Below are 280,469 nucleotides of genomic sequence, written 5' to 3'. Positions count from 1 at the left end.
GTGATTTGTGCCTGCTGAAGCTGTTGGATAGATGTTCAAGCTACGGTGAAATAATTTATTATGAAAAGCTCCGCAAACAAAATTACAGTTAATTATAATAAGGACTTACACATACAGCTCCGGCCACGTTATCTGCACCACTCACCGTGATCACTCTTTTCTGACCGGTCTAATTGACCCACTTTTAAAAGGAACATGTTTTGAGCTTTATTATAATGCGTCTCTATAATTGGTGACTTGAACACAGAGAGGCAAAACAATAAATGCTCCTAAATTTATTTCTCACAACTCTGACCCTAAACGCTGCGACAATTCAGCCACATTAATTAAGATTAACTCCAAACTGTCAGTCCAGCAGCTCTGAAAACGAGTCTGCATGTGTCAAGTTGCCACAATGCAACAAGACGCTGGCAGAGGGAATGACACCGTACCATTAATGATTAAGAGGACGAGTCCATTTAAAGGTGTGATGTAATTCTCTAATTGGCAGAGGGTGTGCGTAATTAGATCACCCGGTGTGCTCGCGAGGACTGCAGCGCCGCCCACTGCGACCAGTCACTAAACGGCCACTGGAAGCCTCTGACTGACAGACACACACAGCTGAACACAGGACCTTTCACACATGGATCATTAATAAATTGTTTAATAGATGTAGACAGATGTGGTCTAGCTACACGTATAGTAACCCAGTAGATTGTGGGTACATGTTCTCAAAGGCAGATTTCAAGGTTTTTACACCAAATTTACCAAAATTATACCCCAGACTGCAAACTAAAAATAGCCTAATAGTTTTTCCTTGTTTGTTTCCTGGAGGAAAAATAAAATTGAACACAGAAAAAGAAAACAAGAAGAAGAAAAGTGACAACCCTGCTGCACTCTGCTTTTCACTGTTTTATTTTTTCTTTACATTTCCCATAATTTGATAGCAGTCTAACAAAGACTCTATGGTCACACATTTTCTATGCTTTAAAGCAATCAGCTGGAATTCTATTCAGAGCAAATGCAACACTGCAAAACAATTTTTTTGAAATTGTAGTATTATTATTTTTTATTTTTCAGTCTTATTATCTTGAGCATTTCAGGACCGGCTTTCAATTTCAATCCTGAACCCAACTCTGATGCCTTTTGCAAAAGAGGAGATTGTTTGCTCAGAAGATATAGATGCTAAAAGAAGGTGTGATGATGCTAATGTCCTTCAGTGATAATACGGCCGTATAGGCAAACAAATCCACTTGCCAGTTTTTAGGTTCACATACTGTAGCTAAAACTAATGTTGTCTAATCCATCAGCCGTTCAATAAATCCACATTTGTGAAGGTCATAATGTTCAGTTTTTGTTGAAACTAATTTGAAGAAGTGTTGATTCAGCTTCATTATTGCTGTATACTTAGAGGTGTGTCTAATATTTTGTCCCCCCAATTCATATCAGTTAATGTAGACATAATATTAGAAACAACTCTCAGTATAGTAGCTCAGTAGATTGTGAATACATTTTCTTGAAGGCAATTTCCAAAGGTCTGACAGCAAATGGAAGAAATACTTCATAGTTGTCTGCAGACAAAATTAAATACAAATAAATACACTAGAAAATATATAATATTTTAGGTTAATATTTTTTTCCTGTGAGGTGATTACATAGCAACAGTTTCATCTTTACATGTTCATCGCTGTTTGGGGTGTTTCCAAGATGACAAAGCTGAGGTATAGAGCGATGAGGTTTGCAGTTATTAATTCATTAACAAAGTCATGGATTATAACAAATGACATCTGTTGTTTTTTCGCTTTTTGTGTAGAAGTTGTGATTTTGAATGGATGATGAGTCATTGGGTCAATTTGTTTATGCTTAAATAAGGCATTTTTAGTCTTGATGGGACTTTAACATAAATAAGCCGTCATAGACAGATGCATGAGTGTCACATTATGACAGAACAGATTTGAGCCAGCTTGGTGCTGATTCCACATTTGTTTTTTCAGTGTGATATGAATCTTAAAGGCTTCAGCATTTTCAGGAATCCTGGTCTTAATGTGCAAGAAAATCTTTTACTAATGTGGAGTCATGCCCAAACAAAGAATACAGTGAGAAAAAAGAAGAGGAAAAACCAAAAAAACAAACAAAAAAAACCCAAAAAACCAAAAGACAAAAAAAATTATTTTGCCAAAGCGGCACCTCTCACACTTTCATATATATTCTATCTTTTTATTTCATATTTCAAATTTATTGATATTATTATGACTTGCATTACAGTTTTGCACCATGTCCAGTGATTAGTTTTTATTAGATGATTCCAAGGAAGCACACACACACGTCCTCTCACTGGGGCCTTTATACACACAGAAATTGTTGTTCATCTGACAGATTTCTAATTAATATTTTACATTTTGCAAATTGGAAACTATCACCATCACGTTGTATTTTCATTTGTAGGAAGACACATTTCATCAGACAAAAATATACAAAAGCAATATGTTTTCATTTTCATTTAATGTTTATTTGTTAGGGACAGACACACTATACATAGAGAATTGCACAGCAATTATCCAATACAATGCATCACAGCATTTATAGCTACTGCTAATTTCCAATGCCTGTCCTTCTTTCAAAAGGTTTTTGTCTGCCTGACAATTTGCCTGCAACCCCCTGAACCCTTATGTTGCATTCAAACAGAAATATTCTTTAGACTATTGAATTAGCATTACTCACAAACATTGAGTATAAATGTGTGCGTGATTTCTGTGGAGGCTCTGTGAAAGTTTCGACACTCTGGTCCACTGTGACCTTGTTCCTCCAGTGGGGGCCACCAGCAGAGGAACTGCCGGGACGAACTTCAAGTCCAAACTCTCCAGGGAATCACTCTGACAGGCTGACTTAATGCAGAGAGTGAACTGGGAGCTCTTTTTTCTGCAAAAAGAAAGAGGGAGAAGGAGGAGGAGGAGGAGGGGGAAGAGTGTCGCACATGAGTGGAGAAACAACAATGACTGCGCTGAGCATCTCAATAGCTTATGTAAAATTAAATCATGCAAGATGACATGATACTAAAAAACATGGGATTTAGCATGTCCCTGCACACTGGTCCCCCACCTACTAAACTAAATAAGTGAGGGAGGGTTAAATTACTGTCTGAATTACAAAATTAGTGACTCAATATGAAACCAGATGTATCAAAGTAAGACAACAAGAATCTCTTAAAAAAAAAAAAAGTCATCATATATAATCCACACAACACAGCCAAACAGAGCTTTGACTCCTGTGTCATCGTCATTAAACTGTGTTTGCACTTTGTTTCCTCCACCTCTTGTCAGGTGTTTTTAATAGGAAATCCAAGGACCAATTTATCTTAGATGGGTAATGGCCAATTTAACATCTGGTGACAAGAATTAAATCATCTCTACTCTTAGGTTACACTGATAATGAAAGGGCAGCGTCAACATCTCTGTGTACTACCGAGCTACTTGTGTACTATCGATCCTGGGGAATGAATGCTGCTTTTATGGGAAACTGACACAATGAGTAAATATACACATATTATCCTTAAACTTTTAAAAGCACTGAGGCCAACAGGGGGAGGAGGTATTCTAGAAAGCTGCACTAAAAAAAACAAATATTGATTTTTTCCTTTTTGATTTCCTTTTTATGTGCTGTGTGTGTACACGTACTTCGACCATCATCTTTTATATTTTTAAAGCCACAGTTGTGTCCTGACTTAAACTCCTTAGAACAAAAAGAACTTTTGCACACAGTTGATGTGATTTTTAATCTTAATGGGTAATCAGCTAACTACCTGGAACCCTACCTGCAGGATAAAAACCCCTCATATCCTACTGTGCTGTACTGTAGGTGAACCTGCAAGGAGGAAATTACAACAGTAGCAGCTTGCCTGCAGTATTACAACACAGAATGTATGTGTGTGTTCTCATCTGTGCACACATGAGGTTCTGGGTATATGTTGCTCACTCCTGTGTGCATTTATGTGTGTGTGTGCAGGGATGGTGAGCAGACCCCAGGCTCACCTGGAACACACACAGAGAGCCACAATCTGCCTCTCTGGTCCCGCTGCTGAGACAGTGTCAGAGCTCCGTAAATCACACCGCCCCACCCACGCATAAATCTACTGCAAAAACAACACACCAACGCCCATTAGGAGGAGAGAGAGGAAGGTTGGAGCCGCCCCACTCAACAATGACTCGCTATAAAACACAATGAGGGTTCACCTGTACTTGCCTCCCCCTTTGACAAGACCAAACTGTCATTAGCCAAACGGGGAGGACAAACACATGTCACTGGAAGCAAACAATGAGGCAGTGAGTGTGAGTCACATAAGATGAGGAACAGCATCAAAAGGTTTGAGGGAGACACTCTGGCGTTCATCAGGGTCATATCAGTGTCAGTTCAGGAGTTCAAGAATGTTTTCAGGAAGTCTTTGTGTTTTAGATTTAGTGCTAAAGTTCAATTAACCTTGTGACTCGTGAGTTGGGATAGAGCAGAGACAAGCTTTAATTATAGCATGCAGAGCAGAAACTGAAATGTGAATGCCACTGATATACTGTTCCTGTCAGATGAAAACACTGTGACTCAAAGGAGTCATCTTTTCACCCGGTAAGGGACTTTTCATTTTTTTTTATGCTGTCAGTAACATCTGATACACTTTTCTCTTTTTGTCTGATAAATGTGGAAACTTTAATGTACAGCATATACCACAAATGTCTAGGTTAACTTTCAATTTAGTATGAAAAACAAAACAAATCCTTTCCAAGAAGACAGGAATTACATCTACCTTGTGTCCTGGGCCACAACAGCGGGGCTTGAACCAGGCAGTGAGAGATAAAGAACCAGAGAGAAAGAGGGTAAAAAAAACGTGGGGAGGGCTCTGCCTGCCAACTGCAGTGATCCCCTCATCCCAAGGCGTCCCTGCCACTTTAAGAAATGAAGCAATATCATTAATGGAGGCCTCAAAGGGCTGACATCTTGCTCCAATTCACCAGTCCCCGTCCATCACACCATTACGGTGGGCCCAGCAGTATTAAAATCCAATCACTCCTCTGGCTAGTTTGATTAAGGAGGGCAACCACACAAAGAGGGGCTCTGACCCATTGTTGCCTCTGCCAGGGAGTCCCCAGAGGCTGGAGCAGGTTTCTGGTCCCAGGCAGCGCCCAGCCAGGACCTGGTCACTGTGACGGCTGCAGAATAATCTAGTGTAGAATGTTTGGTGGTTATTTTGTGAATGTCCGCAGGCAGGGGTCTAACAATGGCCAACATAAAACAACAAGCACCAGACTCTTTTACTTGCAAGCTCCAAAAATAATATTTTACTGATGAATGTTTTTGACCTACAACCCAATACAGGACACATTTTTACATTTTTTGCAACACACAGTTTACTAAACTGTGTTATCTTGTATCACGCAATCTCCTAGTTGTAGGTGGAGCAGTCATTTTTTGTTAGTTCACATGGATATTTGTTTGATGAGGACACTGTAGATCGAAACATTACAGCTATCAAACAATTTTTCAAAGCTTGCAAGTTTCAGTGTGTGCACTTTCCTTTGTATGCTGTTTTTGCACTGCACCCATACCCAGTTAGGCTTGCATGTGCACACTATCACTGTCCTTGTATCTGACACATGTTTATAGAGTTCTTAAGATGAAACAAATAAAAAGAGAAAACGCTCATATTTCTTTAATTTTAAAGGCCCTCTCCACCCAAAAATATGTTTGGATGTTTTGACTTTCACTGTGTGATGTATGTTTGGAGGTTGACACTGGAGGACTGTTTTCACATTCATCTGCTGAAGGGGGAAATTTTCTCCATGCTCATTGAAAATTTTAAGGGGTGGGCCTATGAGCATGATTTGTGAAATCATAACTAGTTTGGAGGCCAATCCTGGTACAATATTCAACTTACACATGTGTGATGTGGAAACTTGAAGCCTCCACTGCACAAACGTTGAGAATGGACTTTACAGTGAAGTCGGTGGCATCTGTGTCCAGCAGTTAAACTTTTGAAATTATTTATTTGTACATTTATTCTGGATTTTTTAATGAGGGAGGAGGAGATGTAATTTTAAGGATTTCAATGTGGTAATTATACATTTTGTGGAAAAACCAAATCAGACGCACATTATTGTTCCAAGCAGAGTATTTTTATATGTCTTAATACATGTCTGGAGAGGATATTTAAGAGTAATATATTTTTTTGTTTTTCTTAAAGTCACATCAGTCACTGCAGAAAGATGCACAAGCACTTTTACTTCCCTGATCCAAATATCTTAATTTGGGTTTGAAACAGCAGCTCACTGACTCAATTCTCTAAATTTCAGGCCCATAGAGGGGGTCACATCGGTCAGTTTGTGTCTGGGAAAAAAAGGCAGCATCACAGGTAAAGACCCCAGAGAGCACAGCCTTAACCAAATTAAAACCAGAAGGCCAGGGTGAGCCTCCTCGACCACGGTGATATAAATTACCGGGATTTACAAGATTTTTAAAACACTTTTAACAATACTCCCCTTTTAATGTGCTCTCTGTTTAATAATGCACTTTAGGTTTTAAGAGCATGATAAACAAACCAATAATTCTCTTTTTTATCATCTGAAGCCCTTTAGGACAGCGTTCTACAGCAGCGTTCAAAGGGGTCTTGAATGGATCAAATGAAGGGCTGTCGCATGATGTTTTGGACAACAGTTGAGATGTAACTGGTGATCTCTTCGCTCTCTTGAGGATAAAAGAACACCAAGGATCATCTTCCCAAGAACTGGGCAACATTAAAAAGGGTTGCTCATACTGAAAAGGAATAAACATAAGATTTTGTAACAGCTGGGTTACTGGCCTGTGTCATGGGATGGGGCAGAAAGAATCTTGGGTCATGTGGATGGCAAACTGCTTATCCAACATTTAAGGATGTGACAAGTATTTTATGTAACAGAAGAACCTGTGATGCCTCTGTTACAATTTTTAGTTTATAATGAATAATCGCAGCAAAGAAATAGAAAACTACATTAACATACTACTTATGGTGAAAAATGAAATTGTTTTCTTGTCTTCTTGGCTAAATCAACATGCCTCCATTACTCTTTGTGCACCCGTTTGCATGTATGCGTCTGCGAAGTCTGTCAGTGTGAGATCTGGGAAAGCTCACAGTAGCATTTGGCTGAGTTTTCAGTGTGTGAAGCTTCACAGGATAAGTCAATGATTCTCCTGGCTGCCAAGATATATAACGAGGACCCGGCAAGAGACTGGTTTCATAAATCCTGAAACAATGAAACAATGAAATTCAAAGATTATTAATCTTTCAGCAGCCAATGAATGGTACAGTGAGAAAAAAAGACAAACATGTAACAAATGTCTTCCTATAGGAGCTGAGGCACCATTGTCATGAATGTAAGAATTCAGTGGAAGCAGGTTGGAAGACAACTGACGTCTGTGTTAAAGCGAGGACCTGGAACTGAACACACACACTAAGACACAAAGACTGACACACATTCACACTGTATGTATACTATATGCACACACTCTCTCTCACACACACACTAACACACATACTTACTCCAACCCACTACCAGCCACCACAAATCACTGGGCCATCTCATATAATCCTCTACCAGCCAGTGCTGCAGCATTAAACATCCAAACAAATTGTCCTTCGTCAAGCGCTCGCTGCAGGAAAAGACATAAAGCAAAAGCAGATAGCTGGGCAGGGCCACAGGGTTGGATGTGGAGCAGTGGCAGCCTCTCTGTAGCTCCAAGAAACAGGACGATAATGTCTTGGCTGCTCTCAGCCTGTCAGCCTGCATTAAACTGCTCCTTGCAAGTTTTGTGAAAGAGATTTCAAGGGATAGCAGAGGCACTGAAGAGCCACTCGATAAGACAAATGGGCAACTTTGGTTCCTCTCATCTTATTTCTACATTGGTTTATTGGAGTTGAATAAAGTAAACCCATGCAGTTGTTCAGAGTTAGGGTTGGCGCTGCAGAATTTTACAAAGAAATCCTCCTTTGGAGTAGATTAAATGTTGGTTACTTTTGTGGAAACTCACAGTTTGCTATGTGCTGAAAGTTGGAAAGTTGCTTAAAGGACTTTTGGTATTAAATACTGTCAGTGGCCTCGGTGTGATGAAGATGACGTGAAGTGACGTAACGGCGAGCGTCTTTTACACAAAATAATCAGGATTCTTTTGCAACCACAACTATACTCGTGGTCGTAAAAAAAAGACTTCAGTTTATGATATTACTTCAAACATAAATGATTGCATCATCATCAACTTTAATTAGAAATGCCAGCAATCATCAGATCTGATAAGGCTTTTATTCAACATAGTCAAGATATACAGTATCTTCCATTTTCAAGATTTCTTTGAGCCTTCCAGTACATAAAGTTTAAAGGTTTGTGAAGGGTGAGTGGTGTATCTTTTAGTGGAGTTTGTTTTATGTCGTTACAATGACATAAAAGGGCAAAAATGTAAACTTGTGGAATAAGAATCAAATCATGTTTCTCCAAATCAACAATTGCTCATGAACTGTGAGCCCTTTGTTCATTTCTGTGATGATGTATTTTTAGATAATCCAATGGGGATTTTAAGTGTTTTTTTAATCTTCAGAAGTAGGAGAATTTCTCAACCCATAAAGTTAATCCTTCAGTTGATCTGAAAAATTCTAAATCACCAAATTTGGAGATGCGTGCTTTTCACTGGGCAGCAATAAAACATAGCCTCTACAAAGAATACCTCAATAAAACAACACATGGAAAAAGTTTATGAATTGTTGCAATTAAATAAGCCCTTAAAGGATTGAAGGAAGTGACACATGATTGAACCAAAGGGCTGCAACTATCTAGACAGCTTGAACATCCTTTACACTCAGATCTGCAACAGAGGCCTTGACAAATATCATCCCTGCAAGATGTCCACCAATACACATGCAAACACACAGTAGATTTCCATCTTTCTCTCAAAGCACAAGATGGAAGTGGGCATGGTCAGGTTTCTGATAAGAGTGAGGGCATGGCTGTATCTGGGAGATCTGAGAGATGCCGAAGGATCTTGTGAAAAGGAAGCTAGACTTAAGCTGCCATAGGGACTTATCTTTACAGTTTCCTATACCACCTACTGACAGATCCTGAGACTGTGTAAATTCCTCTGCCCCCTGAAATGACTCCGGGCAGACAATGAGACGACACTTTGTGTACTGATGTGTACTATAACACAGAGAACAGAGGGGATTTTACAAGGTATGTGGGAGACAAAGACAAACACTAGTTTCACGTGTTGCAAATTGTGTTTGAAAATGGACAATCATTGAAGTAAAACAATGAAGCATGCTTAAGTCCTCTCTCCATGAGCTGCTTCTGTGATTCACCACTAAATTCCTACAGGAGACATCAATATATCATAAATTTGATCCATTTGTCAACTTTATTTTGATTTTATCTTATAAACTCAGTAACAAATGACATATTTTACATAAAAACATTGCAGTTAAACAATGATGCAGTTTTTGTCCAAATCTATGCTGGACAAAAATTCCCGGAGGATGATTCAATATGTGAGGAACACCAGGGGTGGAAACATGGCCCAATGTTATCGCAGAAATGACGGTGTATAAGTCACTCCTGAGATGGCTTTTGTACTATTGGGAAGAGTTATTTATATCCGAAGAGCAGGGGGCATTTATCATTCGGGGTAGTGGTTCCCCTTCAAAGTTCTCCTTTTTATGACGTGCATTATTTCTCGTGCACACACATAAACAAAGCCAGGGCTGCCGGCACTGAATCAGCAGACTGTGTCACCGTGTGGCCCCTGGGTCAGGCCAGCTTTCTTGTGCCGCCAGTGCTTACATTATCATGTGAAAGGCTAAAGCTGTTCCAAATATTCCCTCTAAACATTTATCCTGCCCGAGCCCTGCATGGAAAAATTCCAGGCACCGGGATGATTCCGGGGTGTAATGAGAGGATTTGAACTGGTAATAACATTTTGTTATGATAAACCAATTAACAAGATGAAGAAATGTTTAACTAATATGCAGAAATAAGGATTTCTCCCAAAGTTGACCTAAAATCCTAAAACCTAAAATTGATTCATGATTAGTGATTTTTGAAAAATATTATTTTTAATGTAAACAGGAAACATAGCATTGTGCAGTTATTTATATATCTACACTTTATTCCCACATTTACTATTTTCAAAAGGGTTTAAACTGCCTTCTACACGTCTTTTGCCAGGACAGCCTTCATCAGTAAACTCGAGCCTGTCTATAATGTGGCAGGCAGGCACCAGGAGTCTGTGTTTACATTGGAAGTGCCTGGAAATGAATTTCCCCACACTAGTCTCATTTGTCTTATCAATCTGTAAATGTGTTGCCTCGATGATGGAGGAACACATTTAAAACATTCAAAAAATAATTTCTTTTATGCTTAACATTACCCCTGTGCTTCTCTATGCACAGAAGAAACCAGTAAGGACCAGCTAGAGGTGAAGAAACAGCATCCTTTGACTTGCAACACCCAAGTTTAGCCACTGCTCTGCTGCACATTTTTTAAATTAGCAGAGTGCGTCTGCTGGGGGTGGGGGGTGGGGGCGGTTACCATGGTGGAACATATAAATATTCAAAAGGTAGCCTACATGTTGTATTCCCAGTCTGGTCATTCTGTTAACTTTTCCACACTGCGAGCTGAATCATCTGTCATTCAGCCTAATTTAATCATCAGCCACTCTCATTCAATTATCCAATATAATATGCAAATGAGGTGAACAATGGCCAGCTCATGCTAATTATGTACATCAGAATAATTAAATTGGATAGAAGTGGTGGAGGGGAACTGAACTATTATAAAATGGGGAGCAGATTCTTTAATTAAGGTTGCAAAAATTTTATTAGAATCTGTAATCTGCCCGTAAATTGTTGAATGGTGGCCATGCACAGGGGAGACATTACTCTTATTGGAAAGCGCTCCCTGAAGACTCGCTTAGGGAAGCACCGAGGGACGTGGCCGATATCAAGGGCAAATCCATCCTAAAATAGGATCCACATTTGTTATAGCAATGATCTTGGACTGTGAACATGAACAACTTTTCCTCAAAAGACTGCAAACCTTAATGCTGTTAATATACTGAAAGTGACCAACAGGAGAAGCCAGCGGCCACAATTTTGTTCTCTATAAATGTTTACAGTATAACAAAACAAAGCTGATTTAAATTTAACATCTCAAAAAACCCTTCAAATCTTGGCATTTAGCTGTGGTCAGGAAAAGAACACTTTCCCAAACTTCATGAAACTAGGTTTTCACTCAACAGTAAGCAACCAAATGATGTAAATTCTGTCTGCTGTGCCAAGGCGGCAGAGCATGCTTGGCAGCCAGTTAGACACAGAGAAACATCAAGCCTAATCCTCTCCCCTGCTACTGCATGCATGCAGGCACTGCTGCCTTCCTACAACAGACCAGCCATGTCCAGCAGCACAACACAGAACAGTCTGCCCTGGGACACACAATGGCTCACTCTGAGGACCAGCAGACAGCTAGCAGCAGGACCCTGGACAAGGTGCTGAAGCCACTGAAATATTTACAGAGGCGTGTTTTGTTGCTTTTGTGCTGAGTGATTGAAGGGGGAGACTTCTGAGGCAGTCTCCCTCCCTGCTGGTCAGACAGTCTATTCTGGGCTTGGAGAAACTTTAAAGGGGACATATCATCCACATTTACAGCTCTATATTTTTAATCTGGGACTCTACTGGAATATCTTTGCATGATTTACACTTAAAAAAAACCCTCCTTATTTAACTCACACTGACTCTTTACTCAGCCCCTCAGTTCAGCCTCTGTCTGAAACAGGCTGTATTAGCTTCTGTCTCTTTAAGACGCCCCTCCCAATAACCCCATTCTGTTCTGATTGGTTAGCCCCCAGAGGCTGCGTCTCAGCTGACTTCCAGTGACTATGTAAACAAAATATAGTAGTAGGATTTCACTTCTTTTACTTATTCTTTTCTTGAAATGTTAACTTCTCAGATACATCTATACATGTTCGAGCTGAAATCTGATCCGTAATTTGCTAGTGGACAACGCAAACAGCACATGAAAAAGGAAGCATTCAGGGCAGGTTGAAGACTGGCCTTTTGACTTACAGGGAACATTTCTACATATGCTAACCTCAAGTTTTGGAACTTCGACCATGTTTAGCATATATATCTGACATCATAACAGTATATAAATAACTGAAAATCACAAAAGGCATAATATGTCCCCTTTAAAGAGAATTAATTGGGAAAAAATAAAATAAAAGACAATAAAACCTATCCTTTAAGAACATTAAATAAAAATTTGCCTATTTTGGGGGTCTTCTTTTAAAGGAACTAGAGGGTTGAAATGCACATTAGGGGAGGTTTGAAGATATTAATAAGAAAGGCTGAATCACACATAATCCATTACCTTCTGTGCGGACAGACAACAACACCTCTGTGACACCATGGTGTATCCTGCCCTGGCCAGACAGTATTTGTTAAACATGTCAGGGTGACAGAACAGCAGTAGGTCAGGAGCACTGTAGATTAAAGTGGGAGGAAGTTTGAGTGAGGATGTAGAGACGTGTAAGCTGACACATGACACACAATACACAGCAGTGACAGCCTGACTATTATCTCTTCCTTTTCCAATATATCTACGGTAAATGTGCATACAAGGAAAAAGGCTGTTGTTTACAGTGCGCATTCTCCTCATCCTGTATGTAAAACTCTAATATAAACATATTCAAAGTCAGTCTGAGTAGTTCATTTTGAAATTCAGTATGGTGCTAAAGAGGCTATAGAACTTTTTAGAGATGATAATTTGCAGATATAGTGCTTTGTAAACAGTTCTCTCACAAAGTGGACATAATGAATTATTACCAAATATTTTTACTTTGCCCTAGCTTTGTAAACACACACTGTACTCCTACGTCATAAATGTTCCTATCCAGACAACATAACATTACATTATACCTAGTAATCCTTCATTAGTCAGTCGACTGTCATTGGTCACTTGATTTAGTGCTCAACAAACTGAATTAACACAGAAGTGTTTACCTTTGTCTTCATGAGGGTTTCGGTAATCAGCATTAGTCAGAGGAGTTTTACTGGAGTTTATTGTAGACGGACCAACTGCAAACAGGCCAACAATTTTTCCTGCTGAATAGAACATGAATCATTGACTGCATTGTCTATCTTTGTTTTAGCTTTTTACTTAAGATCCTTTATTTTGTAGGTAATGTTTGAGTTACAGCAGGAGCGGAGGAGGAAGTCACAGGAGATCACCCCAGATGTAATCACACTATAAACTGATATATGACTGAACTACTTCCCAGCTCCGGTTCTTCAAACTGTTTGTTTGTTTCTGGTTTTGTGCCTTTCTTCATCTTGCACACTCCCCCGAGGACTTTATAGATTCTACCATAGATGAATGAGCCATGCACCATTACCTTCAAAATGGAAACTTTTCATGGCAGAGCTCATTTTGTTAGTTTGAAAAGGCAAAAAAACGTAAAGGACTGTGCATACCTGAAGAGCTCACATTATTTGGAAAAAACCCAAAAGTTGAGTTGATAGGTTTAAAGCAGCAGGTTGGCTGAGCTCTAACAACGCTATCTCTTGGCCCTGCCTTGTCTGTCGCCATTATAGATTAGCAAGGGTTAAAGGTCACACCCGTTTCTTCTCGCAGAGGAAACGTTCTTCCCTAATGACAGTTTAGGGGTGCAATGAGAACAGCTTTCTAGATTCTTAGCACAAGTTGGACCACAAGGTGATGGGGTGACTGTAGTTGAGCTGCCTGAATCATTGATGCTGCACACAGTAATGTGTGTGAGCACTAATCCAGGCATTGTAAATGCATGTTAAGAAAGAGTCAAAATGAGGATATAGTCTAATATAAATGTGTTTAAATTTTATTCGCTCATGTGTCCAATTTGTTTTCAAAACTTATAATGTATGCTATTAAGTATAATATCTTGTACTGCACTATTAGCAGTCAATATGTTATTTTACCTAAAAAAAAATCAAACAGTATATTGATCTAATCTTGCATTTGAAATGTGCCTTAAAGTTAAAGTTAAATGAAACTGCACTTGTGACACTTGGTGGCAATTTTAACTTCTGGTAAACAAACCCTTACTACCCCATTGCCTGTATTTTGTAACTGTAGAAAGACAAACAAGCAGCACTGTGAGGTGTGCTTCACAAAAACCACAAAGCTGGTGAACTAAAGGAATCTTCTGAACAAGTTATAAGGTTGTTTTTATTGTAGCTGCATCTTTGTTCTGAATGAGTTTTTACGGCAGAGAGGCAAACTAAGAGGACTCCTCTTCCCAATTCTGTATGTATAGAGTCACTCATGATACAATTAGTACAATCAAGGTTCTGTTACTTTTGATAATTCACCAATTTACCTTATCTGTAGCCTACCTAATAAGTAATTTCTATTTTTTTGACAGCAGCAGATCTGTGCAGCGCTTTCTGGCTCTGTAAATTCCAGTGCCTAACATTACACAGTAAATTATTCCCTTTTTTGACTTACTTTTGAAAATCATCACTGTATAACTAAAAGACTTATGACAGCAACTTGTCAGCCAAGCAAGTAAAAGATGTTGAATATCTGAGGTCAAGCTGTCAAAGTCCACATCCTGAAAAGAAATCCTTGTTCCCAGATGAAAGACTGGAAAGCAACATGCTGGAAAAGTGACGATTTGATTTAACACTATTATCTCCAATAAAGTAATTATGTAATTAGACTCCAAGCCCCAGTTCGACCTAATAAAATGTTAAAGTTGTTCACAGCAAACAAACACAAACCTGTCTGATTTCTCAGAGTGCCGCAATGTAAACCCCTTTTAGGATTCATAATGAGTCAGCAAATATTTTCACTACAAATTTGCACCACTTTCCGCTCTAAATGAAAGAGCCACACTTCCTCTTAAAAATGCTGTATGTAGGTATCTCTTACTCAGTGGTATGCTTAGCACAGGATGGAGACCTGTTTGCCAATACCTCCATAGTGTAAGGGCCTGATTGTGTGTGGGGTTGCCTGGTCACACTTAACGCTGAGACACTTGAGCACGGAGCATAGCTATTGTACATCAGCCAATGCTGCTCCATGAGTCCCCTGTCCTCTGAAAACCAAGGGAGGAAGGAAGAGGGAAGGCTCATTTCCACCTTCTCTCACTAAAATCAATGCATCTCTTGGACACTGGAGGGCCAGGGCTGTCAAATGGCACTAAAGAGACACCATTAGGTCTCCTAGAGGCCACAGGTTATTTCTTGATGTACTTGTCTGAGACAGCACTAAAGACAAGTGTGCTTCTGTGCAGAAGATAACGTTTTAAGGATAAATGCGTGTTTGGGTAAGAAGACTAAATCTTGAGCAAATGTACAATGAAGCGCAGCCTTTTTCTCTCCTCTCCTCTCATTCCCAGACATTATACTCTCATATTATCCACGACTATAGGTTACATTCACTGGCTACTGTGCAAACTGCGGTTATGGTGGGACTGTGGAATGAGTGAGGGAACAAACAGCAGGTTTCTCACACATATTCAGTGACAGGCATGCAGCCGATCAAACAGCTGGCTGTCATTAGAGCACAGCAGCTGGGGTTGACATGGACGCTGGCGGCAGCACACAGTGAGGAGAGAGCTGACATTGACACAGACAGGAATCACTCACATAGATGTGAGATGTGTCCTGCTGGCTTCTGTAGAAGTGTTGGAACAATTTTCAATGCAGAAGATAAACACTGACATCAACTGTGTTCATTTATCAGTGATAAGCAATGATTTACTAGGTGATACATGATCATTCTGGAAGAGCAGATCTGTTTAGCCTGTGTTGGGTACAACATGGTAGCCAACATGACTATGAAATATTAAAGGATATGGCTATTGATTTTCTATTTTTTTCTTATTGTCAACAATGTGCAGAGCCAAACCATCAATGACTTGATGTACTTACGGGTATTGTGTGTTAGTTAGTTAGTTTCGTTTATTCTTTCTGAAATCTCTTTGTGTCTGTGACAACTGTCAGATAAATACAACGCCAAAGAGTTTTCAGTCTCTGTAAAGCAGTTCCATGTAAGTCAGAGCTCACTGCTCATGTGCAGGAACACGGCTCATTGTGCTGCATTGTAAAATCCCAGTGCTGTATCACAACTTTTGTACTTGAGTATAAAGGTTTTGACATGTCACCCAGTGTAGCGATGTGACTCGTTGACATGTTTTTAACAGTTTATGGACAATAACAGAGGTCTATGGCACAGAGGGCTTTGGAAACACACACAATACTTATAAGTAGGATGAGTTGGTTTGGCTCTGTACATGAGATTTATTGACAATAAGAAAAATGTAGAAAATCGCCAGCCAAATCCTTTAAGGATCTGGATACCTCTTCCACAGTTGAATGACCTACATATCACCAGATGTTTAAAACAACAAATTAAATTAGAAGCAACTAAAATGTCTTTGGGTCAATCAGTGATAGAAATTTTTTAAGACGTATAACAACATGTTTTGTCATAGTTTGTTGAGAATTAAATCAATAGCCTTTCTGTCAAACAATGTTTCACTTTCCCTCTGAAAGTGAGAGCTCATGCGAGTGAGAGGACCGGCTGTCTTCCATTTCTCTGTTTTCCTCCTAGATTACTTACTATCATCACCTCTCCACAGCAGCAGACTACACACATCCTTCATCCCACTGATAAAAAGCTCCCTGACCAACATCACCAACTGAATGAAAGAGCACCAGCTTACAGATTTTAGTGGACCAATGAAAAAATACATTCATCAAGTGACAGAGAACATTTGACTAAAGCTGACGAGAGTGACAAAGGAGAACTTGATAGTGCGAGAAGAAGTTCTGTCATTTGAAGAAATGCCAGCAAGATACAGGAAAGAGACAGGAAAGAAGTTCAGATTACAGTATATACATGTTTTAACCTGTTTTTAACGTACTTTAGTGATGCACTTTCTAAACTTCACTGAAGGGGACAACATAGAGAATATCAAAACCTTCCCCACAAAAGAAAAGAAAAATCTGCCCACAATAGCTGAGCTGAAATTCAATATACTGAGCTTTAAGGGAGAGTCCACCATGACAATGCATTACTGTGATATCACAAATTTGTCTGGCAGTGACAGGTCCAGAGAACATTCCCTCTCCGCCCACCGCAGTACAAATCACTGGTAATTGGCCTATTACTCTGTCGCCAGGACTGCTCCAGTAGTCGAGCTTACTGAGGCCCGGGAGGAGCTGGTGGAGGGATCCGTCTCACCTTGTCTGAGTGGCTCAGGTATGTCTACCCCGGAGGGACTGCAACCCACTTCTCTTAAAGGGATGTCCTGCAGAGAGAGCTGTCCATCACCAGACCTCCCAGTGTGTCATATTCTTCTTGTCAGCTCTGGAGGTAGAGCAGCATTCGCCCATCACTGTTAAGAGCATTTAAAAAAGCTTTTCCTGAGCTTTCCCCCTTCATCAAGACAATCCCACTCCTCTTTCACATCTTTGTTGAAGCTGTCAGTCAGTGCAGACATTACATATACCAGTAATTACAATTTCAAACCACTCACAACCTCCCTACTCAGTGTGTCACATGTCACTTGGACTTAAGCTTGTTGTTATGACATTCTCCCCCTAAATGGTCTCACTGAGGCATCTATTGTCAGTTTGTCAGTCTTTGACTCTAGGCTCAACAGGCCAGGTCGCATTTACCCTCAGTCACAGTAGACCTTAAGCACTACAGGTTTAACAGCACTTTGTCAGACACACATCCTCAGTTACAGCAGCTACGGGGGATAGTAAGAAAAGGTTTTGCAAGTTTAAGATGCTACATATCACTCACTTTCTGTAGTGTATCATTTAGTTTGGTTCACATTTGCATAAATGTCCCTTGCCTGGTATCCTCTGTATAGAAAAACACACAAATGATCAGTGTGCTTTAATGTTTATCATTATTGGGAAATTAAACTGGTGTGTGTTTCATTCTATTTAATTTTGCATTGGCCATGAGCGCTCAACGCATTGCAACTTCATAAAATACATGCAAATAGACAAACAGAGACGTGCTGCAAAAAGTGACAACACAAGCTGTATTTGCTTGTGTTTTCTCTCTTTGCAGCCCTTTTCTGAATGCTGTGTATGTGTTGTCAAACTGGTGAAGATGTTTTCTTGATATGCTTGTATTTTGTCTATTTGCATTTGTGTTCTGTTGTGGTGTGTTGGGCTCACAGGGCCACCATAGTTTTGTATTAATCTTTCATCTTGAACTTGTAGCAGGTTTTCTTCCTGCAATCTACTGTTCATGGTGATCAAAAAATTAAATCCTGGAAAAGTCCTCAATATAAAATCAATAAATGAATAAATAAATAAAAACTGCCAGACTCAGTGACATTATTAACAAGCTGACATGCCTACTAGCAAGGAAGTTGATAGGAAAGTGTACGACGGTCTCATGACTCTACTGACTGAGTGATGGACCGCATCTGTTCTGAATGCAGCCTTGTAGAGGTGCAGCATTTTGTTGATTGGGCATTAGAGCAGAATTGGAAATTCACTTCTTTTTAGCTTCTCAGTAAACGGATGACTGACCTTTGCTCAGTCCATTAAATCAAGAATAATTTGATCTTTGAATACATTTTAATGGACAAAAAATTCCCTCCAAGCATACAATTACTTAATTGCAGCATTTTAAGAGAGACAATAGCTATGTCTTTGTGTTACCTAATAGCGTCACTGTGACTGGCCTAGATCATTTACACCACAGGGCACCACCAAAAGTCTCTGCCCCTGCCAGCACCCAGTGAAAAGTGGGCTCAATTAAAAGCCCTTCATAAATATTAAACACTATCTATCAGCAGGTTATTCATATAAATGATGTATCTGCTTGTAAGCACAGACTATCAACATCTAAATGTCCTCTGTAAATACAGCTCAGTCATGGAATCCTTGCTCTGCTGTAATTCCAGAGCCGCAGTTTTAAATGGGCATTGGGCCAGGGCAGCACTTCGCCACGCTAGCTAACAGAGAGGTGGCCGTACTAATGTTTGGCTCATGCTTGTATGGTAAGTGATCAGTTTCGTCAGAGCAGGGAGAACCCTGCACAGGGCCGATTCATCTGTCACCAGAGTGAAGGAGGCCTGTTGAAAGACACAGGATGCTTGGAGGGAAAAATAAGACTGGAGAATTTATTCATATTTACACTGAGGTGTTTGATATTTCACAGCTGAATTTGGTAAAGTTCCATATCCTGATTCTGTAAAGATGAAGAATATCTAATTACACTGTAAATACCAAACATTTTTTAATAACATAACTACTAATGTAATAATTCCCTCAACTTACAGATAATGTGTAAATATCAGCTGAACACATGTCATAATGCACTATTCAACAGTGTCAAAAGGACACTTTTCAATGTTTAATTACAGGATCCAAGAAAAGCCATTTATTTTTAAAAAGCAAACTTTATGTAGGCTAAATTCTAATAAAGTAAAACTGCAAAAGCATTTTGTACCTTCTCAGAGATTATCAGTCTCACTGAGAATCCTGAAGCATTGTACCATGAATAATAGCACATGTCTCTTTATTATTCATCAGCTCTGGGCTAAAGTTGGTCACTAGAAGTCATGGTGACAGATGCTTTCTGGTCGGGTGCCAAATGAAGGCAAGTGAGAAGTCTCGGAAGTGTTTGCAGCGGGGTGTAAAGGAGCCCTGCAGGTCATGTTAGCCCTGTTCAGATAACCACGGCTAAACACTGGAGCTAACTAAGAAACCTTTACAACGAGAAACCACCAGGTCCCAGAATTAACCCTTGAGAGTCACAGGACAATGATTACATTATAGTGTGTAGTGGAGGTATATCTGTTAGATAGAGAGAGTGTGAGTGTGTGAGGGAAGAACAGACACACAGAGCAAGAAATAGAGAAAGAATGAGGCAATACAAGTGAGATTGGGAAAGAGGGAATACAGAATAAAGGATAAAGCTTTAAAGGATATGTTCACAATGTTTCAAATCTGCCTTAAAGCAATGGTCAGGTGCCCACACAGTTTGTACACCAAGCTTGCTTCTTTCTGTAATCATTCCTCCTGTTCATACTGACCATTAAGATCCCTTTATTATTACATTATTATGCACTTTCAGTGTAAGTGATGGGCAATATCTTCCAAAATTACAGTATACAATGTTTTTCCGAGTGGAAGAATATTAACAAAAAGAGGACATTTTGTAAAAGAAAAGCTGTAACTAAGATATACACTTGATTTGACTAAATGGCCAGAGGCTCATTTTAGCTTCAGATAAACTTTTGATTAAATTTTTGCACAGAACGAGGACTGCAGATTTTGTCCCCCATAAATTACATTGAAAGTGCATTACAGGGAACTTTTAATAGCCAGTATAAAACAGGAGGAATGATTACAGTGAGCAAAACCTGTCTTAATGTTCTATGGGCACCTGACTTTTGTCATAAGACAGTATTGAAAAACTGTCAACCTATCCTTTACAGTATGTCCTGTTTTAGTCTAGGGTATGTGGTGCATTCACAGTGAAAAAAACAACTAAAACTGTAAATATTAAAGTGCCAACATGCATACTAAAATCCCTTGATTTTTGAGTATAATTTTGATGGTCGTTATCTGTCTCACAAGGCAACAAATGATGGAAATGGAAGAGCTCCTCAAAAAATAAAAAACAAAATGTAGGATTGTATTGCAACTGCTCTGGCAATAACTTGGAAAGTTGCAGGGCGACTGACATCTGTCAGAGTATGCCTGCGTCATTTCCTGTTTGCACAAAATGACACGGTATAATGATTTTTTTGTGTATACTAAATACCAAAAATAGTGCTCTGTCAACATCAGTTTATAATGTATAGCGTATATTTCATAGTGTTATGGAATTTGGATACACTTGTTACTTTCAACTTGCTGTGAGGTTCTTATAGTCTATAGCTGCACAGGCATGAAGTGAAACGGTCAAAGCCGACTGATTTGGGTTTTCTTAATATGAACCACATGTGTTGTATGCTTGTGAATGATTCTGACAAGTCCACATTGTTTAATCTGTGTGGTTCCGTTTACATGAAAATGTGACAAATTCAACATCACTGCTGTCTTTTGGTCAGGAGACGGAGGCTTTAAAAATAACACATTATAGCAATGTGCGACAAATTAAGTTATCACAGAAACATAGAATTTCTGAAGTCATCGTTAACATCTGTTCATTCAAAGAGGTAGTACTATAGAAAGCTCTATGCTCCTTTCAGGTAATGTGCGCCTTTGTTTTAGATAAACTTATAGTATTACTATTCTTACAGTGTGAGTTAGTGCAAGTTAGATTTGAGGGAAATTTTTTAGCATTCTTAGCAAGACAGTATATTTTTTCTGGAGTTCTGGCGTCACAGAGCAATTCAAGAAATCAAGACATCTAAAAAAAATGGTACCTTTACCTTTTACTCACTCTGCTGTGGAGGATTCATTTGTGCCTCTGAATGCTGTGCTAGTTCCAGAGACCCTGTTTTCAATTATTCATGCCATGTACATAACTTTTCAATTAACTAATTGCCAGGCTCTGGAGATTTCTACAAACACTGTGCCCCCGGCAGGTCACCAGCAGCCATGGAGGGGAATTCTTCACCTGTATTCTTAATACACAGTGACTTCAAGAGAAAAGAATTAGTAAATATTTAAGAGAACAAAATGAGCTTTTATCATAATAAATCTACAGACGTAAGGGTAGGATTCATAGATTTTCAGCTTTTGAGAGTCGATAATTTTGTTGTGTTACTGAAGAATGAGTCAGTGTGTCATTTTCGTATTAATTCATCATTCTTACAAGTCATAGGTATATCTTTTAAGTTTAAAGAAACAATCAAATTACCTGGTAGATAACAATGTGATATGACACACACACGCTACATACTCCAGCTGAACAGGTACAGGATGCTCTTCTAATTGAAGCCAATGGTTTCATAGTGTCCTGAAAATTCCAGTTTTTATCCAACCAATCAAAGAATACCAAATATGTTCCAAATGTTAAAAAAAATAAAAGCAATTTCTCAACACGTTTACAAGGTAGATTTTATGTTACTCTAACCTGCCAACCTCCTCTTCCTGTACCTGATTTTGCTTGTCTTTATTTAAAAAAAGACAAACATAAAACTTATCAATTATAGAAATATATTCCAAAAATGTTTGGAATGTTGCTGGATGGGGATGCTTGTCATGCCAACCTAAGCATGAGATTTGAAAATCCTGTGAACTATAAATGTCTAAAACATGCACTTGCAGAGCGAGACGGAGATGTGATGGATGAGGAAGTGGTAGACAGCTGTAAGGAACCTGTTTCACTCACGTGCCAAATTCTGCCATGTTACTGACAATCTAATCTCTCTGACCTGATGACCTGTCCACAGAGATAAGAGCCAGTGACAATAGGGAGTTCCCATGACCAGCTAGTGTAGCCAGTGGTGCAACACTGAGAACTGATGCATACTCTTTACATAATCTTTGTTGTATTACATTCTGTTTTCGGAGAATTCACTACAATGTAAAGATCTATCTAATAATCTTTATGAAACAATACAGATAAGCAAGACACATACAGAAAGACAGTTATTTTAAAGCTGTAAATACGTAAAATCCTATGTCAGTATGATTTTTCAGATATAATTAATGTGTTTTCCTGGAGAATGTCAATGTAGAGAGCAGTCATGAAAACAGGCAGGAAGCTGGTAGGCTTGAAAACTATTAGATGCACTGAAGAAAAACGTTATGTTGCTCAAAATGCTTACTTTCTTCCTCCGTCTTAGTGTAACCAATTGTGGCTCCAACATCAGCAAAATCTAACTCAAAACACAATGTGTGCAACAAAAAATGAACATCATTTCAACCAGAAATGGAATTTGATGGGAGCGACTCAGATTTGAGGGGATGTTTTAAAGCAAGCCCCTGTTTATTCCTTGTCATAAACATCTCAACATACACGATAACTTTCTCCATCTGGTCCTCGTTCTCAAAGCAATCCTCACTGGAATAACAGTAGACATTATAAACCGCATAACGTATCAGGCTAAAGAAGCTATGCATGGACTTGTGGTCACTCCAGATCGAGCAGATTTGAATATGGTTAAAGTATGGCTGCCGCCGCCTTCAGGCAGGTAAACAATGTAATAGGAAACTGTCACAACTGATTTGAGCGGCGCAGAGCCAATAGAAGGAGACGATCTGACATTTCTCTGCAGATCACAGCCTCCTGATGGCAATCTGTTAAGTTGGAGAGTGTGTAAGGAGTAGCAGAGCATGAGAGGAGGAGGAGGAGAACCGGAGGAGAATATTGCCAGGAGGAGGAAAGAGGAACGATGATGCCAGAAGTGGAGAACAGGACAGATATGAAAGGAGCAGAAAGAGCAGGGGTAGGAAGCAGAGGAAAAGAAAAAGGAGGTGACAGGGAGAGTGCTGTACAGTGATAATACTGACTCCTTTCAGCCAGTGCACAGGGGTAAGGTGAGACTCCATCCAAACTGTGCTTTCTGGGCAGTGGCCCAAGCCCGGGGCTGCCTGATTGATTTGCCCAGTAAAAGGCCCGTTTGTGCAGCTGTGCCAGAGCTGATTTCTCCCAACCAGCCCACTACAGCTCCCACTGCGGAGAAACCACATTAACCAACACGTATAGACCCCTTCTGAGAGCAAACGAGGGTGACAGCACTTTCCTGCACTGGCAATGTGTGCATTAAGGTTTAAGAACAGTTTTAACTACATGAAATACTGTGTATAGACAAGACAGATACTAATGTTTAACATGTTTTTTTTTTTACTGAGTATATTTAATCTCTTTTATCTTTGAACACGTGAGGTAACAAAATGATTGAAATTTCTAAATCAGAGAAGCAAGACCTGTTCACTGGCAAATGGAGTGGGATGTAACTCCACTGTTTACATGAGTCTGTAATATTCTACTGTTGGTATTCATGTAGGCAAAAATGTGAAAAGGTATGGCTAAATCTCTCACTTTTTATTTGATGAATGACAGGTTGCTTCTAATATGGGAAAAATGATCTCAAAACAATATTTGCAATGGTTCCCCTTAACAACAAAATGTACTGTTAACCTTGTGCAGATAGTGGAAATGAATGCCACATTAACACATTTAGCATGAGGGGAAGCCATCCTAATTTGGTTTCTTATCATGGAAACAGAAGTTAGCCCAGGAATTTCTCACCAAGTTATGACATTTATCGTCACATGTTGGCCGAAAACTGTGAATTCTGCATTCAAACGGTCATTTCTATGGATATTCAGCTGTTTCAAACATTCTGGCCATGCTCTGCCTTCACAAAATTACAGGGCCTCTAATGGTGTGTATTATTGTATACTGTATGTGTGTGGCTCAGGATTCTGGGGGCATCTCTTTGTGCAGAGAGGGTGGATTTAAAAAAAAAAAAAAGTCAATAAAATAGACATCAGCTAACATATTTCATTGTGGTCATTTGAGGACATTTCTGGAGTTACATTTGTGAGTACAGATGGGGATGATGTAAGATTTGCTTGCTTAATGCAATAACTATTAATAATGAAGACATCTATGTTTTATATCCTGAGCCAAACATATAAAAACAGTCTTTCCTGTACAAGAAAATAAGCATGTTTTCATTTGACTGGGGAATTATCCATTTATTGGCTTGTAGAGGCGCAGGCTCTGTGTGCAGAGAAGTGCTGCGCTCATCCCTGTGTGAATCAAACCCTCTTTGATTAACCATTCAGAGTGGATGGGATAAGGCGGGCCCCAGGTGGCCCCCTCTGTTAAATGGCAGATTAAAGAGTGCACAACTAATTTCTTTAGCCTAATCTTATTAAAGGAAAAACAGCTGTCAACTGTCACCATGTGAATACAAACGGTCTGCAACAAGAGCAGAAGCTATGCCGTGCTGGTGGGATGCACACAGTGATTCTGCACGCACACACTACTTCACACCTGCAAATTTGAATATTACATGTACCATTTATTCACATAAAAACTCCAGAGGGCATCTCAAAGACTGTTTAAGAGAGACAATTCATCTTTATTTCAAAACCTGGTGTTGCAGTGTTTTTCTTGGTTTCCTACAGTATTTTATTTGGCTCTGTAATTGTGGATTGAATATATGTTTTAGCAAGAAGAACAGAACCACATTAAAGTTGGCTCTTGATAGAGAGCCAACTTGAATTTATAGCATATTATTCTGTCAACAAATGAGGCAAGTTTAAATTCATGTATTCATTTCCAGCAGATTTCCAGAGTTTTTATCTAAATTATGATCTAATGAATGTTATTAGAAAAATAAAACTTTTTACAAGATCATCTGTATCTTTTCATCATCATCACCTGTTCACTAGTCCACGCTCATAGCTCAGACTTGGAATTTTTGGCCCCCTGCCCTCTGACATGATCTGACACCAGGTGCTCCGGACCACAGAGTCTTTTGGGGACCCCTCTAGTTTAAAGCCTCATCACCTCCAAATCCCCACCCACATAATCCAACCACCCCCCCCTCCCACACACACACACACACACATGGGCCTACACACACCAGAAATTACATTCACACCGATGTAACCCCAGTCTTCAGCATTATGTCTCCTTTAACATTTAATTTTAACTTCCAAGGAGATGCATAAAGGACCAGTCCCTCAGGATTAAAACATACTGTTTTCCAGCTTTTGAGAAATGGTTGGTTTGAGTCACAGTGGCTTATGACACCCGAGTATCGCAGCAACACACACTCCAGTGCCGCGCCATCACGGCCTTTTGATTGCTCCTCCTCTCTGTAATTGCCAGTGATTAACCCTGGCATAAGAGCAGGCCAGAAAGACTCCCTCTCCCCTCTCTGCTGACAATCCTTGTCAGTGGGTTTGAGGGGCAATTTGGCTGCTGACAAGCCCTCCTCAGTCTCTGGTTACTGAGGAAATATTCTGCGCTTGACCCAGTAGCGCAAGACTATCTGAGGTTGCTGAATTCCTTTCTCTTTCTCTTCCTCTCTCCATTTCTTATTTTCCACTCTGTTTGTTTTTTTTTTGTCTCTCCTCTCTCTTTGAATTCTCTTCCCTTTCCCCTAACCTTCTTCTTTTTCTTCCTCTTTTACTGCTTCACTCCGTCCTTCCATTCTCCATCTCTTTCCTTCTCTCTACATTTCTTTGTCTTTCTGCTAGAGTTCACATTGGACAACCTGACTCCCTGGCTTTAGTGGCTGGGCTGCCTGTGTCTGCCTGCACGGGGGCAACAAACAATGGGCATATTGTTAATCTGTCCATAAGAAAGCTTTATCTTGTTGTAGACATGGTATTAAATTTCGGAGCGGCCCCATGCGGCCGGCCGGGGGGAAGGGGGTGTATGGGGGGACGGAGAGAGAGAGAGAGAGAGAGAGAGAGAGAGAGAGAGAGAGAGAGAGAGAAAGAGAGAGAGAGAGGGAGAGAGAGAGAGAGAGAGATGTGGATAATAAGCTCTGTAATCTCCTCACCTACTCTAAACAGCTTAACCTTGTCAGTGGCTGCTGGCCCAGTGGTACCCTGGCAAGGGATAACATAGGGTTAATATCTACTGTATGCAACTTGCATGGTACTAGCCACAAGTTATGTTTGACAAAGTTGGTAACACTTTACTCAATGCATATTTCCATAATCGATGTCATCAAACAGTGGATTTGGTTGTGTCTCTGCGAGGCAGGTATGAAACCTCATTTAAAATCGGAAACGAGCTAATAGATAACCAAACATACAAACAAATATCAATTATTGTACATTGTACAGTAAAGGTTTTCAGGGTAAGATTCTGGGAATTTGCCTACTTAGTTGAGCTTTCTTAACTCTGTATGAAGTCCAGTCTGAATTCCAAGACAGATGGTTTATCTGGGTGAGGGGAAAGAGGATTATGGGAGCTACAAATTACAATTTTTACTTTAGATAATGCCCTTACTTCCCGAAGCGCTCATTTGGCAGTTGTATACTCAGACATTTCAAATGGCTCAAGTGAATGTGAAATCTGATATCGAACATGAAATAGTTACAGTCAATTTAGGCAGTGAATTTTGAGTTCCAAAGCAGTAAAAAGACAAAATATCCCTCATGTGGGGAGGGATCATCGGGGATTAGCTAAATCAGGGGTATGCACCCAAAGTTCAGATTCCGAGTTCAAACTGGACCCCCCTGCGATAAAAGGAAGTAAGAAGGTGAATCAGATCAGAAAAGTGCTCAGATAACACATAGTGTCATCCCATTTTCATACTGAGGCACAACAATGCCCCATGTGTGCGACAGCTAACCATGACAAATAAAGCAGGTGTTTCTGAATAAAAATATTCCAAGAGGAGAAGGATGGGTGACAGGAACAAAGTCTGGCAGAATGACACAGGAGATGCTATCTGGAGACTTCTTACAGATATACAGATGTATAATCAAATAAGACTTTAATACATATATAACAACATAAATGACATGCAAGTCAACTGACAAAGGACAATACGGTCACATGTCATACCAAATTCCTCACTCACTCTGTCACTTTTCACTGGATCATCTATTTTTAATTCTCTAATTTTATTTAACTTGTGTTTTCTCCCAGGTTGATGGAGACTGTTATGTCACATGCCGAAGTGCTTGAGCAGAAGGAGCAGTGCTACTGTGGCTTTGTGGAATTACATACAATATTGTTTAAGGTAATTTGCAATGCTATCTCAATCAGAAGACTAGTCTAGGCACTTAGTTAGACTAGTTTGACAGTGGTGTCACAGACATTATTTATGATGTTATATTGGAAATTTTTGGTTACATGAAAACAGCAACATCCGTTGCATCTGTTGCAACATAACATTTGTTGATGCAACGAAATAAGTATTATTAGATGGATTTATGGACAATCACAAAGAAGTAAGTGTTCTCATTTCTGTTTTTTTTTTAATTGTCCCGATTCAGCAAAAAACAACATACTGTCTCCGGTAATAAAAGCATGTTTGACAGTGTTTTGCAAATACTGTCTCTGGTGTGAATCTGCTCTTATTGTTGCTGTGGGTTTTTCTATCAGTGTCTCCCTGGAGGCGTGATGAGTCGTGGTCTTGTACGCTGACAGGAGGTTGGTGGTGAGCCCAGATTGTCCAGGCAGACACACACCCAACGTTGACTCTACTGCTCTCCAGCAGCACCTACTGGAGTCTGCACAATCCTACAGAGAACATACACATACAGTATGTAGACAGACAGACTGCACATTTAGAAAATCTGTATCAACATTCTGTATTATAAAGGTGTGTTTTCTCACTATTTCTAATCAAAATATGAGAAACCCTAAAGGCTGATTCCCTGACACAGACATACATACTGTATATTGATATAATATATGTAAATGTGCTATCATGCACACATGGCACCAATAAATGCCTTCTAATTTTAATGCGTGCTCCATGTTGTGAATGTGAGACCCTGACCAGGAGACGTTGTACAGACATTGGAAAGAGAGAAACTGCTGCTGGAGATTGGAAAGGATGAGGATTATTGTAAAGAGTGGATACTTCAGCTGTATAAACTGAGCTTCAGCATGTTTTAACATTCACATGAAGAATCACTACTGAACATAGTGAGCAAAACATTGCAGAACAGATAAAAAACTATCCATCCTTCCATCCATTCTCTTTACCGCTTATCCTCTAGAGGGTCGCGGGGGAATCTCAGCTGACATTGGGAGAGAGGCAGGGTACACTCTGAACAGGTTGCCAGTCAATCACAGTATAGAGACAGACAACCATTCACACTCACATTAACACCTACGGCCAATTTAGAGTCAACCTGACCTGTTTTTGTTCTGTGGGAGGAAGTCGGAGTACCCAGAGAGAATCCACGCAGGCACGGGGTGAACGTGCAAACTCCACACAGAGGAGCCCCAGCTGGCTGGTGGTTTTAAACCAAGAACTATCTTGCTGTGAGGTGACAGTGCTAACCACTGCACAATAAAAAACTAAAGTATTCTAATTATATGCAATTATCAATTGAAAATAAAAAAATATATCTCCAAAACCATATTTATGATATTCTTAGTATACAGGATTTTATGGTAATGATACATCAACAGCAGTTTGGAAGGCTATTCAAAGTAATGGCATTACTTAAGTCAAATATATGTATCTCTCTCTCCCCTGCAGTATATGCTCCCACACCACATGAATTAGACAATACTTCTGCTCGATCAGTTCAAGGAAACCTGCAGAAGGGCAACATTACCAAAACGAAGATCAATCATTATCCATCTGAGGGTTATGGACAGTGAGGAAGAGAAAACATTGTGTATATGAGAGAGAAATGGACAGAAAAGTGAGTTAGAATATGAATGGGGACATCCAGAGAGATGGTGAATGCTGCTAATGTGTGGTGTGTAAGCTTGTCTTTATTTATTAGAGACATTTAGGGTCAATGTCTTTTGTCCATGCACATTACATGCATATTCCTGATGCACGTTCAGGAGCTGGTTATTTATGTAGAGGAGAGCAGCTGCTTCTCCCTCTGAGGACTGCAGTCATCACTGATGAAGCTCTTACTTGTCATAACTAGGCTATAGCAAGAAACTGTCTTTTTGAATTTACACTCTGAATTTACAAAAACACTCTGTAATGGTTTACTTTAGATATAGCATAAATTAAATTAAAATGTAAATAAAAACTCTTCAAGAAATATTTTCTCAACGTTTGCAATAATTCAGGCTTGATCATTTTTTTAAGCAGTCTCTTGAAATAAGTTCAAGAGAACAACTATGTGTGCCATCTCAACAAACATCAGCCTTACATTAATGACAAAACCTTCCAGGTTGCATCTTTACACAGTAACACCGGATTAACAAGCCCCAGAGATTTCTTGAAAGGCAATTGTTTTCCTCCAGGTATCTGTTTTTGCCACCGTAGACTTTTTGGTTAATGACTTGACTTACTTAAGCGGTGCAGATCAATATGCTCCGGAGGTAAACTTGCTGAAGTTACCGTCTGCCCTGGTATCAGCACACCTCACACCAGCATGAAGTGAAGACATTAGACTGACAGGGCAGAATGGGTTGATCCATATGGATCATACATGATGCATAAAAGTCTGACCTTGGTGATGAAGAAGAAGTAATCTAGACATCAGTCTTGAGTGGGGTATCTTGCAAGAAAGGGGAGGCTTGATGGAGAGAGAAGGAGCTGACAAATAGTGAGCGCGAAAGAGCGAGAAAATGAGAATATGAGTCAGAAAAAGCCTACACAAGACTTGGTGAAGGTAACTGATATGAAAGTGTGAAACAGAAGAGAATGAGCTTGTGCTTGCCAAGAAGAAAAAAAAATTAAGATTTTAAAAAATGATGTGTGTGACAAGTTGTGGCTTTTGTGTCCTTCCTGTGGTCCATTACTGTAAAACCAGGCCCTGGAGGAGACAGATCCCAGTGGACCACCATGGCTGTTGTGGGTTTTTACAGCTTCCTGGTGTTTCTGAGTGTGTTTGTGTGTGTGTGTGTGTGTGTGTGTGTGTGTGTGTGTGTGTGTGTGTGTGTCTGTGTCTGTGTCTGTGTGTCTGTGTATGATTTTCTACACTTGTTATCATTTTATCACACTGTTGTCACTTTAAAATATGTCCAGGGAAGATACACTGTTAAGTGGTTAAAATATATTACAGATGCTAAACTTTGTTTTTTTAATTCAGCTCTTTTCAAGTAACCTGCACTTAATGACTAATGACACAGACTTTATATGTGTGTCTGTGTGTGTGTGTATGTCCTGATGCGACCATCCCAGCTCCGACTTCAGCTTCAAGAGATACATGAGCTCCATTGATGGGATTCCTCACTGGTGTCACAATCCTCCCTGGCTCAAACTTCTCAACACCAGCGATAACACAAGAGGAGAGGTTTCTCACACTCATACACACAGGAAGTAGAGGTGCCGGGGAAACCCCCTCAGACTGACAACACTGCCCACTTGCTTATCTAATCCCCCCAACACACATAAACTCTTCACTTTGCTAAAAAGTGAAACAGACCTGCAGGAAGTTGTTCTTCAGAGCAACACAAAACCCAGAAAAATGTGATTATTCTGTGTTTTGTGACACTGTACAGGCAACATTTCTGTCATGTGAACTTTGTGCCAACATACTTACAAGTATTTGATATTGGTTTGAGCGGTTTGCAGTTTCAGAGGTCCATTTCTGATATAAAAAACTATGAAGTAGGAAAAGTGAGTGGGGCTCAAAACTTTTAAGATTTAATAGGGCAAACTTTTTGAGTCATTAAAATGTTCAGTTATATAAACAGAACATCTTTACTTCTCCACCTATTGCATCAGGAATCATATATTTACAAATATCCACTGTAGACAGTAACCACACCCATATCCAAGTGTTTTCTTGTTTTGCAGCTCAAACCAATACTTTCTCCCTAATGTGCAACAAAAAAACCTTACTTCATATTCCACAATCATGTAGATTATGATATTGATCGTCCCTCTCTGTAAAAGCATTATAAATATAAAGAGCATTTCTCCATTAACGGAGTAGGAAGCTGGCTAATGCTAATGAGCCTCAGAGTGCCCATTCCAGTCCATTAAGGGCTCTTAGCGCTGGGAAATGATTGTGTTTTCGCAAGGAGAAAAACTAACACGGCCATGCGGACCCACAACTTACACACAGGGAGGTTAATGATAAATGGTACTAATGGACTTTCTGTACATTTAAGGGGAGAAAAAATAGGAGATTGGAAAATGGGAAAATGTATTTGTTGCTGTAAACTTGAAAGACTCAATTCATTTGAGGATCTAATTTGATTTCTAATGCATGACATGAAAGGGAAAGAGTTTTATGAAGCCCAGAAAAGTTATGCCAATCCAATGTTACGTCATGCATGTTTGAAAAGTTGCGATGGAGTTCACTTTACTTGGCAAGCCACCTGAGCCATGAGGCGAAATCCAAAAACAAAGAGCAGTGTCATGCCTCCTAATTATCAGTGTCAGTTATTGACGTCCAGTTTATCCAGTTATTTGCATCTCAACATTGTGTGCACCTGTGTGATTCACCAGAATGGCATGTTGAGAGGAGTACTGGCTTTGTTTGTTGTCATTTTGAAAAAAGAAATTGTATTAAGATTAGAATAAAAAAATCAAAAGTCTTAAGGTTTGTCATTAAAAGATTAAGGCAAAAACATGCTATATGGCCTTTGGGGGAATCAGTATACACAATGTTCTGCTCAATGACGACCCTATTTGTAAAAAGGTTGGCAAAGGTCAGAGCATTAAACAAAGGAACAGAGCAAACAGTGTGTAATGAATGGTATGTTTAAGGGGTGTCGGGCTGCTTGTGCTTGATACCAAGTCTCTGCAAAGGAATGCACATGGGGCTGTGTAAAAAAAGAGAGGAAGGGTGGTGGTGGAGGTGCGGAGGAGGGGGTCCCGGTGAACTACCTGTCTACTGAATCAACAGGGGACAGAGGGGGTGAGAAAAAAAGAAATACAATGAGAACATAAGAACCAGGCGGAAAGAAGGGGAAGAGAGCAAGCATGTGAGACAGAGAGATGAAGTAAGTGTGTTGGTGTGTGCGTATGTGTGTGTGCGAGAGAGAGAAATAAATGGAGGATGTGGGAAGTAGGAGGGAGGGGCAGTGTCTACCTGTCTGGAGAATCAGTGTTCCCCTCCGACCTGAAACGTTACTCCATCTGCATTGTTCAGTGACGGACAGAACAAGACACAGTCAAGAACAGCCAGCCAAGCCGGGGGGATCAAATTATTCTCAGAGAGGAAAGATTTACCCTGCACACCCTCTGCCCTCATCTACCCACATTCTCCTCCCTTCTTTTTCCTCCCTCTCTCTCTCAATCCCCCCACCCCCCACCACCATTCACCCCTCCTCTCCTACCTCTAAAACTGAGGTGAAATCTGAAACACAGAGATCCCCAAAACATTCCTGCTAAATCTCAAAAACCAACGCATGCGCCTGGTCACACACACAAATTTTGGAGAAACACAAAAACACATAATGTACCAAAACACACACGCTCAAACATGCTCAAACACTGCATCTGTGCATGCACACACACACACACACACACACACACACACACACACACACACACACACACACACACACACACACACACACACTGGGGTGAGAACTGAGATTGAGAAGTTGAGAAGAAGCAGGTCTGTGTGTGAGCGGCAGCAGGGAGGTCTACGCTAATCCAGGGTGTCCAGGAGGAGGAGGAGGAGGAGGAGGAGGAGGAGGAGGAGGAGGAGGGAGGAATAGAGGAAACCATCACAAGAAGTCAGCCACCTACATGACAAGAATACATCCATGGAATTATTTTGTAAATGTTGATAGAGGGAGGAGAAACAATGCAGTAAAAATTAAAAGACAGAAACATGTGTAGATACAAAAATTTACATTATGTACCTAAACATGTCAAACTGTTTTTTGTTGGATTCTCCTGCATTTGCCCACAGGAAATTTAACCTGCTCCTTCATGAAAGTTCTCATTTTGTCCTGCTCCTTCACTGCAGATGTATGGCCATGTGAAGCCCTCATGTTGGTGAACATTTATAATCACAGTTGAAAATGGATTAGAAGGACGCCTGTTTCATCAACAAATCTCCACACTCTCTCAACAAAATCATTACTTTCAGATTAGTTCGTATTTATGCCTTCTTACCTGGCAAACCTTTTTATTCAACAATAAGCTGCGGGAAATCATTTTCTCCAAAGCATTACCTCTCATTATTATTATCTTATTATTTACTTATTATTGTCTCACTTTGAAACTGAAAAGTTTAGTCAGCATTCAGTGTATCACTCTGTAAAGACTCAACCTCTGTACAAATGTATTTCTTTGTCTAAATAAATCTATACAGCATAAATTGTTACAATTACAAATCATGACACAATGTGAATGGTTAAAGGTAACCTCCTTGACTTCTTTCTAAAATAGTAGAAAAAAAGAAAACACATCCCTGGAATTGGAACAGACTCCCTGCCAAAACTGCTTGAAGATAGATTTGAGTATGTAATTTGTGGGTTAAATAAACCACCTTCTCTACCAAGCTTAGAGGTAGATGCTATGTGCAGGACCTTTCACTGTGGGCAGCAGGTAAGCCTATATGATATGTTTGCATTGCTCCCGTCTTCCTGGACATTTCACCCTGAGGGCTCTCTGGTTTTGCAGAGTAGTTGTAATGACGTTTGGACGCGTTGGCTGGTTTGCAAAAGTAGATGATAATGTTGAATGAATTAAATTATATCATTTATGGATGTATGGAATACATTTAATATACTAAATTGATGAATAAATCTGATCTGAACTGATACCCAAAAAATATTTCAATAAGAACAGAATGAATGTGGTAAATGACAAGACAAATAAAAGCAGTAGCAGTGCACATTCAGATATAATATCAAAGGCCAAACTTTCACTTTTCTCCTTGACATTCTGTGCCAGCGATACTTCACCACACCTGGACTTGGCAGAAGTTGGCAATGATGAGCAAGTTTAGCCCTAAACGGATCTGAAAGTTCAAAGATGTACACTATAATGCAAGCCGGCTCTGCCAGCCTCGAGCAGACAGTTTGACAGTGTTGCAGTGAGGGCGCTTTGTTCCAACAGCTTGCGAGTCTCAACGCATTTCAGATGGAAACATGGGAAACTTTCCCCTCAATTGCATCTAAGCAGCTTTCTGTCCATCACTTCAACCGCCCAGAGGTTTCAGCATGCGGCGGTAGCCAGAAGAATGGTGTGTTGGCATGCGGCAAGAAACTTGGGTTTCAACTGGCTGGATTCCACCCAGGCAATCGACTAGTGATTGAACTGTGTGCCTGTGATTTCATGACTAGACATGTTTCTTTGTATGTGAGAACAATGGTGGAAGTGTTTACTTAACCAAAGCATATGTGTGTGTGTGTGTGTGTGTGTGTGTGTGTGTGTGTGTGTGTGGATGATCTACCTCAATAGTAGACATCCCAGCACAGGAAAAGGAAAGTCCTTTTAGTACCAGAATGCAGTCTGTCCCACTGACTAATCATGTCGTCACAAAGTAAATCTGCTGTAAAAGCAACCATCACAAGTACAAGATAGCAAACAAAGCTATCGGCACACACAACAGGATGATACTGATCACTGCTTGGACAGGCTCGGTCAATTAAATTCAATTATCATCAACTTTTTCATTAGCATATTGAATACAAGGAAGAAATGCAAAAAATAAAAAGATAAGCATCTACATGATGTTTCATTGTTGCATGTTGTTGCACTGGTGCCTCAATAAAATGCTATGAAGACCTTGCAGTTGAGATTTCAGAGTTTCACTGTAGCAGTGACTTAAGTACATTTTAAGGTATCATTTTTATGATTACTGCTTAAATTTTACAATATAAACCATATACATGGTGATTTAAACTGAAACAAAATATGTGTTTGCTTCTTCTATTTACTTATTTCAAAGATATTTTAGCTTTGAAAAATTATTTTGAGTTTGGAATAAGATAAGATAAGATAAGATAAGATAAGATAAGATAAGATAAGATAACATAACATAACATAACATAACATAACATAACATAACATAACATAACATAAGACTTTATTGATCTCCAGAGGGGAAATTCACATGTTACAGCAGTGCAGGCAATTCGGAGTGATAAATGCAAACAAAATACAAAGTCAATTAAATGGAATTCAATCTATATACATTATAAATATTACAATACTAAGGCTATGTAAATGACCTGACGTTGATTGTAAAAATAAAAAGTTTTGCAAAATATGTGCAGAAGTAATAGCTTGTAATCAGCAATTTGTTCCTTTTATTAACAGATGAATGACATAAGATTTAATGACTGACAAGCAAATTATTTAAATGTACAAAGTACAAGTTTCATGTAGTTGCATCCCTCAGGATTGGTTATTACATTACTTATCTAGATACATTAAAAAAACAACAAAAAAACTCTGCCAGTTTTAGAAATTTAGGACCAAACAGACAGAGATAAAGAAACTGTGGACATATAATAATACTGTATAACAGATCAAAAAGACAACATCTCTTTTAATGACAGACAAAGGAGAGAGAAAGAGACGGACTGTTTGCCTCGCTGACCAGCGACTAGATTAGAGGCTCAGTTCTTGAGCAGCAGACCAAAGACAAACAAGAGACGTGGGCAGGGTGGGACGGGAAGGGGACTGTCCCAAATGTGAATGACACAGCCCTGCCAGTTGTATCCCATGATTAGCCCTTTGTGTCCAGGCGTTCTTGGCCCTAATCAAAAGACTAATACAGGGCTAATGGCTAGAAATGATGGCTCAGAAAAGGGTGGAATGGGGTCAGAGGGTGGGGTAGACGAGGTCTTTGTACTGCCCTTTCCTTGCCCCCCTAATTAGTTGACATTGAGGGTGGAGGAAGGAGAGGAGGCTAGGGGGGATGAGGATAGTGAAGTACAGGGGAGGAAAGGAAATAGGAGTTGAAGCTGATAGAACAGGAGGAGGAGCGCAGGAGAAATGGGAGAACTAAGGAGATGGAGGTGGAGAAGATGAGCGTCCTGTAAGATTTCAGGCAACAGATGGAGAACAACAGAGCAGGGAGTCGATCAGACAGGGGTGGGAGTGGAACAGGGCAGCCAGGTCTGCTACTGCACATTTGACACAAAAACACACAGTGTGATATAAACTGACACACCGTCACATGCATTTCAACATAACTAAACAAATGCTTAGTCAAGCTGTTATAAATGCCCTTAGGTGTTTCTATTCAGCTGCACCAAAGTCCCGCTGTTTTATTCACAATAACTTAAATTATGAATGCACCTGAAGCCATCATGACTACATCAAAATATTTACACAAACAGTGAAATGCAGTGGAAAGGTTAATGGGGTCATAAAGAGTGAGTGTGGTCCTGTAAATAGAAGTTTTATGTTAATGTAGGGTGTATAATTAGTTGTAATTACACTGAACATCACAGCTGAGCTCACTGAATAGATTAAAAACAAATACTGCCAGCAGCTTGCTATCTTTCAAATTTTGTTGTCTTTCCCTTTTCCTTCCAATCATTAAAAAAACCTTTTTTCTATGCACAGAATATAAAATATCATAATCTTATGTGATGTCTAGTCACATTTTATTGAACAATAATATATCTTGACAAGATCACACAAAATTTACATTTACTGTATGTCAGTGAGAGCTACATTGAGATAAACTGGATCTTCTATATCTTACATCTCAATGTAATATTACTTATATTATTTTTAGTGCATATCATATTGTATTTCATATATTATAATATTAATATTTTACACAGTTTCATAACATTAATTCTAACATTTGACATTTCAAAATGAAGACCTGTTGGCCATGTCAATTTGGGTCCTTTGGTTAACAATACTTGGATTGTCCAATGTTGATCATCAGCTCCTATATGTTTTAAGTAATACTCAGAATACTGTAAGAAAAAAAAGAAAGAAGCAATTTATAGATATTTTATCAAGACATCTAACAAATGTAAAAGAGTTTGGGCTCTTGAATCCAGGCTTTTCGAGAACCTGAAGGATGGTGAAGGGTGACAAAATGTGAAAAAATGGTAACATCCTTTGTCACATTTGTCACCATTTGCATCTGATTGATTCTCTTTGCATCTGAATGTGTAATTTTTCCTCAGTGTGTAGTTATTTCTTTCCTACGATATAGGACTTCAGATATTCTGTGCCTGCAGGAATCTGGCCAATGTGTATGAGTCAACAAGCTTGTCAGCTGAGACCTGGCTGAGACTCAACACCCAAAAAGATTAGCATTCTTTGTTTCCCTTCTTTAACGACTACGTTCAGCCAACAATGGCGATTGCAAAATGAACAAAACGAAAACCTAGGGATGGTGTAAAGTGTTGATGCTCTGATGAAATGTAGCCTTGATCCATTTTCAGAATGACAACCATTCCCAGTTCACAACTAACTTTTTCTTGAAAAACTCTGAAATTCTAAGCTTAATCAAATTTAAACAATGTGATTTTATTGTTGTTCATCTCATGTCAGGATCCAGGGCTGCTCCATGTCAGAGTCCTGGGCACAATATATTTATGAGAACCCTTTCCCCCTCACATTTCCACAACTATATCAATGTAAATCATCATTAAAAATGCCAATTTTATATTCACTAAATTAAACACACAAAGAGAATGCTATGGCAGCAAAATTATGACTAAAGTGATTCACCTGTTTTTATACCTTTCCTGTTCAAGAAAAGAGTGCTGCAGGAATCTAAACCATTGTTTAAAACACAATAATGTACAAGCTCTAAGGTGACCATGAACCGTCCAGACAGGCACCACTCGACTGCAGTACAGAGGCGGGGGAGGGCTCTCCAACCATCAAATGAGCCTCCAAACACCATCCCAGTGGACAGAGCTGCCAGCCGCAGCCCCCGACAGCTCCCAGCATCCTGTAAACACTGTCCATCTTGGCTACCTTTTATTTGAAAGGTGTGACAAACAATGGCAGTCCTGCATTGTAAACATGTGAGCTCATGAGTGGTTCGAGTTGCACAACTGCTGAATTTGTCCAGAAAATTTGAGCACAGGGGGACCAAAATGCACTTTGACACAAAATAAACCATTACTGGTCACTGAGGGAGCTGCACTGGGAGGTCATGGGCTTTGCCAAACTAGTAGACGGGTAAAGACAGGGGAGGCTCAGACACTGGGGGGCAATGGTGGGGTGGGGTTGGAAAGGAGGGGCAATGGCTGCTTTCTCTGCTTTTGAGTAGAAATGGGGTACTAGATCAGATAATCCAGAGAAAACAAACTCTAAGTTAGAGTGGCTCCAGGACATTAGAGATGGTGGTTAGGTCAAAGAAAAATAAAATAAAATGGATGCTGCCCATTTGCGAATTTGTCAGAATTTAGGTTAGCACAGCAGGAGGTTGTAATTCTTTACATGACAGTCAGGAGTCATGGACGAGTTTGCCCCTGAGTCAACTTCCTTCCCTCTGCACCAAACGTTAACCATTCCAAGAACTGTGACACCAGATTAGATTTATACAAACACTTATTGGCTGTGTCAGGATTAGAACACAAAGTGCTGTTCACCACACTGCTTAGGAACCATGAGCCTGCGGTACCTCAAAGGTAAACAAATGAAGCTTCGATCTGCCAAGATGAACACAAGTACCTAAAGCCTGCATCGACTAACACAAGGCAGAAGTGTCAGCCCTCTCTACTGGATCTTTGGAATATGATTTTATGTCACTCCAAATATTTAAGATTCAATAAGCAAATTCCAGATTCATTTTTCTCCTTCACAGATTGATAGAAATAGAAGAAACTTCTAATTTGGTAAATGACCTTACAGCAGCAGCCTCAGATTTTAATCATATAAAATCATATAAAATATGTACAAGACATCACAAAGATCCTGGAATAATAGTGATGAAGGAGAGCCAAACAAACTGTAAATCTCAGTGATGTAGCTCCACAGCTGACTGTATAGATAAAGGAACAGTATTGTCAGTGTTTGTAACAGTGACAGCAGCCAGTATATTGACTGGAGTGGATATGTGATCTGAGCGCTCTGCAGGGGGACGCCTTGCCCTTTGACCCTGCAGCCCTCAGGCATGGCTCTGGTGCCCATTGGCAGATGTGACTTACTGGAGCAGACTTTCCTGCAGTGTGACAGCTTGTTACCCCCCCCCCTCACTGCTGCTCCTCCCCAACCTCTGCAGGCTCACGCACATGGACTCAAACACAAAAACTCCGCCTCCAGTACCTCCCCTCCTGTTGCAGCTCCTCCCCTCCACTCCGCCCCCACAATCTCTGTCCCTGGGGAGATTCATTAACAGACCCCAGCTCCTCCGCCCTCACCAATGATTGGCACCATCAACCACATATCCACTCCGCCCCTCTGCACGGGTGATAGGTCTATGGTGAAGAGCAACAGCTGGACAGAAGATGGAGAAAGAAGGACTGTATATATCTCTGGTTATAAACACAATAGCAACTTGTGTAATGTATCTTGTCTGACCTTACTGACTGAGTACAAAGGGTTGGAACTGGAGCAACATATTGACAGTAGTAACAAGGCTTCTGGGCCACTGGCCGACATCATGTCACAATCCATTGGCCCAAGTGGTAGTTTCTTCAGGCTCAGCTCTCTTTTAACATGGTTACAGCTGTGAACAAAATTTATTTCTCATATTTTATGTCCTCTCAGCTCAGATTGACTCTCAGACAATATAGGTTCTCTGTGGGGCTGCCACACAAAGGTTGTACACTGTTTACCAAGCTTCAGTTCGTTAAAATAATAAGGAAAATACCTTTTAGCCATGTAGTATATTTGTATTTTCATACTTATGAGTGTTAAATACTATGTTTATCATTCCAGATAATAAGAAGCTTTTCTCCCGCCAGCGTAGCTCTGCCACATGATATCGTCTTGCCCACCAAGTGCAGTTCTGCCGTGGCTAAGTGGAAGGAAAACAGTGAGTGCTTGCCAGAGAGAGGTGTCACTTGTTCTCAGTATTAGCAGTAGAGTAGATAAGAAAACAGATGGGACAGGGGAGGTCAGAGGGCCATGCTACGGCTGACAGGTTTGTTTATTTGGCCTGTCTCTGATATCCTGCTTTCCCCCTCCACGCCCCTTGCCGACTCTGCCTACAGCCTGACCTGGAAGTGACCACGCAGAGACGGATCAAGGCCACTTTTCACCAGAGAGTCAACACTACCCGCCCCACTCACCACTCAGTCCAACTCAAAACACATGGGGCAAGTGTGGGCTTATTACCTTCCTCTGACAAGAACAACAATTGACTAATTTGTACTCGCATAGTTGAGCATAGTTTAGATACTGTAGGGGGAATTTCAACCAGAACAAATATGTCTGACACCGACAGCAAATATACATATCAGATAAAAGTGATAGAAGTTGAGTGAAACTGCTGACATGAAGAATATTACAATGTAAGTATGAAACAGATTTATACGATCTAAGTTGTGTTTAATTATTGCAGGAAACAGAGCCAAAACATCACTAATAAGTTTAACTCCAACGCCCCGTCAATCCACCAGTCTGGGGAAGCTGTGTGAGGTCTGAGGTCCTTGTAGGCCAGAGCTGATAACCCTGCCTGGGCACCAGCAGATAAGACCATTCAGTGAGATCCCACTAACACCAAGCTGAAGGGGCTCTGTAGGCAAGAGAGATAAACTGGATCCAACAGATTCCAGAAGATTCTCTCAGTCGGCATGACTCATTTCCTTTAATGACAGATGGCAAAAAACAGATGGTTGAAGTTGGAGAAACAGAAATGATTTCTGGGGAGACTCCTGCTCCTAATCACAGCACAACCAGATCTCCACATAAAAGTTTATTATACATATAGCCTTAGATTAACTTCATTCAGTTAAATTCCCTTTTTTCCTATAATAATTACCTCTTCTTAGTTAGACCCCATCGTTAGACCCATACCAGCCTCATTCTGAGGTTTGGCTTGAAATTCCTATTCCCTAAATTTATTATATCCTAAAATTATCCAAACTTATGCTACATTTTTTCCCAAAAATGACGATGTAACCCTGTGCTTAACAAGTCATTGAAAGATAAGTTATCAGTGGGTGGAATTCCACTGTGATGCAACTGAAAATCCCTAAATTGTGTAATCTGAATCAGCAAGAGCATTTTCAATAGTAGGACACACAATCTGCTTGGTGTATGCATTCTTTTCACATTATATATTAAATTCTGTAGACACCACAAGCCTCACACAGTGTGAAGGCTGCAGCAGAAAGATATATTTCAGAGGGCAGCACGGTTGAAGGTTAAGTAAAGATGCCGTTTCAAAAGTGGGATCTATACAAAAGCCACTGTGAAAGCAAATCCCCACCCTGCTGAAGTGTCCTACAGTAGTGGCAATCTCTCCATTGTTGTTCTGTAGCTGACCATGGACCTTGAAAGCTTAAGCAAATAGAGATCTTCCCCAGAGGCATACAAGCTATTACACAACTGCTGTATAAACAAATATTTTATTTACTGTATACTTTAAGAAAGCAATACAATCCCAACGGAGCCAGTAAAGTAAACTTCGTATAGTCCCAGGCAGCTGCAAACAAATTGTGAAATTTAACCTGTACAATAGCAAAGCAAAGCTGTGAGTGTGGTGCAGTGCTGACCTCGCTGGCACAATGAACTAAACGTCAAACAATTTTAGTGAAGTGCAGTACATCATGCTATGTTCTTCTTAAATACATTCAGAGTTCAAAGAAAAAGAAAACAAAAAGAAAAAACAGACAACGCCCTGTTTGTTCTTTGTAAATCTGCGTTTGAGTGGTCCCAATAAACGGAATGGCACGTACAGTTTTATAGTAGGGGCACAACACAAGAGTCTTAACTAACACTTCTTCAAATGTCCCATAGTGGATGGTTTGTAATCCCCCCAGTTCTAAACAGACGAGGGGAAATCAAAAACAAAGCAGCGCTAAAAACAACCAAAACATCTGCAGGGCAGCCACGCCAAGGCAGAGGGGATATCAAGCACACGCAGATTCAGCCAAACAGATGGTTTGTCTCCACCATCACTCTCTCTAACACACACACACAGACACACACTTGCACCCACACATCAGGGCTGGAGGGAGACGCGTAGCCTGGGAGTGTCATGCTGCAGACCAGCCCCACCGCCCAGGAAGGGGAGGGTGTGTCTTGGAGTGTGAGTTTGAAAAATGAGGATGAAATCACACAGAACATCAGTGGTCAGTTCACACTTGTCAAGCTGTTCAGATTATAAAACTTTTATGTGCCAACAACTACATGTGTTGTGCAATGTAGCATAAACATGTACCAAAATGTATGTGCACATATAAACACATATGACCACAGATGCATGCCCTGCCACACATTCTTGCACACAATCCTTCCATGTAAGTTCATCTGTTTAAAGACATATTTGTGGAAATCTCATGCACACATCTACAGTCTGAAAGTCACTGTAGTCACTGCAGCAGGAAGAATAGGGTGTTAATATTCCCCAGCTAACTGTTAACAAACAAATAGACAGGGGTGTGTGCATGCAGTGGGAGAGGTATGCATGAAAGACAGGGAGAGTTTCCTGCGTGTGTGTGAAAATCTGAATTTCTTCGTCTCTTTCTCTGTCTGTGTCTGTGTCTGTGTCTGTGTCTGTCTCTCCCTCTCCCTCCCAAGGACGTGCTCAGTGTGAAGCAGACCTGTTCAGACAGCGAGGGCTGACTCCTGTTTAGACTGGGCCGGCGCCAGTCGTCCCCTCACTTCGCCTCAGCAGCGACAGGTGAGAGCCTTCAGCTGACTATCATCACACTCACCACTGACAGCACCACGACACACCACAGTCAATCCATCACTCCTGTCACAGGAAAAACTCTAATTTCCAGTGTAGTATAAAGGAATTAAGAGGGAATAGTTTTCTCATTTATTTTATTTCTTTAATTTTTGTGAATTACAGTTGAAGATGCCAAGGTCAAGGGTTATGAAATCAGGACCACACAACTTTTAAAGAAAGAACAAAAGAAAAAAAAAGGAATGACAGAATTAGTAATATAGAGAGCAAGACAAAGCTTTATTTTTGTTAATTTTTTTTTTGTCTTGTTGCAAACAGCTTTCAAACAGCTTCAAGGAAAGGAAAAGAACCAAAAAAGGTTTCAGCTCAAGTCTTAGGACTTCTCTAAAGATACTGTGATATAGTTACAAATTATTTCTTTAGTCTAACTTCATACCCAGCATAATATATTGACACAAAAAACATGTCAAGGTGTTTGAAAGTTAGATTTCACAACAGTCAAATCGAAAAGATAAGATAAAAGATAAGCAGCTGCAGCCCGTCTCAGAGGTTCAAGTAAGGCAAACTGCAAAGCAAAATCATAGAAATTGTTTCCGCAGAGATAGATAAGAAACAATAATAGTCAGTTTGTGTAGTTTGTAAAATTGTGTTTCCTATGTGAATTTGTAGTTATATATGTGAACGTGCATTGGTGGCTGTGGTCTTTCCAGTCTGTGTTGATGCACTTGTTTTTCTGTGTATACTCATGTGGTATTACTGTTTTATATGTGCATTCTGTATCCTGCAGATAAACTCTAATCAAATCAGCAGGCCAAGAGGCTCTCTCTATCTCTCCCTTTCTCTCTCCTCAGTGGTAATTACAGTATGTTTTAGTAGGATCCCTGTCACACAGCCAGAAAATAGAATTTATATAAAATGATTCGTCTCTCTCGCTCTCCCTCTCTCTCTCTCTCTCTCTCTCTCTCTCTCTCTCTCTCACACACACACACACACATACACACACAGAATGGCAACTGCTGATCGACACAAGAATTCAAATGTAGGATCGTCTGACTTCTTTCTCTCTTTTAAAGAAGGAGGAGATTATATTGTTGGGATTTTTATACATGGAAAGAAAGAGGTGCAAATGTCAGTTCTCATATAATACAAATATCATAGAGTTTGATTCTCGTAAATTCATACAAATGTTGATGTGACGCTGTGGAAAATCAGGCCCAAGAAACTGTTGGATTCCAGTTGGCTGTAAGCTGCTCACTGTGGACTGATAGCAGTGTTTTTATTACACCATATCAAAAGCAAATGCCAATCTTTTAAATCAACTTTTAAAATGATTTGTCTATTTGCTGAAAAAATGACCTATTTTTTATGTAAAGGATCCAGCAGTCATTTACAATCTCTCAGTTTGGGATGAAATGCTCTCTTGCATGAAGGGTTTTATCCTAAGTGCTTATCACCAACATTTTTGCTCCAGGACGAAAACACTACATCAACAGGGTTTGAAAAAAAATAATACAGTGATTTTCAATATCAGGCCCACTATTCCACCTTCTCAATCATGTTGAAAATTGTGATTCAAAGTTTTAAGTCACCCGGCGCAAACTGTATTTTGCCCCTTCATGAAGGTAAATATTACACTATTCCTCCATGACAGCTTTACAATCCTCAAGGTTAAATGAGGACCGATTCCTAAGCAATATATTACAGCCAGACTGGTCCCAGTTAAATGGGCTGACGGTTATAAATATTAGTAATCAGCCGGGGCAAAGAGGGGGAAAACACAAAGCTTCAAAGCTGAACTGATGATCAATTAATCAAAACTGTCCCTACCTTCACCCCATGGAGGGATTGATGCAGACAACCCTTGTCATAAAACGAGATCACTGAGGAATTTGGTATTTAATGCTGCTTACCAGGCTCTGACAGGGGACATCTGTTTGAAATGCATTGTGAGTGCATGCATTCACTGGATAACATTTCTCACAGTCACTGTTTAGTGACCCAGTCATGCAATGAGGAATGTTTAAGTTGCATTGTTAGTTATGTTGAAACTAAATATGCAGGGTACTGAATGAGTCTCCATGTAAAATGTAATTCAGTCACCATAGTGACTTAAGATGACAAAACAGGCCATTTATTACCATGGATGATGATAGAACATCACGTCACATGCAACACAATTTGCTTTACAATGGAGATGTATTGTAGACTAACTGAGAGTGAAAAGTGGAGACTCTTACTTGTTGCAAACAAAGCCGGTCCTTGAGTTAGTGATAAAAATTAGACATGGTACAAAAGTGCAGCAGTTTGTCAGCTCTCACTGAGGAACAGTGAGTGGTAACAATAGGCTTGTGGACACAGTCACAGTATTTCACAGCCTACATGGCATGCTCCATTTAAAAGGCTAATCCAGCCTCACCTCAGCCTGGTCTCCCTAATTCCCCGCTGTGACCGCTCTTTAGGTGTGCTGCACGTACTGTACACACACACACGCACACACACACACACACACACACACACACACACAATACATTTTAGCAAGGCACACGCACAAGCATGATCACACATAGAAACCACCAGATGCACGCACACACACAAAAACATAAACACTGACACACACAAACACACACACACACTCTCTGAAATGTCCACTGTGACCCACCTCCCTCTCTCCTTCCATTCCCCATTTACAGCCTCTAAAAGCCTTTTCCATTTAACAGTGGGCCTGGGGCTGTGAGTGACAGGGAACAGAATGGACCTTATGTTGTCACTTTCTCAGCACTGTGGCCTGGAGGGAGACCTGGCACAGCAGTCTGCTCCTGGTGGCAGAGTGGGCGGTGGGTGGGGAGGACTATAGGGGAGAGGAGGGGGGTTGCACAGTCCAGCACTGACATGCAAGGGCACAAACATAAACTTGACTACAGTTTCAAATTTACTTGGAGAGTGTGGCTTGAAGGGAGGCCTGGCACAGCTTCCCGTTCTTTTGTATTCAAAAGGAAAGAAAGTGAATGAAGACCTGTCTGAGTTGATCAACTTTTGAGCAGAAATAGGATGTCGGTAATAGTATCACCCTCACTACAATATTGTCCAGAGGTTACTTGATCAATTCTTGGGTATGAAAAGAAGTCAACCTCATACTGAACTCACTTTAGAGCTCACAGTCTGGCCTTTTTTAAATAAAAAAAAAATCAATTACACATTGTAATAATCAATTACACATTGTAATGATTAATAGCAAATTAGAAATCATGTATCTTAGCACATCCAGTCGCAGACAAAACATCTCCTGGTAATAATAAAAATAAAGGATAACAACTGTGCGTAATCTGATATTGATTCTCAGTAACTACTGGGGAACAGGAAGAGGACAATTTCAAAATATTTTTACATGGACTCTGGTAACTATGAATTCCCAATTGTTTACATCTGGTAATACTTCTAACCATGGACAAATTTTAACCCCAATCTCCTTGTTTCCAACCCTGATCATAGCCTTACAATTTATTGCAACACAGACAGCACAGTAAAGTGCTGTTGAAACATGAAACAGACTTGTAAATGATACATTATGATCATCTGATTTCTTGATTGTCAACTTGCAATGAGGTGACTATTCAAATAAAGTGACTGTACAGATTTTTAATGTAGTCAAATACATTTTAACCTTAAAAAAATATTTTGGCAAAGACAAAATGAAAAAAAAAAAAAAAAGTTTGGGAAAAATTTGAAATGGATACTGGTCCATTGTTTGGCACCCATGTGTGACTGACTTCACCTATTAAAAAAATATGAATCACTCATTCAGGGTTTGGTTACTGAAGTCTGTGGGTCTGTGCAACCAGCCAACATGGGCCCAACATTGGCTCAACATTCAGGTATGCAGCGTGAAAAGAGACATGTGACGCTGACAGATGGCTAGGTGTTGACAGTGAGTGGCAGGTAGACTACCTGTTCCACAGTTCACTTGGAGATTCATTAAGCATTTTAGACAGGCTCCTTTGGAAAGGCCTCGCTGTGGTGTAACCTGATACCTGGCCTGAGGGATACTGTAATGTTTTTACATGAATCGCCCAAAACTATGGGTGAGCGCTCTGTCACAGGCCAAAGGAGTGAGGGAAAAGCAAAGAGGAGAGGAAGAGGAAGGGGGGATGGATAGGTTTGTGTAGCTTGACATCCCTCTCTCCTTATCTCTCTTCATCCTTAAAGACAAATGGCTCATCCCACAACTCACTTTCCATTCAAACCGGGTTCTCAACTTTTTTTTATGTCTCCCCTTTGTCCCCATGTTGTGACAGGCATCTAAATTGATTAAGCTGTGCCCCAGGATCTGACACTACAGCGTGTTGCCTTCTATTTGTTGATTACTATTGATTTTCTTTGATACTTCATTTAAAAATCAATAGCCAGAGCAGAAGAAAAATAGGCGCAGTTTACACATACTTTAACATACTATTGTGCAACAGAGAAGGCCGCAGTTTTGGCAGTAGCTGTGATGGCAGCAGCCAATTACGAGGAAAGCTCTTAACAGGTGAAAGAGAGAGGCCCCAGATCGATTCTAAGCTTTCTTCTCCAATCACAGAAAGTGGCCATAAATTAAAGCGCATCTGTTTTGTTTTGAAGACAGCCATGAAGCATGGCTGCAACTTTTTTTTATTTTTTTTTTATTTCTTGGTATCCTTCGCTCTTTATATAACCCCCACTTTTGAAATAACTGCTCTATCCTCCATCATTACATGACAGACAGAAAGGACAAGTGTCAAATAACAGGCAAACAGCGTGCCTACAGCATGATATATCAGTGAAATTTGACCTGCCTCACTACATTTGAATTTACAATGGGAGTGTAAAGTAATTTACAGTAAGTTATGTTATTCCACTCCTCAGATCAGCCACTCTAACTGTATTGCTTCAGAGTCATTATGTATGAGGTTTCTGTGTTTTCCCATAAAAAGAGAGTGGGAAATTGTCTATAAGTCTTCACTAAAATTCTGTAACATACTTTATGTTGCTTATTTTTATTAGTAATAATGGTGCTTGTTTTAGTGTGTGGTATTTTCATTTTGTTAAACAACATAGAGAAGCAATAAAGATGTAAGTGAGTGACGGATCGTCAGCAACAAAGCTGAAATGCATTCAATTTTTGGATGCAGTTATGGTTCACTTGACTTCTGACTTCTACAGTGAAACACACACACACACACTAATGGCCTCTAATGGTGGCTGCAACCTTCACCTATTGATGCCTATGCTCAGATGGACATGACTTTTCCCACTGAAATATGAAATACTGAAATACTGAAATAAGACAGCTTCGGCACATCAAACTGTATGTGAGTTTCAACAGAAAAAACAAATATCTTAAAATGATCAAAATTGTTTATTTATATTAACACGGAATAGAGAAAACAAAAATCGGTCTAAGGACATCATACATGCAATAATTTTCTAGAATTTATTACAGTATTACAGTATACAGTAATCTCTTTGAGAACCATGAGTTGACCAAATGTACTGAAACACCAGTCACAATATTTGTGTGTTCTTCAAATACTTTTCTCTAGATGATGCCTTTACTGTATGTCTTTACTGTAACGATCTCTTGTTATCTCAAAATTTTGTCTTCTATTCTTCAAAGACCTTCTGACACTAAAGTCTGTCCAGAGCAATGAATGTGACAGAATAAAACACCCATCCAAAGAGCTGGTCTCACACAATTAAACTCATTTTATTGCTACCTTGTCACAGTTTTTCTGCCAAAATTAATTGAGACTGTTGGTAGAGCTCAGTATTAATTAAACTCTTGTCTGTTTTTTTCAGTAATGACCAGATTTATTTCTATGAAGCGTCAAAAACAATGACAAATGCCCCTCACATTATCAGTTTTTATTTCACATTCTCTTAAATGAAGCAAGCTAATCTTTCAATATTTGCAGCTTCCTTTTTGCAGCTTAATTAAAAAAAACTGATTTTATGACTCATTTCAGTACTGTTCACTGTTGGTGGTGTCAAGCTCTTTCTGTTATGCATGCATGCATGGATCTCTCTCTTTATCCCTCTCAGTTTTTGTCCCTGTCTATAGCAGTGAATGTCTGTCATTTGTCCTCAGTTGCACTAATCTTTTTTTCTCTCATTTCTCTCTCCTTCTCACCTACTCTCCCCCCTCCAACCCTGTGTCGCCCCTTGCCCAAACTCAAGCATGCAGAACAGAGCAGGCAGGTCTTTTCTAGCAGACCAGAACGCTCTGTTCTCAGAGTTCTCACCTTTCACCCAGGGTGAACGTGAGGCGGCATTGCTCGGGCCCCCGAGCCCCGCGGAGACCAGAATACAACACCCACCCCTGAGTTGGTCTGTATGGAGAGTCAGCGGTGCGCTGAAAGACACAAGCTTGTAGAAAGAAACCAGGTAGCACAAACAAGTGACTGACATCGTAGAAGAGACATAAAGATGACACCATGACATCAAAAACTGGTTTGAGTATAATGTTGTTGAGTTTTGGCCTCTTATTCCGGCAGCAGGTGTCTTTGTGTGATGTTCAGGTCCCTCAGGTGAGGTGAAGGGACGGCCTGTCAATAAGGACATATTATGTAAATTGTGTGTGCACATATATTTATGTGTGTGTGTGTACTGTATAACACACACATGATAATTTGTTGACAGCCTGCAAAGTTTTCCTGCTGCACTGCCATGGGCAATATTCAAAATACATCAGTAAAGACAGATTAGTTTACTTTAGATTTGGAAATCAAAGAATATCTGCTTTGACATATAAAGTAACAATCCCAGGACTGTAAACTTGTAAGCTTTCTCATAATATACTGTACATCACAAATCAACTCTAGATTAATTATACGTTTTATGTTTTTTTTTTATTTTATTGTTGTGTCTTATTATGGTCAATGACATGAGTTTATATCTAAGCTCACACTTTAATATTAATTAGACCCTTGAATAATGTTAGAAGAGGCCATTGCAGTCTAGTCACATGGAGGAGTGACACATTTTCACCAAACATGTTCTGTGACTGTTCAGCTCAAAGAATGAGATGCTGCAATCAGAGTTAACTCAACATTAGTTTTTAGCTCACCACAATAACTTGTCAGACTCTGGTAAACTTTATAGCTTCATTAGATTGCCATAATAGGTTGTGTGTGCATGATTTCCTGCTGGCCTGTATGCTAGTGTTTGTGTGTGTGTGTGTGTGTGTGTGTGTGTGTGTGTGTGTGTGTGTGTGTGTGTGTGTGTGTGTGTGCCAGTGGTAGCGACCTTGTCCCTGCCCCCTCCAGCAGGAGTGACAGATGCTCAGTAATCTGTGTGAAAGGCGATCCACCACTTAATGGGATTGTTTCTGTTACACCTTAAAGAAGAGGCAGCCAGCAGACCAGAGCTGAGCAGTCGTCCTCCATAACTGCTGTCCTGGGACCTCAGGTGGACACAGCGGGTGAAGAGACACAACACGAGCCTCGGGAAGGAGGGGTGGGCTTCACACCTCAGAATCATAAAACAGTGCAGAGCTCCCCTCCCTGTAGTGTATTGTCTTAAAACAGATGGCTGACATATTGACAAGGAGCAGGGAGTTGATATGGTTGAAAAGTGTGAAAACCCTTGAACATATGGAAGCCTGATTATCACAGTTAATGAATATGTTTTGAGGGGATTTCAAACAGGTGTCTTTTAAGCTCAAATGAAAAGAAAGTTAGTCAAGCTCAGATAAGTAAGCTGCTCATACAAGAATACACTTAGTAAGTATGTTTATTTAAAGTCCCAGTACACTTTACAAGATGGTAGTACACATTACAGAAAAATGATTGGAACACACAAACAAAAACAGTACAATAAAATAAATATAAAAATGGAAGACAGAACAGAAAGCAGTACTAAGGAAAATACAGTATGTTTAAGTAGGTTTAATTATTTAACTGTAGGTGAAAATAGATTGGTTTTTAGTTCCTGATTTAAAGGTGTCAGTGGTGTTTGCCTCTCTGATTGAACGTGGTAAGTTATTCTTCGGTAGCGGAGCTCAGTATGCCGCCAATGGACTGCTTGTCCTTATTTTTGGGATGGTGAGGTAACCTGCATCCTATTACCTGAGTGTATGTAGGGGAATGTACAATAGGGACTGAGACGTTCTGCCAGGCAGGATGGTGCAAGTCCATGAAGAGTTTTGAAGGTGAAAGCAATACAACAACAATAGCTTGGCTATACTGAAAAGTGAGGGTCAGTTTTTATAATTGGTTATTACCAGCGATTTATTATGCAAAACAAAACATGGTTTCAAGAGCTTTATTATTTTAGTTCATGTATGTAGCTCAAATAGTGCATATTCCTAAATAAAGTTGTGTTTAATGAAATTAGCACAAACTAACGCAAATTAAGTTTCATCCAGCATGAGTTCTGGTTGCACTGGACTTAATGGGAACATGGTTCACAGGGTAGGCCAAGATACATATGCCCAACAGCAAATTTTGGGTCATGGTCATCAATAATATCAATAAATACTGTTATTGTTATATTGTTTGAATATTTGTAATCTGAATATTTGTAATATTTCTGAGCTAATCAGAGAGAAAAATAAAAGCTTTTGGAGTCTTTTTAGGTGTTGACATAAAGAACCTTATTAAAAGCTCAGAACACACACACACACACACAGTGAGAAGCAAAGACACAGAATGGAAATATAGAAAAGGATGACACCATCTTTATCTCTCCCTACTCACAGTAACATGAGCAGGAGTTTCCTTCCTACCCTCCACCTATGGCAGCAGTAAAACTGTCTGTGTCATAACGCCCAGCGTGTCAAAATGATATGTTTAACCATCTCCTGCCTATTATACAGGACAATAGTGGCCCAGGATGGATTTCCTCCCAGTGTGAAATGACAGATTCACCTTCTTTCTTGCCGAGTGCCCACTCGGCTCAGCGCTCCTCTTCAAAAGACCACGACTATGTGTCACCTGTGTAGAATGTAAAGACACGTTAGATAGAGTTTCACAGCAGACCTCTATTCATGCTTATGATTGCTTTGTTTGGCGGGAGAGATTTCAGTGTCCATAGGGGATGGGAAGGTGGGACCTCTGCTTTATAAATGAGCCGTTGCTTTGTCAACACAGGAGTGGGGTTATTTCAAGCAGCAGCTGAAAGACTGATGGAGTGAGATGATTATCAGTGAGAACACAGTATGGTGATCGGACCGTAGAGATACTGTACGTATAGAAGGATGAGTGATTATAGCTGTCCCTCTTTCAAAAAATCAAGTTCAAATGAACATTAACCTATGTTACCTAATCATAAAATACATTGCAGAATTGACACTGTTCTATTCATTTGCTGTGCATCCCCTTCATTTTACATATTTGCAAAGAGAATAACAATCTAATTTTCTGAGGGAAACAGGGCAATAGAGTGACAGTGTTTTTCATGTTTGAATTCGGTAGGATAATTTTTTCCCACATTCAAACAGTAGTTAAAATTTCTACAACAGATCAGCCTTAATATTCAGAGATTGCACTGATTCTAATTACCTTAAAAACTAAGTGGTCTCTTTCCTTCATGTTAGTTTCCTGTCTTTTTCAAATTGGTCACAGACTGACATGTACATAATGTACAGTGGGAGATACTGAGGCTACTTTAATGTGTCTTTACACCAGATAAATGACAGCAAAAGTAAAATTTCTTAATACAGTGGCAGAACACACTTTCATGTACTTTCTCTTTACTCTGACATATAGACACAGAGACAGATGCACAGTTCGATGAGTGAGGGCCTAAGGGTCACAAGGGAGGGGCGTGGGGCCACAGATCAGGGGTCCCGTTCCTTCTCCAGCCTTTTCAATTAAGCCCCAGCACACTGGTAACAATTTATGAACATGACCTTCCAACTCTCCAGCTCCTGCACTCAGCCCTAGGAGCCAACCTCTCCCACCCCCCCAACTACATCAAACCAGCTCCCAGTACCCCTCTGACCCTCTGACCCACCACACATACCCCATCTTGACAATACAAATCTAATGTCACACATGCAAAAGTGTATGTGTATTATGTATGTACCCATACAGGCGCAAATAGACACACAAACTAACACATACACGCACACTCTCTTTCACACACAAGATCAGGTCCCCTGTGTTCACATTGAGGGGTCAGTGGTTATTCTTCAGCACAGGCTCAAAGGTGAGTAATAAAAAAATCCAATACAGTAAATGCACAGGGTCACCAGCATATCAATATATAATACAGAAAGGGGACAGATGACAAGCCATAAGCGGATAGAAAGCGATTGAATTCTCTGTTTCTCCCTATCTCGCTATCCCTGGATGCATCAATCTGCAGCTGTTGATAATTGAATTAAGAAGGAGACGTGATTAACAAGTTCTTCAAAAAAGCTGGAATTGCCTGCAATCTGACGCCCGGAGACCTTGATGGGCTTCTTTGGGAGGGAAAACTATTTGTGACATCTCCACAGTTCAGCCAGCTGTCTTCATTTTAATTAAAAATCTTTCACGGGTGTAAGAGTTATGGAAGGTACAGCGAGCGCTTCTGGCAGCAGCCTGAATGAAATACCACATAACAAATTGTGTGTGCGAACAGAGTAAGCAACAGCTACATCATTCGGATGTGATGGAGGATGCGATTTCCAAAAAGGGGGCATACTAAGGCAGCCAATGCACAGTAATGTTGGACAACTTTATTGAAACTATGAAACTTTATATAATATTATGGGACCTGCTGTCATTAACCTGAGCTCAATGCATTACCAGTAACTTTACTGCTGAGCTGTTTGACTTTGGAAGAACTGTTATAGATGTGTATTCCATATCTTGACTTTTATTTAAGCTGAAACATGAAGTCAAACATCTATTAGAAATATAACACCAAATAGTAACAGAGGTACCATCACTAAAAGCTTGTAAAAAGTTTTATTATTTTATATGAAATGTATATTTCTTACATGTGACTCATCTAACTGCCTTTCATGTTAAGGAACAGGTTTGTTCCTGTAGTTTGAGGCTAAAAACTTCTGTGTATTGATTTGTTCATAGAAATTATATTTTGGTTGGAATTCACTGACCTTCATTCATTTTAGAAGCTCTAGTCTACTCTAGTCTAGTCTACTAGAGGCTGATTCTACCTCTAGTAATAGAGGTAGAATCAGCTGATTCTACCTTATAGTCAATATACAGGTAAACATGCTTAGGTTTGATCCTTAAAGCTCTTATCTTAGTCAGCTCCACAGACTAAACAAGTGAAGATCCTTTTACTGTAATACTGTCTGAGCGCACACTGTTGAGGAGATAAGCATAATGAGGATTCAAAGGCTTGCATCCAAATATTTGTTGTACAAATGCAGATTAAAAAAAAAAGAAAAGACTACAGCCATGCTAGCATCACTGTGAAGCTGTTTAAAAACACAGCAGCTCATTGAGATTAATGCTAAAGTACACTAAGATGTTTACAACGAAAATACTAACATGCTGACATTTGGCCATGTTTACCATCTTGCCCACTCAGTTTAGTGTGTTAGTGTGTAGCATCTGAGGTCATTAGTTTTTGTCCTAGACAGATTAGACAAATTGAGATTTTGAGCTGATGATGCCATGAGACAAAAATGTAAGGGTTGGTCAAAGTTTTTATGATTCACACTGAGAGGGAATGTCTGTACAAAATTTTATGGAAATGTATCCAATGGTTGACATTACTTTTCACTAAACACCAAAAATGTCAACCTCATGTTGCTGCTGTAGATAATGTGAAAGGATCTCCAAAGTCAGTGTTAACATGGATGTCTGTATAAAACTTTGTAGCAATCCATCCAACAGCTGTTGAGATATTTCAATCTCGACCAAAGTGGTGGGCTGACGAACTGACTGACAGACCATCATTGCCATCCCTAGAACATTATTTTCAATTTTGGGGTCATGAATTGTACTTTCCGTGTATAACATTTCAAATAGCAACTGAACAAGTTCTGGTTTCAAGCTTAACCATATGAATAGTGTTAACACAATATTAACACAGCAATGCAGGCACAGGGAGCACCAGACACATGAGGTTGTTCATCACAAAATTAATTATCAAATTAGTTCTGATCTCATTGCTTATTATGTCATGTCTGTGCTCGCCGTTGAATATAAAAAAGACAATATGCTATATCCACAATATACGGGCCATGGCAGTAATCCGAGACACCTGTGTTTAATGACTATGTATGTGGAGGCCATATTTGCAAATCATTTTAAATACCAATGAATGAGACATAACTGACTGACCCCACTATAAGTCTGCTAACAATTACACCTTATCTAGTCTCAGATAACATCACCTCGTTCAACTGAACTCAAAGTAAGAGACAGGAATATATATCTCAAAATCAGTCTGTTCCGCATGGGAATATACAAAAGTGAGGGTCAGTTTTTATAGTTGGTTATTACTAGCTTTTATGCAAAACAAATTTTACCCTCCCCAACTGAACTGTTGCAGTCTGTCATCTTTATTCAAGTTCACTCCACCAAGACCTCCATCACACTCCCTGCTGCTCCTTAATAGACTAAGGTCTTCTCAGTGACACCATAACTCACACATACATCTCTGCTGAAACTATTGTTCTCTTTCGTTTATCACAGTACCGAGACTGTTCACTGTCCGCTGCAGCAGTGAGGGGTCAAACAATCTGTCATGAACGTGTTTAAGTTTTTGATTATGAGTCTTAATTTACTTTCACTTTGACTCTTTGTCAGCTCAGGCCTCCAATACTTACCCATCTTCTCATTACTGCCCTCAAACAAACAACCAGACATCAGAGGATGCACCAAAAATCAAACGCAGGCCTCGGTCATAATAGAGTCCAGTGTGGTGCATGTCATTTATGTGACCCTGGCAGGGCAGTGGAAGGGGAAGTAATGAATTAGAGTGGAGCTTGGAAGGCATTAGAGATTAGGCAGCAGAGAGGGCTCCACTGAGGAGTGACTGCAAGGTCAAGGGTTAGGCATATACCACCAACTGTTGTCAGACAACCTCAGCATGTTTATTAAGGAGAGATCTGCTTATTGTGCAATGGGATAGAGAGTGAATAGACCAGGTTTTACTGCAAAGCCAAAAGCCAGTTAGGAATTAAGTTTTTCCTCAAGAGATGCAAGAAATTGTTTCATTTTTGCATGTTGACAAATACGGTACAATTTCTGTGTGAGACATAAGATAAAATTATACCTTTGTAAGCTCTTTTTTTGTAAGATCTTTTTCTCATGAAAGATGAAATGTTGCAGAGTTTCAGAGAAATGGATAGTCAATTTCCAAGTAGCCACACAGGAAAAATGAAATCCCTGAAGACAATTCAGTATTTATCCTTTGTATGGGAGTAGAAATTACTGTATGTAAAATTATGACTCATACAGACAATAACAGAAAAGGTCTGCCCTTGTGTCGTTTAATACTGTGGCTCCTGCCAAATATACATGTTATTTATGTGTGTAAAGAAAGTTACAAATCAAACTTTTTAAGGTAACATTTTGCACTATGTTTAACTCAAAGGGGCAGCTCCTGGTCTGAAAAATGAAGCCAATGTGGAAGTGCTTTAAACCTGCATTCTTTCTAATGGCCAGCAGGGGGCGACTCCACTGGTTGTAAAAAGAAGTCGGATTGTAAGGAAGTCTACTTTCACTTGATTTATTACCTCAGTAAACACTTTCCTCATGAGTTTATGGTCTCAATCGCTAGTTTAAAGTCTTCTTCAATACAGCATGATGTTCATTTTGTAAATTATGGTACCATTTAGTGTAAAAAAAAAATAAAGCAGGATATGTTTACGGCATGGTTACCTTGTGACTGACAAGTCGCTACCATGGCGACAATGTTGATTACGTAATGTAACTATGGCATAACCCCAGATTCACAGAGTATAGGCATAGCTGCTGCTATTTCACAGTGTGTGTTCAATTCATGAAAGTTAATTGTGACATTCTGGTTGCCTAAAAAAGCTTGTTCAGTGTTGGTTGTACTGAAAGGTTTTACGTTAAAAAATTAGCATTAGCTTTAGCAATATCAGTTAGACTGTAACCATAGACTGTAAATGCACTGTGCTAACCCAGCCAGCAGCTAGTGCTAGCATCAGCTCCACCCTCTTCTCCAAATATGGTGACTTCTGGCTCCAAAAATCAAAGATGGCTACGGTCAAATACAAGATGGTGACGGTAAAATCGCCAAACTCGAGGCTTCAAAACAGCAGTCCACAACCAATGGGTGACATCACAGTGACTGCATCCATATTTTTTACAGTCTATGGTTTAACCTGATATGCTACATGGAGTAGTGCAACTACTGATTGTCAGTTTCTGCTTCAAAACAATGGAAGGGGCTGCATTGGTGTGGGGCGTGTTGCTCCATGTGAGACATAAAATAGGATCCAGGAAGTCCAGTTAGAACAACACCGCCATGAGTTTGACGGCTTATCAGGTTTTAATTTTAATAATTTTATTTTTCATTGCGCCATGTCACCAGACAAACAGTATAATTTTCACATTACAAAGTAATCTACTAGGTATGTGTGCTTGCACATAATCAATTGGCCACTGTAACGCCAGCTTAAGTCTGTCTGAATGCGGCCTCACTTTAAAACTAAATAAATGCAAGATTCATAGCTTTGAAGATCTGATCTTTCCCCTTTTGAATGTAAACAAGCACTCTCAGGATCCTGACGAGGTATAAATTGTGCAATACGCAGTAAGAAAGACCTCATTTTCCTTCCCTGCCTGCCTGCCCCATAGGTGCGATAAGTAAAGCATCTCTATAAATCTGTGGTCATCAAAGAAGTTCTGCTTCCAGGCATCGTAACCACAGACTCTGATCTGAGAGACAGAGGGGTCAGGAGCACAGAGCATCCTGACTCACACAGAGGTCGTCAATAACAAACTCCTTTCCCAACTGTCCAGCTTCTTGCACTGGGTTCTTCTGACACATCGTTTTGTTATTCTTACAGTGAAACATTACACAGAGTGCAGCCAACTGACGAAGTCGTAAATGACGACCGGCCCCAGACGTGGGAACCTGAGTAACCTTCAGAGGTCCGCCAGGCTTGTTGTGATGTAATTTCCTGCTACAATGACGATAACTGATTACATATGTTTACTGTTAATCACTTGATATGTCCTTTTCTGACAGTTGTTTAGCTTTTTAAAAAAATGAAAATTGAGTCCAATGACTGTGAGATCACATGCTGTTTATTCTGGTACCTGGGTGTCCAAGCTGTTCCTGTGTCTTGTACAAAGAGAGGTAATAAAATATTGTGTGTTATTGGCCAATCTCATTGCAATAATCCTCTGTGTTTCCAAGCCAAACTGGGATTTCTCCGTATCTGTATTTGTTGAGGCAGCAAAATTATTTGTATTTGTATTTGCGTTTGAACAAAAGTGGAAAGAGGCCCAAACATTCTGTTTTTGTTTTTATTACCTTTTTAATTTTAGAAAATTAAAGTGTTACAATAAGTGTTGATGAATAAACTACCTTATGAAGGAGGTCCCCACACCAGGTCTCGAACTGGAGTCTCCTAGATCATAGATGACTGCACTGACTATTGAGCTAAAAATTTACTTGTTGCCTCATTGCAGACAGACCTCTACCAATTTATACACCCATAACACAGAGACAGCACACCATGTAACGTGTAGGGAAGAACTTCAAAGGAAATTCTTGTTTTGCACTTTTCATTTATTGCCTATTTTTTTACAACCTAACTTTGTGGAAAGTAGAAGGGGAAGAACAGTTTATGGAGAGTCCCTTGGGACACTTCGTGTGTGTCAGTAGCTCAGCTTTATCTCTGGGGAACACCCCCAACTCTGAGAGTGATGTCCAAATTAGGAAGTGTGCGTCATGTAGTAGGTGGATGTGACTCCCCTCATTGAGACCTGCTGATAGACGTAACAGTGGAGCAGAGGACAGTGACTGAGATAGCGATGTAACCCACCTGTGCGCCGGTATTTGACATGTTTTGTTTTTTTCTTCCCAGATACAAATAATTTTTAAAATATTTGTATTAAACAAATATTTGTAAATATCCCACTATTTGTGATTTGCAGAATAATGTATTTGTATTTGGGCACACCCCTTTTTTCTACCAAATCAGTAGATATAGCACAAGAGGATTTATTCTGTTACCAGACAAATAATGAAATCCTGGACATTGCCAATAATGTAGGGATTTGTTCACTTTCACTTTGCTCATCACTTTCTCCATGACAGTTTTTGCAAATACTAGGTACAACTATGGCCTGCATCATCATGAGAGGTGCACAAACGGCGTGATTCCTCTCTGAGGCCCAGGCTGTGAGGCCATGGCTAATGTCAATTAAACAGAGTGGCTCAGTGACTGTGACCTAAAGATGATCGCTGGTGTCAGCTGCTGGCCAAGGTCATGCCACAGTGTTAACAAGATTTGATCCTCTGAGCTCTCTGTTGCACTTTCCTCGCTTCTCTGTGTTTATCCTTCCTATGTGTCCTGTCTCTCATAACAATATTTCACTGTCAGGTTTTTTGTTGCACTTGATTTTTTACTATACACTCTCTTGCTCTTCTCCTACCTCTTTATGTCTCTCTTTGTCTCCCCCTCTTCCTCCTCTGTCTCTAGGAACGCTTTAATCAACAAGATGCCCGGTGACATTCATTGTCTCACCCATTCCATTTTGCTCCGTTGCAGATAAATGCCCTACATGTTTTGATTTGTAGCCCCATGTCTCTCTTCTATAAGGATAAACATAAGAGCTCATTTATCATCCTGACCACCTCATGTTCAATGAATGTAGTTAAATACTCATTTAAATATGTTTTCTGCTATAACAAGAGCACAGGTACTAACCCTTCTGTCAGTATGTGTGCCAAAAAACAATGTAAATGTAACATCTCGCACTTAATTTTGATAGCAGATTACATACATGCTAAAATCACATTACTCTTTCCAGTAATGTAGTAGTGTAACACACCACTAATAGATTTTTAACAATGTCCAATAATTTTATTTGCATTTTACAACATAAAATATCAACAAAATGAGGCTACAAAGTAATGAATTAAAAGGCATGTCAATACCTATCAAGGAAAATGATTTTGCCTCAGCTCATTGCCCCTTCCATTTTGACTTGTCATAACAAGAAAAGCACAGCTCTCTACAAATGTTCCAGTATGCCATTATTAGAAGACACAGTGTGACAGTGAGCCAACATTCACAATACCAGGACCCTGAAACCGAAGCAGCTAAATAGAATTCAGCCATCTTTCAACCATCATAGTCAGCCATTTCCTACTGTGACATATCAAAAATGTCTCCTGTGAAAAAGGTCTATTGGGGAAGATGCTGGAGGCTTTGACCACACATCACCTCACACATCATACCTGTGCTCTGTTTAAAGGCCCTGCACACCTATAACCCAATAACACAGGTGATTTCACTTATTTTGGTTGATTCGACTTCTTCTCAGGACTGTGTGGGTGTGTATAAATGGTATACTTGACATCTCCTTCACTGTTTTGTTGCCTTTGCTGCACCTGTTAGGGTGGGACACATGACACTTTTATCATTCTTAGTAGTTAAAGGAGACCTTGTGAATGTCCAAGCATATCTCTGCCTACTTTCAACCTGAGCAGAAGTCTCGTCAGCCAAAATGAACAAGAACACTATGCAGGGTCTTTAAAGGTAAGGTAGGCAGATGTATGCAGGAACAAAACTAACAGGAGTGTCTGTTCATGTCCACACAGTCCTGAGAAAAGGCCTAATCAGGCACAGTAAGTGGTTTGTGGCTGTTTGCAGCTGGTACCAGCAGGAAAACCAAAGATGTAATTAATAACATTAATGAGGACTGCACTCCACTTTCGGGGCCCTGACACTGTATGCTTCACTTAAATGTTACAGAGCCATCGTTAATGGAAATGATTACACCTGTGCTTTTTCTGCAATGACGAGTCAAAATGTTGGCTATGAGAAGAGACCACTGAATTTATTTACTTTTTACTTACTGAGAACTGATTAAAATATATTCATTATAGTCCTACGAGAAAATAATAAATTTTAACAATAATAAGAAAATAATCAAAGTAAAATTGCTTCAGGTTCAGTTATGGCTTATTTTAGCACAGAAATGAATGTGTTTGACCTTACTTTGTCAGTAAGGCTCTGAGTTTTTCAGTGAATCACAATAGACAGCACCTGCAGTCACTGATCCACCATCAGGAAACTCATTGATTTTCATCAGTCATACAAACAGCCATGCATCCATCTCTGGTAAGTGATGCTTAGATCATCACTCAGGCTCGGTAAAATGATTACTCAGTTCAATAAAGACATTTTTATTATAAGAAAAAAACAAAAACAAATACATTTCCCAATAAAGAAGTGACCTGACAAACAGGCAGGCATACACATGTGGATCCACTTACACACATAGGTGCACACTTTCTTTACAAACACACACATTTATTGTTGCAGCACTTTCACACAGTCACACACACACACACACACACACACACACACACACACACACACACTTTGCATTAAATACACATAGCAGTAAACAGGAAGTGGAAATGATGTCTACAAACATGCTTCTGCACATGCGTGCACACATATACAATCACATTAAGTATTACAAAAGCACTTTGCCTCGCACACACACACACACACACACACACACACACAGGAACATCATCGTCTACACACATACACAGTATTTGGTCAGAAGGGGGAAGCAGCACCAGTATTATCTTCATCATCAGCAGCAGCAGTAGCATTAGAGGCATCACTGGCTGTGCAGGACTCACTCAGATGATGTGATTATCTGCTCCACTGGCCACTGTCTCCTTGCTGGTTGGCTGGCTGGAACACATTAGCAACAAGGATGTTTCTGCCTGGCAGAGCTGCCACCCCAAGCCTCACTGAGACGTGTGTGTGTGGGTGTGTGTGTGTGTGTGTGTGTGTGTGTGTGTCTATAAATGGTTTCACTGGCTGAGCACACATGTGAGAACACATTAACAACCTGGATATTTCTTTCTAGCAGGGCCAGTACTATACACCATTTCATTTCTGTTGTGTGCAAGAGGGTTTGCTATGAGTTAGAGTGGAGCCAATAGTCCAAGTATTTATATGTTGGGATGTCTGTCTATAAGTCCGTTGTATGTGTATATTTATGTCCTTGTTAGAATCTGTGTAATATGTAGACCTTGTGTGGAATTAGGTCATTTCATCCCTGGGTAAGGAGTTGAGTTAAAGTTGTGATGGGTTATCATGGAGTGAAAAGAAAGAAATCAACTGAAGGTCCTCACACGACCTACAGAACTACAAACATGAACGTGTTTAGGTGCATGCATGCATGCCATGCCTATGAGAAGGGCCCCTGTGGACAAAGCAACCGCACCAATATCCTCTCACTCAGTGAAGCTGTGAGATGAGACAGTGATCAGTCAGACGTAATGGGCTGAGACCTGTCGGAGCTCCCTGCCGGCCCACCAGAGGCTCGGTCCCAGACGCAGCAGCACTGTACAAACAGCCTGTAACACACCTGCATGCTTCACTAGAGCCACCATAAGTGTGAATATTGCAGTCAAAGCTCACCAAACATGAATACCCTACTGAAAATATGATGAAGGCTTCATGGCCCTAAGAGTCCTAAGATTGGTGGTTTATGATGCCATATTGAACTACATGTCTGGAAAAACTAACTAAACTAAAGCTAAATTTCAAGTCTTGTCAAACAGTACATGTAATTTACAAAGTAATTTATATTGTAAATAATGTTTTGGAAGAAATGGAAATTTTTTATTATGGGTTTCATTCCAAAATGTAAATAAAAGTTCATTGTAAGTTTTGGTTACATGCCAGTTGGCCCGGGGTCACATGTTTTACTTTAGAAATAAACTCCTCTGATTATGTTTTATGTTTCCACAAGACTTATTTTACTGCAATATATAAACTGAGCATTCATCATGTTTTCAGGTTTATTTAATATCTACAATATCTTGCTGTCATGACCCTTCCACCAACTTGTAGAGTAACGGAGGTTAAATGATTTTCTTTGTGATATTTTGTGCATTCTTCAGACGTTATGTAAGTGAAATACAAGGCAATAACCAAAAGTAGGAATGAAATACCACAAATGAAACACAATCCTACTGTCTTATACACTTAAATCACCTCCCAAATAGTTTATTGCCTTTTGCATAACTTCTTTTATTTCCAATTTTTGGAAAAGATGAGAGACTACATGTCCTCATGATGTATTTATTAAGATGGCCAACACAGCACCTCATCATAAGTCATACAAGAGGCTTGGGAGCTAAAGCAAACAGAGATTGCATGAGAAATGTAAAGACAAATCAGGAAAAAGAAAAAAAGCGGAAGGGGGACAGAAAGAAAAAGAAGGTGATAGAAAGACAGATATTGGTCTTTATGGAGCCCAGCCCAGCACCCACCTTAGCCAACTCACTGTGAATGAGTGCTGTGTTAACTTCTGCAGCCAATTTTACGCCAGTCAATAGCTTCTGGATGGCCTTCACTTAACCGTTTTCATGCCTCTTACCGTGGCCGCTGCTCAGCTGCTGTTGACGCCAATATAGTCGTCAGCCTCCTATCAACTGCTTTCAGTCTATGGACCCGTATACTGTTAAATTTATGGAAAGGTCTCTCTCTAAGGTTTCTCCTGCCACGAGTCTGTCAACAGATTGCCAAGAAGCCTGCTGCCTAAGGTGAAAAGTCCACACACTCGTCTTTTTGTCTATTTAAGTTCCTTCGCACATCACCTTGGCTTTGGTAAATCGCCTCCAGCCTTGGGTTTGTATCTACAGCATAAGCGCCTGTAAGAGCATCGGGTAGCACACGCAGACCAACACACACTACACAATATAACCCTCTATTCCTGTCCTTCCAGTACCTCTCCTTACAGATACCAAACCACCCTGTACTCTGGGATCCTGGCCGTGTTTGACTGCAGATGGTATGAATTATTTGCTGGAGTCTCATCCAAGGCTTCTTGACATCTTGGTTTTTTGAGGTGAAATATTTATGGAGCCAATGCTAGCCAGCGCAGACGGGCACCTCGCTGTTCTGTTGTTGTGTGTCTGTGTGGAAATTAAGGCAGACCACAAACACAAGGGAGTGGATGTCTCTTCTAGATGAGTTCTGACTGCTCTCTCATGTGCTATCAGTACTGGCATGTCAGCTATGGTTATGTTAGATGTCAGATAGGTTTAGATCAGGCTACGACAAGAAGCCCTCCATGCACACAAATGGTAAGAGATAGGTCGTCTCATTGTGCTGCAGTCTGCCAAGGCTCATATCATCTCTGCTGGAAGGGGAAACCTCATATCTCCACCTCTTATCTCCAAAAGCGAGGTTTGATGTAGACGGGAGAATTTCAACTTTTCCGGAAAACAGCTATGTATTTTAACAAAAAAGGAAATGGATTTGTAAAAAATCAGTAGACATGGAGAGAACCCTGCTTTTTCATATCACACTGATTTTACTCATGTCAATTATCAAACTAGATATGTGGGGACTTTGTTAGAAAATATCACACATTAATGTTCTGTAAGAGCAGAGCCAGCAGATTTAGCAGCATGCATTGTTTGAGAGTGAAAACTCACCAGAGACCTTTCTTTTTTGTAGTTTTAAGAAAACTTTAATACATGTTAAGACTAGTCATGGCTGTTTCCTTTCATAATAATGACAACAATACAAACCATGATGAAGGTTAGTATCAAATTCAGTCCCAAGGCCTGTATACTCATAATTTAATAGATTTGCTGAGAGCAGCCTCACTTGCTGTATTAGCCCTGACTCTGGTACAGTGTGGCTCCATTAGGGACAGTCACAGTATTGGTCTTTGTGATTCACTCTTCAAAATAAGAAAGTGTAAATAGAAAGCAAATCTGACTGTCATTTGTCAGCCTGACTGAACAGTTGTTGATTGAACTTAATACCTTAAGTTTATTGAACTTTTTATCACTAAGTTAACTCAACTCAGTGTGTCATACATGTTTACAACTCATGAGACAATTTGAACTAATTCTTCAATTTAAGCTGAGTTAACTCACATTTTTAAGGCAGCAGGGAAACTTATGTTTAAGTTGTACAAGCTTAAAACATATTACAGTGCGGTTTGTGTTAACTCACTATGAATAAAGTAGTCCCTCCAGGAAATTGTGATATTGCTATCACAATAATTAATGCTAATTCAACCAATCTCCGCAATATTTGCAGGGGCTTGCAATTTTGCAAAATTCCTGGTATTTCTTTGCATTAAACAAACCCTCCAGGAAATTCCAATTTTGCGATTGCAATGATTAACACAAGACCTTGTGTTATGGAATTTTCCATCTTTAGAGGTTACAGGTTGGAGTGACATTGGGTCAAGACGACATCTTGAGGTCACACTGTAATTCTTAATCTCTCCTCAAGAGGTTAGTTAAGGATAAGGAAGGGATGCCAACGGCTGAATTTTAGATGTAGAATAAACACACCTTAAATTCTTAAAATGTAAAAACATGATCTCTATTATACCTATACTTTATATTCCTCTTAAAACACATTTTAGTGGTTGCCCACAGCTTAAACTATGCTCTCCTAGCATACCTGGCAGTATAGTATTTGCTCATATGTGTATGATTTATATGGTATCACTGTTTCAGGCCTTTTTAGACTCAAACCTCTATGCTGAGTCCTCTGCTCAGACACTTGCCATTCTGGCTACAGCCCTTCATGCAGGCAATACATTTTCCACTATCGTATCAATTTACAGGCCACTAATTTACCATTGCTACAGCTCATTAGGCTTGAATTGATCACAAACCTCAAATTAGAGACACAGCAAAGAGAAATAAATAAAGCTAAGTGAATAGACTTTAGAGTAAATAACTAGTGTTGAAATTTCCCATTTGTTTACTCCCATTGAGCAAGATAATATTAAGTGTTAAAGTGTATGTTTTGTCATTTACAGATTTCAACCTTAAAGCAATATTTTAGACAAGCATTCATGTGCTGAAGGTGTTGTGGAGGCTTGCTGTCTAAGCCGCATGTGTTTAGTTTTGAAACACTTATCCTCCCGTTGACAGATGAGACAGGAGTTTTTCCATGACAACCCCAGACTCCAGCCACCTAACAATAGCTTCCCCCAGTCTCATGTCTGCTTACGGGCTACAACAGGACTTAATGAGGACAAGGAGAGACAGGGCTCCTTCAGCACCATGACTGTTGTCAGTATAAAGAGAAAATCTACACTAAAATGGAATCTTTTGTTATCATTTTCTGTAGTTGAGCTTTGTGTACGTACATGCACAGACATCTCACAAAAGCAGCCCTGTGACCAAATTAAATTCTGTATTATGAATTTACTCAAAACACAGAGACAAACATTTTTTGTGTGTTGATTTTCAATGACATTTGGCCCTTGACACCTCTTGAACTCACTGTATGATTTTTCAACACAATTAATATCAATTGGAGAGAAAACATTCTTTGTTTTACTTATTTTTGTACCCATTTTAAGTGGATTCTGTTTGGGTGGCATTTCGAAGACCTACTAGAGGGTTTTAACATTGGTGGGCTGCCTGTTGTTGTTGCCACCCAATCTGGTGTCCTAGCCCACACTGAGAGACAGAGCCAGACCAGCCTTCTTAGATTAGTATCAATCCCTGAAGGCTATTAAAAAGCCATTTGTCTCAATACAAATGGCAGCCAGTCATACGCAGCCCAAGTGTTGCTTGCTTTATTTTAACCCTGTAGATTCTCCTCTGTCTGCCCTAACACCACTTGTGTTATACCACAGTCTCCAGGTTTAAAAAAAAACAGACCGGTCTTCCAAGTTCATTGACTACCAACCACTCCCACTGATTGTTCAGTTGTTAATTTATGCAATGATGTTAGATATGCTTTCCAACACATTAATAAAAGGAAAAATATACAAAAACAGTAAACAATGTTGAAAACAATCTTTAATGTGATAGCAAACTGTTCCACTGAATGACAATATTACTACTGATTATGACACTGTAGTGTAGACCATTCATCTTTTAAATTATTAAATAATTAGGCCTATATTAATGCTCCCACCCCCATATCAACTATTGGTTACCAACCATTGTGTATGTGTGTAAAGGGTTTTAAATCAAATCACAGTATCTATACGCACATAAAAAAGGAGGGATATTGTCATTTTAACACTAAAACCCCAAAACAAATGACACTTTCTACAATGCTAAAGAAAAATGTTAAAAAACTTATCTACATAATACTTGCTCCATCATCTTGGTTGCAGATTTGTTTTGCAGAATGTTTTAAATGTTATTGGTAAATTCATTGCTCAAATATTAATCTTTTACATGTTTCCCAGTTCAGTTGTCTCTGCTGAGTTCATCCTTCCCCATCATTACTCACCTACACAGAGCATGTGACCTTAAATTCCTGTCCTGGATGTTAGTGAAGACTCTCTTTATTTTGAATATTACATTTAAAGACACAACTGTGCTGCAGTGAGGCTGATATTGCATTCTAGCTGAGTGAATAAGGCAAGAGACTGTGGTATATCTGCTAATGTGACAAAGAGACAGCCAGTGGGCTGCATGGCCTTTGTTGTGACCAGACAGAGACAGAGACAAGTGTGAGACAGATGGAGAGAGTAGTGGAGAGAATGACAGATGACAACAGTGGGGGAAAAAGAAAAAGAGATAAGGAGAGAGACAAAGGCAGGGTGAGAATGAGAGTTGTAGAGTGCAGGCAGGTTGGAGTGTGCTGGCCGGGCCCCAGTGGAGCCATCGATCCAGGCTGGCCTTACATCAGAGACAGGAAACCTGAGCTGCATGCTTCATCACCTTCCCCACGGAGTCCTTCCTCTCTCCTCTCTTCTAAATCGTTCCCCACAACCATCCTCTCTCCTCGGCTCTCCTGCAGCACACAGTAGTGCTCTCTCCATTATTCTCCATTCGTCTCCTCTCCTCTCCTCTCCTCTCCTCTCCTCTCCTCTCCTCTCCTCTCCTCTCCTCTCCTCTCCTCTCCTCTGCTCTCCTCTCCTCTCCTCTGCTGTGATCCAGGGCCTGTCAGCCTCTACTACAAGCTGCTGTCAATTCATCATCTATGGCTGTTATGGCCGAGGCTGGTTGCACCCGGCGCTAAGTGCACACAGCCATCCATTCACAACCACTCATTCATTATATTCCTTGTGCATGTGTGTGTGCACTTGTGGCTTTCAGTGTGTGAACATGCGTGCACATCAGTGCGTATATTATGCACAACCTGTCTTGCCTGTCTGCTTAAACTATTGTTTTGAATGGAGGGTGGGGGGTATTATGGGGGCTAGTGCCATGCGACTTGGGGGTAACAAGGTTAGGTTATCGAATTTGTTTAGGCGTCACAGTCTCCTGTGGGAGTCAGCTCAACCCCCACACTCCACTACCTCAGCCCTCATCTCTCACTCTGCTCAGTCTAAAATATCTCAGCAGCCCTGTGTTAAGGGGTCTGTTGTGTAGTAGCTCGGGTGTTTGCTTATATATGTTTCATGACACCGTAAGACTCCATTTACTATACAGTTTAAGAGATGTTATCATTTACAGTCAGTAATTAGCCACAGCAAACAGTTAAGGACTAAAGCAGTGCCATTACAGAGTGTCTTAAGTTTCACTGCTGAGTCTGGCAATAGCAAGTCAAACTTACATTGCAAGTCAAACTTACATTTGACCTCATGAAAACATGACAATGCTAAAGTGTGTGGTATTGCTTCCTGTTTTCTCGTGGCAGTCGTACTTTATTGCAATACATTCTGCTCTTTAAATAAGATAATTTGTTGTTATCTGTGGTTATTGGTGTTGCAGTGGAAGCGAAGCCACGATGGACAGTTTGGGTGGAGCATTGCACAGGTAAAAGCTCAAGTAAAAAAAAAAGACAAAGCAATTAAGATACACATCATTTTTCCTGAAAGCACAGGAAATGCCTCAAAACAATATTTGTGAAGGAACCAGACAACAAGGAAATGTATTGTTATCTTTCTTAATAGAAGATCTTCTTTAATAATTGTTCAGTAACATTCAGTAAAATTGATCAAGTAAGCTGATTTTTTGCCATATAGTGGTGTGACTCTGACTAAAATTTATCAACAACTATTGGATGAATTGCCATGAAAGTTTTTTCATACTGTCCATACTGACCTTGGAGATCCCCTGACTTTTCCTCTAGCGCCATCATGATGTTGCCACCATTTAATGTCTAAACAATGATTCAGATTGCCATGAAATTTGATTCTAACTTTCATGTTCCCCTCAGGATGAATTTTAATATTTGATGTTCCTCTGACTTTTCGTCTAGAGCCATTATCAATTCAAAATGTTTATATTGGTCCAATACTTTGGTTTATGACCCAACAAACATTAATAAAAAAATAAAAAAAAATAAAAAAAAAACACTGTCATCAACCTCAGCTGTACTTGCATGTTAGCATTGTGAGTGTGTTAACATGCTGACAGTATTTAGCTCAAAGTTCCGCTGTGCCTAACTACAACCTCACAAAGCCATTAGCATGTCTGCAGACTCTTCATCTTCTTTTAAAATGATTTGTACCAATTTTTACCAGCTGGTCTATAATAGGGTCGAAAATAGGGTTACATATAGTTTCTACATTTAAATGCACTAGGAAACCCCCATCTAGATTCCTTCTTAAGTCCAATACCTTCTTTCAGACTACACATTCTGCACAACACACAGTGTGCAATACTCTCAGCTTTCACGAGGAGACATGAGCCTAATGAACAACCCAAATAGGACAAACACACCTTTTCTACTTTCTCTCATACTGTATTGATTTATTCTGTTGATATAATACTCTCTCCCTGTCTCTCTCTCTCTCTCACACAGACACATGCCCGTACACTCTTATACTCTGTCTCTTCTCACACATCACCCCCATCAAGTCTACTGTACGCATCTAAAAGTTTAACAGTATTAACTGAGACAAATCCTCTTGATTTCCCCGTCTCCTTCTTCATATCCTCATCCTGTACATCCTGTGCGTCTGCCATCCAGATCAATGCTGATGGAATTCCCTGGATGAGACTGGTGGAAGAAAAAAATATATATATACGTTTTCCTATGAATAATACATTGAGAGAGAACTGCAGAATGACATCAGTGTGTAACTGTGTTTGTCTAGGGGAGGGGGAATAAACCAAAGCTTTACTGTTTTCCTGTTATACTGTAATATTGTGAACATTTTTTCCTCAGACTATAACTTTTTGTCTTGATTATGTGTTTTATTTATTTAGCCTCTAAAGCCAATCATCCCTGGGTCCATACAGACTAAAGTTTGCATACAAGCTCAGCATTATATGTCCTATATAGGTGCTGCCTATATAAAAAAGCAGTGGCTATTTCGTGGAACTTGAGTTTTCAAAGTATTGTTACTTCTTTAATATTAAAGAAATAGTTTGACATTTCAGGAAATATTCTTATTCAGTCTTTGACAATGTGTTAAATTCCATGGATAGTGATTCTCAAATAATGCAGCTTCTAAAAATGCTTGTGTGAATGTAATAGATTCATTGAGGCAGATTGAGAGGAGAGCCCTTATGAAACATTTCCCAAGAAGCCAGTTTGGCTGTTATCATGGCTAACTGGGATATTCTGAAAGGGCATTAGCCTGTCCTTTTTACATGCATGACTAGTTGGTGCATTTGGCCCCTCAAATGAATTTTTCAACATCACAGGTAAGTTCAGCAGCCTGATAAAGAAAAAAATGCAGACACTAACGGAAGCTGAAAGCCTAGGCTTTAGTGTCTAGGCAAACAGATTTCTGGGACCTGAATAATGTAAAAACCAGAAGAGGGGAGATACGTAAATAGCTTAGAGAAAAAGAGGATACAGCTACATCTCCGGCTGATGGCATGTAGTAGAAAAATATAGTATGCCCTGACCTGATAGATGGGCCATGGCACAAAGGTCTCAACATTATCTGGAAACTGGCACATGATGATGTTTTCTACATGTCTGTCTACATCTTCCACTGCAGTTTTCTCCACTGTACTGTATACTTTCACATAAATCATAAATGGCATAAAATAATTTTAAAGGCCAGTGATATATATATCTTTCATAAATCAACAAATCCCATGGAAAGACCAAAGCCAAGACTGAACTGGTTCGTCTCTTAATACTTTCAGAGTTCCTTACCCTGTCTGTGCTCAGCCTAAAGCCCACTCTTTCCTACTAAGGATATAAATCTTTAGTTTATATGTTATACCAGATTTTTTCGTTCATTTTTTTTTAACAAAGAGGCTGAATACTTTCCTTTAAAATGTGAACATGGCCGTTTTTAGCGAACCTTACTCAAACAGCAGTAAATTGTGCAGTTGTAGGGGACTATTTTCTGCCAAGATTTGTTGCACTATGGCTAATTTATGCCAGCAAGACGGTGTATGTAGGATTGATTTAAAAATAAACTATAGTGCCCATTGTAATGAAGGAATGTGTCACACAGTGAACCATTGTGGCTCATTAATGTGTGGGACAGCTGTGGCTCCGGAGGTAGAGCAGGTTGTCCACCAATCAGAAGTTCGGTGGCTTGATCCCCGGCTCCTCCAGTCTGCATCGAAGTGTCCCCGGGCAAGATACTGACCCCCAAATTACTCTCAATGGCTGTGCCAACGGTGTGTGAGTGTGTGTATGAATGGGTGAGTGAGCATTAGAAACATTTTTGTGAGGTACTTTGGATAAAAAGCACTATATCACAACAATGGAGCTCTATGACACAGAGAAATAAACCATGTCAGACTTTGGCTAAACAGATGACACTGTCAGTATGATTGATTTATTTTTGGTTTTGGTCTTTTTTAATGGGATTGGCTGACAATAAGAAAATATGGAATATCACCCAACTTATTGTTTAAAGAAAAATACAACACAGTCATCTGCTACAAGCCTAAAATGCAGTGGTGCCATCTCCACTCAACTAAGAATCTTCTTGGTAGGTCTTGCTTTGCCCCCCACACAGCCACAGAGTGAGTAAATGGTCATCATGATCAATATCTATTTCCTGTGGTGTCAGGTTTCAGAATAATGTCCATATTGAACCAATGTTTCAGCAGACTCCCACCAGTTTTTCTCTCTCAGGCGTCCACAATTTCCGTTACTGAAGGAGAGAAAATCCCTACAAATCAGATTAAACAAATGATTTTCAGGCAGACCATTGATCATCCATCTTGCTCCACTGGCCTAACTGGGAGATCCTAACAGTGCAGACTGGGCATCTGAGAAGGGAATGTGCCTCTAATCTGGTTTGCAATTCCTGTTTATCCTGCACAGATCAGCAGTGTTAACTTAATAGGTGGAAACTCTTGATCTCACTGCTACTTTGAGTTTGAGAAAATCCACCCTAAAACTGGATTCACATGTTATGCTGGGGCATAAAAGCTTTTGATTTGCGAACAGAACTCTCTAGAAACCAGAAACTCTAAACTGTGATCCAACCCCCCACCCCACATTTCTGTGGACACTAATTTTGTGAAATTTACTGTAGGTCAGGTCACGTTTTTATGTTCCTGAACTCTGTAAATCAAGAAGGGGTTCATGATCTGCCTGATTTTGGCTATCTTGTTTCAAATGGTGGGAAAGACTTAAGTTTACAGTTCTAGACTGACACCCCAACATCAAAGAAACAATATATAAATTTTGTTCAAAGGTGGATTTTTCCCTTAAAGGACAGTTAAGCCCAAAAGGTAAAAGCTTTCATGAGATACAACACTAGTTACTGTGATGATGAGTGCAGCTCCCAGTTACTACCTCTCCCTGCTGGAAATCTTTGTAATACTACAAACCAGCTCATGTAAAATACATTTTACATCTGTAAACTGAGTTATTACCCTTATGGGAAACAAAAAGGCCAGAACCCATGCAAAGCACCAGTAAGCCAATCAATGTACAGTCTGTGCTAAAAGCAGATTGGGGGAGGGGTTGCCTACTTAAAAGCCTGCACTTTTATGTCTTAATCAATTTATTGGTGTACTGGTCATTCTGTTTAAGCCAATAAATTGGGGGATTACCTTGAAATACTGCTTATCCCATTGACCAGCTATGTTTATGAAGCAAGTTACAGAGGCAGGATCTGTGTGTGCACATATGTGTGTGTTTTTCAGTTTGGGCTTATGGTACCAAGATTTTAAATTATCCTGCTGGACTAGGTACACTGATGCACCATAAGAGACATTTGCAAGTTTGTGGATGAAATGTCGAAGCATTTGCAACTGAACTATAAGAAGACAACAAGCATGTTGTAAGCAACATTTCTCAATACTTCTTACTATGGGATCAGATAGGGAAACGGTTTTGTTCATTTCACATTTCAGTTTTAAGTTTTCCCTTTTTTTCTCTGTGATCATCTCACTGGTTTTAAGTGGGTGGGGAAAAGGTGATGTCACATATTTTCTTGCACCAATCGGGATTTTGCAATATTTGAATCTGATAACAGGCAGTGTGCTGTTTGGTTACTGTCAATCAGATCTGATCACACAGTCCTGATGAAACTGATTAACTTTTTAGCAAGTTTTTTAGTGTTAAACTTGTAATAAATAATATCTAAAGTTAACTTTAATTGTTGCTTATTTAGCCATGAATATTAAATACTATAGAGAAATTGAAGCAAAGTTTTCAGGAGCTTTACAAGATGATTCTGGTGTTTTGCGACTTACAAAGCCAGCAATTTAGCAATATTATCTCAAAAGTGAACACACCCAAAATGTCAGTAATAAGTCATCTTTGCACAGGGAAACACTGAGTATGCAGGTACAGGTCAGTCTGCAGACTGTGACAGATGTTAATGGGAAATTTTAGTAATGATTTTACTGTTCACCTTCATTTTCTCTTTCAAAAAAAGTTTTGCTAACCTTTTTTTTCTTACAACTTGTATGATCATCTGAACATACATGCCTAATTCTTGTCCTGATAAACTTCTTTTTGTTCCCAGATGTCAGCAATTAACTTGGTGACCACAATACTATTAATACTGATATAAATTATGACCATGGTTGTAATAAACTGGAATGATCCTTTAACTTACACAGCCTAATTGAGCTATATTAAGACCAAGGTTGAAAATTTCACTGTGAAAGCAAGAAATGACAGTTAAACCTGAGAAAATGATGAAAAGACTCTACATTTGACACTAATGGGTGCTGTCTCACTGAGGGAGACTGCAACTGTCAGTGAGAGAGAAAGTGGAAGATAACTGCACTTTTTTTCACATGCAGGTGTACACAATTGTTTATAAGCATGCACATATAGTACTGTTTGCAAAATCCCTCATAACACAGTCCCATTTTACTGACACGTCAAGTGCGATTCTTTATCCCTCATGCGGTTTCATTTTCCCTCTCTCACACTTTCCCTCTGCCTTCCTGTCCTCCCACTCCTCTCTCTTTCTCTCTTTCTCATACTGAGGTAGGCAGGAAGTGTCAGGTCAGGCCAGGTTATTTCAGGCCTAATTGGGAGATTGATGTTCCTCCAGAAACCTGGCACCTTGACATGCCTTTCATCCTCTCTCATGCACTTCCTCCCATACGGAGTGAGCCAGACATGTTGACGGCTCACTGAAACACAGACAACTGTCCTTTTTGCTGACTTTTCTCAGCCAATCAAAGGCACGGATGACACTGGAGTGATAAACAGCATCATCGCGAGGGGGGAAACCACAAACGGTCAGAAGGTCTCTCAAGAGATGACTGCTGCTTGTTATCTTTTGCTAACCACCTTTATCTCCCATGATTCCATTGCAGCTGTCTTACCTAATACTGAGGCTATAGAAATGCTGAAAAGAAGAGAGTATCCTTGAATGGGCTGGAAGAATAGGGGCATCAGTCCCAGCTAATGGGCCTATTTGTGGGGAATGTCTGTAGGGGAATGGTAGGAGCAGTGGCTCTATCGGCAGGCCACGATGGAGCAGGCCGTAACCTGAACCTCACATCCACCACTTCTACAATACAAGCAACAAGCAGCTGGAACAGAAAGGCCACCAGAGCATGACCTGACCAGCACTGTGTCTTTAAATAAGATGAGACTCGGGATCGGGAACATTTCTAAAGGATCAGTTCATCAAATTTTCCCAGGTCCTGAAACAATGGAGGTGAATGGAAATTTAAGACTCTCAAAGCATTGAGAGAGCACATTTAAAAAATTCACCAACATATATTTCCAGAAACAATATCCCAGTTACTTTGAATAATTCTCATAGCTAGCTGTTTAAAGTTTTCATCTGAAACTTCTTTCTACAGAAGTCATCTCATCATTCAATATTCTCTCTTCTTTTATCTTTGTTTTGGATCTCTTCTAACTTGGAAATATCTTGCTTCTAAGTTTTGCTGAGAACAGCTGAAAAATGAAACAATGAGAGCCGTGAGAGTGAGAGTGAAGTTCTGGGACTGACAGCGAGAATAATGCGCTGAAAGGGGCTACAAAGCTCCACAAAACTGAGGAGAACTGCAGAGTCAGGTGATAATTCTCTGTGGGGTTCGTCAAGACAAGCACCCACTTTCAAAATACAAATAGCAAATTGAACTCATGAAACACTGGGAACCACTGGGTTCTTTGGTGACTTCAGTAACCCTGTAACAACACAGCTCGGGGCTTGGCTATACTAAAGCTAAAAGGTCTGCCTTGTTTAGGCACACAGCTAAGAGAGCAAAAGTCTTTCTGAGGGGATCCCACCTACAACCGCAGCACTAGCAGCCACAGCTAGATGCCCATCCATGACTAGATGGCCAGCTGAAATTACCAATTAGTTTACCAATTGGCTGCAGCGGATTCGATTGGTTTGTAATTAATTCTAGTTACTGGCCCGTAGCGCAGGACGGATGGCGCCATGCCTTTGTCCTACTGACACACTATCCCACAGAGCTGGGCCTCGAGGGGGAGGCAGCGGACATCAATACAGGGCCCTGCAGCTACTGAGCCCTCCACCTCCTCCTGAACACACACATACACACAGAAAGCACAGAGACAGCCTGCTCACCCTCACACATACTTAGACACACAATACCTTACACACACTCACCCTGTGATACACAAACACGCACAGAAGGACCCCCTTGCAGCGCTCGGCTGATTCTGGAGAAGGCGAAACCTCAACCGCCTGAGAAGGTGCTGACGACAAACAAAGACAACAGCAATCTTGTGTTTCGAGACCCTGACCCTCTTCATTTGTATATGTATGAGTGTGTGTTTGGCTCCTCTGCGTGTGCAGCAACTGGAATCCAGACAGCTTGGACTGATGGTTGGTGTGGAGAGGAAACTTGACGCCTTTAATTTAACCTTTTCTGTATTTTTTCTTTCACTGTTTTCCATGATATACTGAATAAGTGCATTTTTGCATGTGCAAGTAGATGTGTGTGAACAAGTGTGCATATTTGTAGGATTTGTGTGCGTATTAGTGAGTGTGAGATAACGGTGTAGCAGCAGTGGCCCAGAGCGGAGGTCACATGGCTCAGTGATACCTCCCACACTGAAGGTCAAGGCTTCTACACCCAGGAGCAGAGGAGGGGAGGTTGAAACAGATCGATGATCCAGATAAAAATACACTGCACCTCAGCTAGTCTCCTTTATAAACACACATACACACACACACAATCACAAACATATTCACATACTCTCAACAAATTACTTAAATACCACTACAAATGATCCCAGCCTCCTTTTAATGAAAGTGATATCAAAGCAAGAGTCTGCAGCAGCGACTGCTGGCTTTTAGGATAACGATACAGTAATGGAAGACCATTAACAGATCATAACAGCTTAAATGATGAGGTCTCTATTGTTGCTCTGGCCTAAACCTCCTGCAATCAGACCAACATTTACACTCAATATAAAGGGGGACAGGTTGGGAGGTAAAGTTACTCCTTCTCATAATGGCAACACCCTCAGAGCATCAAAAAAAACCCTGTGGAGCAAAGAGAGAGACTACAGTGACCGAGTGGGCAATGGCGGGCTGGAGACAGAGAGAAAATCGTGTCTTAGATAAGAGTGCAGCTCACGAAAGACGACCATGTGTGATTTATGTGAGCAGTGAGAAGAGTGGTAATTGGGAGTAAAGCTCCACAATGCTTTTAGTTAATGACAAGTCAACTAGTGAAAGATGTCTGTGCCACCACCGCTCCTCATTATGGATGCTGGTTAACAGTGGGAAGAGGGCCATGCTGATGAGTACTCATCAGGTAATGAATGAACCGCCATGCTGAGAAAGGATGGAGGCCAGGGCAGCTACAGAGCAGATATCATGTGAATTCCCATTCAGGTCCTTAATCATCATCTGGCCAGTACATTAAAGGAAGCTGCCAAAAATTGTTTGATAATGTTGGCTGGGGAACAGGATTTAGCCCAGAAAATAAAAAATGAATGTGTCTGCAATATAGCTGTACTCCTGGTCACTGCTGTTGTTCTGTTTAAAAGTTGTTGTTGTTTTTTCTATGCATATACAGTCCACTGGAAAAACAATTCATGTTTCAATAATGATTTCCTATAGAAGCTACAGAAATTCTATAAAACACAGAGCTGCCTGTGTGACTAAGAGCTCTCAAGACAACCGAGTAAAGAAATGGCCTCCTCATCCGAGAAAATGAATGAGCAACACATCTGATCTCACCGCACTCCTCATCAGCCATCAACAAGCAGAGACAGATGAGTGAAATCACCACAGGAGAGTTAAAATCAATATTGTTACTATCTTTCAACCATGAGACAACTGCTGGCATGACGCTGTTTGTTATTACGATAAGTAAGAACTATGCCCTTCATAAATGAATACACCCCAATTCTCTTTATCTGGCGGCGAATTCTGATGAATTTTTTTCCATGCAGTCCCTGATATGTTTGGCAACAAATTACACAAATAGCGTTCATTTGCAGACAGCGAGAAGTGCCTCATGTCCTATAATGTATGTAGTGACATAAATCAAGACGAGCTAGCAGACAGTGTTTGATAAAAACTAATTACGCATTTATGCTCTGGGTTAAAGGGGTCTTGGTGTTACTTAAACAAATTCATTACTCATGATGTGAGTGTCAGTGAAAGATATACAGACAGAGGCATAACTGAGCTGATGCTGACGTTTTTGTTGAAACAGAGGACACTCAAGACTTAAAACTAGAGGCTTTTACTCTTTTATTTTGTATCATCAAGTTAAAGTCCCCCTCCACTCAAAAATGTGTTCCCACTATTGTGACTTCACTGGGCTGTTTGACCTTCACTGCAGAGTTTGACGCTAGAATGCTGTTTTCACATTCATCTGCTGAAAGTGGAAAGAGTTTAAGGCATGTACCCCACAAGCATGATTTGTGACATCACAACTAGTTTGGAGCCAAACATGGTCCAGTGTGCAACTTACACAAGTGTGATGTGGAAACCTGAAGCCTCCTTTGCACAAACACTGAGAGTGGACTTTACAGTGAAGTAGGAGACATCTTGTGTCTAGCAGTTAAACCTAAGAAATTAAAAAATATTTGCATAATAATAGATTCTGGATTTTTTATAATGTAGAGGGGGAAGATGTAATTTTAAGAATTTCTAAGAGTATTATTTGTGTCTTTAAACATGTAAAAAGATTTCCTTTCAGTCCTGCTGACTATTTGGCGATCAGCTGTGAATTGTCACTTACTCATGGATGCTCAGTGGACAGTAAATGTAATGCACACAAAGTTCTTGTCCAATCACATATTTTCATGTAAATTCTTTTAGTTCAGATTTAGTTCAGATTAAGTTCATATATAGTGGTTCAGCGGCAGTATTCCAGTAAACAAACTAACAAACACAGAAGCAATGATAGCTTATGTTAATCTTGATATCACAGAATTTGCAAAGCTTATAGTTTCATGTGTGTTGAAAAAGTGTAATAACACTAACAAAACCACAATCAATAGTTCCAGCATGTCATGACAGGAATCAAGCACGGTCAAGGATGAATACATCACATCAAACAATCAACTTGATGTTGAATGAGATGTCCCCGTTCCAGCACAACTGTATCAAAACTGCTCAAGCTTGCAAAACATACTGAGAAAGGACAGAGAAAGAGGAGGTTTAGGGTGCTCGGGGCATGCCTGTGGCAAACCTCCGTCAGATATTGTTTGTGTTTAGTGATGGGCCACATGAAGAATTGATGAAGCTCTCTGGAATGGTGCTATCATAAGGGCAGGGAAGAATCAGAGCATGGCAAAACTGCATCTCTGCCTCCCCTGTGCAAACCTCCACCATTTATGAGACCCCATCCATTAGCTCCAGCCACAGGGCCACTTCTGCACGCATCTCCGGTCATTGTGGGGAGAGGGTGAGTGTGTGAGAAAAAGGAAGAAAGAAACATTGAGCAAAACAAATAAGAAAATAAGTAGGAGGAGGCAATGAGAGAGAACAGATGTTCTAAAAAAGATGAAGTATCATACTGCAAAATATACTACATGTCTTTGAAGACTCACTCAGTCAAGCTGTAAGGTGGTTGGCTGAAAACATTTTGCTGCATATTTAGTGTGCACTGTGGCAGGAGTATAGACTCTCACGCAGAAGGGCCATTAGTAGTAGTGGCTTGTTTGAAGCCTAAGGCACTTCCCAAATGCTAGAAGGAAAAAGTGCATGTGTGTATGTTTTAAGTGCATGTGTGCGCGTGTGTGAGTGTGTGTGTGTGTGTGTGTGTGTGTGTGTGTGTGTGTGTAAACAGTGGAGGAGAGAACAATAGCAGAAGAATAAAAAGAAAGCCAGATAATGGCAGAGGGTAGAGAAGTAATGAGAAAGATATGAAGACAACAGAGAAAGGGCACCGTGGTGGTAGAAGACAAACACACACACACACACGTGCATACACACACAGACACTCACACAGCTGATCTTCTTACACAGCCTTGGCTGTCTGTAGGCTAACCACAATCCTGCTCCCTGCAGCGCTGACCGCAAAGCAGTCAACAGAGGCACACTGGGCCTTATCCTGCATGACACGCTGGTCGATAATCATGCACACCACCGCATAGCACAACACCACTGTAACTGCGATACCTGGGCCTGCCTGCCTGCCTGCATAAACAAACACGCCAGGATGGAGCCACACTCACACTAACAGTAATTCATTGTGTGGAAATAAAGATTTTTCTAAGCATATTGAATATTTGATTTGTTCTTACTGTTGTAAGAGCATGTAGGGTAAATGTGAGATTAAAGCAGTTTGAAGACAAACCGTATGCCGACCTTGAAAATTCAAGTTTTGGGAAAAAAAGGAAAGGCTGGATGAAAAACAGTCTGATAATTTTTCATATACTGATAAAGGCCTCTTCAGCAACATGTTTGAGCAGTAAATTATTTGTTTAAATTAAGTTTGAACACCCAACACCCCAAAATACACAGCTGATTGACATTTTGGTGGAGGTTTTGAATTGAAGTCTATTGTGGTTTTACTAGTTGGAAATATATTAATGACAACTGGTTTGCCATGAAAGATACATTGTCATACACACTCCAACCAAACAGGTTAGTTCTTTTAAAATTTAATGTTGAACAAGTGTTCATTTAATTAAGTTACAGCAAACAAGGTAAATAGTCACTCTTCAGTTGATTGTGACTCCATGTGATGACCCAGAATCTCTCTAATTCCCAATAACAGGGCAAAACATACATTAGTAAGTGTACTCCCCATATCACTTGATCATACAGGCAGCATTCATTATTCAGTGACTGTTCAGTCATATGTTTTGCTAGGTGAACAAAACAGATGAAGGACAACACAAAGCCTGTGATGGAGGTAAAGAAGAGCACAACTGAACAACTCTGAGGCAACTGCCTCCACCTTTCTCTGCTGTAATACTATAAAATGCAACCTGTGCCATGCTCAGTTTTACCATCCCAATAAAATGTCTGATGGATCACCAATAACTAACCTTGCACTGTTCACAGCAATGCAACATCAAAGACAAACTGTCACATAAAGCTGCTAATGCAGCCCTTATAGAAGTCCTACATCTGTGTGCACCACTACATTCTGTTGCACCATCAGTCCACTCCCCATGAAACGTTTTATTCACAAAACTTCAATTTAGCCCTCTTTTTTGTCAGATATCATTATATTCAAGTTTAAAAGTGACAAATAATATCTGTGATCATTACTCACTTTTGCTGAAGTGTGCTCTTTGGACATCTTAATCATTCTCTCACCAATATGTAGGCTACAGAAAAACTGAGTGAAAAGCATAAATCAGACCTCAGGTGTCTAAACATTTTAATAAACAATAGGTTTGTGAAGCATGTTCAATTTCTATATGTATAGAAAAATGTAAAGTTTGAAAGAGGGTATTTATTAAATATTGTTGTGGTGTCCTTGAACGAGACAACTCTTGCACCAGTGAAGCCACTCAGAGGCCAGTTATTGGACACTGTGGTTGTACTGGGAAGCTTCCAGGTATGTATGCAAGACTGATGCAGAGTTTTTTTTATAGATGGTAATTCAGATAAAGTTAAAAAAAAAAAAAAAACATTAAATAAAATTTGATTATCAGAGTGCATGTATCCTTTGTGTTTTTTCACAGCTGTGAACCATGTCTTACTCTGGGTTATCACTCTTGCCCAGGCGTGGTGGACGAGCACTGGAGCAGCCGATGATGATTCTCTCAGAAGGCCTCACCATTTGCTGTGGGACTGCACAGAAAACAAAAGGAATGTGGACAGAGAGATGTAAGATGCACAAAACTCAAAAAACAAATTTAGAAACTCAACAGCCCCACCTGCTGTTATGTATATGCACTGTCCTCTGGGTTCAAGTTTATTTGTGCTGCAAGATGATTTCACATCATGCATTACATTGACATTTGCCTTTCAATAGTGAAAGAGCAGGTGGCTTCCAAAAGTTATAATAATTTACAAAGGATTCAAAGCAATAAAATAATTAAATCACTATGTTTGCTCTATTCTATAGGTCTACTTAAAACTCAGCCAGTCAAAATCTACCAAACATTTTCAGGCATCTGGAACACATGGGCCTGAAAAGCTCATTGATAGAGCTCGGTGACAAAGCATTCAGTTATCAGTAAAACCAGTAAAATTTCAGCACTATTACCATGTTTTTGTCTCATTAAAGATATTATTGCTGCATTACAGCAGTTAGTTACAGAAGTGGAAAACTAGATTAATGGGGAAAAATTATTCTTTATAGATTAAAAAGGAATAAATATGACTTCATTTCAGTTCAAGTTGCACAGGGTAAAGATGCTTTGTTTATGGTGTGGTTTTATTCAGAAAACAATGTGGACAATACTGCTTAACCTGAGTCACAAATAAATGTATTTGAATATCCTAATTCATTGTGTATAGAGAGTTAAAACTTGAGCTTGTGTGAGTGAATTAGCGGTTGACAAGGTGAAACGTACACAATCCAAATCAAAGAAAACAAACCTGATACATTTTTATCAGTATGTCAAATCACAGACTACTTTTCACTTTATATCCTTTTAGACCAACCAAACAAACACACACAAAGGGGAGTATGTGCTGACACACTCACTCCCATTGAGCAAAAATAAACTAAACCTGCACACACCTACACACATGCCCACACACATACACACTAAAAAAAAAATCCATTTCAACCCTTTGAACAGAAACAACAAAGCAAAGAAGGGAGCTGGTCCAGACTGAGTGGCCTTGTGTGTTGGCCTGCATCTGGGCAGACTTTGACTCCCCTTGTGGCCTGGATCAAGAGCAGTGAAGCCAAGCAGAATCTCTGTCCTCTGTCAGATGGATGAAACCACTTAGCAAATTAGCAGTCTTCCCTTTCTGGCTTCACAACACACACGTGGATAGACACATACTGTCAAAGCACACATGCAGGTATGTGCACAAGTACACACATCTGCACACATACACACAAACAAGCTGCATGGGGTGGTAAAAGACCAGGTCACGAGAGACTATCAGAACTAGGAACATGTAGATGGTGGAGAGAGAAAGAGTGAGAGGAAAAAGGGGGAGTGAGAAAGAAGAAGAGAACATGAGAGAGGTGAGAGGAGAGGGGTAGATGGTGACACGGGGATAAGGGAAGTATGGGAGGTGAAAAAACTGGTGTGACAGCATGAGGTGAGAGGAGAGGAGAGGAGAGGAGAGAAGAAGAGAGGAGAGGAGAGGGTGGTCAGGAGGTGTAAGAAAAGAAATCCAGGAACATGGAGGCAACAGAAGAGGACCCTGTGGAGAAAATGGGCAAAATCCAGTCTGCTGAAGGGCCCATGTGGAGGAAGGAGAGAGGAGCAGGACGAAAGGGTAAAGGCCTGTGGCATGCATCCCTCTTGTAGGGGTCACCTCCAGTACACACCAGCTCAAATATACATGCAGAAAGACACACACCCCTGTCTGTCATATTTTTAAAATCATACAAACTAATATACATGCACACACAGAAAGCAAGTTCAGTATTCAGGCATCAAGGCACATTTTAAAATCATCAAATAAACACAAACATGGCCATGATCGCATGTGTGACATCAGTGCTAATCAAATATTTATACTGGAGAAACAGAAACATTCATAAAAGACATGTGTATGTGTGTGTCCCTTCATCCCAGTGTCCAGGGGATCACATTGGGGACTGACGGACACATGAGGATCAAATTGATTAAGGCTGATGTTCTTAGCAGTAATACTAAGGATTAGGACAGCTAATAAATGTTTCATTTGAAGCCAGATGTAGATCAAACGTGAGAAAGGCCCCTGGCTCGCTCTCTTGAGTTAGCTGATTCTGCTCTTTCCTCTCCTCCTCCTCCTCCTCCTCCTCCTCCTCCTCCTCCTCCTCCTCCTCCTCTTCCTTCTCCTTCTCCTCCCTCAGCTGTTGGTTTCAGCTGTATTATGACAGCCACTACAGATCATCTCACTAGCAACTACAGGCCCTGCCCTTGTGCCTACACATCATTAGCGCTCCATCTGTCAGCTTCCTAACAGGTTCCTACTAATGTGGCCAAGGACGCACTTCATTGCATTCCTATCCAACAGGCAGCAGCAGTCAGTTAAAGGCTACGCTCTGTCCTGCTCAATTCAGAGCCAATCTGTTCTTTGAAATTTTCTTTTTTATTTCTTCCCGTTCCCTCTGATCCCACGATCTCTTCATTAATCTGTACTTCATCCTTTTCCTCTTGCATCCTCTTTGCCCATCCTCTCTCTCCTTCTCTCTCTGTCTCTCTCTCTCACTACTCTTTCATCCACTTTTAACCTTTCCACTCCACTCCTCTCAGCTTCTTCTTCATTCTTCTCCTCAGACTTGTTCCCTAAAGTATCTGGCGAGATTGAGGGCTGGTGCCAATGGTCAACAGGGGATTAGCAAGAATGGAGGACGGAGAATGTGTGAAAACCAGTTAAGTCACACAGTCTGCTGGCCAGAGGCTCACAGACATACACACATGCAAGCACACACACAGAGAGACCCGCACATGTGCACAAACCCAAGCAACCAGGCACATACTGCTCTGGCATCACATGTTTATCTCTCAGCACGCATGTGTTTGCAGGTAACTTGATCTGCAACCTTATGTATAGAATAAAATAAAATAAAATAAAATAAAATGTGTGTCAGAATGCATAGAAAGATGTAGTAGTGCCTAATGGCAGCGACGGTGACACCGGTCCTGGCAAATGGGCTGTGTGGCTACGTGTGTAACTCTATCTGTGGAGGGGGAATACAGCAGTGGTTGGGTAATGGAAAGGTCATTTAGCCAATCCCCCAGGTAGGGGGGCTGGTCTGACACGGCTCGTTTGTCACAGTTCAATAACTGCCACTCCGGGGAGTGTGAGGGAGAGAGAGCGAGCGCGGGGTAGGAAACTGAAGTGTGTGTGTGTGCCGCAACCCTAGTGTGTGATAGTGTGCTCAGGCCTTGGCTGCACAGCTGATTCCCAGAGCTTGTCCCTCCATTAGAGGCCTCAAATGGGGTCACAGCGAAGGCCAAGCACCACGGACTCAGTCATCTCGACGTGAAAACTTGTAAGCCCAGTCATCTCTGGCCTGGGAGGATTATCGTCGGTCTAACTGGTAGATGTTTGGTTTTCCAAGTGGGAAAACTGAATTGTTGCACTTTCTTGAACCCAAAAATGGCCACTCCAGAATGATGGCAAGCTATAAGCCCCAGCTCAAGGAAATGAATTAGAATTTCAAATGGTGGTCAAATGGTGCTCTGTTGTACAATATTTGAAAAACACATGACACAAACTACACATAAAAACACCAAAAGTAAAATAGCCAAAGAAAATGTAGGAAAATGTATTAAATTATATTAAAAATATGTTTATTTATTTGAAATATTTCACTTTAAACCCGTAAAATCAGTGTCTACCACACAGGAATCTGACATGTTATACTGTTTGTACATTATATGTAAACTGACCTGTGGAGCTTTAATGCACCCAAAATAAGTCTGTCTAATTCATTAATCAATCAAACATTTGTCTGGCTGGTGTAATACATGCATGACTGCATGCAAGTGGTTTACAATCAAACAGTAGAAACATAAAATAATATATAAAATAACACACTAACATAAAACAAATGAAAATAGTAAAATAGTCTGCACTCAATTATTCTCAGTAGGCCGTATTAATTTGTATAGTCCCTTTGACATGCCGTTAGGTGTGCAACAGAATGATCCTTCAGCTTTGTGAGGGAGCCAAAGATTTTCACACATCTCACTGAGCGACTGGTGAGAGACACAGTTTGTCCTTCTCCTCACTTTGAAAATCAATAATAAGCATCTGTGTGCTCATTCACGTGTCTCCATGTCCTCCCTGAAAGATGCCCGAGGCACATATTTGTAATCATCTCAACTGGATTGAGAGATTTCAGATTTTATATCTCGACCCCTGTGGAGATTTAAGAACTACTGACTATGTGTAACGGGAGTGTTTGATCCCATATAACACTTGGATAGGTTTTGTTAAAATATCTTAGACAGGTCTGTGTCTCCCCCTTCTGGTCCTCACAGGAACAAAACAACTGGTGGATGAAAATGTTCTGTAATTTCTCTGCATCAAAACACTTTACCAGTGAAAATACAAGAATGAATAAATAAATTGAAAACTAATTAAATCTATTTAGATATGTGTTTACATATTTGTATATAAGTATCAATTAATATGAATAACATAAGATGACAATGATGCAATGATGATATTTATTATATAATATGGCCATGATGCTAAACAGAAACTGGTAAACCTTCAGCCGTCAGTCATAGTATCACTCACAACAGCTGACTGAAACCATACTGTATGACCATGTGAGTTTGTCACTGTAAATGACCAAACCAACAGTTTCTTCACCAATACTGCAGCCAAAAGATCATAGCAATCACAGACATTATCCAAGCAGGTATATTCAAATTATGTGATGATATTTTCTATCACCTTTAAACAACATGTTCAGTATAACCAACAAATGCTCATGAAAGATATGCTGTTTCACACAGGGGTTGAGCTGACTGTGGTCAGTGACATCATGGGACAGAAGCTCTTCCTCATTCAAAATGACTCACTGGCGCTTGGGGAACTCAAGGTTTTAAACACAGTTTAGTTGGTCAAGTATCCCAGGTTTGACAACTTTATTTTAGTAGTTGGTAAGCGTTTATTTTGTGAGAAAAGCTGTGAGGGGAAAGTTCACACTGAGGAAAGCAACTGTGTGAATTTCAAGGAAGTAACAGCAGAGATGGCACCTTTGATGTTTAAAAATGCTTTCTGGGTAAGTCTATTTTTGTCTCATGGTGATCTTATGCCGGTCTCATGCTTTGCTGAAGTTGATCCTGTTGAAAAAGATCATGGTTATCTTCATCATCATGCAATAATGTATCTTCTTTTTTATATTGAATTCACATGCTAAGTAAGCTACAATCTAACTTCTTCATTATTCAGATCATAAAGTACCTGCAAAACAAAATAAAACTTAGATTGTCATTGCCTGTGACAGACATGTCATTGGTATCTACAGTATATTATAGTATATTTGAAAGGAAAAAAAGGCTTTTCTTTTCCGGCTATCTTATATCACATAACGAAGAAAGTACTGGTGAGTTGCATACTTATCATGAACTCCACGAACAGTTCTTAATCTGTGCTGCAAGTCCTTCAGCCATAATGTGTTGAACTGCCATTAGTTGCATTTGAAGCCTTATTTGACAATCTATCTGCTCTTTACATAAGACGCAGTTTGATGAAGTACTGAGTATGTGGCCATGTCAGATATATACTACAAGTGCCAGTTCTGCATTTTCACCACATAGTGAGTCCAGGGTTGACTCAAGGAATATGTTGCAACAACTGTTGCACAATGCTGTTCATTGCAGTATTTTTCTGCAATTTTTCCTCTGTTTTCTCCATACAGGGGACTGATTTTACTTGTCATGCCGGGTATGACGCTGTAATCCAGAGGTTACGAGATGGAAGGCAAATGTGCAAAGATATGGAGGAACTTTTAAAGATGAGGTAGCTGAAACCAAAACCAACCATTAACACGAGGGAATTTTGGAAATTCTTGAAACCATGCACCTCACTTATTTCAGTGATTGTTGTGTAATTAATACCATGACACAATATGATAAATATAAACATAATTCAATCAATTCAATCAATCAATTTTTATTCATATAGCGCCATATTACAACAAAAGTCATCTCAAGGCACTTTTCACATAGAGCAGGTCAAGACCGTACTCTTTAATTTACAGCTAAATATAGCTGTTCCTAGCAACGAACAGTTCATCACAGAATGCAAAAACCACTGTATGCTCTGTGTGCTTTGCAAAGAATTGTGGCCTCTAGAGTCTTATTATCTTAAGACAACATAAATTTTAATCGCAACCCTCAACAATATGAGGCCTGGATGATAATTTCTTCAAATGAACTTTTGAGAAAATATATACTAGTGTTAATTTGATTTAACAAATAGTCTCATCACTCTTTTTCATTGCAGTAGAGTAACAATTTAACTGATTTTTGACAGATTCCTAAATTAAGGTTTAGTGTGTTTGGCAATTTCATGTATTCCTGATGTGCAAAGAATGACTTTAAAATGTGTTTTACTAGATCCAAAATAGCAACCAACATCAATAAGATGTTGTGTCTCAGAGGTACAAATATTCAGCATCACCATTAACTGATTACCCGGATAAAGAATATAGTAAGTTAGTAAGTAGATTCATACCAGTTTAAACTTATGATGTAACCAAATCTAACAGATGATGGGTCAGACCAATGACGGATATTTTATCAGTCACAAAAATAACACTGACTGGTTATTCTACCAAATTAATCTGTAATAACATAAGATATTAAGTGGTTCTTGTTGTTAAATGGTGATGTTCTGGCTAATAAACCTAAGTCAGAGTTTCTTAGTGCGACAGAGCAAAACCATGACATGTGCTGTGATTCTATCTGCATGCTAAGTCAATGCATAATATGTCCCTTTCGTTAGAAGACAAATATGGCATATACAGTTTTATGCAGTTTTATAACTAAACACTGACACACATATCCTGAATGATGTGCCTGTTTGTTCATAATGCACAGGGCACTAGCAGAGGAGAAGTATGGGAAGGAACTGGTGACTATTGCTCGTAAAGCTGGAGGACACACAGAGATCAGGTAAATACCTCATCACCATATATTCAGTATTATTTACCATGTGAACATAAGTACATAATAATGGAATATAGATTAAAAGATAATTCATTATAGTTTGGAAAACTTGCACTTTTTTTTCAAAAAACAATAAGGTGAATGAAAGACACTTTTAATGCTATTTGAGACTGACCTGCAACATGAAATATTTAGTCAGGCGCCTATGAGTCATTCTTTTTAGAGGAAACACACAGTTCTGTGTCTGAGACAGAGTGAAAAAAAGATACTGTGTGTGTCTCTTTGTATGTGTTTTATCTACTGCAGCAGGCAGCTCCCCTCTAAGAATATAGTAGGTCATCATGTGTTGGCAGTTTCCTGTTCTTACATAGAGTTTTTGTCACCTGCAACCACAGAGCTGACTATACTCTAAAAGCAACAATAAAATACACAAATGGCCTTACTCTAACTCTATGATTTAAGGGGACGTTTTGGGAAATTAAAACCAAAAAGCTTTCTAGAGGTTTATGTGAGATTTTTTAAGAAAGATAGGTGCAGTATCAAAGACAGAAACATTTTATGACAAGTTCTATGTGATAGGAAAAACATGCCCTTGTGGTAACATCAATTTAGTGTTATCACAATGTTAAAAGCTTTCCATAAGTGTAAAAAAGGTCTGGATGTTGATAGGTTTTAATCTACTTGCTGTCTAGTATTAAGTGGGCCAAGTTAATGAGCAACAATTGTGCTCAGTGGGGCCTTGGTGATACTTTGTTTAGTCCAAACTGCTCTGGTGTAGCTGCTTAGTCACCAGCAGTCAGACAGTTAAGTTGCATGGAGCTGCTGTGACTGTGTGTTCATGGGAGAATCACATTGGTCAAAAATAGCAATCTGAGCAATGGCCCTGTGTGAATTTAAAAATGTGTAATACAATCAGTTGTGTTTACAGATAGATACTTTTATAGATAGAGAAACACTTTTTTATCTCAAACATGTTAAAAAATAAAAAATATGAGTAAGAAAACAAAACAAGAATAACCAATAAAAGTAACAGCAAACATTTACAGCAAACTCTCAATAAACAACAATAATAAATATCAAATTACATGTGAGGTTTCCAAAATATTATAATCTATATTATTTGCAGATTATACAAATTTATTTTGTTGTGGAACAACTTTTGGATACAGTGGGAAAAGAACTAGAAATGCTAAAGAGTTGATTTAATTCTAATAAACTAATACTGAATTTAAGTAAAATGAATTTATAATAATTGAGAATCGTTTCACTAACTCAAACAAGAAACTCATGATAAATAAAGTAGATATTGGAAGAGTGTCTGAAATTAAATTTCTTGGGGTAATAATAGACAATAAATTATGCTGGAAGCCACATTCAATCATAAATGATATCAAAGCTAAAATATCAAAGTCAATTGCAATATTATATAAAGTCAAAGATCTTCTAAATCAAACTTTGTTATACACCTTATATTGTTCCTTTTTAGTCCCATATGTAACTTACTGTGTGGAAGTATGGGAAAGTACATATAAAACAAACACTTCATCCTTCAAAAAAGAACCATAAGAATTGTAAACAAAACCACTTAGAGAACCAACAAACTCTCTCTTTATTAAATTAAATTTAAAGATGTGTTTAGCTTGCAAACAAACAGCAGACTGTCACTGAATCACCTCCAATCTCTGTGCATTTTTTCAGCACTTTGAGAGCATCCTTCGAACAATTAAAAACACGTAAGTTCATCCAGTCATTTACCCAGTGGAATAGTCCTATAAGAGCACTTAATACTACTGCAACTGGTTTTATTTGTGTGAAGTATTTTTTCATTTTGCTGTTCTGATTTGCTGTTTCTGGCTGCAGAAATCGAGAACATTGGGAACTTTCACATCCAACTCTCTGATGTATTGAAAGAGGAGGTGAAAAAGATTGAGACATTCAGAGACCGTCAGAAAGAGCAAAGGAAGAAGGTACTGGGCAACTTTTGTTGCTTAACTTATTGTACACAGACATAGAAGTGAGGTTTGATTGCCGTTACAATCTTAAAGTGAGGTTTGATGGCTTACTAACTTCTTTTCTATCTGTTTGCACATCTTTACGGTCAATGTTGTTACATACTAATACCTGTCTAATAGCTGTCTAATAGCTGTACTACATTCAGCTACCAGTTTAATAGGTACCCTTGTGCACTTGAAAAATCAATGTAATGCAAATCAATGCAACAGTCATGAAATAAATCCTCTCTGTGAAGCTTACATTATCACCACATCTCTTTTATCCCCACTGCTTTTAATTAAACCAAATTTAAGGTTTAATATCTTACAATGCACTGTAACTTTTATCTCCTGTTTTATCGGTCTTATTCTATTTTAGCTTCTTTTTTACTTTCAAATTTAAAACTTTTTAATTGTATTTAAATGTGTCTTCACATTGCCTTGTGTTGCTTTTATATTTTGTCTTGATGCCTTTTATGCTCTGTGTAAAGCACCTTGAATTGCCTTGTTGTTACAATGTGCTATACAAATAAACTTGCCTTGCCTTGCCTTGCCTTTATCTGTACATTATTCAGTTTTCATTGACACTGTGTTACAGAAGTGTTGGTTCAACCCTATATATTCATACTTATATTCAGTACATGGAAACATTACATGCAAGATATTTTTCCTTTTAGTTTGAAAGCATCATGGAGAAAGTTCAGAAGAAAAAGGTTTCTTTGTTCAAGAAAACCATGGAGGTAAAAAAACGACCAGAGCTACTGTAATTTACGTGATTGTATTGTGACTGATTTGATAGCAGACTGTATGTTCATCATGGGTGTGAACAGCAAACAGTGCACAGTCCTTCCTTAATGGCACTCTGTGACCTTTGCTTTCTGTTTCTGTTTCTCTCAGTCTAAGAGGAACTACGAGCTGAAGTGTAGGGAAGCGGATGAGGCAGAGCAGGGGGTCGAGAAGACAACTGCTGCCACCAAACACCCAGAAAAGGTACAACATACCTCACTATAGTAATGATGTGGAAATGGCCTGCCATTAAAAGGATTCAAATGCAAACTTTTTAAGGCATTTTATTTAAACCTTCATTTTTGTACCCAACCTCACCATAAACATGACCATCACTTCAGTGTGAGCTGAGGCCGGAGGCTGAGGAGTTCATTCAGACTTCATGGGTTTTAGAGGCTGCCCTGTAGAGCAAAGTGTATTCTGCTCATATAATACAAGATTCCACTTGACAGAAGAGCAACATTAGTGGATGGACTTTCTGCAACCTACACTATCTGAAGTATATGTTCATGTGATCTGTAATCTCTTTTAAAGTAAATTAAATCTTGGGAAACTCCCCAAATGACCCTGATTATATTCAAGCTTTTGTATATTCATGAAAGGCTTTTCTAAAATCTATTGTCCTTTTAATGTTCTGAATGACTAGTGTGACAAGTTCTTATCAGAGTTTGTCACACTGTAGCTTCCTGTGTAATACATTGTTTGTTTCACAGGCGCGTCAAAGGGCCAAGCAATGCAGACAGGCAGCCAGTGATGCAGGTATGACCCAGAATCATCTTTCAGCTGTTAAATTTCTATTTTTAACCAGCATATATTTGTATTTTACAGTATTAATATAACCTCTCAATACATTTACAACTGGTTATCCAAATTCAGAGAAAACTTCATGGAAACACTGCACTGTACATCTCTGTTTCTATTTTATGTAATGACTTGTAAAAACTTTGAAAGAGGTTTGACAGTGACTACTTAATGGAAGGGCTCAATTTGAGTTGATTTGTAAGTATAACTATCTAAAAATGATTTTCTAATCTCTCACAGAGAAGCTGTACGTTACCAACATTGCTCAGCTAGAAAGTGTTCGCCAGGACTGGGAAGAAACACACAAAAGCACATGTGAGGTACAGTGGACTATATTTATGTCACATTAACTGCTCTATTCACAAGCTTATAATAGCACACACTGAACCTCAAACCACATCACCTTTTTATCTGCACAATTTATGACTCTGCTCATAACACCTTGCTGCTGCTGACCACTTTATCGTGCATTGAGCAAGCTAAAAATGTAACAAACTCACAATGAAGTTGTGACATACTTTGTCAAACTATACAAGTATTCTGTTATATCTGAATGTTTTACAGGTATTCCAGCAACTAGAGGGAGATCGCATCAGCATGCTCAGGTGTGCTCTCTGGGACCATTGCAATCATTTCTCCACGCAGTGTGTCAAAGACGATGAGGTGAGCTCATCTCCTCTTTATTTATGTAGTTTAATGACTTTTGTGCACAGCACCTGGATTCATCTTAGGGGCATGTCTCATTTGAACGCTTGGTTTAAATTCAGACACATATTCAGAAATACTATAGCTCACCTCAAGAACTATTTGAGTTTGTTTTGAGGTTATAGGAAGCATTTTACTAAACTGAGCCTAACAAGAAAACAGCACAATTCTGATTTCCTCCTTTTGTTTAATCAGTTTTATGAGGAGGTGAGGAAGCTCCTGGAAGAGTGTGACATCACCACAGACATCAACTGCTTCATAGAGATGAAAAAGACGGGAGGGAATCCACCAGGTGAGAGAAGTGAAAAAAAAATGCCATCACAAAAGAACTGCATAAGAGAACAACTCATCTTCTGACCTTTATCTTTCAAGGGACCCACAGGCAGGAAGTGATACTCATCTTTGTTTCTCAAAAAAACAAAACAAAAAAAAGCTTCTCACTCTCATTTCTTCACACAGAGCCCATAGTGTTTGAGAGCTACTACCCAAAGGAGACATCCGGGGACAGCAACGGTCAAGCTCAATTTGCAGGAGGGAGAGAGGACATAATGAGGAGGTGTGACAAACCACCTGGGGGTGGTGGGAATCAAGAGGAGACAGGATTGTTAAATCCTCAGTAGAGTTTAAGCACATGAGCAGTGTAAGGTTGTTTTGGCAGTAACCACGAAATGGCCATTTCCTCCAGGTGCATCATTCTACTGTACAACTTATGCAACTTATTGATATGAATTAACTAGAGGTGTGAGACGTATTTCACAAGGGAAGTGAGTGAGAACAGAGATGGGTTAAACCAATTTTGCAGAGGGGGGAGGAAAACCAATACACTTCTGTGCTCAGTTGTTCTGATGTGAGCTATATGGCATCAAACTTAGAGATAAACACACCACCTCTATATCTTATGAATTATGACGCAGTCACTAATTTGAAGTAACAAGCAGAGGCTTGTGGTCTAATAAAAATACTTACTCAACAAAAACAAACAAAAACTTGCTGATGAAAACACTTTTTGGTTCCCTGAGACAAAAACCACTTCTTTCTTTCATTTTGACCTGACAAAAGAGAATCTAATCTAAAAGAACCACAAGCAGTTGAAAGATTGTTTTTAGGCCTGTGTGTATCCTAAATATCTTACTTGAACCCACAGGCACTCTGATCCCCTACTCGGAAGTTCTGGGAGGATTAACACTGAAGGTCTCCAAAGCTCACGATCAACACTGACATCCACTGGCGAGTGTGAGTACTGAATATCACTAATTTATCATCTTACAGTTATATTTATGTACTTTTGAATGAGAACTTACAAACAAGATCATCCATATGTTGTTGGATCATCTTACACAGTATTGTCGAGTGCAATTAACATTTCAGCCTTTTTTAGTGCTCTTGGTGGATCCTTTTTACTTGAATATACAAATTGTGTGTACCTTACACAATAGTAAACACAAGATTTAAAAATGAAGAAAAACTAGAAAATCATGACACAGTTTTATAATTCAAATAGTTTTACAAATAAAGCAAAAAATAAAAAAAACAAAAAAATAAATCAAATTAAAAAACAAAATTGAAAAATTTAATTAAATTAAAGAAAATTACACAAAATTAAGGTGATACATTGGTAATATTCAACTTACTGTATGTGTAGCAAAAGACATTACCTTTAATGGGATTCATTGTTTTGTAACAATAAATAACAATATGAATGAAAAAACATTACTCATGATTGGAATTGAATGTCACATGATGTACTGTATGCAACTGTACGCTAACATTGTCTGCTGTGCTGCTCTCTGTTGTGGCTTCAGCTGAGCCTTCCGATGGAGGGTATGCACCCTTCCCGGGCCTCCAACAAGCAGCTTCACTGGCCACAGTTTCAGCTGATGAAGACAGCTACGCTGTGCTCTATACATACAGTGCAAAGGTGATCAAGAGCGCATCATTTAGTCACACAGTTGTTTACTAAGTATTATTTGGACAAGAGGCCACTCTGATTGTATGTTACTGAGATGTAGATAGGTTTGATGATGATTTCTGTGAAAAAAAAGGATTGTTAGCACTGTCCATCTGTGACTAACTTTTGTCATCTTTGCTCACATTGACTGGTCAGGAAGAGGATGAACTGGATATAATTAGGGGGGACCGGGTCCAAGTACTGGATCGAGGAGAAGATGGCTGGTGGACAGTGGAGAAGAACGGGCTGACTGGACTGGTGCCAGGAAACCATCTGGGAAAACTCTGATTACACACACACACACACACAGAGAGAGAGAGAGAGAGAGAGAGAGAGAGAGAGAGAGAGAGAGAGAGATAAATGACAGAAAAAACAGAGTCACAGAGCAATGCATATATGCATTCATTTCAAAAGTTTAACAGCTGGCCACACATATACAGGCAAATATGCACCATGTGTCAAACTTACAAAGACATGAACTTCGTGCCACTTCACTCACAGATTCATACACACACACACTTCTTTGTCAAGCTTCCTTTATTTAGAATCTTAGATATAAGATACAAGAAAATATTAGTTTTTCTGAACGTGAATGTAAATTTAGCATAATTTAGTAGAAAGTAGAGTTTTACAGCGGGAGGTTTCCTCAGACATCCCTTATTTATTCACATTGCTTTCGATCAGCAGGATTATATCTTGGTGGATTAATCACAAAAGGATATTAAAGTATAACTCTTCTACCTCGTGTTGTACAGCTGGGATTCTAATAGTTTTTACTCCTAATACTTACAATAGTACACAGGACTAAAGACTGAAATAACATCTGGTGTTGAAAATTTGGATCGAAATTTTTTTTAATGACTTTAATTACTTTGCTCTGTCAATATGTCATATTTTCAATTTGAGTTTGATGAACAAACAAGAAAATTTGCACTTTACACTGGTAATATTAGAAAAACTATTCCAGTCAAGCAAAGTTCTGCATGACAACAATTACATCACGCTTTTATTAATCACCCGAACTTTGATTAGTCATCATCATATCATCATGCTGGCTACTCTACTGACAGAGGTGACTAATAAATTGATTTATTTCCAGTTGTGTAAAAAACAAAACAGTGTTGAACATAATCACTGTATTGGGTGTGATAAATTAGGAGTTACTAATAAGTAAAGTGCAAATGACATAAATAGCCATTTATTAGATGAGTACCTACCTGTCTGTACAACAGCGATCCCAGCAGTGTGGTAAATTGCCTTGGATCACTGCTGTTCATTATTTTTTTATAAATTATATTTTGCATGTCTAAATTAATAGTGCAACACTGAATGTATTAAGATGCTTCAACAGTTCAGCTAGGATTGGTGGCATGTTGGGCTTTAAAATGTGCTCCTGTTTTGGTTTTACACTTTGTCTCGGGTTATGTCTGTAATGTTTGAATGTTCTTTGTGTGTTATAAAAGAGAACAGACAGTTACTATATGTGCACTATGTAAATATACAGTGTCTCGGCTGGTTTTTTTTAACCGCTAGAAGAACATCGCCTACCATGGTTGCAGTTAATATAGATCAAAATACAGAAATAAAGTTTATATACCTGTCACAGTATCAACTGATGGCACATATTTTGTTTACACCATATGTTTCAAAGACATGTATATTTTTATCTTAATCATTATACTATGATCTAATTGGTAAGGTTTACAGTCACATAAAACCATGGAAATGAAAGGAGAGTTAGACAGTGAAGTTGAAATGTATGACTTTATTTGTTTTTCCTGCCTGTTCTCCAATCTATACATAATTTTATTTCTCTTTTTTTTGCGGCGCTAGCTAAATATCTAGGGGTCAATTTAAAGGCTTAAAAATATTAAAACGGTGCACTTTCACAAAAACGTATAAAACAATGAGTTGTAATTCTTTATAGCAGGTTTATAACTAAAACTAGACAGAAGGAATTCTCTGACTGGAAACATTGCGACAAACTGAACCTACACATACACACGTCTTCAGTTAACATTGATAGTACTCCTACTAACAGCACTGGAGACTGAAAGGTTGACTGACTCACAATTTATATATTGGCAATACCTCAGTAGTGAAGCCTGATTCAGAATACATCGACACCAAACCAGAATGTACATTATTCACAACCTGAATATTTGTGAATATGAAAAACTCTTTCTACCAATAATGGCTTTGAGAGACAAAACATAAGAGCAGATGCACAAAACAATTTAAGACAGTGATAAAAATCCTGAATCTGTTCTTTATATGAGAAAAAGTTTTTGTCCATTTTCACAAAATCTGGTCAGACTGAATTCTTAGGAATAGTGTACAAGTTCTATTTAGCATAGATTTTGAATTTAAACAACCATGAAATATCTCCAGAGCTCTGGCCATAGTGCAAACTAGCACACAAAGAAATACATTCCATACAACTCTCCCAACCATAATATCACACATAAGCTCGTCATTAATCCTCATCATCCTTACTGGGGATGAGCCCAATATTTATGCAGCCACAATCAAATGAAAACAAAAAAAAAGCATCAACATCAAAAATGTCAATTAGCCGTATGCACTTTGGCTTTTGTAAGTATTTCAGTATTTGTAAGAAAACAGTGAAACAGTGAAAATAACAGTAACTTACAAAGCATGTCAATAAATAACTGGTTTCCCCTTGAAGCCCCACCCAAACCATATCGTCAGTGTTCGCTACTTTATCATGAATTGTGCAAGGTGTGCTTGAGCTTATATATAACTACAGCTGAAATCTACTGTGGACATGTCCGGTGATGCTCCTTTGATTTTCTGAGTGTTTCATTGACCTTCATGCATAACTGTTGGTGGTGACCAGCAGCTCATATGCTGGGTCATGACTCCTCCTGCACAACACCACGCAGGCACAGAGCATGCCCAGCATCTGCAGGCAGACAGCACAGGAAAGAAAGAAAAGACGTTATTCAAGTCATTAACCTCCAGCAAACTTGGCAGATAAATAACAGCATGAGATGTAATCACTGAATGGAAATGTTTTGGATGAGAAGAGCCAGTCACTATGGTAAATCATTTTGTTAAGCTAATGATGTAAAAATCATTATCTTCTCACACTTACATTGCACATAGTATGTTTAGGTGAGTATGTTTGAGTGTAATATAAATTGATTCACCATGCTGTCTTTGTAACCACTTTGGGAGATGGGGTTTCCTGGTCAGCAGCAACCATGCTGAGCTGTTAAACACGCTAGAAATCCTTTGACACAATCAGGTCAGAGCTGCTGTCAGCTCTGGGCTCAACAGAGACATGGTTGTGCTGACAGAGATTACTGCAGCTTTAATTATGCTCCCAATAAACATGATTTTGACTTGGTTTCAATGCAGGACTCTTACATGTGTTTGATGAGGTGAGTCAGCTGTTTAATGTCAATGTATTGAGTGCAGTGTTTAATACTCATACTGGCTGTTGTCCTTTATTAGTTTTAGTATTAGTAAACTTTTCCCTTAAACATACACTCCTTGATTTGGATAATAGCGTCTGTAGAAGCCAGAGTTTTTCTTTTACAATGAAATCAATTTGAACATCAGCAAAATCAGCTGTCAGACAATCAAACAGGTTTATACCTACCCACAGTTCTGTATCAGAACTACCAACTGTTTCCTGTAAACCACTTAAATTGAAACTAAGGTCTAGACAGCAGAAATGGTGTCCACAAGACAGGAAACCGTGTGCAAAAATAACCACACTAAACTAAACAGGTCATAATTGAACCAGGAAATTACTGTAAAATCTGATAGACATTTACAACAGACAATTTGGGTACTGTTCACCTTTGTACTAATTTCTAAATAAGTGGCTTAGATACTATATAAACCCAAGATTTGTTTAAAACCTGCCCAACCCATCATGTTGCTTGCAGTGATGGACTATACTAAAAACATTTTTTTTGTATTTTCCCTCCTTACCTGTATAGATGCGAAAGTTAGTGCAGCCCATATGACATACATCATGATCTCCTTTAATTTCTTCACAACAAGAGCTTCACAACCCTAAGACAGAAAATAAATGACATTAAAAGAAGCTCACTGACATTCCAAGTCTTACATAACAAATGCACAAGCAATAACCTCACAGAACATTTTATATTTTAAGTCTCTTGTTGTTTGTACCTCTTGGTAGAGATCTGCTGGTCGAGTCAGAGTGCCAGTGCAGTTGCTGATGCTGGGTTGACAGCAGCTCACTGGAACGCTGTTGTTCTTGGATTCTTTAAACCAGCGAGTGTTCCTCCAGTCGGAGTAGTTGTGAATGCCACAGCAATGAAGCTAACAGAAGGACAATGAATGACAATGAGTGAAAATCTTCAGAGTCTGGAGTTCTGATTACTATACGAAATGTATTTATTATCTTAAATAATTGTATATCCATAGAAAAAAATTAAATTAAAATTAAACTTAAGTGTTCAAGGTGACCCGACCATCAATAGTTTCACAGTAAATGTAAAAATAATTATTATTGAACACACAGTGAGGACTTTTTGTTTGAGTGCTCGTGTTAAATTTTTCAGTGAAAATACTGTATGTCTGAAATATTTCTGAAGGTTACCATGTATACAGAGCTGTTGCAGGACAACATCTAAACAGTGTCACATCTCATTATAAATGATCTATTTTATAGGAATCCCAGAAGGCAAGTACCTCCAAAAACATTTGAATTTCAGCTAGACAGACAATATTTTTTCTCACCTGCCTCTGCACATAGTCAATAGCACGGCTAGGCGCATCAGTGTTGGTGCCATTGTATTCATTGTAAACCTTCTGGATGGAGTGATTCACCTCATCTTCTACCTGAAACAAATACACAGCAGCTGTTACTATCCCTGTTCAGGAACTGCAATTTACAGATGTTATCTCTTGGGATATGTATATGTATATGAGACCAGTTTCTCACAATATTATAAAACTAATTTCAATGCAGGCCCTTAGGTGACACTCTTACCTAAAGGGATTAGTAATACATGGATGCAGGTAAACAAATCAGCAATAATTAATCATAGCAAAGGAAGTTTTAAAAAAAACAAAAACAAAAGAGAGTACAAAAATAAATTATGTTTTACTAAAATGTAAACTGTACATGCTATTAACTGTATTAATTCTTTCTTCAACCTCGAACAAACAATTCAAAGTAGACATACACAATAAATGTATAATCTCAACCTTTTACAAAGATTTAAGAACATTGACTATAATTCTCCTAAAACATATATTGGACCAATGATGTTGGCGTGTGTGCCATTTTTGTACTGCTTGATTTGAGTGTAGCTTTTGACATTATCAATCACAGCATTTTATTAGACAGGCTGAGGCAATGGTTGGGCATATTGGGTACTGCACTGAGTTGGGTCAAGTCCTATCTTTCAGACAGAAAATTCTATGTCTCCATTAAAAACCATGTCTCTTCATTTTCTACAGTCAAGTATGGGGTACCTCAAGGGTCAATTGTGGGACCATTCTTATTCTCTTTTTATATGCTCCCATTAGGTCACATTATTCGTAAACATGTTTCCTTTCACTGTTATGCTGACGACACATATCTGTATGTCTCTGTTAAGCCCACTTACCACAATATGCTGAGTTCTTTACAGGATTGCCTAGTAGATGTGAGAAACTGGCTGTCTAAGAATTTCCTTCAATTGAACTCAACTAAAAACAGAAATCCTTGTAATTGGCTCCAGTAATACCAAGATTCAAATACTGCAATCTACTGGAAGTCTTGGCATCTTGTTCAATTCTAACTTAAACTTTAAGCAGCGTATTTAAAAACTTATTCAAACATGCTTTGACCAACTAAGGAACATCAACAGAATTTGACCTATTTTAAGTTTTAGAGATACAGAAACCATTTTAGATGCTTTTATCTCATCACGCCTGGATTACTGTAACAGTTTTTTTATGTGCCTAAACAGAAAAACCATAGACCAGCTACAGACAGTACAGAACTAAGCTGCCAGGCTTTTAACCAGAGTAAACAGGTTTGAGCACATCACCCCGGTTTTCACCTCTTTACAGTGGCTTCCAGTACATTTTACAATTGATTTCAAGGTTCTTTTAATTACTTACAAGGCACAAAATGGCCTGACTCCTCATTATATCTCAGATCTTTTATCCCCGTACGATCCTGCTCACACTTTGAGATCCTTGGGCAGGGGCCTTCTATCTGTCCCAGACTCTCGGCTGGAGGGGGACAGTATGGCTCTGGAACACCCTGCCCGAGGACATAAGGCTAGCTGAGTCAGTGGCTTCTTTTAAAGCTCAAAATGTACTATTATCGCACCACCTTCCGTGATTTAGCTTGATTCCAGTTTTATACTGTTTTATGGGTTTTAGTATCTTTATCTGTTGAGGCTGAGTTTTTGTTACGTTGTTTGTTTAGCACTTTTATTCTTTTATTGCTGTGTGTGTTTTATGTGATTCTATGTGAAGCACTTTGTAACTTTGTTTTGATAAGTGCTATATAAATAAAGATATTATTATATTGTACAATATAACGTATGTTCCTCTTTTTTAATCTGGAACCCAACTGTTGAAAACGCAACCTTACACCCACTTCATTAAACTTTTCTTGTGGAATAGGGGCAGACTGACACACTCATGCAGACCAGTTAGGGTGAGGTGTTTACCTTTGCCCTGTATATGTAGCCGAGCACCACCACGACACACTCTGTTACAAATACCAGCAGGAGAATGGCAGCAAACTGAAAAGACAAAAAGAGATCCTTTAACAAGGCGAAATAGAAGCAAAATACTTATCATTATTTTTCAGTGCAATTAAATTAAGAGTTTCTTCAGTTTCTTATAATGTTTTATGTCTTCCTTGAGCTCCCTATCTTTAAAGTCCCTCTTCTACATTCATCTAATTTTAATGGTTCAAGTCAATACTCACAGTTGCCAGACCGCAGGAGCTTTCACGTATCGTGGCACAGCAGCCAATCAGGCCAATGATAAATAGAAGAGTCCCGACAGCTATTATTATGACAGCTGGAATCAAAGTGTACACGTCCTCAAAGAAGTGGTCATAGTCGTCATATGTGATAAACACATAGGCTCCGATGTAGCATAAAATTCCAGCTGCAGCCTGCAGAGAGAAGCAGAGAAACAGGAATGAGTGACAGACACAAGACAGAGAGAGACAGATGTGTTTGGGTAGCACCATGACCATTACATAGTTAAACTACTGTATATCTCACAATATACATTCTTTTGTTATGTCTAGGAAATGATTTGTTTGCAATGATTTGTTTGTCTTCCATTATAGTACACTATGCAGTGTTATAATGATAATAATAATATAAAACAAATTATCAACTAGCCTAATCGATGCAGCTCTAGTATAATGTAAATAATGTAGAGATGTGTAAATCATTTCTGTCTTTTTCTTCACATTTGTAATTACTATACTTAAATTGTAAACCTGGTACCACCTTGTTGTACAAGTACATTTGAAAGACAGACAGAAATAAAAACCATAGAAAAGTAAAAGGTCAAGAGACAAAGAATTTGGAAATTGCCATTGAAAAACTCTGCTCAGTTTTATACATTTTAAAAATATGTCTTTAGCTCCAGCTGAATAATATCACTTTTGACTCAGAGTCGGATACAACAGATACTGGTGCAATGTGAACTGGGCCACTTGAAGTCTCTATTATTCAGATATCCTGGGAGATTATATGGTTAACCATTTAAAGCTCGGTTTACTCTTTCCGTTTTCAATATATATGCATATTTTAATCCAACTCTGCTGGTCTGTTGATATAGTGATATGTTACGGTATGTAAACTCTGAAGCCACTGCAGGTCAGCAGCCTCCACTGAGCCCGGCTGGCAGCTGCTGCAACTGCTGCATAACGTCATAGCTACAACTTGTGGGCGGCAGCTACCGACGCAGTGTAGCAGGCTACTGTTCGCATTACTCTGTTTGTCCACTTTCTGCACCTCTCAGTGAATACAACTCTGACATTGTGTCCGTAAATAGCTCTATTCAAAATGCAACTAGATTACCGCCAGCCTGCAGCCTGCAGCGAATCTCTGGCGCAGTTTGCTCGCTTGCTAATGTTCTTCATCCCTGGCCTCACTGGGATGCTGCACATTGTTCAAACATCTATCGGTTGCTTACCCAAAATATGAGATTAAGAAAAACCAAGACGGTTTTGGATGACGTAATTCCACACTGCCCCATCGTTGACTCTAAAATTTAAACTATAGATATAAAAAATACTGATGCACCTGCACCTTTGCTGTTATAATAATAAAATGGCTTCGGCGGTCCTGCCCCGCTGTGCAGATTCTTCTGGACTCGACCAATGAAAATACCCCAAACAACAGACTCCGGTCATGTGCTCCGATGACGTCACCATTCAAAACAAACTGAGGATGTCTGAAGCAGTGTAACACATTACACACTGCATCCTATACAATGCAGCTATGTGCAGTGTAATTTGTACCTTTTTTGTATTTGATACTATAATTTATAGAAATGCTCACTGCAACGCCATCACACACTTTATTACACAGCCATTCATATAATTTCCCTGTAAAAATATATGCATATATATCATGGCTTTCATTTGTAAGATGCCAATTTTAGCTGTAAACCACAGAATAAGTCTAAATTAATTCAGTGGGATGTAGCCTAATGTGTTATAAGCAATTAGAAAAATTTGATCAAATGCAAGAAAGAATGTGCTTAAAGTACATCCAGTACATCCACTGTTGCCATCATTGTGTTTCATCTTCCCAAGTCTGCAGCTGAGTGTTTCTGGAAAAAAAAGATTAACTTCATTTAGGCGTTTGGTGCAGATTTCTAAATGGCAAGGCATGAATTTAGGCATGAGATCAACAATAGCTCAGGTTTGACCCTCAAATACCAACGTAGAGTACAGCTTGTACTGATACTTGTTACATGGTTTGTTTCATGATTTCATTTTCTGACAAATATGGCAGCCCTCTCCTGAACAAGATGTAAGCCTGTTAAAAAACTGAGGCAGAATCAACAGAGATGTTCTCATGTGTAGTGAGGGGTTCTATAAGCCAGAGGGTGGCATTGTATCATTGCTAGTTTTACACTATTCACACTGTGAGAGGAATAGTACTTGCTATAAGGTATAAGCAAATGGTAAGAACACCCTACAATCAAATATATGAATAAATAATAATATATTCACTGCACCCACACAGTGCCTTGACACAAATGTCTTGACACAAAATGAATGTAAGAGACACATGTGATATGCCCCTAATTTCTTTACTTAAACCTGTGAGACCTGTGTTCCCTATAAGAGCAAGATAGATTACTCAATTGAAAATTAGTACCCTTGGGGTACTCAATCAGTGATGTCTTGGACTGTTGCCCACAGCCTCAGTTTTATTGAGTTAAAGTGTGCCACATTTGTCTCTGTCAGCTTTTGGTGTTGAATCTGAACAAGAGGGGAACTCATAAATTCAGACCGAAGCTGAGGCTACTTCTGGTGACGTAACATAAATCCACATTGTGAATTATACATAAGCCTTCATCAACCTGTAAGCAGTAATGTGAGTCATTAATAAAACAGGACAATATAAAACAAAGAAACTGGCTGATATGTATACAGGAAGACAAAGACAGGATCATATGCACATGAACATCCAATAAATATGTCAATGGCTCTGTTAAAAAAAAACAAACAGATTTTGTACTCCTTTCTTACACATGAAAAATGCAACATTTATTTTCATAAAAGTGAGCAGAAATTCCAGTGAGATCAGACTCGAATTTGGTGACTGCTGATGATCACAGTTCAACTGCTTTCTAAACGTAATGCAATTCAGGAATTTTGAGATTTACAACATCAAATTATTCCACTGAATTTCCACCCTGTACAGAACAGTTTTCTTTAAAGCGTTCATTCTGGGTTGTATAGGAGCTACCTTATCCATTGTCCCTTGTAATTGCGGTGATTCCTAGTTAAGGTTATCCTTGAGAAACACATTACTTACTGATCACCCGGGGGGGGGGAGTTAATTTGTCACAGCAGCAGTTTAGGGAAACAGGCCATGAATGATTTGGATGACATTACAGCTATTAAAAAATACCAGATGGCTAATCTTGGTCTGCATCTGATGTAGAAATAAAAATATCAGTATGAAAAGCCCCATTTAATCTCTTCAAGATGACAAAATTTAATAAGATGGCCACTGTCTGTGGTGGCTGCTAATTGTTTGTATCAGCGTTTATTTAGCCCCAGCATTTGGTGTGATTGATTCCCCATGCTGAGGAAAAACCTATAGTATGTAGTTTGTATTCTGGTTTGTGCTGATTGGAATTCTTCAGTAGCCATATCCCCCCTGCCAACTACTATATAACACAGCTGAACTACACATACAGTAACATTTCTCCAAGTCTTTAGGCCACAATCATTTTTTTTTTATTTCGCTTGTTTTAATCACATCACAACCAAGAGTTGGATGACTGTCAATACAGTAAATATCAAATTCTAACTATTCCCAAGCTTGGGAGATTGGATTGGATGTATATTGAATTTACACATTTTAGGGACACCTTTTATATGATCATCTCAACTGCCTCAAAGGTTATATTTGTTCTCCAACTCATCTTAGCTCCATCCCTTCATGTCTAATTAACACACATTTACATAGGAGAATTGATAAATGATAATGCCTTTTACCTGGATTCACACATTTAAAATATTTGATTCAATTCATATCTGTACAGGAATGTCACTTTAATGCCCTGGAATTTAAATCTAAAATCATCCTGCTATCTTAGAGAGACATCTGTGTAGGTCGACAGAAGCAGGATTAAATGTGGGCATATAGGGGAACGATGGGTTTTATGAGTAACCAAGCAAATTCAAAGTAAGCAGACAGCACAGAGATGCTAAATTGAATCCTTCATTCCCTCAGGAGTGGGCAAATATATGTCATGTGGGAGATCTCTGCATGCTCATATTGTGTGGCGACATCATCATCCTCAACAGTTAACACCCTGCAACATGTTTGGATCTGCTTTTTCAAGTCATGAGAGGACACTTATATGCACTCACTCATTTATGCACCCATCCACCCACACAAATTGATAATTATTGTATCAACACGTTGAACTGCACTGTCTGTGCAACAGATTAACATATGCAGTGTTGCCTGACATTTCAAATTAATGAATAAAAGACACACCATTTGTGTTTGAAGATGAAATTTGTTGCAACATTCAAATGCAGACTTTCACATCTTGTGTATCTTTGCTACCAGCAAAAATATAACTAACTCATTACTGTAGAGTATGTCCTGAATTTTAGCTCTTACTTTTTTTTTTCATTGCAAGGAACCGCAGGGAACAGTTTGCACTTTTAACCAGACAGAACATTTTAATAAAATACAACACTCAGGAAAATGTTTTCAAGTTAATCTCTCGCCTCAACAGAGTTTTGAATGCAAGTTTAAACTCTTTTCTTTAGGGACTTACTATAAATGTTCTTTAACCTATTGAGGAGGCTTGTTTATTAAATTGTACCCAATTTTCTAGCCTACTAACCTACTTCTCTACAATGTCCTGTGCCTGAATGTTCCAGGATCTCAAGGCTGTTGTTTGGCAAAATAACCATAGATGAATTTATAGAGAGAGAACAAAAGAAAAAAACAATTTCTTGGCCTGTTGTAAATTTATTGGGAGCATACTTTTGGCAACAGGTGTTTCAAATATTCAGTCTACCCTCAAGTACATAAATGCGTTGGACGAAACACACCCACCCACAACACATGCAATACAATTCAAAAGCACCACAAATTACAGCCCCCACAATGACCACAAAGTTTAATCAACACCTTTTAAAAAAATATTACGCTAATGAAGGCAGGATTTCTTGCAGGGCTGTATCAGTTTTAGCTGTGCACCTGATAAACTGGCAACTCAATGTATTGTTATTCTTTTTTCTTTATTCTGAGTGTAATAATTTATGTTTGAATCTCTTATTGGGCCAAATATTTGCAGTTATCCAGGCTTCAAGGCAGATTATAGTCTAAGTACCTTCTCAACTCTCACCACTCACTACTTTGGACATCAGAGCACCTTCCACACCTTGAAAAATGACATAAAGCAACAGACATTGTGGGAGAGATATTGAAATAGACTGCCCGTTTATAATACAATGGATTAGCCCAAGGCGATGTAGCTGCATGGGCCATCTCACTTCACCACTATTGATCGAGAGAACAGATCATCCCTTTATGCAAAGGACAGAACAAGTATGAAAGTTACTATTGATTTTGTGTCGAAATATTCAGGAAACTAGAAAATGTGATTTATATAAGCTGCCTACATTTATATTTATATAAGTGTTATTTCGGACATGCTTTTACAACATGGCACAAAAGAGACAAAGAAATCTTGCTCATGCTGAACAATCAGTTGATTGTCAGTCTTGGGCCAATAAGTAAGGGTTGTGAAGGTCATATACCAAACCCCTGTGGTTACAAACAGAAGGGGCTAAACTCAGTAGTCTTGCCCAGCAAATACAGTAGCTATAATTACAGAAAATGTTCTATGTCAATATCAGACCTTTAGCAACTGCACTGTAGCAACAATCTTTTGAGGCCACACAGAAATACAAGCAAAGAATGAGTCATACTCATCTGGGATGTCTTTAGACATTGCCATTTTCATATCTTTTTTGTTTTCTCCATTGTCATGCACCAATATTTCAGAAACAATTAGAATCAAGAGGTGTAGCCATAAGTAAGTAGTGTTTCCTTACAACTCCAAGTCTGATGGGATAAGACTTAAAACATATAATATATCTACTACAATTTATCCGCCGCAGATCAAAGTCAAAGCAGTGCAAATCATTATTTTATTTAATATAAATAACTTTAAACAACAAGACAATGTGAAATATCATCAGTAAAATAAATTGGAAATTGTTTTATGTGTATTGCAAATGGCACATGAGCTGTAAATATGACAGTATTACAGTAAATTACAATCATAATGAGCAGGACACTGTAGACTGTGACTAATTTTTTTATTTGAACCCATGAGGCCAGATGACCTCGGATCTGTGTTCATGCGTGCCAGACTTTCATCCTCTGCGTCACTTTCTGCTTTGGATGTAGCTTTCTAAAATCTTCATCAACAAGTCCGCCTCCTGAAACAAAGAATGGATCAAATCAATTTAAAATAGAGAATAATCATTTTAGTCATTTCAGTGTCAAAAAAGCTTGAGGCGGTCCTTACCTGATTTTTCGAGCGGCTCTCTTGTGTATCCACCTGCGCTTGCAACGCCACCCGCAGAAACTCCTGGAAAAGCTCCCCGAGAGCGCCGTGCTCCGCAGGCAGGGTGACTTCCAAAGCATCAACGCCTTGCCCCTCAGCTGACGGCAGCAGAGGGGTGTCCATCACACTCTTCTTGCCCATGAAATGTCCTTAAGAATCAAAGAAAACGCACGTTAATATTGACTGAGAGTAGGTGTGACCTGGATGAGAGAAAACCTTTTTGTGACATATTGGCAGTGTCAGCATCGTTACAAGCAAAGAAAAATAATGTAAACAATAACTGTAATATGTAGAGAAAAAATCAGAAATTAGATGCTAGCATATGACCGATATTGGTCTTTGTATAGCTGATGGATTCAAGATGATTCTTACCTGTAGCCCAAAGATTGCCTCTTGGATTCACTTTAATTTTTGCAACTTTATTCCTAAGCTCAGTCAGGTCGAAACTGACTGCGGTGGTAAAAGACACGAAGGAAAATAAGACAAGATAAGTAAATAAGCCACACTGGCAAACATTATTCAGTGTAAACCCTCTCATCTCAACGCGGAGTGTCGAACTGTGCTCCAGGGCGCAAATTTCTAAGTGTGTCCTCTTGGTCGTGGATCGCTCAGACGCATCTTGCTTTTATAGGCTCTCCTGACCGGGGTGGGCCCTGTTTATGTTGCGTGTGCTCTTTACTCACCCTGCTGCGTAAATCGAAATGTAGTCAGTCGACTAATTGTCAAGGTTTCGTTGGACCGTGTTTCCGGCTGTGCGTCTTTTACGCACCACACGATTCCTCTTTAATCCAGGGCAGTTACGAATGTTTGCACTCAGCTGTGCAAGTAGCAATTTAACATTCAGTGGGGAATAAATAATTAAGTTTTGGTTTTATTTCTCCCTGTTATAATAATTAGAAATACTTTTTTTCATTTTAGGGGTGGGTGTGTGAGGAAAATTCATTCATATACATTCACAATGCTATTAAAGCTCATATTTAGTCATATCATATATATGTACAGTATAATACAGTATATTGCAACCATTCCTTCAATGTTGCCACCTGCTGTGTTGCTGTGCATGTGACAATAAAAGCTCTTTAATCCAATAAAAGCTCCACAAACGGGCAAACACAGAAACGATTTCTTGGAGTTTGTGTACTGTTGGTGCAAATTGTGAGGTCAGATCCATAAATGGCACAGGTGATAGCTAATGCTTCCCTCTAGAGCAACATTTCCTTCCCAGGTCCCTTCACCCCCCTCCCACTCTCAGGACCAGGCCTGGCTCCTCACAATGAGCAACATGACATTTGGCCAGTTGCAGCATGCTGCTGTGATCACCATCAGTCCTCTGAGGACAGGAGAACCTGCTGCTTCTCACTGCTAATTTAGAGCTGATAAGACAGACTGCCTCTCTGTCACTTCAGGGTGCTAAAGTTGCAAGTTTAGTGGAAGAGCTGCAGCAGTATCTTGCTCTTTTCATAACCTTTGGCATTCACACACACATACTTGTGATTTAAGACATTCTGGACAGTTTAATGTCAGTCTAATTAGAAAGCAGTCTGACCAGCACTCTCACAAAATTCACAGATTAGATGAACTGACACAGCCATGGTCATCTGCAACACTGTATGTGTTCTTAAAATAGCGTGATGAATATTTGCATCTCAGGCTCAAAAGAATTGATTTAGAGATCCAGTGGTGTAATAAATATTATAAATTTGCCACTTGAGACTATGGTCTTGGTTTATTTGGATTTGCTTTGTTCCCCCAGAGCCACACCAAAATGGAAAACGCTGAGTGTTAAAAGCTCAAAGCAATTCCCTTACTGACACTGTATCACCAACAAAACTACAGTTAGGGTTTGATGAGTTGCTTATCAAATGGTCAAGGTCTTTGAGGTCTGACAAAGACTGCAGCCAGATGCAATCAATTTCAAAGTACAAGAACCTCAATAGAGTATCAGGTGGCTTTTTATATTAGATTCGATGAAAACAGCTCCATACTAAGATTATATGTTGATCCACACTAGTGTATGACTACATGAGGGTACTGGATAGCCACAGCAGAATTCATCGTGATTGCAAGACCACTAAAGTGTCCTCACATTATATAAACAAAGCGTGAAGGTTAATGTTCAAAGCACATCTGCACTCATGAAAAGCTCTGCCCACTTTTAATGAGGCAGAACCTGTACCCCACTCCAGGGACAGCACAAATACAAGAGACTAACCATTTAATTAACAAGATAGTGTGTTAGCAACATCTTAAAATTTGCTCTAATTTGTCCGAGATTGGTGCTGACAATATTGGTTTCATAGCAACCTTTGATGATGTCCAAGGCTGGATAGTTTTTTTCTAAGTATTACCACTTTTCTTAGTCGCTTTGGTACATTTCCTCAGTCATCCTTAACATTTGCAAAACAGTAAGTGCATTTCTTGAAACAATTCTTACAAACAACACCATACAATGGATTACCTACAAAAACCTGTAGCTTGCTCAAAATCCTTAGTTTATCTCTCAAAAGTAAATAATTATGTCAATGAACATGTCAGTGACATCAGACTGACAAGTCCTTGTGTCATTGTTTACAAACAACATAGTCAAAATGCTTAGCTATGTTGTCTATATGACAGTGTACCCTGTAAGTATTTTCTGATGTTAACTATGGCTAAGGTTTTGATGACAATGATTGAAAGTCTGCACCTCTGTGAGGTAGTCCTGCAGTCCTGAAATACAGTGATGCAAAACACAAGATTGAGTATGATTTCAAAAAATGTTGCTGTGTGTTATATATATATATAAAAAAAATCTCCCTCTCTCCCCCCTCCCATGGGGGGGTGGTGGTGTGTCTTCCTCAAGCTCGGGTCCTCTACCAGAGGCGTGGGAGTTTGAGGGTTCTGCGCAGTATCTTAGCTGTTCCTAGAACTGCGCTCTTCTGGACAGAGACCTCAGATGTTGTACCCGGAATCTGCTGGAGCCACTCTCCCAGTTTGTGGGTCACAGCTCCCAGTGCTCCAGTTACCACTAGCACCACTGTTGCCTTTACTCCCCACATCTTTTCTAGCTCCTCATTCAGCCCTTGGTATTTTTTGATCTTCTCGTGTTCCTTCTTCTTGATGTTGCTGTCGCTTGGGATTGCTACGTCTATCACCACTGCCTTCTTCTGTTGTTTGTCGATCAACACGATGTCTGGTTGGTTAGCCATCACCAGCTTGTCAGTGTGGATCTGGAAGTCCCATGGGATCTTGGCTTGGTCAATCTCAACCACCTTAGGAGGTGTCTTCCATTGTGACCTTAGGACCTCTAACCCATACTCAGTGCAGATGTTTCTGTACACTATGCCAGCCACTTGGTTATGGCGTTCCATGTACGCTGTTTCTGCCTTCATCTTACACCCTGCTATTATGTGCTGAACTGTCTCAGGAGCATCTTTGCACAGCCCACACCTGGGATCCTGTCTGGTGTGGTCGATCCCCTCCTCTATTGATCTTGTACTGAGTGCATGTTCTTGTGCTGCCATGATTAGTGCTTCTGTGCTGTCCTTCAGTCCAGCCTTTTCCAGCCACTGGTAGGATTTCTTGATATCAGCCACTTTTTCTATCTGTTGGTGGTACATGCCATGTAGGGGCTTGTCCCTCCATGATGGTTCCTCCTCCTCCTCTGCATCATCGGGTTTCTGCTGCCTGAGGTATTCACTTAGCAGTTCATCTTTGGGGGCCATCTTCTGATGTATTCCTGGATGTTGGTTGTTTCGTCCTGGACAGTGGCTCTGACACTCACCAGTCCTCGGCCTCCCTCATTCCGCTTAGTGTACAGTCTCAGGGTGCTGGACTTAGGATGAAACCCTCCATGCATTGTGAGGAGCTTTCTTGTCTTGATATCAGTGGCCTCTCTCTCCTACTTTGGCCAGCTTATTATACCAGCGGGGTATCTGATGACTGGCAGGGCGTACGTGTTGATGGCCTGTATCTTGTTCTTCCCATTCAGCCGACTTTTCAGGACCTGCCTTACTCTGTGTAGGTATTTGGCTGTGGCTGACTTCCTTGCGGCCTCCTCAAGGTTCCCATTTGCCTGCGGGATCCCAAGGTATTAGTAGCTACAAATATATATAATATTTTGCCCCCCTAATGTATGTTAATGGAGTGGAGAAAATATTAGGAACACTGTTCAATATAATGCTCTCCAGCACACCACCACCCACTACAAGTTCAATACATAAAGTAGAATTATCACCTTTCTGAAAATGTATAAGCTTTGTAAATGTAGAACTTATGGCAGAGCTGTTGTATTGGATTGCATTAGAATGGCCGGTGAGTGTGTGTATAATAAATATATATATACCTCTCAGCTATTTTACATAGAGAACTGGTTGATCAATGGTTGATCTAACAGTCTATTAGAACTGTATAGAAAATAGGCTTGACAGATTATGACAACTGGTACAACTGTTTTTTGCATGTAATGAACTAATACCTAGATGTTTTGGGGGTAAGACTATTCAACAGAGAACCAGTATAATATATTTTGACATGACATGACATAAGCAATCAATAACAATAGGAAAAAGTAGACAATTGTACATAATCATTTGCATGAATGTGCCAAAGCATTTGCAATTTATTCAAAAGAATGACAAATTGCTTTTATGATGTGCACAAGTGACTAGTTGATGTGGAGGTTGAACAAGTAGTTTTGAGAATTTCAATTCTGATCTCAGAAATTTACCAAAGCAACTGAGAAAAACTATAAAATGGATTTTTTTATTAAAAAAGAAAACAAGCAATAAATGATTCCTGCCTAATCATTCCTCATCACTTTTTTTGAGGAACTTTATTTTTGCTAGTCTTCTATAAAACAATAAATTTCACAACATAGTAGGATTACTAACAATGCTTTAAAGGTTCATTTAATGTAAGTTTCTCTTTAACAGCAATGTAAGTACAAAAACTCATTACTCTGTCAAAAAGATCTTTCAAAAGACTTCCAAAAAAGTACTGCTCATCACTTGCTGAAACAAAGCTGGACAGAAGACATGCCTACTTTCATGTAAATTAATTGTATTCTATATATTAATAAAAACATATTTAGCCACAATAAACAGTCTACAGTTTTTGACATGTGTTTTACATTTCCAGATCACTAGTGCTCAGTCAACCTGGAAAAAGGTTTTTAGTTCCACCACTGCAAAGTATCTGTTCTCTACAGTGGCTGAATGGGGGCCAAGAGAAATTGACACAAAAAGTTAAAATAATCCATAGTGGATGGTAACCAGATTTCATATTTAATATCATTCATATTTTGTTGTCACAAAATACTTCACATATCTTTTTCAAAGACAATGATTCAACAGGAAAGAAACAAGACTTATTTTATCTTTAAGAATGTTGAGTCACATTCTGAGGATTACAAATGAAGATCGACTTCAAACTAAATCTAGCCTAGTTACCTCACAAAAATATTTTTAAAGCTTGGATTTTTTCAAATGTAAACACCCTATCCACGTTTCTACAAAATGTTCAAACAAATGGTACAAAAAAGCCAGTTGGGTTTGACAAAGTCTAACTTAAAGGTCCAGTGTGTAGAATTTAGTGGCATCTAGCGGAACCGACTTGGCAGAAATGGGATACAATATTTATAAGTTTGTTTTGTTTGTTTGTTTCAATTAGTGCATAATCACCTGAAACTAAGAATCATTGTGTTCTTGTTACCTTAGAATGAGCCCTTTATATCTACATAGGGTCACGGGTCCTCTTCCATGGAGCCCACCATGTTGCACTGCCATGTTTCTACAGTAGCCCAGAACAGACAAACCAAACACTGGCTCTAGAGAGGGCTTTTTGTGGTTTTCATGAGTTTCACAGCCACCGTAGGTTAACCTACACACTTGGAAGGGGAGTTCAGTCGTAATCAGCAACCTCACTACTAGATGCCACTAAATCCTACACACTGGTCCTTTAATTATGTTTTGAAAGGCATGACTGAGGTTTCCTGGACGAAGTTTATCCTTTTGAGCCCTGAAGTCTGGGTACCTCACTCCCGATGGACCAACACAAAGAGACCCAGCATGAAGAGAACAGCATACTGCAGAATGAAAACACAGAAGGTTGAGGAAATTAGAAGGTCACACTTTAAATATTTGAGCTTAAGAACTAAGCAAATCTTGTCAATTAAGATGGAGCGGTGGGGTCTGCAAACTTACTTTGAACTTGGGGTAATCATTCATGAGAATGGTGACAATTCCAATGTATGGCACAAACCTGGAGATGACAAGAATATTCACTGTCAACAAACTTCAATGAAAACAAAAGTCTGTAACCTAAGTAACTGATTTAAAAAGTTTTATGACTTTTGCTAATGTATGGGCTGTAATCAGACATTACAAAAAGCAATGGGGCATTAGCAATCACAACAGAAATGCCTGTACGAAATGAAGGTGAAACGTGTTAAAATAACTAAAATCTAGAGAAAAACCGAGGTCACACTCCTTCAGAAATATAAATACACCTCTAAGGAATGAACTTCTGACGGGAATCAAACGTAAACCTAGCCCCTAAATTCCACCAGACGCGTGCGCGCCGCATTCAGGCTCCGATGCGGCTGCCGGAGCTGATCATGGCCACCCTAGTCAATGTATCCGATTCCATCAGGCGCACCGCGGCGCGTTTCAGAAGCGTCCCAGAAGCGGCTCTCCGCTCCGCTGCGCTAAAGATAGGTGTCTTGTCTATTTTTTACAGAAGCCGCGTCAAGCACCACAGAGCAGATCAAGCTGGGCAGGAAGTCAGACACAGACACAGCATTGAGCATTTGGTCAATTTTCAAAATAAAACACCCCGTGCAGACTCCTGGTCATATATCAACAATAAACGCAATTAAAACAGATGAATAAAGAAATCATTTAACTACATAGCCTACTTAACCATAGCAGAAGCAAAAAAATCAAGGAAAATGACCAAATCAACGAAAGCTGAGCAAGTTAACAAAATTGAGCAGTTTAGTTGCCCTGCTACTGCAGTAATTACGGTAGCCTTAAGGGACTTTATCAGTTTTGACTAGGCTGCCGTAATTACTGTAGTAGGAGTGCAACTGACTTTAAACAGTGGAAGGCTTCCCCACAGTGAAGACACCCCGCCTCTGACATGCTCCCGGTGGAATAGGGCACTGTGCAGAGGACGGAGCAAAACCGCGTCAGAACCGGAACGTGGCGCACATGCGCCCAGTGGAATCCTGGGGTAAGTGTTCAATGCCCTTGTTTGTCTTTCATACAACGAGGCAAGCGCCGATGAAGAGGATGAATTGCCTAAATCCTAACTTGTTCAATATAAATGAACTAGCAGAGATAATAGAACAACCCTAATCCCCAAATCTTAAACAGTGAAGTGGTGAAATTGCTGCTTTTTGCAGATGACCTTGTGAGTTTGCCTCTAAATAAAGAACAAATAGGGCGGTCATTCATTTCTATTATAAGTGTACAAGCGTTGCTTGTATTGTGTCCAGCCCTCTGCAACACATGTTTTATCTTGCCAATAAATCTGAAATTTATACACCTCCTCAGACTTTAACCAACTTTGCTAGGTTGACCTTCTCCTCCAGTTTTGACTTGGAAAACATCTTATTGATACATTTGGCCTCCATTATAGAGCAAACAGGTAAAGTTCTCTTTACTAATATGTCATTGAGATATCTACTCTATTAAACACAGTACTTACCCCCTAGCTCGCCCCACCACGTCCTTTTTCTCCAGCCAGTGTTGGCCCTGCTTGTACAGTCCTCTGTCATCCACTGCATTGTTGTCCCCTTTGGTCAAGAACTTAATGTCTCCATTTTCCCTGAGGACAAAGTATCAGTGTGACTTTAGACCACCATGTACACCAACTCCTCTTTTTCAATACATCTGTGTCTGGACGAGGATTTATGATGAGTATGTAATATCACACAGGCTTCTCTGAACTTTATCTTTGATAGGTTTTCAACATGATTGGCATTCTCAGGTTTGATGGGACTACAGGCAGTACAACATTCATGCATTCATACTTTTCGTGGATCTTTAGTACTCTGTGTACTATCGGGATCTCTCTGCCCTCTATCCTGAAGACAACAATCTCTCCGACTCTGATGGGATCCTCTACCCGGTTGGTCAGAAACAGCAGGTCTCCTCTGTGGAAAGCTGGCTCCATACTCCCACTGAAATTAATGGCAGAAGCACATGATCAAAACTAGTATAATATAATCTTAATGTTGGCTTTAACAGACAATATCTATAACTGATGGCAGCATGACACAACTAAAATGTTTGCAGTGTGGAATCTTTTTAAATTGGAAAAAAAAGGAAACAAACTTAGCTCAAAGCAAATTGTATGTGTTAATTAATGTGTGCAAAGCAACAAAGAAGTATTAATAATTATTTTCAACAAGATGACTCAACATTACATGATTCGTATTAGAACACAAAAACCAGAGGTGTAAGAACATCCCTGAACATCCCTACCAGAGGTTAAAATGGGAGTATTGATCACAGGAAATGTAATTGAACAAAACTAAATACAGATTTCAGTCAAGGGAATTAATTCACCAATAAACACTAATTACAAGAATTTATAAGCCACAGCATCTCTTTAACAGCACATTCTATTCTTTCTCATCCTGACAGTAAGATCAATAGGTCATCAATAGGTCAACAGATGATCAACAGCTTGCTGTGTGTATGCCGTTACTGTTAACAACAGGCTAGTGTGCACTTGCAACAGGCATGCATGAGAAGATTTCTAATAAGTAAAATATGTACACACACTTTCACAAAAAGTGATTCTGTAAAAGTCCTATTAAAGACAGGTACTATTTCATGCACTTTTGCTGTATCTAGCATAATGACAGTGGAAATGTTGAAAAGATTGCTTGTATTTTATGTAAATTTCACTTTCAAACGTGTGGGTTAAAAATTAAAAAGTATTTATTACTTATGTTTAAGTACAATATTTTTGGTTCATTATTTGACAAATATTAGCAGAAACTAATCAGTTATTTTATGAGTAAACATTGTGTTTGCTTACAGCTGTATAGACTAAAATGCATGTCCATGTCTAAATAATCATAAAAGCAACATAACTTCAAGATTACTGCAACTTTAATTCACTTTCATTCAGATTCAGAGCATGAGTGATGTCACCTTCATGAGGAAATGAAATATCAAGATCAACAATGAGATTCAGTGACTTGGCAGCTTCTCCTAATGGATATGTGCTGTGATGCAATGTTCTTTAGATTTTCACTGTCCTACCACAGCCGTATCTAAAATATCTCAGATGTTTTACAGCCACATGAGGGAAAATGTAAATGTAAACCCCTAACACAGGTATCCATCCTGAGGTTTTGTATCATCACCACAAAGCCAACAGCGAATCACCTTTTGATTTAGCATTAGAATGAAAACAAATAGCCCACTGTCTTTGGAGTGTGTAGTTGTTTATTCTATGCCATATATATTCCCATGTGGATCTCACCACCCTAGAGGGTTAATTCAATCAATGCCCAACTGACTTCCGGTGGACAGTCAAATTTATCTTCCCATGTTTGTGTGATGTTTCAAAGCATCGTGTTAGCCAGAAGAGACCCGACAAAATTTTGTGATTGTACATCTAGAGACTGTGTTCATGAATAAAATGACTAGAAACAATTGCAGTTTCATTTTCAATTTCAGTCTTGAATGAGGGGATATGATGTATTAAAAATGAAGAATACTACCAAAATAGATGGCCCCCAAAGATGAACTGCTAAGTGAATACCTCAGGCAGCAGAAACCCGATGATGCAGAGGAGGAGGCTGGACTGAAGGACAGCACAGAAGCACTAATCATGGCAGCACAAGAACATGCACTCAGTACAAGATCAACAGAGGCGGGGGTCTACCACACCAGACAGGACCCCAGTTGCAGGCTGTGCAAAGATGCTCCTGAGACAGTTCAGCACATAATAGCAGGGTGTAAGATGAAGGCAGGAACAGCGTACATGGAACGCCATAACCAAGTGGCTGGCATAGTGTACAGAAACATCTGCACTGAGTATGGGTTGGAGGTCCTAAGGTCACAATGGAAGACACCTCCTAAGGTGGTTGAGAATGACCAAGCCAAGATCCCGTGGGACTTCCAAATCCACACTGACAAGCTGGTGATGGCTAACCAACCAGACATCGTGTTGATCGACAAACAACAGAAGAAGGCAGTGGTGATAGACGTAGCAATCCCAAGCGACAGCAACATCAAGAAGAAGGAACACGAGAAGATCAAAAAATACCAAGGGCTGAATGAGGAGCTAGAAAAGATGTGGGGAGTAAAGGCAACAGTGGTGCTAGTGGTAACTGGAGCACTGGGAGCTGTGACCCACAAACTGGGAGAGTGGCTCCAGCAGATTCCGGGTACAACATCTGAGGTCTCTGTCCAGAAGAGCGCAGTCCTAGGAACAGCTAAGATACTGCGCAGAACCCTCAAACTCCCAGGCCTCTGGTAGAGGACCCGAGCTTGAGGAAGACACACCACCACCCCCCCATGGGAGGGGGGTGAGAGGGAGATTTATATATATAAAAATATCAATATATGTTGTGATAAAATTCTGCCATTTTTTATGACAGAATTATCTTTTTTCTTTTTTATATTAGTATTAAAGTGAAAACAAATATCCCACTGTCCTCAGAGTATATAGTTGTTTATTCTATGCCATATTCCCACGTAGATCTCTCCACCCTAGGAGGATAGTTGCATCAACTCCCAAAGATGCTTGCAACTGCAAAAGTCAGGCAGAACGAGCATCAAATGCTCAACTCAGAGCTACAAGAGCCTAATTGTGTCTAACTTACCTGAGAACGACAACAATAGGACTCTCACTGCCAGTGACAACCATCAGTCCCTTCCAGATCATCAACGCAGAGGAAACAATCATACCAAAGTTCAGCACCTGGTAATACAGCTGAAATAAAAAGCATTTGTATTAACAACAACCCTTCAACAATTAATGTCCTTGTAAAACCATAAAATAGGCAATTTCAGGCATAGTATAGTCCAAGAGCAATTTGGTAACTCGTGGATTTTTCAACCATATGTTTGAGATTAAATTTAATTCAATGATTCACTGTTAAACATATCTGGCGTTAGATTCAAGCTAACATTACAATGGTGACAAAAATAGCTAACAGCTACAGTGAAGTCAGGATTATAGTTTAAACACGGTTATCCGGTATCTTTTAGGCAGAAGTATGAAGGGGATATTGTAAACCATAAATATGCTTAAACAAATCACTGTATAGTTCGCTAACAAGTGACAGACGAACAGCAACGTTACAAAGCGGTCGGCGGCTAGTTCACGTTAGCTCACAGGTCTCTGTCCATAAAAAGAGGCGGTAAACTAATGTTTGTGTACCTACCTGCCGCTTATTCATGCGACGAACATCGTCGAGGAAATCAAAGGATAACATTGTTGCTAATAACACTGTGTAGAAAAGCACCTCAATCACATTAAAACGTTTAAAGTAGCGACCATATGGATGCACGGTCGAGCAGTGAAACTTGCATCCAAATCTTCCGGGTGCGCTCAACCGGAAGTCCCGCCCACTGTCTGAGCGCTGTGTTGAGGTGTCAGTTCAGGATACGAGGGAGAGGAGGGGGAGGGGGTACTGGGGTACTGCACTGTGCTGATCTATACATAGACATACAGAACAAATATCTTTAAATACATTCATTGTTTGTTTTTAACTGCTAGTCTACATTTGTCTATTTTATTTTAAGTGAGTTAGTTTAGTTAAGATGGTTTACTTATCTGTGTATATATTTCTAACAGCAAAATCACAATTCTTCAGTTTATGTACAATTTTTGTTTGTTGTTGTTTTTATTTTACACTTGCTTTGGCAATGTAACCCTCTGTTTCCCATGCTGATTTGGACCCTTTGAATTTACTGTAATTGAATCGAATTGAGAGAGGAGGGGAGAGAGAGAGAGAGAGAGAGAGAGGTGGTGTGTGTGTGTGTGTGTGTGTGTGTGTGTGTGTGTGTGTGTGTGAAAGAAATCTATACATATACATTTCCTGTATGTAAATCAACATTTTGAACAGTGTACAAAACTTCAACAGCCCCTTAATGTGAGGAAAAGGAATCACACGAGCAAATTATTAATTATTAATTATCAATTATATATACATATAATTCATAAATAAAAAGAAAAGAAAAACCTGAGGCCTGATGTAGGTCCACAGGTCAGTCTGACAAACTGTCCTGCGAGAAAATAACTCTGTCATGTCCCCCAGAACAATTTTTAGTTTTTGTTTTGTGAGTTAATAAAATGTGGATGCTTATTACTGAATTTTGGGAGGCACTGTCCCCAGACAGGTTTAAATTTTGGACTCTGTATGAGGAAGTGCTGCTCTGCAGTTCATCCACACTGTTGGCACAGTTGTTCCTCTTTTGGCAGCCATATTTTCTTATAGTTGCTTGTTTCTATGGCCAGGCTGTGAGCACTCAGACTGTACTTTAACATGTTTCTGTGTTTCAGTCACTGTTGTCATGTATGTTGCCACAGTGTACTGTCCTTTTAGGGTCAGATAACATTGAATTTAACTTTGTGTGTGTGATTGTGTGTTCTAATGAGTGAGGTAGTTTTGTTTATGTTGTGTTACAGTATAATTTGGTTGATTCTGATATTTCTGTAATTATTATTTCACAGCACATTCTGAGCAAAGAAAGACATACAGACAGATCTGTCTGTTTAGAACAGATTTATCTATCTATCGATTTATCTACAACAGAGATAGATAGATAGATAGATAGTTTAAAAATAAGATTGTGACCCTTTTCAAGATAGGTCCTCAGAAATGTAGCAGGACCCACCTCAAGGATGTTATGTCAGTTATGTCAGTTGATATTTTCATTTTTAATAGTGCATATTCCAAAACAAAACTTAACAAATAACTAGTATGTGAACTTTGAGTTTGAAGTATTTTACCACAGGTACAGACAGGTGCATCTGTTTTACAGTGTAAAAAAACTGTACAGTACACGTATCAGTGTTACTATGTGTTGCAATGTTGCAAATTACAAGCTCAGAATATGAAGTATGAATGGGAACAAACTGTATGAACTGTAGCAAGCATCATATGTGTGTAGATGCATTATATTGCAAGTAGGAGATGTGATACAAACAGTAGGTTAAAAGGTTAGTTAACAAGTAAGTTAACAACTGAGGATTGTGTTTGCAGTATATGATAACAGTGCATGATAAAAATCCTTGTGAGAGTCTAGCAGCTGTCATAGTTCACTACAGTGTGGAACAAAACACTGGCCACCACCACCAGCTCTGACACCTCTTGTCCAATCTGTTGTCTCACTGAACTCCCTCATACTTGATGTCTGCAATGACCTCTACACTCACTGGCCACTTTATTAGGAACACCTGTGAAATCTAATGAAATCCAATACAACAGCTCTGCCATAATTCTACTTTTACGAAGCTTATACATTTTCAGTTTTTGTTGACATTGTCAGAAAGGTGATAATTCTACTTTATGTTTATTATTGAGGTTGTAGTGGGTGGTGGTGGTGTACTGGAGTGCATTATATTGAATGGTGTTCCTAATAGTTTGTCCACTCCATTAAAATACATGAGGGGGGCAAAATATTGGGAACACTTTTCAATATAATGCTCTCCAGTACACCACCACCACCCACTATGACCTCAATAATAAACATAAAGTAGAATTATCACCTTTCTGACAATGTCAGCAAAAACTGAAGATGCATAAGCTTCATAAATGTAGAATTTATGGCAGAGCTGTTGTACTGGATTGCGTTAGATTGCACAGGTGTTCCTAATGAAGTGGCCAGTGACTGTATGTTTGTACATAAATATACAGATACTGAGATATTTAACTGTTCTGTAAACTGAATGAACACTTTAAATGCACTTTTTTTGTCTTTAGCAACACTTACATATTGGTAAAATTAGCGCTACTCAGTGTTTGAGCACTTAAGAGTCAGATCTGCACAAAAAGCTAAATATCAAACATATGTTTGACATATGAAGACCTTTTAAAGTTTATATGACTAACATGTTAGTGAACAGTTGCCTATGTACACATCCTGCAGACATGGAGCAACATACTAATTTGGAGTCATGTTTCTGATGACCTACAGTATGTACACCCTTCTTAAATCTGTGTTTGTCAACCAACTCCTCAGAAATGTTACTGACTATTTAGCTGCACATGCTCTACTTTCTTCTCTACGTAGTTGCTAACTTTGTCTATCTATCGTTTGGTGTGAAGCAGGTTTACAGTTGATACACTGCACAGCTGCCTGCTGCTGCTGAAAAGGGAGTTAATGAGAGCGGTGAGACTGAACCAAAATGCATAATGTGTGGCCTGGAAAATCAAAACAATGAGCTGAAAGATGCTAAAACGCTCCATAGGGCTGGGGGGAACTTTGGGTGTTGGGTGAGAATCATTTGTGGATTTGTCTCTATGAGCAATCCCTTTCACATTACAAATAGTCATTTGAGCTATAAAATGGAGCTTTAAAAAAAAAGGTTAAGCTCCAGTAAAAACATTTACAATCCAAGCAGAATAGATCTTCTCTTTCTGATAGTAAACCATATGAAGTAAGGCGTATGAACAGTGATGTAGACCAGCTATCATGACTCTTATCATAAAGCAAACAACTACTAATGAAAACAATCACTATGAATTAATAATTTATGACACATTAATCGCTGCCTTTTAAGGTGGGTAAACTCTGTTCTGCAAATAAAAATTTTGGTTGACCATTGAGAATCTTTTATCAACACTAATTACTAACTACTGTATTTTATCGTTGACCACAACTAATTTCCTAGAGGAAGTACATTTGACTGAGCAAGTGATAAGATAATTAGTGACCACACACCTGAAAACCACCAGCTATTTCTGGTTGTTGACTCAGGCTGTGGGGATTATTAACAACATGTATGTCACACCTGCTTGAGCCATCATTAAAAAGTCAGGGTTTATGTTTATACATTTATATGAGTCATACTTTTCCCCCTAATTATTTAAAAGTTAATTTTAATTTCACAACATGCTCTGAGACTGTGTTTACTGTTTGATTTTCCGACTTATGTTTTGTTTTCCCCTGATGTAACATGTTTCTGCAATACTGTTTGGTTTTCCTGTGACGCAGTGTCAGCAGGGACACACATGCATCAGTAATGTAGGGTCTATGGCATACTAACATTTACCTTGTAATAAAATATAACATCAAAACTACTTTTCATCAGTAAAGTTACATTATATTTCTCAACTGAAGAAAATAAACAACTATGGGCCAGTAATGTTTGTTGAGTATTAAAGCAAGTAATATACCAAATCTAAAGTAAGATATTTAAAGTATAAGATAAGAAGATAAGAAGTTAAGAAACTTTCCCAGCTGGACTGTAAACAACACACTAATATTCATTATTGTCTCCTGAGTAATAGTTTTATATTGAAAATCCAATCAGTCAAAGTAAACATATACTTTTTTATATCTTAAATCTTTTTTCCCCCCAAAAAGACTAGATGTACATGTTTTTGTTATTGAACAAAATCTTTTCAAGAACACATAATGGTATGAATGTAACACTGTCAGATTCCCAAACACTTCAGGGTTCATTCACACATGAATGTCTATTCATGTCTCCAAATGTCAGGCAGTTTGTAACATCAAATTATTCCAATAATTGTAGGATTTTAAATTTTATCTAACGATGCATATCTTCTTCTTAATGGGAGCCCTTCTTATGACGAAGTAGTGTATAGTTAAAATGGAAGAAAGGACTGATAAAGAAGTTATTTTTTCATTTGTTTGCTTTGTGTGTCCTGCATTAATCGGTTGGATCCAAGCAGCTTTTTAAATAATTTCAGCATTCTCATAAATGATTATCTTTGTGTATTCCTTCAAGTGCAATATTTGGAAATTGGCTGTCTGAATTCATGCCTATGTATATACTGAATCTAAGCAGAATTTTTCATTCAAAAGCACCAAAGCTGAGCATGAAAGCTGGATGCAAAAAAAAATTTCACAGTCGGATTGTGATGGTTTTACACTCCATCAGATTGTTGTCATCTCTTAACATCTAGGAGATACACTTTCCATGCTTCATCCAGAGGATGTTGTGGTTGCTGCTTATCCTTTACCCTCCTCGTCTGAGGACTCATGTTTGGGTCCTCTTCAACTCATTTTTTAGTATGTCCTACCACAAGCACATCATCATCATTACCTCTTGAATGTGAACATTTCCCCTAAGTTAGGATATCCCAGATATTTTGTTTTAGGTATTACAGACCCAGGTGTCATAGGTGGATTTCATATACTTAATTTCACAGATTTGTTCTCATTTAGCAGCATATTGTTTTCTGTTACACATCCATGTAGCATCCTCTCCTCCTTTTCTTCTGCAATATGATTGTACAGCAAGCACATACAATATTTAGGCAACACTGATTTTATTCAGACTTAGCCTTTAAGTTCTCCCATGAGAGGAAATAATGTGAGATATGCATCAGAATGTCATTATTTCATAGTCAGCAAAAGCTTGCTGTGATATGGTAGATTAACTCAGCACTGACAGTCAACTTAGCGACGGCAAAGAGACCAGTGGCAGCCTGCGACTTTTGGCGGACTGGAGATAAAACTTTTTTCAAATGCCAACTAGTCTGTGGCATTTAGGGACGTGTGATCCTTTTCATATAATCTGCCTAAATGGTCACAACTACCGTGGCGCGCCAATGGTAATTGAGGTCAGTCAGACACAACGATGTGAGGTCAGAATCACAGGCTCTTAGATACCACACTTGCAAGCCTCTGTTTCTGTATTCTCCCCTTTTCCATTTGATTTATTGAGATCTGACTCACTGTACATCCTTACTGCACCTCTGATATTGTACAAATAATGTCTGGCTGAATGTAAAAATATTGTGTGGCAGAAGCTTATACAGCTTTTGTAGATCATTGTCTCCAATCTGTTGCTATTGCTGCTGTTATCTGTCAAAACTATCTAAATGAAATGCAAATAAGATCTTTTGTGTGGAGCATAGTTTTACACGTTGCCACATAATAAGGCTGAATGTGAGACTGAATACTGTAAATGTGTTTAAATGTGCTAAGAACCCCCGCTCAGAGTGCTAGATCTTCACATGAATTCAACATTATGTCTTATTAAATGAAATGGCAATTACTTAGGCTTAAATTCAAAAGTTCTACAGTTGGGGACTAACAAGTCACTCATTTGCTGTGTCTCATCATAGGTATTAATGCTGAAATTACTGATCCAGTGCATTCCGTCAGAGCTACTCGTGCAGTATGAAGAGCTGTGCCAATGCATCTTTTCTCTTTAATTTCCCCACTTCACTTATAATTTTGTCTGTAATGTCTTGCAGGAAGCTCGTTCAGATTAAAGTATATCTCACTGTCTGACGTTATTCCTCTCAGACAAATGTGGTTTTTCAAATAGACATTGTCACTGACAACGTGAAGTGATTTCACATAATTCACACGGTGAGGTTAAGGATGATTTGAGTCAGTGGGCAAAATACTGTTTATCCGTTTTATTCATTTCTGTCACTCAGTGACAGTATTGTGGATAACCCTTTACATATGTGATCGATAGTTTTAATCTTGTACTTATTTTGTGATGATAAGAAATACTACAATAGCAGTATTTATCAGTACTTTATAATGTAAGAAGTTTGGTCAAATAAAGACAGACATCATTTGTTAGTGCAAGGGAGCATTTCTTTTTACTCGTCTTACTTTGCATCAATGGTACGGTGATTGAACTAACAGTAGGTGGCAGGAGTGCCTTGTTTCATGATAGGCCTAATCTTCTACTTGTTTTTTTCACACCTAAGTCACACTACATCCCATCCCTTTCCTCCACATACACCAACGTCTAATGAACAGGATGATAGCCCAGATGGACACACGGCAAAACAGAATTAATGTAGAAATCATTAGTGGATGATTAAATGAGAGACATGGGTCAGATGTTAAGCTAACAAGTAAGGTTATGATGTAATGCAGGTGTTTTACTCAGGTCACTCTAGAGCTGCACTCAGTGGGAAACTATAAGGTCAAAACTTCAATGAAAAGGGTTCTCCTTGTGCAGGCAACCCATCTATTTTCATCCTGCTATCAACACTATAGATGTGTCAAAGTCAACATCTGTCATCTCTTTCTTCTGTTGACAGCCTCTGACCCTCTCGTGCTGCTGGACAACATCAGAAGTGACACTAAGTGAACTTTTTTTTTGCCAAGCTTACATTTAGCTTTCCAGCACTGTTCACACTTGTGCATGAGGCCACTGCTTACATAAAGGATGACTCACTAATGACTGGGAATCACAAATGATTATCATGATGAAGTTAGCCTTTCACCCTGTAAACACACTGGTTACGAGCAACACTTCATTCTCAGATATTTGTGAAGGAATCTGCTTTGCCCCTGAGTGGCTCAACAAAAGGTTTTTTTTTCTTTTTTACACTGGCCTTGTATGTATTTTCTCAAGTTAGACATTCATAACACTGAAGAATCCTTAGTGCATTCATTTCAAATGTATGCCTGATTCTGACTCCAAATTACAGGAAATATCAAACGTTTTTCTCATCTTTTCTCTCCTCTTTGACATATTAGTACATTTTTGTGTGTTCAATTAATGTATTTTTGTCTTTTGCTATGCTAACAAGTCCCAAGGCCTGACATTTTTTAAATTTTAAATTTTAATTTTAATTCCTCATTCCAAGATATGTTGTGCATTTAGGCTTCATTTAGATATTACTTTACAGATAGTGTATGGGGATACTACAGCAAAGCAGATCAGCAGTAAAGCTTTTGTAAAATTCTGATGTAGCGGGAAAAGATTAAGTTAAAAGTATAGTGTTGTTTTACTAAAATATGGCATCCCTTTTCATAGCAACTGCCATGCCGTAAATAATGGGCACATGTAAGCATGATGACCTCTGAGTCCTCTCAGATAATAGGAGCCACTGAGATAACACAGGGTTACTTATCTTTCCATACGATATGATAATGAATGAATGCTGATGTCAGATACACTAAGTGGGATAGCTTTCATTACAGTGATTCAGCCTGCTCTATAATATGCTAATTTCTATTAAGAATGGCACTCAGAATCTAAAAAGCACGTCATGCACTTTCACAGCATCTTCAAACATACAAGGCATAATAGTATCTTTTTATTTTACAGCCAGTTGCATTCAAAGGTGCAGTTTCTAAAAATGCAGCGCAATGTAGCATGACAGGTAAACATGACAGGTTAAAATATAAAAGCACAGCACCATTAGCCACTGTACAACAGTGTCACGTGAAGCTACATTTGGCTTGATACATTCCTGAGACGATCAGGAAAAAGAGACTTACTCTGGTATCAATATACTTCTCCCTAAAAAAAACTGTGCTGTATAAACATGAGGGTTACTGTATATCAAGTGTTATGGTTTTACTTGAATTGCCATACAGTAACCCCTATATATTCTTACAAGGGTGACTACAAAAGATAATTGTTTGTGCTCTTACACTGAGAATAACACATACTGTATATAATGCCACTTCAGTCCAAAATGTTTTATCTCTGACATTCATGTACAAATGCACTGACCTGAGACTGGGATCCACAATCAGTGACCTACAAAGGTGCATGGATTGATAGAATACAAACCCAGGTACACTATTTTTTCATATTACACAACAGTTGTTGCCCTAAGATTTGTTGACTATGACAGACAATCCACAACAAATGATGGCATCAATCCACAATAAGTGATCATGGAGAGGAATGGTGGCTGTTAAAATTAAATATTGAAGTCATATTACTTATTTTTCTGTCTCACGGTCTCTGAAGGGTTTTGTACCTCTCTTAAAAACAGAGGTCATCAGCCATCTGTCTTTCTTTCAGCTCCCCCTGGGCTGTTTTGTTGATACATACCCAACAGTGAACAATTACTGGTTCAGGACTTCATTATGGAGACAATCACTGGCGTATCATCAGCACACTGCTCCACTGAGAAAATCTGTGATCTTAAATGTCTCATTTGGTGATAATTACTCTATGCCATTTTAACAACTTTGGAAACATCAGCAGCTTTTTGTTTAGTAGCGGTCTTGCTGCCTTCTTGCTCAGATTTCCTGGGCAGTCTGGGGCTGCCAGCAGCTTTCCTGCCTGTCTGGGGGCTGGAGGAGCCAGCGGCCATCTTGCGTTGAAGTAAGGGGCTCCTGGAGCCCTTGGGCTTTGTTGGCGTCATTAAAGAGTCCAAGACCTTTAGTGACCTCAGGCTGAGCAGACCACAGAAATAGTTACACTGGTGCTGGGAGATAAACTGTTCAAAAACTTTGGGGTTCCCTTCAATAGAGAGACCTTGATGCCTGCAGCAACACATAACAAAAGCAAATGTTAGTCGTTATCAGTAAAAAATGTAAATTACTTGTAAAATCAGGTGCAGTTTTCACAGGATCATAGAAATACAAATACAGAAAAGAAATACAAATATACTAACCCCGTAGATTTGACTGTAATTCCAACATTGGTGATCTTTGTGTCAACACCTGCAAAATACACCATGCAATTACTATATTTTTCTGTTGCTCAGGCACCATATTCAAATGCGACAGGCATGTGAACCACTCCAAAACTGCAGTAAAAATGTAAGAGGCAGATAAAAATCATACAAGTTCTCAGAACACAACATACAGTATGTTTATATAATTTTATCAGCACAGAATGGTCTGTACATGTATAAAACATGTATACATTTTACCTTGTTTGATATAGTAAAGCATGTAAGCTGTCAACCAAGTCTGGGCTTCTCTGATTTTAACATAAACCTAGTGAAAGTGATTTTTTTTAGCGTGGGATGAACCAGGAGCTATTAAAGAATGTTGCTTTTGTTTCACAGCATTGTCTGTCTCAAAGTCTCACCCTATTCTCAGTTACTTTAGCCACAAATGTAAAAAAAAAAAAAAAAAAAGTTAAATTCAAGTCTCAGCCTACCTTCTAGCTGACTGAGTAGCAGATTTCCATTGGTCCACTGAAAGATCCAGTGCTGCAGAGCACAGCACTTCTGCTCCACCTCAGATGCAGTCCTCATTTCTATTCTGCCTGTATGATCCAGGACAGAGTATTTCTGATATACTCCCATCAGATCAGCCTCCACTGTGGCATAGGGGATTGTGTTTGCCGGTCGGTACATCAAGTAGACCGGAATTACCCTATGTATCAAAGATCATCATAAAGTAAATTACTTTTAACTTAATGGCTCATGTAAATAATACTCAAGGGGATGTTAACTTTTTATGAAGAGTAATCTGTTCATACTCACTCCAGAGAAGGCCCAAAGTTTTCAATCACTCTTGCCTCTGCAGAGAAGATTTTGCAGTATTCACGAGCCAAGTTCTGAATTTTACACTCCTGTATGCAGAACATTGGAGAAAAGCCAGTTCAGATAAGCTCAACCTACACCAATGTATTCATTCAATTTTTTTATGATTAGTGCCACAGTAATCCTAGATGGGTGGCAGGAATGACACCTGACTGATTTATTTTTAGAAAACATGAATAAATTACAAAATCAAACCTTTCATTCTAGACAATTTTGCCTTCATATGATGTCAGTTTTAATATTGTCATGATTCTTTGAACTCTCTCCAGATCTTTTCTTGCATACCTGCCTGACAAAGTCCAGGTTCCTGTCTATGAGGCAGCTTTCCTCTTTGCCTCCATAGGCGATAGGGTTGCGTACTTTAATGATACATGTGTTTCCAGACTCAAAAACAGGCTCCAGGCCATAGATGACTTTTGCCCTCCAGACTTTGTGAGCACAGCCATCACCAATACGAGACTCCTGCATCATTATACGGCCAAAGAATTTGTTGCCCCAGACACCAGAATCGGCAACGCCCTTGTTGAATACCAAAGGTGTCATTTCAATTTCTTCTCCAACTTTATGAAGAGAACATGTACAAAAGTATAATAACCAGTCAGAAAAGCATTTTAGGTTGGCACAGGATAAAACATAATGTGAAGACTTAAATTCTCATCTTACCACCAAGGTCCTCACGTAGGGATAATCCAGCCAAGACTGCAACACAGTGAGAGAGGACAGAATAAGACTTGTTGTGGCAAAGAGTCATGCAAAGAAAATAATTTCTTCATGCCAAATGTAAGATATAAATGGGTACGTACCATCTGCACTAAGTAGATAATCAGTTGAGTCTGTCCCATATTCATTTGTGATTGTGCATCCGTAAACACCAGAGTCTTTGCTTGATGCTTGAACAATAGCAAGATTGACCTGAGTTTCATCCCCTGCACTGAGAGACAAAAAAAAGTGCTTCATAAAACATGGAGGGGTTTCTATGTTTTATGTATAAAGGTGTCATTCCAAAATAAATGTTCAGCCTTGTTGGAACAGGATTAAAAATTACAATTATAAGTGAGCTACTTAGCCATGTTAAGACCCTTTATTTGAGAAAAGTCAGTATCATTTTATAAAAAGAAAATAAATACATTTTCCAGTTTCTTGTGATTCTCCAAGTATGCTTACAGAGATACTGTTAGAACTTACTTTCTTTTAATCTGCACAATCTCCACTTCATTTCTGTACCATTTGATTGTAGAGTCACTGAGAATATTGAAGAACTGGCACCACAGTTTCAAGTGTCCTGAGGCATCTGCAAAGGTTTCACCCCTGATCTTACGGATAACTTGAGGAGCTGGAGGGTGAGACACCAACGCAAGTAAGTATACACATCATCAATCAAGGGCATCAATCAAACTGTAACTTTACTGTCAAACTAAAGTCAAAACTCAAATTTGAACACATATTGCAAGAAAAAAGCTCTCCCACCATTTCTGTACAGGGTATTATGAGACAGAAGTGTCCGCAATGGAATGAGTTGAGTACAAATGCTGGCATTTTATACCTAGATTTGCTACTTTCCAGTATGAATGCACTGTGGTGTAACTGGCACACAAAACAGGACTATTTTTTGATGGTGTCTCTCCTAGAAGAAGGAGCTTGTGAGACATGGCCGAACAAGGTTTACAAAAGCTAGTGTAATTCTAAGGAAATAAACCAAGAATGTGGTGCCCCCAACCGCAATCATGCCCCCCACTACACAATATATTGTGTATCTGGGGGCAGTAAATAAGTCTATATGGTAATGTTTGGCCCACCAGCTTGTGCAACTTGTAGCAAATGAAAAGCAGGTCCTGTTTTTGGTCACAAATTGTCCATTTAGCCTGTGTACATACACCAAAATCAATTACATTTAAATATAGATTAACTGACTCTGTTGAGATTTTAAAACAGCCACTAATTTGGGTTTGTGACCAAAAACAAACTACAATCAGTTTGACTGTTGCAGCAGGTGCAGGCAGGCGGATTTACCATATACAGTATTTTTGGTCACCACCCCCCAGTTCACTGTTACCTGCAATTAATCAATAACATCAGTGTTTGATTGGCTACATTTTAGCCCTTTGGAATGCTGTTTTACTTAAAGACATTCCTGTGCAAAATCCACACCATTGACTTTTAAAATGCTGTGTCTTTGTCTACAAAACTGTTTTTGGTTTTCTTTGGTTTTGGTTATATTCTAAGGAGTATGTGTCATCTGTCAAAATGTCCTTTTATACTGCCACTAGGGGGTGCCAGAGCTGGAAAGAAGTTTCACATGTAACACGCTCCATCGGCCTGCAAATTAAAGGGTTACCAGGAGATGTTTTTTCCAGAAGTCATGCTGAGAGCACTATTGTATATGTGCATACTGCATGAATATGATCCCATTTAAAAATATTATTCAGAAATGAAAGATATTTTACCTTTGAATGGGTCATGCTTGTCCTTCTCTGCAGGTTTTCTCTCAGTTTTCAGGGTGTGGATCTCCTCAATGGGCTGCTGGCTTGGTGCTTGAGTCTCAGCTGTCATCCTCCTCCTGGTGAGGAGCGGAGAACGCTTTTCTACTGGAGAGGTTCGCTCTCCAGAGGGTTGAAGTAGAGGTGACCGTCGTGACAGGCTTGGAGACGTAGAAAGCATCACGGGACTTGAGGAAAGCCTGCTGCTCTGTGTAGACACCTCCTTTTTCTGAGTTTGGTTATCAATCAGTGATGTGGCCTCTGTGGCCTCCTCAGGTTTGGCCTTGGGTATCAGGATTTTGCGGCGGGCCCCAGAGGCCAGCTCTTGTGGAGTAGCAGAAGGAATGGGAGAAACACAATTTCTTCTCTTTAACAATGGACTAGCCTCAGGATTTGGATTAGTTAAGGAATCAGTCTTTGAAAATTCCTCAACCATAGTACTCTGCTGACTTTGCTGATTATTTTCTTGTGTGTCTGTGGCAAGTACACTTTTAGTGGGAATCTTTTGCACACTCTGTAAACAACTGTTAATGTTGTGTTCTTCTATTTTGCATTGATCTGAAAATGTTGTGGAATTTATTTCATTATTCCTACACTGAGTTTTGCTGTTGAGTTTAATTTGTGGAGTTAACTTTTGTACAAATCCCATGTCTTTGCCTTGAACAGATTCATCTGTGGCTTGCCCTTGACTGCTGGCCTTTATTGGTGTCCCGGGTTCTTGACTGACTCTTCCAGACAGATTTGAACTTGATGTAAGTCTTTGGGTCAGTTCCTCTTTTGACGTCATAGGAGTAAAACTGTTTCTGACACTCTCAGAGAGGGAAACAACAGGGCAGTCTTTCAGAGTTGATGCTCCAGTTTCCTGGCCAATGTCCATGATACCCTCATTATATTTTTTGGCACTAGCATGATGTCCTGTGGTGTCTATAGTGGTGCCAGTGTCTACGATGGAGATAGGAGGGATCATATGAGGCTTTTGCAGGGCCTGAACGGGTGGTGAAATTTCACCTTGAGTCTGAATTTTTTCCTGATCGGGATGATTTAGTTGGTGGTAAATTTCCATGAGGGTTTCCTTTATGTTTTTGGGAGGAGGATCATCAATACTTGTTTCAGTTTTCCTGTCAGGCACTGATTTCTTCACTTCCGGTTTACGTTTGCTCTGCTCATCTCTTAATTCCTGACATGTGTCTGTAGCTGTTGTAGTGGGATTTTTTACATTCTCAGCAGGGACCAGTATGCTGGGTATTGAATTTGCTACTGTGACATCAAGAGCCTGTATTTGAGATCTCAAAAGTTCAGCAACGGATATGATTCGTGTCACAGGTTTTTGAATTTCTTGAAAGCCATTAATTTGATGCTTGGATAAGTTTATATTTTCAGGAGGTTTTTTTAGTTGTGGCATAGCAGTCTCAAATTTAGCTGGCTTCACATGATGTAATTCTGAACTGTTTTTCTCCTCCATTTTTGATATGGGTTCATTCTTGTCTCTTTCCTTATTAGATGCATCCACAATGATAACATCAGTGTCTTTATCTGCTTTACCTCTGGTCTTTTCTATTTCAGTTTGTTCAATTTTGCGTACAGCAGCAGTTTCAGTTTCCATCTCAACTATCTTTTCATTTGGCACCACACTCTCAGTCTGCACTAATAACTTACCTACTTCATTGCTCTCTAACTTCTCATCAACTTGTATTTTTGTCCCTTCAACAGATTTTATAGGTGTATCAACTTGGCTTTGCTGGTTGGTGGGTGAAACATTACACCCTCGGGTGCTCTCACCACCACCAGGGCTTTCGAGGGGTGACTTCTGTAGGTCTGTAAAAAGGGCCGTACGACTTTCATTTGATCCCCTGGAATGATCCCATGTGTCCTGTGTCATTTTTTCAATGGCTACTTCAAGACCATGGTGCACAGAAGGGGTCTGGATGTCATCTGTTGTGGTCTTTCTTTCTGATGGAGTCTTTTGTGGTGGTTGTGCGTCCATCGAACACGGGTCGGGTGGTAGCTCAAGGTTGACAGGTGCATCATTCCTGTTCATCTTTGTATGGGCCTGTGTAACCTTGGGACATAATACAAGCAGAGGTTTCCATGCTGTAAATACTTATTCCTTTATCCCTGGCTATGCTGGACATGGATAAACACATGTAATTTTAAAAACAGCAACAGCGTAACCAGCAACAAACAGACAAGGAAATAGAAAGATCTATGGGCAAACAGAAATTTATGACCTGTAGGAAATAAATAGCAGTGATGATGTAAAATTCTAGAAAATATTTATATGTATTTTTTTTCCTTTTGAGTAAGAAAAACCTCTAAAATCCATATTGACATATTCATGATTCATTCATTTTTTAGTCTGAGTTAGCCTAGTTAGCTCCAACAAACACATAAAGACTACTACTCAAGCAGTACCCTACTTTTTGTCATGACACTGAAATACAGCATGAAAGTTTGGTATATCATGTAGTGAAATGGTACACTGCTCTCCCCCATGAGTGAGCCCCAGACAGTTAGCGTCAAATCCCCATAAAGTCTGTGGTTGAACCCTGTTTAAATTAGCAGGAGAGGTTCCCTGTCTCACATGGCATTGCATCATGGATGAGATAAGCCACAATATAGCTCAAAGGTTATTCCCTATGCTTTTGTTGTGCCTATATGTCCCCTGAAACAGACTTCAAAATACTACTATTAAAATCGAACACTATACAGTAAATGTAATTATGAAATGCATTTTTTTAAAAACTGTGTCTGTTTGCTGATTTCTGCTTGTTTCCCTTTCCTCCACTCCGTCTAACTCTGACGTGGTGAGGCCTTTTCGCAAGTAAGGTGGCTTTTTTATGTTTAAGTGTGGCCAGAATGGAATGCCACTAATTTTAAGAGGTGCTTCAGCCGTGCAGTGTTTTGTCTCAGCTCTCTCTGCCATCAGTAGCCATGCAGCTGGTGTCAGGATGATTGCATAAGCAGTGTACAATAAAGACTGATAATCCTGCAGCAGCAAAATGTTTGAGTGCTACTTACAAATGTTGCCAAATGATCATCACATCTTTATTTCAAAACAGGATGAGAATTTCTTTATTTTTCTACTTATTATAATAGAATATCATTTATGTTAGATATATACACTGCACTTTTTTTTAACAACAATTAAGTCTCAATCAAGTAAGTGAAGTATGAGTGATAAAATTATGATTAATAATGTAAAAAGGTATAATTTTTTACATTATTAAATTTCTCTGCTGTAATGATCAACTCTCAGACCTTTTGATTTAGAAATATCAAACGCACTGCATCAATGTACCTGTTGCATCTGTCGACATGTGCGTCATTTAATTCTTGTCACACAGCAGAGCATACTTGTAAAAAGCCATAAATAGCTCCTGGATGCTTGTGTTACTGACGAGACTTGTGTTGGCAGCACAAAGCACTTATGAGCTCATGCGAAAGGGCTCACTCACCTCGCTCAGCAGCACTGGCCGAGGCACAGACGCATTCTTTTGGCAGGGGGTTGTTTCCTTCTCAGACAGCTGATCTCCAGTCTGTTCACACGCACGCTGAGGCAAAGCAATCCTGCTTTCATGCGGTGTGTCCACTGACACAAGGTCTCTGTTCAATAAAGTTCCATCAGTGGAAGTATTTGACTTCCCATCAACATCCATGACTGTAACATTATCTGTGTTGGTAATGAGCTCTGTGATTTGGGCTGCTGGAGCTGGTACAGCACTCGTCTGTAGTTGTGTTGATGTCATGTGAGGATTTTGGTTCCGCATTTCCAAATTTTCTTCTGTATCTTTGCGTTCATCTTCCTTTTCATGCTTGGCATCTAGTTTACCTTCGGTTCCTGACGCTGTATACTTTGTAGGTGTATGAGCAGCAAGAGATACTGAAGCAGTGAGCTGTTCTTTCTGTGGAGGCACAGCACAAACATTTTTATCCCTTGAAACAAACAATGCTTCCTTTGTTGCTGATTTCAGATGATGTTCTGCCTTGTTTCTGGAGTCTAAATCCAAAACTGATGCATTAACAATATTCTCTACTTCCATAACCTCCACTAAATTTCTCTTAGACTGTCCAGACTCTGTGCAAGCCAGAGCCACAGACGTGGAGGGCTCCTCTTTTGCCCTTCTCTCCTGAGACGCCCTCTCTCCTTGAGTATCTGCTTTTGCAACTTTTGAACTGTTGGAAATTTTAATCTTCTTCTTGACAAAGGGAGTTTTGGGTTGGTGCATAGTGAAAGTCTTCTGGGCAGAGTCATATATATATATCCCACCCTTATTATCATTTTCACTGATGACCTGTCCATTAGTTAGAGCAGAAACTGCTCCATTAGTGATGGGGACTGTCTTTTCCTCCGACTCCTCCACAGTGGTGTCCTGCAACCTGGCTTCAGACTCCATGGCTACAGCCTGATGGCTCTCCTCATTGCCCCCATCCTCCATGGAGCTTGGTGTGCTCAGAAAGGCCTCCATTGTAGAGCGGCGTTTCCTCTGTGAGCGGTCTGGACTGATGGTTCGTAGTGGCTCCTGGTTTTCTTTACCTTCTACTTCCCTGCGTTTGTTTTCAGCCTTTTGTTTCAGCTTGGCAAAGTAGCGCTGATGGATCTTGAACTCATTCATTTCACCAACTTCCAGAACCCCAGAGCAAGACACAATACCTTTACTGTTGCTGGCTGATGCCTGGTATATAGCCGCATCCTCAATAGTGCAACTGCAAAGAAAAAACAGTTTAAATTGTCTTAAATTAGATTATATTAAGCAAATACAACAGTAGATATTTATAGGAAAGGAAAAACTGCTATAGGCTACACACTATTGTACACAGGGGATAAGCACTTGAATAATGGGTGTATTGAATGTTAAGGCACTAACTCAGTATGTTTGAGAGAGCTTAAAATAAAACACCAATGCACTGTGCTTTTGCTGCCCTTTTGTTGTACTTGTGCCAAATTAATGAAAGTTTCAATCTAAATATCTCCACTGAAAGTTTGCAAGGCTAATACAATGTTGATCTTGGTAGGACAAGTGCAGTTAGATGTGACATCATGTGATATCAACATACTTGTAAATGTGCAGGGAATGGTTTTGTCCGTTGCGGAATATTTCATATTTAGGCAGTCCACAGTATCTGTCCAGCTGCATATCATCCTTATACCAAATAATTTGAGGGGAAGGGTATCCTGAAAGGGACAAAGAAAAGATTCTTGATATCAGGACCATGATTAAATAATTTCTGCATCAAATACAAAAAGGTAGCAGTGTATTCTTGAGCTAGAGTAGACTGGGTGCATTATGCTTGCCTTGTTGGCTATCTGCAAATATTTCAGAAGCTTAAGATGCATGAAATGACCAGGTGTATAATGAGCCTTTGTTCCAGAAATAGTCGATTATTTTTAACTATTTTCAATTGCTTTTAAGTTATTACATTCATATGTGTGCCACTTACAGATTTCTAATCAAGTACAGTGCATTATTGTATATTCTTGCAATACATTTCCATGGGGTTTTATCTGGAGTAAGGCCATACAGTGTTTACCTGTAACCACACAAGAGAACTTCACATTGCAATTCTCAGACACAGCTTTTGACTTCAGGGTTGTTTCGAAGGAGGGTTGTGTTTCTTCTGTTAACTGTGCCATCACACTGCAGAGCGTGCTCCTGTGCAAAAACAAGGGAACTAGTCAGTCAAGTTGTGTCTGCAATAAAAATATGACATAAAAGGTCCCAATGTGTGGATTAAGCTCTCTGTGCCCCACTATCCCAGATCACACAAACAATACATGAACTGAGTTTGTATCACAGGACATCTAAAACTCTATTGGACTTCAGAGTAAAACTTTGACAATCACTGATTTTAGCCAGCTGACCACCATACAGTCCACTCTGCAAGTAAACACAGAACTACTAAATATCAGTACATTAGCTGAAGTACACAGCATTCAGAAAAATATAAGCTACACAATGGATTTGCACTCACTGAACTTAAATTGTCACGTAATGAGCGTGTCACTTGTGCAGCTACAGTATACAGAAAGGAAGCAAATGCAAGCAGGTCACCACGCAGCAGTACTGTAGGTTGGTTATGTTTTGACATGACTAATAAAATTATTTGGACTATGAGCTCTCATTATGTTATATAATCTGGGGACCTAAACAAGCCATGTGCTATTTATAGTTTTATTTATCTGGATGTCTGCTGACTTTTTCATTAAAAGTCCAATATCTTTAATATCTAAATTATACATGTAATCACAACAATAACACCATAGCAGGTTGAGGCAGGTGAGTCAACCAAAACAGAGGCGTATCTTTCATATTAATTTCTTTTTTCACAGAACACATAAGGAAGAAACAAAGGAAGTGTTACTCCTTCTTTCAATACTTCAATTCAGTATAGACTGGTTATTTGCCATTTCTTTAGAGAGGTTTCATGAGTCCATATGACATTAATTACCGAAATTAAACACATTACCATAAACATAATGTATTGAATCCAGAATATGGAGCTATCTTAGCATGTGGAAATGCGGAGGAGACATCACACACATATAATAATAGTAAATGATGAGGGTTCGCATGCATATTATGAGCACATTATTGTGGTGTTTGGATATATTACTGTACATGCAGTTGATCCATGTCTGGCGTTGACATCCATTTCAGTGTTGGGTCAGTGCACAGTTAAAGGATACTGTTACACTTCAGTGCATGTTGCTCATGATTAAGCAAACAAAACAAGACGCTAATGCTGAAGACAGTCACACTTTTAAAGAGTATACTGCTAGAATATGGCTTGTAAGCATGCAAATCACACTGCTGTCCATGTTGCTGGAATTCAGTGTTGATCTAGTGCAAATTCAACAAAATAGTATCTGTAATGAGCTTAAAGGTAAATCTATAGGCAAAATAGTGTTCTTGTGGGAAATTTTGATTAAAAGCATGTTCTGTATCTTTTCTCTTTGTTTTTCATAGTATTTGACCCAATGCCTGCTGGAAAAATGATCTTCACACGTTATTTTGCAGTAATAACACATTGGACATTTTTGTTGTGAAGCATGTGAACAATTGTCTTGTTAAGGGCCAACAAAGTTTAACAAAGAATCAAAAGTATCGTTTGTTTGCTTTTTTAAAAATCTTAGAAGGCAATAGATAATTCCTTTGGTCTTGTTGATGTAAATCTTGGTCTGTACCACAAACCTAGAAGAAACTTATTCACTAAAAGAGCTCTTTATAGCCTTTTCCTAACAAATGTATCATTAAAGTTAACCCTAAAGGTCAACACCCCTCCATTGCTCCATGAAAAATCTTGTTAGTGTATTACTTGATGTGAAATGGGGCCCACAGTGCATAACTGAGATGATGTTCAATCAGCACCAGTAAACCCTGGTGACCATGGCAACAAACAGAGAAATAACATGCCCAAGTTTGGAAAATCTTGAAGTATTGATGTATATTAGTGCACATGGTGGAAAAAATGGGCCTTTCAGAGGTGTTTCAACTGGACAATGCACGGTGTTAGTCAGGAATCTGTACCTGGTCTCTGGCCTCACGTTAGAGAGGTAGCTGCAGCCACCAGGCCGGCTACTCCCATTGATCTCAACCCCATTGCTGGATCGTCCATTGCCAAAAGAGGAACTCCTCCGTGAGCCCATTTTCCCCCAGATAAAGGTATACTCAGAGAAAGAAAAAAAAGTTCTCCAAGAAAAAAAAAAGAAAAAACTTTTTTGTTGTCACTTATTTTTAGTTTTCCTTAAAGATGATAGGAGCTAAAAGAGAACAGGGAGGAAAAACCTTAACTCTGATAACATGATAACAGACAGGATAACAGAAAGTTATATTACATAAAGTTGGTGGTAAAAAGTATTTAGAAAAAACTTTTTTTTTTTTTTTGATTGAAATTAAAAATACAATTAAAAATCAGCAAAAGATGCTCTTTAAATATACTATACCTCATTTACATGCTGTCCCATCTGTTATTTCCATGGAGAATACTCAGCAAACAATCTATTTCATACTGTTAACTCACCATTCACAAGTTTCTTTCCCTCCTTTGACAGATACCCCACAGCACTGACTTAAGGCACTGCGATTTCCAATCAAACATGAGCATGCGTAGGCTGCTGGACTATTTATAGTTGGCCTGCAAATAGGCACAAGAGCACATCACACTTTCCAAAACTTGCCTTTGGACTATTTTATAAAAAACAATATACAAGCACCAGAAGAATTAAAAGATACGTAATAAAATGTTTGAATAGAAACGAGAAGAAAGATTCAGAATAATACCAAGTCAAATACAAGGTCATCCCAGATTTAGTAGTTCCCCAAATAGGAGGAGAGGATTAAAAAAAAAAACAGAGTGAAGCTTTTTTTCTATTCTGTTATGAATAGCATGATCTCAGAGAAGAGAAGGAACATTTGTTGGGTCGGTAGTTGCTGCTCTTCTCCCTAAACTGCCTGTTTAGTTCTGGATACGAACTGTAGTAAAAAAAATCATATGAGCCTGTCAGTCAGGAGGATGACGCCTTCATTTTTAAGTCCATTAATATGAGCAGTACATACTTTTAGTAATCCGGTCTCACAAGATTACTTTCCAAACATAAATGTGTGCAGTTATGTTGACCTCTTTTTACCAAAGGACTTGTTTACACATATATAGAAGTATCTCTTCTTTAAAATAAAAAAAGTATAATAACATACAATGGAGAAGCCCACCAAGTTCTCTGGCATGCATTGTCCTACAACTGACAATTGCTGTGGATCCCCAGAGTAAAAGCAGTAGGAATAGAACAGCCTTATATAGGCAGATCCTACTGACTGCCAAACAGCTATGGGCTCTTATCTTTACACAAGCATGCATGCATGCATGCACGCACGCATGTACACAAACACACACACACACACACACTCACACAGAGTTTATATCAGCAATATTTTTTTTATTATTATTCTTTGAGGTACTTTATGTGATGTACTGATTTTGTTAAACTGTATTCACACACATATTTGAGTCAGCCTGAAAAGAAATACCCTGTTGACATTTTTGTTTTTCATCAAATAAATCATAGTTAAGTAAAAAATCAATTTAACTTGTTGAGTTGACAACTAAACACTGTCAAAATTACATTCTAAAAGGCTTTACTTTTCACCTTCAACCTAATGTCTTTCTTGCACAGTAAACAAACTGCAAAGCCATCAACTCTGCTTTGAACTGATATCAACTGGCATGGGTACTACTATGAATTACAGCTCCCTGATTGGGTTCTCCCTAAATCAAGTTCAAAGGTATCAATCTGAATTTTCTCTCATGTTACCACATAGGCTCATCATATTACATATGGCTGTGTGCCTTCTGTTTCTTTTTTTTTTGTTCCATCCATCTATCATATGCCTCCGTATCTACCACACTTTCCACTTTTCCTGCCAGGGAGGTGATATACTTACACAATTTAATGACGCAGATTAACTGAAGTGCTATAAGAAGAGTTCAAACAAAATCACACATAAATATTCTGATGAAAGTTATAACCATTAAAAATAGACTTAACAACGAGGGGCCTTTTTTTCTCAAAAAAATGGACACACAGTATAGAATATGAGAATGGATTCCATCAGTTGCTCCCAATCAATGGAGCCTACACACACATACACACACTGTGGTGATAGACATGTATGGGCTGGAGAGCCTTGTCTGGCTGCCAATCTTCTGTGAAGGGGCTGCAAAACACAGTTGCCTCAGCATGGTCTGGATATTCTGGAAGGGGTGTGTACAGAGACATCAAAGCACAACAGGGTGTGGAAACACTACAGAGGCTGAGAGACTGTCATGTGACTATCTGACAGTGTATCCCCTTAAGCATGTGGTAAACTGCTAGTCGTCGGAAAAGGATTTCCCATATATATGAAGATTAGTATTAATGAGCAAATATATTGTGGGCAGAATTAAAACCTGGAAGGAACATCTATCTCTGCTCTCAACAACAATGGGATCCAACACAAATAAATGAGAATTCTCTGATTTTTATAGACACGCAGTTGTAGAGTTCCACAAAGTTTTGTTTCCAAGTATTTTTGCCATCCACGTCATAATATACCCCCTTTCCCTAAAACAAACCACCACGTCAATGCTGTAACAATCTCTCCAAATCTGAATTCAGATGGGGTCTGTGGAGGGCATGATTTCAACATTGCATGCCCATTGCCTCATGCTTTGCTATGTATAGCCCTTCTCAAAACCCTGTTGTGGTTTAGTCTGACAGATTTATGGAAGGGCTACTGATGACGTTCACTGACACAACTACCTCTGGCTCTGTTTTACCATTATCTATCTTTTGCGAACGTAATTGTGCACTATCAGAAGTAGAAGGAGGTTACTGTGGGGCAAATGTAAATTGTTATAATCAGTCATTAGAATCAGAGTGGTAATGGACAAGCCCATGTTTAGAGGATTGTTGTTCGGGATGTGAACAAAGGTGTATGCCGGTGGAAACACAGAAAGACCAAAAGGTATGAATCAGGTTGGACAACTCTCAGCTCTTCAGTTTCTCTGTGGCATTTATTTGCCAGCTCTATGGACATCCAATAAATAGTGACCTTTCAGCATGTGATCATAAACCTTTCACTCACAACTTCCTCTTGTCCCTCGCTCTTTCTCCTCTAATAATGCCATTAGCACGAATAAAAGAGAAAATTGTGAAGTTTATACAGAAACTGTTTTCCTATCTATTAGTTTTAGTCAGAGAACAATTGCCTTCAGCCTTCAGCAAACCATTATGCCCTTGACTCATACACAATGTTAGCCGAAATGAATGTCAGCATAGTTTCATTTTTCTGTCCAATTAAACACTCACAGCATTTTTGTTTTGAACAGGTGTTCTCTGTGACTTCTCACCAGGTGAAATAGCCTCACACAGGGGTACCTTTGTGTTGAATGACGGAGTTGCCACTGAAACAGTTCTATTCTCTATTATTTGTCAGCTAACATTGAATCAAAGAATTAAAGCAGAACATGTCCACTGGTGTTAAGGTAATCTTCAGAAAATGTTGTATGGAGTGATGTAAACTTGGACTGACCCACTTAAGAGCCAATGAAACCAGCTCCTACATGAGTGTGTGTATTGAGTGCTACCTCTTGTTTTAAATGATGAGATGGATAATCAAGTGGCTGAGTACATTCATACTATTTTTCAGTTGATGAGAAACATTTCTTTCAAATTATGCTCCTAATGATATTAAAACAGCCCTTGCCCCATCATTATGGCAACAGATTTGAAGAAATAAAAACGAGTTGCTTTATAACTTGCTGGCTGGCTGTACTCCTATTTTTCACAATAGCACATTTGATTACGTAAAGAGTGGGAATTAACTGTTTGATGTTGCTGCTGCGGAGCAAATAAACTCCTGAGATAAATCACTACTATTAAAGCTACATGAAACACCAGCTGCACGGGGACACACTGTTCTAATCTAACTGGGGTATTACAGCACCCAGATCCAAGATTTTTTGAGTGGCGAGGTGTCGACACAGACAGAAAGGGAGAGGGGCACACCAGTGGACAAGAGAGGGGGAGAGGCAGTTATAAATGTGATTTTGATCACAGATTAATGGAACTACAGTATCTGCGACTGGGAAAATTTTGCATGTTTATAAGACTTGCAAAACATATAATGATATATTGTCAAATAGTCGATTGTCTCTCCTAAAATGTTGAAGAAAAAATACTGAATAAATCTGGACTTAACGTGGGGAATCTATGTCATTTCAGTTCAGCCAGGCCTGTTGGGCTCTGTCGTGTGACGTGTGAGTTTATTAGCTGGCAGATCAATGCCAAGTGTACCCACAAACACCCTCCAATACGCAAGCACAGTTGGGACAACAGATTGTTTTGATGTTTGACAGGTCTCTGTGGAAACTGAGCTTGGCTTTGTATGGCCATCTGGCCTGCTGCTGAGGTTGTGACATCATCTTCTGAATATTCACACCAGTGTCAGCTCCAAGGAAGCAGAAACAGGAGAAGACTTGACCTCCAAGGACAGCTGTGTGCCCCACACAATCTCTCACACACACGCATCCTGCCGTTACGTAGCACTGCACTGCTTGACCAATCACATGCACAGATTCTAAACATGTTCTATATTGACTAATGGGCCTTTGTTAATATTGCATAAGCAGCATTTTCCTGATTTGACAGATGCTGATGATCATTATGATGCTTGGGATAAATTTGGTCTGATTAAAGAAAATGTCAAAATGAATTTCTTATAAAAGCAAATGAATAGCATTCTGGTCTTAATTACTCATCACTGAACGTAAAATTGGGTTTAAATTTAAGATTTAAAATATTGAATTTAGTTTCATTACACTTTTACAGCTTGTAATAATATTTTACGTTTAGAGTATAAAATGTCTGCTGCTAAGTGCTGACCACAGCTCTAAATCTTTCAACTCAACAGATATATTTTCTACTGACATTTGTATTGGTAATGTCCCAAAACTAAATATGTCTGATAGAGTGAAACCCTTTACACCCTTCTAATAGATTCCTTGTTAATTTGATAAATTTATTACACAAATAACATGCAGTATAAGACACAAGACATAAGATTTTTCTGCAAGTAGAGTTACAGTGACCTCTGGTGGTAATGTGACAGGCTCTGAAACATCACCACTGAACTGACCATTTGCTGCACTAAGATATGAAAAAGACACACTCATATAAATGTTTCACTAGAACGCAGACAAACTGCTAAAAATCAACATCAGGTCATGCAACAGTCACTATTTTGTCACTGATGCTGATAAATTACTAGATCATCTCATTTGTAAATACCTGGTACATCATTTCTACAAATTTTATTTGAAGTGGGTACAAACAGCTGAGCAGTCATACCAGAGTGTAACAGTAAGGCATATTACCACTTCAGTTACATATAAACTGTAGCATTCAATCAAAATAGGACCATCAAACTCAATAAATCTGATTTTATTCCCCATGTAATAAACACACATATACATTCTTGTTTAGTTTTAATCTAACACTCAGCTATATTCATAAACACCGAAATAGATATCATATAAAAAGTAAAAATCAAAACAGTATTTAAAATATAAAATGGTAACCAATGAAGATTGCTGTAAAAAAAAAAGATATGGTCTGCCTGCTCATATTGTATATGAGACAGGTCTGACACAGTAGAAGGACAAAGCCAGTATATACAGTTATTTGTGATGAACAGTCACTATAACTTTACTGTTTACATTACTTTGCATAACATTATGCTGTTTTATTTTTCTTCTTTAGCATGTCGATGACAGATGGTGCTTTCCGCTTTACACCTGGGGGAAAAACAGAAAAGAAATATTGAGGATTTTCTGTGAACATGCAGCTACAATAGAAAGGCACACTCATCAAAGGAGATAAATCTCTCATCAAAGTATATGTTTATTTCAATACCTTGCTTTTTGGTGGGTGACTCGGCAGGGTCTTTGGATCTCTTGGCATAAGCTAACTTCATCCTCTGGATGTTCTTTTTGCTGATCACTTCATGCTGCACAATAGGATGTGGATAGTCTTTACCCACAATACACCCTGCTGCCTGCTGGATGCTGCGTGGAGCTTTCCAAGGCTCATAGATGTACTGAACTGGGAACTTCTTTAGAAGAGGAAGGTACTTCCTGCAAAGTTAGTAGAGGCAAAATAATTTAATGCAATACATGTATCATATGTGATAACTTGAGCTTTTAAGGTTAACAATCTTACTTGATGTAGTCTCCGTTTTTGTCTGTCTTCTTGCCAAAAGCGACAGGGGAGTAGACCCTGAAGAACTGGTGGAAGAAGGTACTCGCTGAGAGCCACTGCCAGTTCCCAGCATTCAGAGCCCAGTCGCCATCCAGTAAAAGCTCCTCAAACACCTTTTGAAGCAGTGAGCAAAATGTTGAAATAGGCTGAAAAAACCTTTGCTTAACCTAGCTCACAGCAGGGCAAGCTAATTTACACACCTTCTGCCCCTCTTCCCAGTTGATCCATAGGTCTCCCCTGGTGAGAAAACAAGCGACAGCGTGTCTCGCCAGGTGGTGGATCCAACCCTCCTGCCTCAGCTGAGTCATGATGGCATCAATGAAGGGGAAACCAGTCCGAGCCTTGAGGGAAATACAGGATAAGTTGACAGGACTTGTTAATGATTAAGAGACTCTTTTGTTTCCCTTCAAATTTTTCTTTAATGGACTTACCTCTCTCCATGCAGCCAGATATTCGGGGTTGGTATCCCAGTCCACCTGAGTGCATACAGGGTTGCCCTCCATCTTGTTAAAGTTGGGGATACCCACACTAGCTGTGTAGAAGAACTCTCTCCACAGTAATTGGCCGTGCAGAGAAACTGGAGGATCCGAGTGCTTCTTCTGCAAAAACCACACAAACAACAGTCAGACAAAGTCACACTTTAACATGCATCACTCAAATGAAAATATAATAAACATAGAGAAGGTTCAATTAAAAATGACCCTTATAGACCATCAATTGTGCATGATAGCATAGCATAATACCCACTAAAACTGTACTGTGGTGGTGACACTCACCCCCTGGTAGACCTCTGTCAGCCTCCACCAGAAGGTGCGTGCAGACAGACAGCCGAGGGTGAGATACGGGCTGAGAACAGTGGTGCTGGGGCTCAGAGAGTTCGGAGAGGTCTGGGGCTTCTCAAAGCTACACACCCACCCCTGAATTAAGAAAACAGACAAAACATGTGAATAAGACAGTTGCATTAACTGCTGGTTTTGGATGTTGGTCTAGTAAGATTCTCCACTGAAGGTTATTTTTTGATCATGCAGAGAGAGAAAAAAACCAAAGTATGTGAAACTGAAATACCGTTCTTTTCATATTTTCATCTAGTCTCCTCAGAGCCTCTTGTTCTCCGCCTGGGAACGGCTCCTCTCCAAGCTCTGTCATGTCCTGGCCAAGCTCATCCAGTGTAGGGATCCCGTATTTCTTTTCATGGTTTTCTGAATAAGGGGTCTTCACATCTTTGGCAGAAAAGATATACTTCAATTAACCTGTTTTTCTATGTATATTTTATATTTAGATTAACTTAGTTGTTCAGTGTTTATTTCCATGTAACAATATGGTAATTCACTGACATTATCCAGTGCTGCTGGTAGTTGAATACCTTTCATGTGTTCCATGGTTGGAGCAGAGATTGGTCTCTTAGGGGAGCCAAGAGTCTTCACTATTGCCTGCATGCGGTTGTATGTAAGAGGAGCCTTCCCATTGTTTTCCTCAATTATCCTGTGAAGACATAACAGACAATAAATGTTATCTGTCAAGAAAAATATTACATTATATTTGTGTAGCACCTAAAAATGAATAAAAATGGTGTGTAAAAACCCAACTTTGTGTACGCTACCTCTCTATATCATAAAGAGTGTGGGAGATTTTATAGATGACTTCGACTCCATGTTCTTTGGCCAGTGCGGTCACCCTTTCATCCCGGGACAGACTATAGGGCTCTGAGTCGTACTCATAAGTCAACTTTGTGATTTTCCACTCTTTGAACAGCTTGGGGAACACATCGTCTGGCTTGCCTCTTACGACGAACAGCCTGAAGGAGTTAAACACACCTCATGACCACATGTGTACAATAACAGCAGCAAATCTAGTCTGACTACTTAATCTTATAATCACAGTCAAGATCTTACAAGTACCTTATAAATACTATCATGTGTTTTATATATCTCCGATATTCCTGAATATCATCTCTCTGTGTGTACCTGGAGTTGAGTTTCTTGAGACTACAGTCCAGGTCTTTGAGTGCTCCTATGAGGAACCTCCAGCGGTTGATGCCCACACATGTGCTGTTATGGAGGTGAGGGTCCAAGATGAACACAGGGTAGATCTCCTTACAGTCCCTCAGAGCAGCCATCAGTGCTGGGTTGTCATGCAGTCTTAGTCCCTTGCGGAACCAGTGGATACATGTGTGAGCCATGCCTCAAACAAGACAAGACATTATATGCTAAAGGTCAAATTCTATAAAACATGTAAGCAAATTACATATGCATATTCAAAGACAGTTGACACATGTAACTTAAACAAACTTTTGTTAATAACTTGACTGATACTTTCACTGGCCTGGCTGAACAACATTTAAACTATTAAAACTTTGTTGGTAAAACTACAAAACTGTGGTTGTCAAAATTGTTGGTGTTGCAAACGTAATCATCATGTTTGTAAAAGGTGCATTTGACTTCACAAAAGTGCAGGAAATTATGAGCATCGACTCCTGCGTTTTCTCTTACTTAAGACGGGTTTTGTCAACACACAAAATGAACCAACAACGGGATAAATGTAACAGCGTAGTGAAAGAAAAGTAACATGCTGATATTTATTCAGAGCGCACAGTTGTGGAGACGAACTTTACCTTAATTGTGCCTTAGTAACAATCTTGCTCGGCCGATGCTGTGTTTACAAAGAATTTGGTGTTTGATAACATGCACGTTGGCTTGTGTAACAAAACGGGAAGCTCTGCTACGTCACCAGACAAATCAGCCAACCAGAATGCAGCTGGTGAAGCCACAGATGTAACGCTTTATCCACCAGATGTCTGTGTTGTAAGGCGCAAGACTGGAGCGCAACTCAAACGTAATGACAAATAAAGGCATAATTAGGCAAAATATTGTTATACACTTCTGTTATTGACCACTGTTGTCTAAGAGAGTGTATGGTTTGTCGTGTTGCAAAAGTCCCGGGGGAAATTTAAAAATTTAAATGAGCTGAAGTTTTTACGTCAGCTAGATTTTATAAAATGTGGTGACTTATAAGCAGAGTTTTGAATGAAAACCTGTAATCTTTCTTGTCTTTGATCATTCCGGAAGCAGGAACAGAAGCAGAGCAAATATTCTCCCCGCTTACACGATGACGGCGCCGCACAAAAGTAGTGCTATCAAACACCCCATGTTCTTGCACGCAGTAGTACGTCAGCTCATCGTAGCTCGCCGTGATCGTATAGTGGTTAGTACTCTGCGTTGTGGCCGCAGCAACCCCGGTTCGAATCCGGGTCACGGCATTGTGGTACAATGTCACGGCAGATGAGCTCCTTTTGATTTTGCGGTCCGATTATGTTCGTACGTTGCTCTTATAATACCTGTTATTTTGAACCTGTGTCTGTACTAGCTCGAGACATTTTCTTTTATAGGCTACTTGCATGAGAAAGTTTTTTTTTTTTTTTAGTAGACGGTGGTCGCTGTCAGCAGCCTGCGTTTAAAAAGAATACCATAAGGAAACTCAGTATTTCAAAAGAGAAATATCTAGGAATGATTTGCTTAAATTAAAATTGCTTAAATTAAAAACATTACACCAAAGGGAATCTGCCTCTATTGCTTTCATTTTGGATTTAAATACGTTTAATGAGATTAGTTAATTGAGTTTCAAGTCATTCTGCAACGTATTCCACGCCGAAGGTGCAGGATACATAAATGCCTTTTTCCAGTGTCCGCACGGGCATTTGGGACAGAAAGCATAAAGTCCTGAGAATTGAGTATTGTTTGGCACTTTTCTGCGTGATAAAAACACATGGATGGTATGTGTTGGAAGCTAATTCGAGTTGGCTGTATTTTCCAATACTTCATTGACCATAAATCACCACTAGAGAGAGGCACAGTTAAAGAAACTGTTTATAGTTTGACTCAAACTCATCAGACAGCTCTCTGCAATTGGGATGCTAAAAAAGTACGCTGTTCGTGACAGCGATTGCTCTCAGGAAAAAAAAAAGCTGAGAACACTGTAGAGTGATTGCATGAATGTGAAGTAGGCTGGTGCTGGAAAACATAGTTCTTTCACAGTTCTTTCAAAATCTGGCAGAGGCATTCCTGTCTATGATCCAACCAAATGTGTCTATTTTACATGAGCCAAACGCATAACAATAACTGTAGCCATATGGTAACAATGTTTCTCCTTGCTTTACTCGGCCGCACATTATTGCGCAGTCGTGTTAACCGTGTGAGTGAGACAGAGACCGTTTAATCTGTGGGAAATGAAATGAAGGAATGTTAAAAATCCGCTGCTGCCTTCATGTTCTGTCGGAAGTATCGCGATTAAAGCAGGAGCGCAAATGGTAAATGGAAAAAATCTGATTTCTGATTGGCCAATGAGGTGTGACGTTTGAGTGACAGAGTCCATAAACCTGTTTCAATAAGATGTTGCCTTTTAAGACCATTTATATGACATCAAATGTTATGTATTGATCAGTTAAAGTAATATTAACATGTGATTTTAGTAGGCCTACCTGTTTCTAATTTTTCATTTGTTCAAAAAGCCAATTGTTGCCTCAGGATATTTTTTTCTAAAAGAACAATAATAAGTGTCAATAATCAGTTCTTTCTCAACTTCTGCAGCAACATAAGGCTGTCTGTTGTTTGACTTCTGAAACTACAGGCCCCACTGTGTTATTATTATTACCGACCATGTGGCTGTAGTCACGACGTATAACAACCTATCGGAATTTCGGCTCATCTCGTTACTCTGTGAAGGCAGCATCTCAGTCATTGCTCTGTTGGTTGGAGGACTCGCCATTCACCAGCCTCAGCCCGCCCAGCAGCATTGAGAGCGGCATGGCAACTGCGAGGAGACAGGGGGAGAAGGTGTGGTGAGAGGTGACAGTTTAACCGGACCAGAGAGAGAGGAGCAGCAACAGCAGCAGCAGCAGCAGCAGGAGCAGCAGCGCAATTTTCACTCCTCACTGACTGAAGAAACGCAGCGTGTCTCGGCCAGTCAGCTCTCACACACTGACAAAACGATGCACCACCGCCGCAGCTCCACACAGTCGCTGCCGCTGACCAGGTGTTGGACCAAAGAACAAGGACGTCGTTAACGTGACAGAAGATAAACTTGTATGTATGTGCTGTGTGTGTGTCCGTCTCCCTGGTCCCGCACGTAGACGACCGAGAAGATGCTGAGCCGACTGATGAGCAGCAGCATCAGGAGTCTGGACAGGGAATGCAACTGCACCGTGAGACTGCTGGACGATTCGGAGTACACCTGCACGATTCAGGTCAGTGGGGACCAACATTTCCTGTTTCTGATATCACCTTGCGATTGCCACTGACACGTAACGGTTTGGTGATCCGGTAAAAATGACATTTCCCCGAACATGTCTCCCTTAATCTGCTGCTGGTAGCTGTAACATTTATCTTCAGATTAAAGGAAGTGTCATCTATCTAAACTCCATCACAGTATATTTGGATGTTGTTGTGTGTTTATGATCAGAGGGCTGTTATCTTGGGGCTGCAGATGCTGCTTTCGTCAGAGACGTTACCTGTGTGGACATCCCATCATGACTGCATGTGGTGCGTGCATTGCGCAGCAAAATCAAGATAGTCAATTGGGACCGCATGCATGCATTTCTAAGGAATGGTAATAAAAAAAAGCAAAATCAAATCTCTATAAATTGCCATTTCAGCAGCTTCATGCATGCAGTGATTTGAATGCATAATGAAACTAATCTGGATAATCTGATCTTGAATGATTTCAGTGCAGCTCAGTGAGGATTTTTGGATCTTCTGGTTGCATGAGACAGGCAGAGTCTTCATAGGTTGTTAATCACAGGTTAAATGTTATTTAGATTATAATTAGTCTAAAGAGAGGTCTGCCTTCTCCCAATAATTTGTCTTAATAAAGGAGGTGTCATGATTCTTTGCCCTTCAAACTGACCCTGAGTTTGACCAAGGTGTATCAGTTTGATATCACAAGATAACCTCTTAAACTCAAAAATGTTTACATTTGTTTGTAAATTCCTTCATACCTGACACAACTTTAGTGAAGGATGCATCATTTTTTCCAATCTAAAATGATATATACTCATAAAATAAGGATTTTTTGTGAGGATGCAACATAACTGCTGCAAGACGGAATATACACATACAGTGCATACACATGACAATATTTCTGCCATTTATTGCACTGGTCTAACTCTGTTGCATTACCAAAGACAGCCAAAGTAGTGCTGTATGAGGAAACAACATCTATTTTTTCATTCCTACTCCAGAAAGCATTTATTAAAGCTGAATGTAGGAAGTGTTTAGCTTTAAAACAAAGTAGCTTTCAAGTAATTTCGGTTATTTGATCCAATGCTGTGGGGTCCACTAAGTCTTACCTCCTTTTTTCTCACTGTGTTTTGTGGTTGTTTCAGCTGTAATATCGGCCCATCGTTGCTTTTTATTTGTTGTTGACACAGTGTAGAAGAAGCATTGATTGTACTTTACGGTCATTATTGAGATTGTGGAGCTGTTGTATCAGATGGAGTGAGGTAGAATTTTTTGCATTGTAAATGTGTTTTTTTTCCTTTTTGGTTACTTGGTGTAGATCAATGCCCTTTATTCCTTTTAATGGCTTTATGCAGAGGCTTCCATGCATTCTGGTAATACCAATTAATTCTGCACATTGAATCAGTCATTCACTAACTCATTCAGTCCCTTGCAGACTTGTTTGAAGCATTTCTTTTTATTCCTTGAGCCGTCTCAAAAATCAATTGTTATATTGACATGAATGAAGGCGAGACATGACCACAGTCAGTAAACAGACTGTGTGTTTCTAAGCGAGAGAGCGGAGGAGTAAGAGCGAGTGATTAATGTGTATTACTTCCTTTGTAAATCAAGTGTGCGTGTGTGAATGTCCCTGTAATGTCTTTTGTGTGGCTGCATCATTGAGAAGTCTGACGTGTGCATCATCTAACCTGTTCGTTTGAGTTGCTGGAGCTGCTTTTGATGTACTCGAAGGGATTTTGGTGCTGCTGAATTACGGATGACAGCACACAAAGACCATCACCACCTGCTCATTTCTAGGATCTGACGGCAAAGGCAAAATAAGCCTTTCAACTTCCAGCAACTTAAAGTGGCAGTGCTCTTGGGACAGATAAAATGGTGATTTTACATCAACCTTGGGTCTTTTCCATGCTTGTCTGCATCCTGTCTGTAACAAGTGGGATAGACATGATCACTTTTCCATCAGATATTATACATTAGATTGTGTTTTCAATGTGACATGAAGGGTCACGCTGTCAGGTGATTGTGCTAGTGCCTTTTAAGCCTTCCTGTTGGCTTTCAATCACTTATATATCAAGAGAAAAATACATCCTTTGAAGTTTGTGTTACTTTTTGGCCAGAAAACGTCTAACTTCCCATCTTTACTTTCAGTTTCAGTGTTCCAGTATCTCTTTTCAAATCATTTTTATTAGCAAAACACTGTTCTTACCTTCTGATTCGTCTGGGGAAGACATGGTTCTTTTAATGTTTTCTGATGAGTTGTTTTTAACAAACAACAGCCAGCACTTGTTCCACCTTGACTTCTGAGCAGCTCCTTCACCCAGTCCTGAATCAAAGTGTTTGACTGTTAAGATATGCTGATCCCACCATTTTAGCAACTGAAAGCACACAGCAGGGACAGAATCCTTAATTTCCAGTGGAGAATCTATTGAAAGGGATTATCTCTGTGTTGGCAGATTTCATTATTTCTCTCATGGGAAATAATGAAACATGCCATTATTTCACACTATGGGGCTCTTGATGAAGCACAAATGGTGTAAATGGAAACATAAATAGGATCATCGGCTTAATCAATCGTCTATTGTTTACAACAACAACATCAACGTTTATTTATGTGTGAACACATTTAGGGAGCTATGTTAATTATGTTTTACACAAAGCATCTCTGAAGCTAAAATGAAGCTAAATAATCACTGAACATACTTTTTTTTATCATCTGGTTAAAGGACATTACAGTGACCTTACTGGAGCATGACAACATTGTTGGCACAGTGAAAATGAGAGCGGATGGCTGCTGTCCTTTCCAGCACACCTTGGAGATGTGGCCCAGAATAAAGGCCCCTCATGGGGCTCAACAACGGTCACACTCTCCATTTAGCTCAATTAGCCTACACCTCGAACTGCTGCTGTTACAGTGAAATCACATCATGTGGGAAGAGTGGTAGATATGACCTTCATAAATGGAAATAAAGTATGGAGAGGCATAGGGAGTTCATTGTTCACGGGGCAGCCAGTAAAAGATGAAACAAACAAGTATTATTTATTAAAACTGTGGGCACCCCGTGTAATTTTGACTGCCCACCAGTTTGATAGGCCAGCCAATTTAGATCTCACTATCACCACCCATTCACCCTACCCATGCTTTATGCCTGTCCCTCTCCTGTACTGATGACATTGTTGCTGATTACATCATGACCCTGGAAGAATGGGGAGACTCATGCTCATTTATTTTTCTGGTTCCTTCAACACCATTTAGCCCCTCGAGATATTCACATTATTGTCACATCCACAAGTCACTACAATCTCTTACAGCCTCAATCCAGGACTGATGCACAGCACTGTTCCTGCTGGCAGACACTAGGCCAGGGGGTTAATTGGTGAGGAAACAAGCAGAGGGCTAGCAGGTGATCTAGACTGTGCTGTGCTTAGGAGATGGTGGGCTGCTCTGGGGGAAAAAATGGAAGGTGCTAGAGGATTTGGGAAGCAAGACAGTATCAGAACTGTGTTTAACCATTTGATGTGGGTGGTGATGTCAGCCAGTCCTGAAAGCAAATATTTAAGCCAGAATTTGAAGATAGAGAGTGCCACCTCCTGCTGCTAACCACTGGACATGACCTGGCAATAAATGTAGAGCTGGCTTTGCTACTGTCTGCAAGGGAAAGTTTGGATCTTCCAACTGAACATTGGACTTGGTTGAAGACCTCTTTTCCTCCGTACCACAGGACTAAGCAAATCAGAGCACAGAAGTGTCTGCAGGGTGCATGACTGGCTAGGTCGGTTAACCATTTTGGTAGCTGGTACAGATATTTGTACCCAAATACAGACACTATATTTTTTGTTGGTCAGGTTTAAACTGAGGTTTAAACTGTATTCCCACTTGACAGGAGTCCTGTTGTAGATATCTAAAAGGTAATCAGTAAACAATATACAGTTCAACAATGGATTTAGAGGCAAAAAGTGGCAAAAGGACTTAGCTGCAGGAGACTGCTTAGCTGTTTCCTTCCCATTTCAAACGCTGTTCACTTCTTGTTTCCAATCGCGAGTTGGGACATTTTTTAAAAAGAATTGTAATGTGGTGTTTACTCTTGCCATGACAATGAAGTCACCTAACTTAAAGGAAGTAGTAATGATGTTTCAAGTGAACATTTTAACACAAATCATGATCTTTCCCTAACCCCAACCAAGTGGTTTTTGTGCCTAAACCTAACCAGACCTTAATCACAGCATTGCCACATCATAAAACATCATTATTTTTTAACAGTGATTTGTAACAGTTTTGGAGAGCAGCATGTTACACTCCAATAGGTTGATCTGGAGTGCAGATACAAACGACCTATGTGGTTGTTTAATTTGGAGGACTTGTTGGTATGATTATAAGGGACACTACCTCTATTGATTAATTAATCAATTAATTATTTAATTAATTAAGAGGAAAAATAATCATAATCAAATAAATCAGTCTTATATCTGAAAATCATAAGTTCTGAATACAGTGACCTGCATCTTCTGTAATAAAGGAATACACAGATACAACAACTTGGCGATAAATCTGGATATTTATTAAAATAACAAGGGATAGAGATGAATGGAAAACACTAAGCATATATACATATATACAACTAGAATAAATGAATGAATGAATGCAGGAATGAACGGGGAAATTAAATTAACAAGTTATTGCTGACAGAATGAAAGAAATTGAGTTTTGTCAAAACGTGTCAAAGGTGCACTGAGGGGTAAGTAACTAACTCAAACCTATAAAAACAAAAATCATTTTACAATTAGCTCTGCATCAACTCTCAGACAGAACACATGGAGGATGGTTAGTTCCTACTGTTTCTTGATGGAGGATTATGATGAGGCGAACACCCTGAAAAGTGCAGCAGGGTGAAGCAGACGTGGTGCTCTTTGGGGGGGCTGAGGCTACAGCTGCAGGTTCAGTGGAGTGGTCTGTTCAGTGCCTCTCAGGAGGGGGGACTCAATACTGGAGATGGTCTCAGACTGGCTGTGGCCACTTCATAAACACACCGTAGGGTTGTGTGTTTTCTTGAGTTCTAGGAAAAGTCTTTAAAAGTTTAAGCATGTGATAAAAATAGGAGATTACAAAAATAATACATATTCAAATGGCAAACGGTGTGCCGTTAGTTTAGAGTCTCTTTCTGGGCTTTCAGCTCTCAGGGAAAATGAAAAAGACAACACCCAAAACACAACACGAGCTGTAATGGCTGGTAAGGCTGAGTGAAAACAAAGAAGACACCGCAGCAATGGTCAGCATGCAAACAGAAAAAAAGAAGCTAATAAGAAAACTAAGAGACAAAGACAAAGAGTTGTAAAACTTTTTATGGTCTAGAAGGCGTGTCCTGGAAGAAATAGGATCCTTGGCGCTCTTTTGGGAGAACGCCCTGGGTTACTAATTAATTTCTGTGTGTGAAGAGAAAACTAGTCTTTGAATAAAAGGGGGATAATTTTATTCCTAACGAATATCTCAATATGCGCTTGCAATTGGATACTCACTCATTTCTGTCATAAATGCCATCAACACATCATGAACCGGTGAAAGCATTATCCTAGCAATCAAACCATTGCTAAATAATACGCTATACATTAATATGTGTGACTTATAATAAACAAATTTTGAAGCGGAGTTTGAATTTCCCAGAACATCAAACTAATTAAATAGTTCTGAAACACAGTAAAAGTTAACATGGGTTAGACAAGTCAAGATGCATATATATATAGTATTTACTTAGTAGCATATTTAACTATTTTAGACCAGCCCACAGGTGGGCCTCAGAGCTTCATCTATTGGGCTAGAGACAAACGTGTTTTGCCACTGTTAGCTTTCTCTGTGGATCCTGCTTCAGAAGCATGGCTCTATCCACTGTGTTAGAAAATGAACTGATGGAACTATCAGCAGCCTGAAGCTTCAGCTCACACAAGTTGACCTTGCTTCATTCTGGATACTGGCTGCCAGTCAATATCCCTCTCTGTCAAAACGAGCAAACACATTTCTGTTGCTTTTCACCACCACCTATTTATGTGAGTCAGGGTTTTCCATCGTGACTGTCACAAAATCAAAGGCAAGGAACAAAATGAAAGCAACTACTCTGCATGTCAGCCTCTCACCCATCCCACCATGACTTGATCTCATTATTTCCCAGAAGCAAGCCCAAGTATCTCACTGAGGGTACGCAGAATATTTATTTTGGTCATTACAGCTGACAGGGGCATAACATATATTTACAGCCCAGTTTTTTGTCATGCTTTTTTTCCCCCATTTATTCGGGAAGGTGATCCTTGGAAATATTTTAACAATCAGAAGTGGGCCTTAAGTTACAAAAGGTTGAGAACCCCTGTTTTAGACAATTTGTGAATGAAAAGAATAAAGGAAGAGAGAGTGACACACTCAGAAGGAATGTGGCTTGTCCACAAATCTTACAAACCCAGAGAAGAGAGTGAGTTCATCAGTTCATTTGTGGGATGCAGGGAACTCCACACCTGTGCAGTCTGTTTGTATCTGAGAAGAAAAGAAAACACAGTTCAGTGTTTTCCTCTGGCATTTTTATGCCTTGAGGTCAGAGGTCATTGTGTCTATGTGTGTGTGGTCCTGCACCTACACAGACAGACTGTTAGAAGACTTAAACATTTCTTCTATTCCTGGATTCGTTCTCTTCATTGTCTTCACTCAGTAATCTCCCCTGCCGTTAGAAATTTGTAGGAGAAAACATAAGCAGAGGGTTAATTGATGGGGAGGCAAGCAGAGGGCTAGCAGATAAACTACTGTCCTGTGTAGATGGTGACCTCCAATTCTCCAATTACAGTTCTCGTGGTCTCCACATCCCCATGACCCAACAGTAGTTACCTTTTTAAAACTGGCAAGCAGGAACAATAAACGGGTAAATAAACACATGAGAATCAGCAGACATGTTGAATGAACAATAAGCAGGCAGGAACCACAACTTTGTAACATGGATTATCTGGCAAAAGCAGAGTGCACTGTTGATATACTAAAACACTAGCGAACAAATGGGGAATCAGTAGACTAATCAGTATGCAGAAGAGAAAGACAGCAGGTGTCTCCATGTTATAGGGCAAGGGAAGAGAAAAGGTTTTAGATGAAATTAGACTTTTACTGAAATTTAGAGCTTTGGGGTTTACTCCATATTTATCCCTCCCTCTCAAAATAACTTGTATTATTTTTTCTCTGTGTGTTTCTTGTGCATATTCCTTACTTTCAAAGTAATATCACTGTAATAAAGAGCCTAGTAAATACAGAGAATATTTAGATCTACGTTTCATTCAGCAGTTATACTCTGGATGGCCTTGAATTGTGTAGTCATGGACTGTGGTTAAACAGCTATGGTCTAGTTAATCAGCAGTATCTCATTAGATAACACAGACGAATAGGGTAAACACTACACCATCCCACAATTAATTATTTAAATTTAATGAATAAATTAACAAAAATTCTACTAAACAATAACTTACATTAATTCATTATAGGAATATACAAGCTTCTTTATGTGACTCAAATCCACATTCATTCATAGCCTGAGAAAAAAACGACTCGTAACACTCATAGCTCAACATAACATACTGTGTACAGCTCATCATTTGAGAAAGTACCAGACCCAGTAGTTGGGGAATTATTCTTTAGAGCCAAACGCTGTGGGCCATTTGCTCTAAATTAATATTCCTTTCATGAACCAAAAGATATATATATATCAGAGACTGAAAGTAAGATGAATGACAGAATAGAATTGATCCAGAGAGACATACCTCATCACTGTGAGTGAGTGGCTCAGTCACCTGGCACCGGCTCAGATCCTGTATAGCCCACTAATGAAATTAGGGCTGTTCTTTTGAAGCCAAATGCAGAACTTGGAAGGAGCTCCACTTGTTTTGCATTGTGGATGCATTATTGAAATAGGTTGCTCTTGTCTCCTAAGTGGTCTCTCTGTACTCATATTGTTTCCTTCTTGTGCACTGCTAAAATTGGAATAGCGGTTGTAACTTATTGTTTTCATACATGCAAGGGCCTGTTCTGCTGCCCGTGTTGCCTTCACCTCCTCACTAAAATAATGATAATGGCTAAATTTTGCAACATCCTACCCCTCAATCAGACCATAGCTTTAGTCACTGAAATGTGTCCAGAGAAAACCTCAGGGAGTGCTGGAGCATTTAGACTAACACAGTGAAGTGTTAAAATGTAGATTTATTGTTCTTTACTGAGGCTGGCAAGTATATAAATGCACCCTTATACACTGAACTTCAGCAATCCTTCATTCATCCATGATGTATTACAATGCACTCCCTCACTTGTTTGGCTTTGATATACGTTACATCAGAGAGGATTTTGACTAATGAAGTGGTTTTTTATAAAGCATGACAATTGTATCTCTGCCTGTGACTCATTAATGGTTTATGTTGTGCTAAAATGACTAGATTATTAATATATTGATGACAATTTTGTTGATCAATAAATAATTGAAGTAAATCGCCAAGTAAAATACCAATAAATGTTGGCTGCAGCTTTTCAAATGAATATGTGGTCTCTTTTTTATCTCTGTATGTTGGATACCTTTGGGTTTTGTAACTGATGATCAGATCACATTGGCATCACATTGGGCTCTTATCAATATTCATGGCATTTTATTGATTTAGTGTGTGATCAGTCAAGCAAATAAATAATATATAGATAAAGTGACAATCAAAATGAGACCTTATGCAGTTAATACACCATACCAACCAGCCTGCGATTGGTCTGTGCATCCTGCACACATGTTTGAATCTTGGATCAGCTGAGACATGCATGAATGCTCTCACTTCACTCACCAACTGCTGTCAAAATGTCTTTGATCAGGGCACTCAGTGTTAGCTCCAGTGGATCTGCTCAGTAGCTGATAACAGAATTCTGCTTGGATTGGGAAGCTCCCAGATGTAAGCTAAAGGAGCTAAATGGAAACTATTTTAAAAAAGGTGCTCCGTTTGTAATTTTAGACATCCAAACCATGAGTTAATTAGCCAGACTGTTGATAGTATTTTTCTCACACTACACAGTCAAAGGTGCCACACATATTGTAGCACCCTGAACTGTATGAACAGTGATGCTAAAAACAGAGCATGCATGCTCTGTCAGCCTCTCTCGATAAAGGTTCTGCATAGACAGCATTCAGTATAGAGCCATTGGATAGATAAATATACATTTGACCTGACATCCAAACATTGAGGCTCACAAGCACGCGATTCAGGGAGATCTTTTTGCCCATAATAATCCACATACTGGGAATACTGGTCCCCTAAGTAGATTTATTTCTAACCGGTAAAGGCTTAATATAGAATAAAAGTAGGATGTGCTTTAGACAGAGCCTCGCTGCCAGCTATATGCTGCCCTGCTGAAATCTGCGAGAGACATGTCTTCCTGATTTGAAGGCGGCCTGCTTAATAACATGTTAATCCATAATGTGGAGAAATAGTGAGATAAGCCTTCAAGGCTTTGGTGAGCTTTCAGATTAGGACATTCGGCTGTTGGCCATGACAGTAATATCTACGACTCCAGTGATGTCAGGGTCTCTACTCACACCACCGACTAATTATTGTAGTCTGCAGATAGACCACTGTAGTACTGTACATATTGGATTTTTGAACCAACAGACTAAAGTATTTTATCTAACAGTTGATGTTGCATCCAAACCCAAATTCATTAAACTCAGTTCATAGAAGCCAATACCTTACATTATATTGACAATTTCATGGTAATAAGCAATCAGTGAGGATTACTTTCAGTTGATACCAATTCCAATTAGTTTTAAATTAGTGTAGCTCATAGTAATGTATTATTCATAGTATAATCAGTAGACTTGACTATTGACAGACCACAGCTTATCATACTGTATATTCTGTATCTGAATCGACAGCCAGCTTTGCAACTTAAAGGCTGTCATTTTAAAATAATGACATTTCCATAAAAATATTCATATTTACAACTGAACCTGATAATTAAATGTATGTATCAATGCATTTCATACTCAAAAGATACATTTCGGATGGTCTATAACTTTCATCAAGACCTTAGGCCATGCATTACTGTTGTGCATATTACATGTCTACACAAGTCACTTCCCAAAAATGATTGAAACACATTTTTTAAAAAGACTTTGGGAGAGAAAATTAAATCCTTTTCTGAATAGAATATGTTCTAATATGAATTGCATCCGTTTTACTATAGATTCTTAAAAATCTTCATTCATCTTAATCTGCATTGGGATTTACAGAATGGGAGTGAATGGAAGTTATTTAGGCTTGGAGGCCTTTGCGCCTCCGTGTTGTGTCAAAAGCTTTCATTCAGAAATCGTGATGTTGAAGACGGTTTGTATTGTATTGAGGTTGTGGAGTTGTTGGCTTTATAGAATGTGTTTATAGCAAGAGTGAATATTTAATTCTGGTTATCTCTGATGCACATGTTTCTCAAGGTGTATGATGAGGATAACCTGCAAGTACACTTAAAGCACTTGCTTCATGGTGATGTCAGTGGATTTGCTGTACAGCAGCATCCAAAGTAGCCAGAGTTTATAGTAAAGCAAAGCTTATTCTGCTTACTGCTACTGTCTTTTCATTTCTCTCATTACTTCTCCATCTTCATCTCTCTCTATCTCTCCCCTTTGATATCTTTTTTATTCTTCTTCTCTTTTTGTCTTTTGTCTCCTGGCTGAACCCTGAATTCCACAAAATCCTCTCTTTGTTCCTTTTCACTTTCATTTCTCCCCTTCTTCTCCCTGTCTTTGTCCCTCTCCTCTCTCAGCCAGTAGCACTGCAGCCGAGTAGATTAATGAGCTTGCCCTGACTGAACCTGACACCGGTAGACGACACAGCAAAGACATACTATACGTGACACAGCAGTGAGGATGCTGAAGGCATTTCACCGAAGGCTATAGGAATTCTAGCCATTGTTATACATTTAAAGGGCTGTAAGTATGCAACGGAGTCATTATATTGTAGTTTGTCATGTCATTTGCACTAGTAGTAGTTGACAGTAGTCACTTGTATGTACAAACATATTGTACAGTCTGCCCAGATGCTCATCTCTCACTTCCTTGTAGCATTGCTTTAACCAGACCAACTTTATTTTTCTCTCACACCAAAGTAAGGAAACAAATGGAAGCCAAAAAGTAATGGGCAATATATTCATTCTCTGCCTCTTTTTCACAGTGATGAATTACATCTCTCAGGGAGGTGGCGTGTCTTTGCAGTTGCCTTTGATGCTTTTAGTGATAAAATGGGAGAAACGAACATGCAAAACTGTTCACTGTTGAGAGGAACTGAAGACGAGTCTGTCTGCAGGCTGCTGAAATACCGGGGTGCGCAAGAACAAACAAACTCATAAAGAAATGAACATGTGATTGCAGATGAGTAGGTCAAGGGCACACAGAGTCAAGCTGAGCTTCATCACTTTAATTAAAATGGTAACAATCAGTGTTGCAGACTTTCCGCGCCCCATAGTGTGAATGTAAGTCCCCTGTATGGCTCGTTTTAATTTTGTAGCTGAAACATAATTAAGTAATTTTCTTGTCATATTTGGGAGGAATCATGGAGATTATGGTTTAATGTGGTGAACTGAGTAGCAGCCAGACTGTAACCAGCCAAACTAAATCACCCCACTGCATGTATGGTAGCAGTTGCAGCTCTGGGATTAGGTTGTATGACTACCACTGGACTGGGGAAGCTCAAAAGAAAAACTCTGGATGGATGGATGTTCCGGTTTCTTCCTAACACATTCTTTTGATTTTATTGATTGGTCTTTTCACAAATCTCTCAGTTAGTACATTCAGTCACTATTTCAGCCACAACATTTGGCCCCAGACGCAGTAAGGTTCAGCAGGTCTTGAGAGAGCAGCAGTGAAGCTAGATTAGAAGAATAAATGTGTATTAGCCTCTCAATACTGGTTGATATCAGACAGACAGAGAAATCCTTCTCACCCAAGCACAGGCTTCACAGCAGGGAAATCTTTAAGACTTTACAGAAATAGGAGATTGGTTTCTTGTTCTCACCGGAGTGTTCTCCGCTGCTCCTCTTCCTCTGTTCTCTCTCCTCTTCTTTTATGTCAAATTTGAAAGGGGAAGTCAAGGCTTATTTGGGAAAGCAGAGGCTTGCTCTGCAGTTGAGGACGTCACAAGAGAGGAAGAGTTCACACACAGCAGTGATTCTGTGCAGAATAATGTCGGCAACAGTGGACTTGAAAATTACTCTGTTGTGATTTTGGCTCAGACTCCGGCCTCATTGGTTATTCATGACCCATTTCCTTCGGGCTCAAATGGTTGATATTTAATCACCATACTAATGATGTTTTCACCGAGGTGCTCTTAATTATTGGTGTGTGCATGTCTCATCTTTACTCGTGTGTGTTTGCATGTGCGCTGTGTACGGTGTTTTTGTGTGTCAGTGTTCAAGACACGGTTCACTTGCATTTTTTTTTTTTCTTCTGCACATGTATAATACTTGTGTAAATTCATGCATTAAAAAGAGATGGCACCAAAAATGTTGCTAGTGTCATGTGCCCACTGGGATATGAGTTGGGTGTTTTGTAAAGGAAAGGCAAAAAGCTTTAATTACACATGGATGCTGACGTCCTGTTGGGCTGCCTGCTGGCTCGACACATTACAGACAACAGTATCCTCTGTGAGTGTGTGTGTGTGTGCGTCTGCGTGAGTGCGCGTGTGTGCGTGCGCATGTGAACGAACATTTACATTGGACAAGAGGAAATGGAAAAAAGCAAGAGAGACATTACACCATAAAGATGACTTTAATGACTCCAGGACTCTCACAAGGGTAACACACACTATCTACTAATTACTCTGCGGCAGAGTGACAAAATGCAAATGCACTAATGTTACAAAACCTTCCAATGCAGTGCTATATTTTTTTAGTTTTTAAAGGTGTCAGTTACAGTAGATTCTTAGTTAGATTCTTGTAAGTATTCTGATTCTGCAATGTTGTGATTTGATATGTTTTTTTTTTGTGATTTGTGAGCAGAGCAAACACTGAACCATAGGCCTGGGTATGTGCAGTAATGTCTGCTTGACACAAAACTATTCTCCAGAGTTGTAGCAAAATAAATAATTTGATAGCAATGAAGGAATCTGTCACTAGTGCAAAAACATGTTTTTGTCATGTGCTTTTAATTGTTATGACACATCAGTGGTGTGCTATACAGCAAAAATATGAAAAGCAAAGTGGCCTTTTATAGGCTCTTAAAGATTGTAAATATGAAGTTTACACAGTGTGTTCACCATACAGAATGCCTCTGTCTGTGTGGTCAGTCTAGTCTGTGTGTTGCGGTCTGTGGTGTGTGTGTTCATGTTGTGGTTGCCTTGTTTGTCATCTCTTGGGAATGTGTGGCTGTTTGCACTGTCATGTGGGCTTCCTGCAGAATCCAGAGAGCTAGTTTAAAAGTTAGGAGTGGAAGCAATAAAACCTGGTACTGCAGCTGAGTCCATGTTGAAACTACATTACAATAATACCAAGTATTAGTGTTTTTATTTGGCAATGGCAATGGCAATGTAAATTTTATTTATATAGCACATTTCATTACAAGTAAAATGTGCTTTACATTGAAGGACAAAATATAAGAATATAGGCATAAACATGAGAGTAGGTGCTATAAGCAATATAAATATAACAATATAAGCATGAGTAAAAATGCAGAAACTGAATCAAAGAAGCATAGACCCAACATACATAAACATACCACACAGCAATTAAAAATCTCCAAAACATCAACACTATCAAGTAGAAACCTCTACCCTGTCACATAGCTGCACATATAACCACCTGTATGAAAAACAAGTGCTGTCATATGAGTACACACGGGCACACAAGCACACACACACACACACACACACACACACACACACACACACACACACACACACACACACACACACACACACACACACACACACAGTAATTAACCATAAGCCTGGGAGAATAGGAAAGTTTTGAGTTCACTTTTGAATGTGGATACAGTTGTGACTGACCTTAGGTCAGCAGGCAGCTTGTTCCAGAGATCAGGATGACAGTAACTGAAGGCACCATGACCAGACCTGGCTCTAATTCTGGGTACAGCCAGAAGACCTCTGCCTGATGACCTGAGAGGCTTATATATATATATATCAGGTTATAATCAGTGAGCAAGTCAGAAATGCACTGAGGAACCAAACCATTAAGTGCTTAATAGCATATTAGCAGGATTTTGAAGGTGATTGTGTATTGTACCGGGAGCCAGTGAAGTGATTTGATGAATGCATGAACCAGTTTCTCATTGTCAGTTTGAGATATGAATGCTCTGAGTTTTGAGATATGAGTTTTGATTAGAGCCCGACCTATATATCGGTTGGCTGAAATGTATGTATGTATATGTGTATATATATATATGTATGTATGTGTGTGTATGTGTGTCTGTATATACACACACATAAACATACATTTTTTATCATAAATATATTCATTATAAAATGACGGCTGATATGGCAATATCAGAATTTTTTTACTCCCTAATATCAGTATCGGCATTAGAAATCCAGTATTGGTCGGGCTCTAGATTTGATATATTTTCAAATGATAAAACGCTGTTCATATTGTGACATAATGTGATTTTCAAAACTGAGATGAGTATCCAAAATAATACCAAGGTTTCTGACTTGCTCACTGTATTTCAGAGACAGCGGTGACAAGTGTGAATGCATTTTCTGTCTCAGACTTTGATTATCTCATTCTTGTTTGTATTCAGCTTTAAAAAGTTTCTGAAATTCCAGTAATTAATATCATCAATACAGTTTATTAGTTTGTTAATAGGACTGAGATCACCAGAGGAAAGTGAAATGTACAACTGTGAGCCTTTGAATTAAAATGGAATGATCAACAGTGTCAAAGGCAGCAGTGAGATCAAGCAATACTAAAATGGAAATTCTCTGTGAGTTACTGTTGATTTGAAGGTCATTGATTAGTTTTATGAGAGCTGTTTCGGTGTTAAGATTTGCTCTGAAATCCGACTGGTATGTATCATATATATTGTGAACTGAAAGATATTCATGCAGTTGTTTTTATACAACTATTTCAAGTATTTTGCTTAGAAGAGGGAGATTGGAGATTGGTCTGTAATTATTAATTACAAATGGATCTGGGTTGTTTTTCTTCAGAGGTGAGATTATAGCATGCTTGAGAGAAGCAGGGAAAATGCCAGTCTACAAGGAGCTATTAATATATATATACACACACACACACACATATATATATATATATATATATATATATATATATATATATATATATATATATATATATATATATATATATATATATATATATATATATATATATATATATATATATATATATATATATGTGTGTGTGTGTGTGTGTATATATATATATATATATATATATATATATATATATATATATATTTACTATGTCATTTATAAAACAATGAAAGACAGTTTGAACAGTTTGGTAGGGACTGAATCAAGAGAACAGGTGCAAGACTTGGTGCTGAATTACTCCCTCCAGATTTTCGGAGTTAATAGGGGAGTATGTAGATATTGAGCTCATGGCAGTAAATTGGTGTGAGAGTGACAAGGGGCCAGATGTACTGCTGCAAGAAATTAATATTATTAACTTTAAAGGAAGGAACCTCTCTCTGTCTGTCTGTCTGTATGTCTGTTCTTCGCTTTTCTCGACAACCGTTCATCCAATCTGCTTCACACTTGGCGGGTGTATCGCTGAGCACCCAAGGAAGTCAAGTCAAGTCAAGTTTATTTATGTAGCACATTTCATATGACAGGCGTAAACTCAGTGTGTATTGGTGTATTGCTGAGCACCCAAGGAAGTGCAGTGTCGAGTGTGAAGTTGTTTGGACACGCAACACGTTTAATATTAATAAACTTTGAATAAACAAGGGAACAGTGAGCTGCTCAGCTCTGTGTCTGAGTGCAGCGGGGGCTGTTTGATATAAACACTGTCACATCACAGCGGGGCAGGGCTTCTGGGCTCTGACTTGCTGAGCAGGACAAAGGCATGGGCCCTGATCAATTAAACTGCCCGAGAGAGAGGAAACAGCACACACAGAAGAAAAAAACAGGCAATAAAACTAGCCAATAGGGGTGCAGACACATTTGACTGGTTGCAGAATCAACCAGTCAAAATGTTGAACTGTAAAATGCTTTTACAGTTCAACCTCAGTTTAGTCCCCAGTTTTTGTCTGGATTTATACCATTTAATTTATCAATTCCGTTTTAATTGAGACGTTGATTTCAATTGGTACGATTGAACACATGCACTTGCACACACACACACGTATAAATGTATATATATATATATACATATGTGTGTGCGTGTGTGTGTATATGTATGTATGTATGTATATATACTTATGTGTATATGTATATATATATGTGTATGTATAAGCAATCGGCCTGTTCCAGACAGACACTAGTTATCTCTAATATGAGAGACTTTTTCCTGAAAGAAAACAGCAAATTCATCACATTCAGTTGTAGAGAGACACTCATGAGGGGTACATTTGGAGGGATTAATCAGTTTGTCAGTCATTATTCTCATTGCTGTTAATCAATTGAGAAATGTAGGACTATCTGGCAGATTTCATATCTGTGTTATAACAATAGAGTGCATTTTATAGATATTGAAATTAACTTGTAATTTGTTTTTTCTCCATTTCCGTTCAGCTCTCGGGCAGATTCTTTTTGCCTTATTTTTTTCCTTCCTTTTTCACTGTTTCTCCAAGGTGCTTTTGGTGGTCCATATATCTTTTTAGTTTTGACAGGAGCAACATGATCGATGATCTGAGACATAACATTAGAGAAATTGTCCACCATGGTATCACATGATGGCAAGGTGGGTAATGTATACTTTGAAAATTAATTAATAAATATTTTAGCTGTATTAGCATTAATGTAACATTTGTTAATGAATCTATCAATGTACACCTGTTTTCAAAGGAGCATATTACATCAAAAATATGCAATAATAGTCAGAAATTGCAACATCTAGAACCACTGTTATTGCAATATCAAGACCTTTGGAAAAGACAAGGTCAAGTGTATGGGTGGACCCAGTGACATGTTTGTCACTGTCGTTTGAAATCTAATGATTCTAACAAACTGATGAATTGTTTTGTATCTGAGTTGTTGCTATTTTCAGCCAGAATTGTTCTTCAATATAGCTCCACTTAATAAACTGACAACTGACTGTATGTCAGTGATGTCATGAAGCATTTGTTCATATTTGTGCTGTTTTGAAACCTTGTGTAACTTCTTTTTTGCAATGTCACATCTATTATTTGTTGTAAAAGAAGTGAAAGATTACTTTCAGTGCAATAAATGCCACACTCCTCTGACAGGTCCACTGACTCTACAATTAATGATCGAGAGATTCAAAGAATCAACAGATGATTGTTGTCCAGATCACACAAACTGTAAATATAAATCCTCAAATATAGCTCCATTCTGTGTGATTTATAATTGAAAACATTTAATTTTAAGAATGGCTCTCTTTCAGATGTTGTTCTTGTAACAGATTGTTTTCTTTTGTCCTAAATATTATTTTCTGAGCTTTTCATTGTGGCCAAATATAAACACATAAATCCACAGTTTATTGTATCAAGTCTCTATGCTTACAGTAAGCAAAACTTTAAGAATTTATGAAGCCCCCTCCCCCCCTCACCCACACACACACAAACACTCATGTAAGTCTCTGTGCTGTGCAGTAGTCAGCAGCTTTTTAGTTTTGAGTCCAGAGCTGAGGCACACACACACACACACTCGCACAGAGTTTAGCAGTCATGGTAAGTAAGTCATTGTTCAATAAAAACTGGTCAGGGGACATGAACTGCCTTTTAAAGAAATTGCCATTGTATAGTCCCTCCATCAGCAGGGCAAAACAAATAATTTTGTTATTTTCACCACAACCCTGCCTCTTTGTTTCTTTCAATATCTACAAAATGATGCGAGACAGATATCCCCAGTATCTCAATATTCTACTGTGACAACATTGTTTTTAAGCTCATCTGCCAGGATACGGTAGCTTAACTTTAGCTCAAGTATTGTGAATGTCAGTGGTAGAGTCTTTCTCCTGGGAAAATATAGGAACAGAAGTAAAACCAACCTCTTCAGTCTTTCAGATGACTGGACCAAGTTTTTCATTCAAGAGTTCAGCTGGGAAAAGAGCAAAACTCTGGGTGCCAGGAGATGGTTAGCTTAGCATAGCATAAAGACTAGAAACAGGGGGAAACAGCTAGCCTGGCTCTGTCCAAAGGCAGCAAAATCCACCTACCAGCACCTGTAAAGCTCACTAATTAACATGTTATATCCCATTTAATTAATCTATACAAAAAAACAAGGTGTAAAAATTATGGTATTTCATTTATTAAAGAGAAGGCTTGAATAAGAATTAGTAATCATAGCTGTTTAAGACATGAAGTTATAATATTAGTAGTTATTAGAAGTTATAATTACAGGCTTCAGCTGCTGTGACTATTAATGTTTGTCTGGAATATCAGAATATGTCAGGAATTTACATTTGGTTAAATCTGTCTTTTAAAATGCAGTAATGACTGTAGCTAGCAGTGCGCAATAGTGTTTTTTACATTCGTACCATCCATCACATAAAACCCATAGGATTATGATTAATCAAAGCAGATGACATCTTGTTTTACGCCATTTTTCCAAAGCTCTCCTCCCCTTCACATCGTCCAGCCCAGTCTGGATCCCCCTCATCATACGCGACTGCACCTCTCTTTTTAGCTCAGCTCCTCTGTCCACAAGTCTGCTGCGGTCTATTTTTAAACTCCTGCTATAGTGGAGTTACAGTATGCGCGTATGTGTAGAATATTAAGCATTCTAACTCACTCTCACTCATCCCCTGCTGAACAGTGGGTAACTGTAGTCATCATCAGCTCACTTCCATACACAGAACAGTGCACACTTCAGTCAAGTGCCAGCCAAAGAGCTCTCACTTTTTTCCTTGTGGCTCTCTTGCTTTCCCTCTTGCGCCCACCCATGCACATACAAACACACATAAAGAGTCTGCTGTCTCTTCCCCTGTATCTCTCTTTCTCTCATCTGTCTTTCATCATCCCTCTAATATTCTCTTTGTCCGCATGAGCTTAGTTTCTTCAACCTCCTCTGGCATGCTAAGCAGTGAGCAGACTGGGTAACAGACTACTTTATAATCTCATGACGTCTTGCAGAGAGCTGCTGTTCGGATACACATGGGCGATCAGTTTTCTTACACTGAGTGTGTGTGCTTCTAAAGACTATAAGAAGGAAGAGGCAACACAGGTCTGCCTGCCTTGTGGGAGCTCTTTCATCTTCTCTCCTCCTTTCTTCATAGCTCTCAGAGAGGTGGACAGCATGAGAATGACTCACTGAGAAGGACTGATCTCCCAGGCATGATATACTGTTAGATATCTGTATTCTCTACATATAGCTGCTGACTTTTTGTATAACACACTGTTCTGTGTTAAAATAAAATGGTTACTTTGGATGTTTATGGACCAAGCACTTGCACTTGACTTTTGGATACTAGTGACGCCTACACCCATTCATTAACATAGACACCTGTTTAGTACCAGAAATGTCTTTTTGAGCAGCAACTTGTCAGACTTGAAGAATCAGATCAAGATGGTCAATATTTCTGATTGACAACTTTATTTGACTCTACATATCAGTGCCAAACAAGCTGCTTTTAGGCTTCTTCTTCAGTCTTTCTCAGGTATACGATAAAACACACACATGTGCGAGGGCATACATATTCACTGAGGAACAGAAACACACATACACAACCACAGCACACACAGTCAGACCTCTGCCTTCTGTCATTTGTACCACTTCAAGCAATGAATCCATTCCAGACGCACTTTCCATCAATCACTGCAACTCCGATGGTCGTAGTATGAAAAATGGACATCAACAGGAAATCTAATCGGTTAGATTTGGCAATCAGCCCTGGTGTCGATCAAGAAAGGAGAGAACCAGAAGGTGTACTTAAGGTGTGAGAGCCCCGTTTCTATCAGACAGCTGCCCTCTTAGCCTTTTGGGGGTTTTAAACTGACTCAGAGGAGTTTCTATGGTGAAATTATTACGGTTATTTCCCAAAAATCTGTATCTGTTGGCGTCACCCTTAACCCGCTGCATACAAGCTTTTGTCAGGGGCAGATACAAGATGGGGTCAGGATGGCACTGGAATCTGATTCACCACCCCTGGTGAGTGTTCGTCTGCCGCCACCTCCAGCATTTCATTATGATAGATTATTGGCTTGTCATTAATTAAATAAGTACTTCTGTTGTAGTTGTACAACAACAACCAAATCAGTTTTGTGACTCCTGGTGTGCCTGCTATCAGATTCTTTGATTTTATCTTCAGCCCATTCAAACAATGTTTATTTCTGTAGTGGACATTGGGTGGTTTTGATATTTCATGCATGATCAAAGTGCATATCCTTCCACACCACCACTTCTTCTTAGGTCATAATAAATCTTCGTCCATGATTTCATAGCTGTCAAAATGGATGAGGAGAAACGTATTGTTGAGGAAGAAAAATGTCAGTCCAGGCAAGATAATATGAACTCCAGAAGATATAGCTGGACAGTTTGACTCTTCAGGTAAAGACTTAAGTGAAATAACCCCAAAAGGCTTCTGAATTCAGAGCAGCTGTTCAGCTTCACCTCATGCTGTATGTTATGCTTTGCTAACCTATTGACTTGCTGCATCACAGTGCTTCATCTGAAATGGTCTCAATTATTTCTAATATAATCAGACATCCTGAGGTTGGTTTCTGGGCCTATAAGACATCAAGGCAAGGGCACCACTTCATTTCCATGTTTTGAAACAATCCCAAGGCTTTACTATAACTGATGATGAGATAAAGGCTACGGCAAGCTCCTTTTCTTTGTTTCCTGTTGCTTTCTTTCTCTTACTGTCTCAGCCAATTTTTAAACCTTTATTTCTCTATTTCTCTCTAGCTCCTCATCTGGATCTCAAATCATCAATATCAAAAGGATGAAAAGGTTTTCTGCCTCAATTAGGGATAAATACTGACTTCTGATGAGCACATACTAGACAAGTTACTGTTGTGAGTTCACTGTGAAAACCTTCCTCCATTTACATTTGCTCTACGGGGATAATCTGATGAAAGACAGCAGAGACTCGTTTGAAATGCAGGTTTTCTATTTTCCCAGCCACTCTCCCTGAACAGAGTTCCAAGCAGCTATTTGATTGGAAGTTTACTTACTGAACACACTTGCCGAGGATTTTGGCAATCCCAACACAGCTGTTCTGACAACATGGCCAAAGCTGACAAAGTCATGGTGATTTAGCTTGAAAGGCTAACTTTCTTACATGAAAATCCCTGTCCTTCACATTCCTGTTTCTTTTCAACTGTGCTTATTGATTGCAGGCAAAATATATGCATACCTAAATGCAGTAAATATATTTGACATTCATTTCTTATTTATTGGGTTGTTTTTTTTTGTTTTTGTATTTCATCATACTTTTATTATTGTTTTTAAAAACAGCTTTTGTGCAACGTAACAAGTTACCATTAACACAGTTAGTACCGTGAGTGTGAAGTCAGCTAGACATCTTTATGTTAGTAGCTGTGTATCATCTTGTCACAGCAGTACTGTGTCCCAGCCAGTCAGCCAGCCCAGTGACTTTCCACCGCCCTTGGATTTTTGGAGATGCTGGGGAACTACAGGTCTCCATGGCAACAAGATTATTACATCACTACTCTCCAGCTGCTGTCGTCAAGCTGGTGTTTGGCCAAGCTCTGCGGCAGCCCAACAGTGACTCCACACACTCATCACACACTGCTGTGCATGCCAAAACCCTCAGTCTGAACTCTTCCAACTAAAGGAGCATGACCATATGTCCACATGTATCAAAATTTTGATAAGAGCTGGTTATTTCCATTTAGGATTTATTGTGCAGAATCTATTGCTAGAATGTGTCCTTTTTAGCTAAAGGGAAGAAAACAATGTGTGTTTAAAGATGGTTCCCTTAAAGGTAACCAAATATGTTTTTTCTGGCTTTCTGTTATTTATATACTGTTATGTCAGATGTCAGATATCTATGTTAAATATGGTCAAAGTTCCAAAACTTGTGGTTAACATATGTAGAAATGCTGCCTGCAAGTTAAAAGGCTTCAGCCTGCCCTGAATGCTTCATTTGCAATGGTTTTTTCTATCTTGCTGATGAGGTGATATCGGATCGTTGCGCATGCCCATAAATGGCCATTTGGTCCATAGACTTGGTTGCTAAGGTTGTTGCTAAGGTTCTTCCATGTGTTGTTTGTGTTGTCCACTCTAATTTTTTGTATTTGATTCCGGCTTGATTATGTACCAATGTATTTGAGAAATAGACATTTTGAGTAAAGAATGAGAAAAAGTAGTGAAATCCTACTACTATAGTTTGTTTTATGGTTTGTTGACGTAGCCTCCTGAGTGACTAGCGGCTGTGAGGCAACTACCAGAAGCTGACCAAACAGAACAGAGTGTGCACATCGGGAGAGGGGCCTAATCAGACAGTTCTTTTTGAAGTTTGCCAAAACATGAGGTGCACCACACTGCCTTTTTTCTTGAAGCCTACAATTTAACAAGAGAGCAGCTTGCTGCGTCTTTTTTAAATTGTTGCTAGGTAACCACCAAACTTACCTGAAATATCAAGTACCACACTAATTTGCCTCCAGGCCTGCTGTTTTCTGTTCAGATCATGGTAACTACAGTTGGTTAAGTCATATAGCAACACTATCCAGCAACAGGCACCACTAGTCTGTCCTCCAAGATTGTTGTCTACACTTGTTGTCGTCACCTCCACAAAAGGCTCTCCTCTCAATTCATCCAATTGGACAATGGGAAAAAACGCAAATGACATCGGGCACTTTTCTACTCTGAGTTGATTTTTTTTCAACTCAAGGTGTACAGTTTGCTCCTGCAAAAACATGAGGCACATAGAGTGGAAAAACGCAAGGCACTCTGCAATGCAAAAGCAGTGAGCAAAAAGCTTCACTCTAATTAGAAATAATTACAAAAAAAACCCCAGGCTGCTCAAAGGTGCCCTGTCTGATCCGGGCCTTAAAGACACAGGAGATAAAACGGCCTGTTTCAGACAGAGGCTTAACTGAGGGGCTGCATAAAGGGTCAGTATAAGATGAATAAGGAACTTTTGAACTGTGAATCATGCAAAGATATTCAAGTAGAGCTCTAGAATAAAAAATTACACCTGGAAATTTTAAGCACTCTGTATATGTTGTGTTGAGCCACTAACCTGCACTATAGTAAGATTTTGAGATGCTAAACACATTTTCAGCAATCTGAATCAGAGGGAAAAAAAACCTAAACATTCAATGGTTCCAGCTTTTCAAATACCAGACTTTCCTGCTTTTCTTTGTCTTTTATTCTAGTAGAATGAATATCTTTGGATTTTGGGCTGTTGGTCTGACAAAAAAGGCAGTTTGAAGAGGTCACTCTGCAAGGAAATTGTGATGGCCATTTTGCACAATTTCCTAATTTTAACCAATTATTCAAGAAAATAATAATAACATTATTTGATAATGAAAATAAGTATTAGTTACAGTCCTACTAGAAATTATGTAATAAAGAAGACCAGAAAGAAAACAGGTAGTGAAGGAAGGAAAAACAAGAACAAGAGAATGGCAAGGAGCTAAGAAGATGATCCTCTGCATAAATACATTTTGTACATGCTAACTATACAATTTTCAGGAAAATACTGTAAATGCAGTAGAAAAAAAAATACTTGTGATGACCATAAACTGGAGATTTTTCTGCTCTGCACTTCTGAGACTCAGCAGTCTTCTCCACTTGTAGCCTCCTTTACCCCAGTTTGGTTTTCGCCCTGGGGAAGGTTAGTCCTTAAAATGTTTGGCACTGTTTAAATGGGGTTAACTGTCTCTGTTAGCCCAATTTTCAGTGGGTTGGGTCCCTGTGGATGCCTGTGATAGATGGCAACATGAAAACCACTTTTGAAAACCACAGCTGGTTTGTGATGTGCACATGCAGGGGATGGGTAGTGATTGGTACAACAAACAGTGTCATGCTTGTCATTTGTGTAGCTTAAACACAGCTGTCTCTCTCTTCTTAACCCCTGTCCCCGTCAGCCAGGTTGTTTCAAGTATAAGAAGGTTGAGAAACCCACTGTGTCCTTCAGCTACATCATTCATCAAGTTGCCATTACTGCCGCAGACAGGACAGTGTATCCCAGAAGGCCTTGTGTACTTCCTGCTTCAGCAGAGGTCAAAGTGACCTTGCCGCCTGACTGAACTCTCTGCTCTGTCTGTGTTCCTTCAACCATTGAGCATTTATGTGTGTGCAGCTTGCCGTAGGCCCTGGGGTCTCACTAAGAGGGGAGAGTTGATGTGAACGTGATGAGTATCAGGTGAGGTGTGACTGGAATGAGAGAAGAGAAGAAGGAGGAAGAGAGGAAACAGGGATGGTAGAAAGCTCCAGGTAAGTCCCACAAGGCTGGCTGTAGTGCAGTTCACTTAATTTCTGTAATTTTACTGGATTTAAGTTGGAAGCGTTGATGATGTAAAGCATGTATTCAATACATCCAGGCATTTGAACAGTAGGTTGAAAAGCTTAGAAAATAATATCTTGTCCTTTCGTGAATGTTATGCGTTATCTTCTTGCCCTTGCTTGTCCAGTTCTTACATAATTCAGGTACATTTTAGAGCAAATCTAAAATAAGAATTATGATGTCAGCACATATATCTGCAGAACAGTCATGGGTGGTGAGGATTAAAAATGTATAAATTGTGAGAAGGTGGAGGATAATGCAGCAGAATGTAGAGGTGAGGTCCAGGCAGATGGGCCTTGGGTGTTAGAGAAACAGAGCGGGCAGTGAAAGTAAAGAGGGAAAGGCAAAAGTAGAGAAAGGATGAAACAAGCAAACCATTTTGTGTCAGATGTCCAGCCTGATTAACTCTTTCTCTTAGAGCTTTACCTGGCCTTAAGTAAGATATTATGGCTCACCTCTTAAATGTCAGCATAATGTCCCTCAGCAGGATCACAATCATCTGGGCCAAATACCTTTAACTTCTGTTTGACTTTGATCCCATACAAATTGGGCCACTAGAGAAAAGAAAAGCCTCAAAAGTTTGGGAGACACTTTGCAACTCTGCACATTACACAGGCACAGGCTGTACACAGGCACGATGTGAGATAAAGAACTGGCAGTTATCCTGAACCTGCTGGAGTCAGGAGACAGGTAATGTAAGACAAGGGCTCCAACATTGATAAGTCAGAACACCTTGTTATCCTGCCATTTAAACACACCAATGAGTTCTTAAAGAAAGATTCTTATTCTGACGATTGCAAAGCAGAATCACATGCAGGACTAAACCACACCACTCAGCCTAGTGTCAAATCAAATGAAGGTGTATTGCTTGTGACCAAATACCTCTGCCCCTTTTCCTCAAAAAAATGTCATTAAAACTCTTACTATTTATTATATGAATTGTATCTTATTGAAACATTTAGGAATTTAGATATTTATACAATCAAATGTGTTTCCTCTTTTTCTGCACATATCTGTTGTTGAATTTTGATATCGAGTTCACTTATGGAATTGGAGTGCATTTCCCTAATGTTTGTGTCTTTGCACATGTTCTGTCCCAAGGGGCCACGAACTAGTCTTCTGGTGTAATGAATCATAATCTAGCTACACCATGATACCCAGTTAATCCAGAGTAGTAGTGCTCGCCTGCTGTTGATCTCTTTAAGTGAAATGCACTCTGGGCATGTTTTCCAGATAATTTATGTCACACATATGAGTGCCATATGTGGTTGCCAGTAAACATTCAAGTGACCATCGTTTGAAATATGATTCTTGACTGTATTACAGAAGCATACTAAGCAAGACTTTTCATTTTGAAGGATGGGATTTTCACAATAAGAAAAGAATGAATCTGGAGTAGAGTTTGGTGGTGATCAGATTATTTGATAAAAACATCAGTTTCCTGTTTTCCGAAACATCTTCCTTCAGATAATGGAATTCAGTTGAACTTCCTGGTTTAAACTATGTGATGTTTATTTTGCAGATTAGTGTTGCACTTTCCTACAGAGCAGTAAGGCTGGTTTGATACTTTTTCTTTTGTAAATGGTGATAGAAATTTCATGACTCATTCATTTCCATGCAATGGTAGAAAATGTGTGTGTGTAGGCTTGATATTCAGCCATCGTACATTCAGTCTTCATATGAATGTCATCAGTTTTACCGTCAAAAAATTAACAAACTGTTTATGCTTCCCCAAAGCTGGAAGGGATGTTAAGGCTGGGCTGTTAACTATGGAATAAGGTGGCTACTATTCAATTAATGAAAAGTTTCCCATTTGACATCAATTTGCAAAGACATTCACCTCAAACCAGATAAATGAGCAGTGATGTCAGAATCCAGAATGATTCCATAAATTAACACACCCACAAACTTAGTATTCCTAAATTAATATGTATCGTATTAATGAATATTTAGAGTAGACTTCCTATTTGATGGTCAGAGAGCCATTGTAAAATCATGCAGACAAAGAGAAGGTAAATCAGTTAAAATAGAAATAAAGGAAATGAACCTTTGTGCTTCATGGAAAGGAGGTAGAGTATTTAAAACTAAAATCAATCTGCTGCTCTTAATTGTTAATATTTCAATGTTTGCTGTCTCATTTCATCTGGCACACATCACATTTGACTAATTAATCATCATTTGGCTGTGTATACAGTACCAGTCAAAAGTTTGGACATACCTTCACTTGAATGGGAAGGTGTGTCCAAACTTTTGACTTGTACTGTATATCTTAACAGAACAGTGTAATGTGATGGAAAGATCTGTCAACTGACAGAGGCTCACTGACATCAATAAATTTAATTTTCTTCTTTTATACTGAAAAACATCTCTTCTGTTTACTTGAGGCATGTTTACTTCAAGTCTGGTGCTCCAGGCTGAATGAGTGACATCAGATTGATGTCTAAGCACATGTATGTTTTTTGTCAAGTTAACAAATTCAAGCTCCCTGGTGAAGCAGGATTTGATGTCTGCTGGTGAAGTGTCTAAATTCCCATGTTGTCTAAAAAAATTGATTTCTATGTGATGACTTGACAGAAGCTATGGTACTAAAGTGGTTGCTTGCACATCATTTACATTTCTCCTGAACTCGCCTCAGTACTGTATTGGTATGGCTCAGCTGTTGTCACTCATTAATTAGTCAGTAAGTTCAGTATCTCATCTGACTTTGCAGAAATGCATGACCCCAGTTTCCCACAGTCCCACCTGTACTTTGGTGGATCATTAATTTGCTCTCATGGGGATAAAACACCCCGAAAGTGCTTATGAATTCTGGCTCATGTTGGAGAAGACTGTCAGATTGTTCTTTAAAGGTGCAGTGTGTAGCATTTAGTGGCATCTAGCACAACAGACTTGGCAGAAATGGATTATATGTATATATATATATATACATACATACATAAATACACACATACATATAAACAAACAAACCAAACACCGGGGCCTTTCGCGAGTTTCATGGCCACCGTAAGTTTTCCTACACCCTTGGAAAGGGGGGTGGTATTCAGTTTGTTGCAATCTGCAACCTCACAGCTAGATGCCACTAAATCCTACACACTGGTCCTTTAAGTGATTAATTAGCAACAATATTTTCATCCAATAGCTTACTTTCCACTAGCTTTGATTTACTTTTTGAAATCTCTCTAAACAGTGGTCTCTTACTGTCCAGCTGCCAAAATCCAGATGAGAGAAGGTCTAAAGTGATCAAAATGTTGATATGCTCTTTCGGGTTGCCTCAGTTATTAAAGTACATTCACAGCAATAAGCTTTATGATAAAAAATGAGTTCTTCTACTCCCTAGTTTTGTCCTAATCCCATATTACATACCAATTATATGTGTGTTTTGAGTATAAAGTACTGAAGAACTGAAAAACGCTTAATTTGTGTGTGTGCTGATGATGAACACTGTAGAGACATTGTCCCATGATGCATTATGCAGTGGAAATGGAGCAGTTGCTTACAGTTAGAAAAAAGGGATGTTAAAATAGCTCTGTAAACACCACAGAAAAGAAAACAATAAAAATTCGATGTTGATTTTTAGAGTTTTAATGGCTGTAATGTTCCAAAGTTGCAGTTTGATTGACATGCATTGATGCATGTACTGTATCATTTCCTGTTAGTATCCTGATGTGTGTGTTGATTTATTTGAAACTATCTGCAAAAGTAGTATATTATGGCAATTAGTACATAGTATTATTGTATATAATTAGAATATAGTACTGGGATTGGGGACACAACATCTGAGACACCTCAGAGAAATACCTGCAGACAGTACTCAGGGCTGAAAACCTACTGTAATTTGGGAGGAACACTAGATTTGAATACAAAGATAAGGCAATAAAAGATAGTGTGTGATTTAGTGAATACACATGATGTTAAGTAGGGTTTGTGTAAAAATAATATAAGATTTTCCACAGAATTTCTTTTTTGTCCTGTTAGGCTGAAGGGCAATATAACCATTCACCTATTCATCATAATGTGTATTTTCTAGGTTGATATATTTGACACCTGAGCCCATCAGCCAGGCAAATTCGATTTACTACAATTTAGTTTAGTCTCAAATATACTCCCAGAAAAACAACACTCAGGCCGCAACTAACGATTATTTTCTTTAGCGATTAATTTGTCAATTATTTTCTTGATTTTTCGTGAGTTGTTTGGTCCATAAAATGTCAGAAAATGTTGAAAAATGTTGATCATCGTTTCCCAAAGCCCAAGATGCAACCTTAAATGTCTTATTTTGTCTGACCAACAGTCCACAACCCAAAGATATTCAGTTTTCCATCATAGAAGACTAAAGAAACCAGAAAATATTCACAATTAAGAAACTGGAACCAGAAAATTTAAGCATTTTATCTTAAAAAATTACTCAAAACGATTAATTGATTAGCAAAATAGTTGACGATTAATTTTCTGTTGATCGACTAATCAATTAATCGAATAATTGTTGCAGCTCTAAACAACAATCTAGTCTCTTTCATACAGGAGGAAAGGTTGCCTCAAACTGTTTTGCAGTTTTTATTTTTGGAGACAAGTGTTCATTCACTTTCTAATAAAGTAGTTGGTTTGAAACTTTTTTTATGAATTAAGATAGAAAATTTTGCAATGGTTTTATGCATTGCAGAGATGTGTTTATGCTTATGTTTATGTGTTAATGTGTTTCCTTTGTATTAGGACAATCAGTATGTCAGTCATGCTACCTCTCCCCTCCATGGCCAACCAGGCTAAAGACATTTAGAAAGTATCTAAAAGTCAATTATCAACTCACAAGATCAATAATTGCTCTGTTCGTTACAGAGAACAGAGTCTAATAATGATACAGAGGCCTCAAGACCCAATTTTCTCTCAATTAATCTATGTTTTGTTGAGCAGACTTGTTCCTAGTCCAGTGGGCTATTTCATTCCAAACATCACATCATTTGTTAATTTGACATTTTGTTCAATATTGCAGCAGTGGAGCAAAAATGAATGTTTAGCAACCCTGACTATTACTAAGGAAACACTGTAACTCTGCTTTAAAGACCTCACAGGACATTTGAGTGCACTCAGTTTACAGGATGCATGTGCTGGACAGCTCTTTCCTGCATACATGAACTGTTCTCCTTCAGATGAAACATTAATGCACATGCAGAAATTGATGCTTTGGACATAAGGCTTAAGCAACGCTTCTTTATATGTCAGTCTCCTCCCTAATGCAGTGCATACAGAGAAAAGAGGCTTGGTAACACATGCTCATATAGAGCTCAGCTGCAGTCAGTTGCCATTTAAGCTTCCCTTCCTCTTCTCCATATTGCACCGTGCGAATGATACAATTGTCTGGGGTACTGTAGCATTTAATTGAAAGACTTCAACTGGAAGTATCTGACCTAAATTAAGTGTCATCTCAATGGGATTTTCACTCTCCCTTCTTAGACAGGTACATGAGCTCAGCTGTAATTCGGCCCTTCATTCTCAGGAGAGGAGGAGAAAAAAAATCAGTCTTTGGTTGATCTGCTCGCCACTCTCGTCAAGCGCGGTCCCAGGTAGACATTGCTTCATTTTAAGAGTCACAAGTCAAAAAGGTTGGGAACCGCTGCAATAAAGCATAGATGGTGTATGGTCATGGTCAAAGCTGCGCTGCCTCTAAAACCACATCCAATAACATATGTATATACAGAAGTAAATCTTAGTAAAACAATTTCTCTTGCTCTCAAATCCTCTTCAAACACACTACAAAGCCTAAATCAGTGTAAACACACTACACAAATTTGGCTTCGGGGAGTCATTCACCCATTGGATAAGGACACTATACATCTCACCCAAAGCCACATTCACCACAAATGGAATCACATCAAAGAGTTTCACACTTCACCGAGGCACCAGGCAAGGATGCCCACTCTTCCTTTCATTATTTGCTATCTTCATAGAGCCACTTGCTGCAGCTATATGTCATAACAATGCCATTAAAAGAGTCCACAACACAAACCTCCAACATAAAATTAGCCTCTATGCAGATGATATTTTATTATACTCACAGGAACACTTACCTTTGCTAGAAGAAACCTTTAATCTCAACACCTTAACACCTTCTCTAAAATCTGTAATTACACAATAAACTTTAACAAGTCCACTATACTCCCACTTTCTGCAAAACTCATCACTCCTTCTTTGCACTGGTAATACTAGATACTTAGGTATTGACCTTTCCACCAGGCTGTCAGAGTTTCACTTAACTACATTCCATTGTTAAAAACAGTAGAAGATGACCTCTCGTGCTAAAAGCAAATCTCAAGGCGAGCTAGAGAATCCAAACTTCTTCTACTACCTGGCAAATCGAATACAATACCTTGCTAAATGGATCCATCAAACAAACTAATATTCCATGGATAGACTTGGATCAACTCTAGTGCAAAGACATCTCACTCTCAGATTTACCTTTCCTCAACACAACCATCAAACAATATTCCTGCTATAAAAATACTGCAATCTCCACAACTCTGACAGCGTGGTGGTAAGTCATTAAGATTTTTAATTCTACTCCAACACCATGTAAATACATTCCTATTTGGCACAACCCTGAGTTTCAAATCCACAACACCCTTCTTCACTATCACACATGGGCACAAAAATGTATCACACACCTTCACCATCTTTTCCACAGCAGTCAGTTCATAGATTTCAAATACCTTATACAGAAGCACAGAGTTGGGAGATATCAAGCTATGATGCCAAATACAAACCTACAGCTAATCCAATACAAAATCATCCACATAAAACATATTACTCCATATAAAATGTATAAAATGGGGCTAGCAAACACAGACATATGCTCACAATGCACAAGAGGCACAACAGATAATTATTTTCATACACTCTGGGCCTGCCATCCAGTTCACTCTTTTTGGGTAACACAAAAACTCTCCACCATCTTGGACTGCAAAATACCTTCATTCCCCCAGCTCTGTCTGTGAGGAGACACTTCAGAAATCAACATACCAAACAAATACAAGAACAGCTTGCTCATTTCTTTAACTGTCGCCAAGAAAACAATTCTCTTAAACTAGAAATAAAAAAATTCAATAAATATTAACCACCTCCTTTCATATCTGTGGAAAAAATCACTGCTAACAATGAGAGCAACATCACAGTTTTTAAAGAAAGATGGTCCCCATTCTTGTCCTTGTTGGGGCTGGGCTAGTGCCCACACACATTCCCACACACACAACACATCGTATTGCAACATACACATCAACTTGGAGACACACAACCATGGCACATTGTACTCATACACACATACACACGCATGTTTGTCTTTATAAGGTTGTGAGGACACTCATTGACATAATGCATTCCCTAGCCCCTTACCCTAACCCTAACCATCGCAACTAAATGTCTAAACCTAACTCTTACCCTAAACTGAACCTAAACCTTATTCTAACCTTAACCTTAAAACGAGGTCTTAACCCTCAAATTGCCCTGTGAAGTTGTGAGGACCGGCCAAAATGTCCTCACAACACAGAAATGTCCTCACAATGCTAGTTTTCAAATAAAATTCGTTCTCTGAAAGTTAGATAGACATGCGCACACTCACACGCACATACATGCACACTCTCTCTCTCTATCTCTCTCTCTCTCTCACTTGCCTCTCCAGTGCCCTGATCAGGCCTCACTCCTCATTGGTGTATAAATGTGTTAGTTATTATAATGGTTATTATTACATTATATATTGCTGTTACATCATATATTTATTAGTGTAATTATTATATTATATTGTATGTAATGATGACAATGATAATGCTATTAAATTTTTATAATATTATTTTATTATTATCTTATTATTATAATGATATTGCTGTTACACCATATATTTATTATTGCTATAACATTAACAGTATGTCTTTTTCTTTCTCTCCGCCACACATGCCATACTCCATACTCCACACACCAACCTGTCCAGGATCACTGAACATGGACCATATCACCGCCTCTCATACAAATATCCAAACATGCACACACTCACATTACTCACACATATCCTACTTAATCTAATCTCTACTCCCAGACTGTTATTGTGTCATCACATATATCATTGTAACTGCTTTATTCTATTGTCTGTATGTCTGTCTGTTATGTCTATCTTATTTATCTTCTATGTCACTCTTTTTTGTCAGGCTATTTCACCAATAATAAAAAAAAATCCACTTCAAACTGTATGTTAGTAAAGGCAAATAATGTGCTCACTTTCCTGTTGTATTGAACAGTTTTGGCAGAGGTTCCCTGTGCTGTACTGTTTGGCCATGTTAGCCCTGCTTACAATGCCTACAATGCCCTACAAGAGGAAGCTGGCATGGCTGTTTGGTTTATCTGGGCATGTGCCCTCAGAGGAGGCTAACCCACACTGGGGCAGTGGGCAGTGCACTCTGATATGATCTAGTTTGGCCCTCTTTGGGATTGTGTCTTTGGGTGCTGCCCCAGGCTGACCTGCAGCTCTTGTCAGGCTGACTTCCTGTATCAAGCTGCACGTTAGGCTTCAGACTTACTCTGGCAGTCTTGTGAAGTGTCAGTCAGTCAATGTTAGTGGAATAGCAAATAAAAACTTTACAACGTTAGGGGCTGAGCTTTCATAGCAGGAAGACAAAAAACAGCATAAATCGTCAAACTGTCAAAACCTCCTCTAAGTGCTGCCGCTGTTCTCGGTGAATCCCCTCCTTGACCTGTCTGTCTTGTCGGACATTATGCCCGGCCCAGACATAAACAATCTGAATCATGGCTCAAGCTATTTTCCTTTTCTTTGGTTTGTGTGTGAGGAGTGTGTTGCTGAGCTGAGGCCTGTGTGACAGGAATAAGAATGACTCCTGGTTCTCCTCTCAGGGACTCAGTGAATCTCTGCAGCTCTGCAGCTAATTGTCTCCGCTGCTGTGTGTCGGCATTCTGAATGCTGCAGCAATGTTGTTCCTGTCACTGGCTGCTGCTTGCCTCTGGCAGTAATGGAGAAGGTGCTGCCTCACCTGTGAAGATTTGAACAGCAGTTGAAATAATTGCTTTCAAGAATTGAAACATTAGCTTTTTACCTAAATGTCTACTTAAAGTGTTTTTCTTCATTTCTGTGAAATTAACCCAATGAAACCTCCTAATAACTTCCAGAAAACATAATTGTCAGTAATTTGAGGGCTTACTTGTTATCTTCGTCTAATCCCAGGACTTTCTCATAAACGCCAATGTACTTTATGTTTGTGCCAAAGTGCTGATTTGCATCTGTATGTCTTTGTGCAAGTTTTTTTTGTTTGTGTCAGTGCATGCATGTACCTCCATATATATGTGTCTGCGTGTCTCTCTCTCTCTCTCTCTCTTTCTCTCTCTCTCTCTCTCTCTCTCTCTCTCTCTTTGTGTGTGTGTGTGTCCTTGTCCCAGAGGGCTCTCCAGCTTCACTGTCATTAAATGAGAGCAGTTTTATCCTTATTATCCTTGTACCCTGGAACTGAGCAGCCCCAGTGAGTAGCATATTGATTGGGGTAACATAAATATATTGCAGTCCATCTCAGACCTCTTGCCTGCCTAGTGTGAATCTTTTTTGGCCTCAGTGTTATACATTAAAAAACAAAACAAAACAGCAACATTAGACAGTGCTGCTTTATATGAAACAAGTGCAGTTTTAACAGATGAGGAAAAGTATGGAGAGTCAAGGATATTTCAAGCAAATTTCCACCACATCTAGTGACGTTTCACAAACTAACTAAATCTAAGTCAAGTTGAATTCTCAGTTTACTTCAGCAGACAAGCAGGTAGCCCTACCTGTCAGTTGAAATGATTGTTCACATTCACCTTCTTATGTACATGTTGCTGCAAAGTATGCAGAGGGAAAACATCTATGTAACTTTCAATAATTCTTCTATCAATCTCTCTTAAAGGGAAAAAAACACCCACTAACTCTTGGCAGATGACGTGTTCAGTCCTTCACTGTAAAGCTGAAATGCAGTCATGGTATTTGGTGTAACTGACAGCTGTAATATGCTGGCTTTTCTTAATTTATTTGTGCATTGTGCCTTGAGTCAGCTGAACACTACTGAATGTACTTGTGTTTATTGCTGCCTGGCACACTTGCTGTGTTGCAACTGAGTTGCATTTTGATGACTCAGCAAGACCCATTTTCTGGCTTTCTTTGCATCCCTCTTGAAACTGTATTTGTGTGCACTAGCAAGCTAGCATTGAATCTTTGAAGTTGATGTTAACATGGGCTCCATTGACATGTTTGCTACTGTGGAGAGCTGCTATGATTGAATGCAATTAGTCTGTGTTCTTGGGGGGATAAAATGTCTGCTGCTGTCCCAAAGACAACAATGAAGACAGTACATCAGAACTACATTTTTGTGATTAATTTCCTAAAAAATAACACTTCATACTTGCCAGTATGAAAGTAAAGCATCTTAATATGCATCAAAATGTTGAATGTATGTGATGACTGGGTGCTTTTTGGTTATTAACTGAATTTTATCCAGCAAAATCTTTCCAATAAATGAACTTCTTCATACTGTATATTGTTAAATCAATGTTCCTCAGGTTTTCAAAGTTAAACTGTAATCTAAAACACATTTTTACACACCAGTATGCTATATGTAATGTCCACAGACTATAAATGTGACAATGACAACACTTGCCTTCATGTACATCAGTGCTGATTGTTCTGCTGGATGTCTTGTGATCCTTTTAATCATTATCCAATCTGGCACAGCTCAATGTCCCTGAAGCTGTACATTAGTGTTGTATCTCAAATTAGTAACTGACTAAACCTGCAACTGTTGTAGACATTAATAATGATTCAGCAACACACCCTAAAGCATTAATTTTACAACAGTTTGGTACATTGCATGAACATTTCTGTCGTCTTCCTATATGAACAGCTAAAATCTTTCTTTACATTTTCATCTAGTACAATATGCAGCCATAGAAAATACTATAATTATGTATTTCTATATCAGATTCAACATGGGCTCACAGATCTCAACATATACCTCTCTTAAAAAGTTAGGCAAATTTCTAAATTTGTGCTAATTTTTGCAAGGCAGACACTGTGAGTGCTCCTCAAAGGTTCTCCTACTAATGGAATCCAGCAGGCTGAATATTGACATGATGTGACTAGACTTTCATCCAGTTAAATGAGTTGGTTTGCAGTAACTCTTGTCATCAGAGATATTTGATTCTCGTGCTGGGGATGTGAAGTGACAGAGCTGGAGGACGGTGAGAGTGGCAAAGAAAGGCAATAAAAGACTACTGAAGTTATCTTAGGGTGCTTGTGTAAATCTGAGAAATTAATGTACTTCGCACTCAATTCAAGTCAGTGAATGTTGATGTTGTATTCTCAAAAAATGATCTGTCTGCACCTGCTAACACTTAGATGCTACAGGTTTTAATTTAATAGGTTCCTGTAAGGGACCGAGCTGGCAGACAAAGGAAACTCAGGTTGTTTCAAAAAAGAGGGTTTTTATTTTACCCAAAAAATGCAAAAATCGGAACATATGACAGAATATGTAAATAAAGTTCAGGGCCTGTAAAAGGGGTCAAATAAACAGAACTCAACTAAAGTGAACTTAACCCTACTAACAGACCTTTCAAAATGAACACAAAGGGGAACATATATACTGGCTGATCAGACCGTAACACAAGAGGGGTAACTGACAAATGACAAACACTACCAACTAAGCAATAAACAAAACAGGTTAATTCAACTAAATTAACTAAACCAAAAATACCCAACTAAACACTCAATAAAGAGAAACAAACAATATGACTAAACTTGAAATAAACAGTTCCTCCCTATGAGGTGGCAGGACTTGGTATGACCCAATTGGCCACTTCCTGTATTTAACCATTCCATGTCCTGGTGCACATCCTTTGCCCAGGCCTGGCCAGATGTCCTCCAGGAGCAGCACCCCAACACTGGTAACTCAAAAATGAAAATTAGAACAACAAAAACTAATGACTGTACAAAAGTTAACCAAATGTGCGCGCTACAAATAGAAACTAATGTACTGCCAAACTGTAAAATAAAATTAGTATGATGTATGAAACAAAATCCAGTGTGTTGTTATTGATTGGTATGTAATGTGAAATGTAATTAAAATTAGCTAACTGAGGAAAAAATGAACTACAAATGTAAAAGAAACCAAAGTGTGAGTGCCAGCTGGGATACAAACTTCAATGCAGCTGTGGGGCTGCAAGTGCAGCCATCACAGTTCCATATAACTCTGCACGGATGTAATTGTACCATGAGGTGTTGGAGAAAAGACAGCTGGCTGGGTCTCTGTTGGGCTGATTTGATTCAGAGGGAAAAGCATAACAAATGTGTCTCAATCTTTCTAAAAGTCCCTCTAAAATGCCCTTTTCTCCAGTCTTCAATTAGAACTATGCAGAAGCACTAACTTCCATCCTCCAGTACTCTTTATGCACTGACCCTGCTGTCTGTGTTTATGCCCCAGCCTGCCATTACTTTGATCCTGAAACACATGTATAGTGAGTTTTGTCATTTGTCTGTTCTTCTTCCCTTCATCCATGGCTTTAGCATTTCCCACAGTTAAATGTTTCAGATACCAGGAAAGACCTGAGTATGACAGCGTCCTTTTATGTGTTATTCAAACAGACAATGAATGTAATACTTTACAAAAAGGAAGTACACATTTCATCTTAAAATAGATCATTTGACAAATCCTAAAAGCCAAGTTGGAAAGGTTATACTTTCAGAGTGCTGCCCTTCAGCAGGCTGAGCAGACTACAGAGCCGAGAGGTTGGAGATGTGGATAACAGCTCAACAGGAGGAAAGAGAGGCTTTGATAGTGCTTCTTTATCCTGCAGACAGCTGCTTGGACACGGGAGCTTTCTTGTTCAAGACCTTATGTCCTTTTGCATCAATACTTTAAACTTTTTAACAAAGTTTTTAAAAATATCTGTTACTTGAACTTATTGAGTCCACATTTCAAACAGGAAGACTACTTTTTTAAAACATACTGACTCAAGTTGTAGCACAGCGAAGTGAGGTTGAATAGTCCAGCTATTAGCCACTGTCAGGCTAGTAGTGCTAGCGGTAACATTAGTTTGATCATCCGTTCCATCATCACCGTGGTTGTGTCGAAAGGACAAGTGAGATGAGAAGTAAGATGTAAGAGGAGCACAGGGGCTCGTCTCTGCTCTGACACAGACGTGGTCTGAGTCTGGCTTTTTATTTTTTGCCACAATCAAGACACAAACTCAAAATATTTAACTAAACAACAAAAATGCATGTTCAGTCAGGCAGATTGGGCTCAAGATGGGCCCCTTTGTAACTGGAGAGAATCATGGACCTGGGGCAGCCGCCCCCTCTGCCCCTCTCTCCCGCCGCTTGCTCCTCTACAGTAAGTGTGCCTGATGGAGAGGTGAGAGGGAAGGCACAATGAGATAAGCGTTCCAGGCAAACAAGTTAGTGGAAGATGAGATGAAAATTGGGTCTTTGATGTTGCACTTAAAAATGTAAAGGGACCAGAGCTGATAGTTCGGTGAATTCATCAATTGTGCAATAGAAATACATAAATAATACATAAGGTGATTAGACATTATGCAACCAGTAAACACAAGAACATTCAGTGATTATAGCAAGAATGCCAGTAAATCAATCTGTACTGATTAATTATTAAGATTAATGAGTGACCCACAACTGCTGTAGATTGTATGGAAACCTTCTCCTTAAAAATTGTACAGCAACACAAATATGTCTGTTTCATCTGCAGCCTCTAATTTGAAAACTGCAACACCAAAGCAGAATGTTGTTATGCAAATGATTCATTGTCTTTACCCTGATGAAGTTATGCACAACCAGACTGCTGAAAAATAAACACCGATACCGGTCAACATTGTTGGTATTCTGCCAGATTATACATGCAAACAATCTGGTGATGTAGTTATATTTTACAGGGATGAGTCAAGTAATACAGTACTTTAAAGAAAATCCACAGTGGATACTTGCATACAGTACTGTATGTGATCAGGATTATTATTAGAATTGTGTAAACATCTTAAATCTCTATGCCTTTAATCACAGTTTTGGCAACACTAACTAAACAAAATAGTGTAGAATGTTTTGTTGTACAAATGATATAATTAACTACACATTATTACAAGTGGCTAACAAGGGAACTGGGCTTTCAACAACCATAGCGTTGTTGCACACATACTGTAGTGGTGTTGTGTATTCACACTTTCTCAGTCTGCACTTGTCTCTCCATTGGTTGAACCATTTTGGTCTGTGACTGGGCTGAAATGGAAATGATTATTCAGTACACACACTGATTTGTATTCCTGGGCTGTGCGTGTATGAATGAAAATAGCAGGTGTGCTTGGATGCACCCTCATTGTCCTTGTGCGCATGACCTAGCACTTTGCACTGGTCTTTGCAATTGCTCCAATAATGTAGAACCTTTGCTTTCTTGTTTAAAGAGTGGCAGTAAGAGCTTAAATGTAATTTAAATAAATCCTAATAAAGGAAGAAAAAAATAAAACACAGCAAGAAAAATGTATCATCAGTGATTCTATCTCCTTTCTTTTACAGTTGTTTTTTTCTCATCATTGGACCATTTTGTTGATTAACTCTCTGATTTTGTAAATATGAATGGTCTCACCATCACAAATTGTTCATCGTCTACGACATACAGCACGCAGTAGGAGCAGAGAGCTTTCTTGGATGGTTTACTATGATCTTGTTATTCTCTGCTGTGTGGACCACTGGCTTTCTTATTTCAGCACACACCTCCATGAGGTTCAGAGTCTCATAGTGAACGATACACTTCCAAGCTGTATTTTCACATTTGTGCGTATGCAGTGTTAAAGGTCCCGTGTGGGTGGTTAATCACTGCTCATGTGCTGAGGTTATATGGATGAGATGAATACAACAGAGCGTTGTGCATGCCTGCAGGTTAGAACACTGGAAAATACAATAGTGTAGTATTGTGTGTACAACAGGGTTAGAAAAGGAGAACATTTCCATACAAAGCATCAGATTTTCAAAAGAAAGATCCAACGTGAATGTGTGTTTAAGAATCAGAGCATTTAGATACAAATGCATAGTGTAACATTCTTGTAATCTGTAATTAGGAACATTCTCACCTCACCGTATAAAATATAACGCTGGTATGCTTACAAATACACCATCTCTAATGTAAATGTAAAGGTGTTCAAATGGAGATGATTTTCCTGAAAGGTGGTTATTTTCTCGATAACAAGTATAACGACAACTGCCAACAGGAAATTACTCTCAGCAGGCATTTATATTGTTTTCAAAATCTGATTCTGAACAATTGAAGCAATCCATAGCTCTGTGAGTATCCAAGGAGAAAACATCAATTTATTCTTCTCCACAGTGGACAGTTTATGCATATTTGTAAATGATGATGGTTGGCATGTGAAATGGTTCTTTACTTCACCTTAAAATTTATATTTAACAAGAGTTAACGACAGTAAATTTATTTAAACATAAAGAAAATGATGGAAGAACACAAATGGAAATTAGGATTGTTTGAAACATTTGGCTCTGTATCACATGATCCCTGAGCAAGTGTATGTGGAGGTCAGAATCAGCCTCTGTGAGATACGGAGGTGAACACACAACACTTTCATCTTAGCAGCCAACACAGTTTGTCTTTTTGTAGTTGTGTTTTGTCTTGCAAAAGCCCGAGACTTTTCTTCACATGATGTACTATTCTTTTAGCTGGTGCTGAGGGTTCTGTCCTCTCTGGCCTTCTACTCATCACATCCACCCACAAAAGTGGCCGTAACTATGAGGCAAAAAGCTCAGATGGCTCAGCGTGAGTTCAGCTGATGTGAAGTTGCTTCAGTAAAAATGACCATACTGCCTAACAAAGTGGTTTCCTATTTTGTGTAGGTTTATTGTGCTCTCTTTTAGGTAGATTCATGGATGTTAAGCTCAGCCCCTTTCTATACTGTGTATAAAGCATTTTGGGATCCACTAATGGCCTCTAAATTATGTCTCTCAGGTTTCCCTGCTTGCTTCAGTGCTATGTCCAGATGCCTTTATCAACAGCTCAGTACAAGAGGGAAACAGTTTTACTGCTGCTCTGGCTCAGTTTTCCATTCACAAAACCATTCTGGCAGTATCCTGAGTGTTATGACAGCAGACTGACGGTCACATTGTCCCCAAAGGAAATAAACCAATTCATCCAATGTATGAGAGTGCTCATGGTGCATTCTGAGAGAGTATGAGGATGGATAATGAAAAACCTTTTGTGCGAAAGATTCATTGACGCTACATTGTCTGAGAGTGTGTCTGTCTCTCTGTCTGTGCACACCATCTGGTACTTTGATGAAATAAGATAATGGTAAACCTTGTGCATGTGTGTGCATGCCTGCATGTATACATGTGCATGTGTGAACAGGGTTTTAGGATAGCTGAGCCTAGATGCCTGATGTGTGAGTTCACAGTGTCCTTCTGAATCCTTGTCTGGATGCAAGCGCAGCAGATGCAGGGCGCCTCCTTCTATCACGGGCCATGATCAGTAACACGTTTGACCTGCTGACTGTTCGGTCAGGGCAACAGTATCGGCTGTTAGCACTTTTTACAGAACAAACTACTGTCTGTGGTGCCAGAACTCAAAGACTTTTGTTACAGTCCTACAGTTAGGTGCTGCTCAGCCAGGAGCCAAGGTCTTTCCAGAAAAAAATAAAGTGTCACAGTACATAAGGATGTGTCTAGTGGGCTAGTGAAATTTTTGTCTAGCTTTTTTTTGTTCTGCAAGATACATTGAATTTGTAGTTGAAAGGTTTGCATTTGCATTTTGTTCAAAGGATGTATTGGTGGGTTGTTTACTCACCAATTGAACCACAATCGCATGCAGCGAATTTTATTGTTTACTTTTCACAGTGAGACAAATGGTTGCTCAGCCAAGTAGTAACACCTATGTATTTGCAGTGCCCCTTTAGTTAATCTCTTAAATGGACTGCCATTATATGGCTGAGGAAGCTGAGTAATTGTTGGGTAAAGCGACCTCTGGGCATTTACTGCAGTTAGCCTACTTGTACCACTTATTTCTGCCACTTTGCATGAATGAAAAAACATAGAAGCCATCGTCACTATAGAGTCAAGATTTAACACCTCCTAGAGCTGAAAAGAGAGGGAAGAATTTTAATGAATGCTTCTATTTTGTACTTCATTTATTTATTAGTTGCCTGTACTGTAGTGTGCACTGGAATTTGCTGACTTCCCACAAAGAGGAATATGTCACCCGGTACAGTGCATTTCTACTGGAGCGAACAAAATCACTTTAATATTCAACGGTATTACAGCTTTTGAAGCATTTATGTTTTACACCATCATCATATAACAAGTGTCACAGAAGGTATGCACTACTTTTAGATGCAAGTCAAGTAGACATTTGAATACACACAACCTCAACATGTGACAAAGCAAGCCACAGCCCTTGTCACTCACAATTTATTATTTTAAAGAAAAGCACGGTGGCTGGTGTTATTGATTATGTTTTTTAAGGCATGCTAAGTTTCTTAAAGGGGACTTATTATCCTAAGGGAGATTTCCATTTCGTTTTTTGATTATAAAGCAAGTCTAGGTGCTATATAAATACTGTGAAAGTATCAAAATACTCCACAGAGAAATGCACACAGCTCATATTCAGAAAAACTCATGTTTTTGTTATTTACCTAATTTATGTGCACTTGTTTCATTTCAGCTCAGTGTGAGAGACTCTACTATGTTTTGCTGTCATTTATGGGTGTGCTAGTTTCTCTCCTCTGCTCTCTGTGTTTCACCAAGGGCGGTGACACACACACCACATACACAGAGCAGAGCAGAGGAGAGACAGCCTTCCAAAGGTTGGATAACATAATCTTGCCCAACAACACTGTAGTTTAATGATCTTAAAGTGTCAGAAAAAAAAGTGTTGTGTTAATAATACATTCACTAAATGATTGTATGGAGGTCTTATTAGATGTTGTGATATCCTATAAGACTTACCCTATCCTACAGAACAGCAATAGTTTTGCTTAATGGATTGTGATTTGTTTTTAATGAATTGGTCGTGGTAAATCCCTGTCATGTTTTTGCTGTCATTTTTTAATCTCCAGCAAAGATCTATGGATCTAGCAGTTGAGCTAGATCAAATTGAGCTACTCAAATAACAGATGAGTACAGATCCATCTAGATGTGACATTATGTTGTAAATAGTACTAATCCAAAGTTTTTTAAGTTTTTTTTTTTTTGTGATTTTTTTTTGTTTTGTTTTTTGGTTCTTCTGCTTCAGTATTTGGTGCTGTTTTTGTTAATACCATTTTGTTAGTAGTAGCCCAAACATCTTTTTTTCCCTGGAGCTCGCCCAGCTCCTCCTGGATATACCATAAGCACTTAAAGTTCAACTGTACATGTACTTATCTATTGCTATTTTTCTTATAACAACTCTGCTTCCTCTTAGCGTTGGGCCATGCAGTAAAGGAGGACTTCATGGCCAGTTCAATAGAATATGTACATTGACAGGTGCCACTTAATGCATTTCAAACTAGAAATTACTGGTTTTCACAATAAACCTCGACATAAAGTATAACAGGTATTTGCTCATATCAAGCTGTGCCTGCAAAGTTCACATTAGTTTGTTGTGTTGTGATTTCTTGTTTCATATTTGTCACAATTATACAGGCTCCTGGAAATAACAGTTTAAAATCATTATGCATGCAACAATATTAAACTGTCATCACAATTGGACTGGAAATGATTGATGGGTTATTTTTTTGTTTACCTGATTTTAATTTGAGTGTGAGCCTTCAATGTGCTCTGCAGTAATGAGCTTTCTATTGTTGTATGTCTAAAAGACAGTATGAGTTTACTAGCACAGTTTCATACCCTGACAGATGCCAGATGGTACAGGTATCAAGGAGTGAGTCCGCAGTGATGCTTGAACTGCATCTGAATAAACACAGATGATAGACTGACAAAACATGGTATGGAATTATATTATCTTTTTGTAAATGAAATTGGTCAAATGTATACTGTATGCTTATTTTGGATCTTGATATTTGATCTGAAAATGGAACAAAACAACCAATAGAAAGACACCAACAGTTAATTCCTAAAACCATCCCTCAAAGTTTCTAAGGCTGAAATTCTATTATTTTACACTCTTTTGCTCTAACCACAGTTTGGTTTTGCAGTTATATATCTTAAAAACCTCCAAGACTAAAGTAAAACCTCATACTAATAATTGAAAATGTGGAGGACATTACTTTTCTATTTGTAGAACGTCTCCTGTGATCAGGACCAATGTTCCAGATTTTTGGCACAGTTTAGTGAATCCAATTTAGAGTGTCCCCTCATTCTTAAAAGGCTCAATTCAGAATGACAGTAATAGTCCAATATGAGAAGGATTACAAGTCAGTAATATCTCGAGGCTGTTGTCATTTCCTGTGCTTTCTGGAGCTGAGAATGACATCACTGTTGATCAATAATATCATGAAGTTATATGTATATGTTTGAAACACCCTAACAAGACCTTTTATATTATTTCTGGCCTTCATGCAGAAGTAGAGGAAGTAATTGTGTCTTCCTCCTTCTGCCTTTCACACCAATTTTGAAAACAAATTTTAGTCCATAGCTTGAAAATATACTTAAGACTAAACTTTAAAGACTAACAATCAAGTAACTAAGCTCAAAATATATCACACATTTGCTTTTAATTTATCTAAACTTCCACATAGTTTCCTCTGATTGTCGTTTTACTAGGTCTAAACATGCTTTGCTTGCTTTTAGCTAAAAGTAGCATGAATTGATTCTTGTTACAAATATAAATGATATGAAAAAGGAGAAACTGTTAGCACAACGTTTTAGTTGAACCCTGCAGGTTTCCGTGTGTGTATGTATATGTCTTATCTCTGCTGGAGGAGATGGCACAAAATGGCCGCTGGATGTGCCAGTTGTATTGATTCTGTATGTTCTGCCTTTGATGTATAATATCATATCAGTCATGTTCTACTAAATAACAACGATAGGACGTTTAGGCAAAAACATCACTCTCACATATAGCTGACAGTGCATCAGTATATGAAATGTGATCCACATAATTTAAGAAGCTATGTGTTACTTGTGAGCTTCATTATCAATATCATCACCTGTAAAGTGTGCAATTTATGTATCTAAAACCACAAAGAAACACTCGACACTTTTCTCTCTGATGTCTGCCTGAAAGAAAATATTATTATAGAAGAATCTGGTATACAGTTGCCACACATTCAAAGATATCATTTATCTGAGTCAAACTGTCCTCACATTTTCTACACACATTTCCTTATGTGAAATATGTTTTTTAGCCTATAAAGACATTTTTTACTAAGATTAGACTACAAGGCTACAGTGAAAATGTTGACTGGGCATACATTGCTGCAGAGCGTGTTTAAATGCCAGACACGACACTGGCTCTTACCTTTCTTAACAGAGAGCAAAGACTCAGCTGCACTTGACTCTAAACATTTCCTGCTCTGAATTTTCACCTTTTATATCACTTTACCAGTTTGTTTTATATTTCATGGTTGCAGTCAATTGACATAGCAGTGAAAGATGTTTGCTTTCTTTAGATTGTTTGTTTCTACCTGCCTACCTAAAACGTTTGCTATCCTACCTTGATGGAGAGGGCTGGATGTTTCTGCAGGTTTAAAAAGTGTGTTGAGACGATGAGAGTTGACACAGTTTATGGTCATTTGAATTTGGCATGTTGTCAGGGATTTTGATGGACTGTCAACAGTGTTTGAGGCAGTCACAGTTACTCAAGTTTTGAGGTTGCAGTTCACTTAATGCGCCTTAACTGTAACATGACATCCAATAGGTAAAACATCTAGCTCAAAGAGCACATGTAAAACATCATGCATCGAGCCGCTTACTGTACATACATATTCGAACTGTTGCATATGGCTGTCAATCGTCTGAAGGTGAAGGTGAAGATACTCATATTTTGTTTGCAAACACACAATTTGGTTGACACAGTCCAACAATCAACCACAAATGCACCCAAATGTTTTTTCTACATCAAAAAAGACCACAGATCTGGTGAGATGAAAAAAGACTTTAAAATCCAGGTTGAAGAAAGATGATAAATAGGATTGAGATTGAGTTATACCTAAAGCTTTAAGATTTAAGCTTTAAGCTTTAATTCTGCAAGGACTTATTGTAAGTGCACTGCTCAGACCCCTGGGCTGGAGGGTTAAAGTAAGGACAGAGAGAACAGGTGTGCAGTTGTTTTTTTTTTTTGTGTCATGCACATCATTGCCCATTTTCTGGAGAAAAGCCTGAGAGACTTTTCAACTGGGGCAACAAAACTCTTTGTACTGTTGCTTTATTTGCTATTTTATTATTATTTTTTCGTCTGTATTGCCTTCTCACCTGTACAATGCTCTCTTGTTTCCTCTCCTCTCCAAAAACATCCTTTACCAGTGTAATTAAGTTGTGAGAGCTTAGAGTATGGTAGCCCCTTATGGGTTTCCTGCTCTCAGGACCACTTCTCCACTGTGGCATCTCTGTAATGGAGCCCCCAGGAGCCTGAGCCTCTATCTAAACGAGAAAGGATTTACACAACTGAGCACTGATTGTGAACGCAGTGCCAGCATCGCTGAGTCCCACTGGGCCACTTCAAGGGCAATAAGATGGCAGGCTGCTGACAGTGAACATCTTTTTAAGAGGATCGCTGTCTTTCCTTCTTGCAGCTGAGGGGTGTTTTAGGGGTATGTGCGTAAACATAAAAAGGAGATGATGGAGGTGTATTACACTGACTGTGCAGTCAAGTAATGTCATACCTGATGAAAGCGTGTTGTTGTCTCATGGGCTGAGATTGTACATTAAAAAGCTCTTCAGTTTGCAGAACAATTTTTATGAAGGAGATTATGTCTTTGAGGTTGAAAACTGTGCATAGTTTCAGCAAAATAAAATCCACAGCCATAGTGATTTTGACTGTTGGTGGGTGATTCAGTGTTTCAATAGATATGTTAATATTAGGCTTTGGCATTCTGAGTTACTCAAACTAAGTAATTATCTTCCAACTTAAGTCTTTTTATCTCAGATTTCCCTCTTTGTGTTACTATTCCTCCACTACAGCTCCGCACGGAAACACTGTCTGTGGAAATTTTGTACTAAAAGAGAGCTTCTTCCATTTTTTCCCCATTAAACAAGTTTTTCCTTATTCAGATTGGAGGTCTAAGGATAGGTTGTGTTGTATTGCTGTGCAGATTGTAAAACCCCCTGAGTCAAATTTGTGATTTTGGGCTATACAAATAAAAATTGACTTGACATGACTTGACAGTAACTTCTGAAGATGCCCACTTGATTTTACTAACTCAGATTACTGAAACCTAAACTGTGGTATACATTTTTGGATGGAACAAGGACTGTGGATTGATTGCAGCAAGCAAAACCACTTTCAGTGTTCATATGAGCACCAGACTATTGTTTCAAGATGGTGATAGTAACTTTAAGTTCAAGCTACAATGATGTATTAGTCAAACACATTTGTATGTATGAGCTTGATAAAAATAACAAAGAAACAAAAACATCATTTTATCATGCAAAAAGGGGGCTGAAACGGTCCCATAGTGATGTTAGATTATGAAAAATTTCATGTTTTAAGTAAGAGTTAAAAAAAAACGTATTTGCTTTTTTGCTGAAAGTTGGATTAGTAGATGGATCTCTCATGTCTGTATGATAAATATGGGGCTAGAGCCAGGAGGCGATTAGCCTAGCTTAGCATAAAGACTGACATATAGGGAAACAGCTAGTCTGACTGTCTAAAGTTCAACAATACATCTACCAACACTTCTAACAGGGAGTTGTGTGCTGTAAATACAACATGCAAATGCAACAAAAACAGACATTCTCACAGCATTATTTTACACACATTGTTGTTTCTTGAGTTATGTTGAGGACAAGTAATATTGTTTGAGCAAGTTAAATAAGTGCCACTGTGGTGTTCATCAAGAATAAATCACCAGCATACAGCCAAATGTAAAGTAATGGCTGTGTAGCTAAATAAAGACCCAATGTAATAGAGTGTGGAGGAATTACATGGAGAGAATCCATAAGCAGTGGTATGAGTCATCCCCATAAAATTACCAGAGAGTAGAGTTTTATTCACTGCTTTTCCCCCCACTGTCAGTATTTTGTACTAATGTGTGGCCTCATGTTTTCAGACGATTGCACTTATCTGGTGTCACTTGTGCAACAACAGCTTCCTCCGTGGTCTTCTTGATCACGGTGCTGAAGAAAAAATCTCACTTATAGTAATGTTTTGGGTTTTCACTGACATTCATGAGGTGAGATGCGTTCTTAGCAATCCTTTAAATTTTTGATGTTTCGGAAAGGCACTAGATTTACAGCTTATCATTAAAGGAACTGATTTTAGATCTGGGCTAGCTTCTGTCCTACTAGCTCCTCTAACTTAATGTAACCTCTTATTCAATGTTTATTTCGTGTGTCTTTCAGAAAAATGATGTGTGTTTCTGAGGCTTACTGTTCATGCAGCATCCACTGCAGCACATTGAAAGCTACTTGCGCTGATACTTAAGTCATTGTGACTTGGTTTCATCCATATCCATAATATTCACCAACGCTCTCTTCTGAAGTTATTTTCCCAACCTTTTAGCTGTGTTGTCTGCTGACTATAAACCCCTCGACTCGCCTCCTTTTGTCAAGCCTTGACGTTTGAATAGTTTAGGGCTTATGGGAAATGGTGTTCGTTAAAGGCCACTATAAGAGCTAACATGAAGCTGCTGCCAACTGCTAATATGAGAGTGGTATTGATCTTATAACCTTTAGTAGCATTGCAAAGAATCACTAAGCAAGTCCCCTTCCAACATGTTGCACTTTATTTCAGCTTTATTTTGTACATACTGAGACCAAACAAAACCTTCTGTTGCCTACAGAACATCATCAGGTTATTTAAATTCAAAATAGCACTATTTTATCACCAATGTGCTGGTACCTGCAGTTCATTAAATAAGTCACAATGTGTATACAGTATACCTGAATAACTACTTGATCCATCTGCAGACGACATTGTAATTTAAGTGATTTATTGCTTCAATCAGACTGCCACGGAATGCGTGTTGAGCATAAATTTTGAAATACTATTCAGCTGCTGACTGACGGGAGCATCCACTACTTCTGTGCCTGCTTTCCAGAGTATGGAAAGTACACATTACCATATCATAAGATTATAGTAAGCCATTTACTGGCTTTGCTGTTTTCAGCCTTGGCAGCAGCAACTTTACGAGCAGTGACAATCGGCATAGAGATCATGCAGTGGGGCACTGAGATATGCTAACTTGCGGCACTGCAGTTGAGTCCCAAAGAAGCAGGCATTGTGTAAGACCACCATGAACCATTCTGCCACTTAATCACCCTCTACCCAGGAGCTTATGTATGTAAATACTAAACTAAAACAAAGCATCGCAGACGCTGCACTAGAAACAAGTAGCCTTTCAGGACCATTTGCTTTGTTGTTGCAATTTCCATCCTCTAGCTTAAAATGACACCATCATTTATTGATGTGGTGTTTCCCAAGCTGATATGGAACCCCTCTCAATAATTAATCTGACGCAAGCCCTGGCCAGGCTTAGAGAGCGGCGTGCTGCTGCTGACGCTCCACTAAGGACCACAGTGATCATTTGGCCCCGGTCTGGGTTATTTCCATTCCTCCGTTTATCACTTTTATTATAGCTGTGATGAAACGCAGCGCGTGCTTCCATAAAGCACTTACGGGCCTCTGCTTGTTTAATACATTCCTCTCCCTCAGACAGGCCTGCACTAATCACATTTACCCATGAGTCACTGTGGTTAATATCATGGCTGCCCGCTGCACACGCCCCCATACTATTACTACTCTTAAACACATCACACACCCATAATAAACATATTACATACATGAACATGTGCACATGCAGTTGCACACAAATTTCTGCCACTGTGGCTGCTACTGGTACATCTGCTCTGACAACCAGCAATCACCTTTACTGCTACTGCTACTGCCAAAACAATTTCACTGTCTACTGACATTCAGCTTTCCCCAATTTGACACGAATACTTTCTTATAATCCATTGATGCAACCATTTTCTGCTTCCTTTCTGGGTCTAAATTGCAATTTCATTAAGTTAAGCAGAGTACCCCAGACATCCTTCTCCCATTCACGTCCTCCATTCCTCCCCATGGTCAGTTGGGATATGTAGGTTCTCGATCATTTTCAGGATCTACCCCAATGTCTCATCTCATGTGTATGTTTGAGCCATCCACAATGCACTCTGATCGGATACCCAAAACCCCTCAGCTGGCTTCTTCCAATGAAGGAGTTGCAGTTTTGAGCTTCTTGCTCATATCTGAGCGCAGACACCTTGCAACCCACCCAGAGCACCCAGAGTTCATGAATACTGTGAGTGTTGGAATGTAGATTGAATGGTAAATAGATAACTTTCCCAACAGGCTCAACTCCCTCCTCACCACAGCTGTCCACTACAATGCATGCATGACTGCAACAGTCCTCTCGTCACATTTAATTACTAGTTACAATTTGCAACTAATTACTTGAACACCTTCAACTGGGGCAGCAACTCATTACCAGCCTAAAGGGGTCAATTGGTTTCTGGGAACCATGGCTTCTTGACTTTGAGGAACAGACCATCATGGAACATTCGGCTACAAACCAACACATGTATTCTGGAGGTCACAGCCTGATGAAGCCAGCAGGGGCAAAAAGTAGTGATCCAGTCTTCTTGTCACTAGACTGAGCACTCTCCCTTCCTCAGCTGTACCTTGAGATTCTGCCCATGAAACAAACAAATTCAGTGAAAGTGGCAATGTGCAGCCTTGGCAGAATACAACACCCACTAGTGCACTTTTCTTAATGCCGATGATGCAGACAAATGCTCTTGCTCTGGTCATACAAATTATTGATGGCTCACAGCAGTGGACTTGCCAATCCCATACTCCTACAGCTGCCCACCAACCAGACACCCCAATGAACACAGTCACAAGCCATCGCCAAGTTCACAAACTAGAATGGGTTAAAAGACTACCAAGACTCCTCCAATATCCTTGCAAGAGTAAAGAGCTGATCCACTGCCCCACAAACAGGATGGAATCTGTATTGTTCCTCCTGAATTTGATGTTTAACAACCTCCTTAATCTGTTATAAGGTTTCCCAGGGAGACTGATCATCAGAGCACACTCTAGTCATCTTTCTAAAAGTTGGGAACCACAAGACCCATCAGCCTGGAGTGCCTGGGCAAAGCCTTGCCTCGTCTTGCTGAGTCGTAATAAAGTTGCCAGAACCTTTTTGAAGCCAATTAAAAGACCTTCTCTGCTTCCATGACCTCAAAAGCTGCAGTCTTTTTTGGCCGGCTAATATCTCTCTGCTGATTCTTGAATCCCCTGACCCCCTGGCCAATCCTAAAAGTACCCCTTCTTCAATATTTCCCACCTCAAAATCAGTGTTTCTGATTGTTCCAAGAAACAAGATCATTTTGTCTACCTTCCTCAGTTCAGTTGTATCCAGAGGTGCAAGATGTAAAGACTGTATTCTTAGGCAAACTGCATCTGTTACCGTAGACTTAGCAGTTATTTAGCCCTTGGCCTGTAATCTACTTGCACCAGTCAAGGGCCTGCATAAGCACACATACACAACATGAAGAGAATAGGGCCTCCAGGTCAGCCATTTGTCTTGATCAGGGAGGACCAGCAAAATCAAATAGCAGACTTTAATGATTTCTCCATGAACTGAATGGATGCTGACAAGGTAATCATCATGGCCCCAGCTCATTTATTTTTGTCAAAGGTCCCAGCATGGTTATATAATTTAAATAATCTTCTTAATGAATACCCCTTGCCCCTGAAAGACAGCTCTAGATAAAAGAAACTCAACCTCAGTAGTATCTTATCAACCCATTCTCTTCAATCTGTGTACAAATAGCACGACTTGTGTGCAGTGCATACACCAAAGTCCAATTTTGCATGCAGGTGATACGCTAATCCTTCCCAAGGAAGTGACATCATATAATATGATTTTCTTTCCTTTTATAGGATGATTTTTGGCTTATTAGGAGGAGGCGGGTTGGGGGTTGGGTGGATAGCTAGACAATCAGCTGGCAAAAAGCAGTGTCCTAGACCACCAACCAGACATTTCTACTGTCATGTGCAGGCATTTTAACAGAGATTTTTAACATCACGTCTGGCATTTTTGAAAGCATTTTAGTTTTATAGCCCAAACTGTGATCTTTCTCTAACCCTAACCCTAAAGTAGTTTTTGTGCCTAAACCTAACCCTCTGTGTTTTGTGCCTAAAGCTAACCAACTGCATTTTGTGCCTAAACCTAACCAACGGTGTTAAATGATATGTGAAAAGGTTAAAAATGTAGCGTTGAATAGGTATATCACTTGCATGTGAAATTGGACTTTGGCGTGTGCATTGCACACAATTTGAAAGTGTAAAGTCATGTTATTTGTATGCAGATTGTGTGACTGGGTTGATTTTATACTTTCAGTTAGAAATTTGACAACATTAGCAAAGTGTGATATGTGTGTCTTTGCACACTGAGTGAGTATAAAAAGCAGTTGGTGAAATAAGTTTCATTTCATTGGGAAGCTGATTTGGATGACAGTGTAATTAATGGAAACACATTTATCAGATACTAATGTAAATATGTTGTGCAGCAAGTTTCACAGATCTAACCTTAACTAATCTTACATGAGCACCTTCAGCGGGCCTAATGAGACCTGTGTTTAAGCATGGATGTAGATGCTTGACGTAGAGAAGCATGAAAACAATTTGGCTGTCACATTATTTGCAGGAAAGAAACAGATATTCAAATCTCTTCATCCCAGTACAGACTAATTCCAAATGAACCCACAGGAAAACAGGCTGACATTAAGCTCATTACTAGTTCCAATTCTCCGCAACGTGATGCGATGAGATGACAGTAAGCAATGTTTAAACCATGCTTTGTTTATTCTGAAAAGTGATGTCGCATTACTGATTAAAACTCAACTCAATAAATCTGTTTTAATGCCCTATTACTACAGCCTCATTGAAGTACTCAGCTGTCACACAGATAGATAGATAGATAGATAGATAGATAGATAGATAGATAGATAGATAGATATTACTTTATTGATCCCTTGAAACCTATGCCTATTTTTTTGAGACATTCAGAAATAGTCTGACCAGGTAAATGTAAGTGACACACCATAGTACAGTATGATGGATTTGATATTTACATATGAGCAGGTGCAGTATACAGGTTTGCAAAACAGTAAACAATGGGGTGCAACATAAACAATTTGTTCACAATCAGTGAACCAATTTAACAAGTCCTTGTGTTGAGTAAAAAACATCTATTCCAATGGAAAACCAATTGTCTAAGTTCCGTACTGAATGACAGTTTATCTCACTAGCAAGTTATTTCATTTCCAGATATATTGATGCTTTGTGATAAAAGGTGTTAATCCAAAGATAGCATGGATCTTATTATTTCCCCCACAATAATAAAAGCGTAAGGGAGAGAAAACAGTGAGAGAAGCAATTCCCACGCTGAAATCACATGACCACAAACCACATAATAGATCTGCAGTTTATCTCTTCAAAAACAATAAATAGTGCTTTAACTGCCAACGTATAGTATTTCCTCCCTGTAGCCACCAGTGTATTGCAACTTGGCTCTGGGTTTAAATCTCATAAGGCTGTTGAAGAACACTTCAGATCAATAATGTTTCGGCCTCAGAGCTCGCCTTTGTGTCCCAGTGGAGCCCTGGTCAGCTCACTGAAGTTCAGTGTGTCTCATCAGTATGCAACACAACACCACATACCGTATAATACATTACAAGTGTTTGGTCAGCTGCCTATGGGCAAGAGAATTCTTCTTCTTTGTTCTCTCCCGCTGTTTGGTCAAGCCAGAGAATGAGCACAGAACAAAGTTAGTGTGCTTCAATCTCGTCATTACAAACTGAATCAGAGTGCAGACTCAGGTAAATTACCAGGAACAATAAGATAATCTGCACTCATCATAATGCACAATAGAAGACTCTGGATCAGAAGCCCTATATTAAGTTGTATCTAAAATCTGTTTTATAACTCCATTGTACTGTAAAAAGTGTGTATGCTTACATTGTGCTGTTGCTGTAAAAAGTACTGCAGCTTGTGCGAGTCCAGCACTCTTCATGAATGGTTTCAACTAATACATTTCATTCCGTTTCTTTTATTTGGTAGTGTTGGACTGAGATAAATCGCCCTGCCCCTCTGTTGTTGTTTCATAACTACTTACTTGGAAGAGGATCATCAGTAACAGACAAACACACACACTTCGAAATGGCATATAGCAACACACGGGTACACACATAGGAGGAAACACACAGCAACAACATGATTAATTAGGAAGGCTTTTTTGGGCATCACAGTAGTTTACACTACAGTACACAGCAGATGGAGGGAGTGGGAGGCACAGACTCTGAAAATGTCGTGGATCTGGAGGTTTCACAGGTGTACCACAGACATTTATAATAGAGCAAGAAGGGTTGAGAGTGTGTGTGTGTGTGTGTGTGTGTGTGTGTATGTGTGTCTGTGTGTGTCTGCACATGGATATGTGTGCTTCTAATTTTGCTACTGGGCTAGTCAGCAGGCCTGTCCTTGTGAGTCAGAGTGTATGTTGTGACAGTGATATACAGACACACTGACAGAGGAGATAGCGGTACAGCCCTGTGCATCCTGGGAAAGGTCTGACCAGCGCACAACTTGACACAACTGGACCTGATAGGAGAAGTTTAGTTTTTGCTTTGGTGTGAGAAGATTTTATTGAACAGACTAGAATTAGATGTTTATCATTAATGAATTGCCTCAATACTTCGGTCATGTACTGTACTGGAATGTAATCTTTTCAATCATTATTCAGATGTTTTGACAGATTCATGTTGTGCAGACAAGCATTTTTTCAAAGATTCCAAGCTTTAGCTAAATTCATATCACATCTTGGATTTGAATATTTTACCCAATGTGTGTGCAGCTTGAGTGAAGTGCTTTCAACCATGTTAATTATTTTATTATCTAACTTTGAATCATCTTAAAGGCAAATATAAATAATACTAAGCACATTTGGATTCAAGCTATTACAAGGTGAATGCGCTTAATTCAGCCCAGGGGGCTGTAACTAATTATTATTTTCATTATCGATGAATCATTTTGTCTATAAATGTCATTATGAAAATAATGAAAAATGCCCATTATAATTTCCTCGAGCCAAAGGTGACGTCTTTAAAGGATTTGTTTTGTCAAATCAATAGTCCAATATCCAGTATATTCAGTTTCCTATCATGTATGACACATAAAAGCTTTAAATTCTCACATTTGAGAAGCTGCAACCAGCAATTTAATTAATAATAGTATTTTTCCTCAAAAATGACTAAAACAATTATTTGATTATCAAAATAGTTGCCAATTTATAATCTGATTGATTATAAATTGATTATATTGATTATGATCAACTAATAGTTGCAGCTCTACCAATCTCTATCATTTTACCTTACCAGTTGTTGGTTATGCACATTGGTGAAATCCTCTCTAGTTGTTGAATGACTTGAAATCTACTGTAATTTTTCAACTTGTCAAAATAAGTTGAGGTCTCTTTTTACAACATGCTCCTGGGTTATGAACTTGGGAAAGGTTTAACCCAATCCAAACAGAGGTGATGACTTCATTCTCAAGGTGCCTTGACAAGAGTAAGTCACATGTCACCTAAGGGGTGCTGAGATCTGTTCTGATAGTGGGTGACACAGAAGTGTGGACAGGCTTCATCACAGAGATTCTCACTACATATGAGATGGCTTTGGATCTCAAAATTGCTCATACATGGACCAACCTTTCAATGCAGCTATCTCCATGTCTTCTCTTTTTTATTGCTGTACTGGATCAAATTCATCAGTGTCTTACTGTCCAAGCTTGTTCTCTCACTCTCCTCTCTCGGTTTTCTCCCTGTCTTTATTTGGTTTTGTCTTTCCCTTCTCTTTTCCCCCTTCTGCTCTCATATATCTGCTTTATTTTATATGTACTGTATGGTGTCCTCCACTGCTGAAAAGCTCACAGTGGATGTGCTCACTATAACAATAAGCAAAATACATTTTTGAGTGGAGGGGGACTTTAATGTTAGCATGTACAATGACATTACCTACACACATACATATGTCTACATTATAAGATATGTAAAAAGTGGTTCTCCGCACATCTTCTGGGAATGTGCAGCTGAATCAGGTGCTACTCAGATCAGAGACGGCAGACTTCAGAGAGAAAAGACGTTCATGGGTTATGCTATGGCACAACATTATGCACAGGCGAATCATAGCTCTGCAGCCTCATTAAAGTTCTGTGAAACTTAAAAAACTTCATGTTCTCCTAGAAGTGGTGATATAGTCAACTCGTTGAATCGCAAGAAGACATACTGGATTCATTCTCTTAACACAGTTGAACCCTTCGGCTTAATGAACTGAATTTGTTATGCTGCTTTTAATACATGATATATGCTTTCTACAGAACTAAGCTACCAGTCCTGCAGGTTTATTTTTAACTTGGAAAATCTGCCTTTAGTTTTTGTGCACCAAACACATGGAATTATCTTCAACACATCCTCAAGATCAACACTCTCACTACGCCTGGACAATTCAAGACTGTGATCTCAAACCACTTCACCTCATTGTGCAGTTGTTTTCACTGAGTATTGTCCTCTTCTGATCTATTTAACCCTACGTATTTTGTTGTTAACTCTGTATCTTGACATCTTTGCAAATGAGAGAAACCGCAATGATTTTCAAGGCTTAAATAAAGGTTTGAATCAATTAATCAACATGTAACTTACCCTTTGTGCTAGATTTTATATAACACATATACAATCACCGAGCACTGTATTAGGAACACCTAACACCTCAATGTGGCAGCAGTGAAATGGATAAAATTATGCAGATACAGGTCAGGAGTTTCAGTTAATGTTCACATCAAACATCAGAAAGGGGAAAAATGTGATTTCAGTGACTTTGACCTTGACTTGATTGTTGACAGGCTTGTTGACAGTATTTCTGAAACTGCTTGCCTCCTGGGATTTTCATGCACAACAGTATCTAGAATGTACTCGAGTGAAAAATAAAACCCATCCAGTGAGTGGCAGTTGTGCGGACAGAAATGCCTTGTTGAGAGAGGTCAGAGGAGGATGGCAAGACTGGTTCAAGCTGACAGAAAGGCTACGGAAACTCAGATAACCACTCTTTACAAGTGAGGTGAACAAAAAAGCATCTCATATTGCACAACACATCAAATCTTGAGGCGGATGGGCTACAACAGCAGAAGACCACGGTGGGTTCCACTCCTGTCAACCAAAAACAGAAATCTGAGGCTGCAGGCTCACCAAACTGGACAGTTAAAGACTGGAAAAATGTAGCCTGGTCTGATGAATCTTGATTTCTGCTGAGGCACGCAGATGGTGTAGTGTCTGAGTATTGTTGCTGACCATGTGCATCCCTTTATGGCCATAATTTACCCGTCTTCTACTGGCAACACCCAGCATGATAACGCACCATGTTACAAAGCAAAAATCGTCTAAAACTGGTTTCATGAACATGACAATGAGTTCAGTGTACTTCAGTGGCCTCCCCAGTTACCAGATCAGAGTCCAATGGAACACCTTTGAGATGTGGTAGAACGGGAGATTCACAGCTGACAAATCTGCAGTTGACAAATCTGCAGAAATTATGTGATGCAATCATGTCAACATAGGTCAGAATCTCAAAGGAATGTTTCCAACATCTTGTTGAATCTATGCCACAAAGAATTGAGGCCGTTTTTAGGGCAAAGGGAGGCCCTAACCAGTATTAGTATGGTGTTCCTTATAAAGTGCTCATTGAGTGTTAGTATTCTTGTTTTTCTTTGTTGTTTATGGTGTATGGGTGTGACACCTGGACATTGGCTCTGCTATTTCTGCCCTTGTGTCAATTATCCAATAGGTTTAAATTCCTGTTCAACCTTCCACCCAATGATAATGTGCACCTATCCTAGGTTGACTGTGTCCAGCTTATGTCTTTGTCCATTTTGAACCTGCTTGATACAGTTTTTGACTCCATTAAAACTATGTGTTAATGAGTCTTCTGGGGTATATGCAGGTTTATGTAAGGGCTTTGCTAATTCTGAGTTAGCTACTACCAGAGTAGCAGGCCTGCTCCTCTCACACTCACTGTCACGCCTGATTAAGACTACAGTGCATTTGAATTTAGCTGAACAACTTATCTTATTTTAGTTATTTTATCAACTTATAGCTAACTAAAAATGTAAACATTGTATTTTGAGGTACTTTAAAGATACAAAAAAAGATAGAAAACATTTTCATATATTGCAAGGATGAGATTTCTGTACTGCATTGCATGACAAGGGCCTCCTCTCCTTTTTAGCATGCCTCTTCATTTTCCTACACCTTGTCTTGCTGCTTTTCCAGGTCTTTTTCTGTAGCAGAAATTTCTCAAAGCTTTCACAGATGGCTGCTGCCTCAATATGAATATTTGATAGCCCTCATATATCTCCCTTGAGGGTAGTGAAATATTAAAACACTTTCTGGTGGCCGTTTTGACTTCTCAGTTCCCAAAAAATGGACTCCCTGATGAGAATGAAAAAAAATGTTTTGATGTGACACTATCTACATGTTCATTTTTATAATGTAACATTGCTTGCTGTTTTTCCTAAGTGTGGTGTAGAGTTAGGGTCTCACTGTTCTTATTTATGCACCATTCATCTGCTGGGTATTCATTAACTGTGTGTGAATATGCAAATATTGTGAAAGACAGAATGAGGTGGCTGCAGACTCCTGTGAAAGAGAGTAAAGTTGCCATTTTCTCATTTTTTCCTTCTTTGATGTCTTTCAATATCAAGCACATTACTTATTATGTCATGTCTCTTTCAGCGGGATGCCAAGGGACAGTACCTGTTTGACCTCATCTGTCACCATCTCAACCTGCTGGAGAAGGATTACTTTGGCATTAGATATGTTGACCCAGACAAGCAGAGGGTAAGTCTTCATTTCTATTAATACACAACTGAATTTTAGTTGAATTCAGTTGTGTCTCTGTGCCACACCGTGACTCATGATTTGGTCTCTTCTCCTTTTTTCTGTTATTTCTCCATCTTCCCTTTTTCCATTTACTTAACTCACCTTGTGTGCAGCCATTACCTTGAAATTTGACACACAAACTCTCTCTCCCTGTCTATCTCCCCCCATTCCTCTTTTTTTCTGTTGACTGTGAAACTATATTAAAAGGGAAAACTGTTAAACACAGAAGCGTTACAGTAAAAATAGGTGTCTGTAATGTAGCTTGCATAAGGGAGTTACATAGTGTGACATCAACAATTGAGATCAGCTTTTAATATTTGGAAAGTAGCCTCAATTTACCTTTTTTGATATAATGTGAACACAAATTAATAATTTGTTTCCTGGAAATAATAGCTAGTGCGCTCATACTTTGAAAAATTTGAAAAAATGTGTTACCTTTAATTAGCTAATCCTTTCTGCAGACAAATTAACAAAACAGAAACACATTCATATCCCATAAAATACATTTTATAGATGTCACAGGTAATACAAAAGTGTCTTTAACAGGCTATACTCAATTTTGAGAATAACATTATCCAAATGCAAATCTTAAAATGTCCAAGTAAACCCTGTGAAGCTGATGCAAGGATAAGAAACCATCTGGGGCCACTGTCTATAAAAAGCTCTGTAACTGTTTGTACTGTACATTGTTCCAGTCAGCTTTCACTATCTCTACAATGTCTTTTAGAGCTTGTGGATTACCAGGTGGAGCAGATTATAAATTAAGTCTCAGAGGCACTGATGGACACTTTTCTCAGTAGCTCTTTAGTGTAAATGCTATTTTTCTACTATATAAATATACAGGCAGGTAGGTAAGCCTGCAAGTCAATTATGTAAGCTGGTAAAAGGCCAACCCTGTTGATTGATTGAATATCAATCAAAGAAATTAACAGTAATTGGTGAATTTGCAAGGCTTGAACTATTAATCACACATTTAGCATTTATTAATCATGCATTCTTGAACAGTGAACAGTGTTACACATGATGTCAAGGCTTTAAAAAGGTTTTACAGATTCTCTTTGTATAGTAGTAAAACCAGCAACCAGCTGGTGTCCTTCCTCTCAGCAGAAGACTGAAGGTGACAGCTCTGCGAGAAGGCTGACACTGTTAAATCATAATACAAAGCATTTTTAGACCGAAGGTTTTCTTTACTTGTTTCACTTGGAGATATTGAAGACTTTGGCCTCAATGTTACAGTTTCTTTTAATGTCTCTTGTAATAATCAACCCTCATCATTGTCTCTCTCAATAACTCTTCACTGCTTCGGTGCATCTACTTAGTGGTAGTTTCTTGAGAAAGTGAACACAGGTGTTGCTTAAAAAGTTCATATTTGCAAGCTAATAAAAGTAGCACAGCATCATTGTGCTACACAGTTATTGTATTGTGCGCACATTATTATCAGCATGTCATCATCTCGCTGATTAGACCCAGTTTTCGACTCGTGATGTTTAGTTTGACAGAGAACAGACCTCTCCTGATTATCTTCCAAACAGCTTTCTTTCATCTCCTCTCCTCTCTGCATGGTGACTGCGTTGGAGGGAGTCTAAATAAACAGCAGAGAAGGAGATGGGAGTAATTCTAGTGTGCCTTCCAGCTATAGATTACAAGTCATCATGCTCAGCTGCTGAGCAATCAGACCCCAGACTGACAGGTTAGCAGCCAAACATTCAGTTCCCAGCGAGCAGGTCTTCACTTCTCTTTCTCTCCCTTTCAGCATTGGTTGGAGTTCACGAAGTCAATTGCCAAACAAATGAAATGTAAGTATTTCATTTAACGTGCCTGATTAGTTTGTGTGTACTGTTTTGCTTGAATCCACGTCCAAATTGTCCAAATTTGACTAGAAAAAGAAAAAAAAGGCTAAATATAAAGGACAAATCACATTAGAAATGTGACAATACAAGATTTGAAATCTTTGTCTTTCTTCCGCAGCCCAGCCTCCATTCACTATGTGTTTGCGTGTCAAGTTTTACCCACCTGACCCTGCTGCCCTGAGAGAGGAAATCACCAGGTAAGTTTTTGAGATAACGTGGTGGGCTGCATCTTGGTAGGGTGGAGATGAAGTATGTTAGTAAGGTTTCAGTCTGACTATCTTTGCATGTCATGACTCTCTCTCTTTCTCCCATCAATAAACTTTTTAACCTGTGAATAGTGACATGTTGATGACTCTTCAGTTGTTTGTTTGCATCTCAGTTAAACCATTCATTTACTGCATGCAAATTGCATAAATGGCAGTAAGGGTCAAGAAATGTTTTAATGAAGTCATTAATTTGCCATCCCGGTGTGCAATGTGTCATCATGACTGCACTCATTTAAATTGGCCTTTTACAAACCCAAACACTGTCTTGCATATAGAATACTTTGTCTTGCTAGATAATTCATACTTTGTCCAAAACACAGAACAGAAAACAAAACCCAAAAAGATGCATTTTTCGCTTGTATTTAATTATTTGTGTACTGTCCCCATTTTAAAGACTCATGACACAGATTAAACTATAAAAGTGTGTGTGGCACAGGCTCAGCTGGGGAGTTTTGACTAATGTCACATGATTAAAAAGGCCAGCAGAAATTCCATACTACCATACTACTACTCCACGTAGTCATTACGTCCTTCATCATTATTTTTGTGAAGTCAACATAATGTGAAAATGCTGACATTAAGCAAACATAAACAGCAGTTATAAAATGATCACAGCACTGTGGAAACCACAGGGGCTTTCTTGATCCAACTGCCTTTCTGTTTATGTCCCTGTCTCATAAAATCAGGGCAAATGTATTTTTGTATTATTGTATGCCTCTATAGCTAACTTTTGTATCATAACACTACAGCTCAGTAGAGATTCTATAAAATAATATTTGGTTCTATGTGAATTGACAATGTTTTCAGAACATCTCATTTGGGACCAGAACTATGTGTGTGTGCCTGCACGTTTGCAGATGTACCTCTTAAAAGTCTGTAGCCTTACTTTATTGAGTACAAAACCATTTTATGCAAAATGCTACCTTAAAATACAAAAAATAATTAATTCAGTGCTATTAGATTAAAGTGATTCGGAATGCAGCTCTAGGAGAATCAGTATTTTGTGTGAAAGTTTTCAGCTTGCCTTCTTTCTTATTGGGTGAAAATAACCAACTTATGAAATAATATATTTTTATATCTCAGTTTGTCTTATCTTATCGCATCCTGCAGTGGTGCAGAAACAAAAGTTCACAAGTTTAATTTCAAAACAGTGTCAAAGACTCAACAGTGAGCCTGTTTCATCCAAACTAGAAAACCAAACAAACATTAAACATCAATCACTGGTTAAATCTTCTCATAGAACATAGATCAATGGAAAAAATAACTGCCTGAAAACTTGGACTCCATTTTTCACAAATCTCAATCTTAATTTCGATTTTGCCTGTTAGTGAATGCCACTAAACCAGCCACATCTCCATATTCAGACTTATCCATACATACACATGCAGTCATACATCATACACTCAACATTTCACTGCCAAACGGTCTCACATTTTATCCCTCAACACCTCATCCATTAACACTCTGCTCATTTACAAAGCTAATTATCTATCTCCCCCTTCCTTTCCTAAGCCCTCTCTCTTATTATATTATGTCAGCATTTTTACATTATGTTGACTTATTATATGAGTGCATCCTCTTTTTTTTCTTCCTCTTTTTTTTCTCTCTCTCTCTCTCTCTCCAACTTCCCCCACATTAATACTTCATTACCACATAATTAGAATAACCCTCATTTTGGTCACCACCATCATTACCAGCAACAAAACTGGATCATTGGTCAATTAGCTCTATACTTACCCAAAGTCTTCTTTTTTCTTTTTGTTAGTTTGTTCGTATTATTATTACTTTAGTATAAACTGCATTACTATATTGTTATATTATTACTATCTGTCTTTATGATAATTATTACTGTATCTTTCTGTGTCCTGTGTTGTTTGTCGGGATGCCGGGGCTGGCTCCTCAGGAGCGGCAGGTGGTGTAGCAGTCTGCCGTTCCTCCCCAGTCGACCATCCTGATAAATAATATATCAGGATGTATTTATATGTTGTTTATCTATATCTATATTATTTATATTTACATATGTATTATATGTCACAATGATGATGATGATGATGATGATTGTTATTGTCATTATCACAATTGTCATTATTATAGAATTAGTTATCATGAAAGCTATTACACAGGACATTATTGACATCAGGAGAAGGATGATGTTGTATATTAATATTATTATTATATAGGCTACTATTATTAATATTACTACACATTTATATTTCTTTCTTTCTGTTCTCACTTTCTCTCTTTTTTCTAATTTTTTTAATTTATCATTATTATTTACGAATTTATTTTTATTAACGTGTTTGCAGAGCCCTGTATCCATCTTTTGTTATGTTTTATTATGCTATGTTTCATTCATCCCTACATCCCATCCATATCTGAATGATGGGACCACCTCAGACTGGGCCTTGGGGACTGGAGGGCTTGGGGGAGCTGGATTAGTTTGGGACAGCTTGGAGTCAGAGGACCTGATCCATGCTAAGCCCCTGTCCAAATAGAAAGCTGCTCCTCAGACCCATTTGAACAGACCCCTCCTGTAGGACCAGGAACTGTTCTAAAGGGGATCTGATCTGCAATTTAGCCATGTTATTTTGTTTTCTTTCTTTTTCTCTTTCTTTCCTCCTTTGGTTAATACATAAATACATACATATAATACATATCTTTTTTTGCTTGTTGTTTTTATTATTGTTGCTGTTTTGCTTTTTTTTTGTTTGTTTGTTTTTTGCTTTTGTTTCAGTTTGTTTGAGTCTAACTCTCCCTCTTGTCCTGTCCTGTGTCATATGTGTCTTCATGTTGGTCATTTGCATTGCACTAGAAACAATAAAAAAATAAAAATAAAAAAAATAAAAAAAACAGTGAGCCCATTTGCAGAGGGATTTGAGTATTCCCCTTTTTATGAGCTACAGTGTCACAAAGCTCCTCACCGCTCCACTGTGTGTGGCATCCTTGACAGCTGAACAAACTGCTATGAGGAGTGAGCCAGAGAGCTACTGAGCGCACAGATCCCTGTAAATCACATCCCTCGACTGGTTGCCACGCGATGAAATCTCTCATTCGCAATCCAGCTCGTCTTGATAGAGCAGGGCGCCAACGAGGGAGAGCTCCTCCATCCTCCTACATCTGTTCTGACTGGGGGGGTTTCACAGACACACAATTACAGAGTAGATAAGCAAAAAGATGGAAGGTAACCACATTTCACGTAGATTTGTATGTTGCTTTTAGCTATCAGCTGTTGTTATATATATTTTCATAGAAATCCTGTTTTTATGTTGGCTATAGATTGATTGATTAGTGACTGGACAAATTTGACCAATTGACCAGAAAGATCCATATTTGAAAGGGAATATCCCTGACCGAATTACCTGTAATTGTGCAGCTACCTGAGTGGCAACCAACTGCAGGGTGTCACTATTTAGCCGACCATAAAATCTGATCACCTTGGGATCACACTATTTGGAGTAAATGACGCTTTACACTTAATCGACAATTACATACAAATTAACACAGTGTGTAACTTGCATATAACTTGCATCACAGCCATCAGTTAATCAGGCGATAACTTGTGCCTTCTTTAATGCAAAAAGACTCAATGCACCTGCCAACTCTTCTCTGACATTTTTCATAGCAATGCTTAGAATGATACTATTTATTGCTTTGGTGCTTGGAGAGAAGCTGAATCACAGGTATATGAAATTAATGTTGGGTAGGAAAAACCGACATATGAGTAATCTCTGGATGTTGTGGACGAGACTAGAAGATTGAGTCGCTCCCAGTGGACATCAGTGTGAACCTGCAATCATATTTTAAATTATTGTCAATTCTCAGAAACATTATGCTTTAGTCAGAGTGCTGCCTCGAGGTGTGCTGCATATCCCGCATCTAATGTTCCAAACCATAACTTTGGATTGCCAATCATGCGTTCATTTAATTTTTCCTAAATTGTAATTATAAATTGATGATAAATGGGTTGTGAAAGGGCCATAGAGTAATGGAGTTGTCACTCGCTACATTTATTTTACATTTCACTGTGTTGAGCTGCCCAGGTATTGTAGCTTATCTGTAAAAACCACAGATAGCATCCAAAGCAGATAGGAAACACAGGGCACATGCCTAATAAGTTATCATTATATGATTTTTTTAAACTAAAAACAACATTCCCAGTAACTCCTTTACTTGTAGTCTCAAGATTTATTTTAGCCTGTCATCATTACTTTTTAGTCTTTTTGAACTATTACACATTTGTTGCAGGTAAGGCATCAAAAACATTAACACATACTGTATGGAAACACACACACATATATACATACATATACACATACGTCACAAGTATTACTTCTCCTAACAATCTCTTAGCCACATCTACAGTCTCAGTGTTAAATGGCATGAGGGGCACCTTACTGTTAACTTGCAAACATCCACTGTGTGTGTTGTCAAGAAACGGAAACCATTGTCGATATACAGTATTGATCCTATCTAAATAATGACCCAAATCAGTTTTTCTGTGTTCCACTCCACAGATATCTCGTCTTCCTGCAGGTTAAGAGGGATCTCTATCATGGTCGTCTCCTGTGCAAGACATCAGACGCTGCTCTGTTGGCTGCCTACATATTGCAAGGTACAACAAAATAGGTTGTTGTAATTTAAGTATAAAATGATGCAAAGCCTGCAACCAGACTACTGTACCTTTTTATTTTAATGCAACTCATAAACAAGCACAAATGTCCTTGTATTAGGGAAACATTACAACCTTGACCAGAAAACCAAGCAGTGAAATACTGTCCTTTGTCTGGCGCAGTTTAGATAATTGAGTGTTATCCCTACACACACTGCTTTGATTGGAAAAAATATTTTCACTTTGATGAAAGTGATTCAATTTTAATGTTGGCTGGTCCTCATGTTGGAACTTTTTACAGCCGTCACCACAAATCACAAGTGTACATGAACGACCATGTTTCCTCTGACAGATGTGTTAACCACATATTAGTATACTGTATACATAATATTCATATATGTCCACGATGTTTGTGACCATCTGTAGGCTCGGTATGATTTCCATATGATCCCGGCCTGTTCATAAACATGTGCCAGATGTTATTGCCAGAGGTGTTCCATGTTACGAGTGTTTATGAGCTCACAATCTGTCATACATGTACATGCTTTACTACGTGCAAATGTGCAAGCGGTGTGTGTTCAGAGGTTAAAGGCTCATACTGCTTGCATAGATCTGAGCTCCCACTTTTGTTTGATGGGGGTCTTGGGAATCTGAATTTGTTGCTTTTATCTTGACTTGAACGCCCTCATTTTGATAACCCTGCTAGCGTACAATCTTAAATTCAAGAGAAATTAATGAAAAAAGTTGTCTTGTTTCTCTTTGAAAGAATCTTGACAGGTTTGCAAAAAGTTGACTGCTTGGGCTCCTTTGGGTGTCAGGCTCATCAACATGCAGAGAGTGCAGATGCATTAAGGAACAGTTCCCCTGTCACACACCTGCCAACAAGCCATCCTGCCAGCCTTTTCTCTCACAGCTAATCCCAGAATGAATGTTCCTAGCATCTCTGTGTAGCCCTACCTACCATAAGACAGAACATCAGGTGGAAGACATTAGGCTTATCATACTTATACCTATCTGTCCACCATTATTTATAAGATAACTGGGTGAAACCTCAATACTAACTAACTGTATGTGTATGTTTTTTGGTTGGTGTTGGTTGGAGAGTTGTCACAGAAGAAGACGGAAAACAACATTAAATATTAAAAGAATGGAAATGAACTGATTAGATAAAGACAGAGAGATAGACAGTTTATATGACAAAATATTAATATAAAATATTATTTTAGTGTGTGAGAATGACTGGGGCAAGGTAGCCGTCCTGGGTGAATTTCTTCTATTGTTCATCTTTGATTCAGTCTTTATCGTTTTGCCTTGCCAAATCAGTGGATGCCTAAGCCTACTCCTCTCTTTGTTGGATTTCTTCACCAGGTGTCTGGTTTATAGGCACTCTTTGACTCTGACACCATGTCAGAGGATGTGAATCCTTAATGTCTGCTGCAAGTATAAACTGGAAGGTTTTATGGATGTCCATAATATCCACTGTTTTTAACAACAATGGCTGCCCAGGGAGCAGAGAAGTAGCCAAACTCTTCATATAGCTCCTCCACCAAATGTAATCTGATGTCAGGTGAGAGTTAACTAGGCTGCTGCAGTGATGCAGTGAACACTGGCAGGTATTTTTGATTATACCAACGTGCCCTCTGAATAACTGAATAATGCATGGAGATAAGGTTAAAAACTGACAAAGTCTTCAGTTTAAGGTAAAACAGAGAATTTGTTCAACTTTCATAGAAAGGAAATACAGGGCTGCATTGCATCACTGTTTGCATACATCACCTTTATAAATTAAAACAGTATAGATGTGTCTTTGTGACAAATGATCAATGTCAGATTTCCAACAATCCAATAAGTCACTTTCAGCGGGTAAATTGGGGTTTTTTTGTTACATGGATTTATCGGATTGAGATTTGAGTGTTGGAGTATTCAGTATGCACATTCATTTATGTTTTTGTGTGTGTCTTTATTGTGCAAAGGTGCATTCAAACCCTTGACTTTTTGGTCTTTTTCTTGTGTATTCTGCATAAATTTGGACTGTGGGCCCTTCTCATTTTCATGTCTTTATGCTGCGGCATTATCTTTGAACACCATCCAATATTAATTCAGTTTTCATCAGAACAGCCACATACAAAGATTAAAGTGGCAAAATGCCTTGGGTACAGTTATTAAATAGAAAAAGATAAAAGTGTATTGAATTTCATTATAAGAAATTACTAACATAATTGTTCATATCAAAAGTACAGTATGATTTTCATTATTGTAACTACCATATACAAACATCATTATTTGTTAATTGCAGCTGTGATTATGCCTCACATATTATTTAAATGTTCATGGAGTGTTGCATTTTTACTTCTTCTTCTGGGCAGCTGATGTCACCTACAGTCTGATGATTGGAAAACAGATAAAACAAAGACCCTGCCCCATTACAGGTCTCAGTAGATATTATTTGGCATTCATGCTCAGTCCTTTAAGTTAAGAGATGTGCTGGGCAAGACGACACAGTGCAGAGATATTCTTAAAACTTTCTGAAGACAGCATGTACCCATTCATAAAGCACAAGATTTCATTAAGCACATATCGACAACTCACTCCCAGAGGTGCCATGCCTTTTGAAGATCCTTAAAAGTGAAACCAAGGTGATGTAATTTATCGGTGTGTTGGAATGTTAGACAGGAGAGTGTAAGAAAGCAGTCTGGTATAAAACACATGTCAAGGATTCCAAGAACAATTTAGTTGATATTATTAGTTGATTCACTCAGTTTGTTGTTGGGCTTTTGGTCAAACACAGAAGTTAACCTGTCCTGTGTTCTCTTTTTTCCCATTTTCCAGCTGAAATCGGTGACTATGACCCTGGGAAACATCCAGAGGGTTACAGCTCCAAGTTCCAGTTCTTCCCCAAGCACTCAGAGAAGCTGGAGCGGCGGATTGCTGAGATCCACAAGACAGAGCTGATGTAAGGTGACACCTGTCCAGGTCCCTGTGTACTCCTTCACTTCCACAGCAGCCAGAGTGCACGCATCACAGAAGCACACCTAACTGTTGGTCCTACACACTGAACTCTTCATCATCTGCAGTAGTTCTTAAACTCATGGGTTACTCATGGGAAAGTAATTAACCACTGCTGTGATGGTTTTAGTACTCCACATGATAACTGCGTTTTAAGGTGGTTATAGCAAAAGCACCCAAAAGGACATGTTACATTATAGTGAGATGGAAAATCCTGAGTGAAAAACAGTGACGAAGAGGAGCTGCTATGTTGAGATGGAATACTGTAATGACTACCATAAAAATATCACATGGGATATCACTTGTCACAACCAGGAAATAAAATATTTTTTTCACTTAGTCCAACCAAAAAAGAACATCTCACATTCAGTATGAAAGTACATATTCTGATAAGATATGCAGAGCATAGGTTTGTAATTTCATGCTGTAGCTACTGAATCTGCTGAGTATTCACTTCCGTTCATTTGGTTTGTGTGTGTGTGTGTGTGTGTGGTTTCTTTGTCATACTTTGTTGTTTTACCAGCTTTGCCTTCTAGCGGCTCTTTAGGCTTCCCTAACCACCCCGTCATACTGAAATTTTCATTTATGAGTTCAAATCTCTGGAACTGAATGTGCCAGTCTGCAGCATTTGGCCTGCAAGGTGCCCCCTACAATTCAACAGAAGCAGCGGTGGCAAGACCTTTAGTCTGAAGGTCTTATAGAAGATTACAGTCGCTTGCTTTCTGTTTAGGGGGCCCCTATATCAGGCAAGCAATGCAATAGACCAGAAGCCAATGCTAGAGCAGCCATTAATGGTCTAGTGAATGTGAGTATGTTCCCTTTGGTGGTGATGAGTTCAGTCATGGTACAGTCAACCATCCCATCTTGCAAGAATCAGATTTCAAAAGGGCTGTGGAGAAAAGGCAACTTAACCTTTTCTTTTTTGTTTGATAATTTTAGTCTTTTTCTTGTGGGATGCTTCATTCCAAGTTTGTGCTCTCATTGAGCACTTTGGGCGGCACAGTACGAGACACTATGCCCCTCATATGTAAATTGGAACAGGCACAGTGCGCCCCATGGGTCCATGTTTTTGCACTTTCAAAGAGATGTTGGTGTGTGAGCAATCTCGAAACCCATCGGCTATCACCTGACAACGATTTAGCCTCCGGGTGAAATGGCCAATATTTTAGGTGTTGACCCGTATGATGGATATCTGGGCCAAGACCTCCTCTTCCTTGCACCGGCCACTGTTTACAGTCCGATTAGCAACTTGAGACACAAGAATGGAATTGGAGTTGAAAGACGACGTCTACGACCGGATTGTTTCACAAGTAGCCAGTTTACACTCAGTTAACAGTTTAAAACCAAACAAACATCAATACTTTTTGCAGGTGTTTTAGGTCCAGACAACATTTCAGCCAATGCGTTCCGCCACTTTCACTCTCCACAAGGACTGTTTACCTGCATAACCAACCAACCTAACCATCTCACTGCTCATGCCTAAACCTAACCAGGTGCGTGTGTCATGTTGTAAATTGGGTGTGTCAGTACTGCCAATCCACAGATACGTAGACCTACTTGGTAGACATCGCCGGAAACGAAACGGAAACCAGAACACTTACGATCCCAAAATCTTGTCCCTCGCCTACAGATTATGCATTCATATGCAGATATCTGTTTATAGAGACTAATGTATGAGTGGTACTGAATAACCAGCAAATGCGGCTATACCTGCTTGTTAGTCCCAAAGATTGGTGGTGCTGGTAAATGCTAATCCCCTCTTCGGATTGTGTGTCTCTTGGACGGCAGTGATTTAATGCTCCCCGAGGTGTTTGTATCATGCCTGGGGACTGATATGAATGTGTGGTTGTAAATCCTGTTCAGTGAGCGTTACTTTGCCTTGTCAGCCTTAAAGTGGAAGGGTGTTGGGGAACACAACCGTTAGTGCAAGCATCTAGTTTTGCCCTCTTTAGCCTTTAGAGCCCTTTCAAAGACAAAGCTTGTGTGAAATAGAATAAAGGTTATACATCTTAGCCTGTAACACCGTGAGCACATACAGAAACCTCTAACCTTGTCATCCTGCCACTCTTGTTTTGTTTGATTTTTTTTCTCTTGTCTTCGATATACTGTATCTCTGTCTTCAACAAACACCCTCACACACATACACACACACATACATACAACCCAGGTGGAGAGAGGCACCGGTTATGGATTTAATCCTACACTGCCCTCTATTGCTCATTTCCACTTTTTTGTTTGACAGCAGATTTGAACAATCAGATGGTTATCCTTGTAGTTTTTAACCATTCTAGGCTAAAAAAAAAAAATGTTGGGAGCTTTTTTTCCTCTACTGATCACAATGCTGGCAGAATTCAAAATTATAGAGTAGATGGGTGCTAAGGTTACACAAAACATACTTGCGACAATTTGCTTTTATGTTTACCAGATAGTAATTTTCCAGGATGCAAGGACTCTATTGTTGTTGTGGCAAAGCAAAAACAGAAAGAAATCAGGGTTACTTACAACTTAGAGTTGAAATCAAGAGCCACTATATTGTAGACTTGTGCCAGACTGTTTGACTAAGACTAATTTGACTTATTCATCAGTCTCAGTAATCATTAATAACAGAAAAAAAGTGTGGACAGTACACAGATTTTTAATGCTTTATTTTCTTTAGTCAGTACCAAACTTTGAGTACAACAGCTGTTAGAACATTAGATTTTCCTTTGACCAGGGACAAATAGAGGAACAGCCAGGACTCTACAAAGTGAGTGAGGTTTACTTTCATTCTTAAGAAACAGTGATCATATTTGGCATGCATCCTTTATCAGTAGAAGATCAAATTTGTTCCCGGTAGCTAAACATACTGTAAGTTTGGCTGAAAGTACTCTCTGCTGGAGTGCTGGATGAAGACAGTAACTCTAACAAAGCAATTTTTAGATACACTAATAATGCATCAAGAGTCTTTTTGTAGAGGCCCCATAAATTAATACTCATGTAGAGTAAGTGGGTGGTCCCACGTTTCCTTGGCAAGAGTCATTTTCTCTAACACATAAAAACTTCCCAGGGTCTCCTCATTATTCATTTCACCCAGTTTTCGTTCATATATCATCTCTGTGGGTTACTCTACATTTTATTGACAAAAAGATGACAGATGGGCGGCTTATACAAATGAACTACTAAATCCTTCGGGCGCTCTAATCAACAAGCCATATGCTTTTTGCTTGTGATGTCAGGATCCAAACTATTTAATATAGTCCATACTAAATACTCTTTGGTTTACTTATTTATCAGTAATGAGCACAAACTTTCCATCAGATGATGTCCTCTGAGTTGACAGATGGTTGTGACAGAAGCCAGTAGACTGACTTATTGTTTTTCTCCCAGAGGTCAGACTCCTGAGACATCAGAGCTCAACTTCCTCCAGAAGGCTCAGATGCTGGAGACGTATGGAGTGGACCCTCATCCATGCAAGGTGGTCTTTACAAAACTGAGTTATTGTGTAATTATAAATGTATTTTTTATAAGTTTATGTTTCTTTCATACATGTGGTGCATAATAATAATTACATTCTTGTAATCTGCTAAAGATGTATTTTTAAAATGGTGTGAGATTAACTATTAAGTAAATCATATAAATTAAATATATTTGTTATACTACTAAAAAAAGACTTTTTATTAATTTAATTTTATTGCTGTTTTTTAACTTTTCATTTGCATTTCAGGATGTGTCTGGCAACCCAGCTTTCCTGGCTTTCACTCCTTTTGGATTCACTGTGCTGCAAGGAAACAGGAGGGTTCATTTCCTCAAGTGGTGAGTACAGATGAACAGTTGAGCTGGACATGATGGTACTAAATAAAAATCATATTCAAATGAAAGGTCACAGTGTGTATGTGTGTGTATGTGTGAGCCCATATCAGTGAGCAAGACTTTCAAACTGTATTTGTAAAGATATATTTCAAAAGCTCAATAAAGACCCATGCAAGGACGTACACAGGCATAAATACATATTTTTTAAACTTTCCTTCAATTTTTGCACAATTCAAAGATGAACATACTGTACAGTACATCCTCCTTGTATTAACAGCTTCTACAAAGTCAAGTGCCAGCAAACTCGGCAAGCTGCTTGACGTTCAAGTCCAAATTTTCAAGTTTTTTTGTCCACATAACACAGCAAGTGCTATAGTACAGCTTAGCTACACTCTTCTGCAAAATAACAAAAGTGCCTCAGAACATGTTGTTTAAGGTGCCAAGAAAGGAAAAGGAAAATCCTAAAATTACTCCAAAGAGCTTGCATGGAATAAACCAAATCTTCTAAAGCCAAATTATTACATTTTCATTCCAAACATCAGGTATTGCAACTTTGTGGGGAAATTATGGTTTGCATAACATTCAAAAGTGTGTAAAATTGATCATGACAGAGTTGAAATTTCATAAATGCAATGACTTTAACTTGAGAGTATAAATGTGATTAGACATTTTTTATTCTATGGTTTATGGTTCAAGTGCCAAAAATCCTAACAAAAATATGGAGTTTCAGCTCTTGCAGTGCTTTGATCCTTAAATTTGTTACATACCGACTTGCAAGAAAATGACCTGTGATTTGGCATTGTGAATGGTGTTGTAACTCTCATCATGACATCCTGAGACTATCTGCCATATGCTTATATGCACCTTCAAAACTATGAAGACAAATTTCCAGATTACTGCATTATCATAACTTGATGTTTGAACTGTTTAAGACATCTATGGTATGTACATACAGTAGGAATAAATTATAAATTTATCTGCATGTTCAGTCAATATATTAGAGGAAAAGCAGTCCAAAGGAAACCAAAAGTCACCAGTAATCTGTACTAGACAATGACTTTTTAAAACAGCTGAATCAACCTGCTGTTTTCAGGTTTAGAGTTGTTTGGAGGTCTGTTTTTGTAGAAAATTGTTTCTCTAATCTCTTGCAGCTTACTCTTGTCATTTTGTCTGGAGTCAATGTGTCTAGACATTTCTACACAGAACTGAAACACTGTTGGCCTTATTAATTTGCCTCCAGTCACAATTAATATTTTAACACTTTTGTCCATTTCTGTCTTTCCCTTTTTCTTTTTCTGCCTCCATCTCTTTCTTTGCTGTTTGTCTGTCTTTCCCTTGTTCTGTCTCTCAAACTCAGGGATGAGGTGACCAAACTCAAGTTTGAAGCAAAGACATTCCATATATATGCAAATCAGAAAGAGGTGTGTGTGCGTTATTAAAATGCTGTCTTTTCTAGCCTTTGGAGCTCAAGTGAAATGAGTGTAGCCTGGTTTTATGCATGGAGATACTGCCGCAGCGGCACCAGTGTAATCTATCCCTAATAGGGAAGTAAACGAGAAATGACTGGCAAAAATGTGTGTTAGCCATGTTTTTTAGGAGACAAAAGTAAAGCTAGACATTTGGTTAATATATGTTCTACATGTCCAGAGGAGATGATTCTTGAGGGATTTCTTTGGCTGATTTGTAATAGTATTTAAACAAGAGCTCATAGGTAGCCTACAGGCAAATCGATAATGCAAATTGTCATTGTTCTCAGCCAGTGTAAGTGGATTGCTTTTAATATTCTGCATACATTCTGTATAAACACACTGTATTCATGTGTTAATGTGTTGGACTTGTCACAGGATAAGAAGATTATACTGACATACTTTGCACCTACACCTGAGGCCTGTAAGCATCTGTGGAAGTGTGGAGTTGAGAATCAAGCCTTCTACAAGTGAGTCATAGGACCTAAAACAAATGGACTGCAGAAAGGACATTGTTCCACTTATGCTTATGATTCTGTTCATAATTTTTCTCTGCATTCACTTGCAGGTTGGAGAAGTCGAGTCAAGTCCGCACTGTGTCCAGTAGTAATCTGTTCTTCAAGGGTAGTCGCTTTAGATATAGGTACTGAATATTTTTTAATCACTTTAAAGATTTACAGTTTATGAATAGGGACCTTTGTTTCATCTCTTCATTGTCGCTATCTAATGAAAAAACTTTTTTTGGGGGAAAAAAAAAAAATCACAGACTAACAGATTTTCTCGCTTTTTTCAGTGGAAAGGTTGCAAAAGAGGTAATGGAACAAAGTGCCAAAATTAAGAGGGACCCCCCTGAGATCCACAGGTCAGAAATTTTACAAAATTTTGCCCGCAGTTGAGGACAAATAAATGGTACCATTTATTGCTTAAACTGATCTATTACGAATTATTCATATATGTTATGTACGTGTTTGTGCATATATACCTACATGTGAGTATGTGGGGATCTGTTTACATGTGTTTGTGTGAAGGTTTATATGATGTGTACACATGTATGTGTCTTTGTCCAGGGCTGGCATGGTGCCAAGTAGGAGCTGTCCATCCATCACCCACGGCCCTCGTTTGACCAGCGTGCCCAGGACCCGACGGAGAGCTGTACACATCTCTATCATGGAGGGTAAAACACAAACACACGCACGCACGCACGCACGCACACACACACACACACACACACACACACACGTACATACACACAAGCAGAATACTCAAAAAATGTGCCTGAATAATATAAGCACTCAGCATGTTGAAAATAATAACTTAATTTGTATAGCACTTTTCAAAACAATAGTTACGAAGTGCTTCATAGAGCAATGATGTTGATGTGAAACTGAAGTTGGTCAGTAATCCTGCAATATATGACACCTGCTGCAGCTATGGATTACACACCTAGGACAGAATTTCCAGGACAAAGTAAGCTAAGTGATCTTCCATGTGAACAATCCCCCACTTGTCAGTGTCAGTCACTCTTTCTGCACTCTGAAATATCTTTCGCTTTCTCTCTTGGATGTGTGCTTTCTGAAACACATATACACACTCAAGAAGCACCCATCAACCAGTGGCCTCAGGCATTATTTTGACATGAGGAAGTCCTCTTGTCAGTTTTTAAAGGTCACTTACCATCCCCTCCTTTCCTTACAGGCTATTAACCTTTTGCAAATGCTGTTTGCTTCTAGCTGACCACTCTGGATAAAACTAAATAAACTTATAGTATAGTCTATTCACAACAAATACGTCTTTTGTCAAACTGGTGCCCCATGTCACTGACATAGAGAGCAAGCCCTGACATTGCACCCCACAGTTGCAACACTGAAACAAACCCCCTGTGTCTTGTCCTGTTGCTCTGTCTGCGCTGGTATTTCCACTCGTAATAATATCTCAGTCTGAAAATAGCTCCTACTGTCAGGGGCCATGCCGTGTGTGTCACAGCTGACAGCAGGGGTGGATGAGGTGGACTGTGGCACAAGTGGACCACATTCCTGGGCCTTGTCTTTCACTCTCTGTCTGTCTTTCTGTTTTTCTGTTGCTGTCAGCCTGCCTGCCAGCATGTGGGAGTTCACTGTGGAGTAGGGAGTGCTGCTTAGCTCGCCAGCCGCAGTCGGAGACAGAGACAGACAGCTGGAAGATAGAGGGAGGAGAGGAAGTTTAAAGAAAGACAGATAAAGAAAATAGAGGGAGCTGTAGAAGTTGTGTTGGAACACAGTTAAGGTTAGACCGGTGTTTCTGCTCTACTTTAACCATGGTGAAGTGTCTGATCCGAATCAAGACCAAGGTGAATGTGCACTTGCGCATGATCAACCATTGTTATCGAGATGTGAAGGTGCGTGTGCTGTCTCTGGGACCCAGGCTCCTGGGCAAGGCCCTGGGGGTCCTGCCACTCTTTCCCGCCCTCCCTGGAGGTCCTGGGTCGGGACAGAGCTCCAAGGCTCCTTCCAGACTAGCTGTCCCTCCCCAGCTCCATGGCTGCAGCCCACCAGCTGGCTGTGCAGGTAAAAAACCACGCTGTATTTGTAATGAGGGATTATGGAGTGCTTTTTGTGGTTCTCGAATGCTAACAGCTATTAGGGGTGGGTGCTGAATTTGAATAGAGCAGCTCTGAAAGTTTTCAAGTTGCACGACTTTCACTTGAAGATAAGTGTTAAATCCCAAATTACTATCCCTATAAAATATGGAATCATCTAATAATATATTGTTGAAGTCTAATGCAGTAAATCAGAGTTCATAAAATTTACATTGTATTTGTGTAGCTTTCAGAAAATTACTTTGGAAGTCATGAGGATTAAGAGGGAGCCCTTGAGAGAGGACATTGTTCTTGTGTTTTACTGTAGGGTTAGAGTTGCCACTTTTAAGTAGACATGGATTAAATGACAAGATGACAGGGTCCGTTTCTTGAGCATGGGAAATGACAAGCTGACCATTAAAAACAAATCATGCCTCCCCTCTGGCCGTATTAGAATAACAAATGTTGGCACAGTGTCCAACAGAGCACCGCATACTTGAATATTCTGGCAGTCCAGCCAGGCTGAGAGGCTCTGCTTTAGGACTAATTATACTCCAACTACACAATATTTCCCCTTAGACCTCCTTTTCTCAGTACTTCAAAAATAGGGACAGGTTCTATGTAGTCATACATTTGCATCCCCTGATATGAAGCAAGTTTTAAAAGCAGCTTGGCTTGCTGGTTAACAAGTAACATGTATTGTATACTCTACAAGATACACAGATATAGTGGCTATAGTGACCATTCATTACTACCACAGCAGCTCATGCAAGTATGTCTTCCCCCTAGTTACTTTTAATAACACTCCTTTTCTTCATTATTCAGACGTTTACAGAACAGAATTGAGAATACTGTTGCTGTTAAGAGTTTGATCTCTGATGGACTAATTAGAATGAATTCTGTGGTAATTTGCTCCTTGCAGGAATACAGAAAAAACAAAGATCTTAGGAGATTGTTTTTTATCTGTCACTTGAATTAGACCATGTTTCACTGCATCTGAAAACAAGTGTCAAAATATACCTGACAGTCTCACATTGTCAGACTGGATCATTTCAAAGTGTAACTGTTTTCACAACTCTGATGGCAAATGGTGACATACACAAACATGCATGTAAAGAATACAGTCCTCTCATTCTTCTGATGATTAATATTATATTTATATATATATACACATACACACACACATATACATACATATATATATATATATATATGTATATATATATGTAGGCCTCTTCATCAAATATATATTACTTTGCTATTCATGTACTACTTTAGACATATTGTCTGGTGTGGTTTCCAACTGGGGCTGCGTTATTTTCAGTATCAGTTAATGTGCTGATCGCTTTCTCGATTCATTGATCCATCCTTTACTTGATGAAATGTTGAAAAAAATTGTGAAAACATGGCATTCACAATTTCTCAGACCCTACACTGATGTCCAGTCTAAAACACAAGTTCTCAATTTACCGTTAAATATAACATAGAAAAACCATCATCACATTTGAGAAGCTGAAATCAAAGAACAAATGCTTGAAGAAATGATCAAAATAGCTGCCAATTAATTTTCTTTCCATCAATTATTCAACTAATCGTTGCAGCTCTATTTGCAACTAGTTGTGAGGGGTGGACAGACTGTTTTGTAACCAGTTTATATCCAGTTTGGCTGCTCCACAAGAACATTTTTAAGTTGTTGTTAAGTTCAGAGTCTGTCACGTGTTTTTTAATTATTGAAGTGTGTCCTTTAGAAACTATTTGTCTCAGATGTAACCAAATTTCTGATTTCTGTTATAATGATTCAACTTTTATAAAGAGAGATAGAGGACAAACCTTTTACCTTTTTAGACTAAATGCATCATGATGGATAGACCTGTGCAATTTTTATTAGGTGTAAAGTGTAACTAAGTCAGGTCAGTATTTCTCTTTAAATGTAACTCGCAACAATACAGTTGACTATTGAATCTCCCTTATGAACTGCTGTCCTCTGTTGTGTGTTTTTAGGTCTGGAGTCTCTTCGAGACAGCGCCCACTCCACGCCTGTGCGCTCTGTCTCTCATGGCGACTCCTTCATGTCTTCTCGGGGCCACATGATGGATGGCAGTGAGGCAAGCACATCAGCAGTCATCTCAGACGAGGCCTACAGCCCCTCAGACAGCGTGCTGCCTACACCCGTGGCCGAGCATGGAATGGAGATGCCGGTGGCACGCCACCTTAATGGCGCTCCCTGCAGCGTTGATGAGGAGAAGGAGTCGGAGGCGGGGGCATCGATGGAGGGGCAGGCGGCAGAGTTCAGACCCGGCAGGAGAGCACTGCGTATGGTTAGAAGCAGGCCGTCACCACCTAGCGACGTAGAGGAGCTGAACAAGTTCATCCTGAGCGTTTTACGTTTGTTCCTGGTCACCATCGGACTGCTGTTCGCCCTGTTGCTGCTGCTCATCATGCTGACAGAGTCAGACCTGGACATTGCCTTCCTGAGAGACATCCGCAAGACACCTGAATTCCAGCAGTTCCACTTTGAATATTTCTGCCCACTGCGGCGCTGGTTCGCCTGTAAGTTACGATGGATGGGAGGTTTCCTCATCAGCAAGTGAGGCAAAGTGCAGGATGCAGAGACTGAATGACACAACACAGGCCTCCACTGAAGGAGATGGGACACATACTGTACAACAGACTGGTCAGGAGAGAGGTGGGAGGAGGGAAAAGGAAAAAGATGGCAGCCCTATTCCCAATATTAACTCAGCTTCTCCCAGGAAGGAGCTCCTGTCTCAAGCCACGGACTGTCCCCTGAAGAGCCTTGTTTATTTAGTTTCACCATCACTGCGAGGAGAGGAAATCACATTCAGGTCATTTCAAGGTATTTTATTTTTACACAAAGTCACAATAACAGGGTTTAATTTAAACACTGGAAGGGACAATAAAGTCTGACAGACTCCACTTATTCAACCACAGATAATAGTTGCCTTTATTTTTGTATTAATTTATACATTGTGACATTATTGTGAGACAGAATGAACTGATGTGTCGGGGTGTGTGTTGTGTGACTTGACTGTAAATGAGAGTTTGAGTAAAGTTTTGAGAGAAGAGGAGATGGGGGCCAGTTTAACTCATCTAAGTTTCTCATTTCAAAGCCAACAACATTCATATATATTGTGTATATGAATTATACTATGATATTATTAGATCAAAAACTGGTGTTTGGAGTTGTACCTGTGGGTTAGAGGAAGTGTTAAATGGAAAACTAAGCAGCACATACTGAATGTAGATCAGTCCTGAGTCAAACAGTATTTACAAACATTATAGTTTGCTTTATACAATTTTAGGCATATATTGAATTTTCCACATCGGGTACATTAAATTTTAACAAATGCTAAGAATTAGTTGCAGTAGCTATTTGACCCAGGTGTAATGTGTGTGCTGCCCTGTTGAAAGGCTTGAATGATTATTTTTCTAGTAAGTGTGATTTAGTTTATGGTCAGACATTATGTTGCTGTGCTCACATTACCATTTTTTTGTCCAGCCACTAGAGCGCAAATTAAGTTTTGTTTTGTTTTTTTTAAATTGTCCTATGACTATAAATTAAGTCTTTCTAAGGATAGAAGTAATGGAGGTGGAAGGTTTACTGATTTTATAAAATAGCTGCCAAATAAGGCTGATAACCACAATCAACTTCTGTGTGTAAGGAACAGTTGTCACTTTGATGTAGTTACTTTTACAGTATTACAAACCTAATTGTAAAGGTGATGGGTCTATGTGCGCTAGCGCTGTAGTGATAGTGAAGTGTTTGGTTAGCTCTTTGACTCCCATGCTCTGTAGAAGGAGTTTATCTTGATGTGCAATACTGTTAATATATATAAAAAACAAGATCCTTTCCATGATGAGAAATTTGACATTGTTCTACCTTTGTAAAGTGCAAGAATTTGTGCAATTTCCCCACAGTATACAATTAAGAGAGTTAATGTACTTGTTCTTAGTTCAAGACCCATGTTGAGTGAAGGTCGTTTAACTTTATTTAGTCCTGCTGTGTTCAAATTTATGCATTTATCTGTCAAGGCTGCATATGTTGAAATTATTTTTCCATTTTTGTACACACTGGTGTCTCGTCAACACACAGATTTCCTCACAGTGACTTTTAATGGACTTATTTTTTTGCAGTGGATATGTAGTTTTCAGTCCTGCGCTCGCTTACAAGAGAACCTAAGATAAGTCATGTTTACGTCCTTCTGCAATCTTCGTCATCACACCTACCAAAGAAACCTCTGTTGTCTGCTATTTCTGGCAGTGCGTCAGTTTACGTCAACAGATGGAAACTCTGATAGCCTGCTGTTCTTCTCCAGCCTTATTGTATGTTATTTCACAGGTTAGCCTGCAGTGTGTCTTTACAGCTCAGAGCAATCGACAGCATAAGTTCAAACCATAAAGTGACAGTTAACTATTGTTCCTCTCAACAAGCCTACGAGTGTTTGACTAGGAGGTGTATATGCTGTGTGCCACTGGTAATTATAGACTGATCAGCAGGTGTTTCAACATTATACCTAAAAAAAAAAAAAAAAGTGGATGTATTATTTATGCAACAAGAATAATGGTTTAGTATAGTGACTGAGAAATTTTGGATATGCAAGCACTTAATGGCAGTTTGGAAAGCTGCTGTATTCATATTCAAATTTTGACAGGTTGACAAAACTTGTTCATTGAGAATCCCTGTAGTATTAAAATATGAATGAATCCTAAATAACAGGCTATAAATGTTGATTTTTATTTTTGTACAGTACCATTTTAAAATTCAGAAACAGTGAAATGAGTGAATGATTCTGTTTCTCATGAGTCTTAGTTCAGAGTTGGACGAGTTAGAGAAACAGAAATATTTACTATTTATATTTAGTAGAATAACACAAATATTTTGTGATTGGTTTCCAGATGGGAAACATCACTGGTGTATTTGCTTTAATTCAGATGGTGCTTGGTGGTTTTTGATTGACATGTTAGGTGAAAGGTGATCATGTACAAAAAAAAAGTCAAGGCAGAAAGTTTACTTTTTACCTCCTCAAATGTGTAGTATCAAGCCTCATTTTGTTTACGTGTATGAAAAACTTTACAACATAATTTGAGCAATAAATTACAAATAATGTAATGATTATTATTAACCAGGAACTGCAAACTAATGTTTGTCTCTGTCTGCTAGACATGCAAAATGTTTTGAATCCTCTCAAAAGGTGATAAATAAGACAGTCTGTAGATGCATGTGTGAAGGATATGGTGAATTACTCACTGTGGTACCACTCTGCAGTGTCAAAGATACTTCTCCAAAATATCTATTGTCAAAAAAAGGGTTTTTATGTAAATCATGTTTGCTTGTTGCTTAACCCTAGATTGCTCTTCCTGACTCAATATAGAAACAGTAGATGCAAGTTCTCTTGTGAAAGTATGTGTAAATGAACTGAACACCTGACAGTAGACCCATTTCCTCTTTGGACTTTGGTGCAGGTTTTACCAGAACCGAAGTGAAACAGGTTGTATTTTTTGCCAATTTAAACAGCAGAAGTAGCATATTCATCTACCTGACTTCCTGGATCTTGCTTTGTGCAATGCAGGGTTCAATATAGGGATTTTTTTATTGCAAAAATCTGTTTCAGATCACTTTAACTGTCAGAAACAAATGGGGGCCACAGTTCCATTGACGGGCATCTCTTGTATTCATTTTTGAAATATGTACACAGGAATACGGCCACAGATGTGGTCTTACTGTAAGCTTCCTTCCTGTACCATGGCCCTGCACATGGGAATGTCTCTGTAAGCATGTGTTCTGCATTTATTACCTCCAAACAAGACTGCTTATTTCCAATCACTGACTGAGGACTGGTGTAAACTATTTATGAATAAATATAATATATTCTTGACATCTGGCAGCTAGTCTGGCTACAAGTTGAATCTTGAATTCAGAGATCGAAAAAAAGGCATTACTTTGGAAAATGAACATCAGAAAGTTTTTCAATGTGTCCCTGCTTGGAAAATGCAGACTGGTCAATGTTCTCATGTTACAATACTGCCATCTTGAGGTGATAATGATACTAGCTGAAATTAATGCTATTCACATTAGGAATGTTTGATATAAAATGTCTCCATATTTATTCGTTTCAGCAACCACAAATAAAAAAAACAAAACAAAATAACACATTGAATAAACATAAACCTTTTTTTTTTTTAACAGTCAAGACAGTTTTGCCATTTCAGTTGACTGCACCACAAACGATACATATGGAACCCATTTTCCAAAAGGTTTAAGTTCTGTAAAACATCTTAAGTATAATAAAATTGTAAATGTGAGAACAGAAAAGTATACAGCAGTCAACGAAACAAACTTTTCAGCAGCCATGTTCTGAAGATTATTTCCTAACTCCAGTGCCTGTACAAAGTTTTCAAATTCTTGATGATTAACAGAAAAATATTTTTTAATGTCTAAGTGAACAAGCCTCCAAACACTGACCTAAATTAGGTTTATTGTAAAACAAACTTAACTGATGCAGGACTGTTCACCTCATTTACTATAATAAAGCATAGGTTCTAACAGTTGTTTTTAGAAGTCACATAAGCTGAATGAAAGATCATTTCTGTGTAATCACATAAAAATTCTACACATGGTGACTTTAAATATACATCTATCTCAAAAGGTCCTTCACACTTAATCAGGGGAAGGAGACAAGATAATTCCCAAGGCACTGAATATCCCCTGGACTGCAGGGAAGTCAATTATTGAAAAGAGGAAAAAGTATGACGGCTGTAAAACTGCCAAAAGCAGGCCAGTATCTGTGACCAAAACTGAGCTTTTTGGCTATCATAATAAATGCTTAAGTTTGGTATAACCCAAGCACCGCACATCAAAGACACACACCAGCTCCACCATGAAGGCTGTGGAGAGGTGTTTCTGCAGCAGGGCCTCTAGAGACCTTGTAGAGGTCGAGGGTAAAATGAATGCAACAAAACGCAGGTAAGTCCCTGAAGAAAACCTGCTGCCATCCTCGAGAGCTGTGACTATTCTCCAGCAAGACAACAAACCCAAACATGAAGCCAAATTTTCAGAAATGACTTCAAAACAATATTATTCTGGAGCAGCCCAGTCACAGTACAGACCTCAGTTCAATCTGGTATTACAGGCAAATATTGCTGTTCACGCAGTCCCCATGCAATTTCACAGAGATTGAGTGCAGTGTCTTCATGTGCAAAGTTGACTTAGACTAGACATTCAGTGGACTTGAACACAGTCATTTTACATTTGTACTTTAGATTAATTTGTAGGAATATGTCTTCACTTTGACATTGAGAAAAAAATACATACATTCACTGACTTGATATTGTAAAACAAGAAAACATGGACTGAAGTTTTAGTTTTTTGGGTTGTTTTTTTGTTTTTGTTTTTTAAATAGACACCATTTGATATTCAGAGGCCGTGATGTGTTTCACTGTATATGTAACTGCCGTGATCTAGGATACAGCACAACTGGACAGTCCTCAAATACACCTACGCTTTGATACAACCTACCCAATGTTGCAATTATTGTAGTTTAATTGGAATAGTGAGGAACAATTCTCATGCTGTTACTCTGTGATTCCCCAGGACCTGGAGTCTTTTGGTTTTCATCTCAGTCAGAGAACACATGCAGGCGCCCTGATGCATTGCCGCCCAGTAAGGCATTCCTAGTAGGGTGGAAAGCAGTGACAGACAGCACAGTGTTCAAGTTCTCATCATCTACGAAGGAGTGCTGGGGCTGGCCACTTTCGTGGAACACCTGCACCCTCCGAGGCTTTGACATGCTCCCTACCACAAAGCAATCTTCCCGTTTAGGGTCCCACACTGCTGATAGTTTACTCAGCCAGCGGCCAGTTTGCATGTCATGTCTGAAAATGAAGAATGAAAAAACAGGCTGTGAATAAGTCTCTCAAGTAACGCACAGACTTTAGAACAAAAAAGCAGAAAACAAAAACTTTTCCACAGAGATTTCATCCCACTAGTCATGAACACTACCACTGATCAAGAAATTATTAACATCTTGTATTTTCCTATTAACTAAATTTTAAGTGCTGTGTTGTCTATCTTCTGTGTCTGTGAAATAATGACTTATCCGATTACAAGTTGAAGTTAAATTGAGTGTATGTACCTGATAGATGTCAGCAAGGGAGCTTTAGTGGTCATTGCAGATGTGTCATACATCCTGTCAAAAAAAGTTGAAGATATAAATTGAGCTGATATTGAAAAATAAACCACAATAAGCACAACAATCATTGAAAGTGCTGAGCCAGCTTCACCTTATATGGTTATCCATACAGGAGGTGAGAACTTTGTTTCCTGTACAAGGAGAGAAATATGCACTGCTTATGCTTAAAGAGTGGCCGTGCAGCTGGGAGACTGCCTGGCTTGTGGTCTTCTTTAGGCACCGGCTGTCATAAATACTCACGACCCTGCAGACACAATCAAAACCTTAATTTGATATGATCAAAAAGACAAACTGACACGAGACAGAAAACTAATCAAACAGATTTGTATGAGGAAATCAACAGTCATACCTGCTTTCTGCCACAGCAAAGTACTGCTTTTGTAAAGGGTGGACGCTCACACAACGCAGAGTCTTGGGGTCCAATGAGTGGAGAGACTCATGGGAGTTTCTGCAGAGAAGTTGAATGCAAGTGTAAGCATGTATGCTTATGAAAATTATCATAAAGTGACAAAACAGTTCACATTGTTCACACATACTGTTACTCTTTAACACTATGGAGATAAAACAAAAAAAATGACTTATTATCATTATCAGCATCATCCAGTTAAGACAGGAATACGTTACCCTGGAGTGCGCCTATCGACAATGGCAACTTCTCCATACCAGTTCCCAACCAACAGTGTTAAACAGTCATGTGACATGAAGTCAAATGTTTTCAGGCCATCGTCAATGTCATACACCTAGAACAACGTACAAACAGATTGACCATGAGAGGTAATTATGAAATTTGAGCAAATGTTCTATATGGTATATTTTGAAAACTTAAGCTTGCATTCAGGCAGTTTACCTTAAAACCTATACAATGTGATTTTTTTTAAAGAATACATTTCATGGAACAAAAGGTATCTCACATCATCAAAGACACTCTTCTCTACATCCATGCAGCGTAGAGATCCGTCATAGCTGAGGCTCAGCAGGTGGGTGGGATGAGCCCTGGAGAACGCCAAGCAGCCCACGGGACGAGTGTGGGGCTCAAAGAGTAGCACACCGTCATCACCCCAATCTCCACCCTGAAGGAATATACACATGAAAAAGGAACTGAGTGTGGATTCTGAATGTGGATTTTGTATGGTGATATGAAACAGTTCTGACATTTAAACGGTATTCATGTGTGTCCAGTGATGAATGTTTTGATTCCAGGAAGTGGACGGGAGAAAAAGTAATAGATTGAATGCTGAGGAAAGTCAAACATGTAGAAAGCCAAACATTTTCAGAAGTAATTCTAAAACACTAGTGAATATTAGCCTCACACAGTTATATTGCTACAAATACAACTCCTGAAGGTCTGTTTAGTAATGTGTGAGATCCTTCAAGTTGATAAAGTTGATATGAGTTGTTTTGAGGCACACTTCCAGCCATTTAGTTGTGAAAACTCCTTTTATAAACAGCATTATGATCACAGCAAAGAAAACGTACCAAATTCCAGAGTCCAACTTTCCCCCACTTATCTCCTGCAGCCATTAGCAGGCGGCTGGCGCACGGGTGGAAGGCAGCAGAGAAGATGCGATCCTTCACCACTTTGGCCACTCTGTCCTCAGTTATTCTCATGTTCTTAAGAGCAGAGCGGTACCTGCATGAAGACAACAGTGTAGATTTGTGCCCACCTGTATAAACATTTTCAGCTGTTTGAAAAAAAAAAAAAAATGTGACCATTAATGCAACAAACATCAAATAATGTTCAGTAAAAGGTGGAGCAGTCACTTCTTTATAAGTTAAGCAACAGGCTGATGTCAGAATCAAAACTTAAAATCTTACTCTTTCAGATCAAGTTCCACCTTTTTTTCTGTTGAGTCCTGAAAAGAAAAGCAATTTTATGGTTTAATAATTGATTCTGAAGCTGCGTGAGTAATAAAAACAAAAAAAATGTTTCAACCCAAACAAAGATGCAAAGCTATGTATCTCAAGGTTAGGCATCTCCAAAATATTTTTAGCTTTAACTATTACTCTGCATGAAGTCACAGCTTAACAGCACTGCATTTATTTACTAATGTGAGAGGAAATCAATTGAAAGGCAAACAAATAGAGAGCAGAAAATGCGTGGTGTATCTGGAAGGCCAGCATGGTAATTGAACGGAACATCAAAATTTTAGGGTTGTAATGAGAACATGAAATATCAAAACATGAAATATCCTACCTCAGAGCACAGCTCAAAAAGTTGTGAAGGCAGCTTGCTTCCTTCATCCATGTTGACTGGATCCATAGGCAGTGGGCCAGGAGGTTTCTTGAGTGGCGAAGACTTTAAAGCAAGTAAAACAACTGAAGTGAGTAACAAACGCGAGAAAAGAAACAACGGTGAGAAAAGGAAATGCTAAGAGACAGAATTATATGCAGCAGTGGAGTGGGACAAGTGAGATGTGATGAATATATTATAGTTTTGTTTTTTTTAATATATGTAGCTACCTGTTGATAGATCAACGTCCCTCTCGGTTCAGGGGGGAGTTTCAAGACCTCTGCCTCTTTGTTTTGGAGACGCAGGGATTTGCGAGGTGGCAGCACTTCTCTTACACCGGTCTGTGACCTGACACGACAGAAACTGATCATTAAAGTGACATCAAGAAGACCTTTAATCACTGAAAGCTTATTTTAGGGCTGAAACTAACAAACAGTCTGAAGTGATGTCCTCAAACAACTTGTTTGTCTGACAGTCAAAAAACCCAAGTGATCAGTGTTATGAAATTGTGAAAAAAGCAAATCCTCACATTTAAGAAGATGTAACATAATATCTTTACTTAATCTTAAATTAGCCATACTTAATCATTTTACCAATCACCTACACACTTAATGGTTTCCACACAACCTACTGTATGTTTCTGACCCTTTGCTATACTTTTGTTTAATTTAAACTCAAAAACCAGCAGGTTCCCAAACGCGTTAAGTAATGAGTGACAGTATGATGCATGATGTTCTTGTATATCTTGTGATGTTTATGCAGTTGGTAGGATGATGTTACATATATACACAAAACTACAAGACACTGAATGTTCATTACTGTTTTTTTCTCATTACAATTTTGTAACACTTCAGTCCTACAGCTCCCCAGTCTTGTCAGAAGTCATGCTCAACTCAGTTATCTTATTCAGAGCTCTCCAACCAGCAGCAACAGTTTGTCAGGCGACTGTACCTCATGAGACCCCTCTGTGATGGCTTTGGCCGTGTTGACTGTTTGAACTCCTCAGTTGCCTTTGGAAAAAGAAAACAAGACTTAATACCACAAGATGGTGATAGTGAAGAGAGTTCTTACACACATCATTCATTTGTGTGCCAAATGCACACACATACATACAGTTCTGACCTACATTTTCACTTTTCACATGCAAAAAAAGATGTAGTTAATTCACACAGGATTGTTGAGGTTGTAATGAGGCCATAGACTATTTACAGTATTCCACTTTTACTGTAGGCTGATCCAAGGCTTTCTTTATTACAACACAACTTAAAAAAAAACACAAAACAAATAGAGCTGGGCAATATGATCTAAAATGCATATAGTGATAAACTAATATAAAATGTAATATTAACTTCTTTTAAAAAAATACATTGGTCGTCTTATTTAAAAGGTCATTGGTTGTTGTAGCTATTCTAAGGTTAATTAAATGGAATTAAAACCACATATTTATTAATAACTGAGATGAAAATAAATTTAGGTTGGTGGGAAATTCACAATGTTAGTAATTCAATATCATCCTGCAGTGAAACCAGACGTCCCTGGGTCTATAGGGAATACCACCCCATGTATCTGTGACCAATCCTTGTGTGTACCCACCTGGAGTAAATTGATGGAAGACAGGAACGCTTGGTTCTGTCTGATGTTTTCCAGGCGCTCTAGTTCATATGCAGACAGTCCTCCATGCCCAACCTGTGTTACACAAAGATACAGCGCTGATATTCTGCAGAAATCTTTAACATTGAGTTGAGAATACTGATGTCTATTTGGCCCACACATGTTTTTCTACTATACATGTAGCCAAGAAGCTCAAAAGATTTGACTTGATGAAAAAAAAAGCTTATCTTATTAAAACAATAGGATCCATACATGTAGTAAATGAGAGCTGAATGTAAATGAGGGTCTTCATACTTACTGATGTACGCTCCAAATCACTATTTTCAACATCTGAGTCCTCCTCCTTCAGGTCCTTTCTCTTACTCTGACTGTAATTTTCATCATGCGTTTTGGTTCTCTAACAATAAAATATGGGCATATTAACAACAACAAAAAACAATAATAAATGTTATGTTATATGGTTTCTCGGTGTTTCTAAAGTGTGTCTCACTTTGTTCTTGGGGGGTTCAGTTGTGTCTTCAGGAGAGTATTGAAGGCGTTTAGGTAACAGGCCGCTTCGTGTTGACCGTCGGAGCTGCACAGGTGTCATTTCCTGCCAAGTGTGCATAATTAACATTAACATTAATATAACGTTGCTCGGGGAATGCCTTCATTTCACTCTTCCACAACTTTTTGCAGCATCACTGTAACACACCGGAGTAACGCCTCAAAACATGCTTCACCTGTCTACACTCTCTAACAAAAGTTAGTTCCACTGCCGAACTTGCTAATGTTAATGTTATTCAACAACTAACGTTAGCTAACACAAATGATAGGTTAAGATAACGGAACAACATTAAAAAAACTTCACCAAATCACAACTAATAACTGTACCTTCACGACAGTCTCGCGTTTTGTTCGTCTGGTCGACATTTCAGTGCTCTGCTAGTGAAACGTTTGAAGATTCAAGCTATCTCTTTGAGAGGACTGTAGGACAGTGAAACATCCACACTTCCCTGCAGGTTACTGCGTAGATAATTAAGACGAAGTACAATTGGCGCCACATGCTAGAAATGTTTTGTAACTAGCCCCTCCCCTCTGTGTTGCGAAACAGAATCCTAGCAGCTCATTGGCTGGCATCTACGCATCACTCGAAAAGAGGCGTTTTCTCAGCGACCAACAGCCAATGGGCGCTTTAGAATTTGATTGACGTCTGAGCTCTTGCCCTCCTAGCTTCCACAGCCGGTGATAATGTCGCCATCCTTTGGCAAGTTATGGCATGATGCGCCAGGAAGCGGAAATAACTCAGCAAATACAGATCATTTTGGGTTATTTAGGCGTTAGAAAATAAATTAATTTGAACAATAATAATGTGACTGACACACTGACAGCATATTTCAGAATAAGAAACAGAAAGTAGTCAGTTCCCGGTACACGAACGCACCCATACACACACAGAGAGAGAGAGATACCAATACATCATTCACCAGTACATTTAATAACATAGTGGAAGAGACAGAGACATAGGAAGAAATAGTTTATTAGCAAAACATGGATAAATTGCTTGACGTTCATCACCAAAGTTTGTTTACAGTAATCAGAGGAGATTTTTAAAAGATTTTTACACACTTGATTTTCTGTTCACAGAGCCATGAAGGAACCAATCAGAGCTGGCTCTGTGACCTCACAGATGATGTCACAGTTTACACTGAATTGTAGGGTTTTAGCCTCTTGTGTGACCTCTAATATAATGTCACCAGTTCAGATACAGAAGTTTATAAATCGATCAAGCTGAGGTCTACTAGGCTCCCTTAGATGCAATGCCTGGACCACCTTCACAACTTCAGAGGTGACTGAGTTGAGTCACTAGTAAAGTGCTCCATCTTCCACCATTCCATCTTCGTAGCTGGTCCCAGCACACTTTAACATCTGTTAAAAGTGAAAGCAGGCATTGCAATATGTAATGTTCACTAATCAGACTACTGTCCAGCATCCTCATGGTTTGGTTTCTCATCATCTATGAGGTAAAATAACAACTCACAGATGATATCACAGTTCAGATATTTAGGCTCTGTGAGCTCAGAGATGATGTCACCAGTACAGTACAGTCTCAATAGAAAAAGAAACCCACAACATGGTAATATAGAAAGTATGAAAAACTCTGATTGTAATACTTGTAACAAATTTAAACACATTGTACAAAAATATGTAACTTCATGTAAAACACATATGATAAATCCTGTAAGAACACTTGTACAAAACATTCAGATCTGATGCAACTTGTTGCCATTATCTTTCTATTCTATGGTTTAAGCTCTAGGAAAGACTGAAAACCCATGGGACAATTATTGAGCAGCAAATTCTCCCACCTCAAGTACCACACAGATGTACTTCAATAATGAGTCTGATTTGCTTCAGTGGAACTTCTTACTGGACAACAAAGACTGTGGCTGCACTGGGAAGATCTGATTAATTATTGTGAAACCGACTAAATGAAAAACAGCCTATTCCTGGAAATATCTTGAATATTCAGGAAACACAAACTGATTTAAGCTCCATCATGACAGCTGGCCTGTTTCGCCCACACACAGCAGCACATGCACTTAACTTAATGCTTAATTTCCAAGAATGTGGTTACTGAACAGCTCTTAGCTTGTGACTTGTAACCGTGTTAATGTTGCTAATTACAGTACTTTGCACATGTATTTCTTCTTCAATTTGGCTTTATATTTCTCATCTCAATTTCAATATTCAGATAATACCATATATATTGTTGAAAGATCCAACTCTTAGAGAAGGTGGTAGGAGCCTTAAGTTCAGATTAAACCCTTGGGGACAACATATGACACATCAGGGAACATAAAAATACCAACTTTGTATCTGGATGACAGTTGTATCAGTCATGTCACTCCTCAAACTAAAGGTAGAGGGTAGGAAGAGCATGCAGCCAGTCCGCACATGTTTTTTCCTCGCTCAATCAAAAAATATCTGAGGGGATAAAGAAGACAGGTGTCCATGATCCTTGAAAGCAGTAACAAGTCATCACACTGAAATACACAGACACATAAACAGACTATATTTACCCGTCCATTCCCCAGGCTGTCCCCCAAGAGTTCTTTACAATCCAATATGGCGTGCCGTTGTCTTCAGCCCCGTAACCCACAGCCAGGACTGCATGATTCACCATGTCTGCTGTGTTCTTACACTGGGTGCTAAACAGACAACAATGATGCATTTAGATCAATATATTTCATGTCTTTTGTAGGGTGAGTGGGCTGACCAACCTCCTTCAACTTCATCCTGCCTGCCTATGCAAGGATGCGGTGTGTAGCTGTTTAAAACAGAAAGGCTGAACCAAAAGAACAAAATCTAAGATATAAAAAAATGTAAGAAATGGGCTCATTTGTCTTTTTCAGTTCCAAAACATTACACATGGCCAGAGGGGACAGATAGTTGTGTGAAGTGACCCCCAAGCACTCATAATTGTAAGCACCATAACAAATGAGCCATCTGATGATCACTGTGGCAAACTTATGAATAGCTCCTTATTAGGGATGGACATGTTCCAAGCCAGCAGGCTGTCAGCTGTGTGATGAAAGGCTTGGTAGCACAGTACAGCACTTGATATATTTAGTTTGGTCACTACATTCGTCTGACACCGTAACAGGATGCTATACAATCTCATCATTATACTTACTTAAACCTGCATTAGAGGAGACAAAGGTCTAAAATATTGCTCTGATATCAGTGTGAGCAGATTTCTGTCACATCTGACCAATGGCCATCAACTAAGATGTTGGACACTGCATATTTCACTGGCAGCTTTATTAGTCCCCTAATCCTCTTCCATGACTAAATAACTTCTATGCTGGTGGATTATTTGACAAAAATCTAATTACTCGGATGACTTGACAAAAATATTCTAAATATTTTGTAAAAGGGATAAAAACAAAGTGGCCACAGTCTAGCCTGATCAACTGTTCTGAACATTTCTGATCACACTTTATTCATGGACATCAGCAGTAAATACATACAGTAAGCGCTTGTTGAGGTATTGGAGTAATTAGCTCACCTGGTGTAAACACCTTCTTTGTAATGCATAAAATCAGCTGTGACCTCAAAGCCAAAGGTCACAGGGTTGAGCCGGGCCACAGCATCAACCATGGCCTTTTCATCGTACTGTGGATGGACAAACATACAGACATTTTGATAAGTGAATGAGCAGCAAATTGCTGTGAGAAGGTAAGAAATTTTGTTATGTTGTTATGTTACTTATACAGTTACATACAGTGTATCCACAACGCTGCAACAGTGTCACAGAATATTTTTTATTTAACTATAAGAAACTATCCTAAAACAGTTGCTTTTTGTCTCTTCCTCTTATGAAGTTACCTACAATGACATTGTTAGCTGTAACTGATTTGAGACTTTGTGACACAGCAGTAATTTCTTAAAGGACACTTTACAACTACAATATATTGGAATAAGCAAAGTCACATGCACAAACACTCACACTTGTTATGTTGACAACATCTTGGACAAAAGCAGCTGCAAGTGCAGGCTCAAAATGGCAAGTGTCATCCTGAAACAGAGAGAGTACAATTAATTTACTAGATTTTACTAAGATTATTTTTACATAGAAAAATTAATAATGAGACATTACTCCAGAGAAGTCATACATGGCCTTTGTAGGGATAGTCGTCCTCTGTCATAAGACCATTGTTGTATTTGATGTACTCAAAAGCCTGGCTGGGGAGCCCACTGAAACATTATACACAAGTATTCTTATAATTACTATAATCTTATGACTAAAACTATAAAAAATATTTGAATAAAAAAATATTGCTTACCCCATACATCCATGATTGTTGAAGTCTTTGGCACAGTCTATCAACTGCTGCTCAGACTGATACAGAAGTAAACAGGCAGTATGCATTTATACACAGCAGTGATAATACAGTTCATACTAGTTCTACTCATGAAAAGAACCTGAAAAACCACCAGTTTCAGTTTACTATAATTATTATGAATTTAGTTTTACTAAATAATAGTCAGACAGATCTCACCAGAGGTATTAGCTTCCCAGTGGTGATAGCATTCACTGACTCCAAACAACCAGTGGTAGAGAACGTCCAACAGCTTCCACAGTGACCCTAAAGAAGCAAACACAACATAACTGAAACACGCAGAATCCAGTGATGCACATATGATTTGAACTAATAATTTATTATTTGTATTAGGCTAAGAAGCACACTTTTGTTGCAGGATGTTGGATTGTGTGGCGATATGCTGTTTTTGTTTTGACCATTTACTCTCAGATTAGACACATGAATGACATGATTACACACATGAATAACTACATGCTTGATGATACAAACCATTACTTTAACTGTGACTTGCTTTTACATTTTTCAGTGCTCAGAGATAAATCAAAGTAATTTATAGAAGGAACAATCAGTGTTTCTGTTCTGCCTAGCACAGCCATTACGATGGTTTATTAACTCTACTGAAAATAGAGCACACATGGGACATCAGATTTTCAGCTAAGAGAACTCTTGGCTTACTTATAGGTCAGACAAAGAATAATGTGTATTTTTTTTTACTATATATATTAAATTACAAAGGAAGAGATGGAGATTTTTAAGCTTTTAAGACAACTTGTAATATCAGGGAGATGTCCCCACTTTTTCATCATGAAATAGCAGTTAATTAATGTCTGTTCCTCCTCTAGAGTGTGGTGATACCTCTTCGGCTTTTCACTATCATATTAGGATACCTGGTTCTTCACAGGGGTCACAAAGTTGCCTTTCATCCTCCAGTCAACAAACTCAGGGTAAGGACCAGTCCTGCTGACATGACTCCCCTTAGTGGCTGAACAGTTCTACAAGAGACCAGAATCATAAGATCATAGTGGAAAAACCATTCTGTATAAAAGCACCAGCTGCATAAAATGTGTTGCACTGTAAGATGTGTCTTACCTGAGGCTCTCTCAGAAGGAAGGATTTCCTGAATTCCTCAAATGTCATGTCTGAGAACTGATTCAGGCCCACTAGATTTGAAAATGATAAAATAGATATTTTTACATTTTTTGAAAAGACCCAATGGTTCATCCTTTGTGGTAATAATCAGTGCATTATGAGACAGGAGTTAGTGCAGCACTTTACAGTACTTGTGAAGGAGTGATTCCCAGCATTATGGTGATCAATGATCCTCTTATTCTCAGTGAATATGTGCAGCCGATGGTAGTACTCCTCAGTGTCATAAACTTTGCTGTGCTGCAAGTCAAAAAGATAAATGTAATAGCATATACAAAGGAAGTAATAGAGTCTAAAAAGGCTATTATTTAAATATGCAAAATAAAATAATTCATAAGACTGTGAAGTGTTAATGATCAGTTACTTTGTTATGTATGTACCTGTGACATCCACTGTTTGAAGTGATATTCCCCTGAAAGAAGACAGAAAGACGCCTTCAGTTACTAAACTAATAAGCAACATACACACTGTTATTCAGTCTTTTAAATTCAATCCTTAACTTATTGATTTACTCAAGTACTGTACTTGGTACAAATTTGAGGTACTTTACTTTACTTTTTATTTCCATTTTAGGCTACCCTGTAGTCCCAATTTATTACAATTGGAAATACTGTGCTTTTTACTGCAATACTGTGACAGCTATTTCCAGATTAAGATTTTACAAACAAGACATGCTGAGCCTGTAAAATATGATACATTGTTAAAGATTAAACAACAAAACAGTGTATAAAATTGTTAAATTTGATCAACATCGACCAAGAACAGTAAAATGCTGCTTATGCACCCATAACAGTCTTAATAATATACAATAGCGTAATTTGGGGTGATTTTCTGAATTATCATTACTGTTGATACTTTGTATATTTTGGAAATATTATCCACTTTTACTTAAGCGTGTGACTTTTCAATATAAGACTTTTATATTTCAGCATTGCTTTACTTATTAAAGCATTTGAATATTCAGTATGAATGATATTTTTGGAGAAATTCTCACAAGAAAAAAACTTGAGGCTAAGCACAAATATTTGTGCTGGACATTTAAAACTGCATGTTCAGTGTCAGCACCTTTTGTTGTTGAATTGTCTGCCTTAAAATTCATACCAGTGAGATATTATAACAACAGCCACTAACATTTTGAAATTAAATGAAAAAAGACGTACTTCATAAATGGTTACTTACCTTCCAGTGTAATTAATGGTGTTAAATGAACAAAACCTAAAATGGGAGCGATGAACCATGCAACACTGAGCGCCATGCTTCCCCCACAGGCTCCAGCCAGCTTTGAGAGCGTCACATGACCCGGCTTCTTTTTATAATGACTTCTTAGCACCCCCTTCCTTTGACACCCTTTGATGTCCGCCTGGCTGAGCTACAGTATAACCACAAAGTTTATGGGCTCATACAGCTGTGTCAGTTTACACAAACATATGGTAGCCTTGAAGACACTTCTCCCCCTGAGAAAGAATAGATTTATTAACAAGAGGTAATCAGGAAAGAATACACTTTTATACAAAACTGGAAATACTACTCAAGCTGTTGAAATAGACTGAAAGATAATTCTCATACCACTGGGTATTGCTCACTGCAAACATTTGATGTGCCTGTTAGAGAGGATAAAGATTCATGTGCAAGGGTGGGGTTTAAATAAAGTACACATACTGTTCTAGATATAGATTTGAACACGTGAAAGTGGTACATGCCTGCCACTTAAGCTTTAAGTGTTTTTCTATACAAAGCCTGTAAAAAATACATATAAATATTCCTAGAATAAGCACAATATTACTATAGTTCCTGCTAAAACATTGGAATAGACAGGATACAGAATGTGTTACACTTATAAGTTGTTTTCAACATTTGTTTTAAAGTATCATACACAGAAAAGTTATTACAGAGTTGAACAATCATAAGGATAACACATTTCGAGGGATATGTTTTTAACACATTGCACGTTAGGAAATGCATCAGACTGCCTGTACACAATATTGTACACGGCAAATATTTCTGCTTCATTGGCAAATCGTAGAACAAAATAGTTTACATACTTGTGTGGTATATGATCCATTTTATGATTAAGGCAAAACCATAATGCACTGGCCAAAGAGGATTGACCATAAAAACTATGCTCTCACTGTCATAGAGTGGAGAAGCTGGGAATTTAACTTCCTGAAGTGGCTCAATATTGGTTACATCTGCTACATACATTGCCCGGTGCTTATACTGTATATACATCATGTTGCCCACCAGGGGAATAAGGTGATAATAAGCAAAGCATAAAAACCCATTTCTCCAAACTGAAAAAAATGTGTCCCAGCTCAATCAGAAATCAGCAGATGGTCATGTGTCAGTCTGACTCCAACACTTCCTATCCTCTCTAATATTTTGTCATTCAGTGGCTACATAAAACATCAGAGCACATGATTCAACTTTAGCCACAACAGCAGTCCCACTTTTCACCTCCCTTATTCCTCTGAGAAGAAATGTTTAAAAAGTGTCTACATTTCAGAGCCTTGTAGTTAGAATCTAAATAAGATTTTCATTAAGTTAAACCCAATTGTTAATGATATTAATGGTTTCTGCAATAGCCATTCAACTTACATTCAGAAATTAACTCTCTCTATAGTAGTTTTCATTATTAGTGGCAGAGTCTGCCATTCCTTTGCTGGATTCAATTTAACCTGACTGAAATCTTGAGTATTCCAACTTTAGATGAATGATCATGGAGCTAGTGGATTTGCAGATATCCATATTACTTATACTTTTAAGATCTACACTTGGGCAAATAGGCAAATAGGTAGAAGAAACAGCTACTGTACTTATAAAGCAAAATGTTTTGTATGGGGACTTTAAGATGACTGCAGTTATGTGCAGTTCTCTCTTGACTTCTTGACATCTGAGCAGAAAAGTGGGAGTTGATAATCATGTGTCAGATGTGACCACTATCTCTCATGAATGAGAGAGATACTGTACTGCACATTCCCATTAGGATATGACTTAATATCTTGTCTTTATACTCTCTCATCTATTTATTCAGTGGTTGAAAATAACTTCATCATAAAATGGTATTTAAGACGATAAATAACATATAAATACTCTGTAACTATATAAATAAAACCTCTCTGGGCTTCTAGTCTCTAATAACGATTATACACAACAAGTCCATTGGGGAGCACATACTAGAAGGGCACAGCCTACTGTGTCTAATACAAATAATAGTATATGTACATTATGATATAATGTTCCTGTACACTCCATATGAGGGTTGATGGTGGGAGAGAGTGAGAGAGATCCTCTTCATGATGAAGTTTTGGGCTCGATTCTCAGAGATGCTTCATACAGGCTCTCCTCGTCCAGCGCTGTACTGCTGTCCAGCAAGTACTTTGCCACCTGAAGCAATAAAGAACACAGACAAAGCTTTCTTTTTTTTTCAGGCTACCATTTATAATAGATGTTGAATTTCAGCATGTACTGTATATCTGCTGTGGTTACATCTAAGTTATACTGGCCACATTTGAAGGAAAACAGCCTTTATTCACTCTCTTTTATTTTTCTTTTCATGAACGTTGTGGTCAGTCTTGTGCCCTACTGAGCATACATGATTTAGTTCACAAAGTAATTAAAGTCTGTTGGCTCCTGACATGTATCAAGTACACAATAAGTACACTACAGACAAAACAATAATCTTACCTTTGGTTGATAATCAATCTTGTAAGCAGTTTGCTGAAACTGCCGTATCTCTCTGATAATGTGAGATATCTGGAGATAAATGAGAGGAAAATTATATACTTTCAACCTTGAAGGAGTTATGTTCAGAAAAATTCACTTTTCAGTTCTTCTCTTGTTTTAAAGTGAAGAGCAATAGGATTGCTGAAACAGAAATGAGAATCTAGATTCAAAACAGAAACAATGAAAAGTTCATGTCAATGTATGTTCATCAAAACATCATCCCTTGCTGTTGCTCTTTACCATTCTCATCTTGGAGAAGTTGACCAGGTTGTCCTCAGTGTAGTTGGGTGTTCCCTCCTCAATAAAGGCCAGGTCAGTCAGGTACATTCCCAGGTAGGGGACGCAGGGAGGGTCACAGCTGAGGACAGTCGACAGGTCAACAATTGTACAGATATGCAGACACAAACAGGATGTGTGAGCAACTTATGGGAAAATGAAAAACTTTGGTAACTTACTTCTTCAGAGCTTCTCTCAGGTTTTTGAATCGTCCCTCTGATGACACAAGCTTCTGTAACTTGTCAATCACGGTCTTAGTCTAGAAAATGGATCAAAGAAAAATATGTTGCTGCCAGACTCCAGAAATGCAATTATATATTTTCTGTTTAACATACCACTTTTCCCAGTGTTTCATGAAATGAGGGCAAGGAGGGAAATTATAATTATCTTACCTTTCAACTAAACTTTGATTACCTGAAAAACTAAACTAAAACCTGAATATGTTCCACCCATGTGAAATACCGCTTGCCTTAATTCCTGAGAAAACATGTCTGAAATAACTGATACTGTACCTGCTTAGAGACTTTGAGCCAAGTCTTCTTGAGGCGGAAGATGGAGCTGCGATTGAGAGAGGATGTGATCTCTAGCACAGCGTTGTAGTTGTGGAGGCAGCGGCAGATGTCAGCCACTGCTACCCATTTCTCAATCACGCCTACTCGCATGTTGACATCGTCCCATTGCAGGATCTCTGTGGCGATCCTGTTACTGGTCTAAAACAAAAAAAAAGAAAAATGCATGGTGACAATGATGATCTAAATATCTATCTATCTATCTATCTATCTATCTATCTATCTTTTATGTATTCACAATACAAGAATAAACACATACATCGTTGAAATGCTTGGTTGTTTTCATAATGTACGGAGTTCTCTCATTCTTGTCGTTCTTCATCCAGCCTTGACCAAAGAACTCCCTGTAGAAAAAAATATGTTTTCAAATCACTACTTCCCTCTCCTCCCACTCACTCTATAATTTTTATCTTATAGACCAAGTGTGTATTTTTTGTATCTATTTTTGTGTGTACATGCACGTAAACATGTACATGTATGTACTCACTCGTACGGGATGACCTTGAAGACCAGGTGGTCCAGCAGTGTGAGTTGCTCAGCTATCTCGAGGGCAGAGTGGCTCTCAAACGGTTCTGTCTTACAGTCCTCCATCGCCTGACACACACACACACACACACACACACACACACACACACACACACACACACACACACACACACACACACACACAGAAATAAACACATACACAGTGAAAAAGCATTATCACTGAAGTACAAATCACCCAGCAATTTAAGAAGGAAGAGGTTCCTTTCTCTCACCATCTGTGTGATTTCTTCCAGGGTGACCTGGTTGTCTCCAGGGTCCTCCTGTGTTAGAGTCCTGCATGCAAAAAGATAAAAGTGACATTATTTCAAGGTTTTTCCCAAAATTGCCATGACCTTAGTGGGCATTACATTCTCTTTTTGTTCAGTTTGAGTCACAGGTACCCTCACAGGCATAGGCTCCACAGCTTAACAATGTTTAGCAGCAAAATTGCATGCTGACAGGTTGGTTAGATCACAAACCACGCTGCACTTTCATTCCAGTTTTGGTATGTTCCACCTCCGTTTTTAGATGTAAAAGTGTGTTCTCTCTTCCCCAGAGAAACAGAAAAGACTTCAGGGATATTCAGGAACTACTGCCAAGAAGAAAGGGTGAAAAGTTTTTACTTTCTGGAGCAGGATTGCTAACTATGTGGCTGGCAACATCAGAGAGCTTGGCTGGGGCTACCAAGGACGGTACAGACCATCATGTGACTTTGAGATCATAGATATGGCACCAACTCTTCCACGGGGGCTATTGCACATGGGACTGTTGATCCTGCCCCCTTTGTCTGGGTCTCACCTTCCCATTGACTTGAATGAGAAAGTGCGTCCAAACTTTTGGACTGTACTCCACTGTCAGTGTCCATATACATTTTGAGCAGGTCAAAAGCGCTCCTGTTTATTCACCAGGATTTAGATGTCCCACTATCTGGGTTGCTGCACTGTTTGTGTTTTTATCACCATGGCTAACATCACAAATCGTCTTGCAGAAACTTTTTTCCTCCAGAATACTGGCAACAGATGTGTCATATATGACTGTGTGTGAAATCAAGCAATGATAGCGAGAAACCAACCTAATAATGTTGGCAGCTGCCTTTCTTTCCTGTGTCAGGAGCTCTGGGTCATGCATCACCTCCTCCAGGAAGCCAATTACCCGCATCTTCAGCTCTGTGTTCAGCTCAAAGTCCTGAGGACCAAAACAGGAACAACAACAATGTCATTACAGAGGTGTTGTTTTTCAGAAAGAAAGAAAGAAAGAAAGAAAGAAAGAAAGACAAACTGTACCTGGGCATGTTTGGAGACCCAGTGACGCAGCACATTCAGGACTCTGTTTGTGGCAGCCCTTCTGATAACAAACTCTTTGTCCCCATTCCTCTGGTCCGTAGGAAAACCTGAAACCAGTTTTAACAAAGTTACATTTAAACTTAATTCCTACACAACTGATTCCTACATCAGCTGTGTGATATAACATCATTATTTCTTATATATACATACTGGTTCTGTCCTCTATGTTTTGTTATTTTGCTTTTAGATATAGAGAAAAGCAGTTTTTTGAATATGTAGAGACACTTGATCAGTGTTTACAACTGGTTAGACATTATTCAAGAAATATAAATGTACATTCAGCGTCTTAAGTGTTTTTGAAGCCCTAACCAGAATTATATTTGTATAAAACAATATAACATACAACAACACTCATCTACAATTAAATTAAGAAAGAAAATAATGATCAGTTTCTTAATAAAAGTGTGACTATAAAAGCAAATCAAATGATACTGAAACAGATGCTTAAATTATGTCAAAAGAAAAATTGATGTCAATTTGTTTGGAGGCCCTCTGGTGGCCATGAGGCACTAAACTGTGTTTCCTTATGCACAAATGGACAAATGATGACATTGGTTAATCTATGTCACAATCTGATTGTATTTTTAACTGTGATTAGACAGGTTTTTCCAAAAGCATCTAGTATTTGGTCAATGTATTTTTTTGTGCTGAATATGATGAATTTTAGCTACTGTTTTCCGATCAGATGACAGTAGATTACAAATATAATTGACAGAATAGCAAACACAGGTTTCTTCTAGGCTGTCCTCAACAAGCCTTTCTAATGGTCAACAGCACATTCCCCACATTTGACTGACCTGTGCTGGCAAGGGACATACGACGGTACTTTTCCTTGGTTGGCGTGCCCTCATTGGCACCAGCAGTGGCAATGGCGAAGGCCGAGGCGGCAGAAAGGGCACTGCGGTTGTTGTCCAGTTCCCGGCAAGATGACACCACCATGCCATTGTTGAAGGAAAACAGTGAAAATTCTGCAGGGAGGAAAACCATACAGAGGGATTTAAAGTTAAACCCTTTTTTTAGTCTTCATTATTGTTATGGAATTGTTAAGGAACATTTCCACTAAATTAAAAACAGTTCTTATTTTCTGGCATACACCACTTTCAGTGTGTAGCAGAGAGGGAAATTGCCGGTGCCTCACTGGTTAGGTGATTAGAGATGATTTGATAGTCCGTGTAAAGTGCTTTTGAGATACAGTACTTCATGTTCATTACCAAACTATATTGTTGACCATTGGAGGGCAATAGAGAGCCAGAACAGACCCAGCACAGTGTGTCCTGCAGCTCGTGCCAGTGACGATGTACACTCCACTGTGTTTGCCTCTCTGCCTCCCTCCTTCACTCCCTCCCTTCCTCTCTGCCTTCCTCCGTTCAGCCGGGGGCGGTATAGAAGAACACGCACATCGTTGCTAAGGTACAAGGTTTCCTTCCACCTACTCACACACGGCACTGGCTTCCCTTCTATCCAGCACCGTGGGAAGAGAACACACTGGGGATGAATTCTGCCTGACTACCTACAGGGTGGATGCTCCCTCTCTGTGCGGTATGGGGAGGGCCAGGAGGCTGTGGGTGGTTTTTATCAAGGCCTTATTTGGCTATACTTACACTTGTCATTTTCTAAATAAAAAGTTTGCTGTATGTCTACTTTGGCTGCAACTCCTTATACTGCTCACATTCACAATCTGCCTCTGCTGTTCTCATCTTTTTTAGATCTTGACTGGATGGTAAAAATTACATTGACATTTTATGTTACCTTAGATATTATACTTGGTGTCCCCTGCATTATGGACATCTTTTAAGATCCACAACTTTAATGGAAAGTTAAGTTGTTGGGTCTCTGTAAATTAAAGAGTATGGTCTTGACCTGCTCTATGTGAAAAGTGCCCTGAGATGACTTTTGTTGTGATTTGGTGCTATATAAATAAAAATGGATGGATTGATTGATTGATTGATTGATTGATTGATTGATTGATTGATTAAATGTCTCCAGTGTATGAATCTAGATACTTTTGTGAAGCCACGACTGACACTTATGCCTAATCTGTGATGTAAAGGCCAACTAATGTTGCATTTGTTATGGTTCTTTTTGGTGCAGTTCTTTTTGGTCCAGTTCCACTGGACAATTGTATTAATTTAATTTGATCTCATTTCAGTTTATCTTTTTCATTTCAAATTCTCTGGGTTTCTGGTGAGTTTAGTCATGCAATCTGCTAGTTGGAATTATTCATTCAAGTGGTCAAAGAGGATGTAACAGTAGAAAAGCAGCCCTTGATAAATATGTTTCATGTTGGTGCTTGTTATTGATAAAGATAAGATCTATTATCATTAATCTTATATTGTTATATTTTCATTTGCCAGGACACTCAGCTGGCAAGTACTGTATGTCACTAGTGATAAACTCTAAGCTACTGTAGTTACATACTTGCCAGCTATCGCAGTTGTGCCAAGTTCTTTAACATTCCTACCAGCTCATTTGTTTTTTTAACTGGTGGGTTGAGATTCAAGAGTAGATCACAAGATGTTCAAACAAGTCTCTGACATAGAACAGACAGACACAGTCGTACCAGAGTTTTTTGACTTGACATTCTTGGGTGTTGATGGTGACTTGGGAGGAGACATTTCTGCTTCTGCCTCGTCACTCTGACTTGGGTCTTCATCACATTCCTCTCTAACCGACAGATCTGGACAGAAACAGTGTTTGACAATCACAGAAAAATTACAGCAAAGAAGATAGCTAGAAATCCAAGGACAAAACTATTGGGTTGAAGCTAAAAAAAAAAAAAAAAAAGCATATATTTTCAAATCTATTATCTCTCATTATGATTGATAATTATGGTCAGCTAAATCTGATAAAGTTAACAAAAAAATAAAAATTGGATTTAAGTTTGAAAAAATAAATCTTTTACAATCAGATATAGAATTACAACCACATGCCCCATTTGAAACTGCTGCTCCATGGCTGGTCAATCCCAAAGGATACTGTTTAAAGGAGATTGTTATTTTTCCCTTCACACTTATTATATACCCAAAATATACATCAGTACCACTCTACAACCTTAATGGAACAGACTGGAACAGTGAAAGTTGCTCTAGTATGAATAGAGAATAATTACAAGATACAAGCATGACAGTGGACTTATAAAACTGCTACCACAGTACATGTGAACCTCATTAAAACTGAGCAAAATCCCTTGGACAGTAATTCTGACCTTGCTTGTTGAGGACAGACTCCTCAGCCTTGCCTTCGGCTTTGGTTTCTCCCTCGTCAGAGATTTTGCTGGCCATGGTGCTGGACACATAGAGCTTGTTGATGTCAAGGGTGGTCTTACTGAAGGGTGACATGGTGGAATGCATGCTTGCATAGCCATTGGGAGAACAGCTGAGGGCAGCCAGGTCCAGGGCTTTGCCCCCTGTGATGATGGGGATGTTGAGAGAAAGCTTGCGACGGCGGTTGGGTGAAGATGTCTTGGTGATGGAAAGAGGAGGAGGGGAGGAGAACTTGCGGCTGGCACGCGGCGACGTGGGTGGCTCGCCGTACAGGAGTTTGTTGTTCTGGCTACTAGCAAAGAAAAGCTCCAAAGAACTACAGGAATGAAAGAGAGAAGAAAAATGAGGGAATGGTGAGAAAGAAAACAGGATGAGAATCATCAATGGCATCTTTCATTACTGAAAAACAACACTTTTTGCATTTTTGGGTAAAAAAAATTCCTGTAACTTGAATAGGAGTGAGTGGAAAGGGGAGAAATTGTGATAATGGGGGGTGCATGATACACATTGGCGTCTGTACACAGAAGCAGAGAGGGAACACATGAACCACAGGGCTCTTTGGGTGCTCCTGCCTCTTTTATTTAAGCTACATTGTTTAAGACAGCATCCTCCTTGCACTGAGAGCCACCCCCTCTGAAGGCCTATAAATAGCATGTCAAGTGACAGTGTGGGAGGCACGGGTGCTGCCAACAGCAACCAGCCCAGGGGAGGCCCACAGAGACATGGGGAGAGAGAAACAGAGAGAAAAAAGAAAAGGGGAGCGAGATAGAGACAGAGGAGGGAAAGTGGGAGAAAGAGACAGAGGTGCAGTGCAAAAAAAAAAAAAAAAAGCAGGGGCGAAAACAGTGAGACAGAGAAGGAGGGAGTGAGAGAGCAACATAATGGATATGGATTCCACCACAGCGAAGGCTGCTGGCTGGGAGTGGGCGAATGGGAAGCCTCCAGCCCTGTATGGTGTTAGCTGCAGCCATGTTGTGTCTCCTCACCTAAATTTGCTAAACAGTAAAAAGAAAGGAGACGAAAGGAGCAAACATGGGGATGGGGGAGGAAAGGGGGAGTAGAGGAGAGGGATGGTGAGCAGGGGTGAGGAGAGAAGAGGGAGGCAAAAAGAAAATGAGAAAGACAAAGGACAAAAAGCAAACGGGAGTCAAGAGAGGACACAAGTAAAGCAGGAAAGAGGAAAGACAAAAGGAGATAATTAGGTGGGAGAAAAGAGAGGAGGAAGACAAAAAGGTGGAGAAGCAGAGGAGAGGAGAGGAGAGTAGAGGAGGGTCTGGGTGCAAAACAGCACCATCAATATTTAATACTGTAGAGCCGCTGCAGATGATGGGAGAAAGGGAGAGAGAGAGAGAGAGAGAGAGAGAGAGAGAGAGAGAGAGAGACAGAGAGAGAGACAGAGAGAGACAGAGAGAGAGGGAGAAGACGAGGAGAGGAGAGGGTGGGGTCCTGCAGCAGAGTGAAGGGTTGCCATGGTGACAGCGCAGCAGAGAGAGGGATGGTCAGACTTGTGGAAAGAAAAATAAAAGAGAGAGGATGGATAAGGGTAAAGATAGGAATGAAAAAAGGGGAGGGGGGTGTTAGGAGGGGCGGGTGGACGCAGGACCCAATTATCTGTAATGGTGGAAGACAGAAGACAGAAGAGTGGATATGTTGGTGTGACCTCTCACTGCCTCTCGTGTAGTCCCTTCTCACCTGGACAGGATAGGATAGCCTGATGGGCTGCGTAAAGACAGTCCATGTGAGAGCAAAGACAAACCCAGACACCAGGAAATCTCACCTTTTCACTGCACCGTTACAGCACTGTTGCTGCATCCTCAGGAGAAAATATGTGGAAATCTCAAACTTTGTTCCCTCTTCAGTTGTCATAAGCTGCAGGGATTGGCCTCACAGAGAGGTGCTTGGAGGAGTTTAGTGTAGCAAACCACTTTAGCTCTGCTGTTTAAAGGTGTTCACTTACATGCTTATAGCAAATGTGCAGAGATAGACAAAATTATAGAAATAGTTCAGGTGGAGGACTTCTCTGCAGGTTAGCTCCAGCTTAAGATCTGCTGTTTCTGCTGGGAGATACACTTTTTCTGTGATGGCTTTTGTTATATGTTTGAAAGACTGTTCATCTTCACCTATTAAATAATTATGCAATTTCTTTAACTGATACACATGGAGATTAATAACATTTACTTCGGTCTCAGGGCTCAGTTAATGTACACACAGCAAGGAGCCGTCTCCAAACTTTCTCTGTTAGCCAGCAATTTATATGGTTATCAATACAGCTACTGTAGACAATTTCATACAAAATCCCAAATTAAAACTCTTGGAATCAACTCACTCAGAGAATCACTCACCGTGCAGGGATGGCACTGATAGGCTTCTTGTAGATGGTGATGAGCTTGTCCAGCACTACGTCTGCGCTGGTGAAGACACGGTAAGAGTGGAGGAAGGTGTTCAGGAAGTCGATGGAGAGGAAGCGCAAGTCGGTCAGCCTCTCCAACAGGCGTTCCACGCTGGCATAGCGGATCTGCAGCACCTTGCAGGAGTTCATCATCTTGCTGAAGCGGATGTCAACATCATCACAGTACAAGCTGGTGTCCGACCTGCGTTGGAGGGAGAGAGAGGATAAGAGTGTTGCCTTACAGAACAACATGTCTTCTGGTGGCTGTGTCTACATTCACACAAAAGAAGACAGTAATTTCTTCAGCTACATTCATGTATGAGTGTATGTGAGGTAGGGAGGGTAGGGGTTGGGGTTTGGTAGGTTCTTATGGTGGTTGAGGTTAGGGGTCAGGGGATGTGTTTTGTCAATGGGGGTCTTCACAAGTATAGAAGTAAAAATATGTGAGTTTGTGCACATTTGTTCATGAATCTTTCATATATTTGTCATGCATTTATGTGATGCTAAAGGCAATTTCTGTTTGTGTATGTATAATGTATGTGCATTGCTTCGTGGTGTCCGATTCTCACTTAATCATCTGTGGCACGGAGACTTTACTGTTTTCTTCAAAGGCGTTCATCATCAGACCATTGCAGCGGATGTTGTCAATGCACTGTAAGGCAGACAGACAAATAAAGAAAGGACTCTCTGTGAGTAAGAAAAAAGCATAAGAAGGGTGAGTGAGCTCACAAACTTGGGGATGCTACAAGTTTCTACTCCCACAACCAAGTGCCATAATGGTCATAAGACACAAAGCTTTGCTGTTTTAATGATACCATTCTGTCCCCAAATTCACCTCATCACACCTGTAGCCATGATAACAAGCTGAGGTAAAGATTAAAAGTCAACTGTTAACAGTACATGATTGTTGATGCTATATGTATTTCTATTCCCACAGATCTCTAATTTTTATAAATTAACCTTAACAAATTGACAGTTTGGCAATCTAAGCCCCACTGTCACTCGCAGTTAAGTTTAGTCGCCTGGCTTTCTCCTCATGATATAGAGGAAGTGTTGGATATTAGGAGCCAACACCTAAAATTTTACATGTAGCCTTTCCCTCATAAGTAAAATCAACTCTTCAGGGGTTTGTCTGGAGCATATTCAGTCTGTACCTGGCTGATGTCACTTGTCCACGCAGACTTCTCCTGTCGGGACGAAGCTACCAGGATGATAGTGTAAGGCTGGCCATCTTTAGGCTCCACCATTACTTTAAAGTCCAGGTGCTCTGTGTCCTGGCCACTCCGCTCCCCTTTGGCTGCAAGGCACAAATTCAACAACCCGTCTTCATTCATTTACTTATTTTTACTGTAATGGGGGAAAATAATATACACAGCAAATACTCTAGTAGCCATCCTTAGAAGGAGAAAGCTTTTTTACTCATTAGTTAATGTAGCTCTGACAGAGTGTAATATAATTTTGAATCTAATTTTGTGGCATGTGCAGTATAGTTCTCATGCAATATGGATTTATACTTCCAGGAACATTTAGCACCAAATCAAAATGTTTCTTGGTCACAACTGAACTTCAGAACACAACTGGAATTTAGTGTGTATTGGAAAAAACAAGGACTGAAAATGAAATGAAACATCCTATCCTATCAGGGTGTTTCCCTGGTGAGATAAAGGGTAGAAAAATCATCAAGGAGCTATTTAATAGGCAGCCCAGCTGTAGTTTTTAGGATGGCCTTGACAATACTAAACCACATTCTAGTCACTCTCCAAACAGCACTGAGATCAACATTAAAAATACAAGCTCTAAGTACTAAGCTAAAGATGACTGGTTTTGCCAGTATCTGATACAGAAAACAGCCTTTAAACTGCATGAAAGCCTTCTTATTCAGAGGATTAAATCCCCACAGTCATCTGAAGGCAGCAGCACAGATATGTGTTTTCCATCTGCAGCCTCTAATTTGAAAAGTGCATTGCGAAAGCACAGCGCTATTACGCATGATGATCTATTGTGGCTACCTTGATTAAATCATACGCCACCAAAACCAGTCAACAAGCCAACAATGGCTATGACTGTGATTGTTTTAGTTAAATTTGATGGTGTTGACTGAGGCAAGCAACAATATCTTTCTAGAAAAAAATCCAGTGCTCTCTGTGGATAGTCATGTAAACAGGATTATTATGGAGAATTGTAAGTTTTTCCATCCAAAGGGTGCAAACAAACAGCTTCACTTACCAGAAGAATAACATAACATGAAATTTAATTGCACTTTTATTACAATGATTTGATTTAACCACACATTAAATAACTGCTACTTTTTGCTGCCCCCGACACACCAGTACTGTGAGAGGAAAAAATAAGAAATGGTGCCAGGACAAGAATTCAGGATAACATAAGTGAAATACTCAAAACATTACAGTTTTTATTTAGAGGGAATACAATCAGTATGTATGCAAATACAAATTTCATTTCAAATTTCAAAAAATTCAGAGAAGGTGATGCCATAATCCAATATTTCTGGAGCTATATTAACAGAAAACTGCATTTCACTTTATGTTTTAACTATAGTATGTTTTGTAGGTAACTGTTCCACATCTACTATACATGTATGTATTAAACATAACACTTGCAGTAAACTTTTGAATATACTGTACATGCTAACTTACACTCATCATCCGTCCCCTCTGGCTCCTCCATCAGTGTGCTGTCTATGAGAGAGACCACTCCGTTCTGTGAGAGGGTTGAAAGGTAACAAGGTTGCACAGAGCAGGTTATACATTAACAGTCAATTGAGACATTGTATTTTATTTCACCAATATTGACAAAATTCTACTGAAAACAGTACAGATTTTGGATATATTTTCACCTGTACCATAAGAGCATCAAGTGGATCCTCTCAGGGTCAAATGTTTTGACTTGCAGTTGTTAAATATGAAATACATGAATGTACAGCTATACAATTTGAAAATGGGATCAAAACTACCTGAATGAAAAAACATCTTGATGCTCTTATTATTGCTCTTTGGAGATCAAAATAAACAAAAACCTGCTGTACCTTAGTGATGTGAAGTTTTCCCCCTGAGCCGCGGGTGCAGATGATGAGATGTTTGGAGAAGAGGAAACATTGTCTCTCGCCTTCCTTCTTCAGAGACAGAGAGCCCAGTCGGCCTCTCGTGATCTTCCCTTTCTCACTCATTGGCACCTGGATCAGAGAACCTGGGGGGTGTCAGCATCATGCAAACACACACACACACACACACACACACACACACACACACACACACACATACACACACACACACACACACACATATAACACATGCGTGTATGTTAACTTAAATGACACTCTTTCAGCTGTACCAGTATTCTACCATATTTGTAAATCTCAATTTCTGATGTTGTTTGTAGTTTGCAGTTACAGAATAATATTCACTAAAATAGGCATGTGTTTTTGTGTCAGTAATCAATGCTGCAGAAATTGAGGAAGGTGTTGAACATCTGGGTGAGAATACATGTGATGCATCAAAACAGTAAAGGCTGCAAGAGAAATGAGTGAGGATGATGTTTAGTAATGTATGTTGAAGAATCTCATATTTTAGTACATTCGTGTGTCTGTCAGTGTGACACTTGCTCCTGGGAAACAGTGTTTTGCACATTTAAGACTGATGTGTAGTAGAGCCCAACTGATGCAAGATTTTTGAGGCCAATACCGATATTTATATTAGAGAGTTTAAAAAAATCTGATAATGATATATATGATATAATAAAATACAATATACATTTTCTTTACACAACCCATAATAAACATAAACATTTTGATAAGTTTTCCTTATTTATTTATTTTTTTTACAATTGATACTAAGAAAAGTGATGGGCACAACATTTTTCCTAGACAAAATAAACTACCATGGTGAAACTGTTTCAAAACATATTGTATCTTTGGCATTTCTGTACATCAGTTTCTTGTCATTTATCTTATATTATCCAATATATCTCCAATGAGCTATTATCGGCCAGTATATCAGTCAGGTCCTGTTGTGTAGAATTTAATAAATCTATTGCAAGTGCAAAGACTGGTTACTGCTTGTCAACTTTATGGATTGGAGTGCAAATTAGTGCTTTCGTTGATTACAGGTCACAGTATCAAACGAATTTCTTTTTTTTTTTTAAAAGTGCTAACAAATGTCCAACACTTTGCCATGAGTAAACTACCGGATTTGAGGCTTCCGAGAGTGAGGTGTTAATTTCCTAAAATGCTTCCCCTCGATTGTCATTGCTGACCATAAAGTAAGCAAATAAACCACTGACCATAAAACTGAGTGTTCATGACTTCAAAATGCTTGGGATTTTGTCTTTTCAGTGTCAGTGCTGCAATCTGACAATGAAACAAACTTACCTTGTCTGACGAACGTCTGGCTGGTGTCCAGTAGCACTTCACATCCCTCAACAATCATCCGCTCAATAGCAAGGTTCTTCCTGATGTTCTCTGTCTCACTCACCTCATCGTGCATGATTCTGAAATACAATAAAGACTCATGAGAAATGAGAATTAAAATAGTAACTCCAAATCAATTAAATCTACCTTTATTGCTATTTTTCTTTAATAGACAATATGACTTTGGACCATTCTCCCCTCACCTGATCTGAAAGGACTGACCAAAAAATCACTGTATATATCTGATAAATATTCCTATGTGATGTACATGCTATTGCTTGTATTACAAACAGTAATACAGTATGTGTAGTTGCTATAGTGTGTAAAGCTGTCAAAGTTGTTTAAATTACATTTAAACTAGTAAAGTAATTTATTTTTGATTGCAAAAAATTGCAATCACACAACACAAAACATACAATTTTATGACCTAAGTAAGTTGGCCTCATATATAATGTAGTATAGAGAGCATCTCAGGTGTTCTATGTCAATACTCTCCACCGCACAGAAAATCAATTAAAAAGATGATAGAATTTGTCTTGAAATCTTAGAAAGCTCTAGATCCCATTAAGCACGCTGAGTTTCTTTAAGTTGTAACATGCAGTACAATATAAAATACATTTTCAGTTGTCAGACGATGTACCTAGAAAGTTCCTCGAGTTTTGACTTGGCATAATCCAAACTGTTTCTCTCCACATGCTCATGGGGAGTGTGAGCCAGTAACTCATGAAGGGTCAGGATGTAACGTGGGATCTGAGAGAGAGAGAGAGAGAGAGGAGAGAGAGAGACAGAGAGAGAGATGCTTCAACCACTTATTGATGACTCCTCTAGAAAAGTTATTTCTTTATCTTTTTGTGTAGAAATGTACACTTTAAACTCTGAAACGCCAAACAATTTAAAGCTTTTGCACATATTAATGAATGCACTTTTTAAAAAAGCAGTGTGAAGCATCTTTACTCTACCAGCCTTGGACTGGTAATTAATTGGTCATGAAGCCTTAAATGCCATCTTCCAGAAACTGTTGGTCCAGTTTAGACCAAAACTGAAGGGATGACAAATCTTCTCCAAAGGGCCTCATTTATGTTTGCACTTTAGAAAAGTTAATAAAGTATTTTGAATGAAAACACTTAGCTGGAGCAATAAGACCTGACATGTGATTTGTGTTTGTGGGAAATAAAAAGCTAATGCTGCTACAGGGTTTGTTTTTTTTAACATCAGACAACATACTTTGGAATAAAAAAATAACTAGGGGAGTGTTAGGAGTTGGTATCCCTGGAATCTTACTTGAAACATGGGGTAAGTGAGGAAGGTCTCCAGTGTCCTCTCTTCACAGTCGGGCTTTGCCTCATACTGCTTCAGCAGCTTGTCGAAGTCTCTGTTCTGTTTGCAGTGGGCCAAGATCTGCAGGCTGTACTGGTGGTTCCTCACAAACTCCTGGTAGATGTTCAGCATGGGCAGCAAGATGTCAAACAGGTCAGCTGTAAAGAGAGGCATGGATGTTCTGTTGAATTCATTAAGTTAAGTTAAGGGGTAAGCGGTGAAAGTTTTTGGTGAGCTACCACTTTGACAAATCTTTACAAAAATAGCATAATAATAGTGAACTCTGTGGGCAACTTGTAGGGTCATCTTTGTCTTTCTTACCCAGCACCAGTGTCGGCCAGCTGGCTATTCTGGCCTTCAGGCCCTGGTAGAAGATCTGGTGGAGGAACATGATGGTCTCACTGATAAAACAAAAAAGCAGAAAGGTGGTTATGAGCTATTGTTTATTCATAAGGTGTTGGCTGCTCCCACTGTGCCAAGTCACACCACTGTCACAACCAGTCTCACCACCAGCCACCTGTTAAGGAAGATGCTGCTGACATCATCATGGGTGATGGGCGGCTTCTTGGAGCTAGCAGCCATGCGGAGTGGCCGCAGGAAGTTGTTGACAAGGATGTGGAGCTGCTGGACATATTCTGCCTCGGCCTCCAGCATACTAAACACCACTTGGTTCCTCTTCCTCATGCTTTCGGCATGGGGTGAACGGATGTAGTCCTGAATGATGGTTTTCCACTTCCTGCGGCAAATCCAACCTCGCAGGAAACTCTGGACCTGTGATGAAAAGCGTTAGCACAAGAGTTAAGTTAATGTCTGAGATAATCCAGCAGGTTTCTGAAGTAGAATACATTGCTCTATACATAAAAGAGTATTTTGTCCTTCAGCTTATCATATAACGTATGGGGGAATGTGGAGATCTATTCAGAAAATGCCAACCTAGCACCCTTCACTGATAAAATGTCACATGATGAAAAACAATGAAAAAGCCCCTGGAAAATGTAGAAAATGGAACTCCATTGATTGTTGGCTGTTTGGCATGACTATTAGAATCATTTACACACATTATTATAGAGAAGTGGAAGCTCAATACTAGTACTTATAACTTTGTCAGCCATTTGAGTAGAGATTTGCCTGAATGCCATATCTTGAAGCTACAGTAGTGTACAGCTCTACAAAGATGGGCTCTGGTTCAGAGTGTCACATGTTAACAGCTGTAAGAAAATGTATTAATTGATTTTTGGGCCACTTGGGGGACAGTGTGGCAAGCTTTAAACACAGCACTGACACATTGTTACCTTAGGAAGTTGTTATAGAGTGTTATAGTAGCAAACAGTTTCCTGTTTACACTTCCAGCAGACATGGACAAACATTAACATTCATTTAGAGTCATCTTCCTGCTGACCTGATAAATGTAAATACAATCTTCATACTCCCTCTAGCTCTCTTTTGGTATTTCCAAACTCCTGAGGGAAATATCTGGCTCTTTACTTGTTAAATGCTCCACTATGTTCAGCAGCTAGCAGCTAACTTTGTCTGCCTGCCGTTTGGTGCTGAGCAGATAGTGTGAAAACAGCTGCCTATCACTGATGGAAACAAGGCTGATGAGAGAGGTCACAGTGAGCCAAAATAATAAAGATGCAGGGCAGAAAACCAAAACAATGAGCTGAATGACACTAAAACACTCTGTAGAGCTGAGACGAACAGCAGAGTTAGAAGATAATTATCTGTAGGTTCATCACCACAACGAGCAAAACCTTTCAAATTATTGTGAGTTTTTCCATTGTTAATTTAAAAATCAAGATAAGTGCAGCTTTAAAGTGACCGGTTTTCCAAAACTTTCCACACTCTCCAGCTTTATTATGGAGCCCTTGAGCAGGGCAGCTTTTTCATCGGAAATAAAGACAATGCAAGCAGTTTGTTGTAGTGGGTTAAGAGCTCCCCCTCACCTTTGCCTCTCCCATATGGCCTCCCTCTTTGCATTTATTTAGTTATTTTGATAAAGAAAACTGCACAGCGAGTCAGGCATAACCTGATCCTCAAACACTGCACAACATTAAAGCTTTCAGATCTCACCTTTTTGATCTTCTTGATCTCTGTGTCATCATCACTGGGAGGTACCTCTGGATTTGACTGGATCTTCTCGTTGTCTTTGAGCAATCCAGCGATCTAAAATTCAACACAAACCAAACCAATTATTGCACTGTAGGCTAAAACGAATACAGTGTACTGTGTACAGTATTCAATCATGATCTTTGTCATGTCATTATCTCTCTCTCTCTCTCTCTTTGTTTTCTTATGGTTATGAAAGTTGTATTCAATGTTTTCATTTGCTTTTTTGTTCAACCTTGTTACCATCCATTAGTTGGTTTCAAAGAGTCTTATATATGAATATAACAAATTTTACCAGCTACGTCAAAATCCCTTTTTTTATCATATTCAATCCCATTTCATTTATTCCCATCAGAATGACACATCGTACAAATAAGAATAGACTCCAGATATCCAGCTTTTAATAAAGGACTGAAATTAATCAAAAACTACCCAAAACCCATTACTAGTACACATTTTAGCATGAAAAGTGAGACAGTAGATTTTCTGGCACAAACCGCAGTATCAGGTACAATAGAAGCTGATTCATGCATATTGAAAACATTCAATTCAATTGGAGCTAGCCATTAGCACATTAAAGAGAGATGCATTTGATCTAGTTTAGACTGAATAATTAGGATACAAAACATTCAACAGTATTGCAGAGTCTGTAACAAAGACATCTGGAGGTGCTGCAAGCTACAGCGCTCACCATGAACTCACAGCATCGTGGTTTGGAATCTGGGTAGTGACCTTTGTCCCATGAACCCTTTCTGCCTTTATTCTCAGTGCCTGATTATGTTCACTTCCATCTTTTCCTCGCTCTGTCTCCTCTGTGTAAGTAAACTTTATGTACTATCCAGTGAGACAGTAATACACTCACACAAACAGGTATTACTAGCATTGAATTACAAGGCAAGTTACCTCTGATTTTAGCCGCTCTATCTCAATTTCCCCATCCTCTATCTGTTGTCGAAGTTGCTTGGCAACCGTTTTCTCCGTCTCCACTATTTGGAGTAGATGGAGATACTTCTGCATGAGGGTCTCATGCTCTGTAGCCAGGTTCCTGTAACTACACACACACACACACACACACACACACACGCACACACATTGTAAGGACCTCATTAACGCATGTTTCATGGACTCTCAATAGATTTATCAAAGAAACAGCAGACCTCTGATCAACATATGTTTGAACCGCAGACCTTCCCTGGCACAAAGAACAGGCACTTATGTGACCAATTCTTCAAATATTTGTGGGCTTAGCAAGCCATGTGTAAAAGCTACTTCTGCATGAGCAGTAATTCTGTACATTACCCACTTCAACACTTTATGTGCATGCTAAGCAGGGGTTGAAATCAGTACAGTCAACTCCTTCAAGCTAGTGTAAATCAGGCCTCCAACTATTTTGAATCTGAATGTCTCCTGTTTGAAAGGGGCTTGTTAAACTTGAAAGTGTGATGAAATAAATAAATGGTAAAAAAAAGAAGGAAGAAATACAAAGCATAAGAATCAGAGACCTCTGAAAGGCAGAGGCAATATTATGATAGGTAAAAACAGATCTTCATTGCCCTGCTGTGTATTCCATGTTTACAGGCTAACTTACTACTGTACAGTAAGTGCAGCTGCCTTGAGTGAGCACTAATCAATGTAATCTTCAATGAGTCCAATCAATTGACCTTTCACCATACAAATGCTCACTGCTGACATTTAGAGTGATTGTATCGCTTGGCTTTCATGACCCTTTTTCGGCTCTTATTCTTAAAGGGGCATTTTGCTCATTATACAGTATATCTCAGGACTGCATATATCAAATCAAGAGGCGTTTCCAAGAGGATGAATCCTAATGACTTTGATGATCCCTAACTCTACTCTATGTCTAGGTCAGGTCAAAATTTTCACCTTATCTAATATGTTTATGACCAAATACCTGCATAACTAATGACATTCTCATCACCTTCAGCTGTACTTTTTTTTTAGTGGTAATCAGTAAATGTTAGCATACTAACGTGCTAAAACAATGGTGACTGCAGTAAACATTATACCTACAAAACATCAGAATGTTAACATTGACATTGTGAGGATGTTAGCATGCTGATGTTAGCATAGCATAGCGTTATCAAAGCACCACTGTGCTTAAGTACAGTCTTGGAGGGTCAGTAGCATGGCAGTCAACTCCTAGTCTTGTTAGAATACAATTCATGGTATATATTACATTTTGTAAAGCTAGGCTGTTACTAGTTGCTCCTCTGTATGCTGATACATTTTTTTAATGAGTTAAACACATAAAAACCCTTCTTAGTTCCTGAAAAGCAAATATTAAAGAGACAGCTTTCACCCAACAACAGTGATTTGATGTTTTTCATTCTTAAGTCTTATGGTGAGATAGGAGTTTTTATCTGATTAACACTACATCTACATCTACTACATCTATGGCAATAAACAAAATGACTGATTCTCCTCAGCATCCTCACTGTATCCTTGGCTGAAGGTATATGTAGGTGAGAGGTCATGTGTAAGAGGTACCTGGCCTGTGTGATAGCAGCCACCCACTCATCACAGTCCTTGACGTCCTCCGTACGCAGCTCTAAAGCCTTCTGGTTGTCATGATTGAAAGTGACAGTGAAGTAATACTGAAAAATGACAACATAAGAGAGAGAGTCAAATATTTGTTTAGCTTATAATGAGACAATGGGAATATGTGACAGGGTTCCAAAGTCAATGATGTTGAGTGTTTCCTAGATTAACTGTGGGAAAAGGGAAAATCTCACACGTTGGTCATCATTGACTGGCTTTTAAGCCTACATTTTGATGAAACTGAAGTTGTACGTATACACAAATGCATGCCCATGTGTGTGAATGAGTGGGAGAGAGAGCAATCCTAAGGGGAAAGTCTTGAGAGATTCATTATTAAGCCTCTGTGCATTCTGTCTGTAACCTGGCAACTCACCTCTGAATTGGTGGAGGCCTCTTTGCTGACGCCATGTTTTGTTTAGTCCCAGTGATTTGGCTGCATTTTACCAACACAAACACCTTTGGGTCCTCACCCCTTTTCACTCTCTCACCAATTACCTCCAGTGACCCCACAGCCTTAAAGGTTTAGTTATGGCAATTATGGCAAATTCATGTGGAATTATTTTCTAATAGGCTTATCAGATAAACTCCTCAAATCAACAAAGTGGTGGTCATTGCAACAATAGTACAGACAGCCTATTTGTGGTAGAAACGCATCAAATTATATAACACTGATGCATTGTAAATAGACCCCTACAAATCCAATATATTGGATTTTTCATCCCTCCCAAATGCCAAGAGCAAATCATTTGTGAAGGGGAGTAATGTTCCATATTTCCTGATGAGCAGCAGAACAGGCCTTTGTCAATAATGTGCTTTCCATCTCCCGCTTCCTGTGAGCTGGTGTGTCAAGCCTTTTAGGCAGCTATATTTAGCTCAACGTCACTACATTTTTTGCCACAGAGACATTATCTCTCTGTAAGTGAGACAACATAGCCCGTAGTAAATCCTTGTTTAAAATCTATGTATAAAAACTATTTAATTTAATCTGAATAGGAAAAAAGAGAAAAGATTAGACACATTTACTTATGTAATGATGATGATAAGGGTGGCTTCCAATTACTAAACCTCAGAGCAATTTTATCTCTAAAAGCATTTTTGATTTGGTTTTATTAAATAAAAAAATAAAAATAAAAATCGAGTAGACTTTAAAGGGGCAATTAGCTAGTTGTCCAACAGATTTTTTCCTACTTTTTTTGCTATTAAACACCCTTAAAAGCTTTTGTTGGATTTTTTTAAGTAGTTAAAATATCTTTTGCTTTTTGAAGATAGTATAATGGTTGTAAGTCTATACTCTACCAACTGAATGAGCAGAATATATCAAGACATACTCCTTATAAACAGGAAATAAGTAGGTTACTGATAGTACAGCTTGTTTGTTGCATAATTTCAACCAAATGCAGTAAATTAAACATGAGGCAGGTAAAATCAAAGTCATAAATGGGTAAAACACCACGCTCAAAGCTAAGCAATGGTTAGCTTAACTTAGCTTGCCATAATGAACGGAAACAGGGGGAGCATGCAGCCTGGCTCTGACTGAAGGTAACAAAACCTGCCTACCAGCACCTGTAAATCTCACAAATAACAATTTATGTCTCAATTGTTTCAAAAACGACAATTATTATTATTGTAATTATGTGGCGTGAAATCTCTTGGCTGGAAGCAGTTAACTTCCTGGAGAGTATCTGCTGGTTGCCTGGCAACTGCTCCGAGTCAAGAAGTAGTTGGACAAATAAAATGACGATTTGTCGTTTTACTATTTGGCGTTTAAACGGATTAAATAAATGAGATATCATGCTAAGCTGCTGCTGGGTGTAGCCTTATATTTAATGCACATATATGAGAGTGGTAAATCTAACTCTCTGCCAGAAATATTGAAATATTGATAGTATCTTACTGTATGGGGCCCCCTAATTCATAAAAGATATGTTTTTAATCTCACGCACATACAGTATTAACGTCATCTTGTCAGACAAGCCAACTTCCATATTATAGTCTATACCCTTGATGCCAGAGATATGTAATGCATCTACACATTCATTCAGTCTATAAGAGTCATTGATCCTTATTGTGGTATTGTCATTTGGTATAGGCTACCTCTTTTCTGGACAGAAAGAGAGTTCAAGATTTATACTGGTGTAATTCATGAACATTTATAGAAAATAAATACAAAAAGATTCATGAAATCCCTCAAAACAATAGTCAGTTCTTCACTCGGCCTATACGTAGGGTGATGCAGACTGTGGGAAATCATTGGGAATGCAGGAGATGATGCTGGAGTTGTGAAGTGGAGTAGATATTTGTTTTGTATCCCATTGTTGCATCATGATCCTTTTTTCTTGTGTTTTTTTTTTTTTTTTTTTTTTTTTTAATTTTATTTAGCCTATATAAATTAAACAAATAAGACAGCAAAAACAAAAATATATCACCAATCAAGCATTTCCACTCCCGAACCTCAGACGACCCACCTCATATTTCTCATATGCCCATATTTGCTGTACTTGGTAAGTGAAGCACAATGCAGAGGCATGTTGTTGCACATTTTGTTGGCCCCTTCAAATGCACTTTTTCAGATGCAAATAGGGGTTGCCATAGTAACTGTGGGCTTAAACGTAGCTCGCCTTCTAAATGGGGAATAAGAACATTTAAAAAGTAGAACACTCCAAAGAATACAATAAGAACGGAGAGATATAGATGACGAGGGAGGGAGAGAAAGATCTTTGCCTTTTTGAGGAGTGAGGCTATAAAAAGCACTGTAGCCCTGCTAGGTGGCAGTTTGGCTTGGCATCGATTCGCTGCATTGTCCCTCTCCCTGTCACACACAGATAAGATCCAGCACTCGCCCGGCCATTCCCTCTGCAGCTCTGACACACACACGCACACACACACAGTACATGCACACACACCACTTACACGCTCAACAAATACCTGGATTCTGCTATGATCTGCATATGTAACAGGTTGAAGTCAGAAATGTACAGTAGCATTGCCTCAGACGACCTCTGCAGTCTGCTCATTGACTTGAGTGTCATTCTTTGTTTTTCCAGAGTGGGGAAAGTGAAAAGGAAATCCGTATGCCCTCAGACACCTGGAGCATTGATTACTCTTTCTGTCCTCATTTCACCTTTCTGTGGAGCTGCTCAGTTTTATAAATCGACATCGGCTTAAGCAGGAGGACACAGTGAGGCAAATATAGAATTCAAGGCATGCACAGAGTAATACAAGATGTACAGACATGGGCACATAAATACATGTGAACAAGCATGATTTATTGCACACTACAAAGTGTACAATTCTCACGCATGAAACACCATATTTGCGCTAATACACATCCTAAATTCACATACATGTTCACATTTAATCCACCAAAATTCACATCCCCACACAAATAACGCAAAACTGAGACAATTTATTCCTGACACATATTATATAAAGGGACACGTGCTGAACAGAAGACTGTGTTATGCTAATCAAAGGCTTTCAAATTCATTTAATGCACTGTTGAAATAAATTGACTGGAGCAGCCTGCATGAACAGCTGTCATCGTAGATGTCACTCAGTCCATATTTCATCCCCAGAATAGAGCATGCGTCTTGTATTGACATAGTTCCTAAGAAATAAGCTTGACAGTGGACAAAGTTTAGTAGTCTAGGCCATGAGAGTGATCAACAAGTCCCCATGTCCTAGAAAGTAGCTTGTTTGTCAGTGTGTCCCAGAAGAACCCATGTAACCATACCTATTTCTGATCTGCCACCCCTATAGTTACAGTCTGGTTTACATTAACATTAATGAAGGATAGCCATGGAAAGATCATGGTTAAAGAAAATGAAACAAAATCAATAACTTTCTGTGGCTGATTAAACAGGACAGACAGAAACACCTAAACATATCTTGTGTTATGAGCAAAATTTCTGCGATCTTGGGTAAAATGAAATTGTCATACACATCTTAATTGTTCAAATTCTGCTGGCACATCTGTGTAGCGCCCTCTAAGTGACACTGATACTAATCCTGACAGCTCTGCCAACAGAGAGCAGAGGTCAAGTGTCTGAGGAACATAACATGACAGCAGAGTTCAGCACCGTGGACAGCGACACGAGGTACACTTCCAGCTGATGGAACTGAGGACAGTGTGGAATAGTCGCTCATAATGGATTTACCTTTCATCTATACTTTATGTGTCAATAGACACTTCCTTAGAGGTTACACAGTTAAATTCAAATATTATATTACAGGATTTTTACTAACGCTAAACTAACTCATAAACAGATAACTTATAGTAAACTACTAAATTATCCAACAGTTTCTCATAGACAAAGATTAAAAGTTAGCATCCAAATGCTAATTTGCAAATATCAATAAACATCTACACATGAGATTTGTCCAGATTTTGTTTTTGTTTTGTTTTGTTTTGTTTTGTTTTGTTTTGTTTTAGCTATTTTATGAAATTGGGCCTGTCAAAGCATGGTGCATAATTAGTAGGGAATACTTGGGGGAAATATATGACATGCTCTGTGTTTAGATTTTCTTCTAGAGTACACGCATTTAGTTCTTGTCTAAAGCCAGACACTTGCAGTTTGCTTGAGTATTGGGTATGCAATCCTTTTTTTTTTAATTACCCAAATCATATTTTTGCTGACATGTAAGTTGATCTGTCAAGCTGTGCCTTAACCTTGAACTACAGTGTTGTTTTGAACATTTGAAACACAAAACTAGGGAGTCTGTGGCACTCAAATGAGTCTTTTCCCAACAATGATCTACAAACATAAAGTACCACACACTGATGAGGACACAAACATAATGTTGGCTTATGCAGTTTGCAGAGTGAAACTTTCTTGCTTATGATTTTGAAGTAACATGGCATACAGTGAGGTAGAAGTGTTTTTGCCATTTCTGCAAAACCTGGATAGTCCAAAAAGGTACTTTAACATTCTATTAGGAAAATGAGCTGTGTCTTTTGGTGGTGGAAGAAGTACAGAGGTCTTTTACTCAAGTTAAAGGAGCAATCCCAGGATGAAAAAAATACATATATCATATACTGTAAGCAGCATTTTCATGTTGTCAAGTTAGAGCTAATTTTAACAACTTATACAGTTGTGTGCTCTATTAGGTATTTCATTAACTGATTCACTAACTATTCAGTAACTATAGCTGTGAAATTAATGTAATGGAGTAAAACATACAACATTTCCCTCTGAAATGTAGTAGAATGTAAGTAAAAAAGTAGCATAAAATTAGAAATTCTCAAGTATAGTACTTTGATTAAATACATTCCACCACTGGTGGAGTCAAACTTTCACACATACATCAAAAAGGATAAAAGATTGTAAAATTGGTCTGTTTTCACCAATGCTGTTGCTATGTTTAATATATTTGTGACACTTTGGTAAAAGCCAAAGACAAAAGATCACATAAACAAAGACTGTGATCACTGAACAGATAAAACGACCCATCAGTATGACTTTTGACTTGTGTTCTTTATTACCTCTGCTGCAGGGAAAGCAAAGGAGACTGCAGCTGGCAGAGCAGATTTTTAGAAGGTGACTGCAGTCATAGCCCACAGCAGCTTGACCACTTCTCTGGTTTTTATATGCTTCTATGCCACAAGGTTCACTTCTTCCAGTAGCAGCCTCCCTAACCCCTCAAAACTGTTTTTGCAAAACGCAGCCATGCGTTTTGCCGGGATTATTTCTGACTGTGTCACACTGGCACAAAAACAAAACAGTGGACATTGTTCAGCCCTCACACATGTTAATCCGTAGCACTAAATGCCCGAGGAATTAAGAACGAATGGGGGATGTACTGAGAAACAAAAGCATGCCTGGGACATCATTTGGTTTTCATTCATGGCTGTCGTTAACCACCCCATGATAATGAGAGAGCTATCAAATGAACCAAGCCGCTATAAACCGGGGAGACGCAGTTGCCAAGGTAGGATGCTATTAATATCAAGACAAGGAATTAAATCAATACGTCAAAACGACAGGGAAGGGGCAACGCTCCTCCGCAAGATGGCAACCTGCAAAGTTTGGATGCAGTTTAAGTTTTCTTCCCTCATATGTGCTGCATTCCCTGAACATCTGAGACATCTAAAAATAGTCTCTTATATATAAATAATGCAACAAATATTGGGATTACCACAAGAAAAGAACTAGAAGAAAGTAAAACTGTTTGGAGTTTGTCTGCATTTTATTTTATCCTGCTAACTTTGAGCCACTGTGTATTTTTGCATCTGGTGCATTTGATGGGTTACCTCTGAGGTAGGCTGTGAGGCTATTTTAGTGCAGAATCGAGTCAATCAATCAGTTAGGATGACGCCATTACGTAACACTAGTGGACACAAGTGAACTATAATGCAAAAGCATCTTTGGGAAATTGTTTGCGTGATAAATAGATGTTGGGATAAAAAAAATAAAAAAAAACAAAAACAGAAACTGTGTCGTTTGCATCTTGTTCGCTCTGTAAAACACCCCCTTCTGCTTCATGTTGCTTTAACTCAAAGCCAGATTGATAAAAAAGCAAGTTTCTCTCAAAAAGAGAAACACAACAAAGCAGCATTAATGAATGCGTGCGTCCTGATAGTGTCAGTCAGTCAGACTTCTGCGAGCTCTCCGTGTGATCAATATCTCACCTGCTTCTCTAAGCATTCCTTCGCTGACAGAGATGGCTTTGGTGACGGTGCCCTGTCACAAACACAGCCCTCCAACAGGTACAGTCCGGAGGGGCGTGAGCTGGAGTCGTTTTCGAAATAAAACAGCATATTCTGCAACAAAGCGAACCACTTTGAATGCCATTTTGTATTGTCTGAGCTTTTCTTACTCAGGCAACCTCGCCTGGTCCCATCCTTCTTCGCCAAAAGAGCCAGATAGGTGATATGGCCATCATTGAGTCTCATCCCTTTCTGCATTTTGGCTATGAATCCGAAAGGATCTGCGGGGATGCCTGCGGATTCTTACATGTTCTTCTTCTCAGCACCTCCGAAAGACAGTCAGACTTGGTGGGCAGCAGCCCACTCCTATGTGCCCATCCACAGTTGCCACACAAATGTTTTGCAACGGCGAAAGAAAGAGAAAAAAAGAAAAAGGATGCACGCAAAGAGTCACAGATACGCATTCAACTGCACGGATTCCATGCTGCGAGCAGACTACAGCAAACGTCTGTAGTCCGTCTTAGAGAGAGCCTTCCTCGTGAGCCGAACCGCTCATGATGAGGATTGAAGTGTCCGCGTGCATAGCCCACACACGCGCGTTCACACATGCGTGCACGCACACACACACACAGCATCCCTGCTCTCTCAGAAGGAGGAAGCGCAGTCATGTGACCTGTCCCCGGAGCAGCAGATTTCAGCACCTTGGACAGAAACTCCGAGGAGAGACGCAGCTCCTTCATGTGGAGAATCCCGAACAGATCAGGCTTTACAGCCCCTGTAGACCCCCCTTATAACACACACACACACACACACACACACACACACACACACACACACACACACAAACAAACAAACACCACTGCCCAGTGAGACGGGACGCACTTTTTGTATCTGAGGATTTGACCCAAATCTGGAAAGAGTCTGAAATGAGAAGACAGTGTCATTCTCACTGATCATTGCACCCTTAAAATCACCAGCACTAAAGTGTGAATTGTGTGTGGTAAAGTATTGAATTGTATAGGATTTGAATGTCCTTCCTTAATTTTTTATCTGATGAACAAAATCTTACTCACTTAATTTACTTATTACTTTAAAAATCATTTTAAATTGAGGAATATAATTATATTCCCTGAAATGTTTTTACTGTCAAGAAAAATCAAAAGCCGCCTATTACAAAGCAAAAAAATAGAAGCATAATTCCAATATTTCCCCTCCATTTTAATTTTTTCTTTGTGTTCAATTATTACTTTCTGACACAGTGTAATGTAGTAAATGTAAATGTATAAGACAAACTGAAAAAGCTACAGTGATGTTGGCTCATGGAACATCTGATGTGGGGTGCACATTTAAACACAGGATCCGAAAGGCTGTTGCAACAATTTATTAATTGCAGTCAAAGATGAATGAATGGTGGCATGGATGATGGATGACTTTTCTAGACAAAGGAAGTATTACAAAGAAAACACTAACAATTAACAAAAAACAGAATAAATAAAGTAAATTAGGTTTTCATTCTAACTTACATTATTAACGCATCTACAGTCTTGCCATTTTAGTTATCCTCAGGCCTTACTAAACATAGAAGTCTAATATGATGCAATACAAAACAATTAGTTAAACATTCAAACAAATCTATGGAATATTAACTGAATAGGATAAAATTATTAAGGTGATAAGTCTGTATTTAAACTGCTTTCTTTGTTCTGCTCATACAAACTATGGTTTCGAACAAAAGGAGCTCACTGGCTTATAACCCCTGAGAGTGTCTAATCAGGAGTGGAAGTCCATGCATTGAGTTAGGTGGAGCAGTTTGAGTTAAAACTAGGCCTTAAGTTTAAATAAAATAAGATCTATCACACAGCGAGTTGATTTTTGTTGACTGGGTCAGAAAAGTGTTGATTCAGTTCATTACTCTCACTGTCACTGCAAGTGTTTTGTATTAGATTGCAATATATTGAACAAGTGTTCCTATCATTGTGTCAAAACTTGATTACCCCAGAAGGAAATGGTTTTGCAGTGTGGTCACCCCAAAACAACATGCACAATAAAAAACAAATCTCAGAAAGTTTCAGGATAAGTCCACACATGACAAACACCTGTAGTAGCAACAAGTGACAGCATACATGACATCACACCACACAGGCAGGTTAAAAAAAATACAGTAATAAAGGCTGTCTTGCCAGTACTTATTGTACCATTTCTGTCCTTGAAGTTTCACCTTCTCTAGCTTGGGGATAATGTGTTTGACTTTCAATAATGCTTATTTTTGCTATAAAAGTGATGTCAGAAAATGACTGTGACATGTACAGCATGTATCCATGCATAATATTTAACTGGCTCTACATCATCTCCAGACAGTGACTGGCTGTACCTTGTTGAAATACATCTGTAATGACCCCTTTAAAATTGCATAAGAGTCTGATTGCCAGCATCTCCTGATCTTGAAACAGCATATTTTCTTCTTTGTGGCAAGCTACAAAGCTGAAAATCTTTCCACGCTGCCACCATAAATTTCTCTCTCTTTTTTTCTCTTCGTCCATCACCTTTCAAGTAAAGAGGATGAAAGTGTTACAAGAGCATACTTCCTCTGGCTCTGACCATATTCACACTTCCGGTGTAATTAATAGGCTGAAAAACAATTCACTACCCATGCTGTCAGGGAGACAGGTACCAATTTATTGTGACTGGTATGGCAATAATCTGAGAACAGACATACTTACAACATAGTTGTGTATAATTTATGGATTTGTGTAGTATGTTTATTATAATCTCTGCTCTCACTGGAGTCCCACAGGTTTAAGTCACATTCACCATGAGCTTTCACTGATTTACAGGCATCAATACTAATTTACTTCCTTGACCCAGTGAGAATAGACTTTGTTTTATTCCAGCGGTGATATTATTTGAAATAATCTTTAGCCACTAAACCTTTGTCCTCATCTCTCCCCGTCCTGTTCTGTCTCTTTTATAGAACACAGAGAGCACAGAGTTAACAAAAGCCTCTCAACGCTGTCCACTGCTGGTGCATTTACATATCTAAGAGGACGAGAGAGATACTCATTAGGGTTGGCCCATAATTAATCCTGGATTAGCATATTGGGGCGAGGACACACACAATGGTTTATTTCATCACAGGGTGTTTCACAGAGGGATCACAGTGCTTTGTCTGTGTGGGATCATTAAAAAGATAGAGGGAGGTAACAGGGCATAATTGAATGAGATTCAACTGCTCTCGTTGCTAGATTCAAACAGCTTTTATTGAAAAGAAGTGAGGACAATCCACCTTTTCTCAAGTATTTCATTTCTTCTTGCTTTTTTTAAATTTTTGTGTCAGGTATGGTGAAAAGTGGCAAGGAAGTGGCAGAAAAGAGATGCAAAAGTGTGGAATGAGCCGCAATTCAACCCCATGCAGCCATTAGCAGACTGAGCCGCCAGGACGCCCCAGGCTCAGCTCTGTTGCCGGGCTCCTTCCATCCCATAAGAAGCCCCTCAGACAGGGGTGGTAATGAAGTGGTGATTCTCCTCTCTGACTGGCGCTGATAGTAAAGATTATTTTTATGGCTTCCTATTATAGACGGTATAAAATTGAAAGTGACGCAGAAGATTGGAGAGACGTAGTGGTGGTGACATTTGACAAAGGTCATGAAAGAGATTCAAAACCACAAAACTGGGGCCTAACAGAAAGGAGCTTTCAGTGGGCCGAGCCTGCAGCTGGAGGTGATTTAGTCATATTGTGCAACAGGATTTTGAGGCAACCTTTTCTGGGTTTCTGGGTTGCTGTGTATAAAACATCAAGCTGTCTATAAATCAGTGTTGTCAATTGACAAAGTTGGGATAAAAGTGGGCTAATGGTAGGCTAAGTTTATCACACTGAATATTACATCTGCATGTTTTTTAAACACTTAGGGGCAGAGAAATGCCAGGAGAAGCTAAAAAGCTCACAGCTACAACATATTACAGTTATAGTTGCACATACAGCAGACACAGAGCATTAGCATTCACTTGGGGTCATATTTCTGGCCACCCAATAAAACTGACTTAAATTGATTTGAATGCAGAGACTGTTACAGGTTTTCACAGATTCTTTGTATCTGTTTCATGTTTGATTGTGTAAATTACAGCTCCAAAATGGATTGTGTATTGCATGTTCATACGCTGCAGTTTTACTATTATTTAGCATTATTTCATTCATTGTCTGCTGTAGCTGATGAAAGTTGATGCAAGATTCCAAGATTTTAATGCCTTAAATCATCAGTGCTTTCTGGATGATGATTAACAATTGGTATTATCTAGCAAATTAAAATGTAATGCAAACTAAATGTTTATTCTGGTCAGGTTTTTATGTAAACTGACCTATGAATACTGACCGTGAACCTGAAGGAGAAGGTACGCATATTTGTTTCTTGTCAAGCTCTTGTAATCTGTCTGAGAGCCAGTTTGGAGACTGAATGCCAAGAATCTACTCAGGCCTGCATCCATTAAATTACAGTGATTGTGAAAACAACAGCTTTTTGAAAGGACTTGGAGGTAATATATGCAGACTTACCATTCAAATCCTTTCACATAAAATACAAAAATGAAAAATTGTGATGCCTCATTATGACACATTAAAAATGTGCTTTTTATATTTCCGTCAAAATGTTTATATCAGGGACCGTGTCCACAGCTCATTCTCCTAGGTGGCAGATTGACCAGTGTGGGCAGATCTCAGACACTGAGATTTGGCTGCTCTATGCACTCTGCTGTGTGCCAGGTACTGCATGCAGGGTCACCACCTGGCTGCAGCATCCTCAGGCTGAGCAGCATCAGAACTGACTAAAAGCCTGAGCCTAAGACAGGAACAAACACAACCACAAGTCACGCACCTATTACCTTTGTATCCCGACAAATATAAACTCAACGAGTGGAGTGAAGAAGTTAAATGATGACTCAGACCTTGCAAGTGCAACACAGCTAAAATGGAGATATGACAGCAACAACAATGTGACTAAGATGTTATCCTTTTATTTTTGTTATCCTCGAGAGAGTGCCAGAATGTTCTGGTGCTGATGTTTTATTTTGCCAGCCAGGTATCATTTCAGTGTAGTTTGCTGTGTAGTTCAGCAGCCTGCAGATTAAATACTATCAGCACAACTACAAGCAGAGCTGTCAGCATCGTGACCAAAAAATCTTATGACATTCTGCAGTTTTGAGATGTAAATATTCCTCTGTTATGACATATCTTCTTCTGAGATTTTATATTATACAATGTAAGCTAATATCAGCACAACAACTTTGACAACATTTTAATATATTTCTTGCAAGTTTTAGATGGAACCAAAAATCCTTTTTACACATCCACATCAACTATTTAACTTCAAAAATTGAAAAGGGAAAAAAATGGAAGAAACCTCATGGAGAGCAACAGAGAAGGGATCCCTCTCCCAGGATGGACAGACGTGCAATAGATGTTGTGTGTACAGAACAGAACACAAATTACAGAATATAGCATTGAACAGGATAACAAAATCATAATGGATTAATAATATATATGAAGAATGTGATGAAGAGGACACCAAGCAGTTTCCAGGTGCCACCAGAACAGAGTAGGACCTGAGCCACACGA

The 280,469-nt window shown here is 39.1% G+C and overlaps 10 protein-coding genes and 1 non-coding gene across 14 annotated transcripts; 3 read left to right on the top strand and 8 right to left on the bottom strand.

Moving 5' to 3' along the window:
* The first annotated feature begins 86,803 nt into the window (after nt 1-86,803).
* LOC137184900 (proline-serine-threonine phosphatase-interacting protein 1-like) lies at nt 86,804-96,626 on the top strand. Of its 2 annotated transcripts, XM_067593019.1 has the most exons (15): nt 86,804-87,007; nt 87,647-87,747; nt 88,830-88,904; nt 90,597-90,631; nt 90,759-90,865; nt 91,567-91,629; nt 91,787-91,879; nt 92,389-92,434; nt 92,717-92,796; nt 93,041-93,139; nt 93,377-93,473; nt 93,641-93,737; nt 94,326-94,414; nt 94,984-95,099; nt 95,286-96,626. In XM_067593019.1, the coding sequence occupies exons 1-15, from the start codon at nt 86,975-86,977 to the stop codon at nt 95,415-95,417; spliced, it is 1,263 nt and encodes a 420-aa protein (XP_067449120.1). In that variant the 5' UTR covers nt 86,804-86,974; the 3' UTR covers nt 95,418-96,626. The 2 variants fall into 2 exon arrangements, with proteins under 2 accessions (XP_067449120.1, XP_067449129.1); XM_067593028.1 differs by lacking the exon at nt 91,567-91,629.
* A 253-nt stretch (nt 96,627-96,879) lies between these two features.
* On the bottom strand, nt 96,880-103,462 carry LOC137184912 (tetraspanin-3). The gene is made up of 7 exons (XM_067593040.1): nt 103,299-103,462; nt 102,070-102,261; nt 101,807-101,881; nt 99,873-99,974; nt 99,300-99,452; nt 99,096-99,179; nt 96,880-98,055 (listed from the first exon to the last, which is right to left on the bottom strand). Exons 1-7 carry the CDS (start codon nt 103,359-103,361, stop codon nt 97,963-97,965), a joined length of 762 nt encoding a protein of 253 aa, XP_067449141.1. The 5' UTR covers nt 103,362-103,462; the 3' UTR covers nt 96,880-97,962.
* Nucleotides 103,463-107,512: 4,050 nt separating this feature from the next.
* nmbb (neuromedin Bb) lies at nt 107,513-109,415 on the bottom strand. The gene is made up of 3 exons (XM_067599337.1): nt 108,822-109,415; nt 108,411-108,598; nt 107,513-108,321 (listed from the first exon to the last, which is right to left on the bottom strand). Exons 1-3 carry the CDS (start codon nt 108,985-108,987, stop codon nt 108,268-108,270), a joined length of 408 nt encoding a protein of 135 aa, XP_067455438.1. The 5' UTR covers nt 108,988-109,415; the 3' UTR covers nt 107,513-108,267.
* Nucleotides 109,416-113,689: 4,274 nt separating this feature from the next.
* Nucleotides 113,690-120,032, bottom strand: sec11a (SEC11 homolog A, signal peptidase complex subunit). The gene is made up of 6 exons (XM_067593005.1): nt 119,842-120,032; nt 119,278-119,387; nt 116,464-116,613; nt 116,139-116,258; nt 114,632-114,689; nt 113,690-114,513 (listed from the first exon to the last, which is right to left on the bottom strand). Exons 1-6 carry the CDS (start codon nt 119,890-119,892, stop codon nt 114,463-114,465), a joined length of 540 nt encoding a protein of 179 aa, XP_067449106.1. The 5' UTR covers nt 119,893-120,032; the 3' UTR covers nt 113,690-114,462.
* A 7,626-nt stretch (nt 120,033-127,658) lies between these two features.
* alpk3b (alpha-kinase 3b) lies at nt 127,659-140,499 on the bottom strand. Of its 2 annotated transcripts, none has more exons than XM_067592986.1 (14): nt 140,367-140,499; nt 139,874-140,106; nt 137,877-137,998; nt 137,403-137,520; nt 135,803-137,051; nt 132,315-134,406; nt 131,056-131,203; nt 130,674-130,801; nt 130,534-130,569; nt 130,156-130,430; nt 129,811-129,899; nt 129,483-129,700; nt 128,989-129,037; nt 127,659-128,857 (listed from the first exon to the last, which is right to left on the bottom strand). In XM_067592986.1, exons 2-14 carry the CDS (start codon nt 139,990-139,992, stop codon nt 128,542-128,544), a joined length of 4,959 nt encoding a protein of 1,652 aa, XP_067449087.1. In that variant the 5' UTR covers nt 139,993-140,106; nt 140,367-140,499; the 3' UTR covers nt 127,659-128,541. The 2 variants fall into 2 exon arrangements, with proteins under 2 accessions (XP_067449087.1, XP_067449095.1); XM_067592994.1 differs by having other exon boundaries at nt 140,290-140,419.
* Nucleotides 140,500-145,307: 4,808 nt separating this feature from the next.
* cry5 (cryptochrome circadian regulator 5) lies at nt 145,308-148,323 on the bottom strand. The gene is made up of 10 exons (XM_067592975.1): nt 148,104-148,323; nt 147,740-147,934; nt 147,503-147,621; nt 147,205-147,359; nt 146,916-147,056; nt 146,571-146,738; nt 146,340-146,480; nt 146,101-146,252; nt 145,795-146,015; nt 145,308-145,676 (listed from the first exon to the last, which is right to left on the bottom strand). Exons 1-10 carry the CDS (start codon nt 148,316-148,318, stop codon nt 145,615-145,617), a joined length of 1,569 nt encoding a protein of 522 aa, XP_067449076.1. The 5' UTR covers nt 148,319-148,323; the 3' UTR covers nt 145,308-145,614.
* Nucleotides 148,324-149,323: 1,000 nt separating this feature from the next.
* Nucleotides 149,324-149,395, top strand: trnah-gug (transfer RNA histidin (anticodon GUG)). The gene has a single exon. It is a non-coding gene; the product is annotated as a tRNA-His (tRNA).
* Nucleotides 149,396-150,861: 1,466 nt separating this feature from the next.
* Nucleotides 150,862-233,563, top strand: LOC137184862 (FERM domain-containing protein 5-like). The gene is made up of 14 exons (XM_067592963.1): nt 150,862-151,378; nt 209,974-210,078; nt 211,874-211,916; nt 212,089-212,167; nt 216,751-216,848; nt 219,675-219,798; nt 223,218-223,305; nt 223,555-223,643; nt 224,998-225,061; nt 225,485-225,576; nt 225,675-225,749; nt 225,900-225,968; nt 226,174-226,280; nt 229,662-233,563. Exons 1-14 carry the CDS (start codon nt 151,277-151,279, stop codon nt 230,249-230,251), a joined length of 1,725 nt encoding a protein of 574 aa, XP_067449064.1. The 5' UTR covers nt 150,862-151,276; the 3' UTR covers nt 230,252-233,563.
* A 192-nt stretch (nt 233,564-233,755) lies between these two features.
* wdr76 (WD repeat domain 76) lies at nt 233,756-240,750 on the bottom strand. The gene is made up of 15 exons (XM_067592951.1): nt 240,582-240,750; nt 240,199-240,300; nt 240,007-240,105; nt 239,691-239,783; nt 239,049-239,107; nt 238,328-238,445; nt 238,062-238,163; nt 237,683-237,720; nt 237,344-237,497; nt 236,779-236,937; nt 236,492-236,607; nt 236,217-236,315; nt 235,959-236,111; nt 235,811-235,864; nt 233,756-235,550 (listed from the first exon to the last, which is right to left on the bottom strand). The coding sequence occupies exons 1-15, from the start codon at nt 240,618-240,620 to the stop codon at nt 235,295-235,297; spliced, it is 1,641 nt and encodes a 546-aa protein (XP_067449052.1). The 5' UTR covers nt 240,621-240,750; the 3' UTR covers nt 233,756-235,294.
* Nucleotides 240,751-241,211: 461 nt separating this feature from the next.
* Nucleotides 241,212-247,076, bottom strand: LOC137184847 (pro-cathepsin H-like). Of its 2 annotated transcripts, XM_067592938.1 has the most exons (13): nt 246,902-247,076; nt 246,103-246,134; nt 245,857-245,962; nt 245,666-245,736; nt 245,464-245,568; nt 244,754-244,840; nt 244,538-244,593; nt 244,367-244,448; nt 244,201-244,269; nt 243,760-243,866; nt 242,771-242,899; nt 242,561-242,675; nt 241,212-241,616 (listed from the first exon to the last, which is right to left on the bottom strand). In XM_067592938.1, exons 1-12 carry the CDS (start codon nt 246,975-246,977, stop codon nt 242,600-242,602), a joined length of 996 nt encoding a protein of 331 aa, XP_067449039.1. In that variant the 5' UTR covers nt 246,978-247,076; the 3' UTR covers nt 241,212-241,616; nt 242,561-242,599. The 2 variants fall into 2 exon arrangements, with proteins under 2 accessions (XP_067449039.1, XP_067449030.1); XM_067592929.1 differs by lacking the exon at nt 241,212-241,616 and having other exon boundaries at nt 241,831-242,675.
* A 77-nt stretch (nt 247,077-247,153) lies between these two features.
* LOC137184840 (ras-specific guanine nucleotide-releasing factor 1-like) lies at nt 247,154-275,592 on the bottom strand. The gene is made up of 27 exons (XM_067592914.1): nt 274,847-275,592; nt 268,168-268,274; nt 266,563-266,710; nt 265,624-265,716; nt 264,071-264,324; nt 263,875-263,954; nt 263,518-263,711; nt 262,877-262,986; nt 262,198-262,316; nt 260,857-261,017; nt 260,468-260,531; nt 258,965-259,107; nt 258,380-258,462; nt 257,764-258,012; nt 255,364-255,737; nt 254,719-254,835; nt 252,956-253,126; nt 252,099-252,205; nt 251,888-252,000; nt 251,049-251,109; nt 250,778-250,884; nt 250,550-250,634; nt 250,234-250,431; nt 249,901-249,980; nt 249,686-249,803; nt 249,407-249,475; nt 247,154-249,106 (listed from the first exon to the last, which is right to left on the bottom strand). The coding sequence occupies exons 1-27, from the start codon at nt 275,120-275,122 to the stop codon at nt 249,014-249,016; spliced, it is 3,774 nt and encodes a 1,257-aa protein (XP_067449015.1). The 5' UTR covers nt 275,123-275,592; the 3' UTR covers nt 247,154-249,013.
* Between the last annotated feature and the right edge of the window lie 4,877 nt (nt 275,593-280,469).

The sequence above is a fragment of the Thunnus thynnus genome, chromosome 1 (assembly GCF_963924715.1).
Source record: "Thunnus thynnus chromosome 1, fThuThy2.1, whole genome shotgun sequence".
In the NCBI taxonomy this organism is placed as follows: domain Eukaryota; kingdom Metazoa; phylum Chordata; class Actinopteri; order Scombriformes; family Scombridae; genus Thunnus; species Thunnus thynnus.
Note: the sequence above shows the minus strand (reverse complement) of the source record. Positions and strands in the feature narration are given on the sequence as shown.

What these genes read in the sequence shown, in the direction of transcription:
- sec11a (XM_067593005.1), bottom strand. Translation starts at nt 119,892, where the DNA reads ATGTTATCCTTTGATTTCCTCGACGATGTTCGTCGCATGAATAAGCGG. An exon ending in CCTATTGTTGTCGTTCTCAG is followed by an intron (nt 116,614 to 119,277) that starts GTAAGTTAGACA and finishes CATTAATTTCAG; the next exon opens with TGGGAGTATGGAGCCAGCTT. An exon ending in GTGGTGGGGCGAGCTAGGGG is followed by an intron (nt 114,690 to 116,138) that starts GTAAGTACTGTG and finishes TGTCATCTCCAG; the next exon opens with GTTTGTGCCATACATTGGAA.
- cry5 (XM_067592975.1), bottom strand. Translation starts at nt 148,318, where the DNA reads ATGGCTCACACATGTATCCACTGGTTCCGCAAGGGACTAAGACTGCAT. An exon ending in ATCTGGCTGCATGGAGAGAG is followed by an intron (nt 146,481 to 146,570) that starts GTAAGTCCATTA and finishes ATTTCCCTCAAG; the next exon opens with GCTCGGACTGGTTTCCCCTT. An exon ending in AAAAACGGAGACTACATCAA is followed by an intron (nt 146,016 to 146,100) that starts GTAAGATTGTTA and finishes CTAACTTTGCAG; the next exon opens with GAAGTACCTTCCTCTTCTAA.
- LOC137184847 (XM_067592938.1), bottom strand. Translation starts at nt 246,977, where the DNA reads ATGGCGCTCAGTGTTGCATGGTTCATCGCTCCCATTTTAGGTTTTGTT. An exon ending in CTGGGAAGCTAATACCTCTG is followed by an intron (nt 244,594 to 244,753) that starts GTGAGATCTGTC and finishes CTTCTGTATCAG; the next exon opens with TCTGAGCAGCAGTTGATAGA. An exon ending in ACTATCCCTACAAAGGCCAT is followed by an intron (nt 244,270 to 244,366) that starts GTATGACTTCTC and finishes TCTCTGTTTCAG; the next exon opens with GATGACACTTGCCATTTTGA.
- nmbb (XM_067599337.1), bottom strand. Translation starts at nt 108,987, where the DNA reads ATGAGAGGGTTTACACTGAATAATGTTTGCCAGTGTGGCTTATTTACT. An exon ending in AGGCAATCTTTGGGCTACAG is followed by an intron (nt 108,599 to 108,821) that starts GTAAGAATCATC and finishes TTGATTCTTAAG; the next exon opens with GACATTTCATGGGCAAGAAG. An exon ending in AGAGCCGCTCGAAAAATCAG is followed by an intron (nt 108,322 to 108,410) that starts GTAAGGACCGCC and finishes TCTTTGTTTCAG; the next exon opens with GAGGCGGACTTGTTGATGAA.
- LOC137184900 (XM_067593019.1), top strand. Translation starts at nt 86,975, where the DNA reads ATGGCACCTTTGATGTTTAAAAATGCTTTCTGG. An exon ending in TGTTTAAAAATGCTTTCTGG is followed by an intron (nt 87,008 to 87,646) that starts GTAAGTCTATTT and finishes TTCTCCATACAG; the next exon opens with GGGACTGATTTTACTTGTCA. An exon ending in TGTTCAAGAAAACCATGGAG is followed by an intron (nt 91,630 to 91,786) that starts GTAAAAAAACGA and finishes TGTTTCTCTCAG; the next exon opens with TCTAAGAGGAACTACGAGCT.
- LOC137184862 (XM_067592963.1), top strand. Translation starts at nt 151,277, where the DNA reads ATGCTGAGCCGACTGATGAGCAGCAGCATCAGGAGTCTGGACAGGGAA. An exon ending in AGTACACCTGCACGATTCAG is followed by an intron (nt 151,379 to 209,973) that starts GTCAGTGGGGAC and finishes TGTCTCTTTCAG; the next exon opens with CGGGATGCCAAGGGACAGTA. An exon ending in GAGAATCAAGCCTTCTACAA is followed by an intron (nt 225,577 to 225,674) that starts GTGAGTCATAGG and finishes ATTCACTTGCAG; the next exon opens with GTTGGAGAAGTCGAGTCAAG.
- LOC137184840 (XM_067592914.1), bottom strand. Translation starts at nt 275,122, where the DNA reads ATGCAGAAAGGGATGAGACTCAATGATGGCCATATCACCTATCTGGCT. An exon ending in GGACAAGTGACATCAGCCAG is followed by an intron (nt 258,463 to 258,964) that starts GTACAGACTGAA and finishes TCTGCCTTACAG; the next exon opens with TGCATTGACAACATCCGCTG. An exon ending in TTCAAGGTCATCCCGTACGA is followed by an intron (nt 250,635 to 250,777) that starts GTGAGTACATAC and finishes TTTTTTCTACAG; the next exon opens with GGAGTTCTTTGGTCAAGGCT.
- wdr76 (XM_067592951.1), bottom strand. Translation starts at nt 240,620, where the DNA reads ATGTCGACCAGACGAACAAAACGCGAGACTGTCGTGAAG. An exon ending in AACGCGAGACTGTCGTGAAG is followed by an intron (nt 240,301 to 240,581) that starts GTACAGTTATTA and finishes CACACTTGGCAG; the next exon opens with GAAATGACACCTGTGCAGCT. An exon ending in CTGAACCCCCCAAGAACAAA is followed by an intron (nt 240,106 to 240,198) that starts GTGAGACACACT and finishes TTTTATTGTTAG; the next exon opens with AGAACCAAAACGCATGATGA.
- LOC137184912 (XM_067593040.1), bottom strand. Translation starts at nt 103,361, where the DNA reads ATGGGGCAGTGTGGAATTACGTCATCCAAAACCGTCTTGGTTTTTCTT. An exon ending in GCTCCTGCGGTCTGGCAACT is followed by an intron (nt 101,882 to 102,069) that starts GTGAGTATTGAC and finishes TTGTCTTTTCAG; the next exon opens with TTTGCTGCCATTCTCCTGCT. An exon ending in TTGACTATGTGCAGAGGCAG is followed by an intron (nt 99,453 to 99,872) that starts GTGAGAAAAAAT and finishes TCCTTCTGTTAG; the next exon opens with CTTCATTGCTGTGGCATTCA.
- alpk3b (XM_067592986.1), bottom strand. Translation starts at nt 139,992, where the DNA reads ATGGGCTCACGGAGGAGTTCCTCTTTTGGCAATGGACGATCCAGCAAT. An exon ending in ATTGTGCAGATTAAAAGAAA is followed by an intron (nt 130,802 to 131,055) that starts GTAAGTTCTAAC and finishes TTTGTCTCTCAG; the next exon opens with TGCAGGGGATGAAACTCAGG. An exon ending in ATTACAGTCAAATCTACGGG is followed by an intron (nt 128,858 to 128,988) that starts GTTAGTATATTT and finishes GTGTTGCTGCAG; the next exon opens with GCATCAAGGTCTCTCTATTG.